Genomic DNA, 288358 nt, shown 5'->3' with positions numbered 1-288358 from the left:
TGTAGTAAATCCACTGAGGGTGTACCAGGTTTAACATAGGTTACTTAGAAATTATTGGTTTCAGCAATGCTATGACTGTTTCCATACTCAACTTCACCCCAAAACACTGATGACATGACCTGAGCTTGCACAAGCATGAATCAAAAAAAAAAAATTACTTAAAGAAATATAATAAATCACAATAAAGTCAAATAGCCAAACCTTGAGTTTGGTGAATGAGTTTCTTGTGGCTTTGATATCACCACTCTGCCAACAGGTTTAGCATTTGCGTTGTCTTCGACATCACAAGCCATCGTCTTTGCACCAGAATCAACTGCACCGTCATTGTCCTCTAACAAAGACCTTTGGGTAGAAGGCATAGACTGCTGTCCATGAGAGCAACACTCAGCTCTTTTGTATGCAATATTTACATTTTCACACCTTGATGCATTTTTAAGGATCCAATCGAGGGTCTTTTACCTTCACAAGTTGAGTTTGATCTGATGCTTTTCCAGTGGAGGGCTCTGCCTCACTATCTGCCAACCTCGCACAATCAATGAGACGTCGAATCTCCTTCTCTACATACTCCAGTTGCATTTGTGGTGGCTCATTGCTATAGCTTAACACCACATTTTCTCTCTCCAACTCTCTCTGTATGTTTCTCACCATTTTCAAAAGAGGAGCTGCAGCACCTTCTGGCTCAGATTGGAAGTATACTTCTGCAGATACACGAACACATTGTGTCATAATAATACAGCAGAGGTAGTTTCCTTATACACAATCTTGGGTGGACACTGGATATATAGAATTCCATGTAAGATGGCAACAAATTGTGAACCTAGTACACTGAGACTTTGCCTTTTACAGACCATAATCTATTGCTGCCAAAGACCTCCAAAATGTGAAACCAGCAATGAATGAAGGACCTGAATCTGATAGAGCAAAGGAGTACTCTCAAGACTACCACTTACTCAAAGGGACACGGAGCTCCTAAAACATACAGCAATTCTGTTTGTCTCCCCACACCAACCAACTCTTCTTCAACCCAAAAGAATATAAAAAACAGAAAGAGGGAAACGAAGGTTGCACTTGATCTTGTTGATAAGGGAGATCTTCAACCGCGATTGGAATTATATATGTCTTTTAAGCACTGCATATAAAAAATTTTAAAACTGCTTTGTGATCATGTGAGTGTTGTGTGAAGATATACATCATTATCATCATAAGGTTACCAGAGAGACAACCAAGCATCCATCCAAGAGTAGCCTTCTTTTTCAGAATTTCATTTTCTTTCTCAAGGTGCCTTCTTGCTTTCTCATCCCTTTTGCGTCTATGATTGATAAGATCATTCTTCATCTCTAACTCCAACTCTAGCTTTTGAATTCTATCCTCAAGATTCTAAAGCCATAAACGCTGAGTTATGACCAGACATTTATATGTTACAAGCATTCAGTGCATTTATTTCTTTACTACACAAAAAATTGCATTCATCACACATGCAATAAAACAGACTGTTTTGAAATGTAATATGTCTTTAAAGGAGAAGCCAAATCAGAAACTCAATTCTAACACAATTACTCCAATAATGCAGATGCTGGAAACCAATGATAGGCATGAGACAAAAACCTTTTCTTTGCGACGTTCCTCTTGAAGCAAGTGATCAGTCCTCCGAAACTCATCCTTAAGGCGCTCGACAGTACTCTGGGTAAGAGCATCAGACTCCTTGTGCGCTTGCAGCTCTCCCTCAGCCTGGTCCATCTTGTCGAGGGCAACTTCAAGACGCTCCAGAAGACGGCTCTTCTCCTCTTGGTGCTTGGCCTGAGAGGCATTACTATGCAGCTTCAAGCTCTCCAACTCATTCTCAAGAAAGGCCACATAATCCAGCAATTCATCTGCGCTAGTGCAGTTGGGCAAAGGCCCTGGCTCTCCATTGAGAGAAGGGGAAGACAACGGGAAATAGGGGCCTTCCTCTGTTGCAGTATCCCGCATGTTTCTTCACAACGAGTTCTGGCAGCGAGCAGATTTGAAAGGTCGCATGCTTATCTCTCCTGAGCGGAAATGCTTGAGGGGTTTCATGCACATGCACCACCATGAAGATGAAATGACAGTAGATTGCGCGCGCCAAACGATTTTGAAATCTGTTCGTTGCGTGGAGAAGGAGAGCTTGTCATTCAAAAGACACATGTTGCGGAGGGGCATCCATCACAACGTGACAGCATTAAGGCTACTAGAACGGCCGGCCGCCTTCGGCAGCCTCTCTCTCTCTCCCTTCTCCCCCTCACTCATATAAACCGGAACTCACCGGATGCAGCAAACTTTGACATGTGGCACTGAAAACCAGTCTCTTTAATATATAGTATAGATGTAGCTTTGACATGGACGAGGTCCCACCCACAAGAAAGGAGATAAAATCAAAACTAGTGTGCCATGATTACTATGTAAGGAAAGGGAACGGTTCAGCCACATTCATGAAGTAATTGACCATCAAAATATGCTCCAATGTAAGTCACGGGACTATTTGACACCACCTTCTCAGGTGGGATCGACTGTCCAGGATCTCTGAAAGATGTGGACCGTTCGTTTATTCCCAAGAATAAAAAGATTTCGATCGGTCTACCCCCACGATTTGAACCCACCACCTCTCACACTAGAGACGTCGACGCTCCCATTAAGCTATCGCGTGCCACTTGAAAAGTATGGCAAAAGTGACGGGGTGGGGATCATACGGTGTTCACTTGGAGATCACTTTGGAATGGTTGGGGTCACACGATGATCACTTGGAGATCACTGTAGAATGGTTGGGGTCACACGGTGATCACTTTGGAATAGGTAGGTTCACAGGGTGATCACATCTCAATTGGGAATCACACGAGGATCACTTGATGTTCACATTGAGTTTCCTTGGGGTTCACTTCGATTGTGATCACATGACGATCACTTGGGGATTAATCCGCCATCGGACGGTGTAAACCCAATCCCGCCGCCCCCAATTAATAGCGACCATTGATCCCACCTAACACAAGTGGTGTCAAATAATCGTGAGACCAATGTAAGGGTAGTAATGTACCTCTATTTTGTGTTGAAATTTGATCCCAAAGTGGTTTTTACAAGCTATCAACCATCCAAACCTCCCAAGAATGGAAAAATTAGAAGTCACTAGATGATCATAGCTGAAAAAATTAGGTTAAGAAGATCATGATCAATGCATTACATGCTCGCATGGTTGTGTCCCAAAAAAATAAAAATACAAAAATATGACGGGGAGGTGGCACTGTCCTCACCCAGCTATGATAAACGGTAGGGAACGTGCCCTTTCTCATTTACTTGTTTTCTCCTCCAATGTTGAAGGGTAAGATATGTTTCTCCTTCACTGTTGAAGGGTCATGTTTGCTTCTCCTCCAGCATGAGAGAGTCACCTTTTTTGGATTTGCAATGTGAGGAATCCAATACCTTCAAGTTTTCAAGAATAGTGGCATCATGATAATCATGTTACAAAATGGTACATTCCACAAGCACTAAATCTCTTCATTGTTAATGGTTGACTATCTACAAATCTGCATCGATCTTGCGCTAGATAAAGATGACTAGAATGATGAACAATCATGAGTTCTCGGTATTCATCAGCATGGGGATCGTAACTCTTGCTTCTCAACAATTGTGTTGCTCCCTCCAGTTTCGAGTTGGTTGAGTTTAATAGTTTGTTTGTATCCATGTGAAAACGTGACCACTTGAGTCTGTATGTGCTTGTGACTATGTGTTATCTCTGTATGTCTCTTCAATTTTCTATTGCCAAAGGAGACAACTAATATTAGATCTCGCTTTTTACATTTTAGACAAGGTTAAATGTCAAAAATGCTAAGATTTTTGAAGGTACACATTGCATACTCATTGCATATGCCAATGCAATGCATTCTGATCCTACCATGTTTGAGCATTAGCTTTTATTAATGCAGTCCATGGGGCCATGGTACAATTGTTATGGATGCAAGTAGTGCTTGTATTTTGTTAAGTTCACCCCAAAAGTTTCCTTGTACAGCCTTTGATATACATATCGTGCTAACGGTGTAGCTTAAGAGACTACCTCTAGAGAGAACTCTTGCATTCATTATAAGAACAAGCAAGAGCCTTATGCTCGTTGGCCATTTCATGCGATCATTCTTTCACAATTGACATGCATGTAGACCATAGCATTCCCTTGAACAATTTTTCTTTCAACAACCCTCGACTAATCATTGCATCCTCTGAAGACAAACGTCATTGCCTAGGGTAAGACCAGGCAGGCCAAGGGCCAGGACAGACATGCGGTCAAGGAGTGGTATATTTTAGCACGCTATGAGTCTATATATAGCAAGATTAGGTAGAGAGTTGCATGGTCCAGTCCCCTTTGATCTCACAAGAAACCATTGTGTTAGGGCTTTTCGGACCATCAAGAACTTGTTTCACTTTCAATAATGTTGAGTACACCACAATTAGCATACATGTAGAGCACAACAGTGTCATGCTTTTGCCAAGACAGAAAGTTCTGCAATTGCTTCAATTTTTTCTTTGCATTCTCTTATCTCACTAGTCTTCTTCTGGCTCTAACTTGTTCTGCCATCTCAGCTTTATTCACGTTGGCTACTGCATTCTAGAAACTGTTGTAAGGATGAGGGAATTCTGTGAGATTTCATCCGCCCTACCACCATTTATATATGCACTTGGCCATCCGTATTTAGAAACCCCTCTCCACACCTAGCAGTTGGCCCTTGGCCTGGGTCCATGACCCCCTTAGGTTTACCCTTGGCCTTACATTACGTCCACCTTGAAGAAGTGTTTTCGTCCTCGAAAACAAAAGTGGTTGTATCTTCATAAACTACAAGAGGTTGTGTGCACTTGTGACGTTATTAGCGACAAAAATACATTGGGTTTTTATACTCCTCGGCGTCGCTAACAGTGTTGCTACGGAAACGTCGTTATGAGCGTCGATATAACCGTCACTATATGCGTCGCTATAGTCATCGCTATATAGCGACGGTTACAAGCTACCTATAGTGATGCTCATAGAGACATTGCAGAGCCTTATATAGCGATGCTTATAGCGACGTCCGAGAGTAAAAAAATTTGGATGGCAGGGCATTCAACCCGTCAACCATATTGAATGTTTCAATAATAGAGTAAACCTAAATGAATCCAAGATAAGCCCAGATTCACCTTTGAAAGAAAGTGCAAGGTATAGACCCAAAGTAGTCACCTACAAGACAATATAACCATTAACTCCATCATCCATAGTATTATTTGCAGAATAAAGATACAAAACTGACAAAAGTAAATTGATGAAAGTAAATCAATGACAATTGTACACATCATAGGCAAAATCACTTAATTTTAAGCTTTGCAAATGTAATAGTTACAACACCATTGTCATTATTGAAAAAAATATGCATGGTTTTCCAATAGTTACAAAAAGACGTATACACGTCATTTCATTATACATGTTATGACAAAAGGAAACTAATGCTATCTAGCTACAGGTAGACTGACGTCGTCTAATCAGACGTCTCATCGCGTCTAAGCAGCGTATCTGTCGGATTTTACAAAAAAAAAAACAATAAGACAGCTTTCTGTAAGTATAAACATATAATTTACAAAACAATACAACAAATAGAAAAGAGTAAACCCTCATACTAACCATGCCGCCGTGAGAACTCATAATGTCCATTAGAGCGTTTAAGCCCTTTTTGCCTGCATACTCGCGCTCGTATGGTGTGGGGTCACGTCCTGTCATCGACCACTATTCAAAACATACAAAGAATCCATTATGTTAGAATTTAAAAGTACGAACAGATGTAACTACCAAACCTAAAGAGCAATGCAAAAACACTTACAAAATCGGCCTCAAATGATGCCCACCCGCCGCTCCCCAAGTGGTGCGAGCTCCACTAGCGCTTTGGCTGCCTCCTTTTGTTGCTTCCACTTGTCAAGATTCTCGCACGTTGCTCGCAGGCAGAAAGAGCGTTTTAGCCCTTTCTGCCTGCATACTCGTGCTCGTATGGTGTGGGGTCACGTCCTGTCACATCGAGCACTGTTCAAAACATACAAAGAATCCATTATGTTAGAATTTAAAAGTACAAATAGATGTAACTACCAAACCTAAAGAGCAATGCAAAAACACTTACAAAACTGGCCTCAAATGATGCCCACCCGCAGCCCCAAGTGGTGCGAGCTCCACTAGTGCTTTGGCTGCCTCCTTTTGTTGCTTCCACTTGTCAAGATTCTCGCACGCTGCTCGCTTCACATTCTTCCAATCTTCTTTGGCCAGCCAATCTGGTATGTTCCACCCATGCTTTATTGCTTTTTGCACTTCAAAACGCTTGTGCTTGTAGTATTCGCGCATTCGAACCTTCATCAGGTCCTCATTGAAGCGGTCATCCCGTGTTGACACGGGAAACTCGTCATGCAGCATGCTGATGACTCTGTCTTTTAATTCACTTGGTACTTCACTCCAGGTGTTTAGTATGTAGTGTCTAAACACCTAAGAGCAAAGATCGCGCATGCGCAAGATCACCTTCTTGCCTTCATCATCCAAGATGATGCCGCCGCTGAAGTCAATGGAGTACAGCAAGCCCTCTCTCCTATGACGCGTGAATGTGGGTATCCCGACAGGGGTCTCTAGCGGCGTGTCGATGGGGGTACAGACATCAGGTGTCTCCGCTAAATTTTGGGCCGTGAAGTGAGGAGTGTCGACTGGGGTGACTCCCGGAGGAGTAGGTAGTGGTAAGTAGCCAGGAACGGCTGATAGCCGCGCAAAACTTGGCGTAGATGGCGATGTCGTGGCTGGTGTGGGGGCAGGCAAAGAAGGGGAAGGAAAAGAGGCTCGTCGAACATGAGGCGGCGTCGAGGCATCAACGCGGTGTTATCCCCACAACAACCGCCGCCGCCACCACTAGAACGTCGGTGCCTAAACGAGTGTGAAGATCGTCTCGTCAACACCGAAGCTTCGGAGCGTGCTGAATGCTCCAAAATCGAGGGAGACGCTAAAGGAGTAGAACGACATGATGGTGCTCCAGAGCGATGATGATCCTCGTACCACTGCCTCTGCTAGGGTGACAAAGAAGAAAGAAACTCATCATGATCCATACCTGCATTAAACACACGAACATTTAATCGTAATATTGAATGGAGAAGAAAACATGGACAAGTAAAGAGTGAGAGAGAGTGAGAGAGAGAGAGAGAGAGAGCGAGAGAGAGAGAGAGAGAGAGAGAGAGGACTCATAAAGGGGGAGGGATTTTTGTGTAGAGAGATTCCTGTGAAGTTTGTCTCCCGTCTGCATTCTACGTATCTTGTAAAAGCACTGCGCTTCGAGTGCGATCGAGACTGAGGCTGCAATCGTGAAGGAGGTGATCCGTCTCTGCTCATAGATGTTGCTCACCCCTCCACTAGATCTAGTTGATCGGGTGAAAGAGACGCTAAGGATGTTGCGAAACAGAGGGAGACGCTAAAGGAGTAGGAACACATGATGGTGCTCCAGAGCGATGACGCTCCACGTACCACTGTCTCTGTTGGGGTGACAAAGAAGAAAGAAACTCATCATCATCCATACCTGCATTAAACACACGAACATTTAATCTTAATATTGAATGAATGGAGAAGAAAACATTGACAAGTAGAGAGAGAGAGAGAGAAAGAGAGAGAGAGAGAGAGAGAGAGAGAGAGAGAGACAAAGAGAGAGAGAGAGAGAGGACTCCTAAAGGGGGAGGGATTCCTGTGTAGAGAGATTTTGTTGAATTTCTGTGAATTTGTAAAAGAACTGCGCTTCGGGTGCGATGGAGACTGAAGCTGCATCGCGAAGGTCTGCTCATAGAAGTTGCTTGCCCCACCACTAAATCTAATTGATCGGGTGAAAGAGACACTGAGAAGCAATAGTCGTGCTTCTTAGTGTCTCTTTCACCCGATCAACTAGATCTAGCGGTGGGACGAGCAGCATCTATATTGAGCAGACCTTTGGATTGCATCTTCAGTCTCCATCGCACTCGGAGCACAGTGCTCGTCGTCCATGCTTGTGCAGACATCCTCGGTGGCTCTCTTCCCAAAAAGCTATCACGTAACACATGATTCTCTGGAAGATACGCTTGATGACCTTCGTAGATTTGCTTCTTCAATGAGGACGCCCGATGTGCATTCAGTCTAGGTCCACAAGTGACACATGCTCTTTATCTGCTTGTTTGAAGCCCTGTATGTATACACATGATAATAGATAACTTGAGAAAAACCAAGATTTACAATGTTTGAGTTTAAGTGTAAGTCACCTGAGCATTCTGTTAGTTCGGGATTGTCATGCATGGTCCACATTAGAATGCCTCTGATCAAAGCATTCCGTTGACCTGTGTGTCGACTCATATCCACCACTTCTATGCCAATCCATAATTGTTGTAGCTCTTCCACTAGTGGACGAGGACACTTCTCCATGTCTATGTATTTCCCTCTGAAAAGAATGCAGTCGTTAGGACAAGCGTGGATCGAATTGTAATCCATCCCCAAGTTTTGCAAGATCTTTCTTGCTTCCTCTCTGGAATCTGGCATCACATTATCAGCTGGCAGTATGTGGTCTTTGAGCAATCTACACAACGAAAAAAATGCGGTACGATTGTGTAAAAATCTATCAGATTATTATACATCTACAGTTTTTTATTAAAGTAAACACATTGTAATAGATCACCTGAAAAGCGTTGTGACGCTAGTGTCACTCCATCCAAACTTTGTATGCATGTTGAGAAGAACCAGGAGCGCCTTCAATCTAAACACACGTGCTCCATCATACAATGGCCTATCGGCTTCACTTTTCATATCATCATAGACAAGCCTTTCTGAATCCATGATCACCTCGATCATTTCATCGATCTCGGGCTCAAACATTGCCTCGTTGGGAATGTGGTCTGCATGATCATCCCCCGAGCTGTCAGAGGCTACATCTTGTGGCCTCATATATGTTGCTTGACCAAAGCGCCTGCGAACACGTCTATTGGGTTGTAAGATTGCTGTTTGTTGGCTAGCGTCAGGGTCCGACGAGTTATAATTGGCAACAACTCGATCTATAATAGATGGATCGAACTCGCCAAATTTATTAACGTGCTGCTAAGAAACGCGTCTTGTCCATCACACAACATGCTTGCATTGATTACAAGGACATAAGATCCTCATTGAGAGATAGGTGTTTTGGTTGGACGGCCCTACATCCTCGTCACTACTCATAATGAGGATGAAAACCTTATAACCTGGACATAAATTTAATCTTCTATTGGCATCCTCCATCATTTATCTCTCTCTCTCTCTCTCTCTCTCTCTCTCTCTCTCTCTCTCTCTCTCTCTCTCTCTCTCTCTCTCTCTCTCTCTCTCTCTCTCTCTCTCTCTCTCTCTCTCTCTCTCTCTCTTTGTTCACACTGTAAACTACCTCACATTCTCTAGTCATGTCCAATCCCCGCACACCTTGGTCTAGAGGTGCATGGAGATCAGAACCACCGGGTTATAATAATCTCGTCTTTATTGGTCAATGCCTATATTTGTGGGTACAAGAAATCTACACACCCACGTCTACATGATAGTGCATATAGTGGACAAAACCCCTTTGCCTCTTCTCTAGCTGTAGCATTTCATAGCATCTTAACATCTTTTTACATTAGATCTTTGTCTGTAGCATGCAGGTACGTCAATCTTGCAATGTAGCTGATGCTTGCTCAAAGCACTAAATGCTTACTCTAGATTTGAATGCCCCCAATCGTACCTAGCTAGGTATACGGTGCCTCCCTCACAGAAGCTCATGATGTTAGAGGTAAGTCACAATTAGTACTAGTTCACGCATGACCATGCAACATGGGGCATAGTATGCATTGCATGATATCCTTAATCCCAACTATTTCTCTAACCGCCAGCATTAAGCAATCTTTAAGGTTTATTTTGGGCAAAGCGCACCTTCATTGACATGCACTAAAATCTAACATAAATCTAAAAAAAGCTAGTCCATCGAACATAAATCTAGATCTAATTTAATCTTAAACTCAAAATAAACCTAAATCTAATTTAGTCTAACATAAATCTAAATCTAACGTAAATAAACCTAAATCTAATCTAACGTAAATCTAACTCAAAATAAACCTAAATCTAATCTAATCTAACCTAAATAAACCTAAATTTAATTTAACATAAATCTAAATTTAACATAATCTTAAACTCAACATAAACATAAATCTAAATGTAATCTAACTTAATCTAATTTAAATTTTAACCTAATCTCTTTCTCTCTTTGTTTTCTTCCCTTACCTCTCTCTTTTGTCTTTTCCCCCCCTCTCTCTCTCTCTCTCTTTGGTTTTTTATTCTCTCTCTTGGGATAGTTTCCTATGACGTTAAAACTCTCTTCTTCTCGGGTGTGTGAGTGAGTGCTAATAAAAAGAGGAAAATGGTATAACCTTTCTATCACCCAAGTGTGGTAGATTGGTTATGCCATTTCCCTCTTGAATAACAGGTCTTGAGTTCAACTCCTCGTCGGGTAGATCTTTAAGGTCTCTTGGGATAGTTTCCTATGACGTTAAAACTCTCTTCCTCTTCTTCTTCTCTCTTTCTCTTTGTTTTCTCCTCTCTCTCGCTCTCTCTTTATTTTATCTCTCTCTCTCTCTCTCTCTCTCTCTCTCAATGTGTGTGTGTGTGTGTGTATGCATTCTTTGTTTATGCATGTGTGTGTATTTTTTGTTTATGCACGCGCATGTGCTCTCTCTCTCTCTCTCTCTCTCTCTCTCTCTCTCTCTCTCTCTCTCACACACACACACACACACACACACACACACACAAAACACAATCATTGTGTGTGTATGTGTGTATGCACGCGCATGTGCTCTCTCTCTCTCAATGTGTGTGTGTATGCATTCTTTGTTTATGCATGTGTGTGTGTGTGTGTTTTGTTTATGCACGCATATGTGCTCTCTCTCTCTCTCTCTCTCTCTCTCTCTCTCTCTCACACACACACACACACACACACAAAAACACAATCATTGTGTGTGTATGTGTGTGTGTGTGAGAGAGAGAGAGAGAGAAAGAGGGGAAGGGAATATGAGAGAGAGGAGAGGGAAGGAGCATACCTGGCTCTCCTTCCTCTCCTCGTGTGTGTGTGTGTGTGTGTGTGTGTGTGTGTGGAGAGAAGAAACAGAGAGAGAGGGAGAGCGCGGGTAACCTCTTTGCTTGCTTGAGTGCCGAAAACTCAGATATGAGATCTGAGTTTTTCGGACGCTCTCGATTTATTTTTTACCCCTGTCGGTGTCGCTATGGGCATCTCTACGAGCGTCGCTATGTTACAAATAAACTAGCGACGCCCATAGTGACGCCGTGAATTTTCACTTTTAAGCGTCGCTAATGTGAAGTACCTCTTGTAGTGTAACCTAAATCTAAATGTAATCTAACTTAAATCTAAAATATTTAATCTAGTTAATCTTAAATCTTGTTTTAATCTTAAATCTAAATCTAATTTAATCTTAAACTCAACATAAATCTAAATCTAATCCAATGTTAAATCCTAAACCTAAATGTAATCTAACTTAAATCTAACATAGCTAGCTAATCTTAGATCTTGCCCTAATTTTAAATCTAACCTAATCTTAAATTAACGTAAATCTAAATCTCACCTAATCTTAAACTCAACATAAACATAAATCTAAATGTAATCTAACATAATCTTAAATCTAATTTAAATCGTAACCTAATCTCTCTCTCTTTGTTTTCTCCCCTTACCTCTCTATTTCCTCTTCTCCCCCCCTCTCTCTCTTTGGTTTTTTATTCTCTCTCTCTTTCTCCCTCTTTCTCTTCCTCTTTGTTTTCTCCTCTCTCTCTCTCTCTCTCTCTCTCTCTCTCTCTCTCTCTCTTCCTCTCTCAATGTGTGTGTGTATGTATTCTTTGTTTATGCATGTGTTTTTTGTTTATGCATGCACTCTCTCTCTCTTTCTTTCAAAGACACAATGTGTGTGTGTGTGTGTGTGTGTGTGTGTGTGTGTGAGAGAGAGAGAGAGAGAGAGAGAGAGAGGGAGAGAGATAGAGAAAGAGGGGAAGGGAACATGAGAGAGAGGAGAGGGAAGAAGCATACCTGGCTCTCCTTCCTCTCCTTGTGTGTGTGTGTGTGTGTGTGTGTGTGTGGGGGGGGGGGGGAGGAAGAAAGAGAGAGAGAGAGAGGGACGGGTTACCTCTTTTGTTCAAGAGTGCCGAAAACTCAGATTTGAGATCTGAGTTTCTGGCGCTCTCGGTTTATTTTTTACCCCTGTCGACGTCGCTATAAGCGTCGCTATGGGCGTCACTATAGGTGTCGCTATCCAACAAATAGAATAGCAATGCCTATAGCGACGCTCATAGTGACGCCGTGGATTTTCACTTTTGAGTGTTGCACTGCGAGTGTCGCTAATGTGAAGTACCTCTTGTAGTGATAAGAACACTAATGTTTTCCATAATGGCATCCATCAAGGATCCAACCGTTCGTTTGCATCCCAGGATAGTACATGGTAGATATGATAGCAAAAGAGAACTCCAAAGTTCTTTTCAATTTGTTAGTTGCTTTTAGAATTGCAATTTGCTTGCTTTTAATGTTGCTCTTCTTGCTTTATGATATTGCTATATAATAGCATGAACACATAACAAAGGCTTTCATCGACGCGTTGAGTGTCCCCAACTAAGGGCATGTCACGCAAGGCTTAGTTATTAGTTATTGATAACTATGCCAAGTATGCCCAGACAAAGCACTAAATGAATAACTAAGCCTCTTGCATGGTCAAGCGAGGCTTAGTTATTCATTCATCCTCCCAACTATGCCTTGAACTTCACAACTATGCCAAAATTGGCTTAGTTACAAAGGATAAGCATAGTAACTCATTTAATGTTCCTTTTTGCGTGTGACCAACACTATAGAGGTACTTCACATTAGCGACGCTCGTAGTGTGACGCTCAAAAGTGAAAATTTACGGCGTCGCTATGAGCGTCGCTAGTTTATTTGTTACATAGCGACGCTTATAGCGACGCCGACAGGGATAAAAATAAACCGAGAGCGCCCAAAAACTCAGATCTCAGATCTGAGTTTTCGACGCTCAAGTAAAGAGGTAACCCACGCTCTCCCTCTCTCTCTCTCTCTCTTTCTTCTCCACACACACACACACACACACACACACACACACACACATGCACGAAGAGAGGAAGGAGAGCCAGGTATGCTCCTTCCCTCTCCTCTCTCTCATGTTTCCTTTTCCTCTTTCTCTCTCTCTCCCTCTCTCTCTCTCTCTCTCTCTCTCTCTCACACACACACACACACACACACACACACACATTGTGTTTTTGAGAGAAAGAGAGAGAGAGACAGAGCACATGCATAAACAAAAAACACACACACACATGCATAAACAAAGAATGCATACACACACATATTGAGAGAGAGAGAGAGAGAGAGAGAGAGAGAGAGAGAGAGAGGAAAAAACAAAGAGAAAGAGAGAGAGAGGGGGAGAAGACGAAAGAGAGAGGTAAGGGGAGAAAACAAAGAGAGAAAGAGATTAGATTAAAATTTAAATTAAATTAGGTTAAATTACATTTAGATTTATGTTTATGTTGAGTTTAAGATTAGGTTAGATTTAGATTTACGTTAGATTAAAATTATGTTAGATTTAAAATTAGGAAAGTATTTAAGATTAGCTAGCTATGTTCGATGTAAGTTAGATAACATTAAAGTTTAGGATTTAAGATTGGATTAGATTTAGGTTTATGTTGAGTTTAATATTAAATTAGATTTAGATTAAATATTAAGACAAGATTTAAAATTAAGTAGATTAAATTTAGATTTAAGCTATATTACATTTATGTTAGATTTAAGATTAGATTAGATTTATGTTTATTTTGAGTTTAAGATTAGATTAGATCTAGATTTATGTTCGATGGACTAATTTTTTTTAGATTTACGTTAGATTTTAGTGCATGTCAATGAAGGCGCGCTTTGCCCAAAGAGCAAACACTAGTTACACAACAATATGTATATTCCCATAAGAATCTGACACCTGTTAACTCACACACTAACCATAATCAATTAGCGCGAATCACCACACATTCAATTAGGTTAGATTTAAAATTAGATTTCGGATTGAGTTTTTATATTAGAGTCTACCTTTGGGATTACGGTAAAAAAATTAGAGTTAGACGAACGGTGATCCCTCTCTTCCTCTCTATGGATGCGACCTTAAGTTGGAAAGCTTTCAACGGCGTGATACTCAGATTGGACGTCAAACATATAATGTGCTAAGTAATCCCTCTAACAAAGATCTATTGTGAAAAGATGTTAAGATGATGTGAAATGCTACAGCTAGAAGAGGCAAAGGGGTTTTGTCCACTACATGCACTATCATGTAGACGTGGGTGTGTAGATTTCTCGTACCCACAAATATAGGCATTGACCAATAAAGACGAGATTCTAACCCGGTGTTTCTGATCTCCATGCACCTCTAGACCAAGGTGTGCGGGGATTGGACATGACTAGAGAATGTGAGGTAGTCTACAGTGTGAACAAAGAGAGAGATAGAGAGAGAGAGAGAGAGAGAAGATGGAGGATGCCAATTATAGAAGATCAAATTTATGTCCAGGTTATAAGGTTTTTACCCTCATTATGAGTAGTGACGAGGATGTGGGGCCGTCCAACCGAAACACCTATCTCTCAACGAGGATCTTATGTCCTTGTAATCAATGCAAGCATGCTGTGCGACGGACAAGACGCGTTTCTTTGCAGCACGTTCGCAAATTTGACGAGTTCGATCCATCCATTATAGATCGAGTTGTTACCAATTATAACTCGGACTCTGACGTTGGCCAATAGACAACAATCTTGCAAGCCAATAGACGAGTTCGCAGCGCTTTGGTCAAGCAGCATATGTGAGGCCACAAGATGTAGCCTCAAACAGCTCGGGGGATGATCATGCAGACCACATTCCCAACGAGTCAATGTTTGAGCCCGAGATCGATGAAATGATCGAGACGATCATGGATTCATACTTGTCTATGATGATATGAAAAGTGAAGCCGATACGCCATTGTATGATGGAGCACGTGTGTTTAGATTGAAGGCGCTCCTGGTTCTTCTCAACATGCATACAAAGTTTGGATGGAGTGACACTAGTGTCACAACGCTTTTCAGGTGATCTATTACAATGTGTTTACTTTAATAAAAAACTCTAGATGTATAATGATCTGATAGATTTTTACACAATTGTATCACATTTTTTTTGCTTTGTAGATTGCTCAAAGAGCACGTACTGCCAGCTGATAGTGATGCCAGATTTCAGAGAGGAAGCAAGAAATATCTTGCGAAACTTGGGGATGGATTACAATTCGATGCACGCTTGTCCTAATGGTTGCATTCTTTTCAGAGGGGAATACATAGACATGGAGAAGTATCCAAAATGTGATTCCGAGAGATATCGAGTAGATCTCCACAGAAGAAAAATTCCCCAAAAGGTTTTGCGACATTTTCCTCTACTTCCTCGCATCAAGCATTTCTTTGAATGTAAGTCCATGGCCGCCCTAGCATCATGGCATGAGGAGAATAAATCTTTGGATGGTGTGCTACGGATTCTTGCAGATTGCGCAGCCTGGAAACATATAGATGAAACATGGTCGGATTTTGCCAGGGAAGCTCGAAATTTACGCCTAGGCATGGCTATGGATGGCGTAAATCCATTTGGTCAAAGATCAACATCTTACAGTGTATGGCCCGTTGTCATCGTCAACTACAACATTCCCCCGTGGTTGACTACAAAGAACGGGCACCTATGGCTAAGCTTGATTGTGCCGGGGCGGTATAAAGTGAAGAATATGGATGTGTATCTTTGTCCACTATTGGAAGAGCTACAACAATTGTGGATTGGCATAGAAGTAGTGGATATGAGCCGACACACAGGTCGATGGAATGCTTTGATCAAAGGCATTCTAATGTGGACCATGCATGACTATCCCGGACTAATAGAATGCTCAGGTGATTTACACTTAAACTCAAACACTATAAATCTTGGTTTCTCTCAACTTATCGATTATCATGTGTATACATGCAGGGCTTCAAACAAGCAGATACAGAGCATGTGTCACATGTGGACCTAGACTGAATGCACGTCGAGCGCCCTCATTGAAGAAGAAAATCTATGAAGGTCATCAAGCGTATCTTCCAGAGAAGCATGTGTTACACGATGGCTTTTTGGGAAGAGAGCCACCGAGGATGTCTGCACAAGCATGGTGAGAGCAAAAGCAGATGTGTGATGACGGTTTGCCCCCAGGGATGAAGAGACTCTCTCTATGGTACGAGTTACCATATTGGCCCCGACTCATGATCAATCACTTGATCGTTCCAATGCACATATTCAAGAATGTGGGTAATCTGCTATTGGACCATCTGAGCGGCAAGAAAGATACTTTGGGAGCCAGGGTTGACCTTAGAAATGTGGATCGTATGGAGCAATATTGGCCGCAGAGAGCATCCGATGAATCGATAAAACTCCCTAAAGCGCCATGGATTTTCACAGGAGTCCAAGAACGCAAAGTAAAAGAGACCATTCGATCTGTGCGGACCCCCACTGGCATAATGCAGTCGCTCCGAATGTGTTTTACTAAAGAAGGAAACCTTACCGGTTTGAAGTCACATGACTAGCATAAAATGTGTCAGGTATGTTCATAGTGGAATATATCATAGTGGGAATTGTGTAACAAATTTGTGTGTGGACTTTAATATCATTGTTGCACGTGTTTTGCAGTTTATTTTACCTGTGGCCATTGAGGGATGTTTGTTTCTTGACGTCCTTGACACAATCTACAAACTTGCGAAGTTGGTGCAATGGATCTCACAAAAGGAGATCAACGTAGACTCCATACCATTCGCCAAACTAAACGCTGTGGAGGTTGTGTGCATGTTTGAGAGACACTTTCCTACTACCATGCTAACCATTCAGGTGCATCTTCTTGTTCACATCGTTGATGAAGTGAAAATAGATGGCACAGTACATTCCAGATGGATGTTCTTTTTAGAACGTTTTATGAAAACGCTCAAGGGATATGTGCGTCAGAAGGCACGTTCGGAGGGTAGCATGGCAAAAGGTTGGAGTCCCTAGTGTACATTGGAGAGTGGCTAGACGGATTTGATAAAGCCTGGGACACGCTATGGTGAACCATAGATGATGAGTGCATATATGGGATTGTCATGTGCAATCTTGGTGTTCAGAAGAAGATGATGGAAGATCTAGAGGCTAAAATCAACCGATTTTGCATGCTTCACAATCCAGTGATGCAAAAGTGGATTTCACAACATGAGGATGCAAAGCAAGAGCGACAAAAGGGCACGAATTGAGTGGAGACGGGGAAGACGACCACCGATGCACTATCCGGCGGTTCTGGAGAGCCTACCAACATTCATGAGTTTAGGATGGTTGCACAACCAATTGAAAAGCGTACAACAGTGTGGTGAAGAAGTGACTGAGGAGGAGTGGGAGTACTTTTGACGGGGTTGCGCGACCAAGGTGAGTTTGCAATGTACGACTAGTGACTTTCTAGATGTTTGAACGGCCACTCATAATCTTTTTTGGTTGTAGTATAAGTCATACACAGCAGCATGGTGTAAAGGTCGATATTTTATGGTGGAACGGATCGACAAAAATTATTTTACGCAAGATTGTGGAATCATGGCAAAATTTGAACAATCTACTCGACAACGGTCCTCTGATGCAGATCCTGTGGTGGCGGAACTCACTTACTTCGGCACGCTACAAGAGATTTTGAGGATCGATTATAGAGGATTTTTTGTCGACTTGTTCGATGTGCAATGGTTCAAGATAATCATGGAGGGTCGCAACGCTACTAAGCACAGAGGAGAGTCTGGTTTCCTTGAGGTGGATTCAACTAAAATATGGACCGACCTAAGAGACACTTTCGTACTATCCGAGCGTTGTGAACAAGTAAGTATGTAAATAGTTAACAGCCAATTTTAGAACACTACAAGAGGCTCTTCATATTAGCGACGCTCACACAGCGACGCTCAAAAAAAAAAAATCCCGGCGTCGCTATGAGCGTCGCTATAAGCGTCGCTATGAGCGTCGCAAATTTACAAAGAAATTTGCGACGCTCATAGCGACGCTCATAGCGACGCCAGCTGGGGTAAAAAAAATAACCGAGCGCGCCCAAAAACTCAGATCTCAGATCTGAGTTTTTCGGCGCCCTCAAGCAAAGAGCAGGTAACGCTCTCCCTCACTCTCTCTCTCTCTCTCTCTCTCTCTCTCTCTCTCTTTTTCTTTTACACACACACACACACACACACACACACACACACGAGGAGAGGAAGGAGAGCCAGGTATGCTCCTTCCCTCTCCTCATTCTCATGTTCCCTTCCCCTCTTTCTCTCTCCCTCTCTCTCTCTCTCACACACACACATACACACACACACATAGTGTTTTTGAGAGAGAGAGAGAGAGAGAGAGAGAGAGAGAGAGAGAGAGAGCGAGAGAGAGTGCAAAAACGCACACACATACATAAACAAAGAATGCACACACACATTGAGAGAGAAAAAGAGAGAGAGAGAGCATGCATAAACAAAAAACGCACGCATTGAGAGAGGAAAAGAGAGAGAGAACATGCATAAACAAAAAACGCACACATTGAGAGAGGAAAAGAGAAAGAAAACATGCATACGATCCAAAAAAACGCACACACATTGAGAGAGAAAGAAAGAGAAACTAAGGGAGCGTCGTAGGAAACTAATTAAAATTAAAAGACCTAAAGATCTAGCCGACGAGGAGTTGAACTGAAGACCTATTATTCAAGAGAGAAATGGCATAATCAATCTATCATACTTGGCATGGGTGATAGAAAGGTTATACCATTTATCTCTTTTTATTGGCACACACATCCACACACGCGCACACACACAAGAAGAAGAGAGTTATAGCGTCGTAGGAAACTATCTTAAAAGACGTTAAAGATTAGGTTATATGTAGACTTACATTAAATTAGATTTAGGTTTATTTTTTACTAGATTTACGTTTATTTAAGCTAGATTTAGATTTACGTTATATTAGATTAGATTTAGGTCTCCATAGACTGCGATGCCTGCATGAAGCGGGTGAAGAAAGCCCTCAATGGAATATAGGGTATTGCTGCCTTCACTCATGGTGGGCTCCGTCGATCCAAAAGTACTGGTGAAATGTCTTCAGAAGATAGGGAAGAAGGTGGATCTTCAGGGCGGCAAGAGTCACTACATCCCCGACACAATGACCATCTAGACAACCTCTAGTCATTAGACTTACGTTAAATTAGATTTAGGTTTATTTTTAGTTAGATTTATGTTTATTTAGATTTACGCTTATTTACGTTAGATCGAGTCCACGCAAGAATTACTTACGGTTTAGGGTTTAGAGTTAGACGAACAGTGAAAAGATCTACTGTGAAAAGATGTTAAGATGCTGTGAAGTGCTACAGCTAGAGAAGAGGCAAAGGGGTTTTGCCCACTACATGCAGTATCATGTAGACGTGGGTGTCTAGATTTCTTGTACCCACAAATATAGGTATTGACCAATAAAGACGAGATTATAACCCGGTGGTTCTGATCTCCGTGCACCTCTAGACCGAGGTGTGCGGGGATTGGACATGACTAGAGAATGTGAGGTAAAGAGAGAGAGAGAGAGAGAGAGAGAGAGAGAGAGAGAGAGATAAGACGAAGAATGCCAATAGAATATTAAATTTGTTGTCCAGGTTATAAGTTTTTTATCCTCATTATGAGTAGCGACGAGGATGTGGGACCGTCCAACCGAAACACCTATCTCTCAACGAGGGTCTTATGTCCTTGTAATCAATGCAAGCATGCTGTGCGACGGACAAGACGTGTTTCTTTGCAGCACGTTCGCGAATTTGGCGAGTTCGATCCATCTATTTTAGATCGAGTTGTTGCCAATTATAACTCGTCGGACTCTGACGCTGGCCAACAAGCAGCAATCTTGCAACCCAATAGACGTATTCGCAGGCGCTTTGGTCAAGCAGCATATGTGAGGCCACAAGATGTAGCCTCTGACAGCTCGGGGGATGATCATGCAGAGCACATTCCCAACGAGGCAATGTTTGAGCCCGAGATTGATGAAATGATCGAGACGATCATGGATTCAGAAAGGCTTATCTATGATGATATGAAAAGTGAAGCCGATACATCATTGTATAATGGAGCACGTATGTCTAGATTGAAAGCACTCCTGGTTCTTCTCAACATGCAGGCAAAGTTTGGATGGAGTGACACTAGCGTCACAGCGCTTTTCAGGTGATCTATTACAATTAGTTTACTTTAATAGAACTCTAAATGTATAATGATCTGATAGATTTTTACACGACTGTATCATATTTTTATGTTGTGTAGATTGCTGAAAGAGCACATTCTACCAGCTGACAATGTGATGCCAGATTCCCGAGATGAAGCAAGAAAGATTTTGCGAAACTTGGGGATGGATTACAATTCTATCCACGCTTGTCCTAATGACTGCATTCTTTTCAGAGGGGAATACACAGACATGGAGAAGTGTCCGAAATGTGATTCCGAAAGATATCGAGTAGATCTCCACGGGACAAAAATTCCACAAAAGGTTTTGCGACATTTTCCTTTGCTTCCTCGCATCAAGCATTTCTTCGAATGTAAGTCCATGGCCGCCCTAGCATCATGGCATGAGGAGAATAAATCTTCGGATGGTGTGCTACGAATTCCTGCAGATTGCGCAGCCTGGAAACATATAGATGGAACATGGTCGGATTTTTCCAGGGAAGCTCGAAATTTGCGCTTAGGCCTGGCTATGGATGGCGTAAATCCATTTGGTCAACGATCAACATCTTACAGTGTATGGCCCGTTGTCATCGTCAACTACAACATTCCCCCGTGGTTGACTACGAAGAAGGGGCACCTATGGCTAAGCTTGATTGTGCCAGGGCGATATAAAGTGGGGAATATGGATGTGTATCTTCGTCCACTATTGGAAGAGCTACAACAATTGTGGATTGGCATAGAGGTGGTGGATATGAGCCGACACACAGGACGACGGAATGCTTTGATCAGAGGTATTCTAATGTGGACCATGCATGACTATCCCGGGCTAACAGAATGCTCAGGTGATCTATTGACACTCCTCTCTCAGACACTGTAAATCTTGTTTTTCCCCATAGTTGATCTATTATCATGTGTATACATGCAGGGCTTCAAACAAGCGGATATAGAGCATGTGTCACATGTGGACCTAGACTGAATGCACGTAGGGCACCCTCACTGAAGAAGCAAATCTACGAAGGTCATCAAGCGTATCTTCCGGAGAATCATGTGTTACGCGACGGCTTTTTGGGAAGAGAGCCACCAAGGATGTCTGCACAAGCATGGTTAGAGCAGAAGGAGATGTGCGATGACGGATTGCCTCCAGGGATGAAGAGACTATCTCTATGGTACGAGTTACCATACTGGCCCCGACTCGTGATCAATCACTTGCTCGATCCAATGCACATATTCAAGAATGTGGGTAATCTACTATGGGACCATTTGACCGGCAAGAAAGATACTTTGGGAGCCAGAGTTGACCTTAGAAATGTGGATCGTATGGAGCAATATTGGCCGCAAACAGCGTCTGATGGATCGATAAAACTTCCTAAAGCACCATGGATTTTCACAGGAGCCCAAGAACGCAAAGTAAAAGAGGCCATTCGATCTTTGCGGACCCCCACTGGCGTAATGCACTCGCTCCGAACGTGTTTTACTAAAGAAGGAAAGCTTACCGGTTTGAAGTCACACGATTGGCATAAAATGTGTCAGGTACGTTCATAGTGGACTTTAATATCATTGCATAAAATGTGGACTTTAATATCATTGCTGCACATACTTTACAGTTTATTTTACCGGTTGCCATTGAGGGATGTTTGTCTCTCGACATCCGTAACACAATCTACAAACTTGCAAAGCTGGTGCAATGGATCTCACAAAAGGAGATCGACGTAGACTCCATACCATTCGCCAAACTAAATGCTGCGGAGCTTGTGTGCATGTTTGAGAAACATTTTCCTACTACAATACTAACCATTCAGGTGCATCTTCTTATTCACATAGTTGATGAGGTGGAAATAGCTGGCACAGTTCATTCCAGATGGATGTTCTTCTTAGAGCGTTTCATGAAAACGCTTAAGGGATATGTGCGTCAAAAGGCACGTCCGGAGGGTAGCATGGCAGAAGGTTGGTTGGTATCAGAGTCCCTAGTGTACATTGGAGAGTGGCTAGACGGATTTGATAAATCCCGGGACACGCTATGGCGAACCATAGATGATGAGCGCATATCTGGGATTGTCATGTGCAATCTCGGTGTTGAGAAGAAGATGACGGAAGATCTAGAGGCTAAAATCAATCGATTTTGCATGCTTCACAATCCAGTGATGCAAAAGTGGATTTCACAATATGAGGATGCAAAGCAAGAGCGACAAAGGGCACGAATCGAGTGGAGACGGGGAAGACGACCACCGATGCACTATCCAGCGGTTCTGGAGAGCCTACCAACCTTCATGAGCTTAAGATGGTTGCACAACCAATTGAAAAGCGCACAACAATGCGGTGACGAAGTGACTGAAGAAGAGTGGGAGTACTCTCGGGGTTGCGCGACCAAGGTAAGTTTGCAATGTACGACTAGCAAGTGACTTTATTTATAAACGTTTGAACGGCCACTCATAATCTTTGTTCGTTGTAGTATAAGTCATACACAGCAGCATGGTGTAAAGGTCGACATTTTAGGGTGGAACGAATCGACAAAAAGCGTTTTACTCAAGATTGTGGAATCATGGCAAAATTTGAACAGTCTAGTCGACGACGTTCCTCTGATGCAGATCCCGTGGTGGCGGAACTCACTTACTTCGGCACGCTGCAAGAGATTTTGAGGATCGATTACAGAGGATTTTTTGTCGACTTGTTCGACGTGCAATGGTTCAAGATAATCATGGAGGGTCGAAACGCTACTGTGCGTAGAGGAGAGTCTGGTTTTCTTGAGGTGGATTCTACTAAGAAATGGACTGACCTAAGAGACACTTTCGTACTACCCGAGCATTGTGAACAAGTAAGTATATAAATAGTTAACATCCCCCTTTTACAAGTTATGTGCTTGAAAGCTCTCATGTAAGTTATGTGGCTCTGGCAGGTAGTATTTCATCCTACAAAGTCTACATCAAACTGGTGGTACGTCATAGAGGTAGCCCCTCGTAGTGCAAGGACGTATGAAGGCTACCATGTGCCAATCACAACGACATCAATGGAGGAGATCAGAGAAGATGCTCAATCAGAAGCCGCTGCGGTGGTGCCAGACGAGCATCAAGATGCTACTACTCTATATGGGGTGCATGCAGAGGAGCTACAAAATGAAACAGAGGATATGTGTTTAAACGGAGAGCTCTATATAGATATAGGAAGTTATGCTGAGTTATGCGAGGATGAGAGAGAGATCTCTTAAAGCCACAAATATTGTATTTGAACAATTTTGCTCCGTGCTGTAAAAGCTCTAGCTCTCTAAGTAGCTTCCATGGTGTGTAACGCTCTTTTCTACTCGCGCTCACATCTTTTGATTGAAAATTCTGAGTTTTCGACTTGCCTCTTCTATCACTCGATTCATTGCGTCATTGTATTTATATGCGTCATTACGTCATTGTATTTAATGGTCTTTGCGTCATTGTCTACTCTATTCATTCAATATTAAGTTTAAATATTCGTGTGTTTAATGCAGGTATGGATGATGAGGAGTTTCTTTCTTCTTTGTCACCGCAGCAGAGACAGTGGTACGTGGAGCGTCATCGCTCTGGCGCATCATCGCGCGTTCCTACACCATCCGCATCTCCCTCTCTTTCGGAGCATTCGGCGCGCTCCGAAGCTTCGGCGTCGACGAGACGAGCGTCACACTCGTCTAGACACCGGCGCTCTAGTGGTGGCGGTGGCGGTTGTTGTGGGGATTCCGCCACCGATGCCTCCACACCGCCTCGTGTTCAACGAGGCTCTTTACCCTCCCCTTCTTTGCCCGCCCCCACACCAGCCACAGCATCGCCGTCTACGCCAGGTTTTGCACGGCTGACTGTTCCTAGAAGCTACACACCTCTACCTACTCCGCCAGGAGCCACCCCACTCGACACTCCTCGCTTCGGCGCCCAGACGCCGATGGAGACACCTGACGTCCGTACCCCCATCGACACGCCGCTAGAGACCCCTGCCGGGACACCCAGGTTCACGCGTCACCGGCCAGAGGGCTTGCCTTACTCCGTCGACATCAGCGGCGGCATCATCATGGATGATGACGGCAAGAAGGTGATCTCGCGCATGCGTGGTCTTTGCTCTCAGCTGTTTAGACACTATATACTAAACAAATGGAGTGAAGTACCAAGTGATTTAAAAAACAGAGTCATCAGCATACTTCATGATGAGTTTCCTGTTCCAACACGGGATCAGCGCTTCAATGAAGACCTGATGAAGATTCGAATGCGCGAATACTGCAAACACAAGCGTTCCGAAGTGCAAAAAGCAATCAAGAATGGGTGGAATAGGCCAGATTGGCTGGCCAAAGAAGATTGGAAGAATGCGAAGAAAGCAGCGCGCGAGAATCCCGACAAGTGGAAGCAACAAAAGGATGCAGCCAGAGCGCGAGTAGAGGCAGGGAGCTCGCACCACTTGGGGAGCGGTGGATGGGCATCATTTGAGGCCGATTTTGTAAGTCTTTTCACATTGCTCTTTGTGCATGTTCGATAGTTTAGGGTTTATGAGTTTTTTAGTTCTAACATAATGAAATCTTTGTATGTTTTGACAGTGGTCGATGACAGGACGTGATCCCACACCGTACGAGCGCGAGTACGCAGGCAGGAAGGGCTTAAACGCCCTGATGGACATTCTCAGTTCTCGCGGCGGCATGGTTAGTATTAGGGTTTACTCTTTTTTATTTTTTGTATTGTTTTATAAATGTCGTTATATGTTTATATTTACTGAAAACTGTCTTATTGTCTTTTTTTGCAGAATCCGACAGATACGCCGCTTGGACGCGATGAGACGTCTGATTAGACGACGTCAGTTTAGCCGTAGCTAGATAGCATTAGTTTAGGGTTTCTCATAGCTTATGTATCATGAGACGGATTTTATACGTCTTTTTGAACCATGTATATTATTACATTTGTCACCGCAATTCCTTTTGCCAATCAATTCTTTATGCCTATGATGTTGTACAATTGTCATTATTACATTTGCCAATCAATTCAGTTTGTCTATGATGTGTACAATTGTCAATTTTGCAAACAATGCGTCTTGTGGGTGACTATTTTGGGTCTATTATTTACCTTTGCACTTTTTTAAAAAAGTGAATCAAGTACAATATGGTTGATGGGTGGCAGGGCATTCAATGCCCTGCCACCAAAAAAATATTCTCTCAGGCGTCGCTATAAGCGTCGCTATTTATGGCTCTGTAGCGTCGCTATATGCGTCGCTATACTCTTCTGTGAGAGCGTCGCTATCTGCGTCGCTATAGGCGTCGCTATGAGCGTCGCTATATAGCGACGCCTATAGCGACGCCTATAGCGACGCCTATAGCGACGCAGATAGCGACGCTCTCGTAGCGACGCTTTTAGCGACGGTTATAGCGACGCCGGGGGTTATAAAAACCCAGTGTATTTCCGTCGCTAAGAGCGTCACAAGAGCACACAACCTCTTGTAGTGGAAGTTTTGTGCTCGGAAGCTCTCATGTAAGTTATGTGGCTCTGGTAGGTGATATTTCATCCTACAAAGTCTACATCAAACTGGTGGTACGTCATAGAGGTAGCCCCTCGTAGTGCACAGACGTATGAAGGCTACCATGTGCCAATCACAGCATCATCAATGGAGGAAATCGGAGAAAATGCTCAGTCGTAAGCCGCTGAGGTGGTGCCAGACGAGCATCAAACTGCTACTTCTTATGGGTGCATACAGAGGATCAGCTACAAAATGAAACGGAGGACATCTATCTAAACGGAGAGCTCTATATAGATATAGGAAGTTATGCTGAGCTTTGCGAGGATGAGAGAGAGACCTCTTAAAGCCATAAATATTGTATTTGAACAATTTTTCTCCGTTTTATAATATATATTGTATTCACGTGGCTTTCTGTCCATTCCTGTCTATATGTGTCATTGTATTTAATGGTCTTTGCGTCCACTCCAGGTACGTATGCTCTAGGTATGTTCTCACAAGCAGGGACAATGAGCACTGCGCTCCAAGTGCGATGGAGATTGAAGCTGCAATCACGAAGGTCTACTCATAGATGCTGCTCGTCCCACCGCTAGATCTAGTTGATCGGGTGAAAGAGACGCTAAGAAGCATTACTACTGCTTCTTAGCGTCTCTTTCACCCGATCAATTAGATTTAGTGGTGGGGCAAGCAACATCTATGAGTAGACCTTTGTGATGCAGCTTCAGTCTCCATCGCACCTAGAGCGCAGTGCTTTTACAAATTCATAGAAATTCAACGAAATCTCCCTACATAGGAATCCCTCCCCCTTTATGAGTCCTCTCTCTCTCTCTCTCTCTCTCTCTCTCTCTCTCTCTCTCTCTCTCTCTCTCTCTCTACTTGTCCATGTTTTCTTCTCCATTCATTCAATATTAAGATTAAATGTTCGTGTGTTTAATGCAGGTATAGATGATGATGAGTTTCTTTCTTCTTTGTCATCTCAGCAGAGGCAGTGGTATGTGGAGCGTCATTGCTCTGGAGCACCATCAAGCATTCCTACTCCTTTAGCGTCACCCTTTGTTTCGGAGCATTCAACGCGCTCCAAAGCTTTGGTGACGATATTCACACTCGTCTAGGCACTGATGCTCTAGTGGTGGCGACAACAGTTGTTGTGGGGATGCCGTTGCCGATGCCTCGACACCGCCTCGTGTTTGACGAGGCTCTTTACCCTCCCCTTCTTTGCCCGCCCCCACACTAGCCACGACATCGTCATTTACGCCAGGTTTTGTGGGGCTGACGACCGTTCCTAGCAGCTACACACCACTACCTACTCCTCTAGGAGTCATTGCAGCCGACACTCCTCGCTTCGGGACCCAGACTCCAGTGGAGACACCTGACGTTTGTACCCCCATCGACACGCCGCTAGAGACCCCTGTCGGGACACTCAGGTTCACGCGTCACCGGCGAGAGGGCTTGCCTTACACCGTCGACTTCAGCGACGGCATCATCTTGGATGATGAAGGCAAGAAGGTGATCTCGCGCATGCGCATCTTTACTCTCAGGTGTCTACATACTAAACACCTAGAGTGAAGTACCAAGTGATTTAAAAGACAGAGTCATCAGCATGCTGCATGACGAGTTTCTCATTTCAACACGGGATGACCACTTCAATGAAGACCTGATGAAGGTTCGAATGCGCGAATACTGCAAGCACAAGCGTTCCGAAGTGCAAAAAGCAATTAAGCATGGGTGGAACATACCAGATTGGCTGGCCAAAGAAGATTGGAAGAATGCGAAGAAAGTAGCGCGCGAGAATCCTGACAAGTGGAAGCAACAAAAGGAGGCAGCCAAAGCGTGAGTAGAGGCAGGGAGCTCGCACCACTTGGGGAGAGGCGGGTGGGCATCATTTGAGGCCGATTTTGTAAGTGTTTCACATTACTCTTTAGGTTTGATAGTTTAGGGTTTAGGGGTTTTTAAATTCTAACATAATGGATTCTTTGTATGTTTTGACAGTGGTCGATGACAGGACGTGACCCCACACTGTATGAGCGCGAGTACGCAGGCAAGAAGGGCTTAAATGCTTTAATGGACATTCTGAGTTCTCGCGTCGGCATGGTTAGTATTAGGGTTTACTCTTTTCAATTTGTTGTATTGTTTTATAAATTATATGTTTATACTTACAGAAAGCTGTCTTATTGTTTTTTTTTTGGCAGAATCCGATCTAGATATGCCGCTTGGACGCGATGAGATGTTTGATTAGACGACGTCTGTCTAGCCGTAGCTAGATAGCTTTAGTTTCCTTTTGTCATAGCATATGTATCATGAGAGGACGTTTATACGCCTTTTTGTAACTATTGGAAACCCATGTATATTTTTTCAATAATGACAATGGTGTTGTAACTATTACATTCGCGAAGTTTAACAATCAAGTGATTTTGCCTATGATGTGTACAATTGCCATTGATTTACTTTCATCAATTTACTTGTCAGTTTAGTTTTGTATCTTTATTATGCAAACAATACTATGGATGATGGAGTTCATGGTTATATTGTCTTGTGCGTGACTACTTTGGGTCTATATCTAAGCTTGCACTTTCTTTCAAAGGTGAATCTGGGCTTATCTTGGATTCATTTAGGTTTACTCTATTATTGAAACATTCAATATGGTTGATGGGTGGCAGGGCATTCAATGCCCTTTCACAAAAAAAAAACCTCTCGGGCATCGCTATATAAGGCTTTGCAGCGTCGCTATGAATGTCACTATAGGTGGCCTGTAAACGTCGCTATGATCGTTGTTGTAGGTGTCGCTATATAGCGACGTCTATAGCGACGCTTATAGCGACATTCCCGTATCAACGCTATCCAGGGAGTATAAAAACCCAATGTATTTTCGTCGCTAACAGTGTCACAAGTGCACACAACATCTTGTAGTGCAAGAATGAGGCTTAGTTATTTGTTCAAATAACTGATAACTAAGCCTTGTGTGACCATTGCCTAATTCCTAACAACACTAGCTATGCTTGCCACTTATCAGGTATCTCTCTCTCTCTCTCTCTCTCTCTCTCTCTCTCTCTCTCTCTTTCTCTCTCTCTCTCTCTCTCCATGTCTCTCTCTATGTCATACAGGCAGTCTCTATCTCTCTCTACCAAACAAAATTTGTTTTTAAATCGCAATGCCAGGAGCCTCACACATCCAATACAACTCCTCCCACCTAGGTAGTGCCTTCAAATCCTTGCATCTAGGCACTTATGGCGTGGCATAGGCCTTGATGGCATACCAAAAATGTGCCATGGCAATCCCGATTCCCTCTCTACATGGCTTGCCGATTCAACACCGCGAGCTACTCACCAATGGCCCGACGTACAATTGTTGCCCACCATTGCAAGCTGAAAAGGGGTAGTGTCTCACTTCACTAGCAAATGATGATGTTTAGCTCGATCTGTTTGGCACTACTTGCCATCCTTGGCATCAATCAGGCTATACAAATCTATCATCAGCATAGGTGGCTATAGTATATGCACCTCCACTCGATGACAAACGACAAGGCTGCAGCCTCGATCTACTAGTCGACAATGCTTTTGAACAAACCATGCCATAGGCCCTCAAAAAGATGCAATTTAGTGGTAGAAAAAGAGACAACATAGAAACTACATCGCGTGCATGTGCAACTCAATTTGCATGCACATAGGAATGTCTCAATACGATACACCTTTACCTTTAGCGATGCAAATTAGAGAAGGTCACCAGTCTCTATTCTTTTGCACCTATGGTACTCAAGCTTTTTTTCTTTTTTTAAAAAGAAATCCTCCATTCTATTGGCTATCAATACTATTATTCATTTATTACCAAGATTCCAATCCAATCCACCTATCTCTAGCCTATGTCATTGCACATACACCATAAGTTTAGTAAAACGTCCATGAATTGAACTTTATCCCTCCGCAACAAGATCGGTACTTACATTGTTATAAACCAGTATGACCTAGGGTTGTTGGTGTCATGATACACCCTTTTTTTTCCTAATAAGAAATACATAATCTACTCACCCTGACCCACACGCATCACTATCAAAAACTCAGCCCCTCTCTTCCCTCATCCACGCGTGCATGTAGCTCAGCATGCGCGTTCTCAGTGGACCAAGCACGCTCTCATCTCACCTTACCTCATATCCTTGCTCATGTGAAAATCAAGAGTGCATTTTTGTAGATTCTGCCTACAACAAAGGGAAAGATATAGAGTTGCAAAAACAAATAATTTGGGAGTATTTGAAAACAAATTTGGATGTGTGACAAAACCAGTGAATGGGTAGCTTCCTTTGGCATCTAGTCTAGTCATCTCCTAGAATAACTCTCCCACTTCTTGATTCCTGTAACAATGAAATTGAGCATGCCTACAAAGGGAGTTGTTGAGGAAAGCAATGGTAGGAGGATAGGAGGGGCTTCCATAATATACATCCTTAACTACATTTCCCAAGGCCCGAGGATTTTGATCTTGCAAGACCGTTGAACGTACCTTTCCTCTACATGGAGCACCACAAGTGATTTCATGCTTAGGGAGCATAATGAGATATCATGTAATGAAATCCAGGCAAGAGCTTGAACTAAAGGTCCAAAGAAGTGAGGATACCTTACCACTGCTTACAAGCAAATCCACTATCACATCCGCCTTAGTTTAATACGTTTCATGATGACCTCAGGCATATTGTTCATATTATCACCGAAAATCAATTACGTGTGCTTTAAGGCACGCAAAAGGACGACGTCTATGCTTGTCTCTCATTTTGAAGTTCTGCATAGAGCCAAAAGCCAACATTGGTAGCTCTAATGTGTTAACAGAGTTCATTAACTATCATATCCGCCTTAGTCTAATAGGATTTAGTAGAATACAAAGTGAATATTGCTTTAAACAGTTTGAGTTTTTTATTTAAATAGTATAATGTAGAGTCGAAACAACAAAATGAGACACCTCCCAACTCATTTTTCACACCCGACTATTGATTGAGCCATTCTACTATAGTGATTGCATTGGAGCTTATGAACTGAGAACTCATCACTACAATAAATTCTACACCATCTATGACATAACATATAAAGTTACCTTTGCTTCCTATTAAGTTAAATCTACCTCCTGTTCTGTGTGTCACAGAAAGCGCACTTATTGGACATTTCGACTACACAACCACGACTCTAGCTCGACAACATTGCAAGGTCCGATATCTGCATCCAATTTCCTATGCCTATGTATTTTCTTGGTCCACACATAAAACCTATGGGACAGGGCATATCTTTCGTTTCTTATAATTTTTGGAGAGACCACATTGCCAAGTTCCAATTCTCCACCATACTTTTGTACGACACTTTTGCATGACGTGCACTGTATATTTAGCATTCACTCTGTGATGCTTCATTGCAGGATGAAGTGTTTAGCTATTCACATTGCTTTTATGTAGCTTGATACAAACATTGTCATCCGGCTTACACAATTGGACGACAACCATACACGATTATCAAGTCGGTAGTGCAATTTATTTGCCATAGTCTGTTGATGCTTTCTGTAGTTTTTGACTTTGTCAATGCTTCCTCTAGTTTAGTTTAGCTACATGTTTTCCTCACCAGTACATGCTCAATATTGATAATCATATCTATATATCAAATAGACATGCACTTCTTTTCTCACAATTGGGCAATTCAACTTACATATTGCAGTATTCAATGCATTGTGTACATGTTTTATTTATTCTTAGGTGGTTAATGTCAATCTACATATGTCCTTGTTTGGCAATGCATCTTATATATTGCAGTCCAACATTCTCCTTTGTATAACCATTCTGTAGTACGGGGACAACCCTTTATCCCAACATTTTCCTCCTCAGATATGTTTTTCACTAGGTTATGTGATCGACATCCAAGACTCCTTTCTCCCCCCGATTGTGACAACACATGACTCTCTCTCTCTCTCTCTCTCTCTCTCTCTCTCTCTCTCTCTCTCTCTCTCTCTCTCTCTCTCTCTCTCAGGTTCTATGAGAAATAAGGAAAAATTAAATTGATTACGCTTGATTTAAAGTAAGTTAGGTGCCTCAAAGATGGGTTCCCGATTTAGAGACTAGATTGCCGATATTACTAGACTGAACGGAAATCTGCAAACAACTACCAAAGTAGGCTAAGGAATAGAGTTTAAGCAGAACAATTAAGCTTCAACCCTTTGCTCGATTAAATTACCCTCTTTAGTAGCCCTTTAATTTGTTGTATAGTAAGCCTTATGGGACACAACTTGCTTCTTCCCAATGCTCATCAAGTTGTTGTCTATCAATTGGTTCTACTCATCCACAACAAAAGCCAAGCTGACAACAATCACAACCAACCAACTAGGTAACCAACTGCGCTCCAAAATCTATCAAAACACGTATGGCAAAGAGTAGTGCCTTGGTCTCACTACTGAAACGATTGTAGAGGAAGACGTGAAATTGAATCATTAAACAAACAGGTGTAAAGGTAATCAATCAGGCAAATTCTTTTTTTAAAATTAGTCAATGCACTTTGTACTTGTTTACTTTAGTGCTGGATGCTTAATGTCAATTTATGTTATGTTTGATATGTTCTATATAGGGCTAGAAAAATACATTTTTCCTAACCGAAGAAAACAAGGGCAAACTTGAAATCCTCCCAGTTTTTAGGTCAAAATTTGAAGCTTCTGCCGGTCATTACACTAAACTTGCAAAAATTTCTCGGTTTTCTTCAAGGCAAGCTCAAAATCTAACCGGGATTTTAGGATTTCAACCGGCTAAAATACACTCGACCCGGTTTTTTTCTAACATTGGAACTTCTATAGCAATGTCCACCAAGACTAGTTTTGGTCTAATCAGTGTGCACCACATGGGACGCACGCTCCTTTGCCTAAATTCGGCCTTATAAGACAGTACACCATTCAACGGTTCGCAATGTCATGTGCATGGCATGCGCTGGCCTCATGCCGACTACAACCAATCACGCGGGTTTTGGGGGGGTGCTGCGCAGCCTCCGCGGTCCAGGTGATGGGTTCAATTCCGCGGGAGCTTCGCGTTGACTATAATTTTGTTCAAACTGTAGTAGCGCGCTCGCCTGTTTGTCCGAGGCTCGAGCAGCCCGATATCTAATCACCAACGGCGCCCTCGTTGGCTGAGAACTATAACATTGGAGAATGTACTTCATATCAAATCTACACCAACATGAGCATACGAGAGGTCGACGCTTCGGAGCTGCTGCACAGTTCCCACAATATAAACTTTTTGCGGCATATGGGTTCGCTGCATTGACAGTGTTTTTGTCATTTGCATGGTGCCAAACAGAATATTTCTCTCCTTCCCCTCCTGCATGGCCGACAGCTGGTAATTTCTGTTACTTGTTCTTTTCTTCCATAGCTTGCTCTTGCATCAACGTCGACAAAGTTTTCCTTGTTTATGCAATTTTGATCCCGTACATTATTTTTCACAAACATTTATCCGTTTCCCCAGGACAGCAGGCCAGGGTAGATGCTAAGAGTTCTACTAGAGGTATAGAGTCAGAATAGAGTTATAGGAATGCCATGCCCTGAGATTGGACACATGTCTCTATTGGTTGCCCAGTGCTGTATTACTATTTGATGTATAGTCCGTTAGCCTAACTCTATGGTAAAGTACAAATGTGGGAAAAAGCACGCTCATAATATCTATTGCTGCTGACAGAAATAGTGGGATCATATGAACAAATTTAGTGGTGAGATATGACTAAGAAAAGGTCAACGACCAAAAGTGCATCTGATTTGTGTGAAGCTTATAGTTCATGCCTTCAGAGCTTTCTGTCATTCTTTTCTTTCATGCTGGTTCTAAAGCGCATGCAGTATGCACTGAGATTCTATGTGTGTTCAACTTTCCAGGTCCATTTGATAGAATCGAAGGAGCTATTATTGCTGTGATAATACTTTCTGTTTTGGTTGGGATCATTTCGTCTGTGTTCCGTTGTCTACGGTCTATAGAGACGTAGACAATAGATCCAGGAATGGAAAACATTTTCTTTTGATTGGTTATATTTTCTACCTAGTCCTACCGTGTGTGGCTGCGACCTCTAACCCTAATTCCTTTTGATTGGTTATATTTTCTACGAAAACCCTAGTCCTATATTTACTACGAAAACCCTAGTCCTACCGTGTGTGGCTGCGACCTCTAACCCTAAGGCCTTGCGACCTGCCCCTCTCTACTTGCATTGCCACCAAGCTTTCCTGCTGCCGCGCTGCCCGTCATTGTCTGCATCCTGCCACCTCCCGTCCTCAACCGCTGTTTACACCCCCCATCGTTGGCCTGGATTGGCTAACTTGGCTGCGCTTCTGGCCCACCCGTCTGTGCCGCCCAAAATCGTCTCACTGCCCCTGTTTTCTGCCTGCGCCGCCTGTAGCATACCCGCCACACTCCACCAGACGTAGCCATAGCCTTTGTCCTAACCCTTCAGCCCTGCCCTCAAAGCTGCTGGTCACTACCTCTTATACCTGCTCGCTTGTTGCCCATAGCTCGAGTCTTATGTGCCGCTTTTATTCTATTTGTTTTTAGCTTCACAATATCGATATACCAAGGGTAGGTCTCAACAGTTTTGGAAAAATCGTAGGAGGCCAGAATCAGACAAAGATGCCTTTGTTTTAGAGCATCAAACTAAAGCATGGTGGGCGATGAGACGACGAGCATGGAGAGGAAGGTGGCACGTAGCGGGCATGCAGCAGACCAACGATGCGCAAGAGTCAGTAGGCCAGGGCGGAGCACAAAGCCTCGTGCACTGTCGCATGAAGCTGGGGAGAACAAATATTTTTTAAAAGTAAAAGTACACACACAAAACACAAGTTGGTTGCGTGCATGCTGGTTAGGGTGTGAGACTTAACGCTTTGGAGCGAGCTGGGGGGAATTCAAAACCTGCGGAAATTTGGAATTTTTCGCCTCCAGCAGTCCTGCAAAGCAGAAAGGCAAACGAATCGCTCAATAGTCAGAAGATTCCCTTCAATACTAGTTGGAGAAAAAAAAAAACTCAATAGTCGGAAGATTCCCTTCGTTATTGAAGGCTGCTGCTACCCTTACTGATGCCGCTCTTCTACCAACAAGGTACCCCCCCACCCCAACTTAGGCTCGTGCCTCGCCTCCTCTACCCAAGCGCCTCCAAATGTAGCCTAGAGCTCCGCCTCTCCCAATCTCTTAGTGCAAAGGGGGGGCCGGCGGTCCCCTGCCCCCAATCGTACCTAGCTAGGTATGCGGTGCCTCCCTCACAAAAACTCATGATGTTGAGGTAAGTCACAATGTGGGAATTATTGTGAGAATTTGTCCAAAACTTGAGGGGGGGCCGGCGGTCCCCTACCCCCAATCGTACCTAGCTAGGTATGCGGTGCCTCTCAAGCAGAAGCTCATGATGTTATGCATTGTATGAAAAACATTGAAAAAGACTCCGTTTTCCTACATGAGAATATTTCTAAATCTTCTTATGCATGTTCAAAGGGGTGCAGAGGAGCAAGTGGGCAACAAATCCTTTATTGTAGGGGTCCTACTCTTTTGTTTCTGTAGGCTCAAGTGGTAGGGAGCCCCTTGGCCATGAACAGCTTCGCTGCTCTCCATTTTTCACCTTCTCCTCCGCCGCCCACTTCCACCTTCACCACCGCCATGCTCGCTCCTGTTAGTGTGCAAGCAGGAGCAATCCACGAGAATTATCTGCTGATTTTTGAACTCAAGACGTGCTCTTGAGCTGTAACAGATGCGTTGTGGGAAAAGAAAGTGTTGGGTAAAGGCAATGTGCCTGCACCTGGGGACCAGTTAGTGTCCAACCGCCCACATGTGTTTATACCTTATTCTTTATATACATATGAATAAGGGGCTCACTCACCATAGTTGACACAGAGTGAAGCTCCACCCACATCGTGTGTGCTCTCTTCCCTTCCCTCTCTTGCGTGTCTTGTCTTCGCTCCCGCACCCCCGATCTCCAACAACTAGTATCAGAGTTGCGGCGGCGGCGGTGTGGTGGAGTATAACAGTGCCTTGAGCTCGGAGCTCGGCTATGGCGGAGAGAGCTTGTGATGCTATAGATCTGAGCTCATGGAAGCTTGAGGGACATTCCCAAGCTTGAGGGGAGAGTGTATTGCATGTGTGTATGGTTATTTGTAGCCACACTTGTAGGAGGTTTGCAGAAATTGATTTCCGCAGGTGTGTTTTTTCCCCCCGAAAAAACATTTTTTGGCATAACTCCCTCACACGGACTCAAAACTGCGCAACCCAGGACTCTATCGCAAGGTTTTTGCACGTTCTAGACGCGATGGGTGGTGCGTATGTGACCTAATTCTGACCACATAATTTTTTGCAGCATTAGTGTGTATTCGAAATTTTTATTTTCGGAGCGTAGTTGTCGGCATCGGCACTACAGGTGGAGTCCTTTCCCAGATTGGCACAGATTACCTCCTGTTTCACCTTCTTTTGGTGAGTGCAAAGCAGGGTAGCCCATAGCTTTGGCGTGTGTGTGCTAGCAACCGGCTAGCCATAGTAGGTACAGGGATAGTTTCTCTCAGGTGGGAGCAGTTTTTGCTGGCGTACAGGTTCTCTTGGTAGATACAGGTGACATTTTGGTTCTGTGATTTGCAGATTGTGAGAGCGTGGTTTGCTCTTTTGTGTTTGCCATGCAAGTTATCTACTTGTCATAGATCTGTGGGTTTTAGCATATATCATGAGCGTGTTATGCTCAGTGGTTGGTTGTGCAGTGTTGCATACGAGACAAGTGTACTTTGTTGCCATCAGAGAGCTTTGTGTACACAGCATTGTGGCAATTGAAAGGCATTTTGGCACGTATACGGACTGATTTTGCAGCCATTGTGGATGCTTATTTGATGCACGGTTAGTGCATAGGCTTGTGCTCTATTATATTGCCAATTGGTTGCGCTTGTAGTGCGCTTTTCGGACATAGTGCTCCGTGATTTATCGAGGCAATAAGAGCTTTTTTGAGCATCATTTGTGCCTTGATTTGGCAATGATTATGCATCCAGGTATCTTGCCATTTGATATGCCTATTTCCACAGTGCATGCGTGAGATGATTTTTCATATCAGGAGTGATTTGGCATGTATGGTCTCATGAGGTGATATGCACAGTTTGTGTTGAGCTTTTGAGATAGCTCATATGTATTGAGTGTAGATTGAGTGCGCATTGGCTCTTGTCGAGCATGTTCTTTTGGCTTATGGTTATTTTGGGTTAGATAGCCATTTTACGTCGAACTTTGGCAAATTTTTCCCACGAGTTCTTGTTCTTACGCGCATGGTACTCACCATATTTTGCTTGAGTTATTGCACTCAGTTTTGGCTTGGATTACTCGCCATAGTTTGTGATCTTGAGCATTGTTTTCTTTGTTTGCCATAGTGCTAGCAGGCTTCGGATTGCAATGAGTTTCTGCATCCAGGTTTGTGGCAGTGTTGGTCACAGGTTTGCCATACTGTTTGGTAGTTTGGATTGCGACGTGTATTGCGCATCCATCTCTTTTGCCCACAGATTGTGGTTCTAGTGGGAGACCTTGTGTGTATTTTGTGTGGCGAGCTATTCCACACTTGCTTTTTTGGTTCTATCTCAGTTGTGTGGTTGCCGACAGTTTTTTGGATTGGTTTTACTGCTCTTTGGTTGTATAGATTGCCAGACATGGCAGTACGCACGTCAGAGTTTGAGCTCTTTGTTACGAGATTTGATGGGTCATATTTCGCTTGGTGGAGCTCCCATATGCTTGATGCATTGAATTGTTTGGGCCAGGCATTGCCACTGCAGGACAAGGATGGGAGGCCAGAGTCTATGTTTGACAGTGCGTGGGAGGACTTGGATGCACTAGCGCGGTCGACGATTATGTTATGTCAGTCTATTGCATAGTTATGCAAGCATGTACAACTAGAGATTTATGGCAGCTGTTGTGTCAGAGATATGGCACTTCAGAGTCCAGAGATGCGCCTAGATTGAGATGCAGGTCTCAGAGATGGAGACTTTGCACTTGTTGGCATTGTGGACACACATGACACATTCACAGGCGTTGCTTTCGCAGGATGCGACAGCGCAAACGTCAGTATAGGTTGGATGCTTCATCTTTGACTACATCGGAGATAGATGTTGTGTATGAGGCTACACACAACGGTGAGGTCGTTCTTGCTTCCATGTTTACTCGTGAGGTTCTCATGTCATGCGATGACACATTACCTTCGTAGTGGGTGCTAGATACTGATGCTTCATTTCACGTCTCGCCGAGACGAGAGTACTTTTGCTCGTATGCTAGCGGTTTGCTTGGACATGTGCGCTTGTTTGATGGTTTAGTCCATGACATTGTTGGTGCCGAAGATGTTCAGATGCCATTGCCTAGTGGAGCAATGATAGTGCTGAGACATGTTCGCCATGTGCCGAGTTTGACTGGGAGTTTGGTCTCCGTGAGTCAGTTGAGAGATAGTGGGTGCCATGTTGTGCTAGATGAGCACGGTTTTAGTTTGTGTCGTGGGGACAACTTGTTTTAGCGAGAGGTGCTACTGTTGATAGCACATATCTGATGCATGTTAGTCACATGAGAGATGGCACTATCTCTGTGACATTGTTGCATCCATGTAGACAACAGAGACGGATTTCCTTTGCTAGTGGGTTGCATGATGCTTTTCCTTTGTGTTAGACAGTAGAGCACTGAGACAGTTGTGTGTGTGCCTGCTGAGGTTAGGCAGTTAGAGCAGGCAGGATCTTATGAGACACAGCTGGTTGTGCATTTGTCTTGTCGAGACAGTGGTATCTTTGGGGATGCACAACTTTGTCAGTCATCAGTTGATCCAGAGATCGATGCATTGTTCTATGGGCATCTGATACGTTTGAGGACGATAGTGTCCTTCAGACAGCTGTGTGTGATTGCAGTGGTGCTGATTTTTCGGTCTTGTAGTCATTCTCAGTAGATATGTTTTTGGCAGATGATGCTGACATGGTGATGCATAGTCAGGTGGTTCCTGATGAGGATGCATATGGCACTGAGGTTGCTGACATGGATAGGTTGGCACACATAGTGCATGTTTCATCGGCTTTAGGGTCCCTCATGTCTGACCTTTTGGTCTCGAGATCTGATCTTGCTTATGCGGTTGGTGCATTTGCAGTGGGAGTTGTCAGTCGTGCGGTGGTTGACATTGGCATGGTGCATAGTGGAGCATTGCAGGTCCTTACTAGTTACCTGCACCAAGAGTGTCATCGTGGCTCTAGCCCCAGTGGTACGCAGCTTGCGTTTACGCTAGAGCGGTTACAAATGCACTCACATACTTGGAGTGAGCCAGTGGGCGTAGGTTGACAGATAGCTGTCTTCTCTGATCTTTTGTACATACTAGTTTAGTCTAGTTTTCTCGCCACTTACCGGCACACAGTCTTTTAGTGGGAGATTGTTGGGTAAAGGTAGTGTGCCTGCACCCGGGGACCAGTTAGTGTCCGACCGTCCATATGTGTTCATACCTTATTCTTTATATACATATGAATAAGGGACTCACTCACACATAGTTGACACAGAGTGAAACTCCACCCACATCGTGTGCGCTCTCTTTCATTCCCTCTCTCGTGTGTCTTGTCTTCTCTTCTGCACCCCCGATCTCCAACAGAAAGCTCTAGAAAGATCGTCCTTCTGTTTGAGAGGATGTGCCAGCTACCACCAACATGGTAGTTAGCAGAGAAGCATCCTATTGAATATAGCCAAGGAGGTCATAACCTCCCACTCTCAGCCCTCTTTTGTCTTTATTTTGTTGCCATGGCTCAATCACAGAGAGGCGGAGAGAGAGAGAGAGAGAGAGAGAGAGAGAGAGAGAGAGAGAGAGAGAGAGAGAGAGAGAGAGAGAGAGAGAGAGAGAGAGATTCTACTACTCTCTTTGCTCGTCACCTTTCTTTCCCTTGCTAATTGATCAAAGAGGGCATCTTCAATAGATTCTAGCTAATCAGTATTTTCTAAAATCTGTAGGACATACTCGAGCCAAACAATTTTCTGGTTTCCTTGAGAATTATACCAAATCATAGGCCACTAACTTGATGGTTTTCGATCTGCTATCCATAGCCACTTGTTGGTTTTGATCGTTGTCGTTGCGAGGGCTCAAGTTAGGGGGGGCTTTGTTGAAGTTCCAAGATCTAGATACTTGTGCTCCTTCTCGCACTTTGAGGCCTCAAATTCCTCCAATCCGCAAAGTATCTCCAAGAAATTCCACTCCTCTGCTACTCCCAACCGCTCCACACCCTTTCTTGACTCCTACTCTCAAGCCAAGGCTGCTCCTCAAAGACTTGTGCTCACCTGAGCCTTCAATACATTGTCACTGCCCAAGGCATGCATACCTTTATGCATGCGGCGTTTCAAAACGCTAGGGAAAAAAAGGGGGGGGGGGGGATACTATCGTTTCCAAGGGGCACTACTACTGAGTGCATTTTAAAACGCTACCCAGTCCACCAACTCGTCGATGTTGCCTAGCCCCTAGACAGAGGGTTTTAAAATGCTTCACACAGGGAGTGGTTGGGACCATCGCCAAGGGGGGGAGCTTTAGTAGATAGCGTTTCAAAATGATTTAAGTCGGGCATCGTCTCCCTAGAGGGCTACTGACTAGTAGCATTTTAAAATGTTGCATACAGTGGCAAGTTCCCATTAGCGTCGCCAATGGCGACGCTAGGAAACACTAGCTTTTTGGAACGCTAGCGACGGTCCAAGATCCTCTCTTTTGTAGCGTTTCACAACGCTAAGAACAACGACGTCGTGTCCAAGGGGGCTCATGATGGGACAACGATTGAGCATGCCGGTAGCAGTAGGCAGGGTTGAGGGATTAAGCACCGACGATAGGGTAATCCTCTCCTTCTCCACAACCGCCCTTGCTCGCCCAAGGTCCATCAAGCATAGAGCTACACGAAGAGCTCTGATACCATGTCAAAGTCGACAATGCAGAAGAGTAGAGACCAAAGGGAGAATTAAGCACGAGAGAGAGAGAGAGAGAGAGAGAGAGAGAGAGAGAGAGAGAGTCTCTTGAACCAACCGACCTTGGCAATGAAATGATGAGAGTACAATGGAGGATTGAAGGTTGCTTATATAGAAACCTCAATAAATTGCCCTACCCAGACTTTCATAAATAAGTAAAATAAATATCTAAAAGCCAAAATAAATAATGGCATCACATTGGGCAGTTCACTTGAGATGCCAAACCTCTAATGAGGCTTCATTGCAGGTGCCTCGTCCTCCTCTAGGAAGGTTTCTATGGAGAAAGCATCTACAGGAAAGAAGAAAGAACAAAGAAAGAAAAATCAAAAGGCCCTACGTATAAACTACAATCCGACATTGAAGCTACCACAAAATTAAACTAGGTATTGGAGGAAAGGATTTTGAATCGACAGGATGCTCACGATGAAGGAGTCGCTGAAGGCACAAGGGATACATGTACAAGAAAGTGAATGTGATGACATTGTGATAGGATGTTACCAGTATTCTGGAAGAGATATGCATGCTAGATTTGTAGATGATGATGATAAAGATGAAGCCTCCTATAAAAGACATATGTTGCATTGATAGATCATGGCTCCGAAATCAATCTTATGTCCAAGAGTCTTTACATGAAGGGCGAGTGGCTGATAGACACAGACCATGGATGGATGATTAGAGTTGCAAATAACTCATCAGGAGATCTATATGGGGCTTGTCCAAATGTGAAAGTGACAATTGCTAATATCAAAGATGAGAAAAACTTCTTTGTGCACGAGATGTCTACCTATCCTCTTATCCTTAGGTAGCCATACATCACAGTCATTCGCATGGAAACAAAGGTCTTGGATGATGGTTTTGCTTATGCGAGGATAAAGAGCATCAATGAAAAGCAAATTGTGATGTTCTTGACTGTGTGTGTGAATTAGGAGAGGAACTGTGATAGTCTTTGTGAGTATCCTCTATCAAATGCAAACAAAGAGTTCAAAGACTACAAGGAGACAAGGGGTTTTGGCTAGGTACCATTTTAAAGCAAGATTGCAATGGTACAAGAAGAAAAAGGTTCTTGCCCAACCAAACATGAAAAGCTTTTTCTACAGGTTTTCAAGGATTAACAGAGTATGGGCCAGTATGTTTTACAAATCTTGAGGATATAAAAAGAAGTGCACAATAATATGTATATCATGTACAAAAATACGTGAAAAAAATGATTTCATACAGATAGTGAATGCATTTTTCGTTTCTTTGAGCACGTTTCTCATGTAGATACTATGCTTGAGCTTCATGCTATAATGGATTCTAGTATGCAATATGGAACCCAAGTTGTGGAAGTATGCTCTATGGAAATGTATGATGTGATTGAGGCCTTTTAAGATTAGAAACATTTCAATGCTAATGAAGGACAGGAAGTGCATGTGAAAATTGTGGAGCGTATGTGTGGTCTTTATGAAAAAAGGCCTTGTCCAAAAAACATGGATGCAATAAAAAACATGTACAAATATAACCGTTGTTGTGCCGTGGCACGTGCATCATGTGAAACTAAATTATCTACCTCACACTCAATGCTTTTACTATGTGGGACCAAATGCTATTATGTGCATAGTGTGATATATGCGAAAATAGATGCCACGGTTGCAGCTCTGTATATACCTTGCGGGGACAGCGAGGCCCTCGACGTGGCACTATGGTATGATTGTTTTACATAAATATATGCCTATTTTTCTTTAGAAATGTACAAGTGTCAAGTGTATCGAAGTGGTACGCTCGTTTTGCCTAGAAAGTTCAATGCGGACGATCTCGGCCAAAAATAGCAGGTTTCATGCGCGGACAGAAGAGACGCATCCAAAGTTCTTGGCAAGTGGTAAAATAAGGCTCAAGATTAAATTTAAGCCCAATGGGATTTTTCCACAATTTTAGGGATTTTTCCCAGCTCGTTTGGGCTTTTTACGGGCAAAAAAGGGTATTTACGGGCTAAAAATGACCAAAAATGGTCAAAAAAGACCCAAAATTGGTCAAAAACATCTCAAAAGGCCACATCACTCATGGTGCCGTGACTATGAGAAGCAAGGGAGCATTTTAGAACATCAATATGAGCACTACAAGCTCCTCTGTGAAGGGATACAAAGCCTGCACCTAAGGTATGCTAGTGCAGTCCCGTGCTTTTCCAACCCTGTATTCGAGGCTATGAGGCCACCAATTAGGGTTTCCCCTCTTCAAATAACCACTTGGGAATAAATAATGAAGTTCTGAAGCTTCCATGAAATGGCTACGGCGAAGAATTGAAGCGTTTGTGTAGGGTTTTTATCAGGGTGAAAGAGCACTGCAATTGTGTAATTGGCAATGAGGCTACACCAAATCATCACACACACAAGAGTTTTGAGTTGATCTTGGTTCATTTTCAAAGAGAAGCTTTCATGGCTGGAGTTTTGTTCTTTTTGAGTGTGGTTTTGGCTTCAAATCATCTACGCCTTGCTTGATTTTGCTGCGAACTCTCACAGTCAGAGGCCCAACGCTTTCCTAGCCGCACTCCGCACTTCTTGACACAAGTTTGGTGAAGCCGACACGAAGTAGGCTAGGGTGAGGGTTCAAAACCTTGATTGAAGGTCTCAAATCAAAGCTCAAAACTATGGAGCAACAAGAGCAACAGGGGGTTCGGTTTGATCCAGTCACAATGCAAATGTTTCAAGCTTTTGCAGTGTTTATGCAGCAGCAACAAGCTGCAAAAAGGAGGGAGCTCTCCTCGACCAAAGCGCTTCAATCTGTGGTGAAGAAATTGGACCAATTTAAAGGTAAAGATGTAACAAATTATCTTTGTGGATATGTAAAGGATATGGAGCTTCATCGAGTGCCCGAAGCAGAGATGGTGCAAAGTTTTGAACGTGTTGTGGTTCCCGAGATCAGAGAGAGTGTAAGAGGAATTAGAAATGAGCATGGGGCAACTTGGGAAGCATTCAAATTAGCCTCAAAGGAAGAGTATTTTATGGAGGACTCCGAAAGGGTAACAAGGAGGACTTTCTTAGAGTGGGTAGTTCGGCCAAAAGAGGGGCTCTCGCCTACCAAACTGCTAAGGGAATTTAAACGCCGTTATGATCAAATTTCAAGAACTGAAAAGGCTACGCTAAACTTGAAGAAGACAAAGCTCTTTTTGCAGGCCACAGGTAAAGAGATTCAAGAGAAGTTAGAGCTACTGCTTGAGGATAAGGATGCGGAACAGGGATTAAAGACTGATTGGAATGAGGTCGAAGATGCAATTTCACTGCTAGCCAAGCGACAACGACGAAGAGACAAGATAATCGTCAACCCTAGTCAAGCCCCAAGTGTTCCTGAGAGTCCCATGAAGCCTGTGATTGTGGTTCCAAAGAGTGACAAATCCATCCTCGATGATATTGTTAAGGGAATGCAAGAATTGAAGTTAAAGCTTACAAGGCTAGAAGAGAAGGGGCAACCATCAGGTCAATCTACAATGCAACGACCTCAAAGCAGAGAAGGTTTTGTGAATAGATGCATATGGTGTGATAGTACTGACCATGGAAGGAGGGATTATGAAAGTTCAAAGATGCTTTGACAAAGGAGCTTGTTTTCTTTAAAGATGGCAAAATTCACTTAAGTGAAACAGGTAAGCTCTTGGGTACAAACTTTGGCAAAGGTGGAATGAAGAAGCTAGTCGAGGACATGGCTACTAGCCATGCCATCTCATGAATGGTTGAGGTAGCCGCCTATGGGTTGAAGGTGGAACCTATTAAGCAGAAAGGAGTCAAGGTTGGAGAAGAAGCATCTAATGGGATTGGAGAACTGTGGCCATGGGCAATAGAGTCTGATGTGACTCGATAAAATGACTAAAGAGGTTTTACATGAAGCTGGAGACTGCATTCGGCTTGAAATAGGTTGGAATGACCCTATTGACTCTTTGTCAGTGCATGCATACATTGCCAAATGTCAAGCCAATGAGGTTGTTGTCGAAGAGAAACATAGGCGTGAGAATGGGGATGAAGGGTCTTCAAAACGGGTGACGAGGAGTGGGGGCAAAAATGACACAGTGCCTCCTAGATCACCTTCCCCGCAACATATACCTATCCCCGAACTGACTATGCAAGAATCCTCTAAAGAAAATAAGAAGGATGCAATGAAAACCAAAGCAAAGGGTTCGGCCTACAAGCTCCAGGAGGCTGACATAGAGGCGGCAATAGTCCTCAAAAAGGTTTTGGAAGAGAGGATTTTGAACAGTAAGGTGGAATTTACGTTGGGTGAGGTCCTTGGAATAGCAAAGAGGGAGCATGAAGAGATAATTGATATAATCAAGAGGAAGCGACGGTCTCTTACTGAATCTATCCATGTACAGGGTGAAGAAGAGACTTTAAATACACAAGGAGTACAAGTCTATGGTGAGCAAGGTGATCAAACTATTGTGGATGCTACAAGTCTAGGGGAGGAGGTAAACAGGTTCACTTCTTGGATGACGAAGATGAAGTTGAGACCACTCACAAGAGTTACTACTTGAAGAGTCACTGGGAAAGAGAAACTACTGAGACCTTGGTAAAAGTGGGAGACTTAGAAGAGCCATACATTGCGCTGATAAATCATGGGTCGGAAATTAACCTCATGTCAAGGAGCCTTTACCAAAAAGAAAAATGGCCAATTGATATAAATCATGGATGGATGATCGCTGCAGCAAACAACTCATCAAGGGAGCTGTACGGAGCTTGTCCAAATGTAAAGGTGACTATAGGGGATGTGAAAGATGACCATAATGTCTTTGTGCAGGAGATGTCTACATACCCCCTTATACTTGGGCAACGATACATCACTGCTACTCGCATGGAAACCAAGGTGATGGATGATGGGTCAGCTTATGCAAGGATTAGGAGCAGGGATGGGAAGCGTGCAGTACATTTCCTTACTGTTTGTGTGGACCATGAAAGGAACCGTGAAAGTCTTAGAGAGCAACCCTTGCCAAAGACAAACAAAGAATTCAAGGACTATAGGGATATAAGGGGTTTTGGCCATGTACCATTGTAGAGCGGGATTGCCGTGGTACAAGAAGAGAAAGGTTCTCGCATGATGTATATGCAAAGGAAATATTTTCTACAGGTTTTGTAGGATTACCAGACTGTGGATCTATTGCTTTTATAGAGTGTGAGGACTTGAAGCGGGGTGAACAACAACATGTAAATAGTGTACAAAGACGTTTGAAGATGAATGGTTTGCTAGAAGATGAAGAATGCATTGCAGGTGTGTTTGATGAGTGTTCTTTTGTGGATACTATGCAAGATTTGGAGTCTTTAGTGGATTGCAATTTGCATATGGGAAGTGAGGTTGTGAAAGTATGCTCAATAGAAATGTACAAAGTCATTGAGGATTTCAAAAATGCTCAAAGTGTTGATGCACGAGTGGAGACCAAGTATAAGTCTGTGGCAAAGAAAGTGAAACCAGTGGCATTACCTCTACCAAAGGACTATACGGATAAGATGGAACAAGCTGCTTTGCAACCTAGCCTTCGTGACCCAAGCAAGATTGGACACAAGTTCACACGGGATTCTCTGAAGGAGTTACAAGTTGGTTGCGAGGAAAGTTTGACAAAAGCTGAAAAGATATGCTTTGAAGACATGCTTGCCAAACACGGAAAAGCTTTTGCATTTGAGCCTTATGAGATGGGGTGTGTTGATCCATCCATTGTTGCTCCTATGGTGATCTTCACTATCCCTCATATACCTTGGAACTTGAGGCCTATTCCTGTTCCAAAGGCTCATTTGCCAAAACTCATTGAGTTGCTTAATGAAAAGATCAAGATGGGTATCTTGGAGCCTTCTTGTGCTCCATATTCAAACATATGGTTTACTATTTCGAAGAAAAATGGTTCTTTACGCTTTATTCAGGATATGCAACCTGTAAATAAGGTGATAATAAAAAATATGGGTATATAGGGCTAGTTGTCGATGAGTTTGGAGAGGCATTTGCAGGAAGGGCAATATATTCTATGGGAGATTTGTACTCAGGGTATGATGAATTTCAACTAGCAATGGAAAGCAGGGACCTGACTACCATGAGGACACCTTTGGGCCTGGTAAGGATGTGCACCTTACCGCAGGGAGCAACTAATTCAGTTGCACATATGATGAATGGTATGAACAAAGTCCTACGTGACTTCATACCTCAAACTACAATGCCTTTCCTTGATGATGTGCCAATCAAAGGATGTGATGTAGGTGATATAGATGTGGCTCTGGACTCGAGGGGGTGCCGCAAGTATGTGGCAAACCATATCAATGATTGTGATAAGATCTTATCAAGGTTGGAAGAAGTGAACCTTACCTTGTCTGGGCAAAAGTCAGTGTTAGGTGTGAATGAAGTTCTTATTGTAGGACATATGTGTGGGCCATATTGTAGAAGGCCTTGTCCTGCAAAGATTGATGTAATTCAAAGAATGAAAGAGAAATGTGTAAATGTCACTGAGGTTCGAAGGTTCTTGGGTGCATGTTGTTTTATGTTATCTGGATTCCCCATTAAGCACATGTAGCAGAGCCTTTGTATCAACTTTTGAGAAAGAACCAAAAGTTTCAATGGGAAGAAATGAATACCCATGCCATGAGAAAATTAAAGAAGTTGTTGCTTATGTCTCCAACTTTGAGGAAAGCAAACTATGAATGCGGAAGATATGTAATTGTGACAGTGGATACTAGCCCCATGGGAATTGGATGGGCGATTGGGCAAGATGATGATGATGGCAAGCGATATGTGGTGAGGTTTGGAGAAAAAGTCCTAAGTGATCGTCAGTGCAACTATCCACAGGTAAAAAGAGAGTTATGGGGAGTAGTCATAGCTTTGAAATGTGACAAAGAGCATTTGATAGGAGCAAATATAATAGTTGAAACTGATTGTCTACCCCTTCTTGGAATGATCACAAGTTGCTCAACTCCCGACATTGCTATGTTGAGATGGATTGCCTACATAAAGTCCTTGAATCCAAAATTTAAGCATATTGCACGGAAAGATAATCCAGTAGAGGATATGCTTTCAAGAGCAAGGTATGAAAATGAAGAAGACATGGTTGTCGAGGGCAATGATGTAGGCACATAGTTCTATAGTATCTCTCATGCCAAGGGTGATCATGTTTGCCTGTCAAATGCACTTGGAGTCATTTACAGAGGACCTATATCAAGGTGACTGGTTGCTCATTGGACGCTATCTGAGAACTTTGACACGGTAAGAAGGGTGGACTGATCAAGAGTTCAAAAGAATACAGAGAAAGGCCTATGGATACTTTTTGAAAGATGGGTACTTATGGAAGAGTCCAAAACAAAGAAATGGAATGCCAATGAGAGTCATGAATGATAAGGACGCTCAAAATGAGATTATGAAAAAGTTTCATGAGAGTCTTTATGCTGGACATAGAGGTGTATGGGCCACCTTTACTAAGATGAAAGAGAGGTATTGGTGGAAAGGTATGTATAAAGATGTATCTCACTTTGTGGAGTCCTGTGAAACCTGTCAAATGTATTCAAATGTACGTCATCGTGATGGGTTGCATCCTACTTACCCATTGGACATGCATTACAAGTGGGTAGTAGATCTTGTTACAATGCCATTGGGCTTATGGCAAATGAGATACATAGTGCTTGCACGAGAAGATTTAATCAACCAAGTTGAAGGTCGTGCTCTAAGAAAAAAAACCACAGAAGGGATATGTAAGTTCCTCTTGGATGATGTAATTAGCCGTTATGGCTGTTACCATGTATATGTGGTAGTGATGCGTGTCAACACACTAGGACCGCATGGGCATTTTTTCCCTCTTTAGGAGGTTTATTATCCCGAGCATTGTATATACGCCCATCACTGTAGGGCTATCTATCTTTCCATTGCATACTAAGTAACACACTCTCTATTGTGTGCCTTGAGCTTCCTTCATCTCCTCCAAGCTGTGTGCGTTTCTCTGCAACCCTAATTCCAACAATTGATATCAGAGCAGGTTGCATCCTCCCGAGCTTAGTCGCCAGCTGCTCCAGCACACGCCTGCTCTCTTTCTCGGATTTCAGTGAGCTTTGGCAAGCGTTTGCAGGTCGACAAAAATTTTGGGAGTGCTCGAAGAGCTTAATCTGCTCAGATTTTTGATTCGGGCTCATTTCGGCCTCCGTTTCCACTACAGGCAGTACTGTACATGCTATTTTGTCATTTTGTGCAGAATTTCTGTCAGTGCCGTTTTTGCATAACAGGTGCCTCATAGTCTTCTACGGTTTGTGCTATATAGCACGTGTTGTTCCCACTCCGTTTCTCCTATTTTCGGGCAGTTTTCACATCAGGTGCAACATTTACCATGGCTGACAACAACACAGATGTGTTCAAGATGTTTGCTGCTGAGGACAGGTTGGATGGGGACAACTACCCTATTTGTGGGCTTATATGATGCAACAAGTTCTTGTGTCAAAGGGCGTCTGGAACATTGTGCACGGCATTGATGTACGTCCTGGTTCTGATGATGTAGGCGATGTTGAGGATGTTGCAGGTCTTGCTGCAAGGATTGTTGCTATTAGAGTTGTTTTGCGTACGACAGAACAAGCTTGTTGGGATGTAAAGGATGCGTAGGCTCGTGCATTGATTGTGTTGTCAGTGAAGCGCACCATTGTTCCTCACATTCGTTCAACATAATCTGCAAAACAGGCTTGGGATATTCTAGCAGGTCTTTATGGTGGCTGCAATGAGGCTGAAATTGCTTTGTTGCGTAAAGAGCTGGAGTCGAAGATTATGCATGAGGAAGATGATATGGACACTTGCCTTGCTGGTGTCAAGGATATCAATGAGCAACTTATTTCTGCAAGTGAAGTCATTTCAGACAGTTCCCTTGTGCAAACTGTTCTTGATGCCCGACCAGATTCCTACCAGAATTTTGCTAGTACTTGGAGACTGATGACCCAAGGAAATCCTGAAGTTGTCAAGTTTGATGCATTATGCACATTGCTATTGCAAGAGTCACTTTCCAGAAAAAACAGAACTAGACAGCGTGCAGTTGAATAGGCTTTTATTGCTTCTCAAAGAAAGGGTGGTAACAGCAATGCGGCCACTTCTTATGGTTCTGATGCGAATGGCAAAACTTCTGCTCCTAATGCTTCTACTGGCAGCAATTCGTCTGAAAATTCTGGTGATAAGGGTAAAAAGAAGATGTGTTGCCATTATTGTAAAGCTAATGATCACTTGATCAAGTCGTGTCCTAAGTTGAAGGCCAAAGAGGCTTAGAAGAAAGAGGGTGGTTCCATTGCAAATGCTGGTTCCACTACAAATGCAGCCATTGTTGAGTCTTCTGTGAAAGGAGACTGTGTTGCTGATGTTGATGTAGAATGGGCTTTTAGCACAGAGTGCACTTACAATCCTGCTGTCCATGATGCATGCTTGTCAATTGCTGCAGATTCACATGTATGGTATTTCGACAGTGGTGCTACAAAGCACATTACCTCACATCGTGAATTGTTTACCTCTCTCGAGTCTGTCCCTGATGGGAATTCAGTCACTTGTGCCAACAATGCCTCTTATCCGGTTTGGGGAGTTGGAAAGATTGTGCTTACTGCTGCAAATGGCAGTTCCTTCACAGTTGTTGATGCACTTTATGTACCTGGGATCAAGAATAATCTCTTGTCTGTATCCGCACTTGCTAGACTTGGACTTGTAGTCAAATTTGTGGATGACAGATGTACAATTCATGATCTCAATTTTGGTGATGAAATTGTTGCATCTGGCCTTTTGTGCTGTGGGCTGTATATAATAAGATCACTTTGTATGACAAGTGTGGACAAAATTTTTCAAATGCTGTTGCAGATTCAAGGTCTATTTCAGATGCAAAACTTTGGCATGCACGTTTTGGTCATCTAAATTTTGCCAGTTTGCTGCGTTTGCAGAAATCTGATATCATTGCTTCTTTGCCGCCTCTTGAAGCACCTATCAAACATGTTTGTGAAGGCTGTATTTTGGGTAAGATGCAGTGTTCTAAGTTTTCAAAGGATGGTTCGGTTCGGGCCACATGTAGGCTGCAGCTTGTGCATAGTGACGTTTGTGGGCCCATACAAACTCCGTCCTTGGGCAATTACCTTTACTTTGTGACTTTCATTGATGATTACTCCAGGCATGCAAGGGTATTTCCGCTTAAAGCGAAGTCCAAAGTTTTTATGTGCTGCAAACAATTTCTGGCTATGGCTGAAAATGTCTCGAAATGTACTATGGGAACCCTCCGTTCCGATCGAGGGGGGGAGTATATGTCTCATGAATTTAATGCATTTCTGGCTAGTCGTGGGATAAAACACCAATGTACAGTGCCTTATACACCTCAGCAAAATGATGTTGCTGAGAGGAAAAATAGGTCATTGACGAAAATGGGACGATGTATGGTCAAAAGTCAAGCTTTACCACATTCTTTTTGGCTTGAGGCCATCATGTGTGCTACTTTTGTACTTAATAGGTGTCCTACGAATGCTTTGCAGTCTATTACTCCATATGAAGCATGGCATGATAGAAAGCCTTCTATTGAGCACATGCGTGTTTTTGGCTATTTGTCATATGCTTTGGTGCCACAAACACAGCGCAAAAAATTGGATGATAAGACTGTCAAATGTATTTTTGTTGGTTATAGTGCTGAAAGCAAAAGTTATAGGTTATATCATCCACAAACAAAGCGTATTCTGGTTTCACGGGATGTAGTGTTTGTGGAAGATTTTGTTCAGCCCTTACTGTCATGTACTAGAGACAGTAATGTAAGCTCACAGGACATATATGACACTTTGTTGCCTCTTTTCAGTAGTGGAAATACGAATGTAATTTCCAACGAGGCAAATGTACAGCCTATGAGGGTTTCTGAAAATGTTATAGATCAGCCTATTACTGATGGAGATGTACATGTACTTGATGAGGAAAGGGCTGAAAATGAGCAGGCTAGAGGTATGCCAAAATGGCTGGTGCACACTTTGCATGACAATAAATTGGATGCACCTTTGTCTAGTCGTACTCGTTCAGGCTCTCGCCATGCATCTTATGCATCAGATTGTTATGCTTTGGTTGTGTCTAGCTTGCATGATGTTGAGGAGCCTCTCTCTTTTGATGAAGCACAGAATTCAAAAAATTGGATGGCTGCCATGCAATCAGAATACGATGCACTTATAGAAAATGACACATGGACTTTATGTGATTTTCCTCCTGGCAAAAAGGCCATTGGTACGAAGTGGGTTTACAAGTTGAAACGCAAGCCGGATGGTGAGATCGATCGCCATAAGGCTCTACTTTTTGCAAAGGGTTATGCACAACAAAAAGGCATAGATTATGAAGAGACTTCGGCAACTCATTTTGGTTGGGATGTACATCAATCAGACATTGTTACTGCTTTCTTGAATGGTGACATAATTGAGGAATTTTATGTAACGTAGCCTCGCAGTTTTGTCATAAAAGGACAAGAGTACAAAGTGTGCAGATGTAAGAAGGCTTTGTATGGGTTGAAGCAATCTCCTCGTGCTTGGTATGAGAAAGCTGACACTCATTTGGTTAAACGAGGCTTTCATAACAGTCCAACACAAAGCACATTGTATGTAAAGCGTGAGGGTGATGTACTTCTCATTGTGGTTCTTTATGTCGATGATTTGTTGATCACTGGACCAAATGAGAGACATATTGATGAATTTAAGGCTGATTTGAATGCTACTTTCAAGATGAAAGATTTGGGGCTGTTGCATAATTACTTGGGTATACAGTTTAATTAAGCAGTGTGATGGTGGTATTGCCTTGTGTCAGAAAAGTTACATAGAGACATTGCTATGTAAATTTAGACTTGAGGATTGCAACCTATTGCCACTCCCATGGAAACAAGTTTGAAGTTGAGCCTACATGATGCTGGCGATCCTGTTGATGTCACTCTTTACCAAACTGTTGTTGGTTGCCTCATTTATGTATGCAACACGAGGCCAGATATTCAGTTTGCAGTCTCATAGGTCAGTAGATTTATGCATAGCCCAGGGTCTAAGCATTGGCAGGCTGTCAAGAGGATTTTCCGCTACCTTATTGGCACTTTACATCTTGGCTTGTTTTATCCCAAGGGGGGATCATTACCGCCAGACTTACATGCTTTTTCAGACTCAAATTGGGCTGGTTGTTTTGACACACGAGTCTGCTTGGCAGTTCGTGTATATCATGGTTGAGCAAGAAGCAACCTACAATGGCCACCTCGAGTTGTGAGGCTGAGTACAGGGCAGTCTTCATAGCTATGGTTGACTGTGTATGGCTCAGACGCCTTATGTGACTGATTTGGGTGTTGGACAGGACACTGCCAATACTATCTACACCGAGAGTCAAAAAGCATTGGCAGTTGCGAGGAACCCAGATTTTCATGCTCGCACAAAGCACATTGAGGTGCATTACCACTATGTCAGGGAGAGGCTCTCAACAGGAGAGATCAACTTGGCTTATGTGCCAACACAGGACAACCTTGCAGATCTTTTCACAAAGGCATTGTCTCGTGAGAAGCTTGAAGCTTTCCACAAAGCTTTGGGCTTACTCCCCTTTGTGGACTGATCATGTCCTCAGGGCATGGCACTTCCCTTTACTCATGTGCCAACTCTCATTCACCGCATCACTCTAGGGGGGATTTGTTACCATGTACATGTGGTAGTGATGTGTGTGAACACACTAGGACCGCCGGGGCATTTTTTCCCTCTTCAAGAGGTTTTTTCCCCCGAGCATTGTATATACGTCCATCACTCTAGGGCTATCTATCTTTCCATTGAATACTAACTAACACACTCTCTACTGGGTTCCTTGAGCTTCCTTCGTCTCCTCCAAGCTGTGTGCGTTTCTTTGCAACCCTAATTCCAACAATGGTTATGCTGGAAAAATAATAGCCGACAGGGGGTGATTTGGATGCTGACAAAGCAAGGGATTTTTTCTCTAGATTGGGCATTAAACTCGCTCTCACTGTACTGCATACAATCCTGAAGGGAATGGTAAATCAGAACGTGGGAATCCTCCTATCATTAAAGCTTTGGCTAAGGTGTGCAAAGGTAAAATGGGAGAGTGACCTAGGTTATTTCCTTATGCTTTATGGGCTGATCATACAACTCATATCTTTTGAGTTACTGGTTATATGCCTTTTGAGTTGATGTATGGTCAGAAACCTATAATGCCAATTGAGGATGTAATTCCCACATGGAATGTATTGCCTTCGGAAGATGGAATGAGTAGGGAAGACCTTCTTGCTTGCACATACAGTAATCAGAAAGAAGGCCTCAAGATATTGATATTGCAATAGCACGATTAAAAGATGTAAGGTTGAAGAATAAGGACAGATTTGATAAAAGGCACAGGCTCAGACCTAGAGCTATTGAAGAAGGTGATTGGGTGTTGGTGTATGACAGTAGTCTTGATAACCAACATTCAGCGATAAGAAAGCTTTCAAAGAGATGGTTTGGTCCTTATGTGGTTCAGCATGTACACGGGAATGCGACTTATACCTTGCATGAATTAGATGGGACAAAAATGAAGATTCCCATCGCAGGGAAAAGAATCAAGTTATTCAAAAGAAGAGGTGATACAGATCCCTTAGATTCACAGGAAAGTCATAATGAAGGCTCTTATGAACATGTTATAGATGAGGATGAAGAAGGATATGATGATACACTGGACTTCGCTGCAAGTGATGATGAAAGCGATATGTACGTTGACTTAAATGAGGACCGAACCTACAAAAGCTATGTGTGGCACATGCCGGAGGATGTGCAGGTTTAGAGGGGGTGGATGTCGTTTTGTGGCACGTGCATCATGTGAAAGTAAATTTTCTACCTCACGCTCAATGCTTTTGCTATGTGGGACCAAATGCTATTATGTGCATAGTGTGATATATGCGAAAATAGATGCCACGGTTGCAACTCTGTATATACCTTGCGGGGACAGCGAGGCCCTCGACGTGGCACTATGGCATGCTTTTTTTTATATAAATATATGCCTATTTTTGTTTAGAAATGTACAAATGTCAAGTGTATCGAAGTGGCACGCTCGTTTTGCCTAGAAAGTTCAATGCGGATGATCTCGGCCAAAAATAACAGGTTTCATATGCGGACGGAAGAGATGCATCCAGAGTGTTTGGAAAGTGGTAAAATGAGGTTCAAGATGAAATTTTAGCCCAATGGGATTTTCCCACAATTTTAGGGATTTTTCCCAGCTCGTTTGGGCTTTTTACGGGCAAAAAATGGCATTTTTGGGCTACAAATGACAAAAAATGGTTAAAAAAGACCCAAAATTGGTCAAAAATGGCTCAAAAGTCCACATCACTCACGGTGCCGTGACTATGAGAAGCAAGGGATCATTTTAGAACATCAATATGAGCACTACAAGCTCCTCTGTGAAGGGATACAAAGCCTGCATCTAAGGTATGAGAGTGCAGTCCGGTGCTGTTCCAACCCTGTAGTCGAGGCTGTGAGGCCACCAATTAGGGTTTCCCCTCTTCAAATAACCACTTGGGGATGAAGCTTCCATGAAATGGCTACGATGAAGAATTGAAGCGTTTGTGTAGGGTTTTTATCAGGGCAAAAGAGCACTGCAACTGTGTAATTGGCAATGAGGCTACACCAAATCATCACACACAAGAGTTTTGAGTTGATCTTGGTTCTTTTTCAAACAGAAGCTTTCATGGCTGGAGTTTTGTTCTTTTTTAGTGTGTTTTTGGCTTCAAATCATCTCGCCTTGCTTGATTTTGTTGCGAACTCTCACAGTCAGAGGCCTGGTGCTTTCCTAGCCGCACTCCGCACTTCTTGACACCGTAGTTTAAAATTTCTTGGTATTTGCGTCTTCTACCTTATTTGGATACCACATTATGCACATGTAGAAAATCCTCTTTATATGTTGTTGAGAAAGAATCAGAAGTTTCAATGGTAAGAAGAGCACACAAAAGCCATGAGAAAGCTAAAGAAGCTACTTCTTTCATCACCAACCTTGAGAAATATAGACTATGCATGTGAAATACGTGTCATTGTGAAAGTGTACATGAGTCCTACAGGGATAGGATATGCAATGAGATTATGAGAAGGTAAAAGGGGAATTATGGGGTGTGGTCAACGCATTGAGATGTGACAAGTACTACTTGTTAGGGGCATTAGTAGTTGTAGAAACGGATTGTTTGCCTCTTCTTGGAATAATTACAAATTATTCAACTCTTGACATTGAAATGCTACAATCGATAGCCTACATAAAGTACTTTTACACTATTTCTCATGCAAAAAGTAATCATGCATGTTTTGTAGCTTCACTCAAATCTTTTTCAAATGAGCTATATGAGGGTGAATGGTTCTTGATAGGTCACTACTTAAGTACCTTGCAGAAATAGAATGATTGGACTGAGCAAGAATATATGAGGATAAGAAGAAAAGTATATGGATACTTCTTGAAGGATGGCTACTTGTGGAAGCATCCTAAACAAAGAGAGGGAGCACTGTTGTGGGTAGTGTGCGATAAGGCTCCTCATCAACAAGATTTTTTATCCAGGAGTTCCATAAAAGTTTATGGGTAAGACATCAAGGTGTGTGGGCAACATTTTCCAAAGTAAAAGAAAGGTATGGTGGAAGGGGAGTATAAGGATGTGGTTGAGTTTGTGGAGTCTTGTTTGACATGCCAAATGTATTCAAATGTACGACATCGTGATGGGTTACGTCCTACTTATCCATTGGCCATACATTACAAATGGGTTGTGGGTCACAATGCTTTTAGAACTTTGGTAAATAAGGTATTTGGTGCTTGCAAGAAAAGATTTGTATAATCAAGTTGAAGGGCGTAAATTGAGGACAAAGAATACAAACTGTGTTTGTAAATTCCTTCTTGAAGATGTGATCTGTCGTTATGGATGTGTTTGGAAAAATAACTTCAGATAGAGAAAAATTGGATGTTGGTGAAGCAAAAGAAAATTCTTTTTTAGGATGGGCTCCAAACTTAGCTAGCTTTAACTTGTGCTTGTAACCCAAAGGTCAATGGAAAGAGTGAAAGAGGACATCATTCTATAGTTAAAGTTTTGGCTAAGGCTTGCAAAGGTAATCTTGGAGAGTGGCCAAGTCTATTTCTGTTTGTGTTATGGGCTGACCGTACAACACATAGTGTGATGCCAATTAAAGATGTGGTTCTTACATAGAATGTATTGATGTGGAAAGATGAAATGAGTAGAGAAGACCTTTTTTCATTGCGCATATGTCAATTGGAAAGAAGGCCTGAAGACATTGAGGTTGCAAAAGATCGATTAAAGAATTCAAGGTTGGAAAACAAATATAGATTTGACAAGAGACATAGGTTCAGACAAAAAGCCATTGAAGAAGGTGATTGGCATGGGTGTTGGTGTTTGATAGTAGCCTTCAAAAACAAAACTCTACAATAAGGAAGCTTGCAAAGAGATGGTTTGGCCCTTATGTTGTCAAGCTTGCAAAGAGATGGTTTGTCCCTTATGTTGTCAAGCATGCGCATGGAAATGGAACTTACACCTTGTCTGAATTGGACGGGACAGAATGAAAATTTCCATTGTAGGAAAAAGAGTTAAATTTTTCAAAAGAAGAGAGGATGATGATCCATTTTATGCACAACCTAGTGAAGAGAATGATGGGTCTCTGACCATGAGTTTAGATGCTTATCAAATACTATTATGGCACAAACCGGAGGATGCACACACTTAGAGGGGATGGATGTCATATTGTGGTACGTAGACAGTGTGAAATAACAACATTCCCCTCACTTTTGATATATTTTTGTTGCATGGAAATAAAACCAATCATGTACATATTGTGATCTATGTTAAAGCGACTAATGTGGTCGCTATTATGTACATACGTATATGGGGATTCGTGGCCCTAGATGTGGCACCGTTTCATGGTGGCACACTCGTCTAGCTTACAAATATTGATGCTGGTAAAAACTGCAAAAGTAACAACTAAGGGGTGTCGTCGTAAAATTGCACGAAAAGTGACCCAAAATAAAAAATTGATAAAAATTGATGCATATCTATGATTTTTATTCTTATGTGAGTGATTCCACAAATGTAGGGATCTTTTTTACACTGTTCGTGATTTTTCACCTAAAAAATGGTCTTTTTTGGGTCAAAAAAGAGCTGAAAATAACCTAGTTCTGGTCCAAAGTGGCAAAATGGCCCAAAAATTTGACACATCAATTGATATTTTCGTAGGGAAGAGAGAGAGGGTTTCTTTTTATGTGAAAAAATCTGCAATTTTCCCCTTCTGTGCAGTTCACTTCATGGTTTCTCTATGATTGTGTAGTGCAGTCCCCGGCTCACCGCTATCTTGTATCTTAGGTTGTGATGGAGTGAACTAGGGTTTCCCTTCATCAAAATGGTGTGTAGGATTAAATATGGAAGCTCTTAAATCTTTGCAAAACCAGAATATGGTCCTCATGAAGGTGAAAGTTTGTGTATTCCTTTCAACTGCGAAGTTACGACTATGTAATTGGGGGTGAGGCTACGTGATTCCAGGAAAGAGGTTTGGATTTTGAATGATATTTGTGCCTGAATGAGAGTTGAGGTTTCATGGATGAAAGCTTGGTGTTTTTAATTTATCTTTTTAAGTAAAATTGTATGTGAACTGGTGATTCTTTCATCATGAGCTTACCTCCAAAAACAAGCAAATTCCAAGCACAATAGAAACGAGGGTTTGTGATTGTTCTATCTTGAACACTCTTAAGGTTTAAACCATCTTTAAAAAGAGGGTTGGTGATTTTTCATAAACACTTTTTCAAAAAGTGTTTGTGATTCTCATCATGAACTCTCACAGCCAAAGGTTTCGTATCTTCCCAGCTAGACCGCACACTTTTTGACACGCTTTTGAGACTCCATGAAAGAGGTTTGGGTTCTGAATGGGATTTGTGTTTGTATAAGAGTTGAGGTTTCATGGTTGAAAATTTAGTGTTCGCGAACCTCCCCTTCCTCCCTTCTTCTTGTTCCTCGCCACAGGCCTACCCTCTTCCTCGCCCCTCAGGTGGGCGTCTCTCTCTCTCTCTCTCTCTCTCTCTCTCTCTCTCTCTCTCTCTCTCTCTCTCTCTCTCTCTCTCGCCGTGTCAGACCTCTACTGTGCGAAGGCCTTCGGACATCTAATTGTCAGCTATGGATCGGTTTGCTGCTCAGACGAGGGGGTGATGCAGGGTTGTGAGAGTGGGAGCTCTCTGTTGACGCGCGCGCGCGCGCGAGAGAGAGAGAGAGAGAGAGAGAGAGAGAGAGAGAGAGAGAGAGAGAGAGAGAGAGAGAGAGAGAGAGAGAGAGAGAGAGCCCCATCACCCTGCACCCTTACAATTGCACATGAGAGAAGAGAGTTTTCAACATCGTAGAAGAGAGAGAGGTGGACTCCTTATAGAAGGAAGGCGCATGGCCGACTGACAGACGCCACCCGACTCCAACCCTTTCATCAACCCTTCCCTTTTTCTTTCATTAATGGCTTAATTTTTTATTTTTTATAGTTGGATACCCCCTACTGGCTCCTCTTCTAAAAAAATTATTAATTAATGCCGAATATTCGGCTCCCCTCACACCAACCCATAAATGAAACTCCTCTAGAGTCCTCTACACCTCCCTTCCCCTACGTCGCCGCACTACCCTGACTCCATTCCTTTGCAGCGGCTCACCCCATTGCTCTCCTCCACACTTTCTCTACGTAGCTTCACCTCCTATCATGCCTGACCACATTTTTTGCCTGCTGCGATTGCTACGCTAATGGATTGACAGAGAGGTGAACAGCCTCTGCACACAAGAGAGAAAGAGATGAACAACCTCAAAAAGCAGGCCGGGAGAGAGAAGACAGAGAAGAAGAAGGGCTTGTCGTTGCGAGACGGGGGGTTTCAGAGGATCAAATGGTAGGTGTTTGCCATTTCTATTTTGGCAATCCTCGACCTTTCACTAAGATGGACCTTCCTCCCTTGGCGTATCCTCATGCACGAGTTGCAGTTCAACTGGAACTCTAACTCCCAAAGCTGAGAGCATCTTCAAGGATTCTCTCTTCCATTTCTTTTTCATAATGTGTAACACCTACTTGCTCTGTTTAAGTAAAATTGGATGTGAATTGGTGACCCTTTCATGAGGAACTCGCTTCCAAAAACAAGCAGATTCCAAGCACAATAGGAAAGAGGGTTTGTAGTTGTTTTACCATGAACACTCTTAGAGTTAAACCATGTTTAGAAAGAGGGTTGGTGATTTTCAATAAACACTTTTTCACAAAGTGTTTGTATTCTTATCACGAACTCTTACAGCTAAAGGTTTCGCGACACTTCATAAGTTGGTAGGTACTAGGAAATTAACTCAAAAGTGCAAACTTGACACATGGCGTCGTGTGAGAGACCTTCCAAACACATAATCATCGTTGGGTGTCTTGCATTGATCAAGAGAATGAGGGAGACTAATTTGACTTCTTGAAGTGCCTACTATGTGTGTGAGTAATTGGTGCAAGTGATCACAGCTTTAATGGAAAGATTGCCTTCTCCTCCGTCTTATGTAGCATGATGATTCCGCTCTCGTGCACACCTCTTCCCTTACAAATATAGAATTGTGATGCCCAACTCAAGGGCTACTCATGTGTATATTGTACAAATTTTGTGGGTTTATGCATGATTGCCGAGGCAAGCTCTTGCACAATTACTGGATTAGCTAACTTCTAACCCAAAGACAACACAGATTGATTTGGAGAGATTTCTTGCAAGAAATCTCATCCAAATCAAAGGGCAAGTAGCCCAACAAGTGCGGCAACTCAAGAGGTTTCTACGAATGTGATTGACACACGAAATAGGGCCCAAAACAAAGAAGTACAGCCTTCTCTAATTTTTTGCAAGTTTAGGGTCTTGACTTTTTTTAATGCCTAAGAGTCCCCAGGAGCTTCATGGAAGCTAGGGATTGTCAAACAAGTGTTCTGCAGCATTTTAGCGATATAAAACAAAGAATTTTTCTTTCTATATTTTATCGTGAGGTTTGCAAAAGTCCTCTAATTCGCATGGAAAGTCACCTAGTACATGGGGATTTTGTCACCTAGTACATGGGGATTTTGCTTGTGAAACTTTCTATTGTTATGTTGCCGAAATTGGGCTAGATTAGGCCATTTTCAGCCCAATAGAAGTGGGGCAGGTCGCACTAGTTTACAGATTTAATTGAAATAAAGAAATACTCAAAGGGACATCAACTTTTGGGGGGCAATAGGGTGTCAATATATGCTTGGGAGCACTCTAGCTACTAAGTTGTGATTTGTTGGGATAATACTTTTTCTTTTGGTTGTCATCATTTCGTCTATGTTCCATTGTGTTTCTATAGTAGACAATAGATCTAGGAATGGAAGCATTTTATCTCCATCTGTGCACATTCCACTTGCTCAGCCTACGTCTTCAGGTATTAGAGTATGTGCCGGAATGTGTGTGTGTGTGTGTGTGTGTGTGTGAGAGAGAGAGAGAGAGAGAGAGAGAGAGAGAGAGAGAGAGAAATGAGGAAACCCTACCACTGTCGACAAAAACCCTAATCCTATAGTGTGTCCTTGCAACGTGCCCTTCTCTACTTGCATTGCCACCAAGCTTTCCTGCTTTCGCGCTGCCCGACGTTGTCTGCATCCTGCCGCCTCCCGTCCTCACCCGCTGTTCACACCCCCCATCATTCGCGCGCTCCTGGGCCACCACCTGCCTCGTCTGTGCCGCCCAAAATCGTCTCACTGCCCCTCCTTTCTGTCCACACCGTCTGTAGCATACGCACAACACTCCACCAGACGTAGCCATAGCCTCTTTCATTGCCCTTCAGCCCTGCCCTTGCCCTTGCCTCCTGCTTTTGCATCCACACACCTATGTCCTCTCTGCCTCCTCCGTGCACTGCTTGAGTCTGTGACCCAAAGGTGTTGGTCGCTAACTCTACCTGCTCGCTTGGTTTTGGTCGTTGTCTTCGCGCTCACACTTCAAGGGCCTCAGATTCCTCCAATCCCCAAAGTATCTCCCAGAAATTCCACTCCTCTGCTACTCCCAACCGCTCCACACCCTTTCGGAATTAAATCGTTAGCGACTACTGGCTCATCGCTTATTTTATTCATTAGTTCTCGGATGCTCTCTGAGATTCCCTCAACTCAACTCCATGATTCACTAGTATGTTCACTACCCAAGTAAAAGGATAGCACGCACTCGACCCCCGCCAGGCAGAAGATTGCCATTCAACTGCTCACGTAGCCACTAGAGCAGGCACATTCAACTGCTGCATTTTCGAAGCTACACAAATAAAAAAAAACACCTAGCCATCTCCTACTCCTCTGCAAGTCATTCTCAATCTTTGTGCGGAGCGCGCTCATTTGCACGTCGCCTTCTGCTCTCTGGTTGTTGCATCGCCCGCACCTGCTCATCTACTTCTGCTCTCTGCCTGCTGCATCGCGCAACAGCTTCCATTCCCCTTGGAAAGGATTTCGCTTGATTCCCCTTTTTAAACAATTAACTCCAGCCGGGTACCCCCTACTCCCAATCCAAGGCTGCTCCTCAAAGCACTTGTGCTCACCCGAGCCTTCAACACATTGTCCATGCCCAAGGCATGTCCACCTTTATGCTCACAACGTTTCAAAACGCTGAGGAATAAAAAGGGGGGGGGGGGGGGGGGGAGGGGGGTCTTACTATCATTGCCAAGGGGCGCCGCTACTGAGTGCATTTTAAAGCGCTACCAAGTCCACCAACTCGTCGATGCTACCTAGCTTGGGGACATAGAGTTTTAAAACACTTAACACGGGGACTGGTTGGGGTTGTCGCCAAGGGGGGAAGCTTAAGTACACAGCATTTCAAAACGCTTTAAGTCGGGTCATCGTCTCCCTAGAGGGCTGCCAACTAGTATCATTTTAAAACGCTACATGCAGTGGTAAGTGCTACCGGCAACGCCAATGGGGACACTAGGAAACGCTAGCTTTATGGAACGCTAGCGACGGTCCAAGATCCTCTCTTTTGCAGTGTTTCACAATGCCAAGGACATCAGTGCCGCACAAGGGGGCTCTCGATGGGGCAGCGGTTGAGCACACTGGTAGCAGAAGGGGGTTTGAGAGATTAAGCGCCGGTGACAAGGTAATCCTCTCCTTCTCTATAGGCGGCCTTGCTCGTCCAAGTTCCTTCAAGCATAGAGCTATACCAAGAGCTCTGATACAATGTCAAAGTCGACGATGCGAAAGCATAGAGACCAAGGGGAGAAAGCACGAGAGAGAGAGAGAGAGAGAGAGAGAGAGAGAGAGAGAGAGAGAGAGAGAGAGAGAGAGAGAGAGTGTCTTGAACCAACCAACCTTCGCAATGAAAAGATGAGAATACAATGGAGGATTGAGGGTTGCTTGTATAGAAACCTCAGTAAATTGCCCTACCCAGACTTTGAAAAATAAGTATAATAAATACCAAAGTACCAAAATAAATAATGGGATCACATTGGGTAGTTCACTTGAGATGCCAAAATTCTAACACATTGTTTATAGTCCATACCGCATTACAATGTTCTTGTATCCAGGAAGATGACTGAAAATGACAATACATGCTTTGCGGATAAAGAGGGAATTGACGAACCAACATAATGTAAGTCACAAATTTGATTTTCAGCAACAAGTGATGGAATGGGAGATATGGAATCAACCAGATCCTTAATGGTGCATGTGCACACACACAGAGCCTCCAACACACTCACTCACTCACATACACACACACATTCACTTTCCCACTCTGAAGCAATTTTTGGTGAGTAGTGGGCTAGGAGGTGCAAGACTCATTTTCTCTCCTCGAGTGATGTGGCACCATCATGCAAAATCTAGGAAGATGTACATCAAAAAATTGACGACCAAAATTGAGACTCTCTCTTAGAGGCATTGTGAGTTGCGTGGTCAGATGATCCTACGCTTGGGTCAACATTCGATAGTGGCTCAAGTGTAGTCTAGCAGCTTCGGATGAATTCACCGTGGATGACGTCATCTGATTGCAAAGAGGTACTGTCATTACTGTTTTCTCATCACATGTGCAGATTTAGAGGGGATAGATGTCGTGCCGTGGTACATACACAATGTGAAATAACAACATTCACCTCACTTTTGATAATTTTTTATGCATGGAAGTAAAACCAATTATTTACATATTGTCATATATGTTAAAGCAAATACTGTGGTCGCTATCATGTACATATCTATCTAGGGAGGCGTGGCCCTAGATGTGGGACCGTGGCACGTTTCCCACTTGTTAAGATGCCTAATTTAGTTTTATCATGTACATATTCCAAATGTTTCATGGTGGCACACTCGTCTCGCTTACAAATATTGATGCAGGTAAAAACTGCCAAAAATAGCAACTAAGGGATGTTGTCGTAAAATTGCACGAAAATTGATCCAAAATGAAAAAGTGATAAAAATTGATGCATATCTATTCTTTTTATACTTATGTGAGTGATCCCACAAATTAAGGGATTTTTATGACCGTGTTTGTGTTTTTTCACATAAAAAACGGTCTTTTTTGGATCAAAAATAACTTGAAAATAACCTAGTTTTGGTCCAAAGTGGCGAAATGGCCCAAAAAATTGACACATCAAATAATATTTCCGTAGGGAAGAGAGAGAGGTTTCCTTTTATGTGAAAAAACATGCAATCTTCCCCTTTTTGTGGTGCAATTCACTTCATGGTTTCTCTATGAGTGTGTAGTGCAGTCCCGCCTCACCGCTATCTTGTATCTGAGGTTGTGATGGAGTGAACTAGGGTTTCCCTTCATCAAACTGGTGTGTAGGCTTTAATATGGAAGCTCTTAAATCTCTGTAAAATCACAATATGGTCCTCATGAAGGTGGAAGCTCGTGTATTCCTTTCAATTGTGAAGTTACGACTATGTAATTGGGGGTGAGGCTAAATGATTCCATGCAAGAGGTTTGGGTTTTGAATGAGATTGGTGCTTGTATAAGATTTGAGGTTTTAATGATGAAAGTTGATTGTTTTTTAATTGCTATTTTTAAGTAAAACAGGACGTGATTTGGTGATTCTTTCATCACTAACTCACCTCCAAAAACAAGCACATTTCAAGCACAATATGAAAGGGGGTTTGTGAGAGTTCTATTTTGAACACTCTTAAAGTTCAAACCATCTTTAGAAAGAGGGTTGGTGATTTTCCATAAACACTTTTTCACAATGTGTTTGTGATTCTCACCATGAACTCTCATAGCCAAAGCCTTTTCGTACCTTCTGTCATAAAAACTAATTTATCTAATACTCCCAAATTATTGTTAAACTGATCATTTATTATGGGGAAGTACCAGGGGAGTAAAATCTAGAATATTGGTAAGGCTACCAGACCGGTCTTTGTCAGGATCCAAAGGAGGAAAAATAGGGATCCAAAGGGAGACAATCTACAAAAGAGGATCCAAAGGAGGAAAAATAGGGATCCAAAGGGAGACAATCTACAAAAGAGCAATGTGCTTCAATGGGGCTTAAAAGACCTGAGGTTCAGCTCCATTAAGACTTCCATAGGCTAAGGTTCCAAAAATTAACTCATTTATCCAATGGCTAATATAGGGGGGAAATTGAATGGTCATGTGGAAGACTAAAAAGTCTTCCACATCCCTAGGAAGGAGGGGGCGAGCCCTTTTAGTAGGGGATGAGAGAGAATCACAGACACACACTCCAAGGCTCCCCCTTTACACAAAGGGAATACTAGACACATGTCAGGCTCCTAGGGCAGTTGCCCCCAATCCCCCCTCAAATCCTATTGGATGGCCATAGAGATGGACCAATGAGAATTAGGTTAAGTTAGTCTAATCAATTTAAAAATGCTTGATAAAAGAACCAATAGAAATTAATCTCCCTAAAAGACTATTGGGCAGTCTACCAAGGGGTCGAATGAGCATTTAGTAGCCCAATGGCTTGCTTGATTCGTATTGGCTATAAGACTAAGAGGTCCAATGAGAGTTTAATTGAATTATTTAATTACCTAAAGGTCTCACAAAAGGAAAAGGGGGACACTTGTCAAAAGGCTATCAACTATGCTTCTAATTTGTGATTGGCTAAGCTTTATAGGAGCCAATGGGAGGCCAACATGAGCAAATAGCAAAAAGGGTCGACCAAGATGAGAGAGAGGGTGTGGAAGGTTTTGAGTGGTTGTTGATGGGCTGATCATCTTCATTTTCCGTTGAATTTGTTGATGAGGTTTAATTTGTGCATCTTGATTGGTCTGAATATGTCTGATGTGAGAGATGTTGTTGCATTTGTCCGTTGTAATAGCATAATGATGAGGCTGCTATTTATTTATGAAAAGTATATACAAGGGAAGTAGAATTATGAGGTTCTAAATTAGGGTCTAATAACTGGATGATCAAAGGGAAAAACCCAGTGGAAAAAAAGTGCCTTTGGGATACTCGCATTGTTGGAGTACCTATTAGCATGGAAAATATTAATAAAGTACTCAAGAGATTATTTGTTGATAGATATGGAATTAAAAAGGTAGCAAATATGAAAGGGTAGCATGATGGAACATTGGTCTGCATGTTGTAGTCCACTCAAGATGCATAGGTGGAAGCAAAACGAGTGTCTAATGCATATGTCCAATAATGGGACATCCTATTTATGCATACATAAAAATGCATGGAAAACAATATGCTGTGCAAGAAAGATTTTGAGGGGTTTTTCAGAAAGATGGTGTAGCTATAAAAGCATATGACATGGCTTTGCAAGCTGGCACCCCTTTAAGAATGGTTTTCATTGTCGAGGATATGTGCTCTCATCTTACGGTGCATTGTGCGTGAATGTTGGACTCTACGACACTCCACCAATTGTAAGTTAACAGACTTCGACTCTTATGCTCATCTCATCCAGCACCCGGGGAGGTCACCTAATAAAAATGTAACCTATCACGCGAGTTCAAAAGAAGGGTATTCAAAGTTCTTGAAACTTACATAAATATATATACAAAAGGGCATTATTTTTTCAAATTTGAAAAAAACTTACAGATTTTAAAAGAAAAGGGTATATTATATTTCTAAAAAAATTCACAGATAAGGGGTTTTATAAACATGTCTTGAACGCACGTGATATGGTAGTTTTACACATAGTGAACCCCTCGAGATCCAGCATGAGCGACACGATTTAAATATGCTCAACTCTTCCAACTTGAGCGTAAGCCTAATAACTACAACTCTTAGCACAGAGTTTAATATGACTTGAAGCTTTGAGACTAATGCTTTGCTCATTTTATGGCTCAGTAGCCCGACTTTGACTATGCCAAAGAGTGTTTTTTTGCACCCTGGCGACTTGAATTTTTACATTCTTGTGCTTACTACAAACATTTCTTCAGGTAGAAGTAAGCTTAAATCCTCAAAAAGAGGATTAGTGAAGGACCAAGTTGGCAGTGTAGGTTTCTTTTGCCATACCTATTTTATCATCTTTGAATCCGCATTCATGTTGGTTGGTTTTCTTTTGCCATACCTATTTTATCATCTTTGAATTCGCATTCATGTTGGTTGGGTGGTCCTTCTTTGACTGTGAAGACTTCATTATTTGTTTGATTCTCCAATTAGGCCTATTGATAGGAGTCTTTGATGTTGTTGTAGGCCTCTGTTGACTGTTGACATCTGGCTTTTGACTCGATTTATTAGAAGAGTTAGGAATCTAAATCTCTTGATGACCTTTGTATCTCCTTTGTTGACTTTGCCTTGCTCTAGGTCTTGTTGAGCTCTTGAGTCTTCATGCAGGTCTGGTGTAGTTGCAGTTGGCTAATGGTTGGCTGGTAGCAAAATCTTTGTATACCCTATGTAAAATCCTTGTCCAAGAGGAAGATTCCTTGAGATCCGTATTTGTTATGTATCCTCTTGAGAGTTATGGTAGACTTTAGCATCTTTCAATGTTGTTCTGTTGTATACCTGCTTCTTAGGTATCCTAGGATATTGTCAATGTTGATACCTTGTGGGCCTCTTTTCTTGGGGGGACTTGTCGTTACTTCATATGCTCTAACTTGCGATTTTGGTATCCATATCTGTTTGTTACCTCTATAGTACTCCTGTTCTTTTAAGCTCCATTGTAATGCTATCCATCCCATGTGTTTGTCTTCATGTGTTGATTTCCTGTCCTTAATCCAAATCAGATCATTGACCTTGACTAAACTGCTCGGAACAAAGACTTGCTTGAATTTACTTTGCTTTCTTGAGTACTTTGGCTGATATATCTTTGCTTTTTTGGGCATCTCCTTAGAGGTTTCCGTTGGGTCAGCAATTGACTTGAAATTTTGAAAGCCTGACTTGCTTGAAGAAGCTGATCCATGAGGGTTCTTTGATATAGAGGCATATGCTGTCACACTTTTTGTGCTAATCAGTGGAAGTTCCACTTTAGCTTTACCTTTGTCTGCAAGATTTGTCTTCGATTCCTGTGACTTTTGCAAATTTGAATCTAGCATTAATGGTACCTGTAATTGTTTCTTGTTACCTCTTGAAAAAGAGAGTATCAACATTTTATCTTCTTTGTAGGCCTTGTGTTGGTCTATAACCACTGATGTCCAATGATGACATCTGTAGGTATTTCCTTTGAAGGCTTCACCTGAAACTTAACCTGCTCTTCATGATTTTGGATGCTAAGGGTAGCAACCATTTCTTTTTTACTTGTATGCATACCTAGCATTGTTTTGCTATCATGCTTGCATGGAGTAATCTCTAGAATGCTCTGGATGTTGTCTGCAAACCATATTGCACTTTGCTTTGTTATCCAGTAGAGCATTGCATCTGATACTTGCTCCTTTTGTACTACTGAGAACTATAGCTATTCTCATTGCTGGTTCTATTGAAGATCTTTGTCTTGCATTTGCCATGGTCTCATCTTAATCTAACTGTGTCTCTATGGAGGGTGGCTTGAGACTTTGTTTTCAAATCTGACTTCCATCGGCTGATTTAGCTGGCAATGTCTGGATCTTTGGACTTCCTATTGTTTCTTGGTTGTCTGCGACCTTGGTCTTCTTTACCTCTAGCGTTGGTAGCATTCTCTGCTCAATAGCTATCGTCGTTGCTCTTTGCTCTGTTTGATTTGCACCTGCTATTGCTTGATTTGCTTCAAGCTCTTCTGAAGTTATGTTCGATAGAGATGATCTTCAATAAGCTTTGCTTTGGCATCGGTCTCCATTTTAACTGTGCTTGAGGACTTTGTGTTGTCGTCCATGGGTGACCATGATGTCGTCTATCATATCTTTTGATGTGATCACTTGGAATTGAGCTATGATGATTTGTGAACTTACTTCAATGGTGGTGGAGATGATTCCATTGTACTCGTTTATCTCCAGATATGCTCACAAATTCAAGAGCATCTTCCAGTTGTGTTGGCCACATCTTTTCCAAGTGCAAAAGGACATGAGGTTCTTGTCTAGTTGAAAATCTAGCTTTACTTCTCTTGACAGCTTTCTTTGTTTTCACCAACAATGTTGCACTTGATTGTCTCAAGATTTTTTTTGTATTGATTGCTTTTGCTATAACAGTGTCCTTTGGTTGAGCTTTATCTGCATCTTCTTTTCTTTGATCACTTGCTTCCGTTGATGTCGACTCGTATAACTGTGATAATGTATTGTTTTTGCAATTGTTGAGAATTGTCCATTTGCATCTAGGTAACCCTTGATCTGAATAGATCCATTGTACTTTTTGACAGAATCTGTCTCTTCGGAGGAGATTTTGGTGGTGACCTTTGTGTATCCTTGTGGACGTTAGCTCCCATTGATCTTGATTTTTTTTTGTCACCTGTTCTGGAAGCTTGAGGCTTTGCATCATCTTCAGATAGTATTTGACTTCAGTCTTTCCATCCATAGGGGTTTGTACAAGGTCATGATCCTGCTGATATTCGTTACCATTGCATCTTGATATGCATATGTGAGCTTGATCACATGTAACTGTTTGAACACTATTGGATTTATCAGCTTTTGACTTTGACTTCTTGTGGAGATCAGATGAATTTTTTTTTCCTGATGATCTTCATAGAGGCATTTATCTGTAGACTTTGATGGAATATGGGTCAATTGGAAACTTCCAACAACCATATGATCATTCAATAATTTCTGCTTTGAAGAGATCTGTTGGCTAGAGGCTCTAGGCTTCTAACTGACATTGCGGTTCCTAGTACAAGAGCTGAGCTTGATGGATTTGTAGCTCCCCCATTCCTAGGGTGATCACTATAGCCTGCTTCATTGTAAGAGTTCAAAATTGTTTGGCTCTGGTTTAGTCTCACCAAAGTATATGCTCATTTGGTTACAACGACGAAGCTTGATTTTCGATAGAGGAGAGTTTGGCTCTGATAGATTTTTGGGTTCACTTGGATAATATCCTTCAGCTCTAGAGAGGATGGGCTATAATAGATTATTTCCTCTGAAATGAACCATCCTTTCTGATTTATCACTGGACGCACTTCTATGAGCTGGTATGTGGGCTGTTCAAACACTGGTTGATCCTTTTCGTATAGTTTTCCTTTTTGGTCTACATAGTGTGCATATGAATTATGTGTACCAAACAATGCTAACATCATTCTGTTTGATGTATCCCTTAGACTCGTGAATGATTACACAGTTGTGGCGGTGGATACAGAATCATTTACAAACCTGATAGTCTTTTCAACAGTCGGTGATATCTGGACACCTTGACTAAATTCATGCAAAAATTTATTGTTCAAAGAATCAATTTTAAGCTTTTCAGGTGCATGTGCATCTTTATGCTCATTTTGAACTTGCATTGTTTTTACTGATGCTTCTAATGTTAATGCAGAATCATCTAGTTGCATTAAAAGTGACAATTTAATTGCACTTACATCGAGATTCGCATTCCAATTTGCTATGTGCTTTGATTGGTAATTGACGTGTCCTTGTTGTCTGGATTTCTTGAACAATCTTCAGGAAAATGTCCACCTTTTCGTCCACAATCTGAGCAATATGCCATGACTGCTGGTATTTCAGCTGGTTCTGTCATGTCAAGCTTATGCTGAGAAGTTTTTGCTTCTATGCTTGCCAAGTTGTCGGGTTCTTTTTTTAAAACACTGAGAATCAAGTTGTATATTGCTCTGTCTTTGACTTGGTTCTCCAATTAGACTGGCTTTTATTGGTTGATCTGTTGGATCTTGCAATTTTGGTTCTCGACTATAGATCTGACCACTATAATCCATGTACAATGATCCTGATTGCATATGCACTAAATGGATGCTTTGTGGACTTCTGCAGGTTTTTGGATAACCACTTGGGTTAACTTTTTGAACTTATATATGCTCTTGATCTTTAGTGTGCAATACCTGGCTCCACTGAAATCTATGAACATATGGGAGTTTTCTGAATCTGGCTTGACTCTGATCAATAGGACCTTGGCTCCTGTGCTGCTTTTGCTGCTCATTAAGTATCTATGGCCTTTTGAATCTGCATATAAGACTTTATCTCCATTGTAGCCATATAGTTGTAAAATTTGCTCTGTTGCACGTGTGCCTATGTTGCCACTGCTACTAGCTTGCTCTGCTGTACTTGAACTCTCGGCTCGATTTGAGTCCATGTTGGCTTGTTTTGTACAAATTGTCTCCTCTCCTAGCAGATTTTGGTATCGATTAGTAGAATTTCTCCTGCTCGATTTTGATAAAACTGCTCTTAACTCTGGCTTGAAAGTTTCAGAATTGTTTGCAACCTTTTGAAACGATGAAAACATGGGTGTTGAACAGCTTAATCTGCAATCCACCGTGATTTGTGTCTGTTCGTGGAAGCTCAATTTGCAATGCAATTACTTGCACTAGCCAATTTTTAGCATGCAAAATTTTGAAATTTGTCTGCCCCTCAAACGACTTTGAGTTGGCTATTTTCTCCCTTTTCTCGGTCGTTTTTCTGCTGATAAGAAATTTTTTTGGTAATTTTCTAATTTTTTGGTGAATTTTGAAGGTTTAATGATTATTACTTTTTTATTTTTCGATGAATTTATGATTATTTTTTTCTAAGGATTTTCTACGAGCTTTTAAGATTTTTAAAATATTTATTTGACTCACAAATCAATTTTTTATTTTTTCTTGAATTTTTGTAAATTTTTTGCAATTTTTTTGATTTACTTGGGAATTTTTGGATTTTTTATGAATTTTCTCTGAGGTTTTTATTTTTAATAAGTTTTTTGGTGATTTATCTGTGTCATTGTTTATTTTTTATGAATTTTTTGAAAGGTTTTTGCATTTTTTATAAGGATTTTTTTAATTTTCTCAAATTTTCTTTATTTTTTATTGAATTTTTTATTTCTTACTATTTTTATGTTTTTTAATGCTTTTTTCTACTTTTTATGCATTTTCATTTTTACTTTTTGTGCGTTTTATTTATTTGTTTGTTATTTATTTTAAGAACCCCTTTTTTATTTTATTTTTTTGTTTGTTGTCTCTTTATTGTGTTAATGGTTTTTTGTGATCGATTTTTTTTTTAATAAATAAAATTACCTCTTACCTGGCAGTCATGCATGCGGGCCTGGCAGCGTTGACTTTCGGGTCACAGCATCGCGCAGCACGAGGTGGGGTCTAGCGCGCGGGGCACGAGGAGAGAGAGAGAGAGAGAGAGAGAGAGAGAGAGAGAGAGAGAGAGAGAGAGAGAGAGAGAGAGAGAGAGAGAGAGAGAGAGAGCACGCTCAGTACAACAGAGGGGAGTCAATTACGGGATGCAGGCAGTCTGGCGCACCGTACGGAGGAAGAGAAAAGAAGAGGCTGTTGACAGCGCTAACGAGGGGACCTGAGCGGGCAGCTGAGAGAGACGAGAGAGGCGATGGCGGCCTGGCGTGTGCAGTACAGCCCACATGGACAGTGGAAGAGAGAGAGAGAGAGAGAGAGAGAGAGAGAGAGAGAGAGAGAGAGAGAGAGAGAGAGAGAGGGGTACAAGACAGTGGGGAGGGACAATGTGTGTGTGTATGTGAAAAAGACAAAAAAGGGAGAGAGAGAGAGAGAGAGAGGGTCTGCGGGGACTCGGGGGAGAGATTGTTAAAGTTAGAGAGAGAGAGTGAGGGTCTGCGGGGACTCGGGGGAGAGATTGTTAAAGCTAGAGAGAGAGAGTGAGGGAGAGGAGAGAGATAAAATATAATCGCTTGGGGGAGAGGGAGTTAGAAAGAGAGTGAGGGGGAGTAGAGAGATTGAAAATAATCGCTTGGGGTAGAGGGAGTTAGAGAGAGTGAGGGGGATGAGAGAGATTGAAAATAAGCGTTATTTGTGGGGGGGGGGGGAGAGTGAGAGTGGGAGTGTGTGTGTGTGTGTGTGTGTGTGTGACAGGGGTGGGTTCACACGCCACGAGGCGAGAAAGTGAGCAGCGGCTGCATAAGAAGAAGGAAGAAGAATTATCCTAATGTCGTAGGAAACTATCCCAAGAGACCGTAAAGATCTATTCGACAAGGAAAGCTCATGCGCCGAAAGACACGGTTGAGAACCGGAAAAAACCAAATTTAGTCCGAAAATTAGCTGAAACGTTAAAATCATCCGAAACTCCAAAAAAGTGTCAGAAGAATCCAAAAAATCCTTGGAAAATTCTAGAGATCTCTAAAAATCATTGGCAATCACAATCGAACACTTTCAACACGCATAAGCGCACCAAAAATAGCAATTTCTACCGAAAAAACCAAATTCGACATAATCATCAACCCGAACCCCAGAATAGTAAAACGTTCAAAATTTGGCAAACGAAAGCCCAAATGCGCTCGAAATCAAGCCGTAAACATGCACACAAAACAGCTCGTAAAGATCGCAAGATATCAATTTTTTTATGAAATTAAGCAAAAATTAGCAAAAAATATCCTTTTTTTAAAAAAAATTCTGAACACACAGGGGATTAGTGTAGCCAAATAAAATCACACAAATCACATCAATTCAATTGCCAAATAATTTGATCAATAAAATCTAAAGTAGGCAATTAAATCAGCAAAATTAGGTCAAAATTTGACACATTTGGAATGTGTGAATCCCGCTTTTGAGCTCAAAAACGTAGCAATTAACCATTACACATATCAAATATGCAATCAAAAATTGAATTAATCATGCACATTAAGCACTTTTTAGGCACACACACACACACTAATATTCATCAGTTTTTACCCATCTTTAGGTGCGCACACAAAAGGGTTAATCTTGTCGAAATTGCAATGTGATTTCACAAATCTCTAGTTGGGCATGATCACAACACAAATCAATCATCACAATTGAAAAATCATTAAGCACACATGGATTTTTAGGTGCACAAACAAGGGCAAAATAATGCACACACACCTAAAATTAGGCATACACACACTCAATTAAAATGCACACACTTGCAATTGACAATTCAAGCATGCAATTAGATCAATTAGGCACACAATTAGCAACACACATTCCCCAATTAGCAATTGGAACTTGTCAATTTCATACGCCACCAAGTCTGGAAGATTTTGGCATTACGACGGCATGAAAACGAACAATCCAAAAATTTTCATAGCATCATAGCATCAACATTGCATTGCATCAACATGGCATTGACATTGAATCATCATTGTGGAGTCTCTACACAATTCTACACATGTTTAGATTCTAGGGAGGTTGAGAATACCACCTCGATTACCTTTCCAATGAAGACCGATTGAACGGTTAAAAGCTCCAATCCTTCGTAGCAAATTAGTGTGTAAGTTAGCAAAAATTAGTGAAATTAGCAAGGGGTTAGTGTGAACTTAAAGTGTGTAAACACACAATTGGCAAGATACGGTGATAAATTAGGGAATAATGAACACATTGCTTCATGCACACACATCCAAAATCCACAAACCATAAACACACAAGTGAAATTAGTAAGGAAACACATCCGATTATGCCACAATTACACTAGCGTAGACCATCGTCCTCGGCAACGGTGTCAAATGTTTTGTCTTTTATTGTTGCATAGCTCCAATGACCAACAAAATTATCAATCGGGAGGGATGAGCTACCCGGCTAGGGCATGGAAACACTCACAAGATTAGTGAGCTAATCATGGCAACACGAATGGTGACTCTATGAGGTGAGCTTCTCGGCCTATGGAGGAGCTAAGCCACAATGATGGGCAATCTCCACATCCACTTCTCTTCACCTCTAATCAACCCAATCACACACACTAATGATTGCAAGACACACACAACACTAATCCTATCATGCAACACACTAATCAAGAGCGCACACACATAGATCTATCGAGCACCACACTCCAATCAAACCTATATGCACACACAAGCAAGAGAGGGCAATCACATAAGATTAGAGCGGGATTAACCACTAACTAGTTACGATCTAGCTAATCAAAGCATCATAGGCAATTATAAGAAGCATGAGAGAGGCATAGTGAAAGAGAAGTAAGCATTGATTAGTGTTAAGCAAGTCACACACCTCATGGTATGGTGTATGACCGCAGATATGGTGCGTGGCCTTTGGGAGTTAACATACTCCGTCATATCCTGAATTAAACCCACACAAAATTGTTGTTTTTTCTCTCCAAAATCCATCTTTTTCAAGACAATGGCTTTGAGATGTAAATCCCAAAACTTGTCTACATATTTGTGAATGGATTCGTAGGGAGGGAGCTTCAAGCTTCACCATTCGGTGAGTACTTTGTCTTTGGCATTGATAGCCAAAAACTGCTTCATGAGGGAAGCTCTGAAGGCTTTCCATGTTCGTGGAGCTTCATCATTTGCTGGTAGGCTAGACCACCATTTCTTGGCGGAATTTTGAAAAAGCATAGCTACATGACATAGCTTAGAGGACTCCGTGAAGCCCTCATCTCCAAAAGCCGCATTGAATTGTTGGATAATGGAAAAGACTTTGTCTGTAGCACCAAAAGTTCCGTTGTAGGTAAGGAAAGAGATGTTCTTCCCTCCCTCTTTTAACTTTTTGAGCTTGAACGACCTCTTCCAAGCGGCATATGATTTCCTATGGCGTCTTCTTTTAGGTGGTTCAAGAGCTGCACCATCACTTTCTTCAGAAGAGAAAGAGTATGAGGAGGATGGACCTCTTTCTCGCCTTTTTCTTCCCTTGTTCCTCCTTGTCTGCACCATCACTTTCTTCAGAAGAGGAAGAGGATGAAGAAGATGGAGAAGAGGGTGACCTCTTTCTCGCATTTTTCTTCTCTTGTTTACTCTCATCCCTCTTTGACTTATGGTGTAGAGAAGTATGCAATGATCTTCTCCGTGTAGGGGGTGTTGGAGAGCGTTTTTTCCATTGTCTTCGTGGAGCCATCTCCGCCGAGGTGGCAGGAGACTCACTTCTTTGTCGTTCTTTCGGTGGGGGCTCTACTGTTGAAACTTGGGTTATCCTTTGAGAGGAGATGCATCATCAAGTAGTAAAATTTTGAGCCCTTTGTACGGATCCTCCTCTTCTTCCCTTATCGGAGAGAGTCCTCTTTTGGAAGTCTCACTAGGAGGTTTCCTAGGTACTCTCTCTTCTTGGTGGGGAGATTGGACAATACCATGGGTGCGCAATTGCTGTAGCACTTCACCTTGGAGGGATGGGTTGCCCATGGCTTGTTGAAGCCTAGAAAGAAGATAGTTTACAATCATAGGGGCATCATTAGTTGCTCTTTCATTAGCAAAATCAAAGCTATCAACATTCATTTCAATATCTTTTCCCTTGTCAACCATACTAGCAAATTTTAGGTGTAAATTTTTAGTTGTACTTTGGCACTTCAATCCCTAGTTGCTACTCCTCTTTACCTTCAAAGATAAGCACTCAAGCATCTATACCCATGGCTCGAATATTATCAATTGCAAGGAATAGAAGAGAGGGTTCAAGAGAGCCAAGACAACACCGATTCCTATCAAACTTCTAGTAGATCAATAATGGTTAAGCCATAGGCAAGCCCCGTAGGACTCCATTATTAAGACCATAGCTCTCTACGGTGTCCTCGTTAAATTCATAAAGCAGGCATGCTTCAAGGATGAAAAATAACTATTCTACTTACTGTTTTGCAATTAATAACACCAACCATTTGTAGCAAGCTTGAAGACCTCTCTTCGTGAGCAAGAAAACAGAAACCAATAGCTCTGATACCAATGTAACATTTAATGCACTAGTAACTTTTGTGTAGCAAAAATTGATAATATAGTGAGAATTTCATTAAGAATAAGTTCCTAATGAGCATAAATAAAGTTCTTAATTTGAGAAAGTAACGTAGCAATTTACACCTAGCTAATTTGGCATTGACAATACTTAAAAAGAGAGAGAAATAGAACAATTGACAACAATTGAGGACCGGATTTACATGGAGCTGGTCCCTCCCCCCTCCATAAAGGCTTTGTATTATAGCTTCTCCCATCAAAGTGTTGGAATTAGGGTTGCAGAGAAACACACACAGCTTGGAGAAGACGAAGGAAGCTCAAGGCACACAATAGAGAGTGTGTTACTTAGTGTGTAATGGAAAGATAGATAGCCCTAGAGTGATGGGCGTATATACAATGCACGGGGGAAAAAACCTCCTAAAGAGAGAAACAATGCCCCGGCAGTCCTAGTGTGTTCACACACATCACAACCACATGTATATGGTAACAAATCCCCCCTGGAGTGATGCGGTGAACGAGAGCTGGCACATGAGTAAAGAGAAGTGCCATGCCCTGAGGAAAGGATCAGTCCACAAAGGGGAGTAAGCCCAAAGCTTTGCGGAAAGCTTCAAGCTTCTCACGAGACAATGCCTTTGTGAAAAGATCTGCAAGGTTGTCCTGTGTTGGCACATAAGCCAAGTTGATCTCTCCTGCTGAGAGCCTCTCCCTGACATAGTGGTAATGCACCTCAATGTGCTTTGTGCGAGCATGAAAATCTGGGTTCCTCGCAACTGCCAATGCTTTCTGACTCTCGGTGTAGATAGTATTGGCAGTGTCCTGTCCAACACCCAAATCAGTCACATAAGGCGTCTGAGCCATACACAGTCAACCATAGCTATGAAGACTACCCTGTACTCAGCCTCACAACTCGAGGTGGCCATTGTAGGTTGCTTCTTGCTCAACCATGATATACACGAACTGCCAAGCAGACTCGCGTGTCAAAAAAACCAGCCCAATTTGAGTCTGAAAAAGCATGTAAGTCTGGCGGTAATGATCCCCCCTTGGGATAAAACAAGCCAAGATGTAAAGTGCCACTAAGGTAGTGGAAAATCCTCTTGACAGCCTGGCAATGCTTAGACCCTGGGCTATGCATAAATCTGCTGACCTGTGATACTGCAAACTGAATATCCGGCCTCGTGTTGCATACATAAATGAGGCACCCAACAACAGTTTGGTAAAGAGTGACATCAGCAGGATTGCCAGCATCATGTAGACTCAACTTCAAACGTGTTTCCATGGGAGTGGCAATAGGTGTGCAATCCTCAAGTCCAAACTTACATAGCAATGTCTCTATGTAACTTTTCTGACACAAGGAAATACCACCATCACACTGCTTAAACTGTATACCCAAATTATGATGCAACAGCCCCAAATATTTCATCTTGGAAGTACCATTAAAATCAGCCTTAAATTCAGCAATATGTCTCTCATTTGGTCTAGTGATCAACAAATCATCAACATAAAGAACCACCATGAGAAGTACATCACCCTCACGCTTTACATACAATGTGGTTTCTGTTGGACTGTTACGAAAGCCTTGTTTGACCAAATGAGTGTCGGCTTTCTCATACCAAGCACAAGGAGATTGCTTCAACCCATACAAAGCCTTGTTACATTTGCACACTTTGTCCTCTTGTCCTTTTATGACAAAACCGCGAGGCTGCGTTACATAAACTTCCTCAAATATGTCACCATTCAAGAAAGCAGTAACAATGTCTGATTGATGTACATCCCAACCAAAATGAGCTGCCAATGCACATAGAAAACGCACAGTAGTCATACGACAAGTGGGAGTAAAAGTCTGTTCATAGTCTATGCCTTTTTGCTGTGCATAACCTTTTGCAACAAGTCGAGCCTTATGGCGATCGATCTCACCATCCGCTTTGTGTTTCAACTTGTAAACCCACTTCGTACTAATGGCCTTTTTTCCAGGACGCAAGTCACATAAAGTCCATGTGTCATTCTCTATAAGTGCATCATATTCTGATTGCATATGGCAGCCATCCAATTTTTTGAATTTTGTGCTTCATCAAAAGTCAGAGGCTCCTCAACATCATGTAAGCTAGACACAGCCAAAGCATAACAATCTGATGCATAAGATGCATGGCGAGAGCCTGAACGAGTCTGACTAGACAAAGGTGCATCCAATTTACTGTCACGCAAAGTGTGCACCAGCCATTTTGGCAAACCTCTAGCCTGCTCATTTTCAGCCCTTTCCTCATCAAGTACATCATGTACATTTTCATCAGTAATAGGCTGATCCAAAACATTTTCAGAAACCACCATAGGCTGTACATTTGCCTCATTGGAACTTACATTCGTATTTCCACCACTGAAAAGAGGCAACAAAGTGTCATAAATGTCCTGTGATCTTACATTACTGTCTCTAGTACATGACAACAAGGGCTGAACAGAATCCTCCACAAACACTACATCCCGTGAAACCAAAATACGTTTTGTTTGCGGATGATACAACCTGTAACCTTTGCTTTCAGCACTATAACCAACAAAAATACATTTGAGAGCCTTAACATCCAATTTTCTGCGTTGCACTTATGGCACCAAAGCATATGCCAAACAACCAAAAACACTCATGTGCTCAAGAGAAGGCTTTCTATCATGCCATGCTTCATATGGAGTAATAGACTGCAAAGGTTTCGTAGGACACCTGTTAAGTACATAAGTGGCACACATAATGGCCTCAAGCCAAAAAGAATGCGGCAAAGCTTGACTTTTGACCATACATTGTGCCATTTCCATCAGTGACCTGTTTTTCCTCTCAGCAACACCATTTTGCTGAGGTGTATAAGGCACTGTACATTGGTGTTTTATCCCACGACTAGCCAGAAATGCATTAAATTCATGAGACATATACTCCCCCCCTCGATCAGAACGGAGGGTGCCCATAGTACATTTCGAGACATTTTCAGCCATAGCCAGAAATTGTTTGAAGCACATAAAAACTTCGGACTTCGCTTTAAGCGGAAATACCCATGCATGCCTGGAGTAATCATCAATGAAAGTCACGAAGTACAGGTAATTGCCCAAGGACGGAGTTTGCATGGTCCCACAAACATCACTATGCACAAGCTGCAACTTGCATGTGGCCTGAACTGAACCATCCTTTGGAAATTTAGAACGCTGCATCTTACCCAAAATATAGCCTTCACAAACATGTTTGACAGGTGCTTCAAGAGGTGGCAGAGAAGCAACTATATCAGATTTCTGCAAACGCAGCAAACTGGCAAAATTCAAATGATCAAAACGTGCATGCCAAAGTTTTGCATCTGAAATAGCCCTTGAATCTGCAACAGCACTTGCAAAATTTTGTCCACACTTGTTATACAAAGTGAGTTTATAAAGCCCACGGCACAAAAGCCCAGATGCAACAATTTCACCACCAAAACTGAGATCATGAACTGTACATCTGTCCTCCACAAATTTGACTACAAGTCCAAGCGTAGCAAGTGCGGATACAGATAAGAGATTCTTCTTGATCCCAGGTACATAAAGTGCATCAACAAGTGTGAAGGAACTGCCATTAGCAGCAGTGAGCACAATCTTACCAACTCCTTGAACTGGATAGGAGGCGTTGTTGGCACAAGTGACTGAATTCCCATGAGGGACAGACTCGGGAGAGGTAAACAATTCACGATGTGAGGTAATGTGCTTTGTAGCACCACTGTCGAAATACCACACATGTGAATCTGCAGCAACTGACAAGCATGCATCATGGAAAGCAGGATTGTAAGTGCACTCTGCGCTAAAAGCCCATTCTGCATCAACATCAGCATTACAATCTCCTTTCACAGAAGACTCAACCATGGCTGCATTTGTAGTGGAACCACCCTCTTTCTTCTTTGCCTCTTTGGCCTTCAACTTAGGACACGACTTGATCAAGTGATCATTGGCTTTACAATAATGGCAACGCATCTTCTTTTTGCCCTTATCACCAGAATTGCCAGACGAAGTGCTGCCAGCAGAAGCATTAGGAACAAAATTTTTGCCACTCGCAGCAGAACCATAAGAAGTGACTGCATTACTATTACCACCCTTTCTTTGAGAAGCAATAAAATCCTGTTCAACTGCACGCTGCCTAGTCCTGTTTTTTCTGGAAAGTGACTCTTGCAACAGCAATGTGCATAATGCATCAAACTTAACAACTTCAGGATTTCCTTTGGTCATAAGTCTCCAAGTACTAGCAAAAGTCTGGTAGGAATCTGGTAAGGCATCAAGAACAGTCTGCAGAAGGAAACTATCTGAAATGACTTCACCTGCAGAAATAAGCTGCTCATTGATATCCTTGACACTAGTGAGGAAAGTGTTCATATCATCTTCCTCATGCATAATCTTCGACTCCCGCTCTTTACGCAGCAAAGCAATTTTAGCCTCATTGCGGCTTGCATAAAGACCTGCTAAAATATCCCAAGCCTGTTTTGCATATTTTGCTGAACGGATGTGAGGAACAATGGTGCGCTTCACAGACAACGCAATCAATGCACGAGCCTGCGCATCCTTAACATCCCAACGAGCTTGTTCTGCCGTAGGCAAAACAACTCTAACAGCTACAATCCTTGTAGCAAGACTTGCAACATCCTCAACATCGCCTACATCCTCAGAACCAAGACGTACATCAATGCCCAACACAATGTTCTAGACACCCTTTGACACAAGAACATGTTGCATCATATAAGCCCACGTAGGGTAGTTGTCCCCATCCAACCTGTCATCAGCAGCAAACATCTTGAACACATCTGTGTTGTTGTTGTCAGCCATGGTAAATGCTGCACCTGATGGGAAAACTGCCCGAAAATAGGAGAAATGGAGCGGGAACAACCTGTGCTATATAGCACAAACCGTAGAAGACTATAAGGCACCTGTTATGCAGAAAACGGCACTGGCAAAAATTCTGCACAAAATGACGAAATAGCCTGTGCAGTACTGCCTGTAGTGGAAATGGAGGCCGAAATGAGCCCAAATCGAAAATCTGAGCAGACCCAGCTCTTTGAGCTGGCCCAAATTTTTTGTCGACCTGCGAACGCTCGCCAAAGCTCACTGAAATCGGAGAAAGTGAGCAGGCGTGTGTTGGAGCAGCTGGCGACTAAGCCTGGGAGGATGTGACCTGCTCTGATACCAATTGTTGGAATTAGGGTTGCAGAGAAACACACTCAGCTTGGAGAAGACGAAGGAAGCTCAAGGCACACAATAGAGAGAGTGTTACATAGTGTGTAATGGAAAGATAGATAGCCCTAGAGTGATGGGCGTATATACAATGCACGGGGGAAAAAACCTCCTAAAGAGGGAAAAAATACCCCGGCGGTCCTAGTGTGTTCACACACATCACTACCACATGTATATGGTAACACAAAGGAGACTTTTTTACATTACAATTCTTGTGTTCCTTGACAAAACTCGTTGGTACAATGAAGATGGAAGCTTCATGCACCAAATTATGCTTGAAAAACACACCTAGTGTCCCTAGCCTCAATCCCAAGACCTCACACACCTAGGAGGGAATGAGGAAAGATAGAGAGGAAGAAGAGGTATCTTACGAGAAAGAAGTATTCTCCTCACATAATAACTCTAATAGCATAGCTTAGCTTAGTAATTAGAATGGTAGAGGAGATGAGCATGCCATTGAAGCTTGGGTCTTGGTTGGATTTGCATTCCATAGCCAAGAGTTGTTGGTGTTGGCCTCTACTTCTCAATGGTTGGAGAAGGAGATGGAGTTCTTCTTGCACACACGAGTTGTGTGTGTGTGTGTGTGTGTGTGTGTGTGTGTTAACTAAGTCAATGTTAGTTAACAAAAGCTGCTAAAGGTCCGAGCCTTACGGATGCACATCAAAGATCAACAGGAAGAAGCAGTAAAGATTGGAGTTACACATTTTTCACATTTTTCCAAAATGGTCATATATTGTAAATTCCCGATTTATTTCAAGCCATTGTAAAATTTTAATGTGTTACGGGCTCAATGGGAGTTCCAACCTGTAAAGAACAGGTCAGTTAGTGTGCCTAGGTAGCAAATTCAGTAAGTGGTGGAGCCCTAAAGGCCTTGGACGCCCGGACATTACATATTTTTACCCTAGGTATATAAAGCAGTGTATAAAAGAAATTAGGGTTCTCAAGCTCATTTGTTGAGAGCACTCTTTGGTGAGAGCTCTTGAGGTGTGTGGCTAGGGAGCTCTTGAGGTGTGTGGATCTCCACGGGACAAAAATTCCACAAAAGGTTTTGCAACATTTTCCTCTGCTTCCTCGCATCAAGCATTTATTCGAATGTAAGTCCATGGCCGCCCTAGCATCATGGCATGAGGAGAATAAATCTTCGGATGGTGTGCTACGAATTCCTGCAGATTGCGCAGCCTGGAAACATATAGATGGAACATGGTCGGATTTTGCCAGGGAAGCTCGAAATTTGCGCTTAGGCCTGGCTATGGATGGCGTAAATCCATTTGGTCAAAGATCAACATCTTACAGTGTATGGCCCGTTGTCATCGTCAACTACAACATTCCCCCGTGGTTGACAACGAAGAAGGGGCACCTATGGCTAAGCTTGATTGTGCCAGGGCGATATAAAGTGGAGAATATGGATGTGTATCTTCGTCCACTATTGGAAGAGCTACAACAATTGTGGATTGGCATACAGGTGGTGGATATGAGCCGACACATAGGACAACGGAATGCTTTGATCAGAGGCATTCTAATGTGGACCATGCATGACTATCCCGGGCTAACAGAATGCTCAGGTGATCTATTGACACTCCTCACTCAGACACTGTAAATCTTGTTTTTTCCCATAGTTGATCTATTATCATGTGTATACATGTAGGGCTTCAAACAAGTGGATACAGAGCATGTGTGACATGTGGACCTAGACTGAATGCACGTAGGGCGCCCTCACTGAAGAAGAAGATCTACGAAGGTCATCAAGCGTATCTTCTAGAGAATCATGTGTTACGCGACGGCTTTTTGGGAAGAGAGCCACCAAGGATGTCTGCACAAGCATGGTTAGAGCAGAAGGAGATGTGCGATGACGGATTGCCTCCAGGGATGAAGAGACTATCTCTATGGTACGAGTTACCATACTGGCCCCGACTCATGATCAATCACTTGCTCGATCCAATGCACATATTCAAGAATGTGGGTAATCTACTATGGGACCATCTGACCGGCAAGAAAGATACTTTGGGAGCCAGAGTTGACCTTAGAAATGCGGATCGTATGGAGCAATATTGGCCGCAAACAACGTCTGATGGATCGATAAAACTCCCTAAAGCACCATGGATTTTCACAGGAGCCCAAGAACGCAAAGTAAAAGAGACCATTCGATCTTTGCGGACCCCCATTGGCGTAATGCACTCGCTCCGAACATCTTCTTGTTCACATAGTTGATGAGGTGGAAATAGCTGGCACAGTTCATTCCATATGGATGTTCTTCTTAGAACGTTTCATGAAAACGCTTAAGGGATATGTGCGTCAAAAGGCATGTCCGGAGGGTAGCATGGTAGAAGGTTGGTTGGTATCAGAGTCCCTAGTGTACATTGGAGAGTGGCTAGATGGATTTGATAAAGCCCGGGACACGCTATGGCGAACCATAGATGATGAGCGCATATCTGGGATTGTCATGTGCAATCTCGGTGTTGAGAAGAAGATGACGGAAGATCTAGAGGCTAAAATCAACCGATTTTGCATGCTTCACAATCCAGTGATGCAAAAGTGGATTTCACAATATGAGGATGCAAAGCAAGAGCGACAAAGGGCACGAATCGAGTGGAGACGGGGAAGACGACCACCGATGCACTATCCGCCGGTTCTGGAGAGCCTACCAACATTCATGAGCTTAAGATGGTTGCACAACCAATTGAAAAGCGCACAACAATGCGGTGACGAAGTGACTGAGGAAGAGTGGGAGTACTCTCGGGGTTGCGCGACCAAGGTAAGTTTGCAATGTACGACTAGCTAGTGACTTTATTTTTAAACGTTTGAACGGCCACTCATAATCTTTGTTCGTTGTAGTATAAGTCATACACAGCAGCATGGTGTAAAGGTCGACATTTTAGGGTGGAACGGATCGACAAAAAGCGTTTTACTCAAGATTGTGGAATCATGGCAAAATTTGAATAGTCTAGTCGACGACGTTCCTCTGATGCAGATCCTGTGGTGGCGGAACTCACTTACTTCGGCACGCTACAAGAGATTTTGAGGATCGATTACAGAGGATTTTTTGTCGACTTGTTCGACGTGCAATGGTTCAAGATAATCATGGAGGGTCGCAACGCTACTGTGCGTAGAGGAGAGTCTGGTTTTCTTGAGGTGGATTCTACTAAGAAATGGACTGACCTAAGAGACACTTTCGTACTACCCGAGCATTGTGAACAAGTAAGTATGTAAATAGTTAACATCCCCCTTTTACAAGTTATGTGCTTGAAATCTCTCATGTAAGTTATGTGGCTCTGGCAGGTAATATTTCATCCTACAAAGTCTACATCAAACTGGTGGTACGTCATAGAGGTAGCCCCTCGTAGTGCAAGGACGTATGAAGGCTACCATGTGCCAATCACAACGGCATCAATGGAGGAGATCAGAGAAGATGCTCAATCAGAAGCCGCTGCGGTGGTGCCATACGAGCATCAAGATGCTACTACTCTATATGGGGTGCATGCAGAGGAGCTACAAAATGAAACAGAGGATATGTGTTTAAACGGAGAGCTCTATATAGATATAGGAAGTTATGCTGAGTTATGCGAGGATGAGAGAGAGATCTCTTAAAGCCACAAATATTGTATTTGAACAATTTTGCTCCGTGTTGTAAAAGCTCTGGCTCTCTAAGTACCTTCCATGGTGTAGAACGCTCTTTTCTACTCGCGCTCACATCTTTTGATTGAAAATTCTGAGTTTTCGACTTGCCTCTTCTATCACTCAATTCATTGTGTCATTGTATTTATATGCGTCATTACGTCATTCTATTTAATGGTCTTTGCGTCATTGTCTACTCTATTCATTCAATATTAAGTTTAAATATTCGTGTGTTTAATGCAGGTATGGATGATGAGGAGTTTCTTTCTTCTTTGTCACCGCAGCAGAGACAGTGGTACGTGGAGCGTCATCGCTCTGGCGCATCATCGCGCGTTCCTACTCCATCCGCATCTCCCTCTCTTTCGGAGCATTCGGCGCGCTCCGAAGCTTCGGCGTCGATGAGACGAGGTTCACACTCGTCTAGACACCGGCGCTCTAGTGGTGGCGGTGGCGGTTGTTGTGGGGATTCCGCTGCCGATGCCTCCACACCGCCTCGTGTTCGACGAGGCTCTTTACCCTCCCCTTCTTTGCCCGCCCCCACACTAGCCACAGCATCGCCATCGACGCCAAGTTTTGCGCGGCTGACTGTTCCTAGCAGCTACACACCTCTACCTACTCCGCTAGGAGCCACCCCACTCGACACTCCTCGCTTCGGGACCCAGATGCCGGCGGAGACACCTGACGTCCGTACCCCCATCGACACGCCGCTAGAGACCCCTGCCGGGACACCCAGGTTCACGCGTCACCGGCCAGAGAGCTTGCCTTACTCCGTCGACTTTAGCGGCGGCATCATCATGGGTGATGACGGCAAGAAGGTGATCTCGCGCATGCGTGGTCTTTGCTCTCAGCTGTTTAGACACTACATACTAAACAAATGGAGTGAAGTACCAAGTGATTTAAAAAACAGAGTCATCAACATACTTCATGATGAGTTTACCATTGCAACACGGGATCAGCGCTTCCATGAAGACCTGATGAAGATTCGAATGCGCAAATACTGCAAACACAAGCATTTCGAAGTGCAAAAAGCAATCAAGCATGGCCAAAGAAGATTGGAAGAATGCGAAGAAAGCAGCGCGCGAGAATCCCGACAAGTGGAAGCAACAAAAGGATGCAGCCAGAGCGCGAGTAGAGGCAGGGAGCTCGCACCACTTGGGGAGCGGTGTATGGGCATCATTTGAGGCCGATTTTGTAAGTGTTTTCGCATTGCTCTTTATGTTCGATAGTTTAGGGTTTATGGGTTTTTTAATTCTAACATAATGAAATCTTTGTATGTTTTGACAGTGGTCGATGACAGGACGTGATCCCACACCGTACGAGCGCGAGTACGCAAGCAGGAAGGGCTTAAACGCCCTGATGGACATTCTCAGTTCTCGCGGCAACATGGTTAGTATTAGGGTTTACTCTTTTCTATTTTTTGTATTGTTTTATAAATGTCGTTATATGTTTATACTTACTGAAAGCTGTCTGATTGTCTTTTTTTGCAGAATCCGACAGATACACCGCTTGGACGCGATGAGACGTCTGACTAGACGACGTCAGTTTAGCCGTAGCTAGATAGCATTAGTTTAGGGTTTCTCATAGCTTATGTATCATGAGATGGATTTTATACGTCTTTTTGAACCATGTATATTATTACATTTGTCACCGCAGTTCATTTTGCCAATCAATTCTTTATGCCTATGATGTTGTACAATTGTCATTATTACATTTGCCAATCAATTCATTTTGCCTATGATGTGTATAATTGTCAATTTTACGCTTGTCAATTTTGCAAACAATGCGTCTTGTGGGTGACTATTTTGGGTCTATTATCTACCCTTGCACTTTTTTAAAAAAGTGAATCAAGTACAATATGCTTGATGGGTGGCAAGGCATTCAATGCCCTGTCACCAAAAAAACTTTCTCTCGGGCGTCACTATAACCGTCGTTATTTATGGTGCTGTAGCGTCGCTATGAACGTCGCTATAGACTTCTGTGTAAACGTCGCTAAAACCGTCGCTATATAGCGACGGTTTTAGCGACGCCGGGGGTTATAAAAACCCAGTGTATTTTCGTCACTAACAGCGTCACAAGAGCATACAACCTCTTGTAGTGGCACAAAGCACATTGATGTGCATTACCACTATGTCAGGGAGAGGCTCTCAACAGGAGAGATCAGCTTGGCTTATGTGACAACACAGGACAACCTTGCAGATCTTTTCACAAAGGCATTGTCTCGTGAGAAGCTTGAAGCTTTCCGCAAAGCTTTGGGCTTACTCCCCTTTGTGCACTGATTGTATCCTCAGGGCATGGCACTTCCCTTTACTCATGTGCCAGCTCTCGTTCACCGCATCACTCCAGGGGGGATTTGTTACCATATACATGTGGTAGTGATGTGTGTGAACACACTAGGACTGGCGGGGGTTTTTCCCTCTTTAGGAGGTTTTTTCCCCCGTGCATTGTATATACGCCCATCACTCTAGGACTATCTATCTTTCCATTGCACACTAAGTAACACACTCTCTATTGTGTGCCTTGAGCTTCCTTCGTCTTCTCCAAGCTGTGTGTGTTTCTCTGCAACCCTGATTCCAACAAGAGCTACCTTGGTTGAAATTCAAGAAGAGGATGCTCATACAAAGGATCTCCTCTATGCCATGCTTGGGGAAAGGTAAGAGAACATCATGATGTTATTCTCTTTGACCCTGGTTCTACTCACAATTTCATATCCACAGAGTTGGCCACCAAGCTAGGCATCCAAGCCTATGAAATGGGAGATGTCCTACCTGCCGATGGTGCTTTCAAGGGGCAAGAAGCCTCAGTCACTCCCTGAATTGGGAAATTGAGGCTCCATGTCCTAAGCTATGTGGACAAGGAGGATTTCTTTATCTCTCCTCTCAAGCATGAGGATGTAATCCAGGGGCACCATGGTTTGATCGCATGACTGCCAATGTTAAATTCCCTGAAAGGAAAATCTACTTTAGGTTCAGGGAAGAAGATATGTACATAGATGCTAAGGAGTTGGGTAGTACCATACCCTGGGGGATCCACCATGGAAAACTTATCGCACCACGTAAGTCCAAGGGAGGGGCTTTTTTTTATAAGTTACATAAGTGATAAGTTAGGGGCAAGCCCCAATAATTTATGTCCCAAGCGTAAAAAGAAGGGAGGGGGTATCATATTTATTGGTTCGGAGGGGGAAGGGAGAAGTGAGGAAAGGGAAAAATGAGAGGAAGTTTTTGTGTTTCAAAATCATGGCTTCCCAAAAGAGTCAGCCCTTGAACTTTTGAGTCAATAGCTACAAAGATCCATGCAAGAACTAATACCGCTTTGTATCAATTGCTTGTTTTGTGATTAGAATTCATTTGTTGAGAGATGAAATCTATAAAGAGTTTGTATAGATGCAAATTTACACAAAGAACCTAGCACAACTTTATGACCATGTTTCTTGAGTAATTTATTTGGAGCACAATTGGACGAATAGTTAGAGTGCAAGCTGAGCGGGTACATAATTTGAAGGTCAAGCTAAGACATATTGAGGGTACATCTAGTTATCGACATAAGTGGTTCCTTAGTACGTTTCCAGTCACTATGCTACACGCTCTTTAACTAGTTCTACTCATTTAGATCATATGAGACCTAAATTTTATATGTAAGATAGGGGTATGATAATTTTTTGCATTGATTGTCCTATAAGCATTGAAAGGGGAGTCATATTCCCTAGAATGAGTCGTATATAGGGGTTTTATCAAAGTTATCCTCTCACAAGTGGCATGCCATTCTATATATAGAGTGAATCCCCCGAGTACCATACCCCTTGTACATAAGCAAGCTTTCAATAAGTCAATAAAGAGCTCTATTTTTGTATACATGGTTTTTATTAAAGATTCTCAAAATGAACCTAATGCTTTAGCAAAAGAGAATATAAACAATCAAAAGTAATTAGAGTTATCCAATTTCCTCAAGGGGTTCCAAGATGTTTTTATTGATGATATCCCTTGTGAACTACCTCCCAAGGCAATGACAACCATGCAATTGAAATTCCTTCAGGAAGCTCATCGCCTAATAAATCTTCTAATTGAGTTTCTCAAGCTCAACAAGAGGAGATTATGTATCAAGTGCATGAGTTAGTTGCGAAAGGAATGGTTAGGCCTAGTTCATCTCCATTTTGTTCACTAGTTTTATTATTGCAAAAGAAAGATGGCACATATGGTATGTGTGTTGACTATAGAGCACTAAATAGGATCACTATCAAGAATAGGTTTCTCATTCGACACGGGTAGAAGACCTATTTGATAAGCCACAAGTGTCAGGCCAAGGGCTGGGCCAAGGGCCAGGATGGACATGCGGTCAAGGGGCGCTATATTTAGGGGCTAGGAGTCTATATATGGCACGGTTGGGTGGAGAGTTGCATGGTCCAGTCCTGATATCTGTATGTCAACAACTACTTCAGTTGGCTATCAACAAGGCTTCAATTTACGCATCTTGCATTGCAACTGCCCACGTTTGGTATAGGCTATGAGCATACAATTTGACACTATGCTTGAAGGATCTTTCATGGTGTACATGATACAAGAGGGCGTACAAGCATACGCAACAACTCTCTCTCGCACGGCAGATTTGGCTACGAGCCACCTTTACGCGAGCTTTTCCTTTGGAATTTCATGATGACTGGTTGTAGCAACAACTACCAGGTTAGCCAAGTTTAAGTTTTTCTTATTTACTGTCATTGTGCAAAGCAAAGTGCTTTGGCAATTTTACATAAAGCACGGTTTCTCCCTTGTGCCGAGATACTGCCATTGATTTGGAATCAAGGGCTTTGGAACACAAGTTTGGGGAGATGGCAAAATAGAGACTGTCAGCTCACAGAATCCCTACTAGTTTATTCTGTGCAAGGCACTTATGGTTTTGGTTCTCACGCTTGAGACCGTCATAGTAGCCAAGGGCTTACGTTTTCGCATGCAAGGCATGCTAAGCAAATAGCATGGATTCCACCACTTCATGCATTATGCTTCCGCTAGGAATGGAGACAACCAACTAGGTTGAAAGCAGATTGGAGTTTCAAGCAGCCAATCACAAACACCCATACTCAGCCATCGCGTTGTATGGCAGGGTGTAAACTCATACGAAGTCTGCAAGAGAGATTGCACTGGCAGTGCAAAAAATTGCAGAAACAATAATGTCCATGAAGTTGCATGCCGCTCCGAATAAATTGGTGTTAAACACTAGGGCCCATAACACCTAGTGTGCATGCATTTAACACAAACATATCCAAACCGCAATTCCATGACGAGACTTTGGACCATAACAGAATGTGACAACCCGGTCACCTCTAGGTACCAACCATGAGACATTCTCATGGACATAGCATACTTAGCTATATGTAGAAACAACCCTCCGTTAAGGTGGTTTCATAGCACTTGTAATCGTAACAAGTTTGTACGTAGTACCCGACAATTTCTGGCCACTGAAATTGCTCCTGATACTGTGTGCTCTAAATGGTCGAATCCATGGATGTGACCAGCACCTAGGGACTTCCTCGCGACACATTGTTAGATAGTTGGCGCCAGTGTCAGTCCTAGAGACTCATATTCGCCACGTGTGGAATATGTCTCAAACAAGGATATCAAGAAAAGAGACATCCATCAAGTACGAGCTGGTACTTTTGTGTGGAGGTAACTACAAACACTCTGCGACTAGAGTGAGAGGGACCCTCATTATCATGCTCCACACTGGCTAAACTGAACTCCTTGAGCTCCTAGACCATGTTGTATCCCATGTGACAACATGTGTCAAATTGAACCCTACACTAGGTTCGTAACAGCAGAATGTATTTTGGACGCTACGGTCCAAAATACGCTTTTCCAACATGCCCTTGACATGGCTTTGAAACATTCAAGTGTATTTATATGACTTGCACTGGAAACCGTGGGTATTGCCTGCGCAATCCAACCCCTTTGGTTAACATCTACGTAGTCAAACCCCTTGGTAAGACCCTCTGTAGAAACTGCTCAACCAGCAGGCAACGGTAACCAACATAGTTAACCATGTACATACTGATTGGAATCAACTCGAAAAGTTGAATGCGTCCGCTACAGTGTGGTAGATTGCGGAATGCTTTCCTTGAAAGTTTAACTGGGAGAGATCAAACTGTGATCCTCAATGCCTATGGGGTGATTTAGCAGTCACCCTCCGGGTCGTACCCCAAACAATATGTCCATAGACACTGCGTAGTGCTATAGAAAGAGCAAGAAATCCACACAAGTGAACTGCCTAGATCTTGTGGACAGCCATGCTGTCTCAACTGATTGCTGCATCTATACCTCCTTGTAGAGATCAGCTGCTGTGAGTTGAAGATTTATCAAAAACTCAACTTGAGTGTCGCACTGAAAACATGTAGTGCAAAAATGACACTGTATACATCCTGAATGAGAAGACCGTTGCTAGTCCATTAACCTCGATGTATACTTCCCTGGGTAGATCTGTTCACTCTTGAAAACAATCACCCAAAGAATGCCAATATTTGGGTCTTACCCTTGGCCTGACAATGGCTCTTAGCCTGTGTGGCTCATAGCCCTTGTGCAAATTAGTGCTCAATGGACGAACCGATGAAGACTAATTTGAGTAGCATCTTAGCCACGTGCTAGTTGAGAGTTAGAGCACCTTGGCTCAGGTGAACTTACGAGCAAAACACGTATCAAAAGCTTCTTAGAAAATTTTCATTATTCCCTTAAAGAGAGAGAATGAGAGAGAAGAAGAGCATGCTGGGCTGCGGAACTTTCCTTGAACGACTTTGACATGTATAGTTGATTGCCATGCTCGTGTGCATCATATGCCTAATGTGCAGCGTATCCTATAAGCATGCAACAAGTTTCTGCTATGACTCTCTCATTGAGAGAGTTAACAGAAAAACACAACCACATCTTGATCTCCTGCCTTACAGGGTTGTGATTGTATGAAAATTACTCAGCATTGGCACTTTGCCTATGAAATAAGTCCTAGATTTAGGTGCCTTTTAGTGTTGGTGGGTGTTGATAGCAACCAGCCATCAGGTTCAACAATCCATCACTTAGTCTGTCCTTGATAGAGTTGCGAGTGTGATAGAGGAAGCATAATGCATGAAGTGGTGGAATCCATGCTATTTGCTTAGCATGCCTTGCATGCGAAAACGTAAGCCCTTGGCTACTATGACGGTCTCAAGCGTGAGAACCAAAACCATAAGTGCCTTGCACAGAATAAACTGGTAGGGATTCTGTGAGCTGACAGTCTCTATTTTGCCATCTCCCCAAACTTGTGTTCCAAAGCCCTTGATTCCAAATCAATGGCAGTATCTCGGCACAAGGGAGAAACCGTGCTTCATGTAAAATTGCCAAAGCACTTTGCTTTGTACAATGACAGTAAATAAGAAAAACTTAAACTTGGCTAACCTGGTAGTTGTTGCTGCAACCAGTCATCATGAAATTCCAAAGGAAAAGCTCGCGTAAAGGTGGCTCGTAGCCAAATCTGCCGTGCGAGAGAGAGTTGTCGCGTATGCTCGTACGCCCTCTTGTATCATGTACACCATGAAAGATCCTTCAAGCATAGTGTCAAATCCCTCCCAAGTTTGTATGCTCATAGCCTATACCAAACGTGAGCAGTTGCGATGCAAGATGCCTAAATTGAAGCCTTGCTTCACATCAATTGAAGCCTTGCTGATAGCCAACTGAAGCAGTTATTGACATACAGATATCAGGACAAAAAGAGTCGACCTTGTCGAGTGAGTTCAGCTGAAATTAGCTAGTAATGTGTGGCAAACGTCCTCTGTCCGCTTCTGGACACAGTGACAAGGAGTCGGCCATGCCGAACCCCCCACAAATTGAAGCCTTGCTTCACAAACACGTTGTTGTGCTCATAGCCAACGTATGTTCCTGCCATGATATAGCTAGCATGGCAACAACGAATCAACCGTGTCGAAAATGAAATCGTATGGAGAATCATGAAAGTACCATATGTAACTTGATTGCAGTTGCAAGGTGTACCTGGAATTGCGGATACCGCTGCGTGGTAAGTATTCTTCACTGTCTGCTAGAAGCGGCGATAAGGAGCTAGCCCTGCGGATCACCTTGGCTCCCTTTATGTCAACGAGCAACAGGTTGTGCCAATCTCCTTGAGATTCTAGACCTTGGCGTTGCCATAGCAAGCAATCACATCCGAATCAAAAATGTAAAATAACTGCATACCTCATGAATTGCGTGACGACTTGGAGTACCATGGTGTCGATCTCTGGCAGCATGCATGAACGCGCATACCAAGATATGGCGTGCCTTGACCTCTTGCTTCCATGTCGTCATAACTTACCCGCACAACTGTTTCTGTCATCGGGCATGTTGTGGATTCCCCTTTCAAGCATGAGGAAAGGTAAGATTCCCCTTTCAAGCATGAGGAAAGGTATACTTCCATCCCCCTTGTGTAGTGCAAATACGACCCGGCATGCTATGCAAATCCCGTCCCTGTTGCGAGCCCCAACAAAGCCCGTGCAGGCCAGCGCAAAGGATTTTTTTCTTGCAGAGTTGCCAGCGTCGCCGCCATGGAGGTTTTCTTCATAATTTAGATTTAGTGGGCGCCCTAAATTAGGGCACCCCCTCTTGATAGGGGCAGGGACCCGCGGCTCTTGCGGATTGCATGTCAAGGCATGCAACCATGCATGCACGTAGGGCATGGAATGCTTGGCATGCAACCAAGGCCATGCCATAATTCTGCTGGGATATAAAATTCTGGAGTGTTTTCCACTGAAGCAAGCTTCTCAATTTACCGCCGATTATTCAGTAAGCGACGGAACCAACATGGTACGACCATGTCAGCACACGGATATATAGGTACAGCTATTGTGACGGGATCGAGCTTTCCAAGGGATTATGCTTGTGGAAAGCGGTGAACCACTTTGCAAGAAAAAGCAATGCGAGCAAGGCTTCAGGACGGCAGTCAAAATGTTTGGCTTGGCCGACTAAGAGCAGGATCCTTCAGTGGCTATGATGCCTTCATGGATTTTCACCATGATTCCAGGTATTTTTGTTTATGTTTCGGCATTACTTTTTGCATTCTTTATACAATCATCTGCACTTTGTTTGGTTTTGTGAATTCCGACGACTGGTGCAATGGTTGCCGCCAAGAGATAGGTAGAATTTATCAAGCAAGGCTTGAATGATTCTACTGCAACGCTCTTGTTCAGGGTGCATAGAACTCGGCAGGGCCAACGCACGGTTTGTGTAACACCACATGAGCATTGTAGTTGCTCACAAGATTCCAAATTGGTTGAGAATTGGGCAAGGCCCTTGACAGCATGAAGTGGAGTTCTTATTGCACATGTGCTTCGTAACTCTCGTATGCAATGGAATGAATAATCACGGCTATCATTCATAATGCCAAGCAGGTATGAGATGCATCACTTGCATGTGTTTTACTATTTTTCCATTACGTTTATAATTCGGCACGGTCAATTTTTATGCATGCTTGACAAGGTCGACTCTTTTTGCTATGTCGTCGGTCGCTAATAGCATTTATTGGCAAAGAGGCCAGACATAGTTATATGAAGCATGGCTTCTCCTGAATACGTTGATGGAGCACGCTCATCATAGGTTACTTTTTGCTTCAAAGGCAGGGCCAAGGGCCATTTTTCACCATCTCAAGGTGATAGGCATGGCATATTACTGGATTTGTTGAGGGCAGCAAGTTGCTCGGCATGGCCAACTCCTTGTCACTCTTTCTACAAGACAACATAGGATGCTTGTCACCCAATACTGGTTAATTTCACTTGAAATTGTTCGACAAGGTCGATTATTTTTGTCAGGCTATTTGCAGCCACATCAGTTGGCTATTAGCACTAACAGATTTACGTGAAGCACGGCCTCTATTTATGCATCTTGCATAATGACTCACCACGTTTGGCATATGCTATGAGCATACAAACTTGGGATTGCTTGGGCAAACGGTTTAAAGATTATTTCATTCCGTATACGACGGATGTATATGATACAAGAGGGCGTATATCCATATGTGAAAACTCTTTCTCGCACAGTCGATTTTGCTATGAGCCACCTTTACGCGACCTTTCCCTTTGGAACCACATAACAACCGGTTGCAGCAACAACAACCAAGTTAGCCAAGTTTAAGTTTAAGTTTAAGTTACTTGGCAATTACTGTCATTGTGCAACGCAAAGTGCTTTGGCAATTTTACATGAAGCACGGCTTCTCCCTTGTGCCGAGATTCTGCCATTGATTCGGAATCAAGGGCTTTGGCACACAAGTTTGGGGAACTGGCAAAATAGGGAATGTCCGCTCACATAATCCCTCCCCACAGAATCCCTACCAGTTTATTCTGTGCAAGGCACTTATGGTTTTGGTTCTCACGCTTGAAACCGTTATAGTAGCCAAGGGCTTACGTTTTTGCATGCAAGGCATGCTCAGCAGGTAGCATGGATTCCACCACTTTATGCATTATGCTTCCGCTATCACACTCGCAACTCTGTCAAGGACAGACTAAGTGATGAATTGTTGAACCTGATGGTTGGTTGCTATCAACACCCAACAGCACTAAAAGGAACCTAAATCTAGGACTTATTTTAGAGGCAAAGTGCCAATGCTAAGTCATGCCAATTCTACGTCATTTTCATACAATCACGACCCTGCAAGCCAGGTAGATCAAGATGTGGTTGTGTTTTTCTATTACCTCTCTCAATGAGAGAGTCATCGAAGAAACTTGTTGCATGCTTATAGGATACGCTGCACGTTAGGCATAAGATGCACACGAGCATGGCAATCAACTATACACGTCATAGTCGTTCACGGAAAGTTCTGCAGCCTAGCATGCTCTTCTTATCTCTCGTTCTCTCTCTTTAAGGGAATAATGAAAATCTTCTAAGAAGCTTTTGACACGTGTTTTGCTCGTGAGTCAGCGTGAGCCAAGGTGCTCTACCTCTCAGCTAGCACGTGGCTAAGATGCTACTCAAATTGGTCTTCATCGGTTCGTCCATTGAACACTAATTTGCACAAGGGCTATGAGCCACACAGGCTAAGAGCCATTGTCAAGCCAAGGGTAAGACCCAACTATTGGCATTCTTTGGGTGATTGTTTTCAAGAGTGAACCGATCTACTCAAGGAAGTATACATTGATGTTAATGGACAAGTAAGGGTCTTGGCATTCAAGATGTTTACAGTGTCATTTCTGCACTACATGTTTTAAGTGCGACACTCAAGTTGAGTTTTTGATAAATCTTCAACTCAGAGCAGCTGATCTCTACAAGGAAGTATAGATGCAGCAATCAGTTGTGACAGCATGGCTGTCCACCAGAGCTAGGCAGTCCACTTGTGTGGATTTCTTGCTCTCTCTATAGCACTACGGAGTGTCTATGGACATATTGTTTGGGGTAAGGCCCGGAGGGTGACTGCTAAATCACCCCATAGGTATTGAGGATCACAGTTTGATATCTCCCAGTTAAAATTTCAAGGAAAGAATTCCGCAATCTACCACACGGTAGCGAACGAATTCAACTTTTGGTTGATTCCAATCAATATGTATACGGTTGACTATGTTGATAACCGTTACCTGCTAGTTGAGCAATTTCTACACAGGGTCTTACCAAGTGGTTTGACAACGTAGATTCTATACAGTTGACTATGTTGATAACCGTTACCTGCTAGTTGTGCAGTTTCTACAGAGGGTCTTACCAAGGGGTTGGATTGCCATAGCCCACAGGTCCTAGGATCAAAACCTGGCTCTGATACCAATGTTAGACCGCGGGGGACTGGACCATGCAACTCTCCACCCAACCGTGCCATATATAGACTCCTAGCCCCTAAATATAGCGCCCCTTGACCGCATGTCCATCCTGGCCCTTGGCCCTGCCCTTGGCCTGACATTAATGTTAGACCGCGGGGGACTGGACCATGCAACTCTCCACCCAACCGTGCCATATATAGACTCCTAGCCCCTAAATATAGCGCCCCTTGACCGCATGTCCATCCTGGACCTTGGCCCTGCCCTTGGCCTGACATTACTCCCCCCCTTGGAGAAGCGTTTTCTTCCTCGAAAACACAAGTGGTAGTATCTTCGTAAGAACACTGATGTTTTCCTTATTGGCATCCCCTACACGGGCCAATTGTCCATATGACCGATACCTGGTGCACTGAGGAGGTTTAATGAAACCAAGAGCAACATCTTGATTTTCAACATTGTTGTCCTTTTGCAACCACCCGTATCTAAATGGTAATTCATGATAACTCGTGTGAGTATCTTGAAAAGCTCATAGCTACTGAAAGATAGAATGGGGAGTGTCCTCATGTCAGACTTCTGAACATTTTGGAACACACAGAACCACATGTTCACCCCTAACAAAGGTTACATGCCAACATACTCTGTCAGCATACCTACTAAGTCCTTGACTTATGAAACTATCGGTATCCAACCCCACCACAACAGGTGTTCAAAGTTGAAAACCGAACCTAAGCAAATTCTAGAATACGGAGAGAATCACCTATTTAGAATGCATTGTGCTAACGTATGCTCTTAGCAGATCCTTTAGCACGGTTTACTAACGTATGCGCTTAGCATATCCTTTAGTACTAAATAGAATACTTGTAAGCTGCCCATCCAACGTGGGATGAATAACAACAGTAAGAGTGAGGTGCTTTCCCCAACCACTTAGAGACAGTCTTCCACGACTGACGACAAACTGTCCGCTCCTTGCCGCACTGTCGAAGCAAGGGACTTGCCAATGCACCGTGTGCAAGCCGCAGACGGCTCCAAGCACACAACTAGTTTAACTAGTAAGCTCAAAGAGGGCAATGGTGTGTCACTCACCGCCTTATGCTCCTGCCGTAGAGGATTCCTCGCCGCAAAGAAGAAGGAGATGCCGCTACGCCGCGCTCAACCGCCTCGTCACCGCCGTGCCTTCGTAATGCTCGATCGCACACACACACTCCCTCTCTCTCTCTCTCTCTCTCACACACACACACACACACACACACAAGGAGGTGAAGAAGAAGAAGATGGAGATGGAGATGGAGCAAGAGCACTCTTCTATTGCACAAAGGAGAGAATGAGTGATTTTTAGGTTTAGTTGGCTTTTATATGAGCTCACCCCATTCACACTTGGGTGCCCATGCTTAGCCAACTAATCCCTTGAATGTCCCAGTTAGACTGCGCCTCTCATCGGCAGTCACTCTTACCCTTTTCCTATTGGTCCGATAAGCCCGGTACCTGACTCTACCAAATACATAATACACGTCCGTCGTAGGTGATGGGGTGTCCGTGAGCCGTGAGGGTTAACATGCCCCCCTTCTTGATGTAGATTCCGTCCTCGGAAGCTATTGAGTTGAAGCTCGTTCGTCGAGCTGGAAGAGCAGTTGAGATGAATGTGCGTAGCCTTCTTCAAGCACTGCAAAATCAAACAACATTGCCACAGTAATTGCATTCTCATATACAATTAAAAATCATATGCAATTTTAGGTAGACACATTGATTGGTAAAAGAATTTCAAACAATTGTCAGCAATGAACATTAAATTGCAATGTATTCAAATGCATAAACAGATGTAAAGGTAAAAAATTAAACAAGTCTGGGGTCGCTAATTTGACGGTCGAAAGGCACTAGAGATCGAATATTAATACCATGGGTAAGCTTCTTAATTTTATGTGGTCAATTAAGTTGTTTAATCGCGAGAGCCAAGTATTCATGTTCGAGGGCTGACTAGAGGCTATATCTAGAAGACCTTGTAGTTAAGCTACCATAAAAGGAATTTCTCATGAAATCATCGCCTGACTGATTACTTTTTCTTTGACCCCCCAAAGTCTTTTCACAGTGATTCAATTTGATGTGTGTGCTTATTTTGTATGCCTTGGGTTTTTTGCTTTTCAAGGAAAAGCGCCCACACTGGGAACCTCTAGGGCTCTAGTACCATAGGCAATACATGTGAGTGAAGTACCAAATCAAGCTGAGATTTCTCTTCAAGCTTAAGATTTTACAGTGTGGCACTTTGATTTTTTGTTTGTTCATTTTCAACATTTTAATTTTGTAACTTTGGGGGGTCATATAACACTGGTACCCCTCCCCAGGCTCATCACACTAGTAAACTCCCTTTATAATACTTAAGCTAAAGGTCAATAGGGTTAAGCCCACTAGAAAGCCCTAGTATATTTCATACAATGCTGCCTAAATCGGATTAAGAACCTAAGTAACCATTGCTTATTAGGAAGGCATTCCCCATGGTATTAAGAGAAGATTTCTAATACCTAGCTTGGTCAAACTAGCTTAGTCGGACTGCTTGATTTTTAAACCTAGACAAGTGATTATGACAAAACATTACATTGAATTAAATGTTTGATACTAAGCCAATGCGCTGAATATTATGCTACCAATCACAATCAAAGCAGACAAACATGGATGCAAAAAGATAAGGGCAATGCTAATGGACATAAAACACCTGTTTGTGTTGATGGTCGCGCTTGATTTGAAGTGTGAACGAGAGAAAGGTTCCATGAAGGTCCAAATCCTATCAATAGCAACACGCTCATGCACACACTAGGAAACAAAAGGAATACCTCCAGGAGGCACATTAGTGGGAAAAGAGAACTTCGCTAATCTCTCAACTCTAAAACAGAAACACTCCTATCGTACTAATCTTACCTACCCTCCATCACTCAAGTGATGAGGATCAAAGGTGTTTTATGGCATAGGTTTCTGTTTCACTGTACCAGATGTGACATGTGTAGGTCTGAGTCAATGTTTTGACTTTTAATGTGCATACTCGTTTGCTAATTGCTCTTGCTCTTTATTTATTTTTTTGTGAGTATAAAGTTTTATATGTACATTCCCTAAGATTGGGAGATATAGAGGTCAGGGAGAAAGGTTGAGAGGGAAGCAAGTGAATAATGGATGTCCACAAACACTCCCCCCTTCCTTGGGTAGATCATACCGTTTGAAATGAGCTTGTCACCCTTTGAAACCAATTGTTCCAGTTGGTAATAGGTGAGGATTTTTGCCAGTAGTTTTCTATTACCTTAGGCGCCTCGTCGAGTTGCAAGGGTGGTAAGGTACTCTCCCAAGATCGAACTTGAAGTGGGAGGTGTGGATTCCTTTGTAGCTTTATGGAGGTCCACTATTGTAGATGGAGGCTGTGGAGAAGCTTTTACCTCTATGGATGTATTACATGAGGAGTTAGAAGCTGCATAGAGCTCCCCCCTTCCTGAGCTAGGGGGAACAAATCGTTCTTTCTTTGGTACCCAAACTAGCTCGCGAGCGGGTGTGTATCATTCTGTGATTTTTTTCTTTCCACGATCATTGATTCGTTTTGGAGCTACGGGATTGGGCTCACTTGGGTCAGGTGATAGGTAAGAGCACAATCTACGTTTTGGCACCCAGATTTGATAATTTCCTTGATAGTAGCCTTGGGCTTCCAATAGTCGTTTAGGGATCCATCGCAACATTTTCTTACTTTTCTTGGAGCGAGTGGTACGTTTCTTACAAGGCTTCTGTTTTTTAGCACTAGCTATGGTCACTAAAGAAGCTTTAGGGACCCACTTGTATGTTTTCTTCGTTACATTAGGATTAGTCTTGTCGGAAGCGATATGCATTGCTTGTAGCATATTTAAGGGTATAGGCATTTCATCCCCCTCAGGTGTTACCCAGGTCGTCCCCCTATTTCCCCAAGTGTCTATGGTTGCTGCTAGGTGGACCCAATCCACATTGTCCGACTCAGTCATCCCAGGTAGGATATCCATATAAGGAGAATCTTGGCCAATGTCTGTATCCTTCTTACAAGTGTAACAATATTGTAGTGGGGCCGAGTGAACTGTGGTGTCAGAGCGATGATCAATAATGGTTTTACTCCCTAAGGGGTGTACCTTACCAGTCACCAAATCCACTCTAAGGACAGAGTCTTGGAATTGCAAATAGACATGATTTTTAGACCAATCATGAACCATTTGTGCTTCCCTCATGAATGGTCGTCCTAAAATCATTTCATATGACATAGGGTGTTTAGAGAAATCCATTACAATGAACGTATGTCATACCTTGTGTCCTAGAACTTTGATCTTAAGATCCTTGAGCATCCCCATAGGTTTGGCTATGGTACCATTTGCCATCTTTACCACAAGGTTAGTAACACTGAGGCAGGGTTTTCCCATGGATTCCCAATAATCTTTTGTAACGATGCTAACTCCCGCACCACCATCAAGAATTCCCTTTATAGTTAATCCCTTGGTAGTGATGGGTAGGATCGCATTAGACTCGTCGCCTTCAAAATACTGCCCTAATTCGTTAATGGGTACCTCGATCACGGACTCGTGTCCATCTAAGTCAAGTGATTGCACATGATTTTCCTCATCAATCATAATCAAGTCAGGCCTATTTGGTTGCGCAAAGTGCGGTAATCCCGTTTGTAGCTCTCCGTTAAGGAATGCTCGAAGTGCAAGGAATAACTCAGGATCTCCATACAGCTTTGCTATGATCGTGGTTCGGACCTCAGAAGACATGAAGTCCACTAGTTTGGCAACATTCATTGGCATTTTGTAGGGTGTAGGTCCTTGACTAGGAACTGGTGAGGATGGAATCTCATATTCCTCAATGGGATCAGGTATTCCTTCGTTAAACATCCTTTCCAACAAGAAAGGTGTATGCTCACTTTCTGATGTCCCGTCCTCACTCCCTTCTTGGATGATACTAGATATGGCTAACGGTCTATGGTTCATGTGGGGTGGATGAACTTGCGTGGGAAACACTGTGTCATGAATTTTGACATGCATGGGTTCTGGTTCTAGTTTCGTTTGAGTCTCCTCCACTAAATCTCTTAGATGTTTCACCTCCTCAATCTCGTCTACTGGGTTTGGGTACGTCCCAATCTTCTTTTTACGATTCTTCCCTTTTTGCCATGCGGTTTATCTTGGGGGTCTTGGATTGGATTTGGAAACACTTGTGGTGTTTTCAGAGGCTCTTTATGGTTTTCTCTTATTCGGTTTTCATTTGGTTCCATGTTACGGTTTTCTTTGTCGGTCTTTCCCTTTGTGGTATTGGTTCTAGTCTCCATTGTCTCGACTGAATCTGAATCATCCTCGAGGTCATTCATATACACGGGGTCATCTCCTGTTCCTATGTTTGTTTTGGAACTTGGCTTTGAATTTCCCGTATTCTGCGACCTCTTCCTTCGTGTCTTATTTTTCTTTGCTTGGATAACTGACACGGTATCTCTCTCTTCGAGGATATGGCCTGGCCCTTGAAGCATGGACCGTGTAATCGCATAAGCGGGTGCGATGGGTGGTATTGGCGATGTCACACCAGCAATTTCGACCAAATTTAGGGGTGTGATTTTAGGCGCATTTGGGTTATAGGGGCATTGGGCAATCAAGTGATCTATGCCACAACGATTACAGGTGAGTATTGGCATTGCAGACGTGCTCCCTTGATTCATTTGCATCTGTGCAGCATTCTTTTGCAGCCTAATAGGGCACTGCGCTGCCCGATGTGGTCCACCACACTCGTAGCATTGAAGAGGTGGCCTCCTAGCTTGGGTGTTGATATTTTGACCTCTGGATGCGAGAGCAGCAGCTTGATAACCGGCTTGACTTGCCCCCAACAATCTTCCATGTAGTATATAGGACACTCTTCCAATGTATCAAGTCCGTAGGCAATACTAGTGTCTATTTCCTCCTCACAGCCATCTGCATAAGCATTTGATGGCTCGCAACCCACTTGGTTCATAGGGGCGACTCTTGGATGCGGGGGCTGCGGTCCTAGCACAGGAGGTGGTAGCAGTGTAGCTTGTACAACATTTTGAGATCTAGGGACCATGTGTTGCGGTAGTTGCTCAACAGGTGGAGCAGGCATCAATACAGGAGCTCGAGGCGCATCCGTCCAGGCTACAGGTGGTCTATTTGCCATCATACGTTTGATCATTAAACAATCCTTAGCTTGGTGACCATACCTACCACATGCGTTGCAAGTCCCATTAAATTTTACTCTAAACGTAGGGCACTCACTAGTGCTATGTGGACCCAAGCAAATGGAACACCATTGTTGCTCCCTTCTTGGATACATGTGATTTTGAGGGGGTCGATTATCCTTAAGAGACTCTTGGATTGCCTTGGTGAGGTCTGTCAAGAATGTCTCAAATACCTTTGGCTCATTGGCAATGGGCTTTGCAGTTATGGGTTCATACCCAATGGCTTGTGAGCTAGTGGATCTCATGTCAGTAGACACGCTCATGCTTGCTATCATCAAGTTGTCCTCTAATTGGATTGCATTGGCATTGACATCTTCCCAGGTTGTGATACCTCTAATCACTAGTCCATTATAGATTCCTTCATTCCTCAACCCTCGAATGAATCGATCAAGCAATTGGTTATTGTTGAAGCGCTCATTTACAGGGCAGCGAGAGTTTAAGTGCTTTAGACGACTAATGAAGTCCCTTACTGACTCTCCTTCCTTATGTTCGGACTTCTATAGCTGAGATGCTACACCCCAAAGCACACCTTCTCGTATGTACTCCTTTAGAAACAACCTTCAAAGGGTAGGGTAGATTGTTTTCTCGTCCACCCTTAGGGTTCTATACCAATCTCCAGCCTTCCCACTTAATGTCAAGCTTAAGGCATTGCACTTATGTAGTTCGTTGCGTTCCCCTATGGAATCACAAACTTGTTCAAACACTTCAATGTGTTTTCTAGCATCTTCGTCCCCATTGAATTTTTGCGTGAGTTTGGCAATTTGTACTGCCTTACTTCTAGGCTCTCTATCAGATGCATGACGCATATTTTCCGCGATAGATCGACCTATGGTTTGAGCAAACGCTGCCAAGTCACCTATGTGAGGAGGCAGGGCCGGTGGAGGTACTCTTGGAATCATATGTGGGAGAGGGACGGGTACCGGTCTTGGCATATGTGTGGATGATGCAGGATATGGAACATAACCGGGCATAGGTCCACTCGGATAAGGGCTAGGGAGCGGTACTCGAGGAGCATAAACAAGTGGTACAATTGGAGGTGTGGGGGCCATGTGTGCATAAGGGGCTAGAGGCACATACGGTCGAGGCCCCATATTAGGTACTACGACACTAGGTAGTGGCATTGCGCTAACCGTAGATGTCATCAATACATTCTCTGTCAGGCCTATCCCTGGAGTGAGCACTGTGTCTTCCTTAATAGAGGGTTGATCCAAGTTAGGGAAGCTAAAGTTGTCGCTCGGAGGCTCAGATTGCATAGAGACCCCAGGTGAAATGACATAAGATGGGTCCATGGGACTCATTAGAGGAGTCTCCATTTGTGATAGAGTAGGCTGTTGGGCCTTGCTCGTATCCAGAAATCTCATGGGGCCAGTTGAGAGTATATTTACCCCTCGGTTTTGCCTTTTCGATTGAATAATGCCATGGATAACATTACAGATCATTTTCTGTTGATCTTCGATGCTCGTGGCACTAGAGGTGGATTGTACAATCTCTATCCATCCTACATGGTAGGCGTGGCCAGAGTGTAGATCCGTCAACACCTCAGTGTGGAGGTCGTATGTCCAATGATCATTAATGAACAATCCTTCTAGAGTCGACGTGTTAACGGTTTCTTGTGAGGTAGAAGCAATGTTGCTCCCCGTGGTTTTACTTGTCACCAACGGTACTCTAGAGGGAACTTCTGAAGGAGGGAGCTCAACAGGGCCTTCTTGGTAAGAAGTTGGTAGGATATCCACATGGACACTCTTTGGTGGTGTGGGGTCCACGTGCGATGTGAAAGGAGAGTCCACTTCCCCACCCCCTTCGTGTGCTTCATTTGCATCAGGGTCCGAGCGAGTATCTCTACCTAATGTTTCCATGAGACGGCTAAACATACTAGTACTAAGCTGTGGAGCTTCAAGAGGTGCATGGCCTTCTCTCTCAGTGTTTTGGGTAGGGTATGCTTCCATGATTTCTGAGTCGGAGGAGGAATCACTAGCGGCTATTTTAGGGTCTTGGGTGGTGCTACCTTGTGTCCCCGCTGAGGGTCTAGAGCCTATCGTGGATGGGTAATGGGTGTCCATATGAACAGAGGCACCCTCAATATGCTCGTGTTCTAGCACCCGCCCAGAGCGTAAGTGCATGTGCTTTTGATACCCTAAGGTGTCAAAAAGCTGCTCTAGGAGGCCTTGTGACTAGTTTTTAGCGTGTTTTTTGTTTGTTTTTTTGCTAGATTTTTTAGAGCGTGTCGTGGAATGGGCCGTGTGATAGCTCGAAACGAGTGTATCGCTAGGAGGGACGCGCTGTGCTTTACAACCCACCGTTTGGTTCTATTTTGCTCCAGAAAAGCCCGAAATAGTCTTTTCCTAGCTGGGGAACTAGGCTCCAAATAGCAAGTCTAAGGGTGCAAGTGGGAAGAGAAGGGAGGAGAGTGGAGGACTTGTCCCACATGCTCTCATTCCCTCTTGAGGAGGTAGAGTATATATATAAAAGTGAGTCTAGTATATATCATAAAACTGAGGACTGAGGCCTGGGCCTGGGGAAACGATCCCGATCTAACTTTTATACAAACCAACCCGTCCGTTTTTATACCTCACGTTTTTTATTTTCGAAAAATTTAACCTCCCCCTCACTCACGATTTTTTTTTTTTTTAGATTTTTTTTTTTTTTGTACGCGTTTTGGTGCGCATTGACCTCACCTACCTACTTACTGTCTCGCCTACCTACTGACCTGCTAATCAGTGGTTCACCTAATTACTAACCTACTTAATTAATTAACTGTGCGTCTAACTGTGCACAAACCAGGAAACACAGAAAATGCAGAAAATTGAAACTTGACAGAACTGTGCAGTGCAAACCAGAAAATGCAAAAAAAACGCAAGAAATGCTAACTGTGTGACTAATGCTAACTGTGTGCAAACAAAAAAATAGAATTTTGCTAACTGTCTAACTAATACTAAATGTACGCAGCAGAAAAACAGAAAATGCAAACTGTGCGCAACAGAAAAATAGAATTAACAACTTGCAGAAAAAATACGCCTTCCTCTCCCTCTTCTTTCCTACTGCAAACCACTCATACAAGAAGCACAAAGTGCCTCTTGGGCTTAGTGCATGGCTATTCCCCGGCAGCGGCGCCAAAAATGTGCGCTCCTTGCCGCACTGTCGAAGCAAGGGACTTGCCAATGCACGTGTGCGAGCCGCAGACGGCTCCAAGCACACAACTAGTTTAACTAGTAAGCTCAAAGAGGGCAATGGTGTGTCACTCACCGCCTTATGCTCCTGCCGCAGAGGATTCCTCGCCGCGAAGAAGAAGGAGACGCCGCTACGCCGTGCTCAACCGCCTCGTCGCCGCCGTGCCTTCGTAATGCTCGATCGCACACACACTCTCCCTCTCTCTCTCTCTCTCACACACACACACACACACACACACACACGAGGAGGTGAAGAAGAAGAAGATGGAGATGGAGATGGAGCAAGAGCACTCTTCTATTGCACAAATGAGAGAATGAGTGATTTTTAGGTTTAGTTGGCTTTTATATGAGCTCACCCCATTCACACTTGGGTGCCCATGCTTAGCCAACTAATCCCTTGAATGTCCCAGTTAGAGTGCGCCTCTCATCGGCGATCACTCTTACCCTTTTCCTATTGGTCCGACAAGCCCGGTACCTGACTCTACCAAATACATAATACACGTCCGTCGTAGGTGATGGGGTGTCCGTGAGCCGTGAGGGTTAACACAAACTATGACTCAACCATTGAGTATCCAGCCATATACTCGATACGGAATGGAGACAACCAACTAGGTTGAATGTAGATTGGAGGTTCCAGCAACCAATCACTAACATCCATACTCAGCCATCACCTTGTATGGCAGGGTGTAAACTCATACAAAATCTGCAAGAGAGATTGCACTAGCAATGAAAAAGGGTGCAGAAAGAATAAAGTCCATGGATTTGCATGCCGCTCCAAATAAATTTGTGTTAAACACTAGGGCCCATAACACCTAGTGTGCATGCATTTAACACAAACATATCCAAACCGCAATTCCATGAGGAGACTTTCCAGATACTTACGTGAAAATCTTGCAACAAAGTTGGACCATAATAGAATGCGACAACCCGATCACACCTATGAACCAACCATGAGACCTTCTCATGAACGTAGCATACTTTGTAGCAAAAGTTGGACCATAATAGAATGTGACAACTCGGTCACACCTAGGAACCAACCATGAGACATTCTCATGAACGTAGCATACTTTGCTATATGTAGAAACGACCCTCCGTTAAGGTGGTTTCACAGCACTTGTAATCACAACAAGTCTGTACTTAGTACCCGACAATTTTTTGCCACTGAAATTGTTCCTGATACTGTGTGCGTCAATTGGTCTAATGAACGGATGCGACCAGCACCTAGGGACTTCGTCGCAACACATCATTTTGAATTGGGCGCCAGTATCAGTCCCAGAGACTCATATTCTCCACATGTGGAATATGTCTCAAGTAAGGATGCCAGGAAAAGTGACATCCATCAAGTACGAGCTGTACTTGTGTGTGGAGGTAACTACAAACACTCTATGACGCGAGTGAGAGGGACCCTCATTATCATGCTCCACACTGGCTAAACCAAAACTCCTTGAGTTCCTAGACCATGTTGTATCCCATGTGACAACATGTGCCAAATCGAACCCTACAAGTAGGTTCGTAACAGCATAAGGCAAAAAGGTAGATTGGACACTTGGCCCAGGATACTTTGTGCCGACATGCCCTTGGCATGGCTCTATAACATTCAAGCGTACTTATACGTCTTGAAAAAGAAACAAGCAAAGCATACAAAAAATGGAATAACACCAAATTAATAGATGCGTACCTGGAGGTTTGAACGTAATGTTCACGTACCAGTATTCAAACGGAGAGGAGCACATCTCCTACCTGAAAAACAAACAGCATTGCACTGGGAACCGTGGGTGTTGCCTTCGCAATCCAACCCCTGTGGTTAAAATCTACGTAGTCAAACCCCTTGGTAAGACCCTCTGTAGAAACTGCACAACTAGCAGGTAACGGTTATCAACATAGTCAACCGTATACATATTGATTGGAATCAACCAAAAGTTGAATTTGTCCACTACTGCGTGGTAGATTGCGAAATTCGTTCCTTGAAAGGCTAACTGGGAGAGATCAAACTGTGATCCTCAATGCCTATGGGGTGATGTAGCAGTCATCCGCAGGGTCGTACCCCAAAACAATATGTCCATAGACACTCCGTAGTGCTATAGAGAAAACATGGAATCCACACAAGTGGACTGCCTAGCTCTGGTGGACAGCCATGCTGTCACAACTGATTGCTGCATCTATACTTCCTTGTATAGATCAGCTGCTATGAGTTGAAGATTTATCAAAAACTCAACTTGAGTGTCGCACTGAAATCATGTAGTGCAAAAATGACACTGTAAACATCATGAATGACAAGACTCTTGCTTGTGCATTAACGTCGATGTATACTTCCCTGGGTAGATCTGTTCGATCTGGAAAACAATCACCCAAAGAATGCCAATAATTGGGTCTTACCCTTGGCCTGACAATGGCTCTTAGCCTGTGTGGCTCATAGCCCTTATGCAAATTAGTTGAGAGTTAGAGCACCTTGGCTCAGGCTCCATTGAACAGTTGAAGACTAATATGAGTAACATCTTAGCCACGTGCTAGCTGATAAGTAGAGCATCTTGGCTCAGGCTGCACGTATCAAAAGCTTCTTAGAAGATTTTCATTTTTCCCTTAAAGAGAAAGAGAGAGAACAATAGCATGCTGGGCTGAGGAACTTTCCTTAAGTGCCCAAACTGTGTGCTCTTACGCATCTTATGTCTGACTGGCAGCTTATCGTATAAGCATTCCACAGGTTGTCGGTATGACTGTCTCATCAAGAGAGATAACAGAAAAACACAGAACTCACTCCGACCCACCTACCTTGTAGGGGTCGTGATTGTATGAGTACAACATAGCTTTGGCACTTTGCCTGGAAAATAAGTGCTAGATTGAGGTTCCTTTTAGTATTTTTGGGTGGTAATAGCAACCAACCATCAGGTTCAACAATCCATCACTTAGTCTGTCCTTGACAAAGTTGCGAGTGTGATAACGGAAGCGTAATCTATGAAGTGGTGGATTCCATGCCACTTGCTTAGCATGCCTTGCATGAAAAAGCATAAGCCCTTGGCTAATATGACGGCCTCAAGTGTGAGAGCGGAAACCAAAAGTGCCTTGCACAATCTGCATTGGTAGTGTTACATCATAATGGGATATCACCACACCTAAAATGGGAGCAAACTTCTAGTCATACCAATTCCCCAAACTTGTGTGCCAACGCCCGTGATTCGAGGTCAATGGGCAGTAATGCGGCACAAGGGATAAGTCTTGCTTCGTGTAAAATTGCCAAAGCACTTTGCTTTGCACAATGATAGTAATTGCCAAGGAAAGTGTAAACATGGAAAAAACAAGAAAAACTTAAACTTGGCGAACCTGGTTGTTGCTGTAACCAGTTGTCCCGAGATTTTGTAGGAGAAAACTTTCTCACAGATGGCTCATAGCCATATGTGGTTGTTGGATAGATGGCTCATAGCCATATCAGATGTCTCATAGATGGTTGATAGCCGTCTTTGCTGTGCGAGTGGGAGTTGTCGTGTACACAACTACGTCTTCTTATGGCAGATACATCCGTCGTGTACGGAATGAAATATCCTGCAGACAGTTTTCCATATCCTTCCCAAGTTGTATGCTCATAGCATATGCCAAACATGGGGAGTGTCAATGCAAGAAGCTTGATGGGAAGCCTTGCTTCATAGAAATATGTTTGTGCTGACAGTCAACAAATGTGGCTGCAGATATCATAACAAAAAGAATCGACTTTGTCGAGCAATTTCAAGTGAAATTAACCAGTATTGTGCGCAAGCATCCTCTGTCAGTTTGTAGAAATAGTGACAAGGAGTCAGCCATGGCGAGCAACTTGCTGTCCACAACAAATCTAGTAATAGGCCATGCCTATCTCCTTGAGATACTAAAAAATTGGTCCTTGGCCACGCCTTTGAAGCAAAATGTAACCTATGACGAGCGTGCTCTATCAAGGTACTCAGGAGAAGCCATGCTTCATATAACTATGTCTGTCCTCATTGCCAACAAATGCTATCAGTGACGACAGATGTCATAGCAAAGAGAGTCGACCTTGTCGATCATGCACAAAAAATTGACCGTGTCGAATTGTAATGTAATGGAAAAATAGTAGAACCCGTGCAAATTATGCAGCTCGTACCTGCTTGGCTCTATGAACGATAGCCGCGATCATCCATGCTAGTGCATACTAGAGCTATCAAACACATGCTCCATACTACTCTACTTCTTGCTGCCAAGGGCCTTGCCCAATGCGCAACCAATTTGGAATCTTGTGAGAACTTCCATAGCGTTGCCGTAGAATCATTGAAGCCTTGCTTGATAAATTCTACCTATCTCTTGAGCGACAACCATTGCACCAGTCGGAATTCACAAAACCAAACAAAGTGCAGATGATTGTAAAGAATGCAAAAAGTAATGCCGAAACATAAACAAAAATACCTGGAGCGTTAGCAGATGCACCTTGAAGCCTCGCCAAGATGCCAACCCACGACCTTGTCGTGCATGGTGTTGGATCTCTCCCGTGGGATCCATAAATTCTCGAGTCTGGTGTCCAAATCTGTACCAGACTTGGTACTTCTTGAATCTGGGAGTCGTCCGGATTCCTTTCAAAAACAATCGGCGTCCGCCGCTAGTGATGCCTTGCATGTGATTTCTAATCCATATCGAAGTTAGAAACCTTGCATCATGGCAAACTAAACTCCTTGCTTGCCGAGCACTGCTCTTCATGCATGCCTTGGACTCCGCTTTCAATCCCGACATGAAGAGGTTTTGAGAGGTATCTTGTAAATTTTCTACACATGAGCTATGCAGAAAATTCAGAGCGAGCTTCTCCTTTTGCCGAGATCGTACCTTGAATCGGAGGTCCCTCCGGAGCCATGGCCAAGAGAGCTTTGGACTATCCGGCTCATTTGTATGCAGTCTGCCTGTGGGATCATCCGCTTGTGTGGGGGGGTTGCCCAAGTTGGGGCGCCCATTGGTAAGTAAAGGAAAAAAAAAGAACAAAAAGAAAAAACTCTTGCTGCAGCGATGGCGGAAACAGCAGGGCTGTCACCGAACGGCGTTCGCGCTGCTCCAACCACGCCCTTACAGGGCTCCGTGTTGTGACGAACCTTGTTTATCCTGCTGGGGCGCACCCTTTTGGTGCAAGGCCCGCCCAAAACGGCACAGGTCCATCTTCCTCTCCCCTTCCCGCAAGCGGCCCTTCCCGCGAGCTTCCACGAAGGTCTTGCTCGGCTCTGCAGGGGCCATTTCCTGCGGCCGGAAGAGACAAAGAGACCGAGAGCGCTGGAAGAACTTGCAACCCTGACCCTACCTTGCCATGCAATGCCATGCAACCACGTCCCCTCCATAGCTGGTGAGAGAGAGATATATTCCGAGAGAGAGAGAGAGAGAGAGAGAGAGAGAGAGAGAGAGAGAGAGAGAGAGAGAGAGTACATGCCTCAAAAAGAAAACCATGCCTTCTTCCCCGCCATGGCTCCACCCTCCTTCCTCCTTCAATGAAACCAAGCGCAACATCTTGATTTTCAACATTGTTGTCCTTTTGCAACCACCCATATCTAAATGGTAACTCATGATAACTCATGTGAGTATCATGAGTTACCCTACAAGATGGTTATCTTCTCTATGGCAATAGACTATGCGTTACTAAGTCACTACGTGAGAAAGTAATGTATGAATCTCGTGCTCCTCCTTATGCGGGGCATAGTCTACCCTAAAGGGAATAGAAACATATTCTATTGGCCTGTGAAAGCAAACATACAAGAGTATGTTTCAAAATCTGTGGTATGCCAAAAGACGAAGTTTGATAGAGTGAAGCAACCTGGATTGCTTCAACCATTGCCAATCCCTAATTCACTATGGGAGAGCATATCCATGGATTTTATCTTTGGATTGCCCAATTCTATCCATGGGAATGCGGAAATATGGACAATAGTAGACAAGTTTAGCAAACAAGCACATTTCATATCTGTCAAAAATACTATCAAGGCCCATCAAATGGCAACCCTCTTTGTATCACAAATCTTCAAATACCATGGCTTGCCAATGTCTATAGTGTCGGATAGAGATCCTAGAATGACCAGATATTTCTGGAAGGGTCTCTTTGAGAATTTAGGTACAAGGCTAAACTTCACTTCGGCCTATCATCCCCAAACGGATGGCCAAAGTGAAATAGCTAACCTAACCATTCTTGATCTACTAAAATCTTATGTCACAAAAGTAGATCAAAGTCCCAATGGGAGACGTACTTACCCTTAGTGGAGTATGCGTACAATAATACTGTACATACTTCCACGGGAAAAGCACCTTTTGAGGTGATAGAGGGAAGATCAAAAAGTCCCCTGCTACTCAAGTTACATGGGAAGATCTTCGTTGCAGATGAATATAGCCGAGACCTGCAAGAATATTTCCAAAAGATTAAGGATGCTATATCTAACTCTTAACAAAGGCAAAAGGCTGTTTCTCATAAGCACAGAAGAGCCCTAGCCTTTAAACAAAATGATTGGGTATTGCTTAAGTTTCCCAAGGCTCGATTAAGGCACACAATGGGAAAGAACCCTACGGGACACCAAAAGTACTATGCTAAGTTAGCAAAAAGCTACTATGGTCCCTTCCAAATTCTTGAACCAATCAATGAGATGGCCTATCAACTCAAGTTGGCCAGCCATTGGCTCATACACCCCTCATACACAATGATTTCCACGTGAGCCTACTAAAGCCTTACAAAGGAGAACCACCTAAAGAAGCAATCATTGAAGACCCACTGGAGATCGAAGACCAAGAAGAGGTGTTGCAACCCGAGTCCATTCTCTGACACAAAGACAAGGTATTACGAGGCGGTAAGACTACTCGATGATATCTTATCAAGTTTAAAAATTATCCTTTTGAAGATGCTAGATGGATGCAAGGCATACAATTAAAGGATAACCTAAACCTTGTCAATGCTTACAATGATTCCCTAGAGTAAGCAAATATAAATATATATAAATGAACAAAGGTTTTGTCTTATAAGACTCTCTTTTTCTTCATTGTGCACACATGTTTAATAGTATGCATGCTTAGGATCATGTTTGTGGAGACGACGTCACCCAAACACCAAGTAGAGCTTGTCACTCTACTATGGAAGATTGATATGGACTAATGTGTAGACATGCTTGTGGTAGCTAAGGCTCTCAAGCACCAAGTGGACTAGTCATCCATTCTAGAACGGTGTCATAGGGTAAAATAGGGATCCTCTACCCGCTACCAAACCGACTAATGACTAGGCTTTATCTTCTCTACCTCATAGTCGATGACAACTATGATTTCAAGAGAGAGGTAATGTCATTAAACTAATATCTAATACTCCCACATGATTTTTCATGTTAAATTGGTCATTTAATATGGGGAAGTACGAGGGGAGTAAAAGCTAGAATATTGGTAAGGCTTCCAGACCGGTCTCTATCAAGATCCAAAGGACAAAAAATAGGGATCCAAAGGGGGACATTCTACAAAAGAGCAATGTGCTTCAATAGGGCTTAAAGACCTAGGGTTCAGCTCCATCAAGACTTCCATAGGCTAAGGTTCCAAAAATTAACTCATTTATACAATGGCCAATATAGGGGAAAAATTGAATGGTCATGGGAAGCCAAAAAAGTCTTCCCATATCCCTAGGAAGGAGGGGGCGAGCCCTTTTAGTAGGGGATGAGAGAGAAACACACACACACACACACACACACACTCCAAGGCTCCCCCTCTACACAAAGGTAATACTAGACACATGTCAGGCTCCTAGGGCAATTGCCCCCAATCCCCCTCAAATCCTATTGGATGGCCATAGAGGTGGACCAATGAGAATTAGACTAGAGTAAAGTTAGTCTAATAAATTAAAAAATGCTTGATAAAAGAATCAATACAGAATTAAGCTCCCTATAAGACTATTGGACAGTCTACCAAGGGGTCCAATGAGCATTCAGCAGCCCAATGGCCTGCCTGATTCCTATTGGCAAGAAGACTAAGAGGTCCAATGAGAGCTTAATTGAACTATTTAACTACCTAAAGGTCTCACAAAAGGGGAAAGGGGGACACTTGTCAAAAGGCTATGAAGTATGCTTCTCATTTGTGATTGGCTAAGCTTTACATGAGCCAATGGGAGGCCGCCAGCATGAGCAAATAGCAAGAGGGGTCAACCAAGATGAGAGAGGGCTGCATTTTACTCTAACGCAATGCTACACACACACACACACAATCATGTGTGCAAGAAGAACTCCATCTCCTTCTCCAAGCATTCATAAATATGTGAGGAGAATACTTCTTTCTCGTAAGATATCTCTTCTTCCTCTCAATCTATCCTCATTCCCTGCTAGCTCTCACCATTTTTGAAGGTGTGTGAGGTCTTGAGATTGAGGCTAGGGACACTAGGGTTGCTTTATCAAATTAAGTACTCTCTTTATGCTCATTAGGAAATTATTCTTAATGAAATGCTCACTATGTTATCAATTTCTGCTACACACAAGTTACTAGTGCATTAAATGTTACACCTTCCCAGCTAGACCATACACTTTCTGAGGGTTTTGAATGAGATTTATGCTTGTATGAGGGTTGAGGTTTCGTGGCTGAAAATTTAGTGTTCTTACTTGATCTGTTTAAGTAAAATTGGATGTGAATCGATGATCCTTTCATTAGGAACTTGCTTCCAAAAACAATCAAATTCCAAGCACAATAGGAAAGAGAGTTTGTAGCTCTTCTTCCATGAACGCTCTTAGAGTTTTAACCATGTTTAGGAAGAGGAATGGTGATTTTCCATAAACACTTTTTTACAAAGTGTTTGTGATTCTCATCACGAACTCTCCAACCAAAGGTTTCACACTTTCCAAGCGAGGCCGCACACTTTTCAACAATGCGACACTTATACCTTGGTGGGTACTAGGAAATTAACTCAAAAGAGAAAAATGGACACATGGCGGCCCTTGAGAGAACTGCCAGACACATCATCAACTTTGGGCGTCCCGAATCGATCAAGAGAGAGAGGGAGACTGGTTGACTTCTTGAAGTGCCTACTGTGTGTGAGTAGTTGGTGCAAGTAATCACAGCTTTACTGGAAAGCTTTCCTTCTCCTATGTCTTATATAGCACGATGATTACGCTCTCGTGCACACCTCTTCCCTTACGAATACAAAATTGTGATGCCCAACACAAGGGCTACTCATGTGTATGTATAATTGTGTGGGTTTATGTGTGATTGTTGATGCAAGAGCCGCCTTACACAAGTATTGGATTAGCTAACTTCTCACCCAAAGCTAGCACATATTGATTTGGAGAGATTCTTGCGAGAAATCTCTTCCAAATCAAAGGGCAAGTAGCCCTACAAGTGTGACAACTCTAGGGCTTGCTATGGATGTGATTAGCATGCGAAAGAAAGCCCAAAACAAAGAATTACAGCTTGTTGTACTTTTTGCAAGTTTAGGGTTTTGACTTTTTTTTATGTCTAAGAGTCGTAGGAGCTTTAGGGAAGCTAGGGATTGTCAAACAAGTGTTCTGGAGCATTTTAGAGGCAGAAAATAAAAAAATTTTCTTTCTGTATTTTCTTCCCAGGTTTGCAAAAGTGCTCTTATTCACATGGAAAGTCATCTAGTACATGGGGATTTTGCTTGTGAGGCCTTCTATTGTCATTATGTTGCCGAAATTGGGCTAGAGTAGACCATTTTCAGCCCAATAGAAATGGACAGCTCGTAGTAGTTTACAAGTCTAATTGGAATAAAGAAATACTGAAAGGGACGTCAATCTTTGGGGCCAATAGATTGTCAATATCTGCTTGGGAGCACTCTAGCTACTAAGTCGTGATTTGTTTTGAGGTGTTGAATTCCAGACACAGGTCTATCGGGGAAATTAATTTGTGTCATAAAGTACAGGTAAAGCCATTCATTATAAAGCTCGAGTGAAAGCCATAGTCTACCGCCCTTTAGCAAGGCTACTGGCTGGTTCCATGGTTCTATTTCCTGGACAGAATCACTTTTTCCTCAAGAAGAGAGACCTGGTTAGTTTTCAGCAAAGACACAAAGTACAGGAACTTGGAATTCCATTATGCCTGACAGAACGAATGACACGAGAGCAGAGGGTACCTCTTTGAAGAATAGACAGGTTGTTAAAGAGGTTGACTAGAGCTCACGACCACCACTATATGAACCTTTTGTTGATGTGAATGCGCCACAAGCTCAAGAGTTAATTATTGGGCAGTTAGAGGAGGATGCATTTAGGACACAATTGGTTGCTATTGCAAATGTGTTTACTCGATAAGTGTAGAACCCTAGGTTTATGGAGTTTTTGCAAGCTCCACCAATGTCACACAACAGGCAAGGTAACTTACTCAGCCAGTTGAGGGTGAATCCTAGGTCCCTTATGCGTCCTAGCAGGGCAAAAATCATTCCCATGTTGCGGACTAACTTGAGGTTTTAAGACAAACTTTTTTTGTCTATGAATAGGTGTTAAGGATTCCAATTCCATTGGCTATACAAGTTCAGACAGCCAGTTGAGGGTGAAGCCTAGGTCCCTTATGCGTCCTAGCAGGGCAAAAACCATTCCCATGTTGCGGACTAAGTTCAGGTTTTAAGACAAACTTTTTTTGTCTATGAATAGGTGTTAAGGATTCCAATTCCATTGGCTATACAAGTTCAGACACCCACCTTTCAAAGTGTAAATGTTGGTTTAAATGGACAGGGAGCTAATTTTTAGGCTATGCATCGGGTTTTTCCACCACTCACAGTACGTGGTGGGTATTTTTGGGGTCGATCAGTGTTTCAAAGATTGGTTGTTATATGCCTGGAAATCATCAATACATGTTAGGAACAATATTTGGGGGTATGCAAGGCATGATGTCAAACCCCATGTATGGTAATATTCATTTACAACCAGGGTTTCAATATAATCAAGGTCGGTTTGGGGTGCCACAGGGAAATTTTGATATATCTGGTTTTTCAAATGAGCAGGCAAATATGGCACCAAAAAGTCAAGATATTAAAGACCAAGGGGCACAAATGATCCCTACCACTTTACCCTTGTTGCAAACACTTCCCTTTAATAATTTGATAGTGTTGGACAAGCCAAAACCATACAAAGAAGATGGTGTAGTTGTGAAGTTTGATACTTTCAATGGATTGGAGGACGACGAAGGCCTTCTGATAATGCCTATGCAGGGGGGGATTTTACCGAGGCTTCAAAGGTCCATAAAACTGCCACTTTCTTCAAGGAATTACGCATGTATGGTGGACAACATTGTTGATGCAAGGACATGCACCCTCTACATGGGTTTACTTCAAGCAAATGTTTTGCCTTTACATGGATGTCAAACAAGTTTGAAGCTGATGTTATGATAGATTGGCACCAGCTCAATGCAATTACTTACAAAATCTAAGAGGAGTACCAAAAAAAATTTGTACTGCTTTCAATAACTTCCTATAGATGTGTGCATCTAACAGAGAAAATAGAGAAGCGTTGCTATCAATAACTTCCTATAGATTTGTGCCATTGACAGAGAAAATATAGAAATTGTTGAAATTGGAACGGGGCTAAGGAGCAACAATGCATATTTTGCTTTGGAGAGCTTGGAGTCGCAAGCTTGCAGTCGGGCATGCCTTGCATTTGCCACACACACATGCCATCTGCAATTTTGACCTTGCTCGTTAGTCTGTCAACAAACAAGTTTTTGACAGAGCAGCAAAGAATTAGTTTTTTTTTTGTTAAAGTCTAGCTTACACACTTAGTGTGTGCAAGCCCTCGATCCCACAAGAACTTTGAGACTCGCTCACACACACCCGAGTCAAAGAGTTGAGAGAGAGAGAGAGAGAGAGAGAGAGAGAGAGAGAGAGAGAGAGAGTAGGGATTTTGACATTGGCATCCGTTTTTTCGGCTCTGGCTACAACATCGATACAATCATTGAGTGTGTGTGCACATCTAGACCTTCGAAATCAACTCAGGTTTTTGACACCGACATCATCTCGATCTTAGTCTTTTGGCTTAGACATCGACATTCAAGTTCTTCCCGATATCTCGCATTACATGGTAGATTCTCGACTTCCAACCCCAGCGCCCGTTTTTCCCACAAACAATTGCGTTCATGGGCTTCACAGGGGAGGTACCTCTATTATCAAGGAGTGACACCCGGCATCGGCATTTAGTGCAGCGATTACCATGTACAACATAGTTCTTCAGCTTCGACTTCTTTGGAGGCTATTCGACTAGCGCATTTCTATCTGTCGACGGAAATCGGCATCGACATTCCCATTCTACACTGACACGTAGGTTATAGGGGGATTTTGAACACACATACACCATTTTCTCTAGGTTGTTAGACGCTTACAGGCAAATCGCCTTTCAGGCAATTTTAGCTGTCATTTTGACAATAGTTTCTCTGCGGATAGATGCGTTGATGGATGCATTTTTGTTTTAGCACACCTAGTGCTATTGAGCTCTTTTGAGAGCAGATATCCCTGTAGGGATATTTTTTACTGCACGCAGCAATTCTTGGTGCATGTTCGTGTGTAGTCACTCATGTACATTACTGTCTATGTACCTTGTTTGTGCTGCAAATTTGGCGTGATACTTTGGCAATTTTCTCGTTCATTTTTGAGACTCGGACCGGAAGATCCCTTTCTGAGATTGTGGCTAGTCGTTTTGTGTCTGCTTTAGCCTTTGGAGGGTCATTGCATGAGGTTTTCTTTGAGCTCGGGTATGCTCAAATGTTGAGATACCTTCAATGATATAGGTAGCTAGAGTTACCCTCTTACAGTAGCCTCACCATAGGATATGTATCTAGTCAGACTTTTTTGCTTTTGACGCCAAGTTGGAGGTCACAAGGTAGTTGGTTCAGTAATCTACGTCCAATGTTGTTTTTTTAGCAATTCATGCACTTACTTTTGTCCTATCGGGTTTGATAGTTTGATCAGTGGGAAGACTTGAATGACCATGATATGGAGACCATTTGCAACTTGGTGAATCCATTTACTTTACCATAATGGATAAGACCAATGCCAAAGATTTATGGAATTCTCTATGTGCAACATGGGATGGCAGCAATGCCTTGAACAAGGTTTTCTTGATGAAGAAGCTTATGCGCATGAATATGAAAGAGGGTACTAATGTTAGTTATCACTTGAACAAGTTCAACAATATATTTTCGCAGATTACTTCAAAAGGTCTCAATTTTGATGATAAAATGAAGGCCATTTTCTTGCTATGTTTGCTACCATCCTCATGGGTGGATACCTTCAGCACAGCCATAAGCAATTCTGCACCTAATGGCAAGATAGTTTTCAGCAATGTTGCTAGTGTGTTGCTCACTGAGGAGATTCAATGCCAATCCCTTCATGCGCGTGGGCATGGTGTGTGTATGTGCTTAGTGGAAATCGTGACAAGCAAAGGCAGCGTGGTCGTAGCCGTAGTCATTCTTAGGATCGCAGGTAAGGTTGTAGCAAGAGTCACAACAAAGACATGAGAGATGTTGAGTGATATTACTGCCATAAAAAGGGAAACTTGAAGAAAGATTTCAGCACAATGCAGCATGATAAAGGCAAGAAGAAAGTGAAGTCTAACAAACCTAAAAGCATTGTGAAAATTGAAGAGCTTAATGTGACTGAGTCTCTAGCCATTGAGACAGTTTCTGACGTGCCAAATGATGTGTTGATTTTCACATTGGATTTTTCCTAATGCATTGTATCTCTTGATAAGTGTTATGTGTAGAGTTGGATTGTGGACTCAGGTGCTAGCTTTCACGTGACTCCTCACAAGGTAGTTTTCTATATACACTGCCACACATGACACAATGAAGCTAGGCAATTCTTATGAGCTTGATATATGTAGTGTGGACAGCAGCAAGTTATCTACGTGTAAATGCCACTGAGCTAATACCACAATGCTAGACATGTACCCAAATTGACAAAGAGTTTGATGTCTGTTTCTGGACAGCTGGATGATTTGGGTTACACTACCATATATGCTCATGGTTCTTGGATTCTCAAGAAGGAAAATTTGGTCATTCTTAAAGGCCAAAAGTTTGGCTCATTCTACTCACTTTATGTCTCTTCTGTGTAAGAGAATTCTATTTGTGTAGCCGAGCTGCCGTCTATAGAGTTCTAGCATAACCAGCTAGGTTATATCAGTTAACAAGAAATGAAATTCTTACAAAATTTTGGTTATATCCTTGTATTACTCTAAGTTCTCTTTATGTGAACATTGCATCTATGGAAAATAGACTAGGTTGACATCAACGCCGGAGTTAGGGAGTCCTTTAGATCTCGTTCATAGCTACTTGTGCAGACCTATGCCAGTCAAGTCTCTAGGGCGAGCATTATACTTCTTGACATTCATACATGAATCTACTAGAAAGGTGTGGGTTTATCTCAGATCAACGTTTTTAGTGTCTTTCAGAAGTTCTTAGCCCTGGTCGAGGACCAATTGGGTAGAAAGCTTAAAGCTTTGCGAAGTGGCAATGGAGGCGAGTACATCTCCTTTGAGTTCAAGGAAATTTGCAGTAAACATGGCATTAGAAGACAGTTTACCATGCCTTACAGACCACCCAGAATGGTGTGACTAAGAGGATGAATAGAAGCATTCAAGAACGGGTCACTTCTATGTTATCTACGACCAATTTACCTCAAGAATTTTGGGGAGAAGTTGTTATAACGGTTGCTTACTTGATCAATCGATCACCTAGTACACCACTAACGTACAAGGTTCTGTAGAAGATGTGGACGGGTAAACAGCCCAATTATGACAGATTACGTGTATTTGGGTGTGAGGCATTCTCACATGTGCCAAAAGTGCTTAGACGAAATCTAGACCCCAAATCACACAAGTGCATCTTCATTGGATATGGTGTAGACGGAGAGATGGGATATCATCTCTAGCACTCGGAATCTAAAAAGGTTATACACAGTTCACAGGTGATATTTAATGAGTTAATATGCATAGAAAGCCAGTGAAAAGCATTGAGTATCACAGAGTACGATTTGAGGATGTTGCCTCACCACCAATGACATAGAATGTTGGATGTGCTAGTGATGCACCTTCCACTAGTATACACACACATGTTGCTCCAGAGAGAGCGAGATCGAGCAGTTAGGTACTTCGGAGATCTACTTGTGCATCTCGTGCACCTGAGCATTTTGATCCAGGATTGGACTCTTTGCTAGTCACTGACTGCGGTGAGCTCACTTGCTACTAAAGAGGCCATTGAAATGGACAATAGCATGAAGTGGGAAGAGGCTATGCAATCTGAGTATAACTGGATCTTAGCAAATGAAACTTGGGAATTGACAGAGTTACCTGCGGGTAAACAGGCATTTCCATGAAAATGGATGTACAAGAAGAAGTACACGAGACAGATGATCCCCAGCCTAAGTATAAGGCTAGATTGGCTGCTAAAGGGTTCAAGCAAGCAGAAGGTGTGGATTTTGATGAATTTTTTTCTCCCATGGTCAAGATGACTACATTGCATCTTATGCTTGGTCTAGTATCCTTCGAGGACATGGAATTGGTCCAAATGGATGTGAAGACAGTGTTTCTTCATGGGGATCCTGAAGAGGATGTCTACATGAAATAGCCAGAAGGTTTTTCGATAAAGCTTGAGAAGCCAGCATGGACAGAATTGGTGTATAGACTCAAGAAGGTTTTGTATGGGCTAAAGCAAGGCTCAAGGCAATGGTACATCAAATTCAATGAGTACATTCAATCCCAGGGTTACGTACGGAACCAAGATATCATTGCTTGTACACAAGGAGGTTGAACGATGGTTCCCTTATCATTCTAATTTGTACGTGGATGATATGTTCATAGCTGGGAAGTCAAAAGATGAGATTTCACTTCTAAAGGATGCCTTAAGCAAACAGTTTCCTATGAAAGATTTGGGTGATGCACATCACTTTCTTGGTATGTGTATCAAGAGAGATCGCAAACGTGGTATACTTTGAACTTTCACAGGAAGAGTATGTTCACAAGGTCTTGCAACATTTTAATATGCAAGGGCCCGATGAAAGCATTGAATACCCCAATGGCTGCCTACGAAAAACTGAGCAAGCATGATTGTCTCAAATCATATGTTGAAAAGGCAGAGATGGCAAAGGTGCCATATTCTTTGGTAGTTGGCAGTCTCATGTTCGCCATGGTTAGCACACGGCCAGACATTGCATATGCAGTGGGAAGTGGTCAGCAGGTTTAAGGAAAATCCAAGCAGAAAGCATTGGGAAGCAATGAAGCACATCTTGAGATACATCAAGGGCTCAGCCAGCAAGTGCTTACGCTTTGGAAACAGTGATGCATCCATATTTGGGTACACTAATTCGGATTATGCGGGTTGTGTGGACACTAGGCGATCCACATGTGGCTACATTTTCTTGTCCACTAGAGTGGGAGTTTCTTGGAGATCACGTCTTCAAAATTGCACTTCGTCTTCCACCACACTGAGGCAAAGTATGTTGCAATTTCCAGTTCGAGTAAGGAAGCTGTGTGGTTATCTCGTTTACTTGGTATACATCAGACACCAGCATTGCAACAGTCAGAGTGCGATTACATTAGCAAAGAACCATGTGTTTCACTCCAAGTCTAAAAAACATAAAGGTCAGGTATCATGTGGTACGGGATATTTTGGCTAGCAAACGCATTGAGTTAGCGAAAGTTCACACGGATGAAAACGTAGCAGATGCTCTAACAAAGAGCTTAGCTTCAGAGCGGTTTGCACATTTCATAGAGATGATGGGCGTAGGGTGAAGTTACAATCATGCTTCATGTTTGTAGTTGTATATGATAACCCCTACATTCTTTAGCCACTTGGGCCACAGTGGCCTTCAAGTGGGAGATTGTTAGGTTTCAAGCCCCATGGCCGATTTGGTCGGGCACCCGCCCACTTACATTATATGCTTGAGCTTGTGGCTATAATGGATTCTAGTATGCAATATGGAATACAGATTGTGGAAGTATACTCTATGGAAATGTATGATGTGATTGAGGCCTTTGAAGATCAAAAAGATTTCAATGCTAATGACGCACAGGAAGTGCATGTGAAAACTATGGAGCATATGTGTGGTCTTTATGATAAAAAAGCCTTGTCCAAAACACATGGATGCAATCAAAACCATGAAAGAAACATGTACAAATATAACCGAAGTTCAAAAATTTCTTGGTATTTGCGTCTTTTATCTTATTTGGATACCACATTATGCACATGTAGCAAATCCTGTTTATAGGTTGTTGAGAAAGAATCAGAAGATTCAATGGTAAGAAGAGCACACAAAAGCCATGAGGAAGCTAAAGAAGCTACTTTTTTCATCACCAACCTTGAGAAAGGTAGACTATGCATGTGAAATACCTGTCATTGTGAAAGTGGACATGAGTCCTACAAGGATAGTATGTGCAATAGGGCAAGATGATGACGAAGGAAAAAGATAGGTGGTGAGCTTTGGGGCCAAGGTTCCGAGTTCTTACCAATTAGATTATGCGCACGAAAAAAGGGAATTATGGGAACTGGTCAACGCATTGAGATGTGACAAGTAATACTTGATAGGGGCATTAGTGGTTGTAGAAACGGATTGTTTGCCTCTTCTTGGAATAATTACAAATTATTCAACTCTTGACATTGCCATGCTACGATGGATAGCCTACGTAAAGTATTTGAATTTTGAGCTCAAGGATATTGCGAGGAAGAACAATCAAATGGCAGATATGTTATCTAGTGCAAGGTATGAAGATGAACACGACATGATTGTTGAGGGAGATGATGTAGGCACAAAGTTTTACACTATTTCTCATGAAAATATTAATCATGCATGTTTTTTAGCTTCACTCGAATTCTTTTTAGAGGAGCTATATGAGGGTGAATGGTTCTTGATAGGTCACTACTTAAGTACCTTGAAGAAACAGGATGATTGTACTGAGCAAGAACATAAGAGGATAAGAAGAAAAGCATATGGATACTTCTTGAAGGATGGCTACTTGGGAAAGCATCCTAAACAAAGAGAGGGAACACCGTTGCGGGTAATGTGCGATAAGGCTCCTCATCAACAAGATTTTATCAAGGAGTTCCATGAAAGTTTATGGGCAAGACATCAAGGTATATGGGCAGCATTTTGCCAAAGTAAAAGAGAGGTATTGGTGGAAAGGGGTGTATAAGGATGTGGTTGAGTTTGTGGAGTCTTGTTTGACATGCCAAATGTACGGCATCGTGATGGGTTGCGTCCTACTTATCCATTGGCCATACATTACAAATGGGTTGTGGGTCACAATGCTTTTGGAACTTGATAAATAAGGTATTTCATGCTTGCAAGAAAAGATTTGTATAATCAAGTTGAAGGGCGTAAATTGAGGACAAAGAATATAGACTGTGTTTGTAAATTCATTCTTGAAGATGTGACATGTCGTTATGGATGTGTTGGAAAAATAACTTTAGATAGAGGAGACTTGGATGCCGACGAAGCAAGGGAATTCTCCTTTCGGATGGACTCCAAACCGGCTTTATCTTGTTCTTGTAACCCAAAGGGCAATTAAAAGAGTGAATGAGGGAATCATTCTATAAACAGAGTTTTGGCTAAGACTTGTGAAGGTAAGCTTGGAGAGTGGCCAAGGCTATTTCCATTTGCATTATGGGTTGACCGTACGACACATAGTTCAGTCACTTGTTATATGCTTGTTGAATTGATATATGGTCAAGAACGTGTGATGCCAATTAAAAATGTAGTTCTTACATGGAATTTATTGACGTGGGAAGATGAAATAAGTAGAGAAGACCTTTTTGCATTGCGCATATGTCAATTGGAAAGAAAACCTGAAGACATTGAGGTTGCAAAAGATCGACTAAAGAATGCAAGGTTGAAAAACAAAGATAGATTTGACAAGAGACATAGGTCCATACCAAAAGCCATTGAAGAAGGTGATTGGGTGTTGGTGTTTGATAGAAGCCTTGAAAAATAACACTCTACAATAAGGAATCTTGCAAAGAGATGGTTTGGCCCTTATGTTGTCAAGCATGTGCATGGAAATGGAACTTACACCCTGTGTGAACTAGATGGGACAGAAATGAAAATTCCCATTGTAGGAAAAAGAGTTAAACTATTCAAAAATGAGAGGATGCTGATCCATTTTATGCACAACCTAGTGAAGAGAATGATGGGTATCTGACCATGAGTTTTTTATGCTTATCAAACACTATTATGGCACAAACCGGAGGAGGCACACGCTTAGAGGGGATGGATGTCTTACTGTGGTACGTAGATAATGTGAAATAACAACAATCACCCCACTTTTGATATTTTTGTTGCATGAAAATAAAACCAATCATGTACATATTGTGATATATGTTAAAGTGACTATTGTGGTTGCTTTCAAGTACATACCTATATGCGGAGTCGTGGCCCTAGATGTGGCACCGTTGCATATTTTCCCACTTGTTTAGATGCCTAATTTGGTTTTATAATGTAAATATTCCAAGTGTTTCATGGTGGCACACTCATCTCGCTTACAAATATTGATGCGGACAAAAACTGCCAAAAATAATGTAACTAACGGGTGTCGTCGTAAAATTGCACGAGAAGTGACCCAAAATAAAAAAATTGATGAAAATTGATACATATCTATGCTTTTTATGCTCATGTGAGTGATCCCATAAATTTAGGGATTTTTTTTACTTTGTTTGTGAATTTTCACATAAAAATGATCTTTTTTTGGTCAAAAATGAGGTGAAAATAACCTAGTTTTGGTCCAAAGTAGCAAAATGGACCAAAACTTTGACACATCAGTTGATATTTTTGTGGGGAAGAGAGAGAGAGAGAGAGGTTTCTTTTTATGTGAAAAAATATGTAATTTTTCCCATCTCTGCAATTCAATAGTTTCTCTATGAGTGTGTAATGCAGTCCCACCTCACCGCTATCTTGTATCTGAGGTTGTGATGGAGTGAACTAGGGTTTCCCTTCATCAAAATGGTGTGTAGGCTTCAATATGGAAGCTTTTAAATCTCTATAAAACCAGAATATGGTCCTTTAGAAAGAGGGACGTTGGTGATTTTTCTTAAACACTTTTTCACAAAGTGTTTGTGATCCTCATCATGAACTCTCACAGCCAAAGGTTCGTATCTTCCCAGCTAGACCGCACACTTTTTGACACGCTTTTGGGACTCCGTGAAAAGAGGTTTGGGTTTTTGAATGGAATTTGTGCTTGTATAAGAGTTGAGGTTTCATGGCTGAAAATTTAGTTGCTCTGTTTAAGTGAAATTGGATTGAATTGGTGATCCTTTCATGAGGAACTCGCTTCCAAAAACAAGCAGATTCCAAGGACAATAGGAAACAGGGTTTGTAGTTGTTCTGCCATGAACACTCTTAGAGATTAAACCATGTTTAGAAAGAGGGTTGGTGATTTTCAATAAACACTTTTTCACAAAGTGTTTGTATTCTCATCACGAACTCTCACAGCCAAAGGTTTCACACCTTCCAAGCTAGGCCGGACACTTTTCACCAATGCGTCACTTTATAAGTTGGTAGGTACTAGGAAATTAACTCAAAAGTGCAAACTGGACACATGGCGTCATGTGAGAGACCTTCCAAACACATCATCATCTTTGGGCATCTCGCATTGATCAAGAGAATGAGGGAGACTAATTTGACTTCTTGAAGTGCCTACTATGTGTGTGAGTAGTTGGTGCAAGTGATCAAAGCTTTAATTGAAAGATTGCCTTCTCCTCTGTTTATGTTGCATGATGATTTCGCTCTCGTGCACACCTCTCCCCTTACGAATACAAAATTGTGATGCCCAACTCAAGAGCTACTCATGTGTATGTACAATTCTGTGGGTCTATGCACGATTGTCAAGGCAAGAGCCTCCTGCACAAGTATTGGATTAGCTAACTTCTAACCCAAAGCCAGCACAGATTGATTTGGAGAGATTTCTTACAAGAAATCTCAGCTAAATCAAAGGCCAAGTAGCCCTACAGGTACGGCAACTCGAGGGGTTTCTACGGATGTGATTGGCACCTGAAATAGAGCCCAAAACAAAGAAGTACAGCTTGTTGTAATTTTGTGCAAGTTTAGGGTTTTGACTTTTTTTAATACCTAAGAGTTCCAGAAGATTCGTGGAAGCTAGAGATTGTCAAACAGGTGTTTTGGAGCATTTTAGAGGTGAAAAACAAAGAATTTTTCCTTTTGTATTTTCTCGCTAGGTTTGCAAAAGTGCTCTAATTCGCATGGAAAGTCACCTAGTACATGGGGATTTTGCTTGTGAAGCCTTCTATTTGCATTATGTTGCAGAAATTGGGTTAGATTAGGCCATTTTCAACCCAATAGAAGTGTGACAGCTTGCACTAGTTTACAGGTCTAATTGGAATAAAGAAATATTGAAAGGGACATCAACCTTTGGGGCCAATAGGGTGTCAATATATGCTTGGGAGCACTCTAGCCACTAAGTTGTGATTTTTTGGGATAATACTTATTCTTTTGGTTGTTATCATTTTGTCTATGTTCCATTGTCTTTCTATAGTAGACAATAGATCTAGGAATGGAAGCATTTCATCTCCATCTGTGCACATTCGCTCAAGAATACCACTTGCTCAGCGTACGCCTTCACGTATTAGAGTATGTTCCAGGATATGTGTGTGTGTGTGTGTGTGTGTGTGTGTGTGTGTGTGAGAGAGAGAGAGAGAGAGAGAGAGAGAAACAAGGAAACCCTGCCACTGTCGAGCTCTGCCCTACAAAAACCCTAATCCTACAGTGTGTGGCTGCGACCTCTAACCCTAAGGCCTTGCGACCTGCCCCTCTCTACTTGCATTGCCACCAAGCTTTCCTGTCCTGCTGTTGCGCTGCCCATCATTGTCTGCATCCTGCCACTTCCCGTCCTCAACCGTTGTTTACACCCCCCATCGTTGGCCTGGATTGGCCGACTTGGTTGCGCTCCTGGGCCACCACCTGCCTCATCTATGCCGCCCAAAATCGTCAGCTCACTGCCCCTGCTTTCTGTCTGCGACAGCCCTGCCCTTTCCCTTGCCTGCTGCTTTTACATCCACGCACATCCGCCTCCTCCGTGCACTGCCTGAGTCTGTGACCCAAAGCTGCTGGTCGCTACCTCTTATACCTGCTCGCTTGTTGCCCATAGCTCGAGTCTTAGGTGCCGCTTTTATTCTATTTGTTTTTAGCTTCACAATATCGAGCCAAACAATTTGCTGGTTTCCTTGATAAGGTTTTGGTCGTTGTCGTCGCGGGGGCTCAAGTTAGGGGGGGCTTTGTTGAAGTTGCAAGATCTAGATACTTGTGCTCCTTCTTGCACTTCGAGGGCCTCAGATTCCTCCAATCCGCAAAGTATCTCCAAGAAATTCCACTCCTCTGCTACTCTCAACCGCTACACACCCTTTCTTGACTCCTTCTCCCAAGACAAGGCTGCTCCTCAAAGCACTTGTGCTCACCTGAGCCTTCAACACATTGTCTATGCCCAAGGCATGTCCACCTTTATACTCACAATGTTTCAAAACGCTGGGAAAAAAAAGGGGGGGGGGGGTTCTTACTATCATTGCCAAAGGGTGTTGCTCTACTAAGTGCATTTTAAAACACTACGAAGTCCACCAACTAGTCAATACTGCCTAGCCCCTGGACACAGCGTTTTAAAACACTTAACAAGGGGATTGGTTGGGGTTTTCACCAAGGGGGGGAGCTTCATTCGGGTCGTCGTCTCCCTAGCGGGGTGCCGACTAGTAGCATTTTCAAACGCTACATGCAGTGGTAAGTGCTACCGGCACTGCTAATGGGGATGTTAGGAAACGCTAGCTTTTTGGAACGCTAGTGATGGTCCAAGCTCCTCTCTTTTGCAACGTTTCACAATGCCAAGGATAGCGGCGGTGCCCAAGGGGGCTCACAATGGGGTAGCGGTTGAGCACGCTGGTAGCATCAGGGGGGGTTGAGAGATTAGGCGCCGGCAACAAGGTAATCCTCTGCTTCTCCACAGGCGGCCCTGCTTGCCCAAGTGCTTCAAGCATAGAGCTACACCAAGAGCTTTGATACCATGTCAAAGTTGACGATGCGAAAGCGTAGAGAGAAGAGAGAGAGAGAGAGAGAGAGAGAGTCTCTTGAACCAACCAACCTTGGCAATGAAAAGATGAGAATACAATGGGGGGCCCTCATGAGGGATCACATTCGGTAGTTCACTTGAGATGCCAAAATTCTAACACTTTGTTTATAGTCCATACTGCATTACAGTGTTCTTGTATCCAGGAAGTTGACTGAAAATGACAATACATTCTTCGCGGATATAGAGGGGATTGAAGAACCAACATAATGCAAGTCACAAATTTGATTTTCAGCAACAAGCGATGGAATGGGAGATATGGAATCAACCAGGTCCTTAATGGCGCGTGCGCACACACTCAGAGCCTCCAACACGCGCACACACACACACACACACACACACACACACACACACACACATTCACTTTCACACTCTGAGGTGGTCTTTATGAGTAGTGGGCTAGGAGGTGCAAGACTCATTTGCTCTCCTCGAGTGATATGGCACTATCGTGCAAAATCTAGGAAGATGATTATCAAAAAATTGGTGACCAAATTGAGACTCTCTCTTAGAGGCATTGTGAGATGCGTGGTCGGATGATCCTACGCTTGGGTCAACATTCGATAGTGGCTCAAGTGTAGTCTAGCAGCTTTGGATGAATTCACCATGGATTACGTCATCTGGTTGGAAAGAGATACTTTCATTCTGTTTTCTCATGACATGAGCTTGATTCTAGGGCCATCAATGATTTTTCTTCATCTATTACATTAGTTGCTTTTGAGGATAGATGCTAAGCCTCAAAGTACCCTATAAAAATTGCTTTTCTAGAGAACATTTTCATATTGTAGAGACTCAAAAAGATCACTCACACCCATACACATATGATCTTTGGATCTGAGGGGTGAGGAGGGGAAAGGTCAAGGTTTCGGCTTGAGGTTTTATCTTCATTGGCTCTCTTAAGCATTATCAAAAAAATTTGTGATGTGACATGGCCAACTTGCAGATCCTCATTGAGAGGCCCAAAAGGAGTTTGGGTTGAAAACCTATCCAAATTACAGAGCATAGCCGAGGGGCCTAAATTTGTCTAAGTTTGATGATGTGGCATGACTATACGGATGGTGTATGTTCTAGGTATCACAACGTTGTGACAACCACTAACTCCTGAGCACCTCGGAGGGGTCACTCTACATCAAACCTATATATCGTGTGCGCTCAAGGACTATTTATAAAACCCCATAATTGTGAATTTTTCATCAATAAAAGGGACCCTTTTTCGATTTAATCTATATATGTTTTTTGAAGACCATTTTTTCAACACCCTTCTATATGTAAAAATATGAGGAAATAAGTACATAATCCCTAATGTTGAAGCCGCATGATAGGCATTTTTTAATTGTAGTGACTCCTCCCGAGCACTAACTTTAGTTGTAATGGCCAATGGTTGAGAGTTTCACCCACAGCAAGGAAGGCCAGGTCGCCACGAGATGGTTGGGCCGATCGGCATTAGAACTTGAGTAGTAAAAGGGTGGTTAGGCTTAGTTCCAAGTCATCTAGGCCCCATGTTGTCGTACCGTGCCACGTACACAATGTGAAACAAAAACATTCACCTCACTTTTGACACTTTTTGATGCATGAAACTAAAACCAATCATGTATGTATTGTGATATATCATAAACAGACTACTCGCTATCATGCACAAACTATCTGGGGAGTCGTGGCCCTAGATGTGGCACTGTTGTGTGTTTTTCCACTTTTAAAATGCCTAATTGGTTTTATAATGTACATATTCCAAGTGTTTCATGGTGACATACTCGTCTCGCTTACAAAGATCGATGCGAGCAAAAACTACCAAAAATAGCAACTAATGAGCGTCGTAATAGAATTGCATGGAAAGTGATCAAAAATGGAAAAGTGATGAAAACTGATGCATAATTATGCTTTTCATTCTTATGCAATTTTTCTCTCCTTTCAATTGACTATATGGTTGCTCTATGAGTGTGTGGACATCATTCATAGTTTTGAGCTTGTTGCGGTCCCTAAGATTAGAGACCATGTAAGGGGAATCAAGGAGGAGCATGGAGGAGGTTGAAATTAGCCATTAAGGAGGAATACTTCATGGAGGACTCCAAAAGAGTTACAAAAATGACTTATGCAGCTTCATTGTAGGTGCCTCCTCCTCCTCCTCCTGAGGCTTCTATGGAGAAAGCATCTACATGAAAGAAGAAAGAACAAAGAAACGCAAAAGGAAAAGGAAAGCAAAAGCAAAAGGCCCTGCGTACAATCTACAATCCGACAATAAAGCTACCACAAACTTAAAGCAGGTATTGGAGGAAAGGATTTTGAATCGAGTTTAAAGTTCTTGGCATAGCTAAATCTAAATTCCATAAAGAAATTATAGATATCATCAAAAGAAAAGAGGCAAACTCTCACTGAGTCTATTCGTCCACAATCTTACACGGTGAAGGATCGTTGAAGGCACAAGGGACACATGTACAAGAGAGTGAATGTGATGACATTGTCATAAAATGCTACCGTTCTTCTCGCAGAGATATGCATCCTAGATTTGTAGTTGGTGATGATAAAGATGAAGCATCCCATAAAAATCACTACTCTAAAAGTCATTGGGCAGCAAGAGCTACAACAAAAATTTTAGTCAAGGTAGGTGATCTTGAGGAGCCGTATGTTGCATTGATAGATCATGGCTTCGAAATCAATATTATGTCCAAGAGTCTTTACACGAAGGGCAAGTGACCGCTAGACACAGACCATGGATGGACGATTAGAGCTCCAAATAACTCATCAGGAGATCTATATGGGGCTTGTCCAAATGTGAAAGTGAAAATTGGAAATGTCAAAGATGAGAAAAGCGTCTTTGTGCACGAGGTGTCTACCTATCCTCTTATCCTTAGGTAGCCATACATCACAGTCGTTCGCATGGAAACAAAGGTCTTGGATGATGGTTCTGCTTATGCCAGGATACAGAGCATAGATAGGGAGTGAGCTGTGATGCTCTTGATTGTGTGTCTGAATCATGAGAGGAACCGTGATAGTGTTTGTGAGTATCGTGTACCAAATGCAAACAAAGAGTTCAAAGACTTCATGGCCGAAACAAGGGTTTTTGGCTATGTACCATTTTAAAGAAAGATTGCAATTGTATAAGAAGAAAAAGGTTCTCGTCTAACCCAATGCAAAAAGACTTTTCTACAGGTTTTCAAGGATTAACAGAGTATGGGCCAATATGTTTTATAAAGCTTGAGGATATGAAAAGAAGTGCACAATAATATGTATATTATGTACAAAAATACATGAAAAAAAAGAATTTCATAGAGGATAGTTAAAGCAACAACATGATAGCGACCACAATAGAGGATATCCACGACTCCGTAGATAGCCAAATTTAATAGAACTATTCAATGAAAGATTAGCATGGATATCTTTGAGCCTTCTTGTGCGCCATATTCAAACAGGTTGTTCAATGTGCCTAAGGAGAATGGAGCTTTGCGGTTCATACAAGACATGCAACCTTTGAGAAAGGTTACCATCAGGAATATGGGTATAAGACCAATAGCGGATGAATTTATAGGGAAGGTCAATTTAATCAATGGGATATCTCTATTCAGGGTACAATCAACTCCCAACACTCTACAATAAGGAAGCTTGAAAAGAGATGGCTTGGCCCTTATGTTGTCAAGCATGTACATGGAAATGGAACTTACAGCCTGCATAAATTGGATGGGACAAAAATGAAAACTCCCATTGTAGGAAAAACACTTAAATTGTTCAAAAGAAGAAAGGATGCCGATACATTTAATGCACAACCTAGTGAAGAGAATGATGGGTTTTTGACCATGAGTTTTGATGCTTATCAAATAGCATTATGGCACATACCAGAGGATGTGCAGACTTAGAGGGGATGGATGTCAATGGTACATACACAATGTGAAATAACAACATTCACCTCACTTTTGATACTATTTGATGCATGGAAATAAAACCAATTATGTACATATTGTGATATATGTTAAAGCAACTATTGATCAAAGTTGATTGTTTTTAATTGCTATTTTTAAGTAAAATGTGAATTGGTGATTCTTTCATCACGAACTCACCTTCAAAAACAAGCACAATATGAGAGGCGGTTTGTGATTGTTCTATCTTGAGCGCTCTTAAAGTTTAAACCATCTTTAGAAAGGGGTTTGGTTATTTTCCATAAACGCTTTTTCACAAAGTGTTTGTAATTCCCATCTTGAACTCTCACAGCCAAAGCCTTTTCGTAACTTCCCAGCTAGACCGCACACTTTCTGACACACTTTTGGGACTCCATGAAAGAGCTTTGGGTTTTGAATGGGATTTGTTCTTGTATGAGAGTTGAGGTTTCGTGGCTGAAAATTTAATGTTCTTAATTGGTTTGTTCAAGTAAAATTGGATGTGAATTGGTGATCCTTTCATGACAAACTTGCTTTCAAAAACAATCAGATTCCAAGCACAATAGGAAAGAGGGTTTGTAGCTCTTCTTCCATGAACGCTCTTAGAGTTTAAACCATCTTTAGGAAGAGGATGGTGCTTTTCCATAAACACTTTTTCACAAAGTGTTTGTGATTCTCATCATGAACTCTCCAGCCAAAGGTTTCACACCTTCCAAGCTAGGCCGAACACTTTCTGACAATGCGACACTTATAAGTTGTTGGGTACTAAGAAATTAACTCAAAAGGAAAAACTGGACACATGGCGGCCTGTGAGAGATCTGCCAAACACATCATCAGCTTTGGGCATTCCGAATTGATCAAGAGAGATAGGGAGACTGATTGACTTCTTGAAGTGCCTACTTTGTGTGTGAGTAGGTGCAAGTGATCACAGCATTAATGGAAAGCTTGCCTTCTCTTGTGTCTTATGTAGCACGATGATTCCGCTCTCGGCCACACCTCGTCCCTTATGAATACAAAATTGTGATGCCTAACATAAGGACTACTCATGTGTATGTATAATTTTGAGGGTTTATGCGTGATTGCCAACGCAAGAGCCTCTTGCACAACTACTGGATTAGCTAACTTCTAACACAAAGCCAACACATACCGATTTGGAGAGATTTCGTGCAACAAATCTCATCCAAATCAAAGGGCAAGTAGCCCTATAGGTGTGACAACTCGAGGGCTTGCTACGGATGTGATTTCCACTTGAAACAAAGCCCAAAACAAAGAATTACAGCTTGCTATAATTTTTTGCAAGTTTAGGGTTTTGACTTTTTTTTATGTCTAAGAGTCCCAGGAGCTTCGGGGAAGCTAGGGATTGTCAAACAGGTGTTCTGGAGAAGTTTAGAGGCGGAAAATAAAGAATTTTTCTTTCAATATTTTCTTTCCAAGTTTGCAAAAGTGCTCTTATTCACAGTGAAAGTCACCTAGTACATGGGGATTTTTCTTGTGAGGCCTTCTATTGTCAGCATGTTGCCGAAATTGGCTAGACTAGGCCATTTTCAGCCCAATAGAAGTGGGACAGCTCGAAGTAGTTTACAGGTCTAATTGAATTAAAGAAATATTGAAAGGGATGTCAAAATCTTTGGGGCCAATAGGGTGTCAATATCTGCTTGGGAGCACTCTAGCTACTAAGTCATATTTGTTTTGAAGTGTTGAATTCCAAAAACAGGTCTATCGGTGAAATTACTTTGTGTCGTAAAGTACAGGTAAATCCATTCATCATAAAGCTTGAGTGAAAGCCATAGTCTATCGTCCTTTAACAAGGCTACTGGCTGGTTCCTTGTATTTCTGGTACAAAGTCACTTTTTCCTCAAGAATAGAGACTTGGTTGGTTTTCAGCAAAGACACAAAGTATAGAAGCTTGGAATTCCATTATGACTGACAAAACGAATGACAGTAGAGAAGAGGGTTTCTCTTTACAAGACAAACAGGTTGTTCCTCAATAATGATTGGGAAGTTATACAGGAGGATGCGTTTAGGACACAGTTGGTTGCTCTTGCGAATGTGTTTACTCGATTGGTGTAGAGCCCTAGGTTTATGGAGTTTTTACAAGCTCCACCAATGTCACAGTAGGCAAGGTAACTTACTCAGGCAATTGAGGGTGAAGCCTAGGTCGTCATAGTACGGCAGTAAGCATTCCCATGTTGTGGAGTAAGTTGAGGTTCCAAGACAAACTGTTTCTGTCCCGAATAGGTGGTTAGGATGCCAATTCCATTGGCTATACACGTTCGAAGAGCCACCTTTCAAAGTCTAAATGTTGGTTTAAATGGACAGGGAGCTAATTTTCAAGCTATGCATCAGGTTTTTCCACCACCCACGGTACGTGGTGGGTATTTTCGGGGTCGATCACTGTTTCAAAGCATGGTTGGTTATGTGCCTGAAAATCAACAATACATGTTAGGAACAATCTTTGGGGGTATGCAAGGCATGATGTCAAACCCCATGTATGGTAATATTGATTTACAACGAGGGTTTCAGTATAATCAGGGTTGGTTTGGGGTGCCACAGGGCAATTTTGGTATGGCTGGTTTTTTGAATGAGCAGGAAAATATGGCACCAGGAAGTCAAGATATTAATGGCCAAGGGGCACAAACGATCCCTACCATTTTACCCTTGTTGCAGACACTTCCCTTGTTGCAGAAACTTCCCTTTGATAATTTGAGAGTGTTATAGACAAGCCAAAATCATACAAAGAAGGTGGTGTAGTTTTGAAGTTTGATACTTTTAGTGGATTGGAGGACGATGAAGGCCCTTTGATAATGCCTATGCAGGGGCGGATTTTACCGAGGCTTCAAAGATCCATAAAACTGCCCTTTTTTCAAGGAATTGCTCATGTATGGTGGATGACATTGTTAATGCAAGGACAGGCACCCTCTACATGGGTTTACTTCAAGCAAATGTTTTGCATTTACATGGCTGTCAAACAAATTTGAAGCTGATGTTATTATAGATTGGCACCAGCTCAATGCAATTACTTAGAAAATCTTAGAGGAGTACAATAAAATTTTTTGTACTGCTTTCAATAACTTCCTACATATTTGTGCATCTGACAGAGAAAATAGAGAAGCGTTGCTTTCAATAACTTCCTATAGATTTGTGCCATTGACAAAGCAAATAGAGAAATTATTCAAAGAAGTGAGTTACTAAATGTGTTGCTTTCAACTTCCTACATATTTGTCCCAATGACATAGCAAAATAGAGAAGTATTGTTGTGTGTTCGGTTTCAGGCCCCGTGGCCGGTTTGGACGGGCGCCCACCCACTTACATTATTTGGTTATAATGATCAATAAGGAGTTCAGAGACTTTCTCTCAATAGCTCCACCAAGTGCTATGTCTCCTTCTCCTTCCCCCTTCTCACCTTCCCTCTCTTGCACTTATCGCACGGATTCCCCACAAGCGCTATAAGAGCTTAGGGAGCTCGACGGACCTCAACACGTGAAGTCACCCTTGCAGGTTCAATGGAAAGCTTGGAATCTTTGGGAGATTTGAAAGCCCTGTAGAATCCAATGCAACAGGAGAATAGGAACAATAAGGCAAGTTGAACAGGGGGAGCATCATACCATAATTGCCTAGAGGTTCTTGATACACAGATGTAACAATGTATAAAAATTGTTTCAAACTCTGGCTTCACGTCTCTACATTTTACTTTACTGCCTCTCTTTGGCACCTCCTTAAAGTATTTCAACCAACCTTTGGTTGTGAAATCTACCTCAGTCAGGGATCGTGCATCCACTCGTGAGTCGAGAAGGTCGTATACTTCATGTGCTTGTGCTTTGTTCATGCAAAAAAAAATTCTTCCTCTCAAAAGGCACATAAGGAGTGCACCAACGCATCTTGCCTTGTATGAAACAGGTTAAAAGCTAATTTAGCACTAGAATGGTAACTGGACACTTTTATGTCCTTGGACACTTTTATGTGCTTTTGTGTCCTGTTAAGTGACCATTTTGCTTGAATTATTTGAAGAGTATGAAAATGAATTTCTAGGTGCTATATATCCACAAAGTTGCCTTATGAGCTGAATAAAACTTGACGTTTTTTTTGGAGTATCAATTTCACCATTGACGTTACTCTTGTACAACATTTTTGAGCCTAAACTGTGTGAAAAAAAAAGGGGTCTTGTTTTTGGCCTTTTTTCAATTTTTTGCAACTATACCACTCTAAACTTCATGTTTTTGAGGTTTAGATTGCTATAGGATAAGCCTTCGTAGTTCTCAACGTGTCTTGATGCTTGTAGGGAGAGCTAAGTGCTAAAATTGAAAGTTATGACCAACTTACAAGAATTGCATAATTGGCCAAAATTAGCACTTTTATGATTTTTTTGGTGGCTTTCTTGATATCAAATTCAATTTTGATTGTGTAAGTGTAATGTATAACATAAAGCTAATCTTCCTTGAGTTTTGGGGGACCTAATACGCTATATAGCATAGTATATGATGATGGTTGAGTTTTTTGCTGAAGAATACGAGACATTTTAGAGTAGCAAGTATAACTTTCTCAATATGCTAGTTTTAGGCCAATTATGTGTATTTTGTAGGTAGTAACCATATCTAATCATAAACTACAAACTTGGCTAGATATTGAGTAGTTTCTATGGGTTTCTAGAGGTCATAATGCTAAACCCAGTTTTTTCATGTTTGGTGTTTTTAGCACTTTATCATTGCCTCCAAGGTTCCACGTAGTAAGAGATCCATTATCCTTTTGACATTATCCATAGCTCCTTTTGAATCCAAAGGCCCAAAGGGAACTAAGAAAACATGTATATAGTATCTGTATTGAGGGTGACTATAAAAACTTTGATGACAGGTCCGCAGAAGGGCAAAAATGCAACTTTTTTGTACCTATTTGTTTTGCCCAAAAAAAACTTAGTGAGGTAAAAGCAACCATATGTTTTGATCACCAACCCATTGAAGTTAATGGGTCATTTTATCTCATGTCCTACAAAAATCCCCACTCTTATTTATATGCAATCAACCGTAAGAAATTGCTGTTTTGGGCAAAATGCACTGGTCCATCAACTTTGGAGGCTTGTAGTGACCAAGGGATGAGAAATCTTACAAGTTTCTCATTTTTTCCATATGTAGTATTCCTTGAGCTATAAGATCATGAAAGGATTTTTCAAAATGAGTGGATCTACTATGGTTTTGGAATTTTTTTTCCAAAACCCTGAAAGGACACATTTATGTCCTGTTAGGTTACCAGTCTAGTGCTAAGACTGGTAACCTAACATGTATGCTTAAATGCATGCTTGTAGGCCTCTACCCCGGGTTTTAAATGCAAGCTTGAATGAACGCATATAAGCTTATGGAGCTAATATGAATGCACATATTTGTAGCCTCTAACCCAAGTTTTCTTCAAAGCAAGCTTATCAGCTTATGGACCTTGGAAAGAGCAATGTACTATCTGCAGAGACAAAAAAAATTATAATACATGAATGCATGCATGCACTAGTAATACATAAGGCTCATACGAAACAATCAACATAAGGTTAGTAAAACAAATGAATGCTTGCACAATAGTACCTCTAAGTTGGGAGTGACAACATCTGCCATCTTTGAAGTAGTGGAGGCCTTGCGTGGAGGAGTAGTGTACACCTTCTTTTTCCTCTTCCTGGTAGGGGATGTGGATGATGTGGACAAAGGGGAGTCTGATGGTGGAGAAGAGGGAGATGGAGAACGGGTTTTCCTCCTCCTCCCTGGTAAGTGTACCACCTATTCATGCATATACCCCCACAATATGGGTAGTCACCACCCGTATGAAAAATACATTAAGTACCAATTACAAATAGTCGTACATTTCTACTTATGCATGGTTTCATACATGTATACACATCAACATACATGTACATGTATGCACATATCCATACATATGTCTACAACCTAATATACATGCATGCATGTGTATCATGTGAGTGCGTATAAGGAAAAACTAATACGTTACATACTAATACCATTACACGTATTTATTGTGGTATGGGAAGCATGATAAATATGAGTTTGGAATGCAACCTTGATTAATAGTGTATTCAAAATCCACTGAGAAAGATACATAAGCATGATCAAATGCGCCAACAATATATTTAGGAGAGATTGCAAGATCACAGATCCATGAGATAAGTGGTATAGGAGCCTATACATAATCCACACTACTAGAGTTAAGCCCATGTCCACCATGTGAGAAGAAAGTGCAAATTTCATAGAGAGGATATTTGCCAAGGCCATTAAGTATGGCAAGCCCATGTGGAATGCCTAACTGAAGATGAAGGTAACTCTATATTGAGTACCTTTCCTTGTATCCTTAGAAGTCCACTCCGTGTCCATGTCTCATAGGTCAAGCTCACATAGCATCTCCTCCGACGTGTCAAAGAAAGATGACTGATAACAACCTGTCCTAGCATTGAAGTCTCTGTGTAATATGACATCTCCCTCTTTTGAGAACTCCCAAATATCTTGTAATGTGTAGCGCAGAATGAGTGCATGTTCCTTTAACTTCATGAGAGAGTTCCTTTTAATTCATGAGAGATGTTCAAAGACTAGAGAGAGAAGAGAGAATGATATTGTGAGTGAAGGTTTTGTGAGTAATAGAAAGAGAAGAAGACTAACACCAGATAGGGTCCCAAACCCCTCTTCAAGGGAGAGGTATTTGCTTTAGATTTCATAAATGCTAATACAATGGTCCTAGATGCTGAGATGCTACTTGGATCTAGCTACTGATGTTTGGATATGAGAGGCTAAGAGCTGGAAATGCAAAACGCTAGGGACATTGAATGGGATATGCAAGCTCGACGAGGCTATGGGCTGATTTGCTATGGCCAATGTTGGAGATGGGCTGAAAACTAAAACACATTGGCTGATCTGACAATTGAATCCAAAAACGTTGGTGTTACTATGGATCTGCAAGGGTACGGTGAGGTTATGGCTGAAAATTTGTAATACAAGGATTAATCTAGTAATGATGGGCTGATCGAGTATTGTGGGCTAATGTTGGGCAAAAACTCCATGGTTCTAGGGAAGTTGGTGCTTACACTATGGGTACTAGGCTTATGCTTCAAAAGTGACCCATAGGGTCGCTAGTTAAATATGGAAATAAAGTTGGGTCGAGCAATGGCAAAGAAAAACAAACAATTTTAATTGGTTGCCTAAGATATCACTTATTAATGAGTTAATAAACTCGCTTATAAGAGGTGCTTCACGTGGAAGTAAATACCTTTGTTGGGTACTAATGCAATTGTATGGGAACACTCCCCAACAATGTATTGTCCGCACTCTGACCCACATGTATTGAGCTTGCTAATTTCTTCACACTATGTGTATCATGAAGCGCAACTACTTTCTGAAGAACACTACAACTCTTCCTGAACCTTGAGTAGTATGTTGAATGTGTGTCTTCTTTCTACAAGGAGACTCCGATTTGTATCGTGTTATAAGGGAAAGTGTCCTATTTGGGCTTTGATGTGTCTCTGTGTATAAAATGATCTCTCTCCCCTTGAAAGTATCCTCAAACATCCCTACAACAGATCTAGATTCTCCATTGCAATTCCATAGAGCTAGCTTCAAAGAAGTCCCATAGATCTCTTGGCATCATTTGACATGCCACCTCTATAAAATGCGACCTTGCCTTCCATCTTGGCTGCCAATATGAGAGAGAGAGAGAGAGACGTTTTTGTGATTTAGGCCATTTGTCTCTTCCAATTGATGTGAGAGATCGCTTGCAAAAATTGCAATATAAATATTCAGAAGTGTTGGATATCACAAAGAGTTTGAATATTAAGCTTGGTGAAGGGGGTTTTGGGCCGGTTTACTTTGGCAAATTGAAAAGATGGATCGCTAGTTGCTGTCAAAAAGTTATCACCAAGTTCAACTCAAGGAATACAGGAGTTTTTGAATGAGGTTAGGTTTTGCTTTTTCTCAACTCACTATAATTCTGAATGTCATATTTCACTATGGTTTTATTTCTCTTTCTCCCCCCCCCCCCCCCCCCCCCCCCCCCCCCAAAAAGTCCTTTAGAAGTTTTGACTTTGGTTTATTTCTTAATTTGTGTTTGTTTTACAGGTTAATGTTTTGGCACGAGCTCATCATAAAAATCTGGTATCATTGGTCGGCTATTGTTGTGAGAGGAATGAGAGGTGCCTTATTTATGAGTTCATGCCAAAAGGGACTCTTGATGATCGTCTTCATGGTAAATTATTGATCAGTCCTACAGGATATATCTCTATGAAAGATGCACGCAGTCAAGAACTTGAGTACCATATATCTACACACACACACACACACACATATATCTTTATTTGTCATTAGCTTGTAGTGCCTCATAAGTGAAGTTCCGGGTCTTGGTTTGCTTTATTGTTTCATGCTTGGTGCTTCATGCGGAGTCATTTCTTAGCGTAGATGCCTGCTCAGAAACTTCCTTTGTGGAGGCTCAAATGGCACTGTTGATGGTGATACCATGACACGGTTCACATGGTCTACTTTCATCCAACCTAGGGGTCGTAGACCATCCTACCTAGGGACAGTTGGGGGAGAGAGAATTGATTGTTTGGGCCATTGGGTATTTTGAACCCAGCCAAGGTAGATAGAGACGTTACATACGATGGGTGAAGTATGATAAAAAAACTTTGCATGATACTAGACCTCAACTCTTAACTCCAAATTACGCTAATTACAAATCCATTTATATTATAGATACGAGATACATATCTATGTATCTCTTTGTGTGTGTATGTGTGTGTGTGTGTGTGTGTGTGCGCGCGCGCGCGCGTGTGTGTGTCATAGAAACTTGGATGTAGGTATGTCTAAATGAGTTCAAGAGGGAGTGCTTCTGCACACACGTGTGCACACACACACACACACACACACACACACATTGAAATGGATATTAAGCTTATACTAGCATGTGAAACCAAACCTTGAAGCTTATAGCTCAAATTTTTTTTGCAAAAGAAGTTGGTTTCTCATTTTGGGTACTAGGTTCTCAAAGACTTAATACAACTGTAACACTTTCTTAGCGTGAGAAACCGGAATGTAAAAAATCAAGGATTCAAACTTTCAAAATTCAAGGTACTTGAAAATCAGTTAGTACTTAAGTACTGGATGACCACTACGCACACGATACTGTATGGAACTTAATGTCTTGGACGATAAATTTGGTGAGTTTATATCTGTGTGCTTGGGATACAACAATGATGAAAAATTCAAGCCTACTCAGCGCCATCCTGTGGTGATGGGAGGGTGTAGTATAGTGTTTGTTGGGGAGCCCTCTGACGAACGTTTATGATCTTTATAGGACCATGTCTAGCTCTAATATTCTGGATCGCCCACTTGTGTCGATGTGGTGGTGTGTAACCAGGCACTCTTTGTTGTCGACATGCTCTAATCTCCTCTACTCTAGCAAGTGTGACTTTGCTGTGTTGGATAACCCTAATGGGATGATATCTGTGTAGGGCGGAATAACTTTGTGAACCTAGTCTGTCTACGATGGCTCTCCCACTCCCTATTTGTAATAAATACTCTTGGTGGTGGTACATCGAAGTTGAAGGCGATTGGAGCATTGCTAGTCTGGAGTCAGCAACACTGGTTGAAGAGAAGATTGTGTCCCACCAAACTAGGAGGGTATCAAGCTTGGATGTAAGTGAAACAATCACAACTGCAAATGAAATGTGCGACAGACTCGACCTCTAGTTGGCATAGCCTACACATCCTATCCTTTGGTGAAAATCCATGCTACTTGACCCACCTCAATCTCAATAGGGTGGGATGAGACTGAGCTAACCAATCACTACCCTCAAGCTGTGTGGTAGGGATGAATCTATGCATGGGGAGTGATGAATAAATCCATCACATGTCAGTTATCTTGATGGCTATCTATTACCTTGACTGCAGTCTGGTCAGATTTGCTAGCAAGTGTACTCTTCACAGCCATTGCTTGATGTTTAGCTCGCACACACACCACACTCCTTCAGTGAAAGACCAAAGGATAGACTGGCATGTGGTTCTCCTCACAACCTCCCTACTTATAACCCTTGGCTCTTGCAAGTAGGTCCCCTTAACGCATGCCTGGCCCTCGGCTCCTAGCCGTACTGAGCCATTCAGTCCCTGGTCCTTGTCCTGCTGCCCGGTCCTACCATTGGCCTAACATTACTCCCCCCTTGGAATGTGTTTTTGTCCTCAAAAACACAAGTGATGGTATCTTCATAAGAACACTAATGTTTTCCACCGTGGCATCCCTCATAGATCCAACGGTTCGTTTGAGCGGAACCCGGTTCAGTAGGAGGTTCAATGAAATCAAGAGAAACATCTTGATTTTCTACATTTTTGTCCATTTGCAACCATCTGATGGTATTGGTTCCTATCCAAGCATAGTGTGTAGACTCCATTTAGATGCTAAACGAGTTTATCGCAACAAAGATGTACCGGAAAGAGTACCTCTTGTCACTTTCCATGAAAGTAACTTGCTGACATAACTCATCATCCAAGTTTAAGTCATTGACTTGTTCTCAAACTTCATTAGTAAACAACCCCACCATAACTAGTGTTTAAGGTTGAGAATCTGACTTATACATGAAGAGACTAAACCTAGTCGCAAACATGCTTTAACTTATGGTAAGCAAACTTTAAGTAGAGCAATAAATGCTACTAATTGGATTTCTTGGTGCTAACGTATGCACTTTGCATATCCTTTAGCACCAGATTACACTTTGTAATCTATCTATCCCCTTGGATAACTGACAGTACTGAGGTGTGTTTCCCCACGGTTTACAAATAGTCTTCACAGATGAGTGGTAAATGGGGTCACAATATCGTACAACATTGCGGAGGAATCAACAATGTCCTGAAGAACCATCTTGGTCAACACGAAAGATCCACAAGCACCCAAACCGAGCCATGACCTCTATTGGTGATTTGTAGACCCAAAAGTAATCTCAAAGAGATACTGCACATAGAGTGCAAAATGCTTCATAAGCAACTAATGTGATGAATATGCATGTTGTTTCAAATTAGCCTTTGCTAAACACTAGGGCCCATAACACCTAGTGTGCATGCATTTAGCAAATAAAAGATCCAAATTTGTATCCATGATCATCCTTGCCAATACTGATGGCGAATGTGATGCTCCGAGCACATATTGAAAATGAATGTAAATAGTTCACAAAAGAAACTAAATACATTCTGCTACAATCATTTGCAAGTAGTGCTGAAATGTTTGAACCATAATAAAAGGTGAAACATTAATCACTTCTAGTTACAAACAATGAAACTGTTTCATAAACAACACATACCCTTGCCATATACCTAAACAACCATCCGTTAATGTTATTGAGTAACACTGGTAACCTTAACAAGTCGTTCTTTCTGGCCACTAAAATTTTTCCTGATACGTTGTGCAAAAAATGATCTAGAAAACGAATTTGATCAGCACCAAGGGACATCGTCGCGACACATAATTGAAGTAGCGACGCCAGTGTGAGTCCCAGAGACTTATATTCTCCACATGTGAAATATGTCTCATGTAAGGATGTCTGAAAAAAGAACATCCTGCAAGTACAATATGTACTTGGGTCTGGAGGTAAATGTAACACACATGCAACGTGCGTGAGAGAGACCCTCATTATCCATGCTCCACACTCGCTAAACCAAACTCCTTGAGTTCCTAGACCATGTTGTGTCCCATGCGACAACATGTGCCAAACAAAACCTTACCATGTAGGTCGGTAACCGTTTCAACAAGAATCAAACCTAGCATGGTATCCTGATGAACAATGAAAGGAGAAAGTGACAACACTTGCTCAGAATGCTAGGCTCTTACATGACCTTGTCATGTGGCTAAAGAGCAAGCTGGACGAAAGCCTTCTTGTTGAAACATCCCTTTGGAATCAACTGGAAAAGTTGAATTTTTCCACTACCTCATGGTAGATTGCGGACTTCTTTCCTTGAACGTACAAATGTGATAGATCAAGCTGTGATCCTCAATGCCTATCAAGTGATTTAGTAAATCACACGCTGGGTCTTACCCCAAAACTGTGCTTCCATAGACACTCGTAGTGCTATAGAGAGAGCAGGAGATCCACGCAGAGCAGGACTTCTAAATCTTATGGATAGCCATGCTGTTTGAAATGTTTGCTGCATCTATACTCCGTGGTATAGATCAGCTGATGTGAGCTTAAGATGATCAGACACTCAACTCGATTTTGGCACTAAAAAACATGTAGTGCTAATAGAACACCCAAAACATCTGTAATGGCAAAACACTTGCGATGGGGACGCCACTGGGTAGATATGTTCAAGCTGGAGACCAATCACCCAGGAAATTCTACCATTTGGGTCTTACCCTAGGTCTCACAATGGCTCTTAGCCTTTGTGGCTCATAGCCCTTATGCCAATAAGAAATTAGTGTTCCATCGACAAGCCAATGAAGACTAATTTGGGTGATGTCTTGGCCACTTTTTGGGTGAGAGTTAGAGCACCTTGGCTCAGGCTGACTCACTTCACGAGCAAACATGTATCAAAAGCTTCTTATAAAGTTTTCATTATTCTTTGAGAGAAAGAAGAGAGAGAGAGAAAGAGAGCATGCTGAGGTGGGGAACTTTCCTTAAGTTGTTGGAGTGTTTACCCAATCTGCGTGCTCTTATGCATCTTATGCCTAGCTTGCAGCTTATTATATAAGTATGCAACAATCTGCATGTATGACGCTCTCATCGAGAGAGGTAACAGAGAACGCGAGTCACATCTTGACCCACCGACCTTGTAGGGGTCATGACTGTATGAGGATGACTTAAATAGGGACTTTGCCTGTGAAATAAGTCCTAGATTTAGGTTCCATTTAGTATCGTTGTTTGTTGACAGCAACCAAAAGCATGTTAAACAATCCATCACTTATCTTGTCCTTGATAGAGTTGCTAGGTGATAGCGAAGCGTAATTCATGAGGCGATAGAATTGAATCCACCTAGCTAGCATGCCTTGCATGCAGAATTGTAAGCCCTTGGTTACAGTGATGGCCTCAAACATAACAGCCAAAACCATAAGTGCCTTGCACAATCTAGATTGGTAGGGATGTTGTGAGGTACCAATGTGAATTTTGTTAAGAATATAATGTACCCTTTTCTTTTAAAATCTGTAAGTTTTTTTCAAATTCGAAAAAATAATGCCCTTATGTATATTATTTATGTAAGTTTCAAGAACTTTAAATACCCTTCTGTTGAACTCACGTGATAAGTTACATTCTTATTAGGTGACCTCCCCGAGCCCTTTGGATCCACTACAAGAGGCTATTCATATTAGCGACGCTCACACAGCGACGCTCAAAAAAAAAAATTCCCGGCGTCGCTATGAGCGTCGCAAATTTACAAAGAAATTTGCGACGCTCATAGCGACGCCGGCTGGGCTAAAAAAATAACCGAGCGCGCCCAAAAACTCAGATCTCAGATCTGAGTTTTTCGGCGCCCTCAAGCAAGGAGCAGGTAACGCTCTCCCTCTCTCTCTCTCTCTCTCTCTTTTTCTTCTCCACACACACACACACACACACACACACACACACACACGAGGAGAGGAAGGAGAGCCAGGTATGCTCCTTCCCTCTCCTCATTCTCATGTTCCCTTCCCCTCTTTCTCTCTCTCCCTCTCTCTCTCTCACACACACACATACACACACACACACACACACATAGTGTTTTTGAGAGAGAGAGAGAGAGAGAGAGAGAGAGAGAGAGAGAGAGTACAAACATAAACAAAAACGCACACACACATACATAAACAAAGAATGCACACACACATTGAGAGAGGAAAAGAGAGAGAGAGCATGCATAAACAAAAAACGCACGCATTGATAGAGGAAAAGAGAGAGAGAACATGCATAAACAAAAAACGCACACATTGAGAGAGGAAAAGAGAGAGAAAACATGCATACGATCCAAAAAAACGCACACACATTGAGAGAGAAAGAGAGAGAAACTAATTTAACGTCGTAGGAAACTAATTAAAATTAAAAGACCTAAAGATCTAGCCGACGAGGAGTTGAACTCAAGACCTATTATTCAAGAGGGAAATGGCATAATCAATCTATCATACTTGGCATGGGTGATAGAAAGGTTATACCATTTATCTCTTTTTATTGGCACACACATCCACACACGCGCACACACACAAGAAGAAGAGAGTTATAACGTCGTAGGAAACTATCTTAAAAGACGTTAAAGATTAGGTTATATGTAGACTTACATTAAATTAGATTTAGGTTTATTTTTAACTAGATTTACGTTTATCTACGCTAGATTTAGATTTACGTTATATTAGATTAGATTTAGGTCTCCATAGACTGCGATGCCTGCATGAAGCGGGCGAAGAAAGCCCTCAATGGAATATAGGGTATTGCTGCCTTCACTCATGGTGGGCTCCGTCGATCCAAAAGTACTGGTGAAATGTCTTCAAAAGATAGGGAAGAAGGTGGATCTTCAGGGCGGCAAGAGTCACTACATCCCCGACACAATGACCATCTAGACAACCTCTAGTCATTCAACAGCAACTTCAAAGTTAGTAACAAGAGCAAGAACGGTCTAAAGGGCCAATTGCTATCGTCAGATGTGGATGGAGATGAGGCAGCGTCACCGCCGGAAGTTAACTCTCACATCTTTAGTGATGAGAATGCCAACTCTTGCCGAGTTATGTGAAAAATTATGTGTTAAATCAGTTTTAAGGTTCTTATAATCCCTGTTAGTTTAGTTCTTTGTTTTTAATATAACATAATTTACGTTAGATTTAGATTTATGTTATATTAGATTAGACTTAGGTTTATTTAGGTTTACCCACACACACACACACACACACACACACACACACACACACAAGAAGAAGAGAGTTTTAACGTCGTAGGAAACTATCCCAAAAGACGTTAAAGATTAGGTTAGATGTAGACTTACGTTAAATTAGATTTAGGTTTATTTTTAGTTAGATTTACGTTTATTTAGATTTATGTTTATTTACGTTAGATCGAGTCCACGCAAGAATTACTTACGGTTTAGGGTTTAGGGTTAGACGAACAGTGAAAAGATCTACTGTGAAAAGATGTTAAGATGCTGTGAAGTGCTACAGCTAGAGAAGAGGCAAAGGGGTTTTGTCCACTACATGCAGTATCATGTAGACGTGGGTCTGTAGATTTCTTGTACCCACAAATATAGGTATTGACCAATAAAGACGAGATTATAACCCGGTGGTTCTGATCTCCGTACACCTCTAGACCGAGGTGTGCGGGGATTGGACATGACTAGAGAATGTGAGGTAGAGAGAGAGAGAGAGAGAGAGAGAGAGAGAGAGAGAGAGAGATAAGACGAAGAATGCCAATAGAATATTAAATTTGTTGTCCAGGTTATAAGTTTTTTATCCTCATTATGAGTAGTGACGAGGATGTGGGACCGTCCAACCGAAACACCTATCTCTCAACGAGGGTCTTATGTCCTTGTAATCAATGCAAGCATGCTGTGCGACGGACAAGACGTGTTTCTTTGCAGCACGTTCGCGAATTTGGCGAGTTCGATCCATCTATTATAGATCGAGTTGTTGCCAATTATAACTCGTCGGACTCTGACGCTGGCCAACAAGCAGCAATCTTGCAACCCAATAGACGTGTTCGCAGGCGCTTTGGTCAAGCAGCATATGTGAGGCCACAAGATGTAGCCTCTGACAGCTCGGGGGATGATTATGCAGAGCACATTCCCAACGAGGCAATGTTTGAGCCCGAGATTGATGAAATAATCGAGACGATCATGGATTCAGAAAGGCTTATCTATGATGATATGAAAAGTGAAGCCGATACGCCATTGTATAATGGAGCACGTATGTCTAGATTGAAAGCACTCCTGGTTCTTCTCAACATGCAGGCAAAGTTTGGATGGAGTGACACTAGCGTCACAGCGCTTTTCAGGTGATCTATTACAATTAGTTTACTTTAATAAAACTCTAAATGTATAATGATCTGATAGATTTTTACACGACTGTATCATATTTTTATGTTGTGTAGATTGCTGAAAGAGCACAAACTACCAGCTGACAATGTGATGCCAGATTCCCGAGAAGAAGCAAGAAAGATTTTACGAAACTTGGGGATGGATTACAATTCTATCCACGCTTGTCCTAATGACTGCATTCTTTTCAGAGGGGAATACATAGACATGGAGAAGTGATTGAAATGTGATTCCGAAAGATATCAAGTAGATCTCCACGGGACAAAAATTCCACAAAAGGTTTTGCGACATTTCCCTCTGCTTCCTCGCATCAAGCATTTCTTCGAATGTAAGTCCATGGCCGCCCTAGCATCATGGCATGAGGAGAATAAATCTTCGGATGGTGTGCTACGAATTCCTACAGATTGCGTAGCGTGGAAACATATAGATGGAACATGGTCGGATTTTGCCAGGGAAGCTCGAAATTTGCGCTTAGGCCTGGCTATGGATGGCGTAAATCCATTTGGTCAAAGATCAACATCTTACAGTGTATGGCCCGTTGCCATCGTCAACTACAACATTCCCCCGTGGTTGACTACGAAGAAGGGGCACCTATGGCTAAGCTTGATTGTGCCAGGGCGATATAAAGTGGGAAATATGGATGTGTATCTTCGTCCACTATTGGAAGAGCTACAACAATTGTGGATTGGCATAGAGGTGGTGGATATGAGCCGACACACAGGACGACGGAATGCTTTGATCAGAGGCATTCTAATGTGGACCATGCATGACTATCCCGGGCTAACAGAATGCTCATGTGATCTATTGACACTCCTCACTCAGACACTGTAAATCTTGTTTTTTCCCATAGTTGATCTATTATCATGTGTATACATGCAGGGCTTCAAACAAGCGGATACAGAGCATGTGTCACATGTGGACCTAGACTGAATGCACGTAGGGCACCCTCACTGAAGAAGCAAATCTACGAAGGTCATCAAGCGTATCTTCCAGAGAATCATGTGTTACGCGACGGCTTTTTGGGAAGAGAGCCACCAAGGATGTCTGCACAAGCATGGTTAGAGCAGAAGGAGATGTGCGATGACGGATTGCCTCCAGGGATGAAGAGACTATCTCTATGGTACGAGTTACCATACTGGCCCCGACTCATGATCAATCACTTGCTCGATCCAATGCACATATTCAAGAATGTGGGTAATCTACTATGGGACCATCTGACCGGCAAGAAAGATACTTTGGGAGCCAGAGTTGACCTTAGAAATGTGGATCGTGTGGAGCAATATTGGCCGCAAACAGCGTCTGATGGATCGATAAAACTCCCCAAAGCACCATGGATTTTCACAGGAGCCCAAGAACGCAAAGTAAAAGAGACCATTCGATCTTTGCGGACCCCCACTGGCGTAATGCACTCGCTCCGAACGTGTTTTACTAAAGAAGGAAAGCTTACCGGTTTGAAGTCACACGATTGGCATAAAATGTGTCAGGTACGTTCATAGTGGACTTTAATATCATTGCATAAAATGTGGACTTTAATATCATTGCTGCACATACTTTACAGTTTATTTTACCGGTTGCCATTGAGGGATGTTTGTCTCTCGACATCCGTAACACAATCTACAAACTTGCAAAGCTGGTGCAATGGATCTCACGAAAGGAGATCAACGTAGACTCCATACCATTCGCCAAACTAAATGCTGTGGAGCTTGTGTGCATGTTTGAGAAACATTTTCCTACTACAATGCTAACCATTCAGGTGCATCTTCTTGTTCACATAGTTGATGAGGTGGAAATAGCTGGCACAGTTCATTCCAGATGGATGTTCTTCTTAGAACGTTTCATGAAAACGCTTAAGGGATATGTGCGTCAAAAGGCACGTCCGGAGGGTAGCATGGCAGAAGTTTGGTTGGTATCAGAGTCCCTAGTGTACATTGGAGAGTGGCTAGACGGATTTGATAAATCCCGGGACACGCTATGGCGAACCATAGATGATGAGCGCATATCTGGGATTGTCATGTGCAATCTCGGTGTTGAGAAGAAGATGACGGAAGATCTAGAGGCTAAAATCAACCGATTTTGCATGCTTCACAATCCAGTGATGCAAAAGTGGATTTCACAATATGAGGATGCAAAGCAAGAGCGACAAAGGGCACGAATCGAGTGGAGATGGGGAAGACGACCACCGATGCACTATCCAGCGGTTCTGGAGAGCCTACCAACCTTCATGAGCTTAAGATGGTTGCACAACCAATTGAAAAGCGCACAAAAATGCGGTGACGAAGTGACTGAGGAAGAGTGGGAGTACTCTCGGGGTTGCGCGACCAAGGTAAGTTTGCAATGTACGACTAGCTAGTGACTTTATTTCTAAACGTTTGAACGGCCACTCATAATCTTTGTTCGTTGTAGTATAAGTCATACACAGCAGCATGGTGTAAAGGTCGACATTTTAGGGTGGAACGAATCGACAAAAAGCGTTTTACTCAAGATTGTGGAATCATGGCAAAATTTGAACAGTCTAGTCGACGACGTTCCTCTGATGCAGATCCTGTGGTGGCGGAACTCACTTACTTCGGCACGCTGCAAGAGATTTTGAGGATCGATTACAAAGGATTTTTTGTCGACTTGTTCGACGTGCAATGGTTCAAGATAATCATGGAGGGTCGCAACGCTACTGTGCGTAGAGGAGAGTCTGGTTTTCTTGAGGTGGATTCTACTAAGAAATGGACTGACCTAAGAGACACTTTCGTACTACCCGAGCATTGTGAACAAGTAAGTATGTAAATAGTTAACATCCCCCTTTTACAAGTTATGTGCTTGAAAGCTCTCATGTAAGTTATGTGGCTCTGGCAAGTAATATTTCATCCTACAAAGTCTACATCAAACTGGTGGTACGTCATAGAGGTAGCCCCTCGTAGTGCAAGGACGTATGAAGGCTACCATGTGCCAATCACAACGGCATCAATGGAGGAGATCAGAGAAGATGCTCAAACAGAAGCCGCTGCGGTGGTGCCAGACGAGCATCAAGATGCTACTACTCTATATGGGGTGCATGCAGAGGAGCTACAAAATGAAACAGAGGATATGTGTTTAAATGGAGAGCTCTATATAGATATAGGAAGTTATGCTGAGTTATGCGAGGATGAGAGAGAGATCTCTTAAAGCCACAAATATTGTATTTGAACAATTTTGCTCCGTGTTGTAAAAGCTCTGGCTCTCTAAGTACCTTCCATGGTGTATAACGCTCTTTTCTACTCGCGCTCACATCTTTTGATTGAAAATTCTGAGTTTTCAACTTGCCTCTTCTATCACTCGATTCATTGCGTCATTGTATTTATATGCGTCATTACGTCATTGTATTTAATGGTCTTTGCGTCATTGTCTACTCTATTCATTCAATATTAAGTTTAAATATTCGTGTGTTTAATGCAAGTATGGATGATGAGGAGTTTCTTTCTTCTTTGTCACCGCAGCAGAGACAGTGGTATGTGGAGCGTCATCGCTCTGGCGCATCATCGCGCATTCCTACTCCATCCGCATCTCCCTCTCTTTCGGAGCATTCGGCGCGCTCCAAAGCTTCGGCGTCGACGAGACGAGCTTCACACTCGTCTAGACACCGGCGCTCTAGTGGTGGCGGTGGCGGTTGTTGTGGGGATTCCGCCACCGATGCCTCCACACCGCCTCGTGTTCGACGAGGCTCTTTACCCTCCCCTTCTTTGCCCGCCCCCACACCAGCCACAGCATCGCCATCTACGCCAGGTTTTGCACGGCTGACTGTTCCTAGAAGCTACACACCTCTACCTACTCCGCCAGGAGCCACCCCTCTCGACACTCCTCGCTTCGGGGCCCAGACGCTGGTGGAGACACCTGACGTCCGTACCCCCATCGACACGCCGCTAGAGACCCCTGCCGGGACACCCAGGTTCACGCGTCACCGGCCAGAGGGCTTGTCTTACTCCATCGACTTCAGCGGCGGCATCATCATGGATGATGACGGCAAGAAGGTGATCTCGCGCATGCGTGGTCTTTGCTCTCAGCTGTTTAGACACTACATACTAAACAAATGGAGTGAAGTACCAAGTGATTTAAAAAATAGAGTCATCAACATACTTCATGATGAGTTTCCCGTTCCAACACGGGATCAGCGCTTCAATGAAGACCTGATGAAGATTCGAATGCGCGAATACTGCAAACACAAGCGTTCCGAAGTGCAAAAAGCAATCAAGAATGGGTGGAACAGGCCAGATTGGCTGGCCAAAGAAGATTGGAAGAATGCGAAGAAAGCAACGCGCGAGAATCCCGACAAGTGGAAGCAACAAAAGGATGCAGCCAGAGCGCGAGTAGAGGCAGGGAGCTCGCACCACTTGGGGAGCGGTGGATGGGCATCATTTGAGGCCGATTTTGTAAGTGTTTTCACATTGCTCTTTATGTTCGATAGTTTAGGGTTTATGAGTTTTTTAATTCTAACATAATGAAATCTTTGTATGTTTTGACAGTGGTCGATGACAGGACGTGATCCCACACCGTACGAGCGCGAGTACGCAGGCAGGAAGGGCTTAAACGCCCTGATGGACATTCTCAGTTCTCGCGGAGGCATGGTTAGTATTAGGGTTTACTCTTTTTTATTTTTTTTATTTTTTTATAAATGTCGTTATATGTTTATACTTACTGAAAGCTGTCTTATTGTCTTTTTTTGCAGAATCCGACAGATACGCCGCTTGGACGCGATGAGACATCTGACTAGACGACGTCAGTTTAGCCGTAGCTAGATAGCATTAGTTTAGGGTTTCTCATAGCTTACGTCTTTTTGAACCATGTATATTATTACATTTGTCACCGCAGTTCCTTTTGCCAATCAATTCTTTATGCCTATGATGTTGTACAATTGTCATTATTACATTTGCCAATCAATTCATTTTGCCTATGATGTGTACAATTGTCAATTTTGCAAAGAATGCGTCTTGTGGGTGACTATTTTGGGTCTATTATCTACCCTTGCACTTTTTTTAAAAAGTGAATCAAGTACAATATGGTTGATGGGTGGCAAGGCATTCAATGCCCTCCCACCAAAAAAAAATTCTCTCGGGTGTCGCTATAACCGTCGCTATTTATGGCTCTGTAGCGTCGCTATGAGCGTCGCTATAGTCTTCAGTGTAAACGTCGCTATAACTGTCGCTATCAGCATCGCTATATAGCGACGCTTAAAGCGACGCATATAGCGACGCTCTCGTAGCGACGCTCGTAGCGACGGTTTTAGCGACGCCGGGGGTTATAAAAACCCAGTGTATTTTCGTCGCTAACAGCGTCACAAGAGCACACAACCTCTTGTAGTGGAGCACATCCCTTGGAGCATCTTGAGAACATGCTATTTGTCGATTTTTCCTTGAAAATTGGGCTAACACTTTGTGTTTCCGAGTGCATGTGTTACTAGGCCAGTAACAGCTTTTAGCAACCGCCCAAAACACACCTTGATTTGCAGATCTCTGTGACATTCGGATATTGTTGAAGGTTCCCATCTGAAGTTCTACACATGCTATAAACCGGATGCTTTTCGGTCTCGTTCTTGCACTTTGCATGCCTTGCATGTCTCAGCCCTTGCTGGTGGTGCTGAGTACTTTCCTCCCTCTGTCACTGTTGCCTCTATGGAAGTGGTCCCTTGTGACCTTCGTGTGTAGGAGGCGAGAAATACCCCTTTGCCATGGCCGAATCTTGAGTCTTGCTTGAGTACACAATATCTTGTTGTAGCATGTATGTTGGCTCGTAGCCTGGCCACAACGTACATGGAGACCTCGTCTAAGTCCTAAGCATGACACTGTAAAATGAAAGCATTGCTTTACCCTGTTTGATCACATCGTAGTAGACATCATTGAACTTTCCTGGCTTCAAAATTCGCATCGACGGCAGATCCAAACCTTTTAAAAATTGTTGTGGCATCCAAGTACTGCAACCCTTGCCAGTTCATGGGGCAAAACCCTTAATTGGGGGTGCCCAAATTAGGGCACCCACCCTAAAATCTTGAGAAAACAGTGATGCAGGTAGCAATCAATGAGTCGAGGGAACACAGAGATCTAGCGTCCTATGTGGGCCGTAGCATGCTGAGATGCTTTGACAAAGATGACTCCCCTCTCCAGGACGATCTCAGCAAGATGCTTTGCACCCGATTTTGCATCGATGGGTCCTAACTCCCTTTCCAAGCAAGCGGCCGCTCCCGCATTCATCCCCTTCGGCCAAGTTCTGCAAACAACCATTCCCATGCCCATATCTCCTCAGTTCAAGTTCGCAGTTCCTTCAAGATCAACAAGGGCGCCATGAAAGACACACACACACACACACACACAGAGAGAGAGAGAGAGAGAGAGAGAGAGAGAGAGAGAGAGAGAGAGAGAGAGAGAGAGAGAGAGAGAGAGCAAGACCATGCATGCAACCGATCTCCTTCCCCCCTTCATGGCTCTCCTCCCTTGGGCTCTGATACCAGTGAAAGACCAAAGGGTAGACTAGCATGTGGTTCTCATCCCAATCTCCCTACTTATAGCCCTTGGCCCTTGCAAGTAGGTCCCCTTAACGCATGCCTGGCCCTCGGCTCCTAGCCGTACTGAGCCCTTCAGTCCCTGGCCCTTGGCTTGCTACTCGGTCCTACCAGTGGCCTAACATTCAGCTTGTACTTCCTTTAGGAGTAGCTTCATTGAGCATCTCCTTAGTAAACTATCTACAAAGTATTTAGCTGGAGAGAGAGAGACAGAGAGAAAGAGAGAGAGATGGCAGGATCAGCGCATCCTTTCAACTTTCCAGTGACAGTTTTGTCCCTTCATCTGGACCCTCTAGATCAGCTATAGGATATGTTTTTTAATGTCGATGATAGTGAATGATGGATTGTGTTGGTCATGATCTGACTTGTCATAGATTTACTTTGGAGCCTAAGTCTTTGAGGCAATGTTTTTGGATTTGTCCATATGTGCAGCCAGTGTGGATGGAAATTTGTTGTTTGTTGATTATAGTGGTCATCCATGATGGGTTTGCGACATGGGGGGCAGTGGCATGGATTTTTCAATTTCCATGGTCGCACGCCTTTTCTCATGGCTTACTGACAGATCCGGCCTTCGTGCTTACTCCCTTAGGATTTAGAGCAGGTACTTTACAAATGATGCCGGATGCATGTCATGACTTGGATTTCTACCACTGAGACACAATTTTTGTAAGAAATAGCGAGGAGATTAGAGAGAGATACAATGCAAAGTAGATTAGTGGCAAATCATAAACTTTAGATTAGCACACTATTACAAAGTGATGGTCTCATCCACCCATGCGCTCTCAAGGTAGAGCTTAGATGGCGACTTAGGGGGTTCATTATGTGTAAAACTATCATATCACGTGCGTTCAAGACATGTTTGTAAAACCCCTTATCTGTGAATTTCTTTAGGAATATAATGTAGCCTTTTCCTTTAAAATCTGTAAGTTTTTTTCAAATTTAAAAAATAGTATCTTTCTGTATATGTATTTTTGTAACTTTCAAGGACTTTAAATACCCTTCTATTGAACTCACGTGATAGGTTACATTTTTCTTAGGTGACCTCCCCAAGGATGGCAATTTAGACACTTTTAGACAAGTAGAGCAAGTAGGAAATACAAGGGACTAACAATCCTTTAACAAGGATGTGTGTATGTGCCTTCAGTGTGCACACCATTCACCGAATAACTCATTACAATGCCTCCTTATGCGTGTATTCCTCAAGTGTGCACACCATTCATCGAATAACTCATTAGAATGCCTCCTTATATAGATATAAGGGAGACTCTAAATGCCCATGTGTAGCCACCCTTAGATAGTTAAGTCCAAGTAGAACTTGGTCATGTGTCCATGTGTATGGCCGCCCTTGTGTAACCAAGTCCAAGTGGGACTCTTCCATGCACTCATGTGTAGCTTCCCGCCTAGAACTCAGCCAACTACCAAGGAAATCCAGCCACTAGCCGCCAAAGACCACCAGCCATTGGCCACTAGCCAAAGACTACAGACAATCGGCCACCCACTACCCACCGACGGACGATCATTTTCTGATTGTCTCCTATCGCTGTCCGGCCAAGATATTCTGGAAAAAAGGAATATTTTGGTGAGTAAAAATTCTTGGAGGTGGAAGTCCTCGAGGCCCCCAAAGTTGGCCCTGAATTTGATCCGTACAATCCACAATCACAAATAAAGATATCATCAGCATGCAAAGCTAGAATCCACCAAATATATGTGCACCATTGGCTTCTCCTCCTATGGGGGCCTCACAAACTATGCAGCATATACTATGGTGAAAAAACTGAGAGAGGTGGGTGTTGCATGTATACCAACACACCCCCTCAATGAACACTCGAAGATGCTCTATGATGGCCGTGTGCTAACTCCAAGTTGATGAAAATGTCAAAGTAGTTGGTCTTTCCCTAGAGCTTTGGTGAATATATCTGCACAACTTTCTTCAGCAGGACAATACTCTAGCTCCACAATCTCATTCTCAATTAGCTCTTGAACATAATGATATTGAACTTCAATATGCTTTGTGGGTATGGAAGAAGATAGGGTTCTTGGAGATCACCATGCAACTCTAGTTTTTGCATTGAAGTGTTGTTGTTGACTGAAGAGAAACACCTAAGTCCATGAGAACTCGTCTGAGCCAAACTGCTTCACAAGTTGCAAAAAAAATCAGCTTTATACTCAGCTTCCATTGAAGAAAGAGCGACGGTTGGGTGCTTCTTGCTGATCCAAGAAAACACTCCAGAAACAAGTGAGAAATAAAATGTAGAGAGAGACATTCTAGAATCACAATCTCCTACCCAATCAAAGCCACAATACCCACTAAGAGTATTTGTGCCAATTCCATAGACAATGTTGTGGCCCAAAGTACCTTTGGTGTACTTAAGAACACACAAACCTGCCTTCTAATGAGATTCCCTTGGTTGGTTGGAAAACCTGCTTAAAACACCCACTGCAAAAGAAGTATCTGGCCTAGTGTTACACAAGAAAATTAAGCTTCAGTCAAGTTTTCTGTTTTTTGTACTTCTTGATGTCGGCTAAGGGAGAAGAATCTTCCATGGAGAGTTTTTCATTTACCTCCATTGGAGTGCTCATAGGTTTTCAATCCATCATGCCAAAAGCTTTAAGGATCTATGTTCCATACTTTTGTTAAGACCTGAAGATTCCTTTTGAGGATCACCAAACTTCAATCCCCAAATAGTAATGCAGTAAACCTAAGTCTGTCATTTCGAATTCAGATCTAAAACTCTCACAAGTGTTGGATGAGCTCTTTGTGATCACCTGTGATTATCAAATCACCGACATACAAGATAATAATGACTTGTTTTCCATTCTCTCTAAGCACATATAAATTTTCTTCAGAAGCACTTCTTCTAAAACCAAGTTATTTGAAAAACTTATCAACTATGACATAACATGCTCTTGGTGATTGTTTCAGGCCATATAAAGCCTTCTTCAATCTGCAAACCTTTTGTTTTGAATTAGGCGAGTAAAACCCTAGTCATTGCTCTATATACGCCTCCTCCTTGAGAAGTCCATTCAAAAATACAAATACAACAAAAAACCCACAAATAGATAGCAACAAGAGCAATCACAAGACGAGTAGTGGTCGTTTGAGCTATGCGAGCAAAGGTGTCACTAACATCAAACCCTTCGACTTGAGAGAAATCTTGTGCTACTAACCTGGCTTTGTACTTTTTCAAATAGCCATCAGCTTTATACTTGAGCTTGTACACCCATTTGGTTCTGATGAATTTCTTCTTTGGAGGTCGATCCACTACTTACCAAGAGTCATTCTTTGTGATGCTATCGTACTCGGACTACATCGCTTCCTTCCACTTTGGATCATCCATGGCCTTGTTGATAGAGGCTGGCTCCTTCACAGAGCCCATAATTTCTATCATAAGAGACATGTTGACGATGTGTTTGGAGACTCTTCTTTGCTCCTCTATCCTCTTTGATCGTCGCAAATCCCCTCCTCTTGTGAAATTGAGGGTTTCGAGTGTCAAAAAGCTGTTGAGCCCACTTTGGTAGTATCTTTTCCTGTGATGCTGCAACAGGTTGGTTAGATTTAACTGAGTTGTCAGCTTCAAACAACTCCTCCTCTTGATTTTTTACCTAACTTTGGTCTAGCACATGGTGAGTTATTTCTTCATTTGACGAGAAAGTGGACGAACCTCGTTTCTCCACCGCATGTGGCCCTTCTTCAAATACTACATCCTGACTGGTGAGTATTTTCTTTGCCTCTGGATCATAGAGTCTATAAGCTTTAGACTCTTCACTATATCCGAGAAATACACACTTTTTTCTTTTGGCTTCTAACTTTGTTCTTTGTGAATTAGGAATATGTGCATAACAGAAACACCTAAATGTTTTGAAATACAAGAGTGAAGGTTTCTTACCACATAGACTTCTTGAGGTATTTCCCTTTCAAAGCCTTTGTGTACCTTCATTTTAGAATTTACACTACTGTACTTATTGCTTCGGCCCAAAAGGAATCTGGCATATCCTTGGCTTTGAGCATGCACCTTGCCATTTCTACCACTATCCAATTTCAACGCTCCACAACTCCATTATGTTGTGGTGTGTAAGTTGTAGTAAGGTGACATTTTATACCATGTTCACTGTAGTAGTTGTTGAATTCATTTGAGATGAATTCTCCTCCTCGATTTGTGTGAATCTTCTTCACCTTCTTTCCTGTTTCATTTTCTACAAGCCTTTGCCACATTTTAAACTTTCCAAAAGCTTCATACTTCTCATGAATGAAATACATCCACAACTTTCTACTAAAGTCATCAACTAACAGAAAAAGTTAGAAAGATCCACCCAACGTGGGACGTAGACATTTTACCACAGAGATCCGCATGTACCAGCTCTAGAGGAGATTGAGCTCGATTACTACTCTCTTGTGGAAAGACTTTCTTTGTTGCTTGCCCATCATGCAAGCTTCACAAACTTCATTCATATCTGAGATTTGAGGCATGTGTGCCATGATCCCAAATTTTTGCATCTCTTTTAGCACAACAATGCTTAAGTGACCAAATCTCTCATGCCATGATTGAGTTGTACCTTTTTGTAGTGATCATAAGTGCAAAAAGTTCGTAGAGGTTGTTGTGCTTACACCCTTTCCCACTGTGTTTCCTTTAGAGTTCAAGATTTCTGCTCCACTTTTCTTAAAACTGACTTCAAGATCACGATTAGTGATTGCAGCAATGGAGAGCAAATTCTTCTTGATTTGAGGCACGTAGAACACATCAGAGATCTCTTTAGTTTCACCTGTAGCTACTAAAAAAGAAATTATCGCAGACCCTTCGGCTGGACATTTGGCATTATTCCCAACAATTACAGTTATGGGTTCCAGTAGAGGCTTCCAAGAACTATACCAGTCTTTCTTACTAGTCATATGTCGAGATGCACCACAATCTAGAATCTAAGAACCATCAACAAGAAAATTTTGTGTTGATGAGCATACCTCTTCTATGGCGGCCATAGTTCAATTTCTACCTCAAGATTATTGGCGGATTCTCTTTCCTTCCATGAAGCTTTCATGGTGCCATTCTTCTAGTCTGCTTTCTTCTTTCTGTAGTCTTTAACAACATGACTCTTCTTGTCACAGTAAAAACATCTACCTGAAAATTTCCTCTTCTTGAGATTCTTCTTACAGGCATTTGAGGAGGTCCCTTTGCCTTTTGCATTGGCTATGAAGACAGCATCACCTCCACCATATTTGGTCGTGAGTCGCAGCTCCTCCTCCTCAAGAAACATTGCACCATGTTCTTCAAACATAAGAGGGGTTGGACAAACCTAAGTGTTGAGTGTCGTAACAAGATCATCATATTTCACTGAAAGTACGTGAATTCAATGCCGAGCTAAATCTTTCGGAGAAACAGCCACACCAACGACAGCTAATTGATCTTGGAGGTCCTTAATCCACTTGATAAAGGCTTCCACCTTCTCTCCATCAGCAAGCTACCCAGCAGCAAGCTGATTTTCTAGATTTTGATTTCTAGTGTGATTGTGCGCCTCATATTGGCAAGCCAATATGTTCCAAGCTTCATATGCTTTAGTGGTATGTTGAACCAAAGTGAGGACATAATCCCTTACACACATGCAGTGGTGCATAATACATCTACATTCCTTCTTTTCCAAGCACGTAGAAAAGTAGCATCGGGGGGAATTACAATCCTTGGATCTGTCGGATCATTTGTTGCAATGGGATCCGGGTCTGCACCATTTGGCCCCAACATCGTATCTAGCAATCGTATTTGGTGAAAAGTAGCCTATTCTGTGATGTTTCTTGTTTTTTCCCAAGGTCTATTGCGAGGCGTACAGAGGTCTTCCAGGTTTATAGTTTTATGGAAGAGCCTAACGAGGTGAGTGATGCTTTGGATACATGATTGAAAAGTCTTGAAGAGGATGCATTGGCTACTTGTGTACCTTGTGATTCCGTGTGTGAGTGTGAGGTTGAGGTTATTGACAATGAGCATGTATCTTTGGATACTGGTTCCTTGGAAATTAGGGAAGACGGAAAGGTTGAGAGCCATTTTGTGGATTTGTTGGATGTAAAGCCTGTTTTGAAGCCGTTTTTTTATGCATGTGAAGTGATTGTACCGATTTTTGAGCATGATTGTGGTTTAGAGCAGGGACCTATACCCTTGGAGATTGATGACTCCATGCTAGAAGCTATGGATTGTGGTGCTAGCCATGATTATGACATGGATGAAGTTATGTGTGATGATGAGTATGCTTATGATGATAAGAAGGGGGTTGGCATATATGAGTCCAACGAGAAGGAACTCAGAGATATGGATGGCTATGCTAGGGATATGTGTGCCTTGGGGATACTTTTGTGCTTTGTATGTGAACAACTTTACCTTCACACAATGCTTTTAGCTACTTGGGTGCATGATTTACAGGTTTTTTCTATGGATGGTGAAGCCAAGATGCCAGGTGATGAGTCACTTGAGTTGTCTCAATCGGTTGGGTTGAATGTGGTATGCCACATTTATGATTTTGGAGCTCCAGATAGGGTGGATGTGTTAGTTGGATATGCATATGGTGCATTTTGGTTGATTGGTGACAAATATATGTGTGGTGCTATGATGATTCTTGTCATTAGGCAATATGTCTTTGGCCTTTGATCCAAGTGGAATGAGCATTTCTTTTTGCTACTGCTAAGCATGAATGCTCTAGCAGGCTAGGGGATGGGCAAATTATGTCAGGAGTTTTTTAGAAGAAGTGATTGCGCATATGTACATACACATGCATGGTGCATAAAATCAAGAATTGCCCATTCTTCAGAGCCAGGCGGTTACGTGGGGCCCACATGTGTACACGTAGGACAACATGTACATAGTGCATCGATTTTTACTATCACCAGTACCAGTGTGTTTTTTCTATAATAATGAGGAGTTGATAGCACATAAAACTTCTCAAGGAAGCTATCCGCGGGCCGATGACATGAGGTAAGCAGGTGCGTCAGATGGAATCTAGTGGCCTCAGGAGGTCGACTGGGGTCAATATTTGCACGTGGATAGGTACGGACACAACGTGGGTGTTTTCTGGTGATAATTATGCAAAAGGTCATCATGAGGACCATCTTTTGGGGCCACTTCACGTGGTGGCGGGATGAATTATTGGAAAAAGTTGAGTACCAGGTGTGCGGATGGATGGAGCAGGGTGACAACTATGCACTGCGAGGCCACTTTTTGGCTTGTTCGAGGTCCGTTTGAGGTCAACTAAAAGGCCAAGGGTACCCAAGTAATAAAGCTAAGTGTGGGAACTGAAAAACCTGAGAGAAGACCAGAAAAAACATGGAGAGAAGAGGAAGAACAGCCACAACTGAGTTTTTTCTGTTTTTGGAGCCTGTTTTGGCCGTAAAGTGCTCATCCAAGGTCGGATTTGAGCACTTTGACATTGTAGATTGGGGTTTTGGGCCGTTTCGGACGCGATGACGCTATCCATTTTGCCAAATTTCTCATTATTTTTCTGTTGTTTGGTTGTGTAAGTTTCTCCTATGGGCGAAGCCTCTGCTCCAATTTGTGATTGTATCTAGCATATTTTACCCATATTGTGTGAGCTATTTGCCCTGTTGGTGTTGGCCCAAGCTCGATTGTATCTAAACATCAAAAATTATCCCCTTTTGAGCTGAGTTTTTTGAGTGTGTGTGTGTGTGTCTCTCTGTGTGGAGTGAGCAAATGGATAGTCTCTCTCCTCTCACTCCATCGGTGTGTTCCCTGTCTCGGCCAAGTGGGTTGTGTAAGCCGAGTGGTGCCCCTTAGTGTGTCTGTGTGTATTATCCCAAGAGTGTGTGTTGGGTGATTATAGAGGCATTGTGTGTGTTTCCATCCTGCTCACAACACCACTACATGAAAAATTGACGTGAACATAGAGCTGTCCCAACACGACTACAAGTAGAGTAGGTAAGGCGAGGGCAAAAACTGCAACAGAAACCATCAAAGAGGCACAACAAGCTCAAAACCTGAAATTTTCTGGAGTTTTTATGAACTTTTTAAATTTTTTACATGAGTTTAAATTATATACAAGTCTTCCTTCAGAAACTCACTCACGGGCACTTACAGTAACCCACAACTGTCACCAGACTAGCGACTTGCAGTGCATGTACATGTACTTGCTAAAGCAAGCTAAAAACACCACAAAAAAATCCCATACATACTTTTGACATCGGGTGTCATGTCCGTATGTACAAATTTACAAAGAACGGGGTGTCAGAAATGCACCCAACTACGTCATCCACCCATGCACTCTCAAGGTAGAGCTTAGTTGGAGATTTAGACAACAAGAGCAAGTAGGAAATACAAGGAGCTAACAATCCTTCAACAAGATGTGTGTGTGTGTGTGTGTGTGTGTGTGTGTGTGTGTGTGTGTGTGTGTGTGTGTGTGTGTGTATCAAGTGTACACACCATTCACCAAATTACTCATGAGAATGCCTCCTTATATAGATGTAAGGCCACCTCTAAACACCCATGTGTAGTTGCCCTTAGATAGCCAAGTCCAAGTAGAACCCGGCCATGCGTCATATGTGTGGCCGTCCTTGTGTAACCAAGTCCAAGTAGGACTCTCCCATGCGCCCATGTGTAGCCGCTTTTAGGTAGACAAGTCCGCTAGGAAATCCGGCCACTGGCCATCGCGGCCGTTTTCCAATTGTCTTTCATCCGTCGTCCGGCCAAGATATTTCGGCAAAAAGGAATATTCTAGTGTATAAAAAATCTCAGGGGTGGAAGTCCTTGAGGCCCCCAAAGTTGGCCTTGAATTTGCTCCGTACCATCCACAATTACAAATAAAGATCTCATCAATGTGCAAAGTTGGAATCCACCAAATATATGTGCACCATTGGTTTCTCCTCATATGGGGGCCTTACAAACTGTGCAGCATATATTGTGGTGGCAAACCACATTCTAGGCCCTTACTCCTCCCCTAAGTCCATCGTTTTGATAGCCATTTGGTCAGAACTATTGCATACTCTTTGCAGTCAACTATGGGATTCTTGAGCCGGCTCCTCTAGGGTAGCGAAGTAGCATCGGTTCATCTTTCTTCACAGATGGGCAAGATTGTTAGTTCTTTTTTGTCAAGATCATGGCCGCATCACATGGCATCATATACCCCCATAGTGATTCCTTTTACATTCATCATATAGGCCACCTTGATGTAGATATCATTCACACCTTGTTAGCCCACTTTTGTACTTCCTTTGGGTGATAGTCCATTGTTAATGTATAGAGGTCTCTTATGTACACAGAGTACTGCCCCTTTTCTTGCCAAAGAGAAGAAGAAGAAGAAGAGTATTTTAATGTCGTAGGAAACTATCCCAAAAGACCTTAAAGATCCATTTGACGAGGAGAGTTGAACTCAAGCGTGTTATTCAAGAGGAAAATGGAATAACCAATCTTACCACATTCAGGTGATAGAAAAGTTATACCATTTTCCTCTTTCATTAGTGTGTGTGTGTGCACGCGCACACACCCCCGAGAAGAAGAGTATTTTAACATCGTAGGAAACTATCCCAAGAGACCTTAAGGATCTATCCAAAGAGGAGACTTGAACTCAAGACCTGCTATGAGAGAGAGAGAGAGATGATGAAATGAAATGTTATATTTAAAGTCTTTAAAAGGCCAAAATGAATTATGAGACCAAACTGACACAACCCTTGTGGATCTTATACAATGTCTAGGTACAAAATAAAATGAAGTAAAATAAAAGCTAAAATGAACACCAATGTCCAAGGATGTCCGACATCGGGCATTGTTCGAGGATATACTACATCGATTGCTGAAGAGTATCGCCAATGTCCGCACTAGTAAATAGTCATTTTGGAGGTCTCCCGTGTTGTGCTAGAATAATCTTGATTCGCTAATGGTGCCTCCGTCGATGTCTTGGTGGCCCTCGTGGACGTGGGCGTCTAGCCCTCCCAAGCTCAATGACTTTGTCAGTCAATATACCTCTGGTATAGGTGGACTGTGAAGTTTGTTTTGAAGCTTGCTCATCTGATTGTTGAGTCTCTACTCCAAAGAAACCAGTCTTTTCCCTCTGTGAATTTCTCCCATTTTTTAATCTCCTCAAGAGAAGCTTGCTCATCTGATTGTTGAGTCTCTGCTCTAAAAAAGCTAGTGATTTCGCTCTGTGAATGTCTCCCATTGTCTAATATCCTCAAGAGACTCTCCTTATGTATGCTCAACTCTAGCAAAAACAGTCTAAGGAATCTTGGATCCTTATATCTCATGACTCTAGCCAATGGTCCAAAGCCCCCTTTGAATAGACAATGAAAGAAACTTCCTATCTGATAGTACATTGAACAATGACATATGTGATGTAATTGACTTTAACTCTATATGACACAACTGACAAATCCTAGCCTCTATTGTACTCTCTTAAATCTACTAGTCTCAATCTCTAGTTGATGTGCATCTGACCAACAGCACAACATATCCCTTGAGATAAATGAGTGTCCATATAGGCAGGTCTAATCACATGTCCATCCTCTATGAGTTGGAGAGGATGCTCTTTGTAGAAATCCATCTTCGTGTCAAGCTATCATGTTGGCTTTGTCCATGTCCTCTTGGTGTCTAGTTGAATCCAATCATGTTTGATGAGCGGGTAATCTCGTGTGAGGGTTCACCCAAGGAGTATTGGAAGGGGGATAGTTTGTGCATAGCAAATACATGTAGCTAGAACTAAGATGTCATATGTGCATGCCAACAAGATGTGTCTCCATCATCTCTGTGTGTGTGTGTGTGTGTGTGTGTGTGTGTGTGTGTGTGTGTGTGTGTGTGTGTGTGTGTGTGTGTGTGTGTGTGTGTGTGTGTGTGTGTGTGTGTGTGTGTGTGTGTGTGTGTGTGAGAGAGAGAGAGAGAGAGAGGGAGATTGAATTATCGTCCACAAAGGTCAGATATGACCTATGGGACCAAAAACAAAACATCACAACGGTTGCTTTCAAGTGAAGGGTAGATACATATCAGTTAAGGATTGATGGTCCATCAAGAGGGCAATGGAAAAGAGAAAAAAGGATAAAGCCTAAGGGGGGTCAATTGAGGGGGGAACCGGTTTTGGAGTTTGAAACTCCTAGATGACGGCTTTACCACCTAGATAGACTGCCCATTTAACTTTTTTGTGAGCTTCTTGCATCTTCTTGATTTCACTTTCTTTGGGCTTTAGCTGATTTGGGATCAATTCTTTGGCGATCCAAAGCTTTTTTCCCTTGAGGAGACGAGACTGGCATAGTAGATTCCATAGCTCTTGTTTGTCCTTGAGAGTAAGGATACAATGCTTGGGTGGAACACTCCTATGTGTGTTGTTGATCCAAGAGATGGCTTCTGTATTTACTGGTTGGAGTATGATGTTGATCTTGGCGATTGCTTCCTCAAGAGTGTCCTTGTTTGTGCACCATGGTAAGTAGAGTCCCTGAATCCAAACCTTGAGGCCAAGAGATTCTTGTAGCCGTTTTTCTTGTAAGGCTACTTGATTTTTTTGTCAATCTTTTTATGTGTTGCCTCATTGACTTCTTTTTGGACTGCTTTGATAGTCTCAATGAGAGAGATTTCAACCTCCTGTGTAGAGCTTGGCTCCCTACTTCCTTTGTTTCCTCAAGCTTGCACATGCATCACTTGAGTTGAGCATCCTCCTTGATGAGATATTGAATCCGGGCCTCCAGGGTTGTAATCCTCACATCTTGATGAGAGATAGAGTCCTTCTTTGGTGCCATTGACACCACAAGAAGACATCAAACTCTAAGGATGGTAAATCCCCCTTAATTTTGAGCGTAGGGTGAGGAGGCTTATGGAATAAGCCTTATGACATGCGGTCAAGGCTTCTAAGATCCCTTGTGACGAGTTCTCCCTTTGTTTGAGTCACCATGAGCCAGTCCAGCCAGTGTAGAACAAGGAGCACCCGTTAGATTAGGCAGTCTTGGTTTGGGAGCTAAGTTTGTGAAGACGAGGCTCTGTTGAGGCTTACACCTCCCCATAGGGAAGCCTCTTGATAATGGGAAAGGCTTATGTGATGGCGAGAGAGAGAGAGAGAGAGAGAGAGAGAGAGAGAGAGAGAGAGAGAGAGAGAGAGAGAGAGAGAGAATTAAATGATATATTAACATCTTCAAAAGGTAAAAATAACCTATGAGACCAATTTGTTACAAACTGGTGAATCTGATACCATGTCTGGGTACAAGAAAAGAGATACTAAAATGAATCTAGAAGTGCTACTAGCTGGAACTAGGTGGGGTATTTTTTATCATCACAAATACAATGGGCGCCCAATACAAGAGGGTGATATAATGGGTGATGAATCCATCCCCATCTATACTCTCAATGTGGATATAGTATGAATCAGATCCTCTATTGTAGTCTTCGTCGATGCTATAAAGCTCCTCTCCTTAGTTGTGGGCATCTCGACCTCCCTAGCTCCAAAGCTAGGTCAATGAGACTCGAGAGTACCATGAATGAGTATGAGCTGAGATTTGCAATGGTGGATACTCCTCTATTTGTCCAATGTCTCTTGTGAAGAAATGAGTATCCTGTCTCTAGGATTCTCTCTCTCCAAATCTCAACAATAAACTATCTTTGTGTTTGTAGATACAGTCCAAGACATCTCTGGTCTTGATAGCTCATGACTTTGGAGAAGGGTCCGTGGAGAAGGGTTCAAATCCCTCTTTTATATACAATGGAACAGCATGTATCTTGTAATATACTCTGCACTGACATATATAATGCATCTTGTATTTGGCTATGTATGGCATAGGAGGCGTATCTTGGTAGCTGTTGGTATCCCTTTGAATATACCAGTCTCAATCTCAAACTGGTGTGAAGATGTCCGTATTTGACCAATGGTACACCGTAACCCATTGCATAGTTGTATATCCATATAGCTGGGTTAAATCACAAACCCATCCCTTGTGAGTTGGAGAAGATGCTCTATATAGAAATCCATCTTTGTGCCCAACTTTTGTGTTGGCTCTATCCATGTCCTGAAGTGTCCAACTCGATCAAGTACCGGTGAATGATTCTAGTAATCTCCACCCATGTAAGAGACAACATTGGTGCATCAAGGGAGAAGTCCAAAGGAGGCAAGTTGTCCATGTTGAAGCTATGTATCTGGAACCATGATGACATTTGAGCATACCAACATGATGTCTACCTATAAAGCTAACTGTCTGGAGGACTCAAGGGCCAATTTGGCATTTTTGTCTCTTATAGTATCCCAGAAGATGTGCCTAAAGAAGATTGACCTGGCTAGCACCTTTATCTCCATACAGGGGGCTCCTGACTCTACACTAATGATCTCATGTGCCACGGAGCCCTTGGCTCTAATTAGCCGAGAGATCATAGATATCAAGGGCCTCTCCAACTCCTCTCCACCTATCTTGACCCACAGAGGGTCCCAACTTGAACCCCATAAAGCATAGATGAATCTACCAAGGTATCAAAGAGCCAGAGCTTTGTTCAGGTTCCTAGAATTGAACATGCGACCACATGCTCTTCCATCCTCCCAAGTCCCCATACGCTCTGGTCAGTTTAGGCTTTGTTGCTCCCTTCAAAGAAAACCTGGGCCTGGTGAAGACTACCTCAAGATAAGCGTATGCATTTGTGTACTCCACAGTCTCCTTACCATAAGTGAATGTAGGTGCAGATCTCCTGATCCACTGCGATGTGGTGTTGAACACCATAACCTTAATTTTACCAAGGCTTAGAGACAATCCACTATCCTCCGTAAAGATATTTAATGCATCCAAACATCACTGCATACCCTTCGGTAAGCTAGAGATCATGTGAGGGCCATGCCAAGGACCACCGGCTGCACCATATTCAAGTGGATACACCATGATTTCTGACATCCCTCTCGCTTGAGACCGACACTAAGACAGGACTCCTTCTGCTCTCCGATGCCAACTCAAGGGGGTGATAACATTCACTTTTTTCATAGGGAACCCTTAATCCAAAAACACCTTTTCTTAACGGTTCAACTTTCCAAGTGAAGTCATTATACTAAATTTAAACTCAACCTTCCAAGGTCAATTGGTGGGAGTTCTCAAATTCACCCTTGGTTCAAGGTCACTGACGCTTTTTTCCTAGTTATGACCAAGCACAACCGTCAATGCGCTCCCCTAAGATGAGTGTATTTACTTACTACACAATCCCTCGCTCCCAAGTTTGAGTCTCGCTCCGTAGGTTGGAATCCTTTGTTCCCGTTCTTGACTTAACTTAATAGACAACATAAATATGGGTTTAACTTTTTAGCCAACAAATTAACCCTCTGGAATCCACCCTTCCATCAAAGCGTTTGGTAAATTCACCTTTCCAAGGTAGTAATATGATACTAGAAAACAATACTACAAACATGTTAAACCAAGAATACATTTCAAGCATTTGAAAGCATCATGCAAACTATTGCCTTGCAAGTGTACATTTATCAGATCGTTTACACCTTTTTCCTTTTGAGAATATTTTACTTCATTTTTCTTTTAGTATTATTAAAGCTATCTATTAATCTTTCAAGCAATCACATATATTTCTCCAAGCATATCTCTATCCTCGTCCCAAGACTTGGGTATCTTGTCTCCTCCGTCAGGTGTGCAGGTGGTGCCCTTACACAATTTTCAATTCTTATTCTTCTTTATCTTACATGGGAAAGGCTTCAAAGATAATCTACGCTAGGTGCTTTTTAAATCAATAATTTGAGAAGTAAAGTAAGGTATGGATGATGAGGATAAATGCAGGATAGCGCATTTAAGTTCCTAGCCATTTCAAGGTTCCTTTTTACCAAAAACTTAGAAGAGTTCCTTAATTAAATCAAATCTTCCTCCCTTATCCGATCCCTTCATGGATGCATTTTCCTTCCTCCTTTTCTCGTCGGCATTGAGCCTACCCAAAATAGGCCTATTCTTAGATGCATCCAGGGGTCTCACCACCCGGTCGAGACACGCTCCCATCCAATCCCATTTTTAGGACATTGAATGAACCGAGCTCAAAACATAGACCAACGGTTATCAGTCCTAGCCAAAAAGGACCATCCCTCATTGCATCCCACAGGTAAACACCTGCACCGGCCTTTTTTCAAACATGTAAGACAAGTTTCACCCTTAAAACTTCTATGCTATGCTAGGGCTATCCATGTCAAATTTTCTCGATATAGTTTTAATCCTAATTTCAATTTAAATTAAGTTTCTTGAGTTATAATCGCTTTGTTCCTAGTTCATTCTAATCTTTACTCAAAACAAGACCTTACGAAAGCAATGATTCTCTTGGGAGTTAAGGTTTTGTCTCGATGTAAGTTTCAAGTTAACCCCGTCTTGGACGATTCCCAATTATTTCCTTTGCATCACTTTCCATCCATGGGGCATCTCCATGGAAGCGATGGGAGTTTTATATTCAAGCAACATGGTCACGACATCCATGAAGCTATCCTCTCACTCCCCCCATATCGCAATCGCAAAACAAATTTGAAAGAATACAAACTTGAAAAGAACGATGCATATACTCTTTTATGATGCTCTTTGCTTTAGAGTGGGTCATAAATTGCAAAACATAGAACTTTATAGTGCACCAACTTACAATCGTAAACTTCTTTTGAGTGATTATGCAAGACTCAATGCTTGATTGTGTAAGAGTAGAACCCTTCAATAAATGGTAGTGCAAGAATGAAAATGCAACATTCGTAAGAGTGGATTATCAAATTCTTCTCAAGATAGGGTTTAGGCTTACGTCTTGCTTCCGTGGAGAGGATTAATCACACAACTAGGAGAGGCTTATAGATTTGGATTTTCCAACTAGCAAGAGGGAAGGGAGGAAATAACCTTATTTGAAAGGGAATCTTCTTTCTCAAAGAAAACTCCTTTGGTTAAGATAAACTTACCTTCAAAACTTAACTCCCTCTATTAACTCAGTATTTCACTAAAACTTTTACACGCATAATTTATGCAAAATCAAGAGCATTTCTTTTGAAGAAATCATAATTCCTCTTTTGGAAAATAAGGCTAGTTCCAAAATAATTTCATTACTTAGTTTCCTTTGATTGATGGAATTGCTTTTATAAGAGTAATTTAGGTAAGACTGTAAAATAACTTAAAAATCAATAGAAAGCTTTATGTGAAATATTAAGGGATAATTAAGGATATTAGTCACCATTCAATCATGCATACTATTTAGGTATATATAATCTTCTATCACTTATGGTTAAAGAGAGTGTTTTCTACTCTCTCTATGACATATTAGTATGATAATCTAAAAAACTTGAAATATTTAGATAATTATGACCTCCAGTCACATATGGTTAAAGACAATACTTTGTACTCTCTTTATGCCATATTAGTCTGGTAGTCTAAGAGAATTGAAATAACAAAACTTGAAATAACATCATGGTTAGTTGTTAAAAACATGGTTAGTTATGATTAGTGATGAACCATAATTAAAAGGAAACAAAAAAATAAAGATGATATTTCTTCTTCCCAAACAAGCAAGGAAAAGGCTTGCTTATGGAAATATGAGAGCTTAAGCATGAATTTAAGTAATCATAAAAGTAAATCACTTTCAAAAAAGTGCAATAGCATAAAGAGAACAAGAACTCGTTACCTTAGTGTGTATATGGTAGAGTCCTCTCTTTGATTTGGGAAGAAGTGTGTTGATATAGTCTGCTCTTTCCCTCTTCAATTCACTTGAAGACCACCAATTTGGCTGCGTGGAATGAGAAAATAGCAAGAGGCAAAGGGAATTCAAGCTATGGCAATCTTAAGAATTAGGAGAGAGGAGAGGGAGAGGGCAATGGGAGATCAAGTTTTTGACAAACTTCATTAGGGGTTTTGGCCATGGATTCTCTTGGAGAGGGTTCGTGTATGTAAGAGGTGTATGTGAAAGATGCTTGGCTATGGATTTCTCAAACTTACTCTCAATTTTACACCTTGAAAAAATGAAGAAGAGAACTTTAAAATGAGAAGAGAAACCCTCTTTTTATGCACAATTTAGATAAGTGCCTTTACTTATCTTAATAGCTTATCTTCCTTATAGATAAGTTCTTTTTGGCCTGCCCAAAGGGCAAAGGCTATAGAGATGTCTTCTCTTTTTGTTGACTAAAATAGAAAAAAAAAGTTGAGTTGTATTTTCAAACATTTTTTGATAGACCATAAATGCTGATTGGTTGAAATAAGATAGTGGGCACTCATTTAAATGAAGAGTGTAAATCTAATGATGAACATGTCTTGAGTTTTGAAATATGAAGTGAATGCTCATTTTGGGAGTCACCTCTGCTAGTTATTAGGTGTTGGCATAGAAAGGCTAGTTGCTTCTTGCTAGTGTCGGCCAATTAGAGGGAGGAATGTATTTTTTGGCCTGCCCAAAGGGCTAAGGCCATAGTGATGTGTTCCTTTTTGTTAGTGAAAAATCTTATATGTATTAAAAAATAAAGTGAAAAATGAAAATGTTTGATTGGTGAGTATTGTAGTGAGCACTCATGAGAATGTTACGAGTGGCAGCAACCGGTGACAATCTCATGTTTCTCTCAAAAGATCTTGAGGAAAGATTTTTTCCAAGATTATATTATTGAATATGCTTGAAATTAGAGTCTGGCAGCTGGCTCCTCTTTTCTCGTGCAACCTCCACGACCAAGTTGTCCGGTTTGTAAAAAATTAAAAGGTATTAAGTTTTCAGTGATTGGTTTCTTAAGTTAGTCCAGAGGACAAGCGTAGTCGTCATCGTCTCTCTCTCTCTCTCTCTCTCTCTCTCTCTCTCTCTCTCTCTCTCTCTCTCTCTCTCTCTCTCTCTCTCTCTCTCTCTCTCTCTCTCTCTCTCTCTCTCTCTCTCTCTCTCTCTCTCTCTCTCTCTCTCTCTCTCTCTCTCTCTCTCTCTCTCGTGCGTGCGCGCACACGGCTGTGCTCTCTGTGTCTCTCACAAGAACATGTCAATTTATAAAAGACACCTCAGCATCTGCGCATTCTAATGCACTCTTTGCCCAAGCGTCTCCCTCCCCTAAAAGCTAACTAGCTATTACCCCCATTGAAACTTTCAAGCTCTGACCTTTGTGTGTGTGCGCACGCGTGCTCAGGCCATCTCACCTTCAATTGCAGTATCCACAATGCAGGTCTTCTTGGAGATGTCTTTGCTAGCGGTGCACTTGGAATGGCCATTGCAAGGGTACGGTCGAATGAGGAAGCTGAAGAGATGGAACCTCTCTCTCTCTCTCTCTCTCTCTCTCTCTCTCTCTCTCTCTCTCTCTCTCTCTCTCTCTAGCATGCTTTCGTTTCCTTTCTGCCAATGTTGAAAGTGCCATCTTTGTCATCTTTGAGCACCTCCACACAATAACAGCAAGCTTGAGGTATGGTGACCCCGTGTATCACACTTCTGGTAATAGCATTGTTACAAGACAGATGTAGTATGCAGTATGGAAAGCTTCCGGCCTATGGGAATAGTTGATCCACCCAAGGCAGGTCAAGAGGAGGGGAGGGAAAGGGCACGAAAGAAAGCTCCAAAGTGAACAAGGTGCCTCCCATTTAATTTCCGTAGCTACCTCCTCGCATTGCGGCTCATGGGGAGAGAAGGGCGTACGAGCTGCGTCCAAAGGGATATAAACAAAATGCTAGTATGGACATCTGTAACAGGACACTACTACACTCTTGACTCTCTCCCTTAGGATCAATAACGACCCTCACCCTGTGTAATTACACGAGTCTTCAACAATTAAACACCTCTCTGTGTGTACGCGGGCGCACCTTCCGGAATTTAGCAATATAAGCTGTATAGTTATATCTGTCGTTAGTTGAGGCCTTCACATCAAAGAAGTGTGGGCCAAGGTTGTAAAGGGTTGCAGCAAACCGATCTATAGGATAACCAGTCTACAAGATGGTTACTTGGGACGCACCTTATTTCTTCACTAGCAGGAGGCAAGTCGTGGTGGAGTGAAAGCTTGAGTGACGGACCAAGCAGGTGGTGGTGTCGGATAAAGGGAAGCACAGGGCTCCAAGGCTGAGGCCGTAGCTTGTTCTTATTGCTCGCAATGCCAGCCCAATAACGCATAGCGAGTGTATTTACAAAGCAATTCAAATTAATGTGAGTGATTAGATGATAGATGATGCTTTGCAGGAGTAGCCTTTGTGGCCTCTTTGTGATGCATTGCAAGTCTTCTGCAAACCTTATTGGGCAATTTGTAATATGTTCATATGCATAAGAGAATGTTTCTGCAGGATGATTGAGGCGAATGGAGCATTCCAAGAGGCTTCATACTAGACTTCTATTTTGTAATGAAAACAGGCTAGCCACAAGAATCCGACTCAAGTTCCATTTTGCATTATGTTGAAGGTTTTTTGGTGATAGAGTTGTTTTGTGATGCTGAATGGACTAGGGCAATGGAAGAGCATATTTAGATGCCAGGGTCAGATATGAAGTGAGCGGCTTGTAGGGTTTGCATCTACTCTGAACCATTCTCTCTCTCTCTCTCTCTCTCTCTCTCTCTCTCTCTCTCTCTCTCTCTCTCTCTCTCTCTCTCTCTCTCTCTCTCTCTCTCTCTCTCTCTCTCTCTCTCTCTCTCTCTCTCTCTCTCTCTCTACCCACGTGATTGGGCAGGATTTGGTTGCGTTTTATAGCTTGGCTCACAAGCACTGATTGTTTTTTAATGGTTCTACTTTGTGAGTTCAAAAGAAATGCATGGAGTCAATTTCAGGTTGCTTTAACTGACTCATTGCAAGCGAAAAATGCAACAGTGGAGTCTATGTATGTTGTGTGTTGAAGTCCATGTATGTTGTGAGAGTCTTGATAACTATCTCTCCACTGTCAACTCTGTTGAGTGCAAGGGTGGCATCGGAGCTTGCAAAGATTTATTTATTTTCTTCATTTTTCTTCCTTATCTTTGAATACGTAGCTCTCTCTCTCTCTCTCTCTCTCTCTCTCTCTCTCTCTCTCTCTCTCTCTCTCTCTCTCTCATATGATAGGGCCCTAGCAAGACCAATTTTTTTGTCAACTTTTTGGTGGTGGCTAAAAATGTATTCAAAGCAAAGGGCTTCTACTGCATGAAGATTGGATTGCATACCATAAATAGATGACGTATAGAAAGCATCAATGAGTATAACTACCGGTTTTATCAATTTTCCCATTGGTTGTCATGGTAGAATGATCTCTTGGTGTTTTCAAGTTTAATCACTATCCCAACATTGGGTGTCATGTGCACTTAATCACGAAGACTTAATTGTCTAGTTTCAATGGGTTTCGAAAGGGCATCATAATGTTTCAAATTAGCATCATTATGTATGAGAGATTCAGCAATGTGTGTCTGTGTGCAAGCTAGCTAGAGAGAGAGAGAGAGAGAGAGAGAGAGAGTTTCAAACTTAGATTTTAGGAAAAATAACCAAAATACCACTCTAGTTTGTGGAAATTCCCAAACTACTGCCAGTATTTTGTCATAAATTCCCGAAATGCCCTTCAAATTTTCCAAAATTTCCAACATGCCCCTGGTTGTGAGTTTCTCCAAAAACAAAAATTTTGCAAATTTTCATAAGCAGAGTGATTGTCTATCATACAAGATGTGAAAACTAGATTTTGGGTTGGTTATGTATGTTTTGAAGATAAATTGCTTCATTATTTTTAGACATAATTGCCTTTTTTTGTGAGGTAATTTGTGACAACTTCAATAGCATGCTAAACACTCAAAAACGGATCTCAATTGTCAAAAAGGAACAAAGATTCACAAAATTTGAACAATCCAACCAAAGTAGATACAAGAATGTTTGAAATTCGAAGGGTGTTTTGGGAATTTCCACAAATTACAGTGGTATTTTGATAATTTTCCCTAAATTTTACTATAGTCTCTTCCTCTTGGCAGCAGGCCTTGTGATTTATCACTTGTTACTTATCTTGATAACTTATCTTGGTTTTCAAAACTTCTTCAAGAAGCTACTTACTTACCTCATCCTTATCCTTATCTTCTCTTTTTTTTGGTTTCTTTTTCTTTTCCTTTTTTTCATTTCTTTATGCTAATTTTCTCAAAATGAAGAGCTAATTCCCATGCATTGGTTATGCCCATGTTCCCATGGTGTAGACTAAAAGTGTCTTGTGAGTAGACTAGGGTGCTTGGATTAAGCCCAAATTTACTTGAGTATGTTTTTACTTTTATTATTATTATTATCTTTTCATTTTTCTGCTTTTAAGTCAGTGGCTTAAATGTGTTGGCCTTGTGTAAGGGCTAGGAGAAGGCCCTTACAAAGTCCCCAAAAAAAAAGAAAGAGTTATCCTCAGCTCGAAACAATAAAGGTAGATGGTAAATCTTGAACACCGCAAGTTACACCTTTAATTTCTAGGTAGCGCTAATTCATTCTTCTCTAGCTGGTTCATCTATATAAGGTATAATCTATCCTCATCTCTTACGGTATTCTTGCCTTCATCTTTCTCTTTTTCTTCCCATTTCCTTGTCAAGAACTGCTTAGGATTGTCTCTTTTAACCCTTTCTACTGTCTCTTTGCTCATTACCTTACTTTATGGATCATCAGCAAGAGATGGTTTTATCTATGGCCATTCCTCATCTGCAACAAACAAGTGAATCTGTCAGGAGGGATTTGTGAAGCAATATGAACACCTGCTCTTCCCTCACTTGGGAACTTCAGTGGCTCAAACCAAATGGTGGACGTTTTCAGGTATCACAAGGGTAACACTTTGGGATAAGGAACACTTCACAATAATGTTCACTTGGCTATGGTTATTGAAGCAATGGGTTTGGGTTCTCAATTTTACTACATGACGAGGTCAATGCATCGTGGGTTTTCTCAACAAATCTTTTTGCTTACACAATTTCTTTCTGATCGAAAGATATATCTTTTTCCTCACTTTGGTTTACTTCTTAGAGGACCCTTTAACTTCTCACCTCATACTCGAGAGATCAGTGCAACAATTTCACAACGAATTCTTCCCATGGATAAAAGGCCTAGTTTGTGCCCTGCTTATGATAGTTTCTTTTGTGATCATGTGATGGATGGGTTTATTGACTTGTAAAAAAATCTATCTTGGTTGTATCTTTTAACAAGTCCATCGTATAATAAGATCTTGGTCCTTGTCTTAGATCTTCCTTTCTTTGATTTCCCTTGAGAGATACAATTAAATTTGTTCTTAGTTTTGTCTATCTGATATCTTGTAGAAGTCCTAAGATAATTTTAGACATAACTAAATCAATTTATATATTTATTTTGCAATTCCATACAATGATCCAAGTTACAAAATTTAAAGGATAACACTAATCTCGTTATTATGTAGCAAAAACGGTCGTATTATAAAAGGTGGCATTACCTGAGTGACACAAAAAGTAACAAGATGGAGCTTGTACTCATCGATTACATTGGCTAGAGAAGATTAATACGATCACAAAAGGATGAGAAAACTGACAAATAAGATGTTTCTAGTCCTTCGAGGAAGTACCTTCAATGGGATAGCTCTCCCATCGGACCAAAACCTCCTAAACCATTTTGTGTAGCCGCTTTGGCTCCTTCATGTCTAAAATTTTATCTAGCTCCATCCTCATACTGTCACTAGCATTCAAGGCAGCATAGACATTTGGCTTCTTCATCTATCTCATCCTTTACTGAAACAAAGTTTACTCTTGCTGATCTAGGTGGGTTGACAGTCAGTCCTTGAGCATGAAAATGAGTGGTAGGAGGAGTTATTTCTTGGGTTGGGTTTCTTCCTCTAGCTCTAAGGTTTTAGACTATTCCCCTTGATTAGGGTGATTCTGAAAGTTAACATGGGGGCTCAAATTACTAGGGGCATTTCCTTTAGGGGAATGGGCCTTCTTATGACCAAATTCCAGGCACTCGTAGCATTGAATTTGCCTTCCACTCTAAGTGATTGTAAGAGCATTCACACGAAAAAAGTGCGGTGGTGATTGGGGTTGGGTAACTGGCTTTGGTATAAATGGTACTTTGGGTGCTCGGGAGGGCTGATTGGGGTTGGAAGGGAGATCATTCTTCCTACTTGTTATAGTACCTCCCTTAAAAATACTCTTGTGTTTTGACTTGTCCCGGATTAGAGAATCCATCAGTGAGGTAGGTCAAAGGGATTCTACTTAATGAGCCAAATCTTCTCCAAGCCCAAGGGTAGCGACTTAGCTTTTGCTCCTCTATCAAGAGAGGAGCATATCGTGAAAGTCATACAAACTCCTCATAGTAAGCTTCAACAGACCTATTCCCCAGCTTGTAAGGAAGAGACTCATTCATCTTAGCGGTGGATTAGTCTAGGGGAATATATCTCTCCTTGAGACGATGCTTTAACTCATCCCACATTTGGGTCACCTCTGCTACTTGGCGAGATTGGTAGTTGAGCTTCAACAATGTTTTTGCTAGTCCTTCTAACTTAGCTCTCCCCATTATTCCTTGAGCAACTGCATTGTAGCTGGCAAGAGCAAAGTAGTCATCCATATGAATGATCCATTCTTCTAGTTGGGTGGGCACATCATCACCCGTCCCTAAAAATGAACATGGTTGCACTGATTTGAGTAGGGCCTTCAGATCCTTGTCACGCCCAAATCTTCTATGAGTGTTGTAGCAAGGGACATCTGATTTGGTACATGGACAACTTGAAGTGATGGTGACGCTCGTGTATTCGGAAGCATTGATTGTGAAGTTTACCTACAGGCGACGAGTCCTGAGCAGCTCTATCTCTTGGGAGTTTACGTGGTATATTTTATGGCTATGGCAAACAAAACTACTTCCTCTTAGCGATAGATTCACAAAAACTCAAAGGTAGATTTAAAATTATTTTAAAGTCAGACATTTCAAAAGATGGATTCTCTTTATCTCATCCAAAATTTATAATTGAGAAATAATTAATGGTCAAGGGAAGCACTTCTTCAACTTTTTTTATATATATAAGTTCTCCCATTTCATGTTTTTGAGAGGGTTGCTCTTAAATCCCTAGGGTTCATAGTAACACAAAATATAATATTATAGACTTGGATAAAAAATGACTTACAAGCCCAAATACAATGCTAATTTGTTTTTAACAAGGGTCCAACAATAGTACTTGGGACCTACTCCCAATTTTTCTATCACCATGTCTAGAGAGAGATTATCCAAATCATAGTAATGGGCCCCAAGGCATTATTCTACTTATATTGTACTAGGTCTCCCATATTTGCAGATTTTCTAATTCTTTCTTTGGTAGGAAAGATGAGATAGACAAATTTCTTTATCATGTCCTCTTTCTTTTATTCTTTCTTTTCTACAGTTGTCATCTCCATTTGAAGTACTATGATCTTAGAAAACAATATCCCAAACATGTTGAACCAAGAATACATTTCAAGCATTCGAAAGTAGCATGCAAACTATTGAATACCCTTGCAAGTGAGCATTTATCAGGTCGTTCCCACCTTTTTCTTTTTTAGAACATTTTACTTCCTTTTTCCTTTTTCCTTTTTTTTTGAGATTGGGGAGACCTAATTGCCCATCTTCAATTTTATTAGGCAAAATCTTTGTAGATTCCATTTTGCTCTACAACCCACCCTAGTGCATGCCTATTAAAAAATCTCAAGGCAAATTTTGAACTCACGAGGACATGGCATTGGTTCTACTCTTGCCAAGCTAACCAAATTACCCATTGAATTTTGCTACCTACTGCATATCCTTGTTTTATAAAAAAGTAACCAATCCGTGCATTGTCCTTTGCCATGGTGTCGATAGGACTCAACACTGCCCCACTCTCAGCTTGTCTCCACTTCAAGGAAACTCAATGGATGAGAAAAGACTAAGAGGTGAATCACAACTATTTTAGTGGGGGGAAAGTAAGATCCTAGGTCACACCACCTCTCTTTCTAAGAAGGGATATTTATAAGGATGGAATGAATGTCATGTGCCAACTTTTGATTTGAAGAGTGCATCCTATAAACGAGGAGAGGAAAGCCCTCATGGAAATATAGCATAATCCCTACCTTTTTTGTAGTGCTAGTAGGTGCAAAATTTCCATTCAAAATTCTTGCCTTGCTTTTCTCCTTTTTTGAAAGGGAAAATTACCAAAATACCCCTCTGCTTTGTGGAAATTCTCAAAATACCCTTCAAATTTCAAAAATTCCCAAAATACCCCCGATATATGGTCATAAATTCCGAAAATGCCCTTCAAATTTTCCAAAATACCCCTGGTCGTGAGATTAAATTTCTCCAAAGATAAAAACATTTCTAGCTTTTTATAAGATGACTTATTGTGTATAAATACAAGATGCTAAAACTAGAATTTGAGTTGGTTACGTAGGCTTTGGAGATGAAATGCTTCATTATTTTTAGACATAATTGCCTTTTTTTGCGAGGTAATTTGTGAAAAATTACATGTTAAGCACTAACAAATGCATCTCAATTGTCAAAAAGGAATAAAGATTAGAAAATTTTGAATTACCCAACCAAAATAGATACAAGGGTATTTTGGGAGTTTTTGAAATTTGAGGGTATTTTGGGGAATTTCCACAAATTAGAGGGGTATTTTGGTAATTTCCCCTTTTCGAAATTAGAAGGTGGCCTCCCCCCTCTCCCTCCACTCACCCTAGTGCGACCCGGCCCCAAGAAGCTATAAACACTAGGAAAGGGAAGGAGCATGCAAGCGAGGCCCTTCTTCACAGATAGAGCAAGATGCCTTTGGCCTTTCCAATATTATCCAGAGACTTTACTTTTCAAAGTGTGGCTCTTGCTCTTCACTTTTTCATTTGATATCTTCTAGAGGCTTTCAATTTTTCTAAAATTGTGGGGACCTAATAGTATTCCTAATGGCTTCAAAAGAATTAAAAGATATTCCTAATTCAAAGATTCCCCTCAACAGCGAGAAAAGCGATGCATTAGTCTATAGCACGTAACAACAGGCAATGATGAAGCACATAGATTTGCAACAATACTAATTGGGAAGGATGGATACAACATTGCGTGCAAGAGAGAGAGAGAGAGAGAGAGAGAGAGAGAGAGAGAGGAAGGAAAATGCTAAAGATAAGAGAAGAAAATGCTAAAGGAAAAGTGAAGGAGAAGAGAAACACTTATTTATATGGACACAAGAGGTCTTTTGACTTTCCACCTTCATTTGTCTTTTGACTTTCCACCTTCATCTCTCTTTTCATTTCCTAAACTCACCCTTCACTTATGCACTTGCTATGTTTTGAAAGAATTTTTATTTTTATGAGATTGGGGAGACCTAATTCCTTTTTCCTTTAGTATTATTAAAGTTGTCTAGTTATTTTTCAAGAAATCACATATACTTCTTCAAGCATAATCCTATCCTCGTCCCAAACCTTGGGTATCTTGTCTCCTCGCTTTACACAATTTTCAATTCTTTATCTTATGTGGGAAAGGCTTCAAAGATAATCTACTCTAAGTTCTTTTTAAATCAATAATCCGAGAAGCAGAGCAAAGGTCCAGCTTATCAGGACAATTGCGAGATAGCCCATTTAGGTTCCTAGCCTTTCCAAGGTTCCTTTTTACCAAACAATTAGAAGAGTTTCTTGATTAAATCACATCTTCCTTCCTTATCCAAACCCTTCATGGATCCAATTTCCTTCCTCCTTTTCCCATCGGCATTAGTTCTACCTGGACTAGGCCGATTTCCAGACGCATCTGCGAGTCTCACCATCCGATCGGGAAACACTCCCATCCAATCCCATTTCTAGGGCATTGAATGAACGCGAGCTCAAAACATAGACCAACGATTATTAGTCCTAGCCAGAAAGGACCATTCCCCGTTTTATCCCACAAGTAAACACCAGCATCGGCCTTTTTCCAAACATGTAAGACAAGTTTCACATTGAAAACTTCTACTTATGCCAGGGCTATCCACGTCAAATCTTCTCCGTAAAGTTTTAATCCTAGTTTCAATTTAGATTAAGTTTCTTGAGTTATAATCTCTTAGTTTCTAGTTCATTTTAATATTTACTCAAAACAAGACCTTAAGAAAGAGATGAGTCTCTTGGGAGTTAAGGGTTTGTCTCGACATCAGTTTCAAGTTAACCCCGTCTTGAACAATTCCCAATTGTTTCTTTTGCCATCCATGGGGAATCTCCATGGAAGCAATGAGAGTTTTATGTTCAAGCAACACGGTCACGCGACATCCGTGAAGCTACCCCTTCATATCACAACAATTGCAAAACAAATTTGAAAGAATACAAACTTGAAAAGAATAATGCATATGTTCTTTATGATGATCTTTGCTTTAGATTGGGTCATGACTTGCAAAACATACAACTTTAGAGTGCACCAACTTACATTTTTAAACTTCTTTTGAGTGATTATACAAGAGTCAATGCTTGCTTGTATAAGAGTAGAACCTTTCAATGAATGGTAGTGCAAGAGTGAAAATGCAACATTCCTAAGAATGGACATGCTAATATCATGCAAAATGCTCATGCAATGGAGTATGAATGATTATCAAATTCTTCTCAAGATAGGGTTTAGGCTTACCTCTTGCTTTCATGGAGAGGATTAATAACACAGGTAGGAGAGGCTTAAAGATTTAAAATTTTCCAATTGGCAAGAGAGAAGGGAGGGAATAACCTTATTTGGAAGCGAATTGGTTAAGATAAACTTATCCTTAAAACTCAACTCCTTCTTAAGAGTTAGATATTAACTTAGTATTTCACTAAAACTTTTACACACATAATTTATGCCAAATTAAGAGCGTTTCTATTGAAGAAATCATAATTCCTCTTTTGGAAAATAAGGTTAGTTCCAAAATAATTCCATTATTTAGTTTCCTTTGATTGATAAAATTACTTTTATAAGAGTAATTTAGATAAGAGTGTAAAATAACTTTAAAATCAATCAAACGCTTTATGCAAGAGATTAAGGGATAATTAAGGATATTAGTCACACCATTCAATCATGCATACTATTTAGGTACATATAATGTCCAATTACCTATGGTTAAAGAGAGTGCTTTCTACTCTCTCTATGTCATATTAGTCTGGTAATGTAAGAAACTTGAAATGTCACACCATTCAATCATGCATACTATTTAGGTACATATAATGTCCAATACCCTATGGTTAAAGAAAGTGCTTTTTACTCTCTCTATGCCATATTAGTCTGGTAGTCTAATAAACTTGAAATAACAGAACTTGAAATAACATCGTGATTAGTTGTTAGCAACATGGTTAGTTATGATTAGTAATGAACCATAATTAGAAGGAAACAACAAAATTAAGAAGTTATTTCTTCTTCCCAAGCAAGCAAGGGAAAGGATTGCTTACAGAAACGTGAGAGCTTAGGCATGAATTTAAGTAAGCATAAAAGTAAATCTTTCAAGAAAGTGCAATGGCATAAAGACAACAAGAAAACGTTACCTTATTGTGTATATGGTAGAGTCTTCTCCTTGATTGGGAGAGTATTGAAGAAGTGTGTTGATGTAGTTGGCTCTTTCCCTCTTCACCTCACTTGAAAACCACCAATTTGGCTATGTGGAATGAGAGACTGGTAAGAGGCAAAGTGAATTCAAGCTATGGAAATCTTAAGAATTAGGAAAGAGGAGAGGGAGAGGGCAATGAAGATCAAGTTTTTGACAAACATGATTAGGGAATGGCTTCTATTGGAGAGGGTGCGTGTGTATAGGAGGCGTGTGTGAAAGAGGCTTGGCTATGGCTTTCTCAAGCTTAATCTCAAGTTTTCACCTTGAGAAAATGAAGGAGAGAAGTATAAAATCAAAAGAGAAGCCCTCTTTTTATGCACATTTTAGATAAGTGCCTTTGATAGCTTATCTTCCTTATAGATAAGTTATTTTTACTTATCTTCATAACTTATCTTGCTTTTCAAAACTTCTTCAACAAGCTACTTACCACCTCATCCTTATCCCTATCTTCTGTTTCTTTTTCTTTTTCTTTTTCTTTCCTTTTTCCATTTCTTTATGCTAATTTTTTTATAATGAAGAGCTAATTTCCCATGCATTGGTTATGCCCATGTTCCCATGGTGTAAACCGAAAACGTCTTGCGAGTAGACTAGGGTGCTTGGATTAAGCCCAAATTTACTCGAACATTTTTAATAAAAAAATTATTATTACTATTACTATTTTTTTCTTCTTTTAAGTCCGTGGCTTAGATGTGTTGGCCTTGCATAAGAGCTAGTAGAAGGCCCTTATATAGATCAACACAATATCATGAGCATATAGCACCAATGGAATCCACGTGCCAACTGGGCCAAAAACCTCATCTATATACATACCAAATAGAGTAGGGGACAATGGACAACCTTGTTTCACTCCAATAGTGGAGTGAACTAAATAAGATATCCCCTCTGGAGTGTGTACATGTCCCACCCTTGATCTATATAGAGCCATGATCTCGCAAATCAACTCAATGGGCACTCCCATCTCTTGCAATCTGCGAATCAATTTTCTCTAGGCACCATGTGAAATGCTTTGCAAAAATCCACAAAGCTACAATAATCCATCTCCCATGTGCCCTACCCTCCTCAATGATGGCTCTAAGTGCTAGAGTAGGGTCAAGAGTGGAGAAGCCTCTCCTAAAACCGGCATGTCCTGCTGTCCATTTACCATCACTCTCTCAAATCTACTTAACTGAAGCTCAAGTATAGATGTGTACAACCATGCCAATGTGTGTCCAATTATAATAGTACAGTAGTTTCTAGGCTCTATAGGATCACTTGCCTTGAAGGTAGGCACTATAAGAGATAGTCTCCAAGTCTTAAGTAGATCCTCACACATGACACCATTGAACAAAAGTGCAAGAACCTCTATCAGCATATCTCTAGCATGTATAAAGTGCTCTGCTACTAGATCATCATGATCATATGCACTCCTAGATCTCATCATGTCAATGATTGTCTTTACCATCTAAGTGGTAAAGAAGGTACTCGTAGATGGGCATGGATCAAGAGGATCTGGAGGGGTGCCTGTCTAGGGACCGTATATAAGAATGTTGCATACTGACCCCACACATCGGTGGGAATAATCATTGGGGGAGGGTAGTGCCCATGAAAGAAACGCCATGCCTCTCTTGACAAGAATAGCTGGTATAAGTCTCGCTCCATCTAAGCTAGGAACACTTGCTTCTTTCATCACACAAGGAGTCAGAAGGCTATCCAAGACTGTCTGTGATTGATGAACCTTAGGAGAATATCCCTCTGAAGGTGTGCTCTCGTCTCTCTAAACTCCTCATCATACCAATTGTTCTGAGGCATGCTCCCAGAATGGTGTATCTTATTAGGTTGAATGTGTGAGTATGTCTCGGCTACTGCATCATGCAATGTCTCAGTCTGTGGTGATCACCTCATACGAGAGTCTTGGCTTGGTTGTTGTACATACACGACTATAGATCTACTCTATATAAACAGAGTCAGTCTCTGGTGAGAGAGAGATATTTTTATGTCAAAGAGAGAGAGAGAGAGAGAGAGAGAGAGATCATTTTACTTCTATTAGAGGCCAAAATCGACCTATGATACGAATTATATATGTATGGGTGTGTGTCCTCCATCTATAGGGAACAAATAAAAGTACAAAATAACAAAATGTGATCCTATGGTGAGGGGTGTTCCATGAGGTGGGGGTTGGAGCTCTATCTCTATGGGATATGGGCACACATCTATATGCTCAAAAATTACAATCATGAAGTGCACCAAGTTGGCTAGTTCCATCCTATGTCAAACTTAGGGTGTAAGATCTGGTACATGAGTGGGTGCGGTGTAATGGTTGCACGTATAATCACATCTGGGTCTATAAGCATCTGAGCAAACCTCTCACGCCATTATTGCAAGGTATAGAACAGTCCCTACCTGGATCTTTATGGAGGAGGAGACTGATGCCATGATGCAACTGCCTATGAGAGAGTTCATGTGATGATATCCACACTCAATCGGGCTCATGCTATTTTTCTACCACTTGGTTCCTTCTTCTTACTTAGTTGTTCACATTTTAGTACTTATTATCTTGTACACTTGGTACATTTGATGGTGATGTAATCATTGGTCTCATAGGTCTATTAGGCCTTTTGTAGAGGTTAATAAACATTTCATTTCATTCATTTTCTATGGGCTGCCAGGTGGTGGCGAGTCTGCATCTTGTGAATGTTTATGGGATGGAGACTTGGAGCTCTGTATCCTGGAGCTTATGAGTGTCTTTTGGCTATGAACCTCTTAGCCTGCTAAAGGGTGACCCCTCGTTGCTTCTGTGTGATGGGTGTGATACAGTGGTGGTCTTTTGGAAGAAGTTTGTAAGCTATGGCTGTCTTCCACCCTCTAGTGCCACTACAGATGCCAATGCCTTTGTATGTAGAAAATGAGCTTTGCTATAATTGCCTAACTTCGCATGCCCATGTACTAACAGGGTTCATTCGCCACTCTACTCAGGCCTTTGAAGTTGCTCATGTGAGTTTTGGGGATTATTAACTATTGAGGCATTGCCATTGTCTCGTTTGGCAACAGTCATAGTACTACATGTTAGGGTCGATTAGTGAGAGTAGCATGCATGGTGTGTGCATGTATGCACGCACGTGTGTGTAATTCAAGAAATATTGAGACACAATGTAGACAAGCAAGGATATATTCCAAAGGAGTAGGACATAGAGCAAAGCCCACAAATCCCAACAACCCTCCCCCTAGGTTTTGGGCTATGACAAGTAACAAAGTGTAATAAGACACTCCAATCTAGGCACAAAATTGACATCCCCAATCCAAGAGACAAATAGAACATTTCCGATCTAGGAGACAAATAGAATATCCCCAATCCAAAAGATAAACACCTCCCTTGAAACAATGCAGACGACATCGAGACCAAGCTAATCCAAGCTATCTAGAGCATGACTCCACTACAAGAGAAAAAGGAAAAATACATCTAGAGAACATCACAAAAAATCAGTCATTGCTACCAACTTCCTCTTTGGTTAAACCTTTCTCTAATCTTTCTCCTATCGGACTTTGTCTTCTGGAAAGCTTTGAGACAATGCTTTCTTTTGATAGGTTGATGATGGTTGCTTTGAAGTTGTGACGGAATTCTCTGTACATAAGAGAAACTGTATACATTGTGTAATACCTTTAAGGATAGATCATTAAATGTAAATAAGTAATGAGCGTGATGCTTGATGGCCAAGTGTGTGAGAAAACACTCTCCAATCTTCTATGATAACTAGACTTGGTGTGCAACAGACAATTGTGGGATGTGAGACTGTGAGTATCTTTAATCTGAAAGCTTGTGAATACTAATGAAAGTTGTAATTATTGACTCACTGTCTCGAAATTCCTTCTTGCTGGGGGTAAAAAGGGCTTTGAAATTATGTTGAATCTTCAGCTGAGCAGGAGAAGATAGCTAATTTTGTGGTGCGAGCCACCTGTGATTAGCATGATGCTGCCCAAGATGGTGCACACGACGGCTTTGAAAGTTGTATGTGTGATGAGAAGAGCTGGATGACAACACCGTTGAAGAACAATTGAGCGGTTTCTGTAGGATCCCAACACCCTGCTACCGCTCAGTGCCATCTGACGCGGGATATTGAATGAAGTGCAAGCGGTGGGATTGACGGCGCTCAAGTGAAGCACGTTCCCATGAAGCTCGGATGTCATCCAATTTGTCCTTGTTTATTTTTTGTGTTCTTGTTTACTTTTCTTGTTTTACTATTTCCCCTCTTCAAGTTCACTTTCTGAGGGAGTGGCTTGGCCTTGGGGACAAGCAATCCTACGCAAGACATGGTTAGAGCGTCGAGCTCTTAAGTGAGAGGTCCCGTGTTTGAGTCTCCAGTGGGGGGCGACTTTTTTTTTCAACCGTCCACCCTCCTAGAGATTCCTACAACAACTCGGCAACCATCGATCCCACTGCCCCGGGGTCATTAAGACCCTGTGCTACATAGTGTCGTGAGCTGCCACCCATATATACATATCTAATATAACAATATTGTTGACCTTCCTACTAGCTTCTTGAAGTTCAAGTCATTCACTCAATAGTACCAAGTGGAGATACTCTCGAGAGTACACACTATGCATGATGTGTGTGCCGAGTACTTGAGCGCGGAGACTAACACAAAGCATTCAATGCGGGGTGGTAAATGGACCGGAAGTCCCAAGCAGCATATGTAGGGCAGGCTAACCCAGGTAACATGAAAATCGAGGCGAATGAAAAGCAAGCAATGCAAAAATCAGGGTTGTTCAAAAATCAGACAATTTTGAACCCACCACCTCAGGGCCTAGCTTTTCGGTCACATGGGCTCACCACCTCACCAACTCGCACATCATCTACCCCTCCTTGTTTTTATGATCTTTTATCGTAGGTCAACATGCGCTGCTCGGGTTTAGGGGGTGCAATTCATACCCGATTTTAGTACTAATGTGATGCCTATGGCTGTGATTACCGTAGTTTTGTGTGTGGACTTCTAGGCTGTGGATCCCCTCACCATCCCTCATTGAATGTGCTATGTTATTTAGCCTTGAGGGTGCTCAAGTGAGCTTGCTCATTTTGCTGAAAACTTCTATTGTTGCACCAACTTGCTTTGAGGAGAAAAATAACTTTGTCCACTACTTAGAGGTCTCTCCATAGACCCTCTAATTAGAGGGCCTTCAAAATTCAAGGGGCCCTATTATTAATAAACTATCCTATTCGCTCAACTTTAATTTATTAGACCGAATCTCCTCAGATGTCGTCATGCATTAGCTCGAACAGGTTCATCATATTTTATTACGCGTGGTCATCTCAAGCAAGCGCGCGCCATCCTTTTTCTCATTGCTAGCACCTGATTTGATTCGTAGCTTCGCTTCATTGCACAGGATATCTCTGCCAATACGTAGTCCCAACAGCATGTCCCATGGAAAGCTTCAGGGCTTTGGTTACAATGTTTCATGGAAACATCGTGTGAGAAAGAAGATTAAACTTGTCAAGATGAAACAAAAAATAGTCCCACCGACATGTCCCATGGAAAGCTTCAGGGCTTTGGATACATTGTTTCATGGAAACATCGTGTGAGATAGAAGATTAAACATGTCAAGATGAAACAAAAATGATTGTTGTATAGATGTTGGAAGAGTAGAGACAGTAGCATATGTATAGAGATCAAGTGTATCTTCTTTTATCCAAAATTTTAGGGAGGACTATGTACGAGAGGTAAATAGAGATGAAGTATATCTTTTTTTATCCAAGATTCGACGGTGCAGTATGCATAGGAGGTAATTAGAATTTTACAAGAAAATCTGTGTATTCAAGAAATTCAAGATTTTTGACTACACATCCTTGAAACCTGCCAACAAAATCTGTCTATTGTAGCAAACATCATCCAATCCACAAAATTCCAGAGCCAGTACTGGGTTGTTGAACCCCGCTCCTATTGATCACATTCGAGAGTCTTGTTATCAGTGCATTTAGTTTATTCAACTGTGTTTTGAAGCTTGACACTTCACTGCGCAATGCATAGATCTGCTCTTCAACCCTAGAAAGCTGGACGTCTATAAGCTCAACTTGATAGCTTTCGATTATCTCCTTTAAATTATGTATTGTTGTTAGTATTTCTGATCGAAGAGACAAAGAGTCACTAAGGTCATTGCGGCGCAACTCGTGCAAAATTTCCACTATCGTCTGTTCTATGTTGTTGAGTCGTGGATCCTCAATGTCATCCAAGAGCTCATATGGTTGTGTTTCTCCCATTGTAAGCATGAGCTGGTTGTCTTCCATTCTTCCACTACATACATAAAATCACATTGTCAGCATGCTTGTGTTACCAATCAGTAAACCAAAAGAAAACAACAATATAGTAGATACATTTAATCATGCAACTGTTGTGACCTCTCGAAACAGAGCAGCACACTTACCTCTCCTGCTGCTCGCTCCTCGAGGAGTCAATACAATTGCGCACCTCTACCAGCGCACATAAAATTACTTGCCCATCTGATTTGCCCCGGACACCTCGCTTCAGCCATGGCAACACGTGCCTCCTTAATTTCATTTCTCTTCACACACCAGTGCTAATAACCTTGGCATCTTGTTGGATTCCCCCTAAAACAACTGTTGGGACTACTTATTATGATGGGAATATACCACTTACAAAGCATAGAGTAGGCCGGCCCAATTTTTCATTTCGGGTTGATTAGTAAGAATCTAAAGGAGATGCTCCTCAACTTTTGAGGGAAAAAAGGAGGGTGAGAAAAAGAGTGTCCCCACTGCCACTCCCCAGTCGCGACAAGTGGTTGGGATTTCAACTTAAAGTGAAAAAATCTCTCTCTCTCTCTCTCTCTCTCTCTCTCTCTCTCTCTCTCTCTCTCTCTCTCTCTCTCTCTCTCTCTCTCTCTCTCTCTCTCTCTCTCTCTCTCTCTCTCGCTCGCGATCACATCTCGCATCTCGCTGTTGCAAGCAGTTCAAAAACAAGTGCTCTCTCTCTCTCTCTCTCTCTCTCTCTCTCTCTCTCTCTCTCTCTCTCTCTCTCTCTCTCTCTCTCTCTCTCTCTCTCTCTCTCTCTCTCTCTCTCTCTCTAGCGCGAGGGCAGATGGACAAAATGCCTCTCTTCCGCTGGGCACCTTGAGACAGAGACAATCCTCGTGGAGAGAGAGAGGATGCTTCTCTAGCTGTTGACTGTGCACTTGCAAGATCTCTTTGACTTGCACCGTGTTGCAGGTGGTCGTGAGGGAGGTAGGCGTGATGGGTTTTGCCAAGCGCATGTGCAACAGAGCACCAAAATGAGAAGGGGCCTGCTCTGTCACCCTCACTAGGAACAGTAGCTCGTTGTTGCTAGGTGGAGGGGGGATGTTGAAGACCTTGTTGCAATGTCCAGCAATGTTGGCAACCAAGGGAGATGAACTGATGGCGAGAGGCGAAAAGCGGTGTGTGTGTGAGGAAACAGGCAAAAGGGCGCTCTCTCTCTCTCTCTCTCTCTCTCTCTCTCTCTCTCTCTCTCTCTCTCTAGCAGATTCATGGAGGGCAGATCCGATGCTGATAGGGTGATGGAGGGCATGTGCAGTTTGGCTTTGATCCCTAGCATCAAAATTATGAGGTAGGAGTGGAGAGATCGTATAGGACTTGGGGAGGGGCTTTACTGCACAGTGGCAAAAGGAGATGGGGTGTGGGGAGATGGAAATCAGAGAGAGAGAGAGAGAGAGAGAGAGAGAGAGAGAGAGAGCAATTCCTACATGGTAGAGAGAGAAAGAGAGCAGCTCATGAATGAGAGCAATCATTTTTCGTTTCCAGTCCTCAGATTCCTACCTTCATATTTGAGGAATCTTAGGGCCGAGTAGTAAGATAAGCTTACTGGTGCCAATTTTTCATTTATTTGTTTAACCAGAATCTTGGGAGATGCTTCCATAGCTTTGAATAGAAAAAGGAGGGATTGGGCACGTGTTGGGGGGGGGGGGGGGGGGGGGGGGAGAGAGAGAGAGAGAGAGAGGTCACAGACCTCGTGTGTCAGGACAAAAGCGAAGTGATGATGATATATTACTTTCATGTCTGAGTGTGTTGTCAGGTTCGGGGTTAGCTGAGGCGGTTGCGCCTTGCAAATAACGTGCGCGCGCGTGTGTGTGTGTGCGCGCGTGTGTGTGTGTGTGTGTGTGTGTGTGTGTGTGTGTGTGTGTGTGTGTGTGTGTGTGTGTGTGTGTGTGTGTGTGTGTGACTCGTGAGAGTCTTACCACGCATCGAGCGAGTTTTTCCGAGCAAAGACAAACCCGAGCAAATGTTTGTATGCATCTATAAACATCTAGCTTTCTAATTATGTTAATTTTCACATCATGATGTGTTGCTTTTTGTATGGTGATGTTCATAGTGCTCCATTGTCAAGTACATTGGTTTTTATTTTTCCTTTGCACCTATCTCTTACCATGCCTATTATATATGTATATATACATATGTATGCGCACACACACACACGTGTGTGTGTGTGTATCTAGAGAGAGAGAGAGAGAGAGAGAGAGAGAGAGAGAGAGAAGGAAAGTGAAGCTCTCATTTGGTACAAACAATCCCAAGTGAAATATTTATCCAATGAGTCTTGACCTCAAGACATGCTATTCAAAACAAGTAGATTAAGAGCAATAAAGGGTAGCTGGGTTGAAGGCCAATCTCTCTTTAGCCATTGGACATGACCCGGTTTGCGCGCGCGCGCGCGCGAGAGAGAGAGAGAGAGAGAGAGAGAGGTTGAGGGGTCCAAATGGCTATGCATGCAATAAATTTCGGGGGTTCCGGACTACCTAGAACTTCATACCCTCAATCAAGGTGGCAAGCCTCCATTGGTTCAAAAAAGGCACTTAGTTTTGAGACCCACTAGAGGGACGCCTTTTCCCTCAGAATAGAAGCAAGTTTGGTACTTTTTGGTGCAAAATAAAGACAAGGGTTTGATCTCTAGCCCTCACCTGTAGTTGCGAATCACATAACCACTAGCTCGTATCTCATTTGTCGCTTCAAAAGCTGACACTTTCTTTTATATCTAGACGTTACAACAACAGGCTAAATGCAAGGCTATTTGTAAAAAGGAATGTCGATGTTGGGGCGTTGTGGCACGTACAATATGAATGCACCCGCTGAGTCATATATACCTAGATGAATCCAGGATAAGCCCAGATTCACCCTTGAAGGAAAGTGCAAGGTATAGACCCATGGTAGTCATCCACAAGACAATATAACCATCAGCTCCATCATGTATAGTATTGACTAAATACCACGACATCCCCACTAACGTCGTCAGTGCCCAATAGTGGGTGTAGAACTAGGTACTAACATATGCTCCCCATCACAACACACACCACACGCGCACACACATGAGCATACATCAACACAAAGTTCAGCGTACTGAGTTTCTGTCATGACTCCGAAGATCAAGGGCACTAAAAGAAGCATAAAATAATAATAAAAATTAGCACAAAATTGAGGTAGTTGATAGGGCACGCACTACAAAAGATAGAAAGAATTAGCACAATATCAATTGGTCGTAACTCGGACAAAACTTCATAATGTGAAGTCTGCATGTCCGCTATACGACTAAAAAATGTACCTGGATGAATCCAGGATAAGCCCAGATTCACCCTTGAAGGAAAGTGCAAGGTAGAGACCCATGGACGTAGTCACCCACAAGACAATATAACCATCAGCTCCATCATGCATAGTGTTGACTAAATACCACACCATCCCCACCAACGTCGTCAGTGCCCAATAGTGGGTGCCTATAATTTTTTTCCAAGTGCGATTGGTGATCATTTCCCCACTACTGCCAATCCCCCTAGGCAAGAGTCACCTCTTAATAAAGTCTTAACTCCCTCTAGCCATCCACGCCGGCGCGTATGGCTAGAGAGAGTTTTTTTTAGGTTCAATTTGCATTTTGGAAGGTGGGAAAGCTGGACGATCATATTCCTACGTGTGACCAAGGCAGCTCCACAGGGTGCAATCCATCTCCCTCTAGTGATCCGCGCCGACGTGCATGGCTAGAGAGAGGTTCTTGATACATTCTGGAGGGTAGGCGGTACTGGACGACGATATTGCTATGGGCACGCAGGGTAAAGGCCATGCTTGTGTCTTTGCTTTCGCTACAGGAATTGAAGTATCGCAGCAAGTATTGCAGGCTACAAAATGTCTTTGCTTTCGCTACAGGAAGCATCGTTGGAACGAAGCAATGGGCACCCTCGCTATGGGCAATTACTTCGCAGGGTGCAACTGTCTTTCATTTCGCAGGCCCTCACACAAAAGCAACAACTTCAGCTCTATTTTGTATGGGACTAGACGAGCCGGCTCTAGCACACACATACACTTGCTATTGTCAAGCTCTAGGACAAAGGGGATGATGTTGAAATTGACACACATACACACACACTCTGAGTGTGAGAGAGAGAGAGAGAGAGAGAGAGAGAATGGGGCAGCCATTACCCGACAGTTCAAGGGATCCACATCATTGGCAGCATTGGAAGAGGCAAAGCAGGCCGCTTGCTGCAATGGCAACACGTCCAACACTTCTTCTGTGCAGCATGTGCTTGTGTACGGTAACTCTAGGCCTGACATCAGCCCCCCTCTTTCTGGTGAGGCGGTGCAAGCCAGGCGCGCCTGGCTTCTTGGAGGTCGTCTTTCCTCCTGCAATTCTGGTGGAGTGCGTCGCCCTGCTTTGAGACTCGAGAGCAGGCCATGTTGTTCTCGGTTACACAATGTCTCTTGGTACTTCTGGTAATGTTGGAAGGTTGCATGACACTTTTGAACGACGAGAATATTCTCCATAGTTATGATCGAGAAGTTGTTGAGATAGTGACAGAGGGAGGAGAACGTGTGCAATCCTATGTTTACCATTGCCAAGAAGTTGATCGATCGAATCCTATGCATGGTGGGGATTGGCTGCAACACGTACAACACTAGGCAGCCATGCAAGTATGATGTAAACTTGTTTGAGTAGCATTGTTTCTCTATAGGGAACCTTCGAAGCTGAATTTGAGTTGTTAAAACTGCACTTAATATAATCAAGGACAAAACTGTATATTATTTGTACAATTATCTGACTAAAGAGTGTCTTATCAAAGCTTGTGATGGGGACTAAAGAGAGAGAGAGAGAGAGAGAGAGAGAGAGAGAGAGAGAGAGAGAGAGAGAGATTGGTTGGGTGAAGTTCTCTAGGGTACGGAGTGTGAGAGTGATAAACAAACTATATTAAATTCACGCACACACTTGATTTCTTTGTGATGAAGAGCGATCAGGTTAGGTTTTGTATTGCTTAGGTGTATGTGCTCGAAATTGTGTCATCCAAGGATTCCGTTAGCAAGGAGCGACTAAATATTGTCACTCATGACTCATGATTGATAACAAGCTATAGGATGCACTACAGCCTCAATACCTCATTCTCATTCTGGCCTATAGGAATCACGTGCTCTTATGAGTTGCATATTTGCTCAGCTCTAAGTTCTCTCTCTTACTCTCTCTCTCTCTCTCTCTCTCTCTCTCTCTCTCTCTCTCTCTCTCTCTCTCACACACACACACACACACACACACACAAAAACACACACATTATCACATAAGCATGCATGCATATCCTAATAAACGTGGCTCTAAAATTCTAGAAAATGAGAAAGGTTCTATAGGATGAGTGGCTTGTGCACTCCATCAGCACGTACGTTTGTGGGAGATGAGCTATAGCAAAATCGCTCGAGATGCTAGTATCACAATATCGCTAGCAATAATGCTGTTAGCGAGTAGTAGAGAGGGCTACAATGACAATGGAGAACCAGGACTCTGAGAGATGTGATCAGTAGCTTAGTCTCTTGAACAAGGTCGATCTTTGCAAGAAGAAAATGGGTTGAGGCTATGGCAGATAGCTCTATAGATTCTAGACTCGTGTTCAAAGTAAACAACACTAAGAGGTACATTGAATATATATCAATATATCAAGGGTTTCACACTACGTTTCTCTAAAACTAGTAGGTTTTTCAACACTATAAGGAATCTACACAAGCAAAAGAGATCAAAGAGAGTGTCCAAGAAGGGGATAGGTTGTAACCATGATTATTAGACACACAAGTAGGTGAAAGGGAGGGGCCATGTGGGAGCACAAAGTTTTCCTCAGTACATTGATCATGACTATCAACCTTGGTGACTCTTCTATCAAATCAATGCAATATCCCCCCCCCCCCCGATGGCTGGCTATATATGATGGGTTGATGCAAACCTCAATATATACCATGATGTGGATTTCTTTAAAAAATGTCCTCATTGCAGCAGAATTCTTCCAAAGTTTCTACCATGATCTATACAACAACTTATTGTACATCAAATCACAACAGCTTGAGTTAGAGAGAGCGAGAGTGAGAGAGACAGAGGAGAATTAAGAAGAATAAGAAGAGAAGAGAAGGACAGAATCCTCTCTACATAGTCTTGAGATTTGTATTAGTGGCAAGAGCCTTACTTTTTTAGCATAAGGCTTGTGGTTTAACCCTTGGATAGAGGTCTGGGATTGAGTAACATTTTTCTTTCTATGCAAGCAATGAGATTGGGATATATTGCAGCCATGCATGCATTACTATGTCATACTTGGTGCTAGTTAATCTATAAACACCCAAATCTCTAACAACCCCTATGAGGTCATGACTTTGAAGGCCATTTTAATCATGGTGCCAATGTTTCCAACAATCAGTAAACTTGGTGGAAATATCCAAGGGCAATAAGGCCCGAGGAGAGAGATAAAGTGTCCATGGTGTGACAAGGAAGAGAAACATTTTACCAAGCCCATGATCAAGGAGATCTCTCAACTCAAAAGACTATTGTGGGTTTATCATTATAAATAAGTGGAATATTGTTTATATTTCTTGTTTGTGCTTGAAATCATCTCAAAAATCTTAAACGACTTTGGGTTTTAAATAGTGTAGCTTGCCCTATCTTGCTCGGTTCATGGATTGCTCGAAAATTCTTGCTCGAGGTTTGGGATTCCTCACTCGTGAGAGAGAGAGAGAGAGAGAGAGAGAGAGAGAGAGAGAGAGAGATGAACGCATGTGGAAGGAGAGACTCATGTTGTGGAGCAAGGCAAAAACCCCTTTTATGTGGTTATGCAGAGCAAGGGAGGTAGCCATTGTATGGGAGTGGGTGTAGGGTGAAAGGAGGGCAATAGAATTGAGGGTTGTGCGCAAGCCATTTTGGCATAGATCATGCACAAAGCAAGGCAATGGATGGCAGGTTGTGCACAGAGCAAGGGAGCAGACGGAGGGACTCTGCAAGTTCGTTGGCTAATTGCAATTGTGGCCAGCAGGATGATGATTGAGCAAGAAAATGCAATTTTGTCTTCTCTTTGCTAGGACAACCATTTTTTGTCGAGCTCCAAGAGGTGTTTTCTGTTGTGTGTGGCTCCAGTGAGAGTTGGTTGGAAGGCATTGTGATGGACGAGGGGGTGAAGGGAGGAGAGGATTGAGCAAGAAGATGCAATTTTGTCTTCTCTTTGCTAGGGCAACCATTTTTTGTCGAGCTCCAAGAGGTGTTTTCAGCTGTGTGTGGCTCCAGTGAGAGTTGGTTGGAAGGCATTGTGATGGACGAGGGGGTGAAGGGAGGAGACAGTTAGAAGTCACCTGTGGTTTTGTTCCCAGAATTTGGGGAGAGAGGGAGATTGCACAAAGGTGTGCACCAATTTCTTGATTGTGCGGCTATGGAGAGAGAAGTGGATGGCAGGCATTGCAAGAGTGAGACATCGTGGGCAATGAAGGGGTGGTCGTGAGAGAAGAGGAAGCGGTGGTCATCAGAGAAGGCGATGGTAGGTACAACTTCAGGCAGGAGGGTGAGGGGGCGATGAGGAGGTGGGGGGCCTATGCAGACTGGAAGATTCCTTGGGGATCTAACACTGATAGGATGTTGTCTGAATATGGTGATAGTGTACGATGGATGGTGGCCACGAGCAGGTTGGCTTTCATGCAAGGCATCACGAATCACGATTTGAGGCAAGAGGACAAAGGTCGCGCAAAACTTGAGGAGGGGTTTTACTCTGGAGTGGTACGAGGAGATGGGATGTATGGAGTTGGCAAGCAGGCAAGGAGGAGAGAGAGAGAGAGAGAGAGAGTCTTGGGTGGAGGCACAGAGTATCTCTTGCTTTGCCACGACACTAACACGGTTGCCCACGTGAGGGTGGGTAAGGGGATCGATGGTGGAGGAGGGTGGCGGCATCTCGAGGTGTGTGGGCCCCCCCAAAAAATTGCGGCGCAGGTGGAGGAGGGTGGCGGCATCTCGAGGTGGATGGGCCACCCGAATGCCTTTTGAGGCTTGAGCTAACCACGACGCCTGTTCGCGTGCATGTGAAAGCAATGCCATTTTACATGGTGTTGTAAACATTAAACCTGGATTCGCCTAGAACTAAACCCGGACAGGTCCCGTGTTTGGGTTTAGTTTTAATAAGAGATCTACGACGAACATTGCCTCGACGATTGCGTGCGGCGGACTTCTCGTTCATTGATCCCCTCACCCCTCCCCCTCTTAAATGCTCCATGTTATTTAGTCCTGAGGCTTGCTTAGTGGTGTGTCTGCACGCACGTGATGGTGATGGTGATGAGGTGTTGTCCAAGAGTGGTGCATAAACAAGGGCATAGGGGCTTTTCCTTTCAATATGCAAGCTTGGTTGGAATTTAGAGGCTTAATTAATTAATGGAGTGAGAGTGAACCTTAAAAAAAGGTGTGCCAAATGTTTTCATTAACTAGCATCTCACAAGATACCTCACTTTGGGAAAAGGAAAAGGGCAAAGCAATATAAAGAAAAGTTAAAGTTTGGATCATAACTTAAGCTTGGAGATCGCTAGTATTTTCAAATCTCAAGCTTGGAGTCACAAGTATATACTTCTACACATTCTGGGGGGGGGGGGGGGGGGGAAATCGGAGAAGAATCTTTACGGGATTCCCTTATGGTGAAGGATGGGAATGATGACACGGCAGGTAGACCAATTGTCAGGTGTGAGTAAGCGACAACAGATCAGTTAGACATCTGCAGAGGATGGAAGAGAAGGAGGTGTGCAAAGCTGGTTGGGAGCTACATTGCGACATGTGAAGGGGGGGGGGGACGGAGGGAGCTGTGTTTTTTATTTGTGTAGCTTCGAAAACGTAGCAACTCAACGTGCTTGCTTGAATGGCTACAGGAACAGTTGGAGGGTAATCTTCGACTTGGCGGGGGTTCAAATGCAAGCTACTCTTTTACTTGGGTAGTGAATCATGCACTTGAGGGAATCTCAAAGAGCATCTAGAAAATAATGAATAAAATAAGCTACGAACCAATACGTCAATATGTATGTCTGGTCGTTATAGAAGGTCAAAAGTAAAGATAACCTGCACATGATCTCACTTGGAGAGCCCTTTGCATTTGCTACTGATTGAAAGACCCCCTACTTACAAGGTTCCACAATTTGAAGAACGATGTTTGCAAAAAAGTATGGGTAGTTTTTTCTTGATTGGAGGGCCCTCCAAAACTATAGAGGGTCCATGGGCAGTGATAGGATTTGACGCCCATCTGCCCTTCTTAAGGCATTTTGCCGGTCGTATGAAGGCCAAAGTTTTTTTGAGTCTGTCATTGGAAAGGCTTGTTCAAAAATTATCCTTCTATAGAGAAGGGTGAAAAAATAGAATACATGTCAATGGAAGAGCTAATTAAAAAACATTTTATATATATTAATGCTCATTTACAATGTCTATATGTATATTGGTTATACTCATTGACAGAATATAGTATCTTGCCTTGTAAATTAAGCGAAATTTTCTCATTAGAAGGGCAAATTGAAAATAGACCCTTCTATAGGGAAGGGTGCATTTTTCTACAACCCATCTTTTGAAAGAATAGGTTGCCCTTCAAATCCTAACACTGTGGACCATGGGAGAGCCCTTGTATTGATTCCAACTTACAAATCCCTTGTATTGATTCCAACTTACAAATCCGTGATTGACTCCATAGCTTAAAAGACAAGGCTAATGATAGTCAAATGATGCATTTGATGCGGCTTGTAATTCTTTTTGTTAATTAATATCACTATTGTGAGGACTACAAAAAACAAGTGATAAATCACAAGGCCTGCCATGTGGAAGATATATAAAAGCGCATGTTGATCATGTGGAAGAATCAAGATATAAGTATTAAGCAACTAATGAAACCACGAGACCTATGCTGCAACTAAAATTGAAAGCAAAAAGCAAACAAAACTATCAAGGCATGGCATAACCGTGCCTCTTAAAATATAAAGTGTTTTAATAATGCCTTGTTCTTAATATTTCAAAAGTTTTATTATTAATTGTTTTTGAAGATGCTAAAGATTGTCAAAGATATTATTGCCTCCCCTTTCCCGTTCCATAGAGATGAACGGTGTTCCTCTGCGATGCGCAGCTCAAGGCTCAGAGAGAGAAAGAGGGTTGAATCATGAGACTTGCCCTCTTGTGTGTGTGTGTGTGTGTGTGTGTGTGTGAGAGAGAGAGAGAGAGAGAGAGAGAGGGGCAGGGAGGAGCAGAGCTACCCTCGTAGCGTAAGCTATCTTGCTTTGAGAGTAGAGGCATGTTCGGTTGGCTACGACCTGCTTGTAGCAAAGGGGGCAAGGCAAGTGCTACAACCAGGTGAGGTTGCATTTGCCTCAAACCAGCCCGGTCCCACCACCTTCCACTCTTTTGTCCAGTACCATTAGAGGAGTTGTGGAGCATGGACCCATTCCGGCTAATGAAGATGGGCAATGCTGTGAAGGCTACAATATTGCAACCAGCTCCATACTCAATGCTCGCCTTTTGTGATTCCATGGTAGCTAGCCTATCTCAAGTTCATCTGAGGCTACCTCTGTCTATCTCCTCTGGTGATATCTACCTACGCCATGTCCATTCCACCTCGTGTGTGCCTCGCTTGTTGTGGATCTTGCGTATGGACGAAATCTCTATAGTGGTGCAACAAATGTCTATTTTAACCCTCAATTTTGAATCTACAACCTCATGCACGCAGAGCATCCAGCAAAACATCACTGACGGGCAGTGTCGTGACCACTACACTTAGTCCCTAACCCTTTGCAATATCCTACTACATTGCTTGCCAATGTAAGCAGTAAGCTCCCTCTCTTTATCCTTTGCCTATCGTAGATCACCCTAATGTTGTTGCAGTCCTTACCTCTCCTTCAAGCACCTCACTGAACTGCCTATTGAGCCTAGCTGTTCCTGCTGCTCCAGCTTTCTAGCCGCCATTGTGAACGTCCATTACAAAACTACACCATATTCTGCGGTAGTGATAAATTTTGTATGTAATGAGTATCACTTGAAATGTGTATACCTCAGTCAGTGACTTGTAAAAGTCAGCCATGTCAGCCGATTGAGCCACTACCTGTACCAGCTCTGCCAGATTAATGTTGTACTGCAACAAAGGTAGCTGGTTCATGAACAAACTTGTCATCCAAAGGCTCGATGATGTAGACAATGTAGACGTGGGCATAAGGTTACATGAAAGGCTCCCTCCAAATCCTTGCAAAGCTCTTCACAGCGACAATGCTCCACACATGCTTTCACAGAGACACTCTGAGCCCACAGACAAAGCAGAGAGAGAGAGAGAGAGAGAGAGAGAGAGAGAGAGAGAGACTCCCTCACCAAACTCGCTATGAAGGTGGAGATAAAGTTGAGAGAGGGAGAGACTCTACGCCTACAAACAAGAGAGAGAGAGAGAGAGAATATGGATTGTGCCGTTGCAACCCCAGCTCGCCATTGCCCTATCCCTGCATGGCCCGCTCTGTCATGCACGTTCCATGCATACTGCCCTCCGACTCCCATTCGCACTCCCATAAGGATCCTATGGATCTCACCAGTTTATCATATATGCAATCGGAAGGACATAAAGGGGAATTCTCCCATATCACACACACTCGTGCCTTCATACGCTTGTTATCACCATCATCTCCCACGCCAAAGCTTCTCTTGGCAAGGCGATCACCATTCAACACTTCACACTCACCCATGCCATTACACACAGATTGTCGAAGCAACAAACAAGAGAGAGGGAGAGTCTTTGCTTATGTCCACCTCCAACAGCGAGATGGATATTTTGAGAGAGAGAGAGAGAACCCCCTACACAGTTGTGCGTCTACGAGAGAGAGAGAGAGAGCCATAAAAATATTTAATCAAAGTCCCTGGATGAGTGTTCAAAGAGAAAAGCACATTTTTTTCAACCTACCCTCACACGACTTTGCCCTCTTGAAATCCTGGGTTGAAATCAGACAAGATATCGGATACCCTTTAAACAACCCCAAAAACATCGTTTGAGACAATCAACACTCAACTTTCTCGACAACCGTCTTCTCACAATGAGTGCCCACTAACTTATGCACCAATAAAAAAATTATGCTTATTAAAAAAAAACCACACTCCCAGTGATGGGTGATGAAAATAAATCTTTACTCTTTTTTTTGGTTTAAAAAAATGCTTATTGAAATAATTCAAAGTTTTATTTATTTTTTTAACAAAAAAAAATCTAGATCCTCGTTGGATCATTGGAGACTTTATTTTAAAAGTTCTAGATCCTTAAATTCTAAACTTAACTTTGAATTCTCTAAAAGTGAAAATAAAAAATCTCCAAAGATTAAAGCTCTAGAGGATATATACGCCTGTCTTTCTTAAAGTTTGAACTAACAAACGTGATAACTTTAGTGCTAGTCTATCATCGTGTATCACCTCAAGCCTTAAGAGGTGAAAGAACTTTTCAAAATTAAGAGGTGATTGTTGGCATTTGTGGAGCCTCTAAGGTCTCCTAGGCTATTTAACCTCTAAGGCTGTCAACGTTTCATGCTTGCAAAGGTAATCCAAAATCCTTTCTTTGATAAACGAGCATTCATTTATATTTCAAAACCAAAGACATAGATTTACACACACTTCATTTAAATTTAAACGAGTGTCCACTCTCTTATTTCAATCAATGATCTTATTTAACCTATCAACAAATGCTTGAACATATAACTCAATTTTTTTTATTTTAATCAACAAAAAGAGAATACATCACTATAGCCTTGTTGAGCAGGCCAAAAAAGGTCCTCAAAAAAATGCATTTGGCATTAGGTATGCCTACGAGAGGAAAAAATAAGAATGTGGCGTTTTTGAAAGATGGTGAGTATTGCGAGCTCTAAGTGAGATGGTGACATCTGCATGTTGTGAGTGACCTATTGAGATGACAATTTTTGCGATCTATGAGCGACCAGGCTTGGGGGGTTGTGAAGGTGGAGCTTTGTGGTTTGACTTGAGGGGTGTGCGTTAGCTTTGCATTGCGACTGGTGGGTGAAGCTTGGTGATCTTGCATTGCAAAGGTGAGAAGGAAGAGACTGAGCTCGGAGCTAGTCTTTGAGGGTGCTTGAGGGTTGACAGAGCTACTGGGCTTCGCCTTCGATCTCGATCCATCCACAGCCGTCTTCAATCGTGATCTATGTATGTTGCTAACAATACTAGCTTGGGGGCTATTGCACACGCAGGTGAAGCATTGTAAATCGATCGCGATCCTTTCTCTATCCCACCAATCGCAATCCAATTAAAAAAAAGGTAAATGTCCCAAAAAGGACTAACCTTTCACAAACCTGCAACGACACTCTTGGTCTAGAGCGTTTGATACTATTCAAACTCATACACAATTTAAAAAAAGGAGATGAAGAGACAGTGTGAAATAGCATTACATTTCAAGGTTTTAGGTCTCGATGAAAACAACCCTCCACTGGTTAGGAGGTGTGCACACGTATTACTAGTACCATGGATGGAGTTGAACTCGACCCGGATAGTAAAAGCAAGCCTTTTGGCCTGGACTTTGTATTTGTGGCGGCTGAGGGTAAGAAAAGAACTTTTGATTCCGTTGATAATGCTTCCAAGATGGAGAATATTTTGAAGCCCTCTTTTTTTGGAGAGCGGACTCTGTCCAAGGAAATGCTTCTCGGGGCGGTTCTGCTCAATCAGGATAAGGAGCAGGAAGGATTTGTTATGAATGTTGATTTCAATCGGGAGCTGGCTCTACAGAGCTTGGAGGCTTGATGCGCTAGATTTGTGGTTCTTTATTTCATGGGTCAGCAGATGTCCACGCAAGGATTATGAGAGTGGGCGCCTGCAACGCTTGGCAACCGTCATGAGATTAATTGTTTTGCAGTTGTGGGGAAAGGGTTCTATGTGGCAGCTTGCACCTCCAAGCAAGCAATTCAGGATCTCGTGATAAGAGGAGGGGTCAGGGGGGGCCATCCTACTTCGCGCATGCCATGCCATGGACACTGGAATTTTGCCCCCATGAGGAGATGATGGCTTTTTGTCATGTGTAGGTCACATTGAAGAACCTACCTATATGGCTTCATGACCATGTTCTCACCATCGCTTCCTTGCTGGGTCGAGCCCTATCTATCATGAGGGCTGCAAAAGATCAGATCCAGATTGGATGTCAAGGTATGTGTGTTGTGGAACATGATCCAACCTATTCCCAAATATGTTGACCTCAATATGGGTGAGTTTGGTGCCTTTCGTCATGTCATAATAATCAATATCTAATTCTCCTAAATGATTTTCTCATATTAAACTGATCATTTAATGTGGGGAAGTGCCAAGGGAGAAAAAGCTAGAATATTGGTTAAGTTAGCAGACCGGCCACAGTAGGGATCCAAAGGAGGGAAAATAGGGATCCAAAGGGGGGGCCATCTGCAAAAGAGCCATGTGAAACAACGGGCTAAAAAGACCCTAAGGTTCAGCCCATTAAGACTTCCAAAATGCTAAGGTTCCAAAATTCAAAGGTTGTGTCCAAAGGTCAACCTTAGGGAAAATTGGATGCTTAGTGTGTGCCCAAAAAGTCTTTCTACATCCCTACAAGGGAGGGGGCGAGCCCCAAAGCTAGGGGATGAGAGAGAAAGCCACACACACACACATAGGCTCCCTTTACACAAAGGGAATGAGGGACACATGTCAGCTCCCTAGGCCAGATGCCCACAAGGTGTGCCCAATTCCTATTGGAAGACCCTTGAAGTGGACCAATGAGAATTAGGCTAGAGTAAATCTAGTTTAATTAATTTAAAAACATTTAATAAAAGAAACCAATAAGAATTAAGTGTCCTAGAAGACTATTGGGCAGTCTCCCAAGGGGTCCAATGAGCATTCAGGAGCCCCATGGCTTGCCTGATTCCTATTGGCCAGGAGGCAAAGGGGTCCAATGAGAGTTTAGTTTAATTATTTAATTATCTAAAGCTCTCACAAAAGGGGAAAGGGGGACACATGTCAGAAGGCTATCACTTATGCTGCTTAATCCCTATTGGCTTGACCTGGGGGGGTACAATGAGGCAAAAGCCAGACTAACTTAGCAGCTAGGGCTCGCCCAAGAGAGAGAGGGGGCTGATTTTTGCTTGGCATTTTTTGACACTCACACTCTCACACTTGACCATGTGTGAAGGGAAAATACTCTATCTCCTCCCAAGCTTTAATGGAGAGCTCATCACCTACTCCAAGCTTGTGAGATAGAAGCCTACATCAACACTCTCTTGGCATGTGGATGCAAATCCAACCAAGAGCCAAGCTTCAATGCATGCTCATCTTCTCTACCAAGCTAATTACTAAGCTAAGCTATGCTAATATGAGTGATTATGTGAGGAGATGTACTTCTTTCTCGTAAGATACTTCTTTTTCCTCTCAATCTACTCTCATACCCTGCTAGCTCTCACCATCTTCGAAGGTGTGTGAGGTCTTGGGTCTGAGAACGGGGATAATTCAAGTTGTGTTTGATTAAGTGTTTTGCTTGGTGTATGAAGCTTCCATCTTCATTGCACTAGCTAGTCTTGAAGGAACACAAAGAATTGTATTGTACAATGTCTCTCTTGATGGGAGAAACCATAATACAAAGCCTTTTGGAGGGGGGACCGGCTCCATGCAAATCCGGTCCTCAACTGTTGTCAATAGCTTAATTGCTCTCTCTTTTGAAAGTATTGTCGATGCTATCTAACTAGGTGTTATGCTTTTTGTTGCTCTCTCCACCCAAGCACTCTTGTAATTCTCATTAGGAATCTATTCTAATGAAATGCCCACTATGTTCATGCTAATTTCCGCTACAAATAAGATTTTAGGCCATTAAATGTTACATTGGTATCAGAGCTCAAGGTTTCTCTTTTCTTGCTCAAGAAGGGAGGTCCTCAAGCTAGCTACAAATGGTTGGTATTATTAATTGCCTGTGAGTAAGTAGAATAGGGATTTTTCAGCCTTGCAGTGCGCCTGCCTTTGTGCAGTTAACGGGGCATCACCGTCGAGAGCTATGGTCTTAATAGTGGAGTCCTACGGGGCTTGCCTACGGCTTAACCACTATTGAGCTATTAGAAGCTTGACAGGAGCCGGTGCTGTTTTGGTGTCGAAAGACCCTCTCTTCTATTCCTTGCAATTAATGGTATTCGAGCCGCGGGTACAGTAGCTTGAGTGCTTTTTCTAAAGGGGTAAAGAGGAGTAGCAACTAGGGCTTGAAGTGCCAAAGTACACCTAAAAAGTTTACACCTAAAAGTTGTTAGAATGGCTGACAATATTAAAGAGAGTGAAATTAATGTTGATAACTTTGATTTTGCTCATGAGCAAGCTACTAATGATGCTTCAATGCTTGTTAATTATCTTGTTTCTAGGCTTCAACAAGCCATGGGCAATCCATCTCTCCAAAGTGAAGTGCAACGGCAGCTCCGTGCTCACGGGATTCTCCAAGCTCATCACCATGACGAGAGAACACCTAGGAAGCCTCCTTGTGAGACTACCAAAAGAGGTCTCTCTCCGATTCGGAAGAAGAAGAGAATCCATATGAAGGGCTCAAGAACTTACTTCTTGATGATGCATCTCCTTCCCAAAGGAGAACTCAAGAGCCTCCACCGAAGGAACGAGAAAGAAGCGAGTCTCCCGCCACCTCGGCGGAGATGGCTCCACGAAGACGGCGGGCTAAACGCTCTCCATCACCACCAAAGCGGAGAAGACCATCACACTCTTCTCCACGCCATAATTCAAAGAGGGATGATAAAAAGCAAGAGAAGAAAAAGGCGAGAAAGAGGACACCCTCTTCTCCATCTTCTTCATCCTCTTCCTCTTATGAAAGCTATGGTGAAGACGACAAAGATCAAGACAAGAAAAAGGCGAGAAAGAGGTCACCCTCTTCTCCACCTTCTTCAAATTCTTCATCTTCTGAAGAAAGTGATGGTGCAACTTTTGAACCATCAAAAAGAAGAGGCCATAGGAAATCCTATGCCGCATGGAAGAGGTCGTCCAAGCTGAAGAAATTCAAAGAGGGAGGGAAGAGCATCTCTTTCCTTACCTATGATGGCACCTTCGGTGCTACAGACAAAGTTTTGGCCTTTATCCAGCAATTCGATGCGGCGTTTGGAGATGAGGGCTTCACGGAGTCCTCTAAGCTACGCCATGTAGCTATGCACTTTCAAAAGTCCGCCAGACAATGGTGGTCTAGCCTACGAGCCAACGGTGAAGCTCCACGAACATGGAAGGCTTTAAGAGCTTCCATTATGAAGCAGTTTTTGGCCACCGATGCCAAAGACAAAGTACTCACCGAATGGCGAAGCTTAAAGCTCTCTCCCAATGAATCCATCCACAAATATGTAGACAAGTTTTGGGACCTACAACTCAAAGCCACTGTCTTCAAAAAGTTGGATTTTGGAGAGCAAAAGCAACAATTTTGTGCGGGCTTAACCGAAGAAATGGCGGAGTATGTCAACTCCCAAAGGCCACGTACCATATCGGCGGTAATACACCATACTATGGTGGCCTCGCGAATCAATTTCCAAACGGGGGGTAAAAGAAATAATAAGCCCCCGGAAAACAAAGGTTCCAATGAGCCTAAGGGGAAGGACAATGTCCAAAAGTCTCCTAAGGGCAATTCCAACAAAGCTAAAGAGAAGGGAGTTTACAAAGGAAAGAATAAACTCTCTCCTGAAGAGCTTGAGCGTTATCGTAAAGATAACCGGTGTTTCAAGTGCGGCGAACAAGGGCATGCGTACCGCGCTTGTCCCCAAAAGAACAACCGCCAAGATCCTCCTAGAGCTTCTTTGGTTGAAATCCAAGAGGAGGAGATTCACCAAACTCACCACAAAGGATCTCCTCTATGCCATGCTTGGGGAAAGGTAAGAGAACATGATGCTTTTATTCTCTTTGACCCTGGTTCTACTCACAATTTCATATCTATGGAGTTAGCCACCAAGCTAGGCATACAATCCTACGAGATGGGAGATATCCTACCCGCAGACAGTGCCTTCAAGGGGCAAGAAGCTTCAGTCACTCCCTTAATCGGGAAATTGAGGCTTCATGTCCAAGGCTATGTGGACAAAGAGGATTTCTTTATCTCTCCTCTCAAGCATGAGGATGTAATCCTAGGGGCACCATGGTTTGACCGTCTGGCTGCCCATGTTAAATTTCCTGAAAGGAGAATCTCCTTTAAGTTCAGGGAAAAGGACATGTATATAGATGCTAGGGAGATGGGTAACACCATCCCCATTGTACATACACCAGCTTTCAACAAGTCAATAAAGAGCTCTATTTCCGTGTACATGATTTTTGTTAAAGATTCTCAAAATGAACCTAATGCTTTAGCAAAAGAAAATAAAAGCAACCAAAAGGAATTAGAGTTATCCAATTTTCTCAAGGGGTTTCAAGATGTCTTTATTGACGACATCCCTTGTGAGCTACCTCCTAAACGAGGTAATGACGACCATGCAATTGAACTTCTTCCAGGAAGTTCACCGCCTAACAAACCTCCTTATAGAGTTTCTCAAGCTCAACAAGAGGAGATTATGCGGCAAGTGCATGAGTTAATTGAGAAGGGCATGGTTAGGCCTAGCTCATCTCCATTTTGCTCACCTGTGCTATTAGTGCAAAAGAAAGACGGCACATATCGTATGTGTGTCGACTATAGAGCACTAAATAGGATCACTATCAAGAATAGGTTTCCCGTTCCACGGGTAGAAGACCTATTTGATAAGCTACAAGGATCGACCTACTTCAGTAGGATTGACCTAAAAAGTGGCTATCATCAAATAAGGATAGTTGATCAAGACATTGTAAAGACCGCATTTCGTACTACATTTGGTCTTTACGAATACATTGTCATGCCTTTTGGCTTGACTAATGCACCAGCCACATTTAACCGCTTGATGGAGAAGCTGTTCAGACCTCATCGAACCTTCACTGGAGTGTTCTTTGATGATATTATCATCTACTCTAATTCATTAGAGGAACACAAGCAACACCTCCAGGTAATATTTCAAGTTTTAAGAGAGAATAAACTTTATGTTAATCGAAAGAAAAGTGAATTTTTCTTGCAAGAGATTCAATATTTAGGTCACATTATCTCTCAAGATGGAATCCAAATGGATCCATCCAAGTTAGAGGTAATAAAAGGATGGCCTAAACCAAGGAATCTTCATGAACTAAGAAGCTTTATAGGTATGTGTGCATACTATAGACGCTTCATAGAAAAGTTCTCACAAATTGCGGGACCATTACATGACCTAACAAAGAAAAATGTTAGGTATACGTGGTCTGCTAAGGAGAACAATGCTTTCGAAAAGCTTAAAGAAAAGCTTATCTCTCAACCTGTGCTTACACTACCGGATCTCTCAAAACCATTTGAGGTCCAATGTGATGCTTGTGGTGATTGCCTTGGGGCTGTTTTGCTCCAAGAAGGGCACGCCATAGGCTATGAGAGTCGAAGGCTCGACCCTGTTGAGCAAGCTCTAGGCATATACGAAAAAGAACTCCTTGCAGTTCTACATGCCTTAGACTCATGGAAGCACTATTTATTGGGGACTCCTTTCATTCTGCGAACGGATCACCAAAGTCTTAAGTACTTCATGACGCAGACCAAGCTCTCCGACAAACAAATGAGGTGGGCAAATTTCCTTTCGCAATTTCATTTTCATATTGCTCACATTGCTGGCAAGCATAATCAAGTAGCCGATGCACTCTCAAGACGACCGAGAGTGAATGCGGTTTCCATAGCAACTCACAATGATCTATCTTCAATGATAGATGAGTATGCTATTGATCCCGATTTTAGAGATGTGATTTCAGCCCTTGCATTAGGGAAGAAAGAAGAACCATTTACTTTACAAGATGGTTATCTTCTCTATGGCAATAGACTATGCGTTACTAACTCACTACGTGAGAAAGTAATGTATGAATCTCATGCTCCCCCATATGCGGGGCATAGAGGGATTCAGTCTACCCTAAAGGGAATTGAAACATATTTCTATTGGCCTACCATGAAAGTGAACATACATGAGTATGTTTCCAAATGTGTGGTATGTCAAAAGACAAAATTTGATAGAGGGAAGCAACTTGGATTGCTTCAACCCTTGCCAATCCCTAATTCACCGTGGGAGAGCATATCCATGGATTTTATCTTTGGATTGCCTAAGTCTATCCATGGGAATACGGGAATATGGACGATAGTAGACAGGTTCAGTAAACAAGCTCATTTTATACCTGTCAAAAAGACTATCAAAGCCCATCAAATGGCAACCCTCTTCATTTCACAAATTTTCAAGTACCATGGCTTGCCAATGTCCATAGTGTCGGATAGAGATCCTAGAATGACCAGTAATTTCTGGAAGGGTCTCTTTGAGAATTTAGGAACAAGGCTAAACTTCTCTTCGGCCTATCATCCACAAACTGATGGCCAAAGTGAAATAGCTAACCTAACTATTCTCGATCTACTAAAAGCCTATGTAACGGAAGTAGATCAAAGATCCCAATGGGAGAAGTACTTACCCTTAGTAGAGTATGCTTACAATAACACTGTACATACTTCTACAGGAAAAGCACCTTTCGAGGTAATTGAGGGAAGATCAAAAAGTCCCTTGCTACTTAAGGTACATGGGAAGATCTTCGCTGCAGATGAGTATAGCCGAGACCTACAAGAATCTTTCCAAAAGATTAAGGATGCTATCTCTATCTCACAGCAAAGGCAAAAGGCTGCTGCTGACAAGCACAGAAGAGCCCAAGCCTTTAAAGAAAACGATTGGGTCTTGTTAAAGTTTCCCAAGGCTCGATTAAGGCACACGACGGGCAAGAATCCTACGGGCCACCAAAAGTACTATGCTAAACTAGCAAAAAGGTACTATGGTCCCTTCCAGATTCTTAGGCCAATCAATGAGATGGCCTATCAACTTAAGTTGCCCAATCATTGGCTCATACACAATGCTTTTCATGTGAGCCTCTTAAAGCCTTACAAAGGAGAGCCACCTCAAGAACCAACTATTGAAGACCCACCGGAGATCGAGGACCACGAGGAGGTGCTGCAGCCCGAGTCCATTCTCCGACATGAAGACAAGGTATTAAGAGGCGGTAAGACTATCCGACGATATCTTATTAAGTTTAAGAATTATCCTTTTGAAGATGCTAGATGGATGCAAGGCATACAATTAAAGGATAACCTAAACCTTGTCAATGCTTACAATGCTTCCCAAGAGTAAGCAAATGTACAAAATGTTAAAAATGAACAAAAATTTTTGTCTTATAAGACTCTCTTTTTCTTTATTTGTGCACAAAAATGAAGTAGTATGCATGCTTAGATCAAGTTTGCGGAGACGACGTCTCCCAAACACCAAGTAGAGCTTGTCACTCTACTATGGAAGACTGATAGGACTAATGTGCAGACATGCTTGCGGCAGCCTCAGGCTCTCAAGCGCCAAATGGACTAGTCATCCATTATGGAATGATGTCGTAGGGTAACATAGGGATCCTCTACCCGCTAAGAAAAGGACTCATGCATATGCTTTATCTTCTCTACACCATAGTCGAGGACGACTATGATTTCAAGAGAGAGGTAATGTCATAATAATCAATATCTAATTCTCCTAAATGATTTTCTCATATTAAACTGATCATTTAATGTGGGGAAGTGCCAAGGGAGAAAAAGCTAGAATATTGGTTAAGTTAGCAGACCGGCCACAGTAGGGATCCAAAGGAGGGAAAATAGGGATCCAAAGGGGGGGCCATCTGCAAAAGAGCCATGTGAAACAACGGGCTAAAAAGACCCTAAGGTTCAGCCCATTAAGACTTCCAAAATGCTAAGGTTCCAAAATTCAAAGGTTGTGTCCAAAGGTCAACCTTAGGGAAAATTGGATGCTTAGTGTGTGCCCAAAAAGTCTTTCTACATCCCTACATGGGAGGGGGCGAGCCCCAAAGCTAGGGGATGAGAGAGAAAGCCACACACACACACACAGGCTCCCTTTACACAAAGGGAATGAGGGACACATGTCAGCTCCCTAGGCCAGATGCCCACAAGGTGTGCCCAATTCCTATTGGAAGACCCTTGAAGTGGACCAATGAGAATTAGGCTAGAGTAAATCTAGTTTAATTAATTTAAAAACATTTAATAAAAGAAACCAATAAGAATTAAGTGTCCTAGAAGACTATTGGGCAGTCTCCCAAGGGGTCCAATGAGCATTCAGGAGCCCCATGGCTTGCCTGATTCCTATTGGCCAGGAGGCAAAGGGGTCCAATGAGAGTTTAGTTTAATTATTTAATTATCTAAAGCTCTCACAAAAGGGGAAAGGGGGACACATGTCAGAAGGCTATCACTTATGCTGCTTAATCCCTATTGGCTTGACCTGGGGGGTCCAATGAGGCAAAAGCCAGACTAACTTAGCAGCTAGGGCTCGCCCAAGAGAGAGAGGGGGCTGATTTTTGCTTGGCATTTTTTGACACTCACACTCTCACACTTGACCATGTGTGAAGGGAAAATACTCTATCTCCTCCCAAGCTTTAATGGAGAGCTCATCACCTACTCCAAGCTTGTGAGATAGAAGCCTACATCAACACTCTCTTGGCATGTGGATGCAAATCCAACCAAGAGCCAAGCTTCAATGCATGCTCATCTTCTCTACCAAGCTAATTACTAAGCTAAGCTATGCTAATATGAGTGATTATGTGAGGAGATGTACTTCTTTCTCGTAAGATACTTCTTTTTCCTCTCAATCTACTCTCATACCCTGCTAGCTCTCACCATCTTCGAAGGTGTGTGAGGTCTTGGGTCTGAGAACGGGGATAATTCAAGTTGTGTTTGATTAAGTGTTTTGCTTGGTGTATGAAGCTTCCATCTTCATTGCACTAGCTAGTCTTGAAGGAACACAAAGAATTGTATTGTACAATGTCTCTCTTGATGGGAGAAACCATAATACAAAGCCTTTTGGAGGGGGGACCGGCTCCATGCAAATCCGGTCCTCAACTGTTGTCAATAGCTTAATTGCTCTCTCTTTTGAAAGTATTGTCGATGCTATCTAACTAGGTGTTATGCTTTTTGTTGCTCTCTCCACCCAAGCACTCTTGTAATTCTCATTAGGAATCTATTCTAATGAAATGCCCACTATGTTCATGCTAATTTCCGCTACAAATAAGATTTTAGGCCATTAAATGTTACACGTCAAGAGCTAGCATTTGCCTCCTTCCCCAATGCTTGTACAAATGTCAAAAAATTGATCATTTTGCAAGGAACTGCCCCGAGGTGGCAGGAGTCAGTAGGCTAGTGGCTGACCTCACTCGATGGTATAGGACCACTTGGAGGCGGGTCTCTAGAGAGGATAAACTATCGGCAGAGGTCCCTACGATGGAGGTAAAGTCCAGTGAACAAGTTGGGACAGACGAGAAGGTAGTTGAAGAGATGGTTGCCCTTTAGTGGAGGTACAAGAGACATCAACATCGATGATTAGTCCCTCAAGTGAGACAAGCAAAGAGAGTGAGAGTCCTATGGAGGAGATGCAAGATAGACTGGAGCCAGTTGATAACCAAGATATTGGGAAACAATCGTCCAACAAATCTGTAAGCCTAAGCCTATTACAAGTGACACACGCGACTTAAAGATTGACCTCATTAGACAAATTAGTAAGGGTAAGGGTAAGAAGGACTTCACTAGGACCACTAGCTTGCTTAAGCAAAAAAAGAAAAAAAAATATGACTCATGTATTCTCTATCGATGCCCTGGCTTGGTGGTTTAAGGGGTGTTGTGACAGTTTTAATTGTATGGTCAGAATGTTATTGCAGATGCCATGGCTCGATTGAAGCATGACTTTCCTTATAACCTCTTTGTTTTCCATAATATATATATATACACTCACTAAGGTGAGTTTGAAAAAAAAAGTTCCTCAAGAAGAATTTTCGACACACATTAACCATTATGAGAAAGATGCTTATGTTGAAATGCAAAAGTCTTGGATTGTTTTTCTCATGCAATAACCCACACTGAAAAGTTAAAATGTAAGGTAGTGAAAAGGAAAAATGCAAGGTAGTGATAAGCAAAATTAGGTGCTAATGCACGATAAGAATATGTGTTTGGGAGCATATGTTAGTGCCTAGTTCTACACCCACTATTGGGCACACACGACATTAGTGGGGTTGTCGTGGTATTTAGTCAATACTATGCATGATGGAGTTGTTGGTTATGTTGTCTTGTGGGTGACTACCATGGATCTTGCAAAGACACGGGTCCTATGGGCAAGGCCGGATAGTGTGTATGCTAGGGGAGGCTATAAGATAGCATGGTTGGGTGGAGACTATCACACAACATTACTCTTGTCCTCTCACTGGTATCCAAGCTTTTTTTGGGAAAGGGGAAAAGCAGGTTGCATGTGCATGCAACATGCATCTCCACTTTCACGATCTACAGGCGAGGAAGACGACGCCCACCAAAAAGAAAGCAGAAATAGAGTTCTGCATGTAGTAGCCACAAATAGCACACACGACAGGCGACCAAGGCAAACTTGACCGACAAGTCTACGACGCGGAGGCTCCATTAGCACGTTGGTTGCACGCATAGGAAGGCCTTCTAAACCCTTGGATGAAGGAGGGTTAAACCCACCCCATGAGGGTCAAAGGCCAACACCCTACCATCCAAGCTGTTGAGCCTTGTTGTATACAACAAGGAAAGATAGCATACTTGAGTTGACAAAGAAAGCTAGAAGGAAAGAAAAGTTAGAAGCTTCAAAGAAGTAGTTTCACCCTTCCTTTTCACTCCTTAGAGAAAGGCAAGTTTTCTTCCAAAATTCATTTTTCTTCAAGGAGGAAGCTTCACAAGTCAACCAAAGCCTTCACAAAAACGACAAGTTTTTGTGAAGAATCAACGAAGGTGTTCTTATGAAGAACAAGATGTGAAACGCTACAATTTTTGCAAGGCGAGGATCGTATGTTGTATACAACAAGGAAAGATAGCATACTTGAGTTGACAAAGAAAGCTAGAAGGAAAGGAAAGCTAGAAGCTTCAAGGAAGTAGTTTCACCCTTCCTTTTCACTCCTTAGAGAAAGACAAGTTTTCTTCCAAAATTCATTTTTCTTCAAGGAGGAAGCTTCACAAGTCAACCAAAGCCTTCACAAAAACGACAAGTTTTTGTGAAGAATCAACGAAGGTGTTCTTATGAAGAACAAGATGTGAAACGCTACAATTTTCGCAAGGCGAGGATCATATGCAACACAAAAGTCATCGAGCATGTTACACAAAGACTTCAAGATTTACAAGGTATAAGTTGACATTTTTTCTTTCTCTATATTAGCGTGTATTTATCATGGCCAGCGAGGATATCCCACCTACTCACACTTTTTATTTTGAGCACGCACATCAAAATCCGGGCACCACAAGTGCTGCCGACAATCATATGCACGACGATGATGATCTAGGAGATCATGGCCTTGTAGGTATGGCTACTTTCAAGACTTTGGAAAATCGTCAAAGTGTACTCGAACGCAACCTCTTTGCACTAAATGCAAATGTTACAAATCTTATTGAGCTACTTGTGAAATTTATGAATTCACAGATGGCTCAAGGAGCCCCAGCTAACACGGTTCAAGGAACCCAAGCTCGCACGACTTAAGGATTTAAAAAGGCAAGTGCTTCAGAAGATACAGAAGGTAGCAATTCATTACTTAAGAATATCACCATTCCTGAGTTTCACAGTGAAGAGCGTGATTGCAAAAAGGATGCGGTCGATATGTTCTTACATAAATGGAGTGATATTCATAGGCAGAGACACACCTCAGATATTACTTTTAGAGAAAAGGCCTATAAGTGGTGGGTGAAATTTCCAATAGATGCTCGTCCTCCGTCTTGGGCTACGTTTCAAGCTTCTTTCTCCAAAGAGTTTTTGGACTCCAATGAAGAGGATAAGAATTGGTTAGCATGGGATGCATGCCGCATGTCTGGCCTCTCTCTCACTCAATATCTTTCCAAGTATTGGGAAATCATATTAAAACTAGAAGGTCTAGATAAATTCCAAAAGATACGGGGTTTTAATAGGGGTCTTGACAAAGACTGTCGTCTTCATGTCAAGACCCAACATCCAAAAACTTTAGAAGAAGCAATCAATCATGCCCAAAGATATGATGATGACCAAGAGAGGAAGGCATACTCTAAGAATACTTTTGCTAAGAGAAATTCGGCTAAGAGTCAATGGCGAGGTAGATCTCCCACACGTTCCAAGAGGAATAAGAGACAATCTACCTCTCCACGGCCCACAAGAGGCTAAGAAGCCTAAGCAATCACGAGATACTCCATGTGGGTCTCTCAGCATTGCTGATTTTGAGTGTACAAAGAAACACAATTTGTGTTTCAGATGTCTTTTGGACCAACATAACAAGAAGGATTGTCCTCTTTTGCAAGGCAAAGAAAAGGACATGCACACGGTGCAATGCCTCACATTAGATTCATCTACTAAAGATTGTGTTGTAGAGGTTCTTCATATGGAAGGAAAGCACAAGTCTTGTGTGCATGCTTCAATGTGGCAGCCCACCTTTGGCCCCCATGAGTTTATTTGCATGCATGGCACTATTAACGGACAACGTGTTTGTATTTTAGTGGATGATGGTGCAACTCATAACTTCTTGAACTATAAGCTAGTCAAGAAATTAAAGCTTACACAGACTCCCTGCTCCCACAAGTATGTGGTAGAACAAATGTCTGGAAATGATAAAGAAGTATGGGACACGGTATTTCAAGGGGTTGAGCTTATTGTTCAAGATCATACGATGACCCTTTACTTTCAAGTTATGAACATGGACCGTGCTAATGTAGTTTTAGGACGAGAGTGGCTGGATGGTTTAGGAAACACATTGCACACTAGTTATGAACACAACTCCTTATCCTTTATGGCCAATGGTAAACATGTGTTTTTGCTTGGTGAGAAAAATATACCATCTACACCTCTTATATGTACAACCGAGCTTTCTATTTTACAAAAAGTAGATTTAATAAATGAAGTATTTTTGTGTTACTGCTTGTCTCCAAGTCTTGTGAATTCTCAAGAGCAAAGTATTGTGGATTCTAGTTATGGTATGCAAAGTGCGATGAATTTTAATGAAAAGCAAAGTGTTAATAATTCTAAAGAGAAAAGTGCTCTCTATTCTAATTCTAGAAGTTTGTCAATTTTAGAGAGAACCGTACTTGTGTTGTTAGAGGTTTCTGATTGGGAGTTTGTTGGGTCGAGCCATTCTTCTTGTGGTTGCTTATCTTTTCCATTTCTCTGTATAGATGATTCTTCTGAGATTTCCTTGTGGGTCTGCTTATCATCTATTATTTGAGCAAAGATTTGAAGCTCTGTAGGATCATCAATCCATTGCTAAATGTGTCTATCGCCTGGATTGATCCATGCTTTCTTTATGGCTTCAAGGTTAATTGGCTTGATTTGTTCAGCATCCAATTGCTTTGGAAGGTCAGCTTCTTCATAGATTTCTGCTTCTCAATCAGAGTCTGCATAATTTGACATTTGTTGGCCACAGTAGTTTTGAAGACTCTTCACAAGATGGTTGGACTTTTTGTTGTTTAGATAGAGTTAATTATTCTTTCAGGCCCTGTATGTACGTCTTCTTTGGATAGTAGATTACCTTTTGGTTCTTCAACTGTTTCTGGTGATTGTTCTTTTGGTAGCAAAATATCCCATGCAACTGAAGCTGGAGAGGTTGTAACTGGAATTGGTGAGGTTGGTGGATATGATGGATATTTCTCACCTCGCCTCCTAGAGAGAAGAGCTTTCTTCTTTCTTGTAGATCGGTTTCCCATCGAAGTAAAGCTTGTTTCTTTTCAAGCTATTCTTCCCTTTGTTGTAATTCTGTTTCCCTTTGGAGAAACTCTTTGTATGATAGACCATGGAGTTTTTGTGATGTCGAGGGAAGCTCTTGGGGATAATCGACAGTCAGAACTGGAAGGAGAGGAGGGTTCTCTTCCTGGTGGTAGTTGATGGGTTGATCTGGCTTTGATTTTGCATGAGACCAGGTTGTTGATAAAGTGTTGATCAAAGAGAGGCTTATTCTCCTGAATTTGTTTCATTTTCATTTTCTTTGCTAAAGCTGGAATAAGCATTCTTTCTAAAGTTGGTGGCTTAGGTTTATCAGCTTCCTTCAAAGCAGCTTTTAGTTGTTTCTAGAATGTAGTTACCTCATTGCAACTTTTCTTTGAGAAGGTCTTTTACCTGATTTTTCAGAAAAATCTGAATTGTTGGACTCTGAATCTTCAGACCTATATTGTTGTTTTCCTTTAGAAGACTTTTTCATCGTTGAGGATTAAAATGAATAGGCATGAAGTCTTCTAAGCTCATTACATTAAGAGCTATGGGACAATCCCCCGGGGCGGTCACTTTTTAGAATGTGTATGATATCACGTGAGTCAACCGGAGAGGATTATTAAAAGACCAAAATGTATAAAAATGTATACATACAGAGGGGGGTGGGGGTTTTTTAAATAGGCTCACAGTGTAAGTATAGTATGTATATTGGGGTATTATTAATTACCTCTTGAACGCACGTGATATAGGGGTCTTTTGATAAGTGACTGCCCCGGGGACAATCCTCAAAACTTGAGTCTGAATTGTAGTTGTTGTTTGTTGATAAAGAAGATTTGCTTGCAAATTGAATAATAATGAATTTGAACTCTGAGATAGCTGAAGAGGATAGCTCTAAGTAGCTATACCCATCTTCTAGGATTATATTTTTGAATGCCACTCATTTTTTCTTCTTAGGACATTCAGAGGAAATAAAGCATTTATTATCATTCTTTGAAGAAGTGGACTTACGCTTTCAAAAAAATCGATGCTTGGGTCTTCCTTCTCCTTTTTGCCCTTCTTAGGATGCTTGCATGAGCATTCCTTCTTTTTGTTGCCGCATCCAAAATCTCTAGAGTAGTAATTTTGCTTGCAGAACTTGTTCGAAGGTCCTTCAATTCCTTTTGTGCCTGCTTTTAAATACATAGTTCTTGTATTACTACCTGTAAGGCTTGGATTATATCTCCAAGTGTGGTTGATTGAAGATTCAGATTTTGGGTGTCCAATTTTTCAATAAGCAGTTTGATAATGACTTTTGGTAGTTTGTGCACAAATTCTGCTTTGATTTCTCCATAATGGTATTTACCTACTTTATATATTAAATTTTTGCGATAAATACAAAAATCCCAAATGGAGGAGAAATTACAGACTTGAGCTTCATGAAAAGCATGTAATGCTAATGATGCTTGATCTTCTCGATGCCCAATGAATTCTTTGTAGATACTTTCAATTAAGAGCTAGAGAGGAGAGGCCTTTCCTTCAGGCCGCATAATAGAATTTTTGACTTCAGGGAGAAGCATTTTCCACCATCTTTTGAGGATGTCTGTAAAACCATTTACTGCAGCTTCTACTGCAGTTTGTTGTCTCATGCGCCCAAATAGCATTTATTGGTAGATCCAATTATGCATGTATTCTAGAACTAAGATGATATCATCATGCTCTAGATTATCAATGTTGTAGAAGGTAATATCTCCTACCTTTGTTATACCTTGCACAAATTGGGGAGTTTTTTGAGTTTGGGCAGCACTTGCAGATGCTTCTTCCATTGGCTCATCCTTTTCCATTTATAATGAAACCAGAGGAATCTCCATTTGAGAATCATCTATTTCTGGTTTATCTTCAGGGTTGAAAGGACTTTCATATCCACTGGGAGGAGATGGAAGGCTACTTGGAATGATTTCTGCTTGAAGACCGTTGTAGATAGTTTCCCCATAAAAGTAATCAAATTGATCCCAATTACCTTGGAAGAATACATCGCCATAATCTTTGATTCGTGACCTATGTTTTGCATTGGACTTATCCCAGATTGGTTCTATCTGGTCTTCTTTGCAATTGTAGTCGATTGATTTTATGACTACTCCTTCAGGGTTTTTTTATACAGGTTTGCATGTGTTGTCAGTTAATTTGTTGCAATTTTCGTGGTGACAACAAGCAATAGTGTAGAGATCTCTTTCATCCTCCGACAAGCTTCTATGAAGCTTGTAATAAAGCCGCTCCGCAGCCTCCCAGCCTTCTCTCCCCGGTTCAATGTTTGAAGAATAACCATGTTCTTCTTCAAATTTCAAGACATTTAAGAGCAGACGCTTGTCGGAGTGACCCGGACGATGCAGGGAGGGTTTAGTGAATGAGAAGTATGGAAAATCATTAGAGGATGGTATGATTAAATCTGTATGCCATGAGGGGGAAGATGCGGTATGCATGCTTTGAAGTTGTGTATGCAATTGAGTAAGGTTCTGGCTTGACTCAAAAACAAGCTTGTGTAAGTCCTGTAACTGTTTTTCAAGCATATGCAACTTCACTGTCTGATAATTACTTTGAAGCACTTTAGGACAGGGTTTTGTGTGATCAATCATTATGACATGAGGGGTAATGAAGAATGTATCAGTATCTGAGATAATAAAATATTTGCCTTCGATCATACAAAATTGTACAGAGAATGCAGAGGATGATGAGGCGGTTTGACTCATTAGTCTTAAGCAATGTCTACAAAAGGTTTTGTCTTCATTCTCAAAGGTTTCTGAATGTTGACAATCCTTTATTCTCATTGCTCTAGACTTATGTTAGCAACAAGCTAACTCGGGTACCATTTTTTCAGAGCTTTCATTGTAAAAACATTTATTATTTTGATAAATCGGGAATATTGTAACTCTTGCTTTCCAGATAAACCTTGTAATTGATGAGCTGGGGCTACAAGCTTCTAGATTGTATCAACCTGTCTTTAGTTAAAGCTCCCAGATTATTAGTTTTGACCACCAAAAACCTTGGCTAAGGCATAAAAGCCAATTTTTGTTTATTATAAGTTTTGGATAATAGAAACACAACGTGAGCTAACGGCGCTCACTTCTCTCCTTCTCGTGCTTCCTACTCTCTTCCCGGTTGTCACATTGCAGTTCGTCTATTGCATTGCAACCGCAGGTAAGAGCTCTACGCATTGATGTAAGCATTTCACGGTATTTCATAGCTTTTTGCATCGCCAACCCACGGCCTAATTTCAACATAAGTAGGAATTTAAGCTTCAAAATCAAAAACTAAGTATAGGTGGGGTATTGGGACATCATTGCTAAGCATTTAGATACATTCTGGGTTGAAAACGACTAGGTCAAAAACTTATTGTTGCTAATAATCACGATTTTTGCACTTGACCTAAAGTGAGATTTGAGACCATAAGTATGTGTGCTTAGGTCTTATAAACATGTCCTAGAAGTTTCATGAAGTTTGGATGTCGTTTGATGTTGTAACGGATGTGATTTGTTTGCCAATGAGCGATTAGCTTTTGGTGATATAAGTCATTTGAGTGTAGCTTGAGTTAGATGCGAGTTGTTGTTGTTTTCCAAGAGATTGACAACCTCTTGTAGTCTCTTATGCACTAGTCGAGTCAGCTTCGTCCCATGGATTGAAAATTATGTTCGTGGTTCTCACTATGTCTACAATAAGATAGGAGGGAGGTTAGACACATGTCCCACAACTTAGTAGGGGCTTTATGTCTACAATAAGATAGGAGTGAGGTTAGACACATGTCCCACAACTTAGTAGGGGCTTTACGCACAATAGGAGAAGAAATAGGTTTTTAAGAGCTAATAACACAATTAGATGAATCTATATACTCAATACTCTATTAACTATTTCCGACTTTAAGGTAGGCTGAATTTCTACCGCCCAATTCTCATGTAATTTTACTTTCGAGCATGCAATTTGGTCACATCGCAACATTTGAGAATGATCATCAGAACGCATAATTATATTTTGTCCTTTATAATCTTTTACTGTTAGTTTCCCTTCATAAATTGCAGGAAATCCTGAGTTTACTGCTCTTCTTAAAACAGAAAAAGCAATTTCTACATTGGGGGTCATATGCTTTAGATCACAACCGATTATTTTTATTGCAAGAGTTAAAGCTTCGCCAAAATAGGGGTCATCTAATGACACATTATAATTTGGGAGAACTTGCAAATAAATTGGTCCATTTGCTAGATTGCTTTCAATTCCTCCAAGGAATTGATCTTGCAAATTTCTATGTCAGGTATCTAAAATCATAACTAAGCAAGATACTGCTAAACCTGCTCTAAATAGAGGGTTTACTCCTATCTGTACACAACCAAGATGAACAAAGTGATAGCCCTTTTTAATGGCTTCACCTTTATCATGTTGCAGGATCTTAGTGAGCTTTATGAAATGCATTTGATTATCTGTAGGGATAGATGCAACTAATCTATTGTCTAAGTAAACTGTTGAGGCTTTAAGTTTGAATAGATTCTTATGTTTATATACTTGATCGGGTTTCAAGTCTGGTAATTTCCATTGGCCAGAAGGTTCTGCTTCTTCTATAGCTATGGAGAGATGAGCAAGAGAATGGGTCACTTTTGACAATGATCTGTTCAAGAATGCCATTGAAATTTTACCTGATAGTGGGTCAACAGGTAGGAGTTTCTACGGGAATTTATGGAGGATTTGTTGCTTTGGCTATATCCCAAATGCCGACGACAACCTTTTGACCACGCGACCTTGCCTTTCGACACAATATAGAAAAATGGCAATAGATTCTTGGAGCAAACAAGGTTGAAAGAGAACAGATTCTACTAATCACTCTTATAGCAGGAGACAAAGAGCTTATAGAATTTGAGCATTAAGTGAACCTCACACAAGAGGTATTTTCACACAATGGTGATACATAGACAAAGGTGATATGTTCACAAACACATACACAAATACACTATGTGTGCAAGGGATCGATATACAAGGCTGGGCTAGACTTGAGAGGCTCAACTTGAGATGCTTCACTGGAGATAATCTACAATGAAGGGACACTCTCCTTATATAGAGAGAGAGAGGTGCCTTTCCAAGGTAGGTAACTTGTCGTGCGCACTAAGTTATTAGTGGAGAGGGAATCACTTTTGTAAAGTAACTTTACAAGTGGAGAGGGAATAAAGTGGCTTTAGCTTTTAGGTAGAATCTTCAAAGGCATGCCACTATAGATTTGATACTCACGCTTTTTTCCAGTCACTATGTGTTGGCACAGCTGTGGCATCTTTCATGACCTAAGTGATGATGTCACTCCATATATATATATATATATATATATATATATATATCAAACACCAAAAGACAGTAGAGAGAGAATGATGGTTGAAGATTCCCCCCTGCAAAGGAAAATGTTTTTTTGTTGAATCAAAGTTCCTTGGCTTAGTTACAAATCAACACGAGAGTGAGTTTCGGTAGACTCAAACTTGTAGACCGTGAAAGAAAAAAAAGAAACTACAAACATAAGTAGAGCCTTCCAAATTGTACAAAATCAATCCATCTGTGCCATATAGTAGTATTCCCTCTTTGTGCTGAGAGAGAGAGAGAGAGAGAGAGAGAGAGAGAGAGTCATAATAACTAATATCTAATTCTCTTAAATGATTTTCTCATGTTAAACTGATCATTTAATATGGAGAAGTACCAGGGGAGAAAAAGCTAGAATATTGGTTAAGCTGGCAGACCGGCCACAGTGGGGACCCAAAGGAGGGAAAATAGGGATCCAAAGGGGGGGACCATCTGCAAAAGAGCAATGTAAAACAATGGGCTTCAAAGACCCTAAACTCTCATTGGACCCCTTTGTCTTCTGGCCAATAGGAATCATGCAAGTCATTGGGCTGCTGGATGCTCATTGGACCCCTTGGGAGATTGTCCAATAGTCTTCTAGAGAGCTTAATTCCTATTGGTTCTTTTATCAAGTATTTTAAAATGAATTAAACTAAATATACTCTAGCCTAATTCTCATTGGTCCACCTCTATAGCCATCCAATAGGATTTGAGTGCACCTTGGGGGCAACTGGGCTAGGGAGCTGACATGTGTCCCCTATTCCCTTTGTGTAAAGGGAGCCTGAGAGTGTGTGTGTGTGTGTTTTTCTCTCTCATCCCCTACTAAAAGGGCTCGCCCCCTCCTATGTAGGGATCTAGAAAGACTTTGTCTACACTTACAAAGCATCCAATATCCCTAAGGTTTGACCATTGGACTTTACATTGAATTTTGGAACCTTAGCATTTTGGAAGTCTTAATGGGCTGAAACTTAGGGTCTTTGAAGCCCATTGTTGCACATTTCTCTTTTGCAGATGGCCCCCCCCTTTGGATCCCTATTTTCCCTCCTTTGGATCCCTATTGTGGCCAGTCTGTCAGCTTAACCAATATTCTAGTTTTTTCTCCCCTGGTACTTCCCCATATTAAATGATCAGTTTAACATGAGGAAATCATTTAGGAGAATTAGATATTAGTTATTATGACATTACGTCTCTCTTGAATTCATAGTCGTCCTTGACTATGGGGAAGAGAAGATAAATCCTATTCATTAGTCCTTTTTCTAGCGGGTAGAGGATCCCTATCTTACCCTACTACATCGTTCCAAAATGGATGACTAATCCATCTGGCGCTTGAGAGCCTAAGCTGCCACAAGCATGTCTACGCATTAGTCCTATTAATCTTCCATAGTAGAGTGACAAGTTCTACTTGGTGTTTGAAAGACATCGTCTTCACAAACTTGATTCTAAGCATGCATACTACGTAACATTTGTGCACAATAAAGAAAAAGAGAGTCTTATAAGACAAAAACTTTGTTCATTTTAAACATTTGTGCATTTGCTTACTCTAGGGAAGCATTGTAAGCATTGACAAGGTTTAGGTTATCCTTTAATTGTATGCCATGCATCCATCTAGCATCTTCAAAAGGATAGTTCTTAAACTTAATAAGATACCATAGGATAATCTTACCGCCTCTCAATACCTTGTCTTCATGTCGGAGAATGGACTTGGGCTGCAGCATCTCTTCTTGGTCCTCGATCTCCGGTGGGTCTTCATGTTAGAAGCAAGCTAACTCGGATACCATTTTTGGGAGCTCTCATTGTAAAAACGTTTATTATTTTGATGAATCAAGAATATTATAACTTATTTTCCAGATAAATATTGTAATTGATAAGCCAGGGCTACAAGCTTCCAGATTGTATCAACCTGTTTTTAGTTAGAGCTCCCAGATTATTAGTTTTGACCACCAAAAACCTTGGCTAAGGTATAAAAGCCAATTTTTATAAGTTATTATTAAGTTTTGGATAATGAAATACACAACGTGAGCTAACGGCGCTCACTTCTCTCCTTCTCGCGCTTCTTACTCCCTCCCCGGTTGTCACATTACAATCGCGTCTGTTGCATTGCAACCGCAGGTAGGAGCTCTACGCATTGACGTAAGCATTTCACGGTATTTTGTAGCTTTGGCATCGTCGACCCACGGCCTAATTTCATCATAAGTAGGAATTTACACTTCAAAATCAAAAACTAATTATATGCGGGGTATTGGGGCATCTTGCTAAGCATTTAGATGCATTCTGGGTCAAAAACGACTAGGTCAAATATTCACTGCTGTTAATAATCGCGATTTTTTCACTTAAACTAAAGTGGGATTTGAGACCATAAGCATGTATGCTTATGTCTTATAACATGTCCTAGAAGTTTCGTTACGTTTGGATGTCATTTGATGCTGTAACGGATGTGATTTGTTTGTCGATGAGCGATTGGTTTTTGGTGATTTCTGTCATTTGAGTGTAGCTTGAGTTAGATGCGAGTTGTTTGTTTTTTTCCAAGAGATTAACAACCTCTTGTAGCCTCTCTACACTAGTCGAGTCAGCTTTGTCCCATGGATTGACAATTATATTCGTGGTTCTCGCTATGTCTGCAATAAGATAGAAGTGAGGTTAAACACCCGTCCCACATTGGTGCCACTGTCAGGGATCGAAAAGACCTAAACTAGGAAAAAACGTGAGCGTCTTGTGAAGTTATCCTTTAACTTCCTCTAGGATCTCCTAGAGTAAAAACTTTCTTTTTAAAACAGCATAGCTTAAGATTGTCGTCTTTTGTTGTGTAGAGGTAGCTTGGAAGTAATCGTACTTGTTGAGTGCCTTTAGAATTGTAGGATTGTAGGATTAGATTAAGATTTTGAGAATGATTGATGGACGAAACAAGTTTTAATTTCAAGGCTCAAAAAACCATTAAAAAAAAAAAAGAAAACGAGTGTTTGTGGACACTTTCCACAACCCCATTGTAGTAGAACCTAGGAGTAGGGTAAGTAGAATCCGAGGTGGAATTCAAAACATTGCTCTCTCCGAAAGAATCAATTGTGAGTTGTTATGTGAAGTTGTAGAATTTCAGGTCTACGGCTAGAAATAGCACTAGAAGACTGTCAACCACTCAATCCAACTGGAGAGTATGCTTTAAAAGTTGTATGAACCAGTGGGTACGCTCAAGGACACATTAAGGTAAAAATTTCAAGAGTTTGCAAAACTCAGATTATTTACTTTTTCTTGACATTTTAGGCCAAATTAAGTTTTGACTTGACTCAGAGGCTTAAAATAGCTCATGAAAAGACTGTCCAAGGAAAAAGTTCAAAAAAGTGTTCATTTTGGGCCTAAAGTAAATAATCACGATTATTTGCTTTCAGCTCAAAAGTGACCAAGGTTGATACCACAGACTCTATGCATGTGTATAAACAACTTTTGTAAAGGCCCATAGAATTTGGATCACCAAACTGACCAAAAACTGGGTAAAAATAAAATTTTGTACTGACTTTCGAGAACTTGAGTGTAAATTGAGAAAATTTTGTTCAAACTCAAGGAAACTTGACCCATAGGTTTATATTGATGTGATAAACATGTGTGCATGCTCAGTTGACCAAAAAGATGCAAAAATTGCCAGAAGTAAATAATCACGATTATTTACATCTACCCCATTTTTCAACTTTTTGACCAAGTCAACATACCACTAGCTTTACCATGTTATAATAAGCCCACAAATCACATTGGGTAAGATTTGGATCATTGGATTAAAAATTGTGGCCAAACTTGTAAAGTCAGTCTGCAGGTACAAAACATGATCATTTGATAAAAAATTATCCAAACTTAGTGAAACTTGGCTAGGGAGCTTAAGTTGAGATGCTTAACAGATATGCGTCAAGATTGGGAACAAAACTTACAAAAAACTAGCTGGAGTAAATAATCACGACTATTTACTTCTGCTATAAAAATTGGTAATCTTGCACTTTTGAATATACACAAGGTCAAGCATATTAAGTAGACCACACAAATCTATTTTGGTGAAATTTGGATCACAAAAGTGAGATTTAAGCCAGATTCTTGAAAACTAAGTCTGTGGACACGAAACAGATGATAACTTGAACAAATTTTGTTCAAACTTGGTGAAAATTTTCCAGAGACCTTAACTAGTTGCATGCTTGGCAAATCAGGCCAAAAAGTGCAAAAACTAAGAAAAGTAAATAATTATGATTATTTACTACTGCTACACAGAGACACCAATTTTGACTTTTGAACTTGTACAATGTTAGACTACTGGAATACAAGGCCACCGGGCAATTTTGGGTTCAATTGGATCCAAAGTGGTGCATGTTCACTCAGTTTCCAGGTTGCAGATTAGTCCTTTGACTTTTTGCAAAAGTAGAATTTGAAAGTCTCAATTGCTGACTCACTCAGCTCAATTTGAAGAGATACACATAGACCAGTCACAATAGTTAGCAAGAATTGTACAGTCTCTGTGAAAGAATAGCTAACTTGATTAAAAATGATACATGAATCAGATTGCAGACAAGGAATTGAAAGCTTGACAGAAGTTGCAATCAAGTCAAGTGGAAGAAGTTGACAACAAGTCAATCTGACGGTAAGTACTCTATCTAGGGCTTCACAAGTCTATATGAACCTTAGATCTGGTCATATACTAGCTAATCAAGGCATATTTAGAGAGACCGCTAGTAGAGTATCCACCGAAGAAAGTGTGAATCAAGGCAATCCTGCACGCTATCCTTGAAGAAGTCTCAGACACTTTTTCAGATTCAACTACTGAAATGTCTTCCTATTCGACTGGTTCAGAAACCGGAACAACAGTGTGATATAAGCACATACTCTCTATTTATAAAACTAATCGCCATGGAGCTCAGGTTTACCTGGATCCTAATGAAGAGTATGCTATTCGCATTGATGAACATGGTATTGAGTTTGAAGAGGAAACCAAGGCAAACAAACAAGGAAAATGTACATGGATAGAAACGGAACTCAGTATTTATAAGTTGAAAACCCTGACGTGATAGACAAATGGGGGTTAGAGATAAATACCATAATTCTAGATATGGCAGCAAAAGAAGGAGCACCAACTTTAGAATTCGAGGGATACTATGAAGTTGACTTGAAGCCTTTGAAACGGCTTAGTATGGATAATCCTAGTATCGGAGTCTATTTCTGGGAGGATAGACGCGTAAAAGATCTTCTATGGACTTCTCATGCCAAATCAGGACAGCTAATGCCCATGAAGATCATTTATATCTACAAAATCAAGGACAAGGGATCAGCAGATCTACCGACCTACCTGTTTAGGGATTGTTATAACAATAACTTTGTTATGATGACTTGAGGAGGTGGAACAAACCAAATACCAAGGGTACTCCATAAGGGATTGGATATTGGGTCGAGGACCGGAAACTATTCCAAGATATGAACACCGTGAGAGATCTTTTGAAATTAATGTTAAGAAACCAGAAACCACCTCATCACAAAGAAAACCGGGTGACACTAAAGCCAGTCCAGGGCTACATGAGTCATTATTTCCAACAGACTGGTTTGAAGGACTCACAACAAGACCAACTGCCAAGAGATCGGGAGTTGAACCAAATAGACGTGTCAGACCAGCTCATTTTCAAAATGGGTCCAAAAATCGGGAAGTCCGAGTATAGATATCCACGGTAGTCTAAAATCTCCTCATTTCCACTTGTCGCCTTTGGAGAGAGAGCTTTCTACCTTCTTTGTGTGCGATTTTTGGAGTTTACAATCGCCCGTTTACAGCGCCGTTTCACGCGAGACATGAGGGGTAAGTGCTATACTTATCAATGATCCATTCTATACGACTGGTAGCTGATCTAAACCCCATGAAAAAACCCTAGAAATCGAGCAGTGCACGAAGACCTACAACCAAAAATTGACCATAGCGGCATGTTAGCTCAACCAAATCAGACGAGACTTGAACTGTAGCATGCCCCTACATAATAGAACACTTCTATATCAACAATTGACCATTCGGCAGGGGTCGAGGGGGGTCCCAAGTAGAAAAGCTAGGTTTTTGGCAGATGCCAGAGTTGGATTCTGACTCCACAGACAGCTTATAGACTGTACACAATGTATATGGTTGGTTTCATAAATCAATCAAGGCAAGCTCTCAAAAAGCAGAAAACAGCTCAAAGACTACAAAGCGTCAAATTTGACATGCGAAGTCAAATTGACTCCAAATGGACCAAAATTGGATGAGTAGCTTCAGGACTATGTAGCGGACAAGTCCATAGCCTCAACAGTGACTAACCAACTCCACATGCCATGTACTCACAAAAATCGGTGAATTCAGAGTCGACAAAGCATGAAGTGATGTCGACAGGACAAAACTTTACCAAATTCAATTTAGGACTTGTTTTAGGTGTATTGAATATGTTTAGGTCAAAATTTGTCAAATTTTGCACAAAAAGTTGACTGCTGTAAATAATCGCGATTATTTACTTTTACAAATTTTTGGCTTGAAAATGATACCATCACCTCACATATCACTTGTGCACACCTATTACATGCCACATTTCAAGTATGAGCCAAAATGATCAATGAAAACTTGGAAAATTGTCAAAAAACGCAATGAAGTCCTTTCAAACGAATTTGTGAGTTATCAGTCACATTTTTTCATCCAAATCACATCATATCTCATACACAAAGTCTATATCATGCCTACAACCAAGTTGCTTCAAAAAATGTTCATTTTGATGAGAAAGTTAATAATCGCGATTATTTACTTTTTTGCCAAGATAAGGGGAAATTGCAACTTTGACTTCATGGGACCAAAGGACATGATTTCATAAGCCCACTAACCAAATTTGACCAGATTTGGAGCTCAAAATTTCAAAATTCCTTTATATCTACTGTTTCAGAGACTGAAAGCCTAAATCTGGCACCATTTTCACCCTATGCACTCAACTGAGCCCATATTTCACTCAAAGTATTTATTTGATATATTTCAAGCCTATGATGCCAAAATTGCAAAAAGTTGAAAAAACTCATCAGCTGTAAATAATCACGATTATTTACTTTTGTTGCAAATTTTTGTTTGGACTTGATGATTTTGATCTTTACATGTTTTTATGCGTCTATGCATGTTAAAAAATTGACATGAAGCAAATTGGACTTAATTTGTCAACAATTCAGACTGAAGGACATTTCAGAGCGAAAATGGTAGAAATTTTCTAACTTTGGCACTCTATTCACTAAACAGGAGCAATGCAAGCTGTAGAGAAAGCCAAGAAGAGGGTCTCTCAAAAAGAGAAGCTCCAAGAGCTGCCACCCTACCAACTGGACCCAGTTCAGTGAGGAATGCCAAGGCAACATATCTATCCAGAGAACAGCTTGAAGAAAACAGTACAACAATTTTCACAGGCAAGTTTAAAAGTGAAGAAGGACATCAGGTAGAGCTGCAGCTACTACCAAAAGAAATCTATGATGTCGTGGAAAAGCCTGACACAAAGGAGGCCAACAGAAGGCCTCAGAGAATTCTATGACCAAGAACCATGTGGTGTAGACTTCCAGAAAGCCTATGAGCTCTTGTCTACAATCAAGGAAGACGAATCAGCCCAAATAACTGACCAACAAGGGCAGAAGGTATAAGTAGCCATCACAAAAGAGATTGTGGCCGAGGCTTTGAAGTCGTCAGAGGGGATGACAATGAGGGCCCGGACAGAAAGACGGCAGACACTTTCACCAAAGAAACTGTTGCGGCCACCTTTGCTGATCTCATCCAAAAGCAAGTGGAAGAATCAGCACGGTTATATCATCAACACTTCCATTTTCTAGCAAAGAGACCGCCACTACAACAAAAAAAGGTGTCATCGACATATATATCGATGCTTAACGTCGCTATCTGCGTCCCTGTAAAACTGTTGGAATCTGCGTTGATATATGTGTGGAAAGGCTTTATTTGCGACGTAGATAGCGACGCAGATATAGACGCAGATAGCAACGTAGATTCCGACGGATATATAGACGCAGATATAGACGCATATATCGACGACCATAACAGGAAAAAAAATTATTGGGCAGAGGACGGGTAGCCTGGCCTGTGCTCAGTGAAAAGATGGACACGGCCACCACAGCCAGACTTTCTGCCCTCTGTCCAAGAAAGCGAGCAGTACCAAAATCAATCGTGCTCCCGTAGAAATTTCGGCAGAGTTCCCTTCGTTTTTACATAAACTTTTCAAAAAAAAAACCATATCATGTATACGCCTCTTACATGCTATCCATGTAGGATCTCACATGAGATTTAAGGCCAATGAAAGAAATGAAATGAACTTTGTGCAAAACCATAACCGTACCAACTTAAAAGCATAACCATAACGAACTTAATTTGTGCAAAACCATAACCAAATTAAAACCATAACCGGCCATAACCACTTTGATCAAAACCATAATGCAGATAACCATAACCATAAACAAAATTAACAATAACCATAAGCATAACCAGAAAGTTAAACATAACCATAAACAAAACCTGAACCATAACTATGTCTATACAAGAATAGAAGAAATAACCATGTCTATACAATGACAATGACAATAACCATAACCATAAGGAAAACAATAACTGTCTGAACAATAACCATAACCATATATGTCTATGCAAAAAACAGACACAGAAGCATGTCTGTGTCTCACAAAGCATATAGATGAAATCTAGTCCACTGATGACTAGGCGTCACAACCTGCACATAGGACAACTCAAAAAATTAGTATTGATATTACTTCACATATACTTACTTAATTAAATCAACTCACATATATTAACGTCTCACCTCAAGCGACCAGCGAGACTATAAGGCCTCCCAGTCTACAGGCTCTCCTGAAGCATCAAGATCATTCAATACTTCATAGATACCTCTGCGATATCCATATGACTCCTCCTGGCGTGTCGGGGCTCGATGCATCGCAAGATTCTGCGTTTATACAAAAATCAAAGTAATAAGAATACATGATTCATCGCGTTTTAAAAAACGCCATAGTTAAGATTGGATTAGAAACTCACAAACTCATAGCAAAAGGTGTCGAAGCCTCCGCTACCAAGATGAGATGTCCCCCTGGTCATCTTTCGTATCTGCGCGACCTCACGCTGCTGTCTGAACCGCGTGTCCGCTGTCCGCTCATCCTCCCTGATCTGTAGCCAGTCTCGTGTGGGATGCCCGAAGGCTTCGGCGAGCCGGTCCTGAAAGCCTTCCGAGTTGCATCTCGTCGATGTTTCACAGTGTCCCGTGCAACACCCTTGATCCACCTCCTCGGAACAACGTTTGAACCCAGAGCAAGTTGGTACTCCTCAGGATTGTCTCCACTATGTAACTGACTTTGTCCTCATCCTGCTCAAGCCAAGACGTCAGAATGCTGGTCAAAAATTGCAGCTCCGCGAGCTGGCAAATCCGCTGTCTCATCTCAGTCCCAACTCTATCCATGTCAACAGAACCATTTGCTCGTACAGTATAGAGCTTGGAGGCACTAGGATCGTGTGCCCCCCAAGGTGTCCGAGCTGTGAGAAGAGGTGTGTCGAGAGGTGTGCCTGGGTAGGACGGGGGTTGTGAGCGAGGAGGGGTCGAAGCATCTGTGGACCCTCCTCCACAGCAACCACCACCTCCACCTGACGATCGTCGAGATCGGCGAGTGCGCCTGTGCTGCGGAGATAAGGACGTACCCGCCTTTGTCCCACCCCTAGGTGTCGAAGCGGCCGTGATGGGAGAAGCAGGCATCGTACCCGTAGGCGTCCCCCCCCCCCCCCCCCCAGGTGTCCCCCCCCTAGGCGTCGGACCCTCGGGTGTGAAGCCCGGAGGCGTAGTACCCGTGCCTCTGGCTACCCAGTACTGAGAAGCCTCTGCCATCTGAGCAGGCGTCATCCGTGTGATGAAGCCCATGAATGCATCTGCACTCATAGAAGCGGGATCTGGAAACTGGTCTGCCATACTAAAGTCCTGCACAAAGAAAGTAAAATAAAGCGCCAGAACACAGTTGTGTAAATTAACTTTAAGCTTAATTTTAAATCAACGTCTTCACACAAATACTTACAGTCCTAGGCCTCAATGAGTGAGGCATCATCGATAAGATCTTGCAACGTATCATCGTCTATCTCTAATTGCAAACATAACTCTGCCCCAACTCGTTCTGGCAGATTGTCTTCATCCATTGCATCTTCATCTACAAGTGTCAATTCTACCTCGTCTACGTCATCCCTCGTATATCTGTCACAGCTTCCTCTGCCATACCTTCATCCATCTCATCTAATGTCACAGTAGTATGGACGTCGTCTGACTGACTTTCCTCCAGGAGCTCTTGCCCTTCAAATACTTGTTTATTTCTTGGAGCAACCTGAACCACAAACCACCATTGTCGCTCTCGAGGGTCCGGTACAAAGACCACTTGCTCGCAATGTTTGGGGAGAGCAAATGTGTCACTCGCATCTGTCCAAACCTTTGTAGAATCTATTTGCACAAGTTTGTTTCCATCTCTGCGTACCGTTGCATTGCGACCAGAAGTAATCACCTTGAACCACTTCACATCCAACAAAAACATCTCAAACCGTCTGAAGCTTACTTTCAGGATATCTGACACCTCTCATTCGTGTCTCTAGCACTGGCCCTGCTCTTTTGCATGAAACTAACCATTACCCCACTATCAAACGTGTTACCCCGCAAATTGGACATGCATTGTATCCCGAAGTTGTTAGCCCTGCATATATTAAAGCATGAATTAAAGCGAATAGCGAGAATTTTGTAAATCAAGAACCATTACCAGAAGCTTCTCCGTATCCTGGCCAATCATGCATAGTCCACATAAGAAGTCCATGGATCCTTGCATGCTGTTCTCCTACTGGTTCAACCGCATCTGCTATGTCGATCCCATGACATAACTCCTGGAGCTTGTCAACTAGTGGAGCTAGATAAACATCCATGTTTTTTGCCTTGAACTTACCAGGTACAATCAAGCTTAATATCAAATGACCCTTCTTGATGGCAAGCCACGGCAGGAGGTTGTAATTGATAAGGCACATAGGCCAAGTGCTCCATGACAAGCTTCTCAAGCCAAATGGATCGACTCCATCCATTGCCATGCCCAAACGCAAATTGCGTGGTTCACTCTTAAAATGTGGCCAGGTATCTTCAATGTGCCTCCGGGCCTTTGAATCAGCGGGCACCCTAAATGTTGCGTCAGTGGATCTATTCGTAGAATGCCACCGCATCAACTTTGCAATGGAACCACAATGAAACATGCTTTTTATCCTAGGAATAATAGGGAAATGCCACAACACTTAGCTGGCACTGTCTCGCCAACTGCATCTTGTTTGTAGCGCATTGCTCCGCACTTAGGACACGACAGACAATTTGCGAATTCATTGTGAAAAAGAATGCAATCATTTGGACATGCATGAATCTTGTTGTAGTCCAAGCCAACTGAGGTCAATAGTTGCTTTGCGTCTGGCGTGGAGGGGGGCATTTCATTGCCAGTCGGGAGAAATTACTCCCGCAACAACCTGTTTAAGCCACATTAAATTAAAAAGCTCTCCAAGCACGTCACCGTTGCAATTGGAAGATCTCTTTTGTAAATTACGTACCTAAACAAAGCAGTGATGCTTGCATCTGATCACCCGTACACTGACTGAAGATTCAAAAACGCCAGACAAGTACGAAACGTCGATATTTTGGCACCTTCATAAATTGGTTGACGTGCCAACTTCCTCAACATGTCTTCAGGAGATAGGCGCACGGCTTCTGGTGCTGCTTCGTTAGCGTTCTCCTCGCTTGTCTGGAAGAAGGCATCCAACATCTCCTCCATGCCATCGTCTTCTATCTGTAAGTCCTTTTCTGCTTCCATCCTTGGCTCTATATTGGTTGGACCTTCACGCATAATCATTTTTCTCTCTCTCTCAGATGTAGGTGCTATGTCGCGAAAATCAATGCCCGTTCCGTAGGAGTCGTATTGTAGATTCTGTACGGTTTCTTTAGCAAACTCTCCGTACTTGTGCACATGCTCATTACATATCCTACGCTTGTGCAGGATTTGATACTTGCAAAGCGTGCACAAGCATGCAATCTTTTCCTCCATGTTAGTTGATGACGTTGCCATCTACAATGATTATGAATGTTGTTTTAATATATATACTCCTCACAATGTAAACTACCTCGCATTCTCTAGTCTTGCCCAATCTCCGTACACCTCGGTCCAGAGGTGTACGGAGATCAGGACCACCGGGTCAAAATCTCGTCTTTATTGGTCAAATCCTATATGGGTCGACACATACGTGCATTCCCAGGTGTACATGGCAATGCATGTAGCGGGCAAAACCCCTTTGCCTCTTTTAGGTCCATAGTTTCTTCTAGAGGGAGAGAGAGAGAGAGATAGAGAGAGTTTCTGTCCTTTTGACACATGCAATTGGTCAGCCAACCTAACTCTTTCTCTCTCTCTTTCTCTATCTACTATCTATCTCTCTCCCTATCTCCGTAGCTATCTCTAGTTAATTCTCTCTCTCTCTCTCTCTCTCTCTCTCTCTCTATATATATATATATATATATATATATATATATATATATCACTCTCTTTCTCTCTCTCTCTATTTCCTATCTCTTAATTTCTCTCTCTCTATTTTCCTATCTCTCTCTCTCTCTCTCTCTCTCTCTCTCTCTCTCTCTCTCTCTCTCTCTCTCTCTCTCTCTCTCTCTCTCTCTCGTTGTCTACTTCCCTATCTCTCTACGTACTGATCGAACGAGCGACTGAGCTAGGGAGATCTAGACGCCCACGACTACGGAGGCCAGACTACACAACATCGACAGAGGCTGCATCAGATGATCCAAGTCACTTTGGCTTGACATGCACAACGCCCGGTCAGACTACTGACCATGGAGGAGATTGATGAGGTCCGCCACGACAGATGCTGGATCTCCTATGATCTACCTATCCCAACTAGCTGTTTTAGCTGCTTAGTCCACACCCAGCAGTTTAGGATTCCATAATATTTTATTTTGTCATTTTGTCATCTTGTTATTCTGACTTTGTATCAGCTCTACCACATTGTAACTTTCTGGTCTCATAGGTCACTTTGGCCTTTTGAAGAGTTAATATAACATTTCATTTCATTTCTTTCTTTAATTTTAATTTTTTACGCAAACCATAATTCTCTCTCTCTATCTCTCTCTTTAATTTCCTACACGCACACCTCTCTCTCTCTCTCTCTCTCTCTCTCTCTCTCTCTCTCTCTCTCTCTCTCTCTCTCTCTCTCTCTCTTTCCTACATACACACACACACCCCGCTCTCTCTCTCTCTCTCTCTCTCTCTCTCTCTCTCTCTCTCTCTCTCTCTCTCTCTCTCTCTCTCTCTCTCTCCCTCTCCTACACACACACACACACGATGTGGAGAGAGAGAGAGAGGTGGCGGGGGGGGGGGGAAGAGTGCCATAATACCTACTGCGCAGGTTTCGATCAAGATCTGAGCGCGCACGTTGAGGGAGAAAATGGCCCCTGCGCGCGGGTTCGGATTTTTTTCCCCCAATTCTTTAGCGTCGATATGTGCGTCGATATATGCGTGGAAAATTTTACCTTTCTACGCGTATTTCCACCTCCATATCGACGCAGTTATCACATAGGGTAAGATCACATATCTGGGTGGCCCTGAGGTACTAACAAGAATAGCATACCATGCTATTGGCATGGCAGACAATTTGCCACCTGTCCCAAATCAAAATACATTGATAGTGTCAGCTCAGCCATCTCCAAGAACCACAAGGTCGACAAAAAGCCTTTTACAAATCCGATGAAGAGTCGGTAGAAAGCTCTCATGAAGCACATAGCACTGAAAGTTCAGACAATGAAGAAAAGAGAGCCAGAAGAGAGGAGATGAAGAAGAAGGCAGTGGCTGCACATCAGGAAGAACCTCAGCAAAAGAAGGCGAGGTTTGAAAGGGAAAAAGAAACCTACGAAAGAAGCTAACAAGCTGCAAGTGAGGACCCAGCATGGTGGGTTCCAAGAGATGTAAAAGGCCCCCGAACCAAGAATCTTGCCAGGAGAGAACCAAAGATCCTAAGGATTCTCTTGAACGCATGTACCAAGAAACAGAAGCCTTAAAGCAAAAAGAAGCTCGAGAAGCAGAAAGAAGCTCGAGAAGCAGAAAGAAAAGCAAGGGAAGATGTGACGGAGCAGCAAAGACAAGCTGAAGAGGCCCAACAAAGTAAAAACCAGCACGAACAGGGTCCATATACAGAATAGGCTGACCAACCCATGCTCAACCCTCCACCTTCACCAACACTCAGACCCATAGAGGGAGAGCAAGCCAAAGAAAAGGAACCTGAACCGCAAAAGGCAGCAAGTCCTAAACCACAAGAGATTGCCAATTTTGAGCAACCTAAGGCACAATAAACTGAAACCACTCCTTCTACAACCACCCAACAGGAAACGGTTGAGGCATCCACAAAGCTTCAAGAAGACAAAATAGGCGAGGCAACCAAACAACCTCAAGGAGAGGTAGAGACCTCGACGCAACCACAAATAACCACAGCCCCACCCAAAGAGCCGCACACAAAAACGGCTAAAACATCCATACAGCCCACAGAGCCTAAAGATTGGCAGACAAATGATGAAGTTATGCTACAAGTAAACGAATATGCCAAGCAAATGCAGAAAATGACAGAGAAAATGCGAACAACAGCACTTAGCCGCAGTGCTAAGGCTAGAGAGCTGGAGATGGTCATCAACGCTCTTCAAGGAGAGCTAGAGGATAGAATGAATGTCATCTTTGATCTGTAGAGACAAATCCAAGAGCTGAGAGTTGAAGCTGAACAACACCAGCTAGCAAAAGAGAAGCAACAAAAAGAAATGGAAGAGCTAGGTGAACTTCTCACGAAGTTAACAGATGCTTGTAAGACAAAAGACGAACAACTGACAGAGGTTACCAATGAACTCTTAACTACAACTCTGTCAGTACAAAAGATCCAAGTGCAGCTCGACGTAGCGAATGCTTCACTGCAATATTCAAAGCAAAGGATCAATGATCAGGCAGCCTTTTTGCAACAAATAAGGGAAAATCCCGTAGTTGCCTCGATCAAAGGTATAGATGAAGTATACAAAGCTTTAGAAAAGAAGAACAAAGATCTTGAACTTGAGCTAAAGTTAGAACAGTCACAACGATGAGACCTTGCATTGATGCGGGTAAAAAGAGAAGAACAGTTGCTCAAGGAGATAACAGAGCTCAAGCGAGTTAATCAGCTGTTGCGAGACGGACAACAAGAGATGCAAGAAGAAGCAGGTACATCAAAAAAACCACACGTTGAAATTCCCTTAGTCTCTTTTGCTGAGATGGAAACATAGCCGGTAGAAGGGCCAGGAGGAGAAGAAGACTTTCAGTACCAATAATAGATGTCGATCAAGTCCCAATGGTTTAGCTGTCAAAAGCTGAAGAAGATGCACTTAGAGACAAATGAACAATGGAAAGCAACGATAGATTGGGAGTTGAGAGTTCTCCATTCAATCAATGTTACTCAACTCACTCCCAACCAAATCAATGCACAATGGCATCAACAATCACTGCCATATCCTTTAATCAAGGTAGAACTTTTATAGGTTAAGGAAAGATTATTCAAAGACATGCAGGCAGAAGGTGCAAAGGAAGTCCACCCCAAGTGGAGAAAGAGCTGGCTGAACAAGAATCCCATATACTTGATTCTGTTCACAAGAGCACACCTTCAGCACTTCAGAAAGACCCGACCTTTTGTCATGTACCCATGGTAAGGACATGGCAAGCACATGAAGAAATTACAAAGAAGCGGCCTACATGGCTGAATTATCCAAGATTGTTAGCTCCAGAGCAGGGAACACCGACATAGGAATACATGGTGAAAACCCTAACGGGCTCCATGACATTCTTCAAAGTCTCCCTGATCTCTCATGTGCTATGCTCTACAAAATTTGCCGAATGCTGCTCACATGCATTGAAGCTTTTCACGAGCCAAAGCAAGCAGGAGCACCGTGGATGTCATTCCTCGAGGGAAATAAGGGTCTTTGCTACGACCTAAGCAGCCAACCTTCCGAAGAATTCCTTTATGGCTTCTATGCCCGATGCATATTCTTACCATCTCACAATATGTTGGCATTTGGGGAAGCATTCTATACAGGGTTTTTCACTTGGCAAACAAAGATTTTTGGGCCAGTGATCAACTACCTAACCTCCAAATTCATAGGCTACTCAACCATTGAGCTAAAAAATAGGTCACCATGCAATTTTTGCAGGTTGCAGACAAAGAAAGAAAGATCAGATATGAGAAGGCACTCCATGCACTTAATGATCGCCTCGCCAGCCGTCAACCCGAAGATTACTTCAGCTGATAAAGCTGTGTCAAAGGACGACACAGGTGAGGAGGGGGGAAATGTTAGCAGCAAGCTAACTGAATACCATTTTTCGGAGCTCTCATTGTAAAAACATTTATTATTTTGATGAATCGAGAATATTGTAACTCCTATTTTCCAGATAAATATTGTAATTGATGAGCCGGGACTACAAGCTTCCAAATTGTATCAACCTGTCTTTAGTTAGAGCTCCCAGATTATTAGTTTTGACCACCAAAAACCTTGGCTAAGGTATAAAAGCCAAATTTTGAAGTTATTATTAAGTTATGGATAATGAAATACACAGCGTGAGCTAACGGCGCTCACTTCTCTCCTTCTCACGCTTCCTACACCCTCCCCGGTTGTCACATTGCAGTCGCGTCTGTTGCATTGCAACCTCATGTAAGAGCTCTACGCATTGACGTAAGCATTTCACGGTATTTCATAGCTTTTGACGTTGCCGACCCGCGGTCTAATTTCATCATAAGTAGGAATTTACACTTCAAAATCAAAAACTAAGTATAGGCGGGGTATTAGGGCATCATTGCTAAGCATTTAGATGCATTCTGGGTCAAAAACGACTAGGTGAAAAATCCAGTGCTTTTAATAATCACGATTTTTGCACTTAACCTAAAGTGGGTTGAGACCATAAGCATGTGTGCTTAGGTCTTATAAACATGTCCTAGAAGTTTCGTTACGTTTTGATGTCATTTGATGCTGTAACGGATGTGATTTGTTTGTCAATGAGCGATCGGCTTTTGTGATTTCTGTCATTTGAGTGTAGCTTGAGTTAGATGCGAGTTGTTTGTTGTTTTCCAAGAGATTGACAACCTCTTGTAGCCTCTATGCACTAGTCAAGTCAGCTTCGTCCCATGGATTGACAATTATATTCGTGGTTCTCGCTATGTCTGCAATAAGATAGGAGTGAGGTTAGACACCCGTCCCACACTGCAATAAGATAGGAGTGAGGTTAGACACCCGTCCCACACTTCAATAGTTGGTTCTTGAGGTGGCTCTCCTTTGTAAGGCTTCAGTAGGCTCACATGAAAAGCATTGTGTATGAGCCAATGACTGGGCAACTTGAGTTGATAGGCCATGTCATTGATTGGTCTAAGAATCTGGAAGGGACCATAGTACCTTTTTGCTAACTTAGCATAGTACTTTTGGTGTCCCGTAGGATTCTTGTCCGTCGTGTGCCTTAATCGAGCCTTGGGAAATTTAAGCAAGACCCAATCATTTTCTTTAAAGGCTTGGGCTCTTCTGTGCTTATCAACAGCAGCCTTTTGCCTTTGCTGTGAGATAGAGATAGCATCCTTAATCTTTTGGAAAGATTCTTGTAGGTCTCGGCTATACTCATATGCAACGAAGATCTTCCCATGTACCTTAAGTAGCAGGGGACTTTTATATCTTCCCTCAATTACCTCAAAAGGTGCCTTTCCTGTGGAAGTATGTACAGTGTTATTGTAGGCATACTCCGGTAAGGGTAAGTACTTCTCCCATTGGGACCTTTGATCTACTTCCATTACGTAGGCTTTTAGTAGATCAAGAATTGTTAGGTTAGCTATTTCACTTTGGCCATCCGTTTGCGGGTGATAGGCCGAAGAGAAGTTTAGCCTTGTCCCTAAATTCTCAAAGAGACCCTTCCAAAAATTACTGGTATTCTAGGATCTCTATCCGACACTATGGACATCGGCAAGCCATGGTACTTTAAGATTTGTGAGATGAAGAGGGTTGCCATTTGATGGGCTTTGATAGTCTTTTTGACAGGTATAAAATGAGCTTGTTTGTCGAACCTGTCTACTATCGTCCATATTCCCATATCCCCATGGATAGACTTGGGCAATCCAAAGATAAAATCCATGGATATGCTCTTCCCATGGTGAATTAGGGATTGGCAATGGTTGAAGCAATCCAGGTTGCTTCCCTCTACCAAACTTCGTCTTTTGGCATACCATACATTTAGAACATACTCTTGTATGTTTGCTTTCATGGCAGGCCAATAGAAATATGTTTCAATCCCTTTTAGGGTAGACTGAATCCCTCTATGCCCCACATAAGGAGGAGCATGAGATTCATACATTACTTTCTCACGTAGTGAGTTAGTAACACATAGTCTATTACCATAGAGAAGATAAACATCTTGTAAAGTAAATGGTTTCTCTTTCTTCCCTAGTGCAAGGGCTGAAATCACATCTCTAAAATCAAGATCAATAGCGTACTCATATCATAGAAGATAGATCATTGTGAGTTGCTATGGAAACTACATTCACTCTCGGCCATCTTGAGAGTGCATCGGCTACTTGATTATGCTTGCCAGCAATGTGAGCAATATGAAAATGAAATTGCGAAAGGAATTTGCCCCACCTCATTTTTTTTACGGAGAGCTTGGTCTGAGTCATGAAGTATTTAAGGCTTTGGTGATCCGTTCGCATAATGAAAGGAGTCCCCAATAAATAGTGCTTCCACGAGTCTAAGGCATGTAGAACTGCGAGGAGTTACTTTTCATATATGCCTAGAGCTTGCTCAATAGGGTCGAGCCTTCAACTTTCATAGGCTATGGCATGGCCTTCTTGGAGCAAAACAACTCCAAGGCAATCACCACAAGCGCCACATTGGACCTCAAATGGCTTTGAGAGATCCGACAGTGTAAGCACAGGTTGAGAGATAAGCTTTTCGAAAGCATTGTTCTCCTTGGCAGACCATGTATACCTAATGTTTTTCTTTGTTAGGTCATGTAATGGTCCCACAATTTGTGAGAACTTTTCTATGAAGCGTCTATAGTATGCACACATACCTATAAAGCTTCTAAGTTCATGAAGATTCCTTGGATTAGCGATTCTTTTATTACCTCTAGCTTTGATGGATTTATTTGGATGCCATCTTGAGAGATAATATGACCTAAATACTGAATCTCTTGTAAGAAAAACTCACTTTTCTTTCGATTAATATAAAGTTCATTCTCTCATAAGACTTGAAATATTACCTGGAGGTGTTGCTTGTGTTTGTCTAATGAATTAGAGTAGATAATAATGTCATCAAAGAACACTCCAGTAAAGGTTCGGTGAGGCCTGAATAGCTTCTCCATCAAGCTGTTAAATGTGGCTGGTGCATTGGTCAAACCAAAAGGCATGACAATGTATTCGTAAAGACCAAACGTAGTGCGAAATGTGGGCTCTACAATGTCTTGATCAACTATCCTTATTTGATGGTAGCCACTTTTTAGGTGAATCCTACTGATGTAGGTCGATCCTTGTAGCTTATCAAATAGGTCCTCTACCCATGGGACGGGAAACCTATCCTTGATACTAATCCTATTTAGTGCTCTATAGTTGACACACATACAATATGTCCTGTCTTTCTTTTGCACTAATAAGTGAGCAAAATGGAGATGAGCTAGGCCTAACCATGCCCTTTTCAACTAAGTCATGCACTTGCCGCATAATCTCCTCTTGTTGAGCTCGAGAAACTCTATAAGGAGGTTTATTAGGTGGTGAACTCCTTGGAAGATGGTCATCATTGCCTCGTTTAGGAGGTAGTTCACAAGGGATGTCGTCAATAAAGACATCTTGAAATCCCTTGAGAAAATTGGATAACTCTAATTTCTTGTGATTGTTTATATTTTCTTTTGCTAAAGCATTAGGTTCATTTTGAGAATCTTCAACAAAAATCATGTACACGGAAATAGAGCTCTTTATTGACTTATTGAAAGCTTACGTATGTACAATGGGTATGGTGTTACCCAACTCTTTGGCATCTATGTACATATATTTTTCCCTGAACCTAAAGTAGATTTTCCTTTCAGGGAATTTAACAATGGCTGCCATGCGATCAAACCATGGTGCCCCTAGGATTGCCTCCTCATGCTTGAGAGGAGAGATAAAGAAGTCCTCTTTGTCCACATAGCTTTGAACATGGAGCCTCAATTTCCCGATTAAGGGAGTGACTGAAGGTTCTTGCCCCTTGAAAGCACCATCGACGGGTAGGACATCTCCCATCTCATAGGCTTGGATGCCTACCTTGGTGGCCAACTCTGTGGATATGAAATTGTGAGTAGAACCAGGGTCAAAGAGAATAAAAGCATCATGTTCTCTTACCTTTCCCCAAGCATGGCATAGAGGAGATCCTTTGTGGAGAGTATCCTCTTCTTGGATTTCGAAAGGTAGCTCTAGGAGGCTCATGGCGGGTGTTCTTTTGGGGGCAAGCACGGTACGCATACCCTTGCTTGCTGCATTTGAAACAACGGCTATATTTACGATAACACTCAAGCTCTTCAGGAGAGATTTTATTTTTGCTTTTATAAACTCCCTTCTCCTTAGCTTTGTTGTTGTTGGTGTTGCCTTTAGGAGACTTTTGGACATTGTCCGTCCCCTTAGGCTCATTGTTACGGTCCTTGTTCTCCGTGGGCTTAAGATTTCTCTTAGCCCCTGTTTGGAAATTGATTCGTGAAGCCACCATGGTATGGTTTATGACTGCAGATATGGTGCGTGGCCTTTGGGAGTTGACATACTCCGCCATATCTTTAGTTAAGCTCGCACAAAATTGTTGTTTTTTCTCTCCAAAATCCATCTTTTTGAAGACAGTGGCTTTGAGATGTAAGTCCCAAAACTTGTCTACATATTTGTGAATAGATTCGGAAGGAGAGAGCTTCAAGCTTTGCCATTCGGTGAGTACTTTGTCTTTGGCATCGATAGCCAAAAACTGCTTCATGATGGAAGCTCTTAAAGCTTTCCATGTTCATGGAGCTTCATCGTTTGCCCGTAGGCTAGACCACCATTGCCTAGCGGACTTTTGAAATTGCATAGCTACATGGCGTAGCTTAGAGGACTCCATGAAGCCCTCATCTCCAAACACCGCATCGAATTGTTGGATGAAAGCCAAGACTTTGTCTGTAGCACCAAAGGTGCCATCATAGGTAAGGAAAGAGATGTTCTTTCCTCCCTCTTTGAACTTCTTGAGCTTGGACGACCTCTTCCACGCGGCATAGGATTTCCTATGGACTCTTCTTTTTGGTGGTTCGAAAGTTGCACCATCACTTTCTTCAGAGGAGGAAGAATTCAAGGAAGATGGAGAAGAGGGTGACCTCTTTCTCGCCATTTCTTGCCTTGGTCTTCCTTGTGTGCACCATCACTTCTTCATAAGAGGAACAAGATGGAGAAGAGGGTGACCTCTTTCTTGCCTTTTTCTTCTCTTGTTTTTTATCATTCCTCTTTGAATTATGGTGTGGAGAGGTGTGAGATGGTCTTCTCCGTTTAGGAGGTGATGGAGAGCATTTTGTCCGCTATCTTCGTGGAGCCATCTCCATCGAGGTGGTAGGAGACTCAGTTCTTTCTTGTTCTTTTGGTGGGGGCTCTTGAGTTATCCTTTGGGAAGGAGATGCATCATCAAGAAGTAAATTTTTGAGCCCTTCGTATGGATCCTCTTCTTCTTCCCGAATCGGAGAGAGGCCTCTTTTGGAAGTCTCATAAGGAGGTTTCCTAGGTACTCTCTCTTCATGGTGGGGAGTTTGGAGAATCCCATGAGCACGAAGCTGCCGTTGCACTTCACTTTGGAGGGATGGATTGCCCATGGCTTGTTGAAGCCTAGAAACAAGGTAGTTAACAAGCATAGGGCATCATTAGTAGCTTTCTCATTAGCAAAATCAAAGCTATCAACATTAATTTCACTCTCTTTACTATTGTCAGCCATTCTAACAATTTTAGGTGTACTTTGGCACTTCAAGCCTTGATTGCTCTCCTCTTTACCAACCATTTATAGCTAGCTTGAGGACCTCCCTTCTTGAGCAAGAAAAGAGAAACCTTGTGCTCTGATACCAATGTAACATTTAATGGCCCACTAACTTGTGTGTAGCGGAAAATAGCATAAACATAGCGAGCATTTCATTAGAATAGATTCCTAATGAGCAAAACAGGAGTGCTTGGATGGAGAGAGAAATAAAAAGAATAACACCTAGTTAGATAGGCATGAACAATACTTCAAAAGAGAAAGAAATTAAGCTATTGACAACAGTTGAGGACTGGATTTACTTGGAGCCGGTCCCCCCTCCAAAAGGCTTTGTATTATAGGTTTCCCCCATCAAAGACATTTTACAATACAATACTTTGTGTTCCTTCAATAACTTGCTGGTGCAATGAAGATGGAAGCTTCGAGTACCATGCACACATTTATAAAACATAACATCAATTCCCTCACGGTCTCAGACCCAAGACCTCACACACCTTCGAAGATGGTGAGAGCTAGCGGGGTATGAGAGTAAATTGAGAGGAAGAAGGGGTATTCTTATGAGAAAGAAGTATATCTCCTCACATAATCACTCATAAAAGCTTAACATAATTAGTATGGTAGAGGAGATGAGCATGCATTGAAGCTTGGCTCTTGGTTGGATTTGCATCACAAAGCCAAGAGTTGTTGGTGTAGGCCTCCCTTCTCACAAGCTTGGAGTAGATGATGAGCTTTCCATTAAAGCTTGAGAAAGAGAGAGTGTCTTCTTGCTTCACACATGAGATTGTGTGAGTGTGTGTGTGATAATGCCTTGCCAAAATCAACCCCCTCTTGGATTTTACTCATGCTGGCACCCCATTGGACCCTGCAAAGCTTAGCCAGCCATAAGTGAGAAGCATAAGTGATAGCCTTTTGACATGTGTCCCCCTTTCCCCTTTTGTGAGAGCTTTAGGAGACACTCCTTGGATTGCAAAAAAAAAAAGATTCCTCAAAATGCTTTCCATTGATGTATGTTGGTGGAGGGAGAGAGAGAGAGAGAGAGAGAGAGAGAGAGAGAGAGAGAGAGAGAGAGAGAGAGAATTTCATCATTTATCATCAAACATATCTTAAAATATTACTACTTCATCTTTGCAAGGGAAAGAAACAGTAAAGAATGTTCACTCTCTAATTGCCTTTCTGGTCGTTTGCTTCTTGTGTGATGTGAAACTGAAGAAAAAGCAAAGGATACAAGAAAGATAGATCTCAAACTTCATAGAGCTTTCAGAATTGGGTGTACTACCTAAAGCCAGATGTGGCCTTTAGTGTTAAAGCCAGATGTGGCCTTTAGTGTTGACTTTGATTGTAGCGTTAGAATACGTTCTATTGTCCGCCCTTAAATAAACAAAGTTTGGAATAGAGAAAAAAACACTAAACCTTCTTTTTAGATAAATAGGTTTTCATTGTTGAAATTTTAAATTACTTTGCAGTTGCCACAATCTGCAATATATGCAATGTTTTCCACAAAAACGTAGTTGGTTATCGATTTTTTTTTAATGTTTATAAGCTATAGTAGATGTGCTAAAGAGTCCAAAATAGATTTTTTATTTTCACTAAACTCTCTTTAGTGTGGCCATGTCAATTGCACAAGGGACACTTTTTGATGTATCTAGAGTTGCAATGAATCTTCTTGCGCCAAATATATTATTTTTAAAGACAGACTTTTATCTAAATGCCTTGCATGTAACTGTGGTTGCATCAAAATTGTATTGAATCACAAGCTATCTTAAATATTGACAAAGGTTGATGCAATTATTACATGTTGTTTTGTTGGAAATCGGTTGGTTGTGCTTGGTTTTTGTTTTGCTCGAGAATGTTTTCTTGGTTTTTGAAATTGCTCATGTTAAGGTAGAGGTAGAGGAAAATGAGAGTGAGAGCGTAGAGGCTTCTTGGGCTAGGAGATTTCAACAAAGGAATAATCATGCTAAAGCGAGGGGAAAGGATTTTATGTTTGAAGTGGCCTCAAAAACAAAATAGAATGAGGAGCCTCGTGATAAGTGTCCAACCAAATGTGGACAAGTGTCCCAGCTTTTGAAAAGCTTTACAAAAGTGTCCTTTCAATGGTCAAAAAGAGTAAAGGAATGTCCCAACTCCTGGAAGCTTTACAACCAGCATCCTTGTACTTGTCCTTCTAGAATCCTATTCTTAAAATATTCTAGAAGCTTTTAGAATCTTTCTTCTTTGGAGTACTGCTAATAAGAAGAAATATCAATATGGGTATCAAATAAAAGCTCTTTCCGAGTACAACATGATTCTAGCTTTAGAATATCAACACAAGATGCTTATGCAGAGATAAAGGTATTCAATGCAATTAAACCACATGTATGCATATTGACAATCTTTCATGATCATGCCATCTTATTGATTGTAGTTGTCTTTTCTGACGGATTCTGCCCACACTCCAAGCATAATCCTTTCTATGTGTGAGTATATGACTGTGATATGCAAGAGTTACAAGCCATAGGCGCCCCTTTTCGGTTATCTAGACAAGAGTGTGCATTATTAATGTTGTAACCCACTTCATGGGTCCACAATAACCTGTAACGACTCACCTTAGTGGCTTGCTCAAATGCACTTATTTGGCTATACTTCAAAGTGGAAAACAATTTTCAATTGACTAGTATTTGCATAAAGCTAAGAGGACAAACCACTTCATTAAGTTTCCAAGTGCGACAATTTCTATGTGGGGCATTTGTGGCGGATTTAATCGGAGGGTAAGGCCCGGCCCCTGTCACACATGTGACCCGGGGCTAGAAAAATACATTTTTCCTTACCGAAGAAAATAAGGACAAACTTGAAATTCTCCCGGTTGTTAGGTCAAAATTTGAAGCTTCTGTCAAAATCCAACCGGACCCACGGTCACGTCCACATTCCATGGAAGGATCAGGGATTGGCTAGTTGCCTCGTTGACCATCAGAGTTCAGGGGAGAGCTGGTCGCTAGGTCACATTAGGATTTCATTTCGACAACTTCATAGGATTCAGAGGGAAACACAAATTTAGTGCTAAAACTCAGGTTAAAACCACATAAGGTAGGTCGGCTAAAACTGGAGCTTTCATTTGAATCTTTTGTTTGATTGGAGCAGGTCTTCCCAGTGAACAGGAGCCTTTAAATTGGCCCACCAGGCTGAGAATTGCTGTTGGTGCTGCTAAAGGTTGCTATTTATTTTCTGACAAAATATGGTCTTTATGCTGTGAGACGTTGAAGTCTTATTTTTTGTTTGCATTTGATACTCTTATACAGGTTTTAACTACTTGCATAACGATTGCTCCCCTGCAATCATTCACCGGGATTTGAAGTGCAGCAATATCCTTCTTGATAAAAATTTAGATGCAAAGGTTGCAGATTTTGGGTTGTCCAAACTTTTGTCCCACTCATCCCTAACACACATCACTACTGGGGTGAAGGGCACTTTTGGCTATCTTTATCCAGAGTAAGTAGAATCTGTTTGTTGCTAGTTTTGAGGCATCATGAATCTTTCCTGACTTTCACTTTGTGGGGTACAGATATGCCCAAACGGAGAGGCTTACAGAAAAGAGCGATGCCTATGCTTTTGGTGTTATCCTACTAGAGCTGCTGACCGGGAGCAAAGCTATAATGCAGAACAGTGGGGAATATGTACACATTGCACAATGGGTAACTGCTATCTTAGTTAAATCTTAAGACCCAGATTCCATTACCTGCACTAATCATGACTGGTATTTTTTGAATATAAGTTATTTGTGTAAGTGTTTTCTGCCAGAATCTCTTATTGGTACTGGAGTTGCAGCAACAGGGCCTAGTTTAAGATCATCTCTTCGATGAGCTTTGTGTTTTCTAGAAAAATATTGCCAGAAGAGACATTTCAGCCCCATTATGTAGTTGTATAGCATAGCAGTAGTAAGGTCTATGAGCTCCTTTCAAATTTTTTTTTTTTTGGGGGGGGGGGGGGCGCGGGACTCTCACACCCACACTTAAAACCCCATACTTTTTTTTCGTTAAGGATTTTAGTAATATTGATGACTCAAAGGACTCTCGAAGAATCCAAAAACAATCTTCTGCAACCACTTGATGAAACACTCAGCGATTACGAGATCTCTAAATTGTCTAAAACATCCAGAATCCGACGAAGTTAAGAAAGAAATATACTGTGATAAAGATGAAGCAACTTCACCAAACAACTATAATGCTTCTTAAAACCTCCATCTGGAAAATGAGCAGGAATCTAAGAGACCAAGTCTTGACTCCCCAATATGTCTGCAAAGCTAGAATAAATGGGGAACAGTCTCGGGTGTAATCGAACACCGAACACCACAAGAACTTGCTATTCTTCGAGCATGAAGACAGTTGGCAACACACAATACCAATAAAATAGCTCCATAGAAGACACTCTTTTGAAGGGAGCTTACTTTTCTAGATGGCCAACACCATTCTGCCACCATGTGTCTCTCTAACGTTCCATAATGCATTATAAACATACTAAAATGGAAATGGCAAAAAGTTGGAGTTTTAGGGAGTTTCTAGTAACTATAGGGAGTGAGGGGAGTGGAACGGAAACAAAAACGGAAACGGGGAAATGAGAGAAAATGGACTTTCAAAGAGATCCCAATAACTATGGTTATAATGCTTAATGAAATCCTCATACCACGGATGCAAAAAAATTAGTTTGTTCCCCAAAGGGAGAGGAGTGGGGCTAACGACCTTAGAGGCAAACTTGTGTGATGAGAAAACAATGAAAGTACCTTTGCCCAGTAGGATGCCATCCTTCCTTGTATCTTCGACTAGACCGCACTTCAGCTATTCCCATATCTTGACCATGCATGGGTGCACCCAACCAGACACGGCTGATCACTCTTTGAGAGAGAATCTCAATATGGTCACCGATCTTATGCTCAAGCTCATCTCAAATAACAAAGGACGGTGCCATACTAGTTCAAAAGAGAATAAGCAAATGCTTATTCCAAAACCAAGGATCCCTCCCCACCTCACACCTCACTCTCTCAAAACTATAGGGGGAGTATATGTGTACGCAAGAAAGTGTGTGTGTGTGGATGGGTGTGGCGGGTGAAGTTGCAGATATGTGGGAAGTATGTGCAGATCGGTACCTTTACCTCACCTTAAGTAGGAGGGGATGTCACGTGCGCATGGCTCTGTGTGACATATGGACATGCTTCATTAACTTCCAAAGCTTGTTCGTAGGACCTGCACGTCTGGACAAGTCCATTAGTCGGAACCCTCTTGCATAAATGGTTTATATACGCGTTTTGACAGATGTTATTACACTACGATGGGCCTCTGGCATGACGAGCATGTAGTTCTAGGTTAAAGGAATCCAACGAGCATTTCCCACGTCGATCGGATTCCCGGGTGGCAGATGTGCGACAGTTTCACCCAAAGTGACACCCCCTGGCCAAACTTATCAATAAATCATGTTTATGATTTATTTATTGGCTGTGGTGGAGGGATTGTGAAACCTTCCCCTAGGGCGGTAGACTTTAGCTTTCACCCTAATCTTTACTTGAAAAATTTTACTCGAACTTTACGACGCAGAGAAATTGCGCACATAAACGTGTGACCGGAATTAACACTTCAAACAAACCACGGCTTGGCAGTTGGAGTGCTTCCAAGCAGACATTGACGCCCTGTAGGCCCCAAAGGCTGGCCACCCCTATGGTATTTCTTTATTCTTATAAAAACTTGGGAGAAAACCTGCAAATTCCTATGAGCTGTCCCGCTTTTACCGGGCTTAAATTGGCCCCTCTGGCCCAATTTCGGTAGCATAACGGCAGTAGGAGGCTTCACAGACAAAATCCCCATGCAAACGGTGACTTTCCTGGCGCATACTAGCACTTTCCCAAACCTGGCGAGAATTTGTAGCATGCTAAATTCTCTAATTTCTATCCCGAAAATGCACTAGATCACCTGTATAGTGATCCCATCGCTTCTTTGATACTCCTAGGAGTATTAGGGATCAATTAGGGTCGAAACCCTAAACCTGCAAAAATACACAGCAGGCTGTATTTTACTGTTTCGGGCTCCGTTTTGCGTGCCGATTGCATCCGTAAAAAGCCCTTGAGCTTCCGCACCTGTAGGGCTACTTGCCCTTTGAATCGGACGAGATTTCTCACGTAAAATCTCTCCTAGTTCACCTGTACCTGTGGGGGATTAGCAACTAGTTAATCCAGTACTTGTGCAAGAGGCTCTTGCCTCGGCAATCGTGCATGAACCCACACAACTGTACATATAGATGAAAAGCCCTTGAGCTGGGCATTACGATTCTTTATTCAAAGGGGGAGAGAGGTGTGCGAGAGCGGAATCACTGCGCTACATAAGACAAGGGAGAAGGCAAGCTTTCCATTAAAGCTGTGATCACCTGCACCCACTACTCACACATACAGTAGTTCTTCATAATGAGAAAGAGTTAGCCCCCACTCTCGAATTGGGCGCCTCCTCTTCATGCAGATTTGGTAAAGTGATCTAGAGCCGCCATGTGTCCACTTTGCCTCTTTTGAGTTAAATACCTAGTACCCATCGGCTTATAAAGTGTAGCAAGGGGCCTAAATGACTTTGAACTGACCCAAGACACCCTTTTACTGCTCGGATCCCAATGCCGACTGGCTGACCATCTCGTGGTAACTTGCCCTTCCTGACTGTGGGTGAAACTCTCGGCCGTCGGCCGTTTCACACCGGCCACACAATGTCCGGTCGTTTGTGACTTTAAAAAGAGGGTCCAATTAAATAAAAATCAAGGGAAAGAAACCAGGAACTAAGGTTAGTGGTTGCCATAGCCTCGTGACATACCCCCCTCTTGAAATCGCAAACATCCTCGATTGCATGCCAGATATGCATGCCATAGATGATTTAGTGTGATCAACACCCTTTTATCAGCACTTGTATTTGCAGGAAAGGTCTTGAAACATAGATACAAATGACTTAATGAAACCTTCATACTTTTGTCATTTCATCTACGATAGAAGTGAGCATAATACTTTTAGCGTTTGTAGAGCAGTGTACACTTCTATTGCACTGAATCCGTATGTACATTTGATGTGCTAGCTCCATTATTACCCCTCTTTCGAACACGTTGAGTTGGGGCATACGTAAGTTGTAATCCAAAGGCCTCAAGGTTGTTGCAATATATTTGGTGACTCTGCAGTTCACACTCTTCCATCCACTTTGCATCCATAAGTGGATAGTTCCTGAACTTCACCAAATACTGTCGTGCAACTTTTTACTTAACTTGTCTTTCCTTGATCTGCTCAGGTACCAAGATTTCATCAAGTTCCTCAACTTCTGGTTGATCCTCATCTGGCATATCTTTTGGCGCATGTCCCACGAAGGGTCTTAGAAGACTCACGTGAAACGCATTATGAATCTTCCAAGTGTCAGGCAATTTCAGCCTATAAGCAACATTACTAATCTTCTCAAGTACTTGAAAAGGCCCATAGTATACAGAGCTTTGGAAACAACCTTTCCTGGCCCTTCATCTTCTTTAACCTTGCCTTTTTAAACCCCCCAATCACCAGGTGAAAACAAGAATTTATGTCGGTGACGATCAACAACCCTTTTCTGCTTTGCCCGAGTCTTCTTCAAGGCAAGCTTGATCTTCCTATACATTTCATCCATGTTCTTCACATATCGATATGCCTCAAAAATCTTGTCCTTTGTGTGCAAAATGGGAGGAACCTTTTTGCCACCCTCAACAATCTCAAAAAGTGCCTTGCCTGTTGGCGAATGCACCGCATTGTTGTATGCATACTCAAGCATGGGTAGATACTATTCCCACTTGCCCTTATTATCTAACACATAGCATTTCAACAGATCTAACACAGTGGAATTAGCCTCTCCATTAGTTTGTGGATGAAATGAGGATGAAAACTTGAGTGTTGTGGATCCATGTTTTCAAACAAGCCTCTCCAAAATAGGTTGGTCATATGAGGATCAGGATCACTGACAATAGACTGTGGCATACCATAGTATTTCAAGATATCGTACATAAACAGTCGTGCCATCTGATTAGATTTTATCTTCTTCCTGACAGGAATAAAATGGGCCTGCTTGTTGAACCTGCAAATAATGGTCCATATACCATCATTGTTAAATTAACACACCCCTCTGTTGCTTCACACCCAGGTCTAGGGCATGCATGTATGGCTAGTGTGCCTTTGGGCTGGCCACGCTTAGCATATGCATTTTCTCTGCATAGTCCGGCCGCCCACTTTTGGCCGCCCATCTTGTCCGGGCGCCTATTTATGGGGCTAGGAGGGTACCCACTTCCACATTATCTGATCATCGTGTATTCGGTCTCTTGCTCTGGTAGTCAGTGGGGGGTTGATCGCCACCTTTCCCCATCTCTGGCGTTTTGTCCTCTCTCTCTCTCTCTCTCTCTCTCTCTCTCTCACGCTTCCGCACATGCGCACTCTCACATGGTATCAGCATCGAGCTTTCCATGGTCTTGAGACTAGGTGCTTCTTCCGCATCAGGTCTTCCCTTCAAAGAAGAAGAAGACTAACCAGCGTTTTCTTTAAACAGCAGCGTTTCTACAATTTGCCTGCAAGAGGGGGTGGCGCCACCTAGTGGACAACTTCCATCGTGACGGAATGCTTTTCCATCTGCGTTTTTGCAGGAAACCTTCATATCTGCTGTCCTTTTCCTCGCCGGAAATGCCCCTTCTCCATTTGCGTTTTTGATCCAAATCTGTGTTTTTAGACAGCTGCTGCGTTTTTGCAGCAGGAGGGTAGCGCTCAACTTTGCTACACCAAATCTCGCCTGCTCGACGCGGCCTTGGCATCCCCTGCCTTGCCAGTCTTGTTCCTCTTCAGATCGGCAGATTTCAGCCATATCCACTGCTGTTTTCTCTGTTTTCAGCCCACCTTGGGTTGCTACATTGATTCCCCACCCTCCCTACACCCTCTGCACCTCTCCGGACCCTGCCGGGAGCGTATGAGCACGCTGAAAATCTCTGGACAGCATCACCTTGCGGTTGCGGTTTTGGGTGGACAGCAGCCTCTTGGCTTGTGTTTTTCACAGAGGAAGTTACCTCTTGCCAGGACACGATCCGGTGGTGGTCCATCCGGTTTCTCAGTGACTGCTACAGATACACGGTATCTTTGACATCGGCTTGATCATCTGCGGGCGTATGATCCTTGGGAGATCCATTCATTCCAGCCATCATTCGGCGGTTGCACACTCCAGAGGGGGTGGTGACTTGTGGTTTGCTATGGACACACCTATGCACTCATTAGAGGAGTTCACACGAGATATGGCCATGCTCATTGCATATGGGATTCCCACATTCCCAGAGAAGACACCACCATCTTGTGTGGACAGACACTTACCACTTGACCTCGACACGTCAGATCATTTGCTTACACAGGAGCATCTACATGGACTTAGGGAGAGGATCTTGGATCTCTTCTTGGACAGGTTCATTGCTTGGATCTACAGACTAGAGTGGGACTTCAGTGCTTTGGACTCTCTTGGAGAGTTTACCCGCGAGATGTGGGACATCAGGCATCATTACGCGACTACATCTGGAGTCACTCGGAAGTTGGCTTGGACAGTAGTGCAGTTGCTCTTCTACACTCCTGATCATTTGGATTGCTACCTTCAGAGTTACTTACACTCACCCTCGGTAACCTTACAGCAGACTTATCCCCCGACCTGGGCAGTAGGCCACTCCAGCTCATTCACATGAGAGCCACACCGAGATACAGTTTGGTGGCGTTGTTGGCGTGGATTTTGTTTTGGTTGATATCGGAGGATTGGAGGCAGGAGATACAGGCAAGACGATGCAAAAATCTTGGTCTGGCCACTTCAATTCACAATGCAGACTGCTCAGTCTGGTTTCCCTTCTTCTACAGGATGATTATGGTGCAGACAGCTTGGTCTGACCACACCTCTTCTCAGAGGCCCTTCACAGCCCAGACTGTTGAGTCTGGTTTTCCCTCATCTTGGATTACCCTACTTACTGGTTGGACACCATCTGGTGGTGGTCCGTGCGGTCTCTCGGTGATTGCTGCAGCTTACGGTAGCTTCTACAGTGCAAACTGCTTAGTTTGGCTTTCCTTGTTTCGAAGGACGTTTACGGCGCAGATTGCTACATCTGGCCTTCCTGGAGTTTTACATAGCTTAGCCACTGGGTTATAGGTTTATGATTGACAGGCCTTTGGTCATTCTCATGACGGTTCCTGGGCTTTCCCATTTTCTCTAGATGGTTTGACTATAGGCACCACAAATCCTAATGGGCAAGACACTTGCAGGTCTATTGACACTTCTTTTACAACAAGGAGTTGTTTTCACACTCAATTTGGGACCTTCACGCAGTGTCTTCACCTTATATCGGCGGAGTACAACAATTTGCTACACTGCTCGTGACCATCACTTTGTAACAAACCGTTGATGTGTCAAAGCCCTGAAGAAGGGGCCAACTTTCAAATGTCGGCTGAGGGGCCTAAACCCTAAGAAGAACAAGTAACAGAAGAAGAAGTCCTACCAACTTATGGGAACCCCGTTCGATGGGGCCTCAAATGACAGGATTAAAATAAAGCAGGACTTGCACACACACACACACACGAACTGATGACATGGCAGATTTTCAAAAATTGCACTGACATGATGACGTGGCACGTTGTACGGATTTCCGCGTTTTGCACTGACTGATGATTTGGCAGGTTGTACGGATTTTCGTGATTTACGCTGGCAACATTTTGGCTTTGCTTTTGGACCATATGCTTTTAAGTTTGAAGGCTTTTTTATTGTAAACTGCTTTTGGGACCTAGGGTCTTTAAATATGAGGTTAGGGCTCATTCTCTGGCATGCTTCCTGGAGAAGGTGTAGAGTCTTGAGTATTGGCTTGTACTGTGTTGATGCAATATAAAGAAATACTGAAGTTCAGTTGTTATTGAAGTGCTAAAAGTCTGTTTCAGTTTGTTCTTTTCTATTGGCATGTGGTGCCCGTCTTGTGACAGTGGTATTTATCAAAGCATCAGACGTGTGCTTTTCTAAAAGCATACCGGTCCTTCAAAAGAGCAGACAGAGCTATTGGAATTTGATTCGAGGTATCTTTGCCTTCCAACTCGGACTTATTAGCCACTCCTACCCTTACTTTGCGCATCGGGCGCGCTCCCGTCTTCATCGCTTATGTCTTACAGGGCATAAGCCATAAAGATCACTTGCAAGAGAAGGATCCAAGATTTGTTTCGAGCTGCTGTTTTTCTCAGAGACAGTACCATGCAGATGTCTATAGCTACCAAGCCGTACACTTCCAAGGACTTGGCAAGCTTTCAAGAAAACATTTTGCCCGAAGTTATATGGTTTCTGACATCTTCCTTCGGAGAGCAACTTCTGGCAGAGTGGGGTATTTTGAAATGCTTGCCATCGAAACCCTAGCAGATTATATCATGAAATTTCTCGACATCTCTCAGTAGATGTCTCTTCTCGAGTTGATAACCTTGGAGGTCCAGTGCGATTGCTATCTTGGGACTACCATCGCCGCCTAAGAAACACTGTTTGTCCAAGAGCTGATGGACCATGTTGTGCTCGGCTACGACCCTATGGAATGAACCTAACCCTAATTTTTTGGTGCAGGTTTCAGGATGGAAAGTCAATCGACTTTTCGAGCTCGATTGATGTCGAGATTGCTTTTTAAGTTTGAAATCTGTTTGAGAACTTGTTTGGTGATCCTGTTTGGAATTTGTTTGAAATGGATGGTATTTGTTTTGAACCTGTCTTGGTGCCGATTTGAATTGTTTGACTTTGGTTTTAATACTGGTTTCTTTGATTGGTGATTTTACTCCTGGGTGGAGAAATGAGAAATTATGTTTGAGAATGCTTGTTCATACTCATGGCCCGGACCCTTGTGGTTATTTGCGGGGGGAGTATTGAATGATTGAAAAGTGCTATTTTTTTTTACTCATAGCCCGGACCCTTGTGGTTATTTATGGGGGGAGTATTGTTGTTGTGCCGGACCTGGATGGTTATGCGGGAGGAGTATTAAGAAGTCTGAGCAGTGGTTACTCTCAGCACCTCCAAACGACGCAGGCTGCGGTCTGGGGGGGCGTTTGGTTGTAAAAGGCCTCTACATCTCCCGGCCCGAACCTTTTTAGGTTATGCGGGAGAAGTGATGAGGGAGTCGTTGAATATCGCCGGGCCCAGACCTTGTTAGGTTATACGGGAGAAGTGTTCATCGGCGGCTTTATATTTCTATGTCTTGTAACATGCATATGTAAGCATTTGTGTTGCATTGTGATGTGCAAGCTATTGAATATTCATAATTGGATGAGATTGCTTGGGTAGGTAATTTTTTAGTGCATCAAGACACCCGTGGAAGATCAGTACGGTTTGGGTGTGATGGCTAATTTTACTACACCGGAATATCAAGAGTTCCGATCTGGACGAAAGGAGAAGCTAACTCCTTGATCAAAAGAGCAGAAAGGAGAAGCTAACTCCTTAATAAAAAGAGCAAACTAATTGTCCCTCGGAAATTTTTGAGCTAACTTGAGTTGTTTTGCAGATATGCTGTAATCGCGGACAATTACTCTCTTTCAAGAAGGGGGGATGTAACAAACTGCTGACGTGTCAAAGCCCTGAAGAAGGGGGCCAACTTGTAGATGTCGGCCGAAGGGCCTAAACCCTAAGAAGAACAAGTAACAGAAGAAGAAGTTCTACCAACTTATGGGGACCCCGTTCGATGGGGCCCCAAGTGACAAAGGATTAAAATAAAGTAGGACCTGTACACACACACATACATTAAAATAAAGCAGGACCTGCATACACACACATACACAAACTGATGACGTGGCATATTTCCAAACATTGCGCTGACATGATGATGTGGCACGCTGTACGGATTTCCGCGTTTTGTGCTGACTGATGACGTGGCAGGCTATACGGATTTTTGTGATTTACGTTGGCAGCTTTTTGGCTTTGCTTTTGGACCATATGCTTTTAAGTTTGAAGGCTTTTTTATTGTAAACTACTTTTGGGGCCTCGGGCGTTTAAATATGAGGTTAGGGCTCATTCTCTGGCATGCTTCCCGGAGAAGGTGCAGAGTCTGGAGTACCGGCTTGTACTGTGTTGATGCAATATAAAGAAATACCGAAAGGGGATCAAGGTTTGGGGTCAATGCTCTCTGGGGTGGAATTCCGCCACTCTGTGTCGCGTGTCGTCCCTCTCTCTCAGTGTTCAATTGTTATTGAAGTGCTAAAAGTCTGTTTCAATCTGTTCTTTTCTATTGGCACGTGGTGCCCGTCTTGTGACACACTTTACCATGGAGATTTCTTGGCGGTCGGGACACCCCAGACTGCTGCTACACTCGCGGAGTTCGCCGGAGTATTGTCCTTTAGGGGACATTGTAGCAGACATCTTCATCATTTGCCTCACATCTTCGGCTTCATACCGTTTGTTCAGCTTCATGTGCTGAGAGGGGGTGTTAGATTTACACCACTCTGTTGCTTCACACAGGTCTAGGGCATGCATGTACGGCTAGTGTGCCTCCGGGCTGGCCACCCTTTCCCTATGCATTTTCTTTGCATAGTCCGGCTGCCCCCTTCTGGTCCGTTGGACGCCATCTTGTTCGGGCGCCTATTTATGGGGCCAGGGGGGTACCCATTTCCACATTATCTGATCATTGTGTATTGGTGTAAGGTGCAGCGGAATGAATGTTTGCGCTTTGCTCAAGATGAGTGCTCCGAACCATGCTCAAGGTTTCTTTTGTTCTTATGGAAGGTAGAGCCTTCCGTTCTTAATGAGAGAGTGCTATGGTCACAAACAAAGTGAATGGACACTATGCGTGCAAGTGTATGAGATTGAGAGATAGAGAGAAGAGAGATACGACACCAGAGACGTTGTAAAACCCTCCTCCGGCCCCACTCTCGTCGGCGAGAGTGGTCTACTTATGATTGCACAATCTGGTACAAATGGAATGCATGAGACTGATGCAAGTCTAGGCTATGTCGGCGATGACGACGGGGACGACAAGACCGACCTAAGGGCTGAAATCTGCAATCTTTCTAACGCTATGGGCTGAAATCTGCGACTGAGCCAAAATGCTGATTTTGGGGCTGTTTTCTGTGTGTCTTGGTCACTGAAAATCTACAGGTTTAGGGCTGAAAACTGATGGTCTTACCGGGCTGAATCTGCTACTCCTTTTAGGGCTGATCTTGATGGACTTTTAGGGCTGCAAATCACTGCATGTGCCGGATCTGCAAAGCTGAAAATGATACCAAAAACGCCAGGCTTTTGTGTTCCAAAAACGCTAGGTCTGCTGGTTTTCCAAAACGCTAGGGATGCTAGTCTTTCCAAAAACGCTAGCTTATTTGTGACTTCCGGCGATGAAAGACGATGCTGATGCAAGCGCTAGTGGTTGAGGATGGCTGGCGATGTTCCTCGTTGAAAACGCTAGGCAATGGGGAATCTGCTGCTTGGAGGGAACCACCAAGGCTTGGTCTTGCTGAGAAGTGGCCTGCTGAGCTTGGCTCCTGTTGCTCTTCTGGCATTTAGTGCTAGCTCTAGTTTGCTTATATACAAACTTAGCAAAATTTCCCTACCTACTTTCCAACAAAAGTCACTTAAAAATAATAAGTGAAAAATGTCAAAAATAGGGTAAATAGGTTAAATGCACTGGAAAATTCCCAGAAGGAATTTGATGGAATCTGATGGGAATGCTTATGATCATGCTGTGTGCAACCAGAGGATATGCATCTATACTAAGTGACTAGGCATGCACGGTCTACGAATAGACTCACAAAAGTGTCAGATCACTTCTAATCTAGACTGACTGGACTGACGGAAACCCTATTATGGTGTAGCTTGTCCACGGACACATAGGGTTCGATGTGTCACGTGACATCCCCTCCTGTTGAAAGTGAGGTACTGGTACCGAACTGTATGGCGTTGAGGGAGATCGCCAATAGCATCCAGAATCCTGGAAGGGACTCTTCGCCAGCCGACTCTGATGTGTGGGTCGTGCGGTACTTGAACTTCATAAAGGTCTGCAATGCTTGCTTCTTTGGGCCGCGCCGAAAGCGACACAAAGTCTTCTGAGTCTCCTTCAATGCTTCAACTTCGTCGAGAGTCATGCTTCTTTCTTCTTCAAGAATCTCCATGGCTGAAAATTCCTGAAACCATGAACATACCTATTCCATGTAAAGTGAGTGGAAAAAATCTTGTCTTCCTCAAAGACTGTGCATGCAATGTAGATGAACAAAGAGACGGAGTGCCAAACCGTTCACCACACACACGCAAACAATGAGATCGAATCTTTCTCTTCTGATTTAAATCAATCAATTGTGGCAATTCACAACGGAAATGCCCATGCTTGGTGCTCATACTTTCATGTGCTCTTTCTATAACTGTGTCGTGCCAAGGAAGAGACATGGAATATGACTTCCGTGAATGCATACTTGTCAGCTTTTCATGAAACATCCACATACATTCGTGCTCATCCATGAGTGAAACGTGCTCAATGTACAATATGTCATGCCTAGGAAAAGGGATCACATAAAGATGCTGACGAAAATACAGGAACGATCACGAAAGAAACACTCGAACAATGCGTGCGTATCAATCATGCGAACACATAATACTTCCTGTGAGGGTTCTTTGGATTTAGGCTCGAGAGCCAAGATCGGTTCTTCTTGAATGATCGAATCGTCGTGTGGGGGTTCTTTGGACCTCGACTCGAAAGCCAAGATCGGTTCTTCGTGATTGATAGAATTTGCAACGAGGTTAGCTTCGCTAGAAAAAGCATCCACTAACACATCATCCTTGTGAACAATCACATCATCTTCATGCAACTCATCATGCTTGTGAGAAATCACATCTTGATCATGCAAATCATCATGCTTGTGAGAAATCACATCTTGATCATGCAAATCATCATGCTTGTCATTGGCATCCAAATCATCATGCTTAGCAATATCATTCAAATCATCATGCTTATCTTTGTCATCCAAATCATCATGCTTGTCATAATCATGCAAATCCTGTGTGTCATGCTTTGAAGAAGAAGAGACTGAGAGAGTCTCCTTTTCCCGAATCTCTTGCATCTGTGCCCGAGCTTGAGAAACGAGTTGCAAGAACTCTTCCCTGTATTGGTCGCTCTTTCCTTTGACGGCGGCTGCAATTCTTTCTTGGTGTCTGCGCTCCATTTTTGCTTTTCTTTCTGCATATCTGCGTTCCATTTCTTCCATTCTTTTTGCATTTCTTGCTTCGCGTTCTAACTTCCTTTTCATAAACGTCTGGTCCAACTCCTCCATAGGAGTTAGTGCAATCCTTGACGTAGATGGGGAAGGGGGAGGGTCGGAAAAACCTCATGGTGGGGAAAATTCTTCTTCGCCTCTCTCATACTCATCACCTCCAAGCGAAGTATCCATTCCGCTTCGAGTGATGACCATTCTGAAGTCGTGGGTTCGTGTGGTCTTGGGTTCTTAAGTTCACGAGGAACTTGGGTTCTTGGGGGTCTTGGTTCTTGGGGTTCTTGAGTGTCTTGAGGTTCTTGAGGTTTTCTTTCGCTTGCAATCTGTGTTTGAGAAGGATCTTCTCTTCACCCGAGTTCTGCTCCTTTCTGCGGGCGCACCCCTTGGCAGCCTTGTGCTCACACCAAGGTTGCTTTTTCCCACCTCACGTCGATTGGCCGGCGGCTAAGTGCACGGTCCGCTCTCAATGAGTGAAAAGAGACACAAGAGGAGGTTGGACAAGCCCTTCTTTCTTGGGATTCCTGTCACTCTTCAAAAACACGATTAGGAATCGACACGCCCAAGCGAACTTGGGTTCGTGTGACCGCAACAAGCAAAAAAAATTCTTGTGATTCTTGTGGTTCTTTCCTTGAGTGATACAGAACACTGCCAAAGCTCTGATACCAATGTTAGGTGCAGCGGAATGAATGTTTGCGCTTTGCTCATAATGAGTGGTCCGAACTGTGCTCAAGGTTCCTTTTGTTCTTATGGACGGTAGAACCTTCCGTTCTTAATGAGAGAGTGCTATGATCACAAACAAAGTGAATGGACATTGTGCGTGCAAGTGTATGAGACTGAGAGATAGAGAGAAGAGAGATACAACACCACCTCCTCCGAAGGCCCCACTCTCGTCGGCGAGAGTGGTCTACTTATGATTGCACAATCTGGTACAAATGGAATGCATGAGATTGATGCAAGTCTAGGCTATGTCGGCGATGATGACGAGACCGACCTAAGGGCTGAAATCTGGAATCTTTCTACTGCTGTCCAAAAACGCTATGGGCTGAAATGTGCGACTGAGCCAAAACGCTGATTTTGGGGCTGTTTTCTGTGTGTCTTGGTCTGTCACAAAGTGATGACGTGGCGGACAACAGAAATCCTAATTTACCCTAATTTCCGAAAATCGCGGAGGCTGAAAAAAAATATATTTAAAAAATAAAAATAAAAATGATGAGCGACGCAAATTTCGCTTTTTCTCTACGCAATGAGAAAGAGAGAGAATGCTTTTGCTTTCAAGTTTTGACTCTCTGTGAGAGAGAGAGAGAGCAATTGCTTTTGATTTGAAGCTTTTGGGGCTTTGCTTTTGGGCATCCCTTGTAACCTTTAAATTAGTGGTGAGGGCCTCACTTCTCAGAGCATCTGGACGTAGAGTCTGAGAGTGAAACCCTACCCACTCTCTTGTACTTTGATCTGATTAATATAACAAGAAATACCGAAAGGGGCGCCAGTCTTTGGGGCCAATATCTCTAGGCACAGAACTCCGCCGGGCCAGTGCAAATCTATTGTGATCTGTGAATTGTTTTGAAGTGGTTATTTGGTGCTGTCGCGGTTGATTCTTGACTTGGAGTGTCCAAGTCTGTTACAATGGTATCAGAGCACGGCCGATTTCTCTTCTACGGGAAATCCGATCCCCAATTTTTTTTCCGCGGCACCTATGGCTTCACGCAAGGATCAGTCGACTCCCTCTGCATCTAGAGATGCAGGTTGGGATCACAACGAAGATTCAGACAGAGAGTATGGCCCGCCTCGGCCTACTCAGGCGAAGCAAAGAGAGATGAAGCGTCGTCAATTGATCGGCGTTGCAACAAAGATGATGCTCAGTTTTGCGAAGGATCCGAAATTGGCAAAATATATGAGCGAGACTTCTTTTCAGGAAGTGCATGAACAATGGCAGAAAACCACTACACCACCACTGAAACCCGCTCTCAAGAAACCTTCTGATCACAAGAAATATTCAGAGAAGGAATTAGAAGAGGTGGTTGATGCACGGATTGCTCAGCTTTTTGACGCGCAAAAGAAAGCCAAAAAGCAGAAGAAAAGCACTGACTTCCCGGGATATTTGGGTCGTCAGTCGACTTTTGACAAGGCAAAGAAACGGAAGAAGCGTGTTCGATTTGAAGGAGTACCCAGTTCTTCTTCTTCTTCTTCTTCTTCATCTGACAGTTCTTCTAGCTCTTCAGATTCGAGCGAAGAAGACAGAAAAGGTAAAAAGCGAAGCAAGAAACAAAGCTTCAGAAAGGGCAAGAAAAAGGCAAAGAAGGCTACATCTCGCCTAGAGACTGACAGTTCTACTGAGGACTCGTCTACAGACAGCTGAGATTCCGATGACGGAAACTTTTATGCGAACAAGAAGAATTTTTACAAAGCTAACCAGTATGACTTTCTCGAAGATAAAAGCAAGAAAGTCCGAGAGTTTAAGGAAGGTGGCCACTCGATCGAGTTTGATACTTTTTCAGGATACTCAGATGCTTCGAAGGCTGTCTTTTATACAGCAGTTTGACATCTCTTTCGCAGGAGGACGCTATTCAGAGCACTCCAAGATTCGGAGAGCTACCTCTTACTTTAAGGGGAATGCTCGTACTTGGTGGTCCACGCTTCTTTTAAACAAGACTGCGCCAGTTAAATGGCTGAAATCTAAGAAGCTTTTTATTTCTTCTTGGTTGACGCAAGAATATGAACGAGATATACGAGTTGCTTGGAACCATCTTTGGATGAGCAAGAAAGATACAATCAATGCTTATTGTGAGATTCTGGAGCTCTTTTCTACCCGCCTCTTCATTCAAGAAGATCTCGTTCAGAGAACAGATTGAGCGGGTTACCTTGGGTCTACCTACAGAGATCCGAGATCACTGCTTGGAACAGAAGTCAGCTTCTATTCAGGAGTTGATGAGTCATGCGAAGTGCGGCTTTGCCACTCACTCTAGCAGTCTGACCTACCCCACAGATGAGGCCATGACACAACGAGCCGAACAGACTTCTGGGAATGAAAGTAGAAAGAAAAAGAGCAACCCAGAGAAAAAGGATGCACGACCCAAGCTTACTCCTGAGGAGAGAGCTCGCTTCATCAGAGAGAGGAAGTGCTTTGGATGCGGGGAACATGGACATATCTCCGCGAAGTGCCCTAAAAAGGCACAAAAAGAACAGAATGATAAAGACTACGACGGGCCTGAGAGTTCGAGAGCAGTTGAGGAACGTGGCAGAAAAGGCAGATAGAAAAGCAGAACTGGTACCACATGGCGTGGGACTTGCACCGAATCAAATGAATGAAAGTACAAACTTTGCCGCTTTTTGGGGCAAAGTGAAGGATCAGGAAGCTCTTTTGAAGGAGCCAAGGCCAACTTCTTTTCACTTGGAATTGGCGGCTCGATTTGGAATTACGCTCGATAGACTGACGCCACAGGCGGAGGTAGTTCAACTGGCACCCGGATGGGATGTTGCCATTACACCGAGCATTGGCAAACTTCGTTTGCAATGACACAGGGTGTTCAGGGCACTCGAGTGACGTTCTACTCAGGATCCCTTGGTACCACAAGAACTACGCCGTGGTTGACTACCGAGCCGAGAAAGCGACTTTTATAAATGAAGGGCAGAGATTGTACTTGATGAACTTCAGTTTCTTACTCATTCTTTTGGGAGAGAACTGAACGATGGATGAAGGTTGAATATGTTTTGACCTGATCAAAAGAACGCCAAGATTTTTTCTCCACACTCATGCCAATTTCTTTTTAGAGGGCCTGAAGATCAAACCATTGATCTGATACTTGGAAGCACGCCACCGAACCGGCCACCTTACCGTGTGAGCCGAGTATAGAATGAAAAGATTATGAACCTCGTGAAAGACCTCTTGGAAAAGGGTCTTGTCCAGCATAGTACTTCACCGTATTGCTCTCCACTGTTGTTGGATTTGAAGAAAGACGGATCTTGGAGAATGTGTATTGATTATAGCGCTCTCAACGAAATCACCATCAAGAACAGATTTCCGATTCCTAGGATCGATGATATACTCGACAGGTTACAGGAATCCTCGTGCTTTAGCAGGATTGACATGAAGAGTGGATATCATCAGATCCGAATCGCGCCGGGAGACGTCTACAAGACAGCCTTTCGGACGACTTTTGGGTTATTTGAGTTTTTGGTGATGGCTTTTGGCTTAACCAATGCTTTGCGACATTTAACCGGATGATGGACAGGATTTTTCGAGAGTACAGGGTATTTGTTGGCACTTTCTTTGATGCTATCATTGTTTTCTCCAAGAATGAAGCAAAACACAGAGATCATATGCTTCAGAGATACATTTTTTTTTTTTGAGACACTTTGTCTCAGCAACAGGAGTGCAAATGGATCGGGCCAAGATAGACACTATCCGTAATTGGCCCGATTTGAAGAATGTCCATGAAGTTGAAAGCTTCTTGGGACTATGTTCGTACTACAGACGGTTCATTCGAAAGTTTGCAGAGGTTGCTTCCCCTTTGCATATCTTGATACAGAAAGGAGTCCCTTTTCTCGTGGGGATCCACAGAGGTGATTGCCTTTCAGACATTGAAAGAGAAATTGACTACAGGACCAGATTTGACTTTGCCGGACTTGCAAAAGTCATTTGAAGTATTTTGTGATGCTTATGGTCGTAGTTTGGGTGCGGTCTTGATGCAAGCAGGCCATGTCATAGCTTACGAGAGCCGTTTGTTCTCTAGGCCGGAGATGACAGCACAGATTTATGAGAAAGAGCTTTTGGCGGTTATCCATGCTCTTACTCAGTGGTGGCATTACCTACTTGGAGCGGATTTTACTGTCTTTACAGACCATCAGAGTTTGCGCTACTTCTTGTCACAGAAGCAGCTTTCGGAAAAGCAGATGCGGTGGGCGAACATCTTGTCACAGTTTCACTTCCAGATTGTCCATGTGCAGGGACAGAAGAATGTAGTGGCAGATGCTTTGTCTCGGAAGCCGTTGGTTGAAGGTACTGGCTATTTCCGCGATACATCATAAGAGCTTCGAGGATATGGTCGATCAATATGCCACAGATATAGATTTTGCAGATATTTTCACACGGATATGGGATGGGGAGAGAGTAGCTGGATACTCCCTTCGAGAAGGCTACTTGATGAAAAAGACTATGTTGTGCGTTACACAACCGTTGAGGGAAAAGGTTATGACTGAAAATGCCATTGTCCACCTTTTACGAGTCACCGCGGCATTGCTACCACCATGAAGGGGTAGAGAGTTACTTTTTTTTTGGCCGAGACTCAAAAAGGATGTGGAAGAGTTTGTGCGCAATTGCTTAGTATGCCAGAAGGTCAATTTTGACAGGCATAAGGCACAAGGATTGTTAAAGCCTTTACCCATACCCACCCGCCCCTGGAAAAGTATTGAAATGGATTTCATTTTTGATCTCCCGAGAACACAGAATGATCCCGATGATTTTTCGATTACATGGCACGTCTGAGACGATTGTCTCCGACAAAGACCCCAGATTTATGAGTTTGTTTTGGAAGGCAATTTGGGAGAACATTGGCACGCGGTTGCAGTTCTCGTCATCGTTCCACTTGCAGACTAACGGGCAATTTGAGATTGCCAATTCAGTGATTTTAGATTTATTGAAGTCTTGTATCTCAGATCAGAAGACTCAATGGGAAAAGAACTTACCTTTGGTGGAATTTGCCCACAATAACACGATACACTCTTCGACGGTGTGAGTGGGAGGAAAACACACACAACGCCTCTATAATGACCCGACACACACTCTTGGGATGATACACACACATTATGGGGCACCACTCGGCTTACACAACCAGCCTGGCCGAGACAGGAAACACACTGACGGAGTGAGAAGAGAGAGATTTTCCACTTGCCCACTCAATACTCACACATACACACTCACACACACACTCTCAATTCAGCTCAAAGGAGGCAAATTACTGTTGTTTAGACTAAATGAAGCTCAACCCAACACCAATGGGGCAAATAGGTTACACAGTATTGAGGAAATACACCATATACAACCACAAAGTTAAGCAGAGGCTTCACTCACCGGAGAAGATTACATAGAAAAACAGCAGAAAATCTGTGAGGAATTTGGCAAAATGGACAGCGCCATTGCGTCCGGAACGCCCAAAAACCCCAGTCTACAATGTCAAAGTGCTCAAATCCGACCTCGGATGAGCAGTTTAGGACCAAAAAATGCTCCAAAAACAGCAAAAACACACTTGCGGCTGTTCCTCCTCTCTTCTCCACATTTTTTCTGGTCCTCTCTTTGTTTTTTCAGTTCCCACACTTAGCTTTATTAGTTGGGCACCCGTGGCCTTTTAGATGACCTCAAACGGACCCCGAACAGGCCAAAAACTGATCTCGCAGTGCATAGTTGTCACCTTTTTTGCATCATCCGCACACCTGGCACTCAGTTTTTCCAAATAATGCAGCCCGCAACCACGTGAAGTGGCCCCAAAAAGTGGTCCTCATGATGACCTTTCTGCATAAGTATCACAAGAAAACACCCACGTCGTGTCCATACTTCTCCGCGTGCAAGTATTGACCCCATTCGACCTCTTGACGTCACTCAATGCCATCTGACGCACCTGCTTACCTCATGTCGTTGGTCCGCGGATAGCTTCCTCGAGAAGTTTTACGTGCTACCAACTCCTCCTTATTGTAGAAAAAACACAGTGGTACTGGTAATAGTGAAAATCGATGCACTATGTACACCCTGTCCTACCTGTACACATGTGGGCCCCACGTGACCACCTGGCTGTGAAAAATGGGCAATTCTTTATTTGATGCACCATGCATGTATATGTACATATGCACAATCCCTTGCTCCAAAAAACTCCAGACATAATTTGCCCATCCCCTAGCCTGCTAGATCATTCATGATCAGCAGCAACAAAAAGCGATATGAAACTCGTAGCGTCACAAGTCTGCTCATCCCTCACCAACAGTGCTTGATCCACAGACAACTCATCTTGCTCCACCATCATCAATCTAGCATGATACAATTTAAGACGCAATCCATTTACCCTTGACTTATGTAGAACACCATCCAGGTTAGCCAGCTGATATGTGCCATTTGGAAAACACTCCACTACCTTGAAAGGGCCTTCCCACTTAATTTGAAACTTCTTTTGGAAGGTGTTGTCCAGCTTACTGTTGTAGCGCAAAAGCAAGTCATGTTTCTTGATACCTTACTTTTGACCTTTTCATTTATCTTTGCAGGCAATAGTGCTTCCTTTCCATACACCAAATAAAATGGAATAAACCCTGTACCTGTCTTCACCGAAGTACGGTAAGCCCATAATGCACTAGGCAATTCCAAATCCCAATTCTTTCCTTGGTGCTCTGTCACTTTAGAAAGAATTTGTACCAACTCACCATTGAATCTTTCATTTAAGCCATTACACTGCGGGTAATAAGGAGTGGTATGCTGGTGCCTAATCTTCATCTTTGTGCATAAGAAGTCTAGCAGTTTAGCTCTAAATCCTGGCCCCTTATCTGAAAGTAGCTCTAATGGCACCCCAAACTTGCAACATATTTCATCATACACAAATTTTGCCACATCCTTTGCAGTGATCTGTTTTACTGCTATAGCCTCTGCCCATCTAGAGAGATAGTCCACTGCAGTCAAAATATAGCTTTTGCCCCTGCTCCTGATAGGTAACGGGCCTATTGCATCAATCCCCCACTTTTCAAACACATCAAACGCCATAATGGTTTTTTGTAGCTCTGGCTTCAACACTCTCTTCCCAAATGCTTGACACCTATTGCAAGACCTACACCAATGGTGAACATCCTTGTGCAAACTAGGCCATACATACCCCTCTTGCAATATCTTATGCAAGGTGATCTTTAGAGCAAAATGGCCACCACATGCGCCTTCATGATTCTCTTCCAACACTTTGTAAAGCTCCTTCCGCCAAGGTACACGTCTCAACACGAGATCAGCCCCTTTCATGTATAAGACATCACCAATCAATTTGTACCTGTATGCTCTACACACAAAGCCATACTTCTTAGACTTCTGAATCTCCTTTGGAATGATTCCTGTTAGCAAAAACTCCTCTTCTTGAGCCAAACTTTCCCCGACCATGGTAAAGAGGTAAGTTGGTCCTCAACACAAATAGCTCCCCAATCATGCCTTGAGCCGCTTCATGTGCCTCCCCATTTAGAGCACGTTCAATGTGTCTGATGCTCCATGCTTGAAACTTTTTTAACAGGCCTTTAATTTTGAAACACATTTCCTTCAATGAGCTGTTCTTGCTCTTCCACACACCCAGCACTTGCTTCACCACTAACAAGGCATCACCTTTTATGCTCAACCTTCTAACCCCATGCTTCAAACAAATGTGTAATCCAGCTTCCAACGTAGCATATTCAGCCTCATTGTTACTACGCGCATCCAACTTGAACCCTCTCTTGCATACTAGCTTCCTCTCTGGATCATAAAGTGCTATACCCGCTGAAGCTGCATCATGGCACTTTCTGTATAAACCATCAAAGAATAACACATGTGCATTGCTGATCTGTGGCACTTCTTCAACTACCTTTCTCACCACCTCTTCCTTAATAATAAGGGGATTCTCCTTGTAGGTCAACAAATCAGCTAGGGTAGCCCTTGTACTATCTTCCACTAGAAAAGAGAACTCAAACTCTTGCAGCTCAATTACCCATTTCTTCACCACATTTGACATGTTAGTGCCATTAATTAACTGTGGCAAAAAGGCATAACTCGTCAAGAAAACAAAAGGTCGTGGTAGCAAGTAATGACGAAATCGTCGACAAGCAAATATTACACTAGCCATCACTAGCTCTACTTCCGAGAACTTTCTCTCCGCTACCAACTTCACTCGGCTTGCACAATACACTCGCCTCATAGAATGGCTGCCCTTCCCCTTTTGCAATAGCATGGCTCCAATGGCATCATCCCCTACTGAGGGATTTACATAAAAAACTTTCTCCCAATCAGGAGCCTGCATGGCTGACAACCCCCCTAACACCTCTTTCACCTCTTGAAACACTTCTTCACACTTGTCATCCCATTGCAATGGATCATGCTTTGCCACTTGTTGTAATGGATAAAGAATCTGAGAAGACAATGGAATAAACCTTGCCATGTACTTCACTTTGTGTATAAAGGTTGCCAATTGCTTCGTACTCGTAGGTGATGGAAGAAGAATAATAGACTTAACCTTGTCTGGATCAGCCTCAATGCCATTTTCTGACACCATGTGGCCCAATAATTTCACCCTTGGCTGTGCTAGATGACATTTCTTTGGATTTAGTTGTCTTCCACATTCATCATATCGAGCCAATACCATCTGCAGCTTCTCATGGTGTTCAACCCTACTGCTATAAACACAGAAGTCATCCATAAAATCTTTAACACAACTACCAATGAATGGTTCCAACACCCAATTTGCTCTCTCTTGATAGAAGGATGGTCCATTTGACAACCCAAATGGAAATATTGTGTAGCAATAGCAGCCCCATGGCGTAATAAAAGTGGTCTTTGTGCGGTCTTTAAGAGCAATCTTCAATTGAAAATAGCTTGAAAAACCATCACACACACTGTATCTCTCATAACCTGCCACTGAATCCAAGATCTGATCGATGAATGGAAGAGGATATGGGTTCTTCTTAGTGGCTGCGTTTAAGGGTTTAAAATCTACACAAATTCTCCACTTCCCATCCTTCTTTGGATTGACTACAACTGGACTCACCCATTCTGTGGTCTCCACAGGGACTATGAACCCTGCCTTCAACAACTTGTCCACCTCTTCTCGCAAGGCTTCCATTTGCTCTTGACCCATCCTTCTTAGCCTTTGCCGCACTGGCTTAGCACCTTCTTTCAGCTCTATATGCATCTCTTCGCCCTTGAACCCTCTGATCTCTTCATATGAAGTAATGAACAAATTAGGAAAACTAGCCAGCATGTGCAAATATATATCCTTCTCCATAGCTGAGAGGTCTCCACTGATCATTTGTGTCATCAATTCCTGCTTCTTTGACAACTCAACCTTGGTTTGCATCAGCCCTTCAATCACTTCATAAGGCCCTTCACTTTCATTCTCAACTTCATTTGCAAATGCAACTAAACCAAACTCCTGGATTTCTTTGTCCATCAAAAGAAATGCAACATCAGCATCCTCCCAACCCTGCTGGCATCACATGAAAATCAACCACTGCCTTTGCATCATATGCCTCCACTTCTAAGCTCTTTACAACACCCAAGCATTTTACTTTTTGATGGTTTGCCAATCTGATCCGAAAACCTGACACTCCAGCCACTGTGAGACCCATCTTCTCAACGCATGAGTGTGTTATGACGTATATTTGGGCTCCACCATCCACATAACCTTGTCCCAAATTTTTCCTTTTATGCCACACATCTACTATTGGACAAATGTCTGGTAGCTCATCCATTGCCAACACCTTTACTGAACCTCTCTCTGGCTCTTTCTCCATTGGGTTAACCATCCTCTTCCACTGTCGCTTTAGCTTAGGCACCATCTCTATAAGCTGCCCAAAAGTAACATCTGCCTTCCTGCTCGTCAGATCCTCCTTCAAGTCATAGCTTAATTGCCCATCCCCTAGTGGAAAATCTGAAACATGAAACTTTCGACGAGCTCTCCTTTTCTTCTTGGCCTTGACATCCTCACCTTCATGGCTCTTTCCTTTCTTCTTACTAGGACCTGGGGCACTTCTTCCTTCCTTATCCTCTGTGGTCCTCTTCCCAATAGGCATCACTAATGTATCCTCTAGCTTTGATATCTTCTCCAAGGTGACTACACTTAGCACTTTTGTCTTTCCCTCTTCCTCTTGGGTCAGTGCACTGGTTCCTTCGTCTCTCTTAATTTCGATGCCATAATCATTTGACTTAGTTAGCACCTGTCTTGGCAATGGATACATGTCTCCCCCCATCCTTGGTGGCTTATCACATTGCGGGCTGATGTGACCCAACTCTCCACAATTATAACATGTGGGCGTCTGCCTCCAAAACCTACCATTGCTTTGTCCAACACCATTCCTAGGCCTTTCTTCACCTCCTGGCTGATTTGCAAACCTCCCTCGACCTCGATTATTTCCCACTTGACCTAGCATGTTTATGCTGAGATTCTTCATCAAATCTACCACTTGCCTCATGTCTTGTCTTAGCCCATCATCTTGCACCGATGTAGTGACCACTGCTGGCATAACCTGAGTAGTAACAGGAACCACTGGTTCATGATGAACCCCTGACATGCGACCTTGTAAAGACTCTATAGGCTGAAATTCAGACCTCATTGGCAAAGACTCCACCCCTAACTGGCTCATTTTCCTCAGCTTCCACTCTTTGTTCCTTGCTACCTCTAGTGCATCTTCATATGTCCTAGGCTTTTTTAGCTCCACTCTCCAACTTATATCCTCCCAAAGACCAGCCAAGAACCTGTCCTTCTTTATCATGTCAGGCGGGGGTACCTGTGGTGCTAAGGCCTTGCACATTCGCTCCCATGCCAATGAAAACTTACGTATGTACGCATCTATTGGCTCACCTTCCTTTTGCACCAAAGCCTGTACTTCTTGCCACACTTTGTCAGGATCTTCTATCTTCACAAACTCCACTTTCCAACCCATGTCGTAGATTGTCCCAACTCAACCTTACAGGTGGATCAGCCACACGCAACTCCTCTTCAAATGCTTTAGACCAAACTCGTGCATCTCTCTTCAAACAAATTTGGAGAAGGCGTAACATCTGCGCAGGGTCATGAATCTGGTTGCTAATGTAGGCAACCTCCATCTTTTCCAAAAAATCTTCCACATCTTCATCACTTCTTCCATGAAACTCCGGATAAGAGAAAGCCATGGCTACCCAAGTTACAATGCTTTGAGAACCCCTTTGAACACACGTGCAAGAACCCAAAACTTTTGACTACCCAATCCCCAGAAACTTCAATGGAGCTCAACTTTAGATAAGGACAAACACATGCACATCAAATGAGTTTTCATAGTTGATCATCGGAATTACAACAGGCAAAGGACATTCCAAGATCTCTCATAATCTTCTTGGCCCGAACATAAAGACTATGCGCTGCTGGAAAAAAATCTTCCTGGACACATGAACATTTATCTGGATTCTTTGAGTTAAATGAAATGGAATGAATTGAGGGTCATTTTGATCATCCATTAAAGCCAACCATGAAGCTCCCAAGAAGGCACACCTGACTTAATCTCTGATTTTGCCAAAATTTGAGCAGCATAACAGCATAAATGGCTCAAAAGACCAAAGAACCAGCCATCATAACTTGGAAAAATTTTGGCAGAGTTTCCCTAGAAATAGAGCAGTAGGAACCCAAAATATAGACTGTATATGTATGCATAAACTGTCAACAATAGAACCCGAGTATCAAGTAGGACTCACTAGTACATAGCCTATGGCGAGGTCACAAAAAGGGTGCTCCAGCTACCTGTATCACCGAAAGGATCTCCACATTTGAGAATCCCCCAGCTCAATAAAAACCTCACGCTATCGACCCTCACACGAAGGCTAATGCAAATCGCGTATAGTTAAGTCTCAGAAATGACTATCTTCCAGACCAAGTCTTAGAAATGGCTGGGACTTCCAAATAAAACCATATATGGCTCCACAAAGGCGTACCATGGCAGTTTCCACAAGTAACGTACAATCCAACAGACAATGCGCTCAAACAGGCGCCTAGTGATGCATACCCACAACAATTGCAAGTGACATCACTGCTAGTATATCACTGTACTCCAGCTACCTGTACCTTTGTGAATCACCTGTATCTGTACCTGTACCTGGACCTGTCCCTGTAACCTGTAACCTGTAGCCCCGAATCTCGAAGCTTGAAGCTCGAAGCAGAAGGTACTCGAAGAAGATCCTCCGTGGGGGCGCCAAAAGAATGTGAGTGGGAGGAAAACACACAACGCCTCTATAATGACCTGACACACACTCTTGGGATGATACACACACACATTATGGGGCACCACTCGGCTTACACAACGAGCCTGGCCGAGACAGGAAACACACAGACGGAGTGAGAAGAGAGAGATTTTCCACTTGCCCACTCAACACTTACACATACATACTCACACACACACACACTCTCAATTCAGCTCAAAGGAGGCAAATTGCTGTTGTTTAGACTAAATGAAGCTCAGCCCAACACCAATGGGGCAAATAGGTTACACAGTATTGAGGAAATACACCAGATACAACCACAAAGTTAAGCAGAGGCTTCACTCACCGGAGAAGATTACATAGAAAAACAGCAGAAAATCTGTGAGAAATTTGGCAAAATGGACAGTGCCATTGCGTCCGGAACGCCCAAAACCCCAGTCTCCAATGTCAAAGTGCTCAAATCTGACCTCGGATAAGCAGTTTAGGGCCAAAAAATGCTCCAAAAACACACTTGCGGCTGTTCCTCCTCTCTTCTCCACGTTTTTTCTGGTCCTCTCTTTGTTTTTTCAGTTCCCACACTTAGCTTTATTAGTTGGGCACCCGTGGCCTTTTAGATGACCTCAAACGGACCGCGAACAGGCCAAAAGCTGACCTCGCAGTGCATAGTTGTCACCTTTTTTGCATCATCCGTACACCTGGCACTCAATTTTTCCAAATAATGCATCCCGCAACCACGTGAAGTGGCCCCAAAAAGTGGTCCTCATGATGACCTTTCTGCATAAGTATCACAAGAAAACACCCACGTCGTGTCCATACTTCTCCGCGTGCAAGTATTGACCCCGTTCGACCTCCTGACGCCACTTGATGCCATCTGACGCACCTGCTTACCTCATGTCGTCGGTCCGCGGATAGCTTCCTCGAGAAGTTTTACGTGCTACCAACTCCTCCTTATTGTAGAAAAAACACAGTGGTACTGGTAATAGTGAAAATCGATGCACTATGTACACCCTGTCCTACCTGTACACATGTGGGCCCCACGTAACCACCTGGCTCTGAAAAATGGGCAATTCTGAGAAGGCATGTCTACAAAAGAAAAAGGGAAAGGAGAGGCTTTTTCCAAAGGTTAGTATGCGATACTACGGACCTTTCCAGATCACTAACAAGATAAATGATGTCTCCTTCCGATTGAAACTGCCAGATACTTGGGAGGATTCACAATGCATTGCATGTGAGTCTCTTGAAACCTGTTAAGGGTGATGTGCCTGATGATGGGGAGCCTGATGAGCAACCCGAAGTGGAAGAAAACGAGGAGATCCTTGTTCCTGAACAGATTTTGGCACATAGGGATACGAAGAAAGGTAAAGTCCGAAGGCGGTTCTTGGTTAAGTTCAAGAAATTTCCTGCATTTGATGTGAAGTGGATGGAGGAGGAGGACCTAGCAGATACTCCTCGGATTGTGAAACTTTACCTCGATGTTGTGGTTTAGCATAGTCTACTCGAAACGGAACCCAGAAATTCAGCTTGGCCGAAGATCTGGTGCAGTGGGATGCACAAGAGGGGAGTTACTCCGCTCCTTTGTCAACAAATGTCTTGATTTTGATACTAAAGTCACTGATGTCTCTTTGAGCTTTAGGGATACTGAGAGCTGACAGTATTCTGCTGGATGACTTTATAAAATGGAATTCCTGATAATGATACTGATTTGTTCTTGACTTCTTTTGAGTGCAGGAATTGAAAGCCGAAATGACTGTAGCATTTTGGCTGATTGATCTCGAATAGACATGGTTGCAATAGGGGTTAGTCAATCGGACATCGATGAGGTCCCGATTGGACCTAGATGTGATTGCTAGCTACATTGCTGATAAATCATGGTCTAAGATCCGAATGAATGTTGAATGTCATGTGATGTCCTGTGATGTCGTGTGATGTGACTGTCGATTTTGTACATGTGCTAGATATGTGTTCCTAGTACGTAGGTACTAACAGTCAATGTCTGCTAAGACGGTTATGGCTTTTGTCGGTTTTACAGGCGTAATCGCGGTCGATTACAATGCTTTCAAGAGGGGGGTATGTCACAAAGTGATGACGTGGCGGACAACAGAAACCCTAATTTTTGTCAGAAACCCTAATTTTTGAAAATCGCGGAAGCTGAAAAAAATAAAAATAAAAATGATGAGCGACGCAAATTTCGCTTTTTCTCTACGCAATGAGAAAGAGAGAGAGAATGCTTTTGCTTTCAAGTTTTGACTCTCTGTGAGAGAGAGAGCAATTGCTTTTGATTTGAAGCTTTTGGGACTCTGCTTTTGGGCATCCCTTGTAACCTTTAAATTAGTGGTGAGGGCCTCACTTCTCAGAGCATCTGGATGCAGAGTCTGAGAGTGAAACCCTACCCACTCTCTTGTACTTTGATCTGATTAATATAAAAAGAAATACCGAAAGGGGCGCCAGTCTTTGGGGCCAATATCTCTAGGCACGGAACTCCGCCAAGCCAATGCAAATCTATTGTGATCTGTGAATTGTTTTGAAGTGGTTATTTGGTGCTGTCGCGGTTGATTCTTGACTTGGAGTGTCCAAGTCTGTTACATGGTCACTGAAAATCTGCAGGTTTAGGGCTGAAAACTGAGGATCTTCAAGGCTGAAAACTGATGGTCTTAGCGGGCTGAATCTGCTACTTCTTTTAGGGCTGATCTTGATGGACTTTTAGGGCTGCAAATCACTGCATGTGCTGGATCTGCAAGGCTGAAAATGAAACCAAAAACGCTAGGCTTTTGTGTTCCAAAAACTCTAGGTCTGCTGGTTTTCCAAAACGCTAGGGATGCTGGTCTTTACAAAAACGCTAGCTTATCTGTGACTTCCGGCGATGAAAGACGATGCTGATGCAAGCGCTAGTGGCTGAGGATGGCTGGTGATGTTCCTTGTTGAAAACGCTAGGCAATGGGGAATCTGTTGCTTGGAGGGAACCACCAAGGCTTGGCCTTGCTGAGAAGTGGCTTGCTTAGCTTGGCTCCTGTTGCCTCTTTTGCCATTTAGTGCTAGCTCTAGTTTGCTTATATACAAACTTAGCAAAATTTCCCTACCTACTTTTCAACAAAAGTCACTTAAAAATAATAAGTGAAAAATATCAAAAATAGGGAAAATAGGTTAAATGCATTGGAAAATTCCCAGAAGGATTCTGATGGAATCTGATGGGAATGCTTATGATCATGTTGTGTGCAACCAGAGGATATGCATCTATACTAAGTGACTCGGCATGCACGGTCTCTCACAAAAGTGTCAGATCACTTCTAATCTAGATTGACTGGACTGACGGAAACCCTGTTATGGTGTAGCTTGTCCACGGACACATAGGGTTGGATGTGTCACGTGACAATTGGGTTACTTGCTTTGGTAGTCAGTGGGGGGATTGATCGCTCCCTTTCCCCATCTTTGGCGTTTTGTCTTCTCTCTCTCTCTCTCTCTCTCTCGCTTCCGCACACGCGTACTCTCACAATCATTCCCTGTTGGTGTTCTTGGAAGATCAAAGATAAGATCCATAGCAATATTTTCCCATGGATTATCTGGAATAGGTAGTGGTTGTAACAACCCTTGTGCCTTTTGCCCATCAAACTTGAGCTTTTGGCAAATCATGCATGCTCGCACAAAGGCATCCACATCTCTCCTCAAAGTAGGCCAATAAAACAATGTCTTGACCGCTTTCACTGTCGCATCTATACCACGATGCCCGGCATATGGTGAAACATGGCTTTCTACCATAACTTTATGTCACAATGGCCTAGTGACACATAATCTGCCATGTATCATCGTAAAACCATCCTTGATGAGATAGTGTTCATGGCGTTGCCCATCTTGCAAGTGTTCCAAGATCCTTGCAAAATCTTCATCAGTAGCATATTGTTCCTTCATGTCATCAAGCTCTTGATGATAAGGAATTGACACAGCTGAAATTTGTGGCTTTCTTGATAACGCTTCAGCCACAACATTCTTCTTGCATTCCACATGAAGAATCTGAAAGTGGAACATAGAGAGAATGTTTGCCTATTGCATATGCTTTTCAGATAACATTGATTTTGTCAAGAAGTATCGCAAGGTCTAATGATCTGTCTGAACAACAAAATCAGCACCTAACAGGTAGTGCTTCCAGCTAGAAAGGGCATGAATCACAACCAATAGCTCTTTTTCATAGATTTGCATTGTCTGTTCTTGCCCTTGCAAGATTCTGCTCTCATAAGCTAGTACCTGACCATCTTGCATTAGCACTGCCCCAATACTATTGCCACACGCATCACACTAGACCGCAAACGACTTCCTTAGATCTGGTAAAACAAATACGGGATCCGAAGTCATCTTTTCCCTTAAGAGATTAAAAGCTAAAATCTCTTTTTGTGTCCACTTGAATGTTACATCGCCTGAGGCAGGTAGAGCTTTTGGCAGATCTTTGTAGGCTTATCACAGCCAGAGAGCTTCATTATCAGACTAGAGTGTCTTTATCCATTGATGTATCTTGTGGTTGTTTGGGATTTTTCGCCATGATCTTATTGTATATCTTTCAGGGGTTTTCCCATATCTCTTGTATCTCCTAGTGTATATTTTTCAGGGGTTTTCCCATCTCTCTTGTATCTCCTAGTGTATATTTTTCAGGGGTTTTCCCATATCTCTTGTATATCTTTGTTTTATGTAATGGAGCGGGCCACGAGCCCCACTTTTTGCTACACACACACACACACACACACACACACACACACACACACACACACACACACACACACACACAGAGAGAGAGAGAGAGAGAGAGAGAGAGAGTCTTGCAGGCAAGGCCTCAGATCATAACCAACGTAACATTGAATATCCTTGATAGCAAGTTGGGAAAGGATATTGATAAACATGCAGTGCAGACTGTTGCAAGCCTTGCTTTGCATTGTGTTGCATCCAAAAGCATTGACAGGCCTTCTTTTAAGGACATCCTTGAAGCTTTGGAGGCAGTGTTAAAACTGGAGATGAAGCTGGAGTTGCCACAACAAGCAGAGTCTCTACTGACGACAGATGTTGTCGTTGAGATTCGGCCAATTGCGGAGACAGTCATCCCTATTGTTGGTGGCCAGAAGGTGGAGGAACCTCTTCTTTATGATGTACAGAAAACTGTTTAGGATCTTGGTGCTGAGGTTAGTTTGGTTTTGCAAATTTTTTGGGCTGCCATGGGACATGTATATAGAAGAAAGCTAAGTACTCAGAAGCTATTGGTTGCTATGCAGGTTGATGAGTAGCCTCCTTGCAGGGTCTTATTATATCGACAGACTTCAAGTCTTTTGATTCCTCATCTGGATTGGATTGAGAGTGGGATATGTTCCTGCTTTTATTGTACTGTATATTACACCCTTTCTTTTTGGCTATTTTTGCTTTTAGTTGTATTCATAAATGTATAACTTTCCTTTAAAAAAAAAATCGTATCACTTGCTACACCCTTCTCTTTTGGCTATTTTGGCTTTGACTTCTATTCATAATGTAAAACTTTCCTTTTTCCTTTTTTTAATTGTATCATATGCTACACTATTCGTTTTTGGCTATTTTGGCATTTACTTGAATTCATAATTGTAAAACTTCCCCCCCCCTTCCCTTGGGGCTTTTTTTGGTAGCTAGAAGATTACAAACACATTTTTGTTTTTTTATCACCAATATTGGTCTTTGACTTGATCTTTAAGGATTATCTTCATTGACAATCATGCAGATGAAGTGAGAATTATACGAACCTCCTTTACGATATTACACATTTCAATACCATTCAGATTAGGACATTTTTGCATAGCTAATGATGATTTTGATGTGATAGAAAGGATTGCTTCCCCCGTACACATGTATACCCAACAAAATAGAAAGAACACCTATGATTCTCAAACCAAAACTCATGTCATACTAGGAAAGTCATGTGAAACTGTGATCGTAAAAGAGAGGCAACATTACAACTTTTCCAAATTTTTGGTCAAATTATGATGGCCAAAACCATTTTGTATGATTTTGTTGTGTAGTTTTTTCAACGGACCCATGAATGGTACAATCAATACGTACGGAACCACATATTGTACATTTTGTATGGTATAAATTATCGATCAATTTTCCTAGATATCGTGTCTAAATTTCAAGGACTTTTTTAGTTTTTACACAAAATGTTGAAAATTTTCATGGTGCCTTAAAAAATTGCTTGAATGTTGTTGCCATTTACTCACCAAACCATTTACTCACCAAAAACAAAAACGATAGTGCATTCTCAAGAGTAATGAATTTCTTCTCTATTTATTCAATGAGAGCAACCTAGCTTTTCTCTCAGAGCAACAATTTTGCTTACAAATGTTTGAACGGTCTTTTCTTCAGCCTTTCATGCTTGGATTGGGCACAAAGTGGCCATGAGATTTGCACCACATGAGTGATGGATGCATGTAGGTTTTGCATATATAAGAGAAGGGTGGTGAATTCTATGAATTTGTCCTTTTTGAGACAAATTATTGTGATACATTGGAAGCTTTAACAAGATCAAGAGCATACCTTAAAAAGGAGATGATTGGAAAACATTTGTTTATACAAAGGAGATTATTAAGAAAATCATAGCACACTACTCGCTTGAGGTGTTCCACATCCTAACATTTGGCTCTAACATGTTTGTAGCAATCAAAGATTGTATGCCCATTGCTCTAGATATCACTAATGAAAAAAATCCTCCTCTACTTGCTTCTTTTCACTATGCAATGAAGAGCATGGATACCACCGTAAAAATCGTCGAAGTGATACCATGGCTAGACTTTACCGACTTGGCCTTACCTATTGAGAGTGATGACCCTTATCTTGCTACCTTAGTCACAAATGGTTTCACATTGTCGTAGTATATAGTTCTTGTTAGGTTGTATTTCCGTACTATTGTTTTGTGGACAAGGAAGAGAGGTTGAGAGGAGGTTATCGGGTTTGTCTTGTGAGTGAGCAAAGAGTAGTATCTTACCTCATCCAAAATCTGATACAATCAAAGAGACCTCTCATCTTTTGGCTCTTCTTTACCTACCACATGATTGTCTTCTTCACAACATGTTAGCTACATAGCTAATTAGAAATGTAACGCCACATTTATGACCCGTCATTGTAATTTTTTCTATTTTTTTTGATCAATTTTGAGATTTAAAGGCTCAATATGTAATTTGTTAATTTTCAAGTCTACATGTGTAATTATGAAGGAAACATAGTGCTTTCAAGTTGTACAAGACTTCTGACTCTAGCCACATATGGGCTATGAGATCATTTATTTTTTACAAGAGACCTTTTGGCTAATGTGTAAAATTAACAAATTTATGTAATTTGTTAATTTTCGAGTCTATGTATTGTAGGGAGCGAGGCTAGGGAGGGTGAAGGCAATGAGCCATAGCTAGAGAAGATGCAGTGTGCAGAGAGAGAGAGAGAGAGAGAGAGAGAGAGAGAGAGAGAGAGAGAGAGAGAGAGAGAGAGAGAGAGAGAAATAACGCTATGTCTATATTAATTCAAAATCTTTTTACATATATATGGAGTTTAACTTTGCCATGCAAACTTGACCTAGAAGTGAATTTGTTGCATGCCATGGGGCATGTTCCCACAAACTTGGGCTTGAAAACCTAACAATCCCCCCTCGAGCCCGAAATAGATACATCAATCTCATGATATCTTGATGTACTCGTCAACCGTGAGTTTTAGGTTCTCTCACAACCAAGGGTTTTGGTATATCCATAACTTGGTGCTATGTCAGTAAACCCCCCCTTGAACAGATAGGGTGTAGGTTAAAATTACCTATCAATAAATGGAGTTTTTGGTTGACTTCCAAACCTTGGGTTTAAGGTGTACCCAATAACCTCATGAGAAGTGGAACAACAAATAGGACTTGAACAAAAAAAAAAATGATGATTTGGGAGGTCTTACCACTCTGTATGTGTGGCAGTGTCTATAACCCGTACAATTTATTTTGATTAGGAAAAACATAAAAAGAGTTGATTTAAAGAACATCATTGTTAACATAAAGTATTTGGGGTTCGGTTTCCCCATCAATCACATGAATTTGCTTTTTATCCTTTTGGAAGCACTTATTTGAAGGATGATTTGTCTTACATAAGTGAATACATGGATTCTTCTTGAAACAATCCTTTGTATGATGATTGTTGCACCCACAAATGGAACAAGACATGGTACCACAATGGATGGCTGGGATGAAGCTGAGGTAGAAGCACAATTACTGACTGCATAGGCACTAAGAGTATCAGAAGAACCGATGGGGGATACTGCAGGGGAAACTGTATATGCATTAAAAATAATGGAATAATTGATACGGGATACCCTTTTTTCTTCTTCCTACAATGAGTTGATGATACCATCCAAGGAGGGCAGCGGATCTTTCTCTTTTGAAACGATGACAATTTGATAGAATCCATTAGGTAAACTTTTTAACAAAACGGCTATGAGATCTTCTTCTGGCATTGGGGCTTCAATGTAGATAGGTTGAGTTTTAATACTCTTCAGTCTGTTAGCTAAAGATGTAATGTTTTTGTTGGCACGCATACCAAGAGAGTACGACTCCATCTTTAGACTCATCATTGAATACTCAGCTTTAGCACCCAAAACCTTCTCTAGCTCTATCCAGGCAGCACTAGAAGAGTTGCACGTCATCCAAATAATGAATAAGGTCATCTTTGAGAGATGTCAGAATAATACCTACTGTTTGCTAGTCCTTGTGTTGTTGCTCGGCAGATAACGCTCTGGTAACTGTAGCCTTGTCAATTGATAGCGGCTTCACGACACTCCATAAATTCTTTTGCATAAGTTAACCTTTTACCTTTTTTTTGCCATGTATGAAATCCGGATCCATGAAATTTGTCCACTTTTGATGCCATATTGTAGTCTATTGCGGTGTTTCAAGATGTTGCAAGTCCGGTCGATTATGTGTTGTACTCTCGCCAACTACTTGTTGCAAATTTCCCTTTGAGAAGCTATACAAGATGACACCTTTGCCTTGATAAGCCTTGCTTTGCTATGCCCCCAACAAGCTTAACAACATTTGAGAGGTTGACGCTTTTCAAGATGCTTGCAAAATTGGAGCTCACAGTTGATTCGAAAGATTCGAATGTACTTAGGCCAAAAAAGTACTCTCGCTTTGTGTGACTGCCCACTTGCTTGAAGACAAAAGACCAAAAAACTAAAAAAAACATTTAATGTAGTGTGGAAAGGATGAAAAATAGAGACGAAGATGTCGATGGCGATTTTGCAGACGATGCTAACGACAGTTTTCTTCAGAGCAACGAACAGAGGCCAAGTTGGGGAATACTCCAGTGTTGAAATCTATATATTACGTCAAGGTGAGCCTGTTGATGGCGGTTGTGATCAGTTTTATGCAGTTCAAGTTCCGGCCTTTCCTCGTCGTAGGAAACTTTTCCCACGTGGCTTGAAGGGTGTGAGGCTATGACAGCTCGGCTCAAACCCCAATTCCTCTAATACCAGTTGTAGGGAGCGAGGCTAGGGAGGGTGAAGGCAAGGAGCCATAGCTAGAGAGAGAGAGAGAGAGAGAGAGAGAGAGAGAGAGAGAGAGAGAGAGAGAGAGAGAGAGAGAGAGAGAGAGAGACAACACCCAAGAAAAATAACGCTATGTCTATATTAATTCAAAATCTTTTTACATATATATGGAGTTTAACTTTGACATATAAACTTAACCTAGAAGTGAACTTGCTTGCATGCCATGGGGCATGTTCCCACAAACTTAGTCTTGAAACCTAACATGTATAATTATGAGCGAAACAAAGAGAGGCTACGTGCTTTCAAGTTATATAAGCTTGACTCTAGCTACATATGGGCTATGAGATCCTTCAATTTTGACCACATACCTTTTGTCTAAGATAGAAAAGCCAATTTTGTAGAAATTCTTTTAAGGTTTTGGATAATGAATGATGTGTCACTATATCTGAGCACTTTGTACTCTTCCTCTACCTTTTGATGCTTGCAACTCTCTCATGGATAGTCTATTTGGAGTCCCGGCGTGTTCATTAAGTAAAATTTTCTTATATCACGTGCATTCACCAAACTCGATTTTTATTACCCCTTATACCCATCTTGTACACATGAATATGTAAATTTATAAGAAATTAAAATCCCTTCTATTGAACGCATACTTTAGTGAACTCCCCGGGTTTGGAGTTTTGTTTCCTTTTACACATCCACATGTGAGGTCTGTACACAACAACATAAGTCTCACGATGGTTTTGTGAAATTTTTGTCACTAATCCTCTTGCAAATTAGTTCACTCATCCTCTCGTCATTTAAGTTTAGAAACTGCATTTTAGTCATAGAAGAGGTATTAGAGAATCAAAGCTATGCTCCGAGGTGCAATCTAAACCAAAATTGTTTAGGTCAAATCAAACATACTCATAACAATCACATTTTATGTAAGTGTTCTAATACTGGAATGAGAGACTATTCATTTGCCCACTCAACACACACACACACACACACACACACACACACACACACACACACACACACACACACACACACACACACACACACACACACACACACAAAAATAAACTCAAAGAAGGAAGATTTTTGATGCGTAGATACAATTGAGCTTGGGCTGACACTAATGGGACAAATAGCTCATACCATATGGATGAAATATGCCAGATACAATCACAAATTTGAGCAAAGGCTTCGCTCACAGGAGGAACTTACACAACCAAAATAGCAAGAAACAATGAGGAATTTGGAAAAATGGACAACGTCATTGCATCCAGAACGGCCAAAAACCCCAGTCTACAATATCAGAGTGCTCAAATCCGAGCTCGGATGAGCAGTTTATGGCCAAAACAGGCTCCAAAAATAGCAAAAACTGAGTTGCGGCTGTTCCTCCTCTTCTCTCCACGTTTTTCTCATTTTTTTCTCCGGTTTTTCAGTGTCCGCACTTCACTTTATCCCTTGGGCACCTTTGGTCTTTTGATTGACCTTAAACGGACCTCGAACATGCAAAAAAAATGGCCATGCAATGCGTTTTTGTTACCCTTCTACATCCATCCGCACACTTGGCACTCAACTTTTCTCAATAATGCATCCCGAAATCACGTGAAGTGGCCCCCAAATATAGTTCTCATGATGAACTTTTTGCATAATTCATCACAAGAAAACACTCCCGTTGTGTCCTCATATCCACGTGCAAGTCTTGATCCCATTCGTCCTCCTGACGCCATTGGATGCCACTTGACGCGCGTGCTTACCTCATGGCGTCGATCGCTGATAGCTTCCTCAAGAATTTTTACACTCTACCAACTTCTCATTATTATAGAAAAACACATTGATACTAGTGACGATGAAAATTGATGTACTATGTACACACTGTCCTACCTGTACACATGTGGGCCCCACGTAACCACTTGGCTCTGGACAATGGGCAATTCTTTATTTGATGCACCATGCATGTATATGTATATATGTGTAATCACTTCTTCCAAAAAACTCCTAACATAATTTGCCCATCCCCTAGCCTGCTAGATCATTCATGATAAGTAGCAGCAACAAAAAGAGATATGAGACTCGCCGCGTCGTAGGTCCCCTCATCCCTCACAGACATTACTTGTTTTGAAGACAACTCATCTTGCTCCACCATCATTAATCTAGCATGATATAATTTAAGATGCAATCCATTTACCCTTGATTTATGTAGAATCCCATCCAGGTTAGCCATCTGATATGTACCATTCGAAAAACACTCCACTACCTTGAAAGGGCCTTCCCACTTAATTTGAAACTTCTTTTGGAATGTCTTGTCCAGCTTATTTAGCGCAAAACCAAGTCATGTTTCTTGATACCCTTACTTTTGACCTTTTCATTTATCTTTGCTAAAGCCTTATCTTGCATCTGTCCATAATGTTCCAATGCGCTCATCCTATCCAACTGAACCTCTTGTAATTGTAAGAGCCTCTCTTTGAATGCATCACTGGACTGCCCAAGCAACTTCTCTAACATCATGACCGCAGGCCACTCTACTTCCACAGGCAATAGTGCTTCCTTTCCATATACCAAATGAAATGGAGTAAACCCTGTATCTGTCTTCATTGAAGTACGGTAAGCCCATAATGCACTAGGAAATTCCAAATCCCAATTCTTTCCTTGGTGCTCTGTCACTTTCGAAAGAATTTGTACCTATTCACCATTGAATCTTTCATTTAAGCCATTACATTGTGGACAATAAGGAGTAGTATACTGGTGCCTAATCTTCATCTTCACGCATAAAAAGTCTAATAGTTTAGCTCTAAATCCTGGCCCCTTATCCAAAAGTAGCTCTAGTGGCACCCCAAACTTGCAACATATTTCATCGTACACAAATTTTGCCACATCCTTTGTAGTGATTTGTTTTACTACTATAGCTTGTGCCCATCTAGAGAGATAGTCCACTACAATCAAAATATAGCTTTTGCCCCTACTTGTGATAGGTAACGGGCCTATTGCATCAATCCCCCACTTTTCAAACACATCAAATGCCATAATAGTTTTTGGTAGCTCTAGCTTCAACACTCTCTTCCCAAATGCTTGACATCGATTGAAAGACCTACACCAATGGTGAACATCCTTGTGCAAACTAAACCATACATACCCCTCTTGCAAGATTTATGCAAGGTGATCTTTAGAGAAAAATGTCTGCCACATGCGCCTTCAGGATTCTCTTCCAACACTCTAAAAAGCTCTTCCCTCCAAGGTACACGTCTCAACACGAGATCAACCCCTTTTATGTACAAGAAATCACCAATCAATTTGTACTTGGGTGTTCTACACACAAAACCATACTTCTTAGATTTCTGAATGTCCTTCGGAATGATTCCTGTTAGCAAAAACTCCTCTTCTTGAGCCAAACTTTCCTGGCCACGATTAGAGGTAAATTAGTCCTTAACACAAATAGCTCCCCAATCCTGCTTTGAGCTACTTCATGTGCCTCTGCATTTAGAGCACGTTCAATGTGTCTGATGCTCCATGCTTTGAACTTTTTTTACAGGCCTTTAATTCTGAAACACATTTCCTTCAATGAGGCGTTCTTGCTCTTCCACACACCCAACACTTGCTTTTCACAACTAGTGTAGAACCCATAGGAGACTGACATCGGATCCACCTCCCAACCAACCTATTATAGGAGAGCCCATGTCCCTTTGCCCTAACTGTATCCCTTGTCCACACCTTCAGTCCAGGCCCTTGGCCGAAGTCCTTGACTCCCCGAGCCCTGCCCTCTAGCCCTTGGGTTGACAATTAACAAGGCATCACCTTTTATGCTCAACCTTCTAATCCCATGCTTCAAACAAACATGTAATCCAGCTTCCAAAGTAGCATATCCAACCTCATTGTTACTATGAGCATCCAATTTGAACCCTCTCTTGCATACTAGCTTCCCCTCTGGATCGTAAAGTGCTAAACCCCCTGAAGCCGCATCATGGCTCTTTCGGTATGAGCCATCAAAGAA

General features: G+C 42.3%; 2 protein-coding genes and 2 pseudogenes across 3 annotated transcripts in view; 2 read left to right on the top strand and 2 right to left on the bottom strand.

Moving 5' to 3' along the window:
* The window catches only part of LOC147452269 (uncharacterized), a 3975-nt gene extending 1768 nt beyond the window's left edge, over positions 1-2207 (bottom strand). Inside the window, exons 1-4 of the mRNA XM_086518908.1 lie at positions 1606-2207; positions 1212-1377; positions 460-698; positions 202-362 (exon numbers count right to left, since the gene is read on the bottom strand). Of these exons, the coding sequence (XP_086375034.1) occupies positions 202-362; positions 460-698; positions 1212-1377; positions 1606-1968 (929 nt within the window). The 5' untranslated portion in view covers positions 1969-2207. The remainder of the gene's footprint in view (positions 1-201; positions 363-459; positions 699-1211; positions 1378-1605) is intronic.
* Positions 2208-110678: 108471 nt separating this feature from the next.
* On the bottom strand, positions 110679-111802 carry LOC147452268 (uncharacterized). Its single transcript, XM_086519225.1, has 3 exons — positions 111664-111802; positions 110993-111477; positions 110679-110741 (listed from the first exon to the last, which is right to left on the bottom strand). The coding sequence occupies exons 1-3, from the start codon at positions 111800-111802 to the stop codon at positions 110679-110681; spliced, it is 687 nt and encodes a 228-aa protein (XP_086375351.1).
* An 11653-nt stretch (positions 111803-123455) lies between these two features.
* LOC147452266 (uncharacterized) lies at positions 123456-280884 on the top strand (annotated as a pseudogene). The gene is made up of 10 exons (XR_015189028.1): positions 123456-123603; positions 124082-124627; positions 139081-139215; positions 141191-141406; positions 141569-141695; positions 248855-248923; positions 249013-249202; positions 249276-249405; positions 279681-280031; positions 280122-280884. The product of XR_015189028.1 is annotated as an uncharacterized LOC147452266 (transcript).
* Positions 194705-195197, top strand: LOC147452267 (uncharacterized; annotated as a pseudogene).
* Positions 280885-288358: the final 7474 nt, after the last annotated feature.

Source organism: Adiantum capillus-veneris, chromosome 8 (assembly GCF_014529385.1).
Source record: "Adiantum capillus-veneris isolate H3 chromosome 8, ASM1452938v2, whole genome shotgun sequence".
NCBI classification, from domain to species: Eukaryota; Viridiplantae; Streptophyta; class Polypodiopsida; order Polypodiales; family Pteridaceae; genus Adiantum; species Adiantum capillus-veneris.
The sequence above is the reverse complement of the archived record's forward strand: the minus strand, read 5'-3'. Positions and strand labels throughout refer to the sequence as shown.

What these genes read in the sequence shown, in the direction of transcription:
- LOC147452268 (XM_086519225.1), bottom strand. Translation starts at nt 111,802, where the DNA reads ATGGCCCCTGCAGAGCCGAGCAAGACCTTCGTGGAAGCTCGCGGGAAG. An exon ending in GCCCCAGCAGGATAAACAAG is followed by an intron (nt 111,478 to 111,663) that starts GTTCGTCACAAC and finishes ATGATCCCACAG; the next exon opens with GCAGACTGCATACAAATGAG. An exon ending in TGCATCTGCTAACGCTCCAG is followed by an intron (nt 110,742 to 110,992) that starts GTATTTTTGTTT and finishes TGATAGCTCTAG; the next exon opens with TATGCACTAGCATGGATGAT.